Source organism: Erpetoichthys calabaricus, chromosome 9 (genome assembly GCF_900747795.2).
Source record: "Erpetoichthys calabaricus chromosome 9, fErpCal1.3, whole genome shotgun sequence".
Taxonomy (NCBI): Eukaryota; Metazoa; Chordata; class Cladistia; order Polypteriformes; family Polypteridae; genus Erpetoichthys; species Erpetoichthys calabaricus.
Window position 1 is genome coordinate 28,772,694 of NC_041402.2, and position 258,501 is coordinate 29,031,194.

Genomic DNA, 258,501 nt, shown 5'->3' on the forward strand with positions numbered 1-258,501 from the left:
CTCCAGCAGCAAAAAATATTAAATTAAAGAGTAATAAAAAATGCAGGTAAAAAACAGACAATAACTTGAATAATGTTCAAGGTTTACCCCCTCTGGTGGAATTGAAGAGTCGCATAGTTTGGGGGAGGAACGATCTTCTCAGTCTGTCAGTGGAGCAGGACAGTGACAGCAGTCTGTCGCTGAAACTGCTCCTCTGTCTGGAGATGACACTGTTTAATGGATGTAGTGGATTCTCCATAATTGATAGGAGCCTGCTGAGTGCCCGTTGCTCTGCTACGGATGTCAAACCGTCCAGCTCTATGCCAACAATAGAGCCTGCCTTCCTCACCAGCTTGTCCAGGCGTGAGGCATCCTTCTTCTTAATGCTGCCTCCCCAGCACACCACTGCGTAGAAGAGGGCACTCGCCACAACCATCTGATAGAACATCTGCAGCATCTTACTGCAGATGTTGAAGGACGCCAGTCTTCTAAGGAAGTACAGGCAGCTCTGTCCTTTCTTGCACAGAGAATCAGTACTGGCAGTCCAGTCCAATTTATTGTCCAGCTGCACTCCCAGGTATTTATAGGTCTGCACCCTCTGCACACAGTCACCTCTGATGATCACAGGGTCCATGAGGGGCCTGGGTCTCCTAAAATCCACCACCAGTTCCTTGGTTTTGCTGGTGTTCAGTTGTAGGTGGTTTAAGTCGCACCATTTAACAAAGTCTTTGATGAGGTTTCTATACTCCTCCTCCTGCCCACTCCTGATGCAGCCCACGATAGCAGTGTCGTCAGCAAACTTTTGCACGTGGCAGGACTCCGAGTTATATTGGAAGTCCGATGTATATAGGCTGAACAGGACCGGAGAAAGTACAGTCCCCTGCGGCGCTCCTGTGTTGCTGACCACAATGTCAGATCTGCAATCCCGAGACGCACATACTGAGGTCTGTTTGTAAGATAGTCCACGATCCATGCCACCAGGTATGAATCTACTCCCATCTCTGTCAGCTTGTCCCTAAGGAGCAGAGGTTGGATGGTGTTGAAGGCGCTAGAGAAGTCTAGAAACATAATTCTTACAGCGCCACTGCCTCTGTCCAAGTGGGAGATGGATCGATGTAGCATATAGATGATGGCATCTTCCGCTCCCACCTTCTCCTGGTATGCGAACTGCAGAGGGTCGAGGGCGTGTTGGACCTGTGGCCTCAGGTGGTGAAGCAGCAGCCGCTCCATGGTCTTCATCACATGTGATGTTAGAGCGACAGGCCGGAAGTCATTCAGCTCACCAGGATGTGATACCTTTGGGACTGGGGTGATGCAAGATGTTTTCCAAAGCCTCGGGACTTTCCCCTGTTCCAGGCTCAGGTTGAAGATGCGCTGTAGAGGACCCCCCAGCTCTGATGCACAGACCTTCAGCAGTCGTGGCGATACTCCATCTGGACCTGCTGCTTTGCTGGCACGAAGTTTCCTCAGCTCTCTGCTCACTTGCGTTGCTGTAATTGTGGGTGGGGATGTCTCTCCTATGTTGGTCTCAGCAGAAGGATGGAAGGATGTGTAGAGAGTGCAGTACTCCGAGGTGAGAATGGGTTAGGGTGGTCAAACCTGTTAAAGAAGATGTTCATTTGGTTTGCTCTCTTCACGTCTCTCTCGATGGTGGTACCCCCGCTTCGAGCTGCAGCCAGTGATGATCTTCATCCCATCCCACACTTCCTTCATGCTGTTGTTCTGCAACTTCTGCTCCAGCTTTCTCCTGTACTGATCCTTCGCCGCCCTGAGCTGGACTCGGAGTTCCTTCTGCACGCGCTTGAGCTCATGCTGATCACCGTCTTTAAAGGCGATCTCGTTCTGCTGGAAGTGGGAGTTGAAGCTATTTCTCACAGGGGACTCTGCCAGATGTTCCCAGCAGACCCTCATAACATGTTTGAGCCTACCAGGTCTTGACCGGCATCCTCCCCCACCATTGAAGCCAACTCACCACCAGGTGGTGATCAGTTGACAGCTCCGCCCCTCTCTTCACCCGAGTGTCCAAGACATGTGGCCGCAAGTCCGACAACACGACTACGAAGTCGATCATTGAACTGAGGCCTAGGGTGTCCTGGTGTCAAGTGCACATATGAACACCCCTATGCTTGAACATGGTGTTCGTTATGGACAATACGTTACGAACACAGAAGTCCAATAACAAAACACTGCTTGGGTTCAGATCGGGGGATCCATTTCTCCCAGTCACACACTTCCAGGTCTCACTGTCATTGCCCACGTGAGCATTGAAGTCTCCCAGCAGAACGAAGGAGTCCCCAGAAGGTACGCCCTCTCTAGCACCCCCTCCAGGGACTCCAAAAAGGGTGGGTACTCCAAACTGCTGTTCGGCGCATATGCACAAACAACAGTCAGGACCCGTCCCCTCACCCAAAGGCGGAGGGAAGCTACCCTCTCATCCACTGGGGTAAACCCCAATGAACAGGCTCCAAGTCGGGGGCAATAAGTATGCCCGCACCCGCTTGGTGCCTCTCACCGGGAGCAACTCCAGAGTGGTAGAGAGTCCAGCCCCTCTCAAGGAGATTGGTTCCAGAGTCCAAGCTGTGCGTCAAGGTGAGCCCGACTATATCTAGCCGGAAACCTCTCGACCTCGCGCACTAGCTCAGGCTCCTTCCCCTTCAGATAGGTGACATTCCACGTCCCAAGAGCCAGCTTCTGTAGCCAAAGATCGGACCACCAAGGTCCCCGCCTTCGGCCACCACCCAACTCACACTGCACCTGACCTCCTTGGCCCCTCCTACAGGTGGTGAGACCATGGGAAGGGGGGCCCACGTTGCCTCTTCGGGCTGTGCCTGGCCAAGCCCCATGGGTGCTGGCCCGGCCACCAGGCGCTCGCCATCGAGCCCCACCTCCAGGCTTGGCTCCAGCGGGGGGCCCCCGTGACCCGCGTCCAGGCGAGGGAAAACGCCATCCAAATTTTTTGTTCTTCATAGGAGGTTTATGAACAGTTATTTTCAGCAAAAGTGATGAAAGGTCTTGAAGTTGTGCCACATCAACTGACCCCAGCAGTTCAAGCCATAATGGAGTAAAAAGAGTTAAAGTTACTCCTTTTCACAAAACTTCAAAAAAATGGGAACTGATAATATAAGAATGTGCAGTGTTATTTTATTCAATTTTTGAAGTCACAAATATGACAATATTTTTTGATATCTGATTCTTTACTGGTGGTCCAAGCCCTCTAAAAGCCACTCTCAGAAGGTTAACAATGACAAACTTTAAACATTAGCATATATGCTATCATTTTAGACTATTTCAGGGTCAATGATGTTATTTCTAGCCCTCTATGGACCTCTATCAGAGGGTTTCAAATGACACTTTGGAGAATATTTAAACTTTAAACATTTAAATTGAAGTGCACATTTTAATATGTCAAATATCTCATACAACTATTTGTGTTTAATTATGTACTTCTACCACATCTTGACAACTCAGCCCTGAACTTCTCCACTCTAAGCTCATCCAGTTTTCTGTCCATGCCTTCACCTGTCAGTGGATTACAAAGTTCCTGACAAATAGGAAAGAGTGGGTGAAACTGGGGATCTCACCTCTAGCTCCTGTACAATCAACACTAGTGCCACCGAGAGATGTGCACTCTCCCAACTGCTCTTCTCCTTCTGTTCTAATGACTGAACCATTAGGGACCCCTCTGCCAAACTCCTCATAGATACAAATGACACAACCATAATTGGACTCATCACGAATGGTGACGAGTCTGCATATAAAAGTGAGGATGAGTAGCTGGCCCTTTGGTGTGGTCAGAACAATGTGGAGCTAAGCACACTCAAAACACAGTGGATAGACATCAGGAGGGACCCCCAATATTTACTCCCCTCCCAATTGTTAACAACAATGAGTCATTTGTGAAAATCTTTCTATTTCTGGGATCTATAATCACCCAAGACTTGACATGGAAGACTAACATAGATTCCATAATAAAAAGGGGCAGCCATGAATGTACTTCCTGCGACAGATGAGAGAGTTCAATCTACTACAGGAACTGCTGATTCAGTTCTACACAGCAATCACTGAGTCTAAGATCTTCCATTACAGAGTGGTTTGGATCAGCAAATAAACATGACAAGAACAGACTACAGTGAATAGTGAAAAAGATCACTGGCAACAAGACTACAGTGAATAGTGAAAAAGATCACTGGCAACAGTCTTCCCACCTTACAGGACCTGTACTATTCCAGAGTCATGAAAATGATCACCAACCATCACATCCAGTCAACAACCTCATTGAACTACTCCTATCTGCCAGGCGCTATAGATTAAGCTACGCCAAACAAGCACATAAAAGAACAGTTTACTTCCACAGACCATCAGGCTCATAAAGTGGTTAAGTCAGCCGTCTCTGCTCAGTGGGGGTAACATCCCCCAGTCTCTTGCAATATTCTTCCACATTGGTAATAATTAATTCAGTATTTCTTGCACCACCTTGCACTTTGTGTGTTACAGTCTGTGGCTTGTATTTATCTCAGGTGTGTACTGATCAATTGTGCGCATGTCTGTTGTGTAATTATGCTTGGGAAGTCATAAAAAAGGAAACAAATTCCCTGAATCCGATTATATTGGCCAATAAATGTGATTCTGATTAAGTAAATCAGTACATTTCTTATAAGCACCCCGAATTTGAATTGCTTATGCTAATTCGGATTTTTTTTAGGAATAATGAGGTTATTAAACCTATTGGCTTTGAAAACCAATCATTGTCATGCTACGTTGAAAAATCTTGCACTATAGTAGAGGTGACCGCCGATAATGGCACTTACGGAAAGTGCGCAGCCCCACTTTGCGAGTTCGTCCTTAATTGTCACTTTATCCACGCAACGCGACAACCCAAGGCGCGGACGCAACGGATACGAGCCAGTTCGATGACGGCACACGAACAGGTGCTTTCTGCAGATCTTCGAGCCGGGGCCCTCGGTTACCCGAGCGCTACTCCCGCCTGCCTCAGGTGCAGTGAGGCACTCTGGCCTGCCGCAGGTACGCCTCGGGGACGTCGGAAGAGAGAACGCCGCGCTCGCCTCGTCTGCAGGCTGGGCCAATGGCTGCGCAGCTCGGCGAGTCACGTGGTCCGCGCTCCGGTCTAACCAGTCGGAGGAAAGCGAGAGGCAGAGAAAAGGACCGAGCGGAGGTCGGAGCGGCGGGGCTACGGTAATTGAATAAAATGATTACTTTTAAGCGGAGTGCGGAAAGGGGGTGTGTCGCCGGTGAACGGCTTGGAGATGGCCGTATTTACGCTCGCCGTTTCTCAAGGGCAGTACGCGGCCGTTACGGAGCTCTCCCCATCCCTGCGCTCTTTTCATCCTTGCGTGCACGCTGACTGCCGCTGTGTGTTTTGTTTGGATTGGGACACTGGACGACACCGATGTGCCGTTTTTTTACGGCAAGTTTCCCACACACCGCGTTGAGGTCGGTGTGAATAATTGATAGGGGGGCCTAAATGCAATAACAACAATATATAACCAAAGCCAGTCAGAAATAACCAGTTTCAACAAAAAAGAGAAGGAGTCGGTGTTCCCAGGGAGTTGACATTGTTCCGACTATTGGAATAAATCCATCACTTAGGACACTGCTATGCGTCACCTTCTTTCACTTTTAAACTTTCTCGGTTTGATTATCTCTAGAACATAATAAGAAAAAAAAGAACCGCGGGCTTTAAACAAAGAAGCGACCTTCTGTTATGATAATGAGGAAGTAAGAACGAAAAGGCGAAGGTGTTGCCGAAAGCGCAGCTTTTGTTTCCTGCGGTGTTTGTCATTGATGCGGCGCACAGTCCGCATGCTTGCCGTGTTTGGACTTCAGCAGCCCCTGCTGCCAAATAGTGCTCCCCGCACCAAAGTGTGGCTCTGCGAGGAGCGCGCCTGCGCACTGCCATCCTCGGCAGGTTTCCTGCCAGATGGTGGCCGCGAAGGAGCCGCGGGTGGCTCGCGCTGAAACCGGGGGAGGCTCGCGGCGCAGAAGGGTTCGGCGTGAGCTAAGCTCTGCGGTCAACTTTTCATGTCGGGGGATAGGGACGCTGGAGGTTGAAGTAAGGTTTTTCTGCATTCGGTTTTATTTATTACTTATTATTTTATCATATGATGCACATTTCTATTGGCATGCCGCTGACCACTTTTTTGTTTGTTTTGGCATGTGTCCGCCAGCAACTTTTTTTACCGGTTGCTTTCACGAAATGGCATTTATGTATTTCATAAGTATAACCATTCTGCTGGTGCGTGTAGCTGCCCGCTTTTGATAAATCGGTGTATTCATGTTATTTTGGAAAATTTTAATAGGAGACGGGTAGGCATAATACAGCACTTTCGGGCAGATTTCAGCATTGGGAACGGATTTACCCTAATTAAATTCTACCCGGTCTGCGTCTTGATGTTGTGCGGTAGGATATACTGTACTGTATACTCGCACACGCAGGGATTCACTCGCAGTCCGCGCAAATCTTCTGTAATCACTTGCTTTTTAAAGCTCTTCTAAGAGCTGTTTTGAACACTTGCACGGCGAAGTACACGGTGGAAAGACGCAAATAATAACTTGAGAAGATTCCAGTGTAGGAATGGTCTTCATTATTGCGACTTTTCGATGCGTTTTTTGACCAGCTGTCAAGATGTAAATATTTATGTCTAAGTGGTATGTGTGTTTACTTCGCCAGTTTTGTTATTATGGTAGAATGACTGCATATTTGCTCATAGTGATTACACAAATGTCTGTATGGGTTTACTTGAAGCACCTGTTGTTTATTTCCTTCCCTTACTCCCTCACTCTTTGTAAGGTCCTTTCTGTATATTCCTGCAGTGGTGCGTGACAGGTGCTGGTCCACCCTGCTTCTATAAGATTGTGTGCACCTGCCGTCCTAAAAACATTCTACTGCTTAATGTAATCATTTTTATTTTTTTCACCGTGACATAACCTCCTCGTACTTGTACCAATTCAGGGTTAATGTAGCTTATCCTGGAAGCATTTTTGTTTTGGTTGGGGAGGCAAAAACCATTTCTAGACCGAGTGTATGTACTGTACATTGCTGGGCCTTCTCACACACTCCAATTAGACTCTCACAGGACCACTGCCTTCACTAAACGTTCATATTCACGTTTGGAAATAATTCAAGGCCGTAGCAGTTTTCTGATAGTACAATATAGCACTATAGTATTATTTGGATAATTTTATTTTCTTCTCTTACCAACTTTACTTTGTTGGCCTTTCCCACAACCCCATATTGATGCCTTCAAAGCATTCAGTATGTAACAGAATATAAAGCTTTTGATGTTTATGTGATCAGGGTGATGAGTTAATAGTTTATTTATTTGAAAATGAGTGTTTTAAGCTTAAGAGTTAATGAAAAGTTGCCTCTGTAAAAACAAAAATATATCTGTAGGATATTTCAGCATTGGAAAAATAAATAAATAAAACCAATCCATTATGTCTCTGACCTTCTTTTTATTTTTTCAGCATGGAAGTAATCTTAAAGGAATTCTCCACCCAAAAATGATGTATACATTTTTTATGTTTCTTACACCATATACTTTATAGGGGTGGTCGAAAAAAAAAAAAAAAAATTTCATGTAGAGTTCTGAGAAAAATTGTTTGACATAATAGAAGTTAGTAGTGACCAATGCTGTACAGTGGCAAACAATGTGAAAACATCCATGGAAAATGGAAAAAAAAAAATTGCTTTTCTCATTTCACATAATCCAGATGTCAGTTATCCAGTCTTATGATCAAAACTTGCAAAACACATGCTTTTTTTGACAAATAGTTATTATATAATTCTGGAATAATCCACGCCAATCATAAACACAAATCTAAAGGCTCTAGGGAGTATATTTTTGAATTTAAGACCCACCTCTTTCCCAAATTCGTCTGTCAAGTGTCCTATCTTCGGTTCAAAAAGTGACTCCCATTAGGTTTTAGTTTCATGTTTATGATTTAAGCAGGTTATTCTCAAAATAGCTAACAATATTTTAACTACAAAGCATGTGTTTTGCACATTTTAAGCATGCAGCTGTCTGACATATGGATAATGCAATATGAGTAATTTGAGTTTTTTTTTTCTTTTTTTCTCTGAATGTTATTTACATTGTTGGTTGTTGTACAGCATTGGTCACTATTGGCATCTATTATGTCATACATTTTTTTTAATAAATTCTGAATTGTAACATGAAATTAAACTTTTTTCGTTGGCCACCACTACAAAGTGCATAGGGTGAGTAATGTTTAAAAAAAAAAAAAAAAAATAAAGGAATTTTTGTGTGGAGTATTTCCTTTTTAGCCTTTGGTGCTATAGCATAAGTGTGCAAGCCTTTTATAGAGATACTACAATAAAGCTAAGAATACTTCAAAAATAGTGTTTTAATTACTTTTGCCTAATTAATAATCTGAAAGCAAATTAAAAGTGAATATTCATATTGATCATTTTAAATTGTGGCAACAGTACAGATGCATCTAAGTAATGGAAATTCAGCAAACACATTGGTGGGTATATATGCATTGTGACTCCATTAAAGAAATTGCCAAAAAATTGTATGTATTTAGTAATAATTTGTTGACAATGGTGGATAGTTTAGTAATGTGTTTTTTTTGAAAAAAGAAGAAAAATCAACAGCATTCATATTGTTTAATATGCAAAAGAATACAAACCATTCATATTGTATGCTATGATTTGTATAGCTGGCAGTGGAACTGTGTTAAATAGGGTTCATTGCGTAAGGTATGTAAGATTTTTGCTTTAAGCGATTAGCTTGCAAGATTGTAGATTCAGTAGAGAGACTATTTGCATGACCGCTGGGTTTCGGTCATAGTGGACATATCCATTCTAAAAATTAGTACACATCATAGTATTGTTCTCACAGATGACATTGATGCTTTCCACTCAGAAGGGCTTAAATCCGATGGTTAGGTAATGTTTGTGTTCAGTCTGCAGTGTTGCTGTATTTTATATTGGTTTTAGTGTAGGATAAGCTGTGACTGGCACAGAGGGCAATCTGTTTTTGTTTTGATGGTTTTAGAAGTTAGGACAAGACTAGTTTCCAGTAATTTAATTGAATTGTATACTGTGGTGTGTGGGAGGTCAGTTTGGATCACTTATACAATACATTTCAATTGAAGATTTTTGTTTTGTTCATTCTACACAATAATTAGAAATAAATTGTGCAATACGATATTTGAACACTGATACCACAATGAAAAAGTGTTCTTACACCTGTAAACATAACATATACCCGGCTCAGGTGCTGTTTTCTTTTGCATTAAAAGCAGTTTGTCTTGTTTTAGACTGGTACAAACCACATTTAGAATAAGTATTGTTTGAACTTGAAAAAGAACATTTAATTGTTGCTGTATTCTACAATATGTCATGTAAACACATTTATTCTGCTTAATATTACTGTAAGTAATGTACCGAAATAATATCATTGAACAAATACCTGCATAGAAAATAAATATGGGGGGCTTTAACAAAAAGTATCTTACAGCAGAAGAAGTCAAATTGTGCACTTTGGTACAGACAAAAAATTCTTAAACAATGTACTTGGTGTAACCTTGTGCTTGCGTTATCATGAAACTTTACACAGGCATATGAAACATGGTTCTTTTATATAACACTAATGCATAGTATCTATTGTGACAAAAATATTTTTTATCAGTATCAGTGCATTTTTGTACAGTTGCTCTGTTTTTGTCAATAATCATCATTTGTGTATATTAAGCCTTCCTTTTCAAGTCCAGAAGAATCCTAATTAAGTAGTTTAGCAGATCATCTGAATAATCCTTTTGGCAGATATGAAGCAGTGATTATATACATAAAATATAATGACTAAATTATATACTTGTGTGTGTGTGTATTTCATAAAATGTATTTTTTGGTCCAGATAGAGTAGTAATTATTATTTTTAGGCAGCATCTATCAGTTAGAATTGGGTCATATTTCAACAGGGATGTTTATATCTTTTAATTAGTTAACCAGCTGGACTGACATAAATGTAGATAATTGTATACAAGGTCTTTTGTGGTAAGTACATTCAAAGCTTTTAATAAAGCAGGCAGCATTTACACTTTATTTAAATGGGCATTCAAGAGCATATTACATTGCTTCAATATTTTCTATTTTATATAAATACTTTAAGCAACCTGAGTAAATGTGTAACATTTCAGTAAGACTTTGATCAGGTTCAATGATAAAAAATGTACTTTATTTCAGGTAGTACAGTGCTTTCTGTTCAGTAATTGGTCAATTTGATGCTGTAAATAATTGGTGTTATACAATAGTGTCGTTCATGTTTTGTATGATTATACCACTTTGTTAATGAAACTGTATTATAAGTAGTTTGAAATAATCTTTTGGAACGGGTAAATGTATGCTGTATGTAAAGCAAAGCAAAAAAAGGTCTTGTCATAACTATTATACTAGTTTTTGCTCTTATAAAAGGAAACTGAAATGCACATCAAGGTATTTTGAGTCCTGTGAGGTAGACCTTACATGCCAAAGCTGTTCTGTGGTGTTAAAAAAGAGCTTGTTGGCAAGGCATTTGCTGGCTTTTGTATATGCTTCTGGACTTTCAAGTTTCACCACTGATTTGTTGTGTGAGATTCAGAAAGTCACTTCACCCTCTAGTGCTTCTGTGGTAGGAATGTGGAAGTTATTTTACAATTCACTTGTGATTTTTAAGTCAATACAGCTAAAAGAATCTTGGAAAATTAATGGACTTTGTCAGGGACCAGAATTTTTTAAATGCAGCCTGTCTAGATCAGCAAAGAGGGAACAGGTATGATAATGCACCTACAATACAGTATGTACCAATATGTGTGGGATAACAGAACTCATGCAGCATGGGAACTTTGACAAAGAGTGGACTCTAAGTATTTGTGTGTGTGTGCAAGTTAGTGTGACTATGTCTGATTTGTCCTGGACAGTAGGACAGAGAGCCTCCTGTATATGTACTGCTTAAAATGTACAAGGAAAAAAAAATCACATTGACTGTCCAGTGTTGTATGAGCAGTTTTTTAGAAGATACTTTTTTTTAAATATACATCTGTGAAATGCTGTTCTTGTTTTGGCAGGAATAATCCAGTTTTCCCACTGTGTTTGGGTATAGCGTCTCTTGATATAAACAAGAGTGGAGTGCTTGTTTTTAGTTCATTATACTTGCTTTATGTCACAGGTATGTTATACTGCAGTAAAATAAAGTGTTATAATACCATACAAAATATTTACAGCCCGTACTCAGTACCAATACAGAGCACAAAGTTAACCTTATAGCCATGATCGGCTGCATGTAGCTGGACAGGAGGCATAGATTGGTACGTTTCTGAAATCAAATGCAAAATGTTTATTTTTTGCCCTACTTGAAGAAGATGGGGAGATACTTTTAGACTGTGAGAAAACAATCCAAGATACATTTAGAGTTTGCTCTGATTAATATCTGTTTAAAATTATTACATTGCAAGTGTGACTGTTGTACACAAAGTGTATTATGGTTTCCTGCCTATAAAAATGTATTAATTTTTTTGCATATGGGATGACATGACATGACATGAATATAAGAAACCAGCTTTGGTTACTAAGTTCTTTCATTCATTATATTTTTTGTTAATTTGTAAAGCATTGTGGTGCATAAATAGCTGTAAAAGAGCAGTGCTGTGTTTATTATGGTCACTGATTAAATAATGTTGAAATGAATTGATACTTCGAAATTCTTATTTGAATTTTCTTTTGTATTGCTTTTTATTATTCTTCACCCCAAACTAGCCATTCTGCAGTTTGTTTTCACTACCTGCCTTGGTCTATGCATGGTATAAATGCTTGTTTGTGGTGGTAGAAATAACCGTAGGTAGAAACTACTCCAGTCCTTGCCCAACTAAGCAATTAAAGCCAGTATAGCTTGATAGTGAGAAAGAGTTAATGGGTCATGACCAGCTTACTTTTTTTTTTTTTTTGAGTAAATGTCTTATGCAGGGTATATAATAGACATGACTTTGTAGGGGTCATTCTCCTAAAATCACAGTTATTCGCACCAGTTGTTTGCAAAATCTTGTTGCTTTTAGTGTTGGTCAATGAAATATTTTAGGTGGAAAAAACTATCAGTATTGTTTTGTGCAAGCTGTGGTTTGTTTCACATTTACTAATTTCTTTTAGAAAAAAAGTTGCAACTTTCATCAAAAGATGTATTTAATTGTGAGTTATGTTTTTTATTTTACATTTTTTTTTATTTAAAGGGTGTGCTTATTGGCATTTTGGTTTTAGATTCTCTAGGTAAATACATCTGTGCCTCTGACCTTAGTCGTTTAATGAGATTTATGTGTAGGTAGCTGCAGATGCTTCTGAGAGAGATTCTGTCTTTATAAACCTTGTTTGGTGCTCAAGGGAACTGCTATGCTTTTTTTTAATGTTTATATTTTTTTAATATAGCTTGCTGCCAAAAGAATTACTCCTTCTCCCAGCCCAGTGTTTGAGATGTGTTTCCAAAGTGGGAATCCTTTTTGACCTTCATATATGAAACTGCTATTGATTATTTTTATAGCAGATTTGACGCATTGTCCTTGAACTCTATGCCATCTCTGTACCAAGTGCATGGAAGCACATAATGAATAATCTCCACTCTATCGTGATGCTTGACGTGAAATGCAGAATGTCCTGCTAGCAGGCACTGATTTTCATGTTTTGCTCTGAACTTTTGGCACTTATTAAAACAAAAGGTAGTTTCATACTGAAATGTGAAATTATTTGTAAGAAAATGACATTTTTATTTTGTAATGCATTAGTTCACATTTTAAGCAGGCAAGTAATGTGTATTAAAGTCCTTTCTAAGATTTAATTTAAAGATTGCAGGAAAAGCTGGGTGCCAAAAATATAGTTTAGAATAGAACAGGCTATGATTATTATTTTGTTCCAGTCAGCATTTTAGAATAAATCTGTCTATGCTAGTGTCCAATATAGAGTCTAGTATCACAGCATCTTGGCACAAGAAGACAGTAGACCACCTGCTAAATTTTTTCCTTTTTTCTAAATGTGTTATTGGAATATAGCACTTCTTAGGAGAAAACTGTCACTGACAAAATTAATTACTGGACATTTTGTCTAAACTGTTATATTGTGCATATATTCAAAAAAACTGTTTTAAGTTGAAATAAACTAGGCTTTATGACGTTGATGTTATAATTAAGGTAATGTACTGTATTAGTGTGACAGTGTGGATTTTATGATGCTATGGCTTACTTTAAAACCAAAATAATATCCAATGTAAGAGTGAGTTTTAGAGTTGGTAGGGAGAGGAGAGATAATTGACGTCTTTGTTTCTGGCTATTAGTCTTATCAGCACATTTTTGACAACCTGACATTATTTTTTTATGACATCTTCTTAAATCATTTCATCCAAATTGCAAAAAATATCTTTCATTACATTTTCACCTCTTTGTCAATGGGTTTTCTGTCTAAATGTGTACTTTTGTTTAGTTTGTTTTTATGGGGCATACAAATAAGAGCAAGTCTTTCCAGGCTGGACATGCGTTTGTTTAATGTTGTCAGTTTAACATTTTTTTTTCTTTCTGTCTCCAATGGCATAATTGCATATGTGACAAAGCCTAAGTGCAGTATGAACTATCCTTCAAATCCCTAAATTTTTGTTTCCATAACCTGTGTACTTCCTGAAAAAAATCGGAGACACCTATTGACAAAAATAAACATTAAGAAAATAGTGGATTTTAAGTTACATCTTTTCTTTTTTTTTTATATGTACAGATCTATTATTATGATACTGTAGCTTGCAAAGTCCTGGAACATTTTTATGACAAAATAAAACATCTTTTGTGTTTGGATTGTTTACTGGGTTCTCCAGTTGCCAGTTCTTCAAATAAAAGTAGTAGTCAGCAGCTGGGATGTAGAGATATTGCTCATATTTTAGATATTCCTATAAGAATACTTTCACAGACTTTGTGCCATTTTCTGTTCAAATTTGAGAGCTGCTGTGATGGGAAATGAAAACAGTACTAGCAACAGAAGCAATTGTCCTCATTGAAATAGCTTAGTTTTTGTCTAATAACCTTGTTGATTTAAAAGTGCAATTGCACCCATTTTTTTTTATGATGTCTTAGGAATTTTTCTTCTCTAAGTGTATGGTGTCATTTTCAATTAGTTTAATTCCATTTTTTTCCTTTTGCGATTACTGTAAATTAGAGGTCACTTTAGCCTTCAAAGTGCTGCATTTTATTTGATTCCTTCTTGGACACAGCATCCTTATTTTAGTTGAATTAATTAGAGACAGTTATATATTGGGTCTGTCCAGAATCTGACACTTGGTTGATGATGTTTTTCTGTGGGGCAATATGGTTTTTCTTTTTTTGCCTTTTAGTTTTTCTGCTTTGCTGCTCTTACTTGTGGTTGCTTCAGGCACATTTTGTTTTTGTTGCTTTCCCCGTTTGGTTTGCTATGACAGTTAAAATTCTCTGGAGTATAGCTGTATTTGTGCTGCCCTTGAAGTGTCTGTAATATCTAGGGGGATTTATGTTGCAGTGTGAAATGAGACATTATTTTCTGTTTTTTGTGGTAATTTTCCACTTAATCATATAAACGGTAAATTAAGATAGGAATGTAAACTGAAATTAGCAGGGCTTACTCTGCACATTTCAAAATACTTTGAAAATACTGTTGTATATTTTGGGAAAAAATCATTCCAAAAATATTTTCTTTATACAGATGGCTTTGTTAGAGTCATGGAGTGGGAACGATTATCCCTATTTCTTCAATAGCAATGTTTCTTGTTTTTTTCATTACGTTTAATCAATGACTCCATCAAAATAAATATCATAGTGTGTAAAATGTAAAAGAAAGACATTCATTTAACTTTTTTTTTTTATATTTTTTCGTATATGACATTGTTTGCCTATATATATATATATATATATATATATATATATATATATATTAGTAATGCTGTACTTTCAAATCCCACTTCTCTCGAAAATATTACTGGAAAGCAGTATACACCTTTAGGATCTGCCACTCCCAATGTGAAAGAAGAAACTGAATATTTTTCAAAAGACATTATGTACCCTGTTCTGAACCTCCACTGAAGGTGAAGTTTAGCTTTCAACAAGTTGAGTAGTACAATTTTAGCCTCTTAACATTTGGGGCAATAAATCTGAAAAAAAAAATTATACCATTTATGTACACTCCTTGTCTGGTCATTGCTCACAATTTACTTTTTTTTCCTGTATGCTCTTTTCAGATTCAAAGCTAAGAATGAGTAAAACGTTGGGTGAAAGGATGGCACCTCATGTTGTTGGGTGGAGGGGGCATACATAAATCATATATGTTGGATTTTTTTCTTAAGAGTTTCATTTAAAAATCTTTTCCAAATTTATAATTTTTAGACAAATATTTCTATCTTTTTGTTTCATTTGTTTATATCCTTAAGTGCATTAGAAATATTTTTATTTTTGAAGAACAATTAAAAAAAGGCATATTATGCTTTACTGTAAATAGAAAAATTCACAGGTAGCTGGAAATAAAACATTGTCTTGTGCAGTACAGTAATCCCTTGCTATATCGCGCTTCGACTTTTGCGGCTTCACTCTATCGCGGATTTTATATGTAAGCATATTTAAATTATATATCGCAGATTTTTTGCTGGTTCGTGGATTTCTGCGGACAATGGGTCTTTTAATTTCTGGTACATGCTTCCTCAGTTGGTTTGCCCAGTTGATTTCATACAAGGGACGCTATTGGCAGATGGCTGAGAAGCTACCCAACCAGAGCGTGTATTCCGTATTAAATAAAACTCCTCAAATATATTGTGAGCACGGGGGCTCTTCGCACCCCTAGAGGATACGGCCGCTCCTCAAAGAACGCTGAAAGATTACCTTCACATTGCTCTCTTCTTTGCTGGGCTTACATATGGCTGCTTTATCAAGCGATATGCTTCCTGCACAGTGCTTCGCATACTTAAAAGATCAAACAGCACGTATTGATTTTTACTTTTCTCCCTCTCACTCTCTTGCTCTGACATTCTGTGCTCCTGACGGAGGGGATGTGAGCAGGGGGGCTGTTCGCACACCTAGACGATACGGACGCTTGTCTTAAAATGCTGAAAGATTACCTTCACGTTGCTCCCTTCTGTGCAGCTGCTTCGTGAAGCGACGTACTGCATGGTGCTTCGCATACTTAAAAGCTCGAAGGGCACGTATTGATTTTTGATTGTTTGTTTGTTTTTATCTGTCTCTCTCTCTCTCTCTCTCTCTCTCTCTGACATTCTCTGCTCCTGACGGAGGGGGTGTAAGTTGCTGCCTTCCTTGCAACTGCTTTGTGCGGCGGTGCTTCGCATACGTAAAAGCCAAACAGCCCTATTGATGTGTTTGCTTTTCTCTCTCTCTCTCTGACATTCTCTGCTCCTGATGCGCACTCCTTTGAAGAGGAAGATATGTTTGCATTCTTTTAATTGTGAGACGGAACTGTCATCTCTGTCTTGTCATGGAGCACAGTTTAAACTTTTGAAAAAGAGACAAATGTTTGTTTGCAGTGTTTGAATAACGTTCCTGTCTCTCTACAACCTCCTGTTTTTCTGTGCAAATCTTTGACCCAAGCATAACAATATAAAAATAACCATATAAACATATGGTTTCTACTTCGCGGACTTTCACCTTTCGCGGAGGGTTCTGGAACGCAACCCCCGCGATGGAGGAGGGATTACTGTATATTATTTATAGCAGGGGTGTCCACACTTTTTCGTCTTGCGAGCTACTTTTAAAATGACCAGGTTGAAATGATCTACATACATTAAAAATGCTATATATATATATATATATATATATATATATATATATATATATATATATTTTGAGTATACTTTATACATAAAATATATGTTGTCATACCTTGCATAACTGAATAACCCTTATGGCACAACAACAATTCAGTACATTTATGGTCACTAAAGTATTTGGATTTAATAATCTTCATCTGCTGGCTCAAGTAAAGCTGAGTCTTGAAACCGTCTGTCAAAGTCTGACTTTCAATCTGCTCTGTGTAGCGTATGCTGTCAAGTTGCGCACACGCCTTCCATTGCGTCTCCAGCTGTGATGCGAGGTTTTGGATGTTCCCCAAATCAAGGCCCTGCAGCTTTGAAGACAGATGTTGCATTTTTAGTTTGAAAGCATTAACTGAGCTAATCATATTGACCATGGTTTTGTATTTTCCTTGCAGCTATAAATTAAGCTCATTCAACATGTTGGTCAGATCGGAAAAAAAATGGCAAGTCTAGCAGCCATTGATTGTTATTAAGTTGCTTGTATTCTGAACGTTTAATGACAAGGAGAAACTTCTTTTTCTCCGGCCAGGGGTCTCGAAATCTCAGCAGGAATTTCTCCCTAGCCATCTGCCTCAGCGAAGGCCTCTTTTATCATCTCTCCATCTTGGAAGGACTTCTTATACTTAATGATCGAGTGACTCACCCAGAACGATGCTTTGGTGTGTCTGCCTTTGCATTTGAATTCAGCTGAGTGAAAAATTACGTTTGTCCGATTTAACTGCGATTTTAGTTCCCTCTCTCTTTCTCAGATCGCTTTTCGGAAAGGAAGTCAGTTTCGTAGTTTTTATGAACAGTTCGACAGTGCCTTTCCACATTTTCCTTCTTTGGAATAGCAATGATAGATTGACAGATCAGACAAACGCACTTCGATTGTGACATTGTGAGAAAAAAAAAAAAATCCTCTTCCAATTCCACTTCCAGCCCATAACCTCCCACGAACAATTTTTTTTTAAATCCCTTCTTTAGTCGATATAAATTGGAAGGCTAGCTAGATCACTTAGATAGCCAGAGTTTTGCAGTAGCTTGTGTGTTTGATCGTGCGTGCGGGGTGACCAGTGTGTTAGAAGAAAAGAGATCTCAGACTGGCCGCCCTGTATGTCAATCTAGTGGCAAATGCCGTAGGAAGGATATATTGTAGACTAACATTTAAAAAAAAATTTTTTTTTGAATGCAACGCGATGTACCTGCACTACCTTTCTGATCTACCGGTCGATCGAGATCGACCTATTGGGCACCCCTGATTTATAGTATAACACTATTTCAGATTGTGAAGTCACAGCAATGCAGGCACTAATACTTAAATTCCTTCCCAACAGCTGTGGTTATGACCCTTATGCTGTGTGTGAGGTAAATTCAAGTGAGGAAGAAGTTATCTTGTTATGAAACAAGTCTTTTATTTGCACACCCTTCTTTAACAAAAAATTTTTATGAATATATGGAATATTATTTGCATTTATTTTATTAACTTGTTTTCTTTAAAATGTTTTTCTTTTGTGTGTACAGTGAGGATATTGTAATACAGCTTCATTCTGACATGACTTTTAACAAATTTACATTTTTAGTATGAAGTAATGCTTTATGTAATTCCGCAGTCAAAATGGGTTACAAGTTTCTAATTTTTCTGTTAATATCCTTTGCATTCCCTTTTTACACTTGCTAATTTTCACAAATACTGTCACAAATGAACAGATTAACTTTTAGGTTTGTTTTGTGTTGTACTGTTCTGTGCTGCAGTCAGGTAAATGCTACCACTGCTTAACATACAGCTCAGAGAGACTGAGGAGAAGGAGGAGGAGGAGGAGGAGGAAAGTGTCTAGAACTACACCACGACCTGTTTGTAACTCTCATACATTAAGTGCCTTGAGTATGGGAAAGGTGCTATATAAATAAAATGTATTATTATTATTGTGTTCTTAGGGCCAGAATGGACCTTATTATACAGAATGCACTTTGTTTCTTTAGCAACAAAACTGCTTATAAAGGAATAGAAAATGTTTATCCATTTATCCATCCATCCATCCATCCATACTGGAAAAGCCTTTGAAGCACATCACACTGGCCCAATATCAAGTAAATCCATATTACAAATAAAAACAAAGAGCTGTAGCAATACTTGAATTTCTTTAATATATAGGTACAGTTTCTAGTTTCAATCAAGAAATTTATCCCTAGATGATATGAGGCAATGATGAGAAAGGGATCTTTCAATTAGAATTCCAGGTAAAGAATGAGTCTGTGCAAAGCATGTAATAATTCAGCTTAAACAAATTGCATCGCTCACATACATCTTGCATAATTCTGTTTAAAATATATGCAGAATAAGGCCAAAATTGTGAACAGCCACACTTGTAGGTCATTTGTTCTTGGAATGCTCCATAATACCATTTTGAATTAAAATATTTGCATATTTCTCAGGTAGCATTGGATTTAAAATCACTCGGGCACCTTCTACAATAATATTTGGAGTAACACAGGGTCGAATAATACTATGCAACAAAACACTTACTAGGATATCTTATACTACTGCATTACTTGGAGAGAGAATTGTTTTGCTTAACTGAAAGAATCCTGACCTATCTGCCATAACTCAGTAGGAAAGACTGGTCTTATACTGTGATAAAATGGAAAAAAATAAATTCTTTCTGTAAAAAAATTGTTACTTTTTTATTAACTTCTCAAGAATTAATTAATGCAAAAATAAGCATGTTGAATCTCTCTGCTCACCCTTTTCAGTTGTCTTATTTATTTATTTGAGAAATTGCATCAGCCTGTACCCTCGTGTAGCTCCCTGAATCATGCCGGGGAGAGGGACCAAGTGTTGAATTTGATGGAATATTCTGACAAAATGTCCCTAATTTTCAATGTCTGTTTAAGTAAATTGTTCTTGTTTTCTGTTTGTTCTCTTAAAATTAAAAGGAAAAATTAAAGCCCTATTAACATCAGGTAAAGCATTCAGTAATGGACTTAGTTTACACTTGCAGACATACTGTATATGTCAAGTTTATTGTCATGTATAAATAGTGTAGTGAAATTCATGCTTACATGTCTTCTAAACTTTTTTTTCAACATTCTGAGATCAGAGTTCAATGGGGTTTCTGTATTTGTGGGAAAAGAAGAATTAAACTCTTGCGTATGAATGCATAAAACTCTTAATTTTGCTTGGAGTGTATTGAAAAGTATGAGTAGACTTTAGAAATCAGTACACCAGCTTTGGTATCAGATTTGTTTTTCTGTAATTTCTATGAAAAAAAATTGTATTCAGTTAAATCTCCACAGTTGTACTTGAGTGCAGTTCAATGTTAAGTTCAAAAGTTGCATTTGAGAGCTAGTAGCTTAATAATGAAAAACAGCTAGAAGCTAATATCAAGGACCTTATTGAATGTGTTTGAGAGACACATTTGACTACATTTGCTGTCATGTCTATAATGTTTGTTTCTGACTTCACTTATTTTATTTATTTTATTTTTTGCTACTGGATTTACAGTAAGTAACTGGAAGAGGTTGGCAGCATCAACTCTAGACAAGCCAACAGTCCATCCTAATGGGCACTTACTCACACATGCACAGGCTACCTTATACTATGCCAGTTTAGAATTTCCTCTCAACCTAACCTGCATGCAGGGAAAAAATCATACATACATTAGAGAATAGTTTATGCAGTACCATCTACTTTGCAACATAGTTTGCCCCAGTAATTTGCTGTTGCTTTTTAAATGAAGGGGAATACCTCCTTTTTAAAACACAAGATTCCTCACAGTTGATATGTATCGTATGACTTTGTTTCTTGTACAGTTTTCTTTCCTGAGACAACAATCTAATTTTTAAATATTTGAATGTAGAAATGTTACAAATTACATTACTAATATTTTTATAAAAACAATTTCATGATAAGTTGTTAAACATAGTGACCATTAAGCTGTTACTAATATGCAGTAGTCTGCAAATATATCAATTATAAATCCTTAACTGAGACAGGCAAATATAAGACACTGACAAAAGAAATAAAGTAAGTCACTGTAGTGACAGTCAACATATAAAAAAAACTTTTAATCCCATTAAAACTAGAGTAGTACAGTTGATGTACAATAGCATCATAGGCAGGGTGATTTATAAAAATTGCACTGTCACAATATGTACTTAAATATTTGAAATTTGAATTTCTGTACAGTTGTGTACATATTGGAGTCCTAAACAGAACTGCTTGGCTGTGGAAAAGATGGCGGCTTTAAAGCAAGGCAGAGGAAGTGAAATCATTGGGCCCGTAACTGGTCTGCAGTGGAAAGAGAGAAAGGATTAGCACACTCCGCCACCCCCTGGGCTGGCGTGGAATTACTCTAATTTGAGACCTATACCTGCCTCCCATGTGTGGGACAAGTACCTCCCCACCTCAGCCCAGACCTATCAGGTCAGGAGTTCCTGACCTTTAGGTCGTCAGCTCGAGAAATGGCATCGGCGTTGGTGTGGTGGGATCCTCGTTGATGAACAAGCGAATACTTGTAATGCTGTAGGTCAAGAAACCACCTGGTGACCCGTGGATTTGACTTCTTTTGTAGGGCCATCCACTGTAAAGGGGCATGAACCTTAAGAAGGGTGAACTCATGGTCTAAGAAATAGTACCTCAGCTGTGTAATCGCCCATTTGATCGCCAAGGCCTCTTGCTCCACTGCTCATACCTGGTTTCCCATTCCAGCAGTTTCCGACTCAGGAACATAACGGGGTCCACCTGCTCACTCACATTACACCTGCTCACTCTCTCTCACTCCTGCGTCTCTTCTTCCTTTTCTTAACCTCCATGCTCTTCTCTTTTTCTTTCATTTTGTTTTGTCTCCTCCCCTTCCTGCACTCATGCTTCCCTTTTTAAAGCGGGGCAGTGGCACAGCTTTGGCAATAGACATCTCCCGGTGTCACTTAAGTGCAGGGCCGTCTCTGCTCCAGCATCGCGTACAGGAACTGTTCTCTCCCCGCTAGCATGCCTCCCCGCCCCCAAAGATGCAAGTGCAGCGATTATTTATTTAAAAGATGGCAATCAAATGCGGTCTTCACTTTACCATATCTTTACATCGACATCTGAAAACACTGAGAATTGTATTATATTATGGTCACTTGACCCTAGTGGTTCAGTCACCTCTATCTTCTCAATTCTATCCGTATATTATCCCTAGACAGGCTTCACCGCACGTTGGTACTTTAACATACTGTTTTAACTGAACGTCACTTATTACTTCTTAACACTCGTGATATTGAGCTCCACAATTTGCAAGGTTGTCCCAGTCAATATTCGGGTATTTAAAGTTACTCTTGACTATTATATCCCCCTGTAAGCTTGCCCATTTAATTTTACTAAAATAAGGCCTCTTTCCCTAATGCTTTCCAGACAAAGCCACGTGTTCTTACTAAGATGGGACTCATTGTCCAACTGAAAAGGACTTGCGTTTATATTCTGTTTGATATAAACAGCAACCCCACCTCCTTTTCTGTTCTTAGCCCTTCCTAAAAATGTGTATCTCTCTATGTTATGCTCATTCCCATTTTTGTTATTTAGCCAGGTTTCCTTTATTGCTATAATATCATAATTAATGCTCCTCTACATACATCTCCAACTCATTTGTTTTATTTTTACATTATCCCTAAAACATGCTCCAGGTTTATACATAACTTAACTAAAATAAAATAGGTCACATGTTAAAAAGAAAGCAGGAAGCATTCTAAAAATAACATTTTTATGTGATTCTGCTACTGATTGGTATGGGAGTTTTTTTTCCCTGTTCCATGTCATATCTAAGGCCATTATTTAACACGGGTATTCCCCAAGTGATACCAGATTTAGAAAGTAAAATATAAATTCTTGTACATGTCTGTCTTGAAAGAGGTTAAAGTGTTTGATTAATTGTGAAATGTAATGCACTATCATATGTTTTCAAGTACTTTTGTTATCAAGCTGGTAATAAATATGTGTTTATTAGATGTTGGTAGTATTATGGCAATGTGTTGACACTTTGACAAGCCACCCACAGTGACACATTTAAGAGAGCATTGCTAGTACTTTAATACAACAAAGTGGAATATGGGATATATAAACAAATATCTATTTGTGAGTGGAAATTCTTTGATTTAATGCCTTGGCTGTAGTCTGATCCAAAAAAAGATAGTGATTTTTGAAAGAGAGGCACAATTTTACACTTTCATTTTCTTTTAAATACAGGAACTGCCAAATGAAGATTAAGTTTAAAGAAAGGTCCAAAACTAACTGCTATCATGTGAAATTAAAACCTAAACTGCCGGACTTCTCCAAAAGCAAATATACTTGCCCGTATTGTAAGGGACCCTGCATTTATTTAGAACTACAGATCTTAACACTTTTCCCATTACGACCTTCCCCTAAATATTAATATTTTTTTTAGCTTAAAGCCGTAATGTCTTTGTTTTTGGTCCCTTAAAAGAGAGTGTATATCTCACTGTCTGTACATTTTTTGGGATGCTTTGTCACATACATTAATACTATATTTGGTATTAGAACCACTTGTTCATAGGTTTTACAGTAAGAATTATTATTTTTTTTTACTTTCTATACCAAACAACCACTTTAACACTATTGTTGGGATTATTTTATATCAAGTGTGAGTTACAGACTGAAAGATGAGTCTTTAAATAAAAATATTTTTGTAGTGTTTAGCAGATTGATGGTCTGTGGTTTGGATTGTAAGGATTTTAAACTGTATATGGAGAGATTCTAATATAGTCCTGTGGACAGCTCTTGGCAATGTATAAATCAGATTTCTAACAGCAGCATTAAACAGCCAATGGAATTCTTGTTTAATCTGTACTTGAGAAATTCACCAACAGTTGTAAATGTAAAGGGGGTTTGGGTTGAGTTTTAACATGCACCATGGCTATGTATACTTTGTTTATTTATGGTATTTTAAAATTAGCTGAGCCTCTGCAAACCTATGCATGTGTAAATTCACCTTGAGATGAATAATGATGTCTCTTCAACTTCATTGTTTAGTTTACATAAATACTCTCAAAGAAGTTCCACCAACTATCTGCTGATGACCTTTACTTCCATTAAGATAATAAGTAGATTTTAGTACACATGCAGAGGCTTGAAGTAGGGTATCAAGCAGTACTTTATCTGACCACCCAGTGTGCGTAGCCCACTTTATTCTTTAGCCTGAGAGCCACAGCCCTTATAGCCAATAGTTATCTTGAAGTTATTGATCTTTGCGGCTGACATCCTTTATTCCCTTTCCTAAATTATGTAAACCTACTAGAAGCTGTTAACTTTGCAGCTAATACAGATACATAGATTCCTGCATGCATAAGTCCATTTCTTGTTAGTAATGCCATTTGGTTGTGGGCTATCTTGTTGTGTTTCAATCATTTTGCATACTGATAGTTAAGGTTTTAGTGCCAGTTTGCTGTTTCAGTTCATTGTACCTGTTGGTCATGCTCAAGTAATGTGATGTAAATGACATAGAGTGAGTTTGGATCAAGTTTAACACTAGAATTCCTGAAGCCTACGAAAAAACTCGTAATCTCGGCCCACCTTAAATCCTTTTGCACCTCTACCATCAGCGTCTTTTGTTTTGTAAATGCGTCCATCAGTAAAAGCAGTCTGCTGTTCCATCCCCTGCCTTGACGGAGCTCAGCTTGCGGGCAAAAAGTTCTCCCAGCTCAAGCCAAGACACCTTATCTGTGTGTGTTGTGCCTGGAGTTGTAAAGGGTAAATAATACAGTGTATCGTTATTTGGAATACATGTATTTCATGTGTGTTCCGTGTCTGCAAAGATCTGGGTAAGTGTAGGATGAAAGGAAATGCAAGAAATGCTGAACACATACATAATGCAGAAATTTTTTCCATGTTATACTAATAATGAAGAAAAGTGTATAATGTGTGAAGACTTTAGTCCAAATATCAAATAAACATGTGCACTTTTATTCAAGAATATAACCAAAGAAAAAAAAGCATTTGATTTACATGTGGCTGTAAGTTAGTTAAAAACTCAAGCTCAAATGTCAGTCGACAGGGAATTTACACGTATTCTTGAATGGTGCAGAGGGAAGAACTGCTGCCTTATAACCCAAAGGTCCCGGGTTCGAGACCAGGCGCTCTGTGTTTTAAGTAGTAAGCTGCTATTATTATTACTATAATATAATAAAAAAATATGCATTTGATTTAAGTCTGTAACACCTGGTATAAATTTTGGCTACTTGTAAAAGTTAGCATTTGTTTTTTTATTATTCAGTTTGATTCTCTCTGTGATGTTCACGTGGTACAATGAACTTGCCTCTCCCTCTCTTAGTTGATGGCTTTTATCTGCATTCTTCGCTGTGGGTGATGCCTGCACAGAACAATTTGTTGTACTGGCAATCAAAGATATGATGTCCCGTGACTGCTATCAGACTAGACAAAGGTAGGACTGTAGCAACAAACAGCTTCTTCACAGCACTTTCGCCGGCTAATAGACTGCTGTAATGCAACACAACTCTGCTTGGCACCATAAGTAAAATGGGACTTCCACCTGCAGCTAAAGTCACTTCAGTACGCGAGCAATTCTCCATGTTAGTGTTTAGACCTGACAGCGCAATGCTGACGGTGTATGCGCCCAAACTTTATACCGGCTGTTACAGACTGAAATCAAAGGCTTCTTCTTTTTGGGCGTGTACACCGTACTGAAGTGGGGGAAAAAAGGGTTGTATTGATTAGTGGACACATTACTACTAAACAATGAATGTTTGAAATTAATGAGATTAGAGACTTTCATTATTAAGTATTCACTTAGCTCTTATTTTTAAAATTAAAGGCCTGAACAGCCAGTTGCAATTAGCTCTTTTAGGGCGGATGTCGACTTTTGTCGACAGGAGGGGTTGAGGGCGAATGTCGACAAAAGTCGACATCCAGGGATAGAGGGCGACAATCAGCTGTTAATGGCGACAAAACTCACTGTCACGTCGCAGGCATTCCCTCTGTGCTTGGAGGAATGCTAGACTTGTTGACTCAGCAACTAATCCTTGCGTGTGCATGAGTTGCGAAATGTAAACAATGGCAAGATGGCATTGACATGTCACAAGGGAGCGAAGCGAGTGCAGAAAAGAAAACACTCGGCAGACAATGTTTTGCGCATTATCGCTGAGTCGGACTCTGATTTTTCAGAATCGGATTTTATTGACAGTTATCAGGAGATTGAACAAGAGAGTGAGAAGCCGGCATCAGCTGATCGGACACCAGCCGATGCCGCGCCAGCTGATCCGCTGCCAGCTGAGCACATTCGCACAGCCGATGCATCTACGGCAAGGTTCGTGTGGGAGGAATACACAGACATTGATCCGTGGGAGACGAACCGGCTACCGGACTTCACAAGACGGCATGGCTTGCTGTTGGACATGACAGATCACCAGCTGTTGAACTACTTCAGGCTGCTCTCTCCTGATGCTGCTTTTCAGCTACTGTCAGACGAGACAAACAGGTAGGCAGAGAAATTTTTTGAATCGCGAGCTGCGCTTGCATCGCATTCTCGTTTTTCAAAGTGGAAACCCACAACAAAAGACGAGATGAAGCGTGCTGTGGCATTACAAATAGAGATGGGACAGAACTGGTGATATAACTTCAGAGAGCATTGGTCCAAACGTGCTTTGTCCCCTGGTGGCTTTGGACAGGTTATGCAGCGTGATGATAGGTACGTGATGCTGCAAAGTTTTATTTGCTTCTGTAATAAACAGAAGCAAATCCCATGGGGTGAGCCAGGCTATAACGCCATGCATAAAGTTCAGCCCCTGCTTGACATTGTGGAACCAACATAGAAACAGTTTTATCAGCCTGGCTGTGATTTGTCTGTGCATGAATCTGATAAAATAAAAGGGACACCTTTTTTCTGCAAATATATGCCAGACAAGCCCACAAAGTATGACATAAAGGATTTTGTACTGGCAGAAGCAAACACTGGTTTCTGCCTGAAAGTAATTACATATACAAGAAAGTATTTCTTTCAAAGAGAGAACTGTCCCTTGACAAGTCAGGTTGTGCTGGAGCTGCTTCAGGGCTATGAACATTTGGGTCATGTTGTGTACATTTGGACAATTTTTATACATGCCCAGAATTGTTCATGGAGCTACAGAGCAGAGGAATTGGAGCTTGTGGCACAGTGAGGGTGAACAGGATACACATGGCTTCACAGTTGAAGCCAGACAGGCTGAAGATGAAAAGAGGTGACAATACGGTTTTCATGCGGGCAGAAAACTTGGTGGCAGTGGCATGGCACGATGGAAAATGGGTGACTTGTCTCTTTACAGCACACACTAACAATATATGTGAGAAAGTGCAGCAACAGACAATTGAAAAGTAGGCACCAAAGCAACACATATTGTAAGCAGTGCAATGTGGCAATGGCTGAAATTGGCTGCTTTGAGCGAGATCAGACTTTGCAGGACCTTGCTGTGTACAATGTATGTGATATGTATGTGAAATCATAGAGTATGCAGGCTCATACAACATGCAAGACAGTAACATTTGTCAAAAGTAAATATTTTTTGTTGATTTCAATTGCTTTGTGTTCTTTTTTTTAAAAAAAGTTAGTTTTTGGAAAAATATTCAGCCCTGGGAGAAAAGAAACAAAAAAAATTAGCCCTAAAAGAGTTAAAAATAAAACTTTGTCATTTTGATCACTGGAGAACTGACCAGTATTTCTTATGTGCTGTCTCTCAGTAGGCAAATTAGTAATAAATACAAAAACCAATGAGTTTTCAGAACAGCTTAGAGTTAAAGAATTGAATGTCGGTCACAAATCAGGACAGAAAAATACAGGATTCAATACAATAATATGGTCCTTTATCTTAAATTTAGCAGGCAGTAATATTTCAAAATTTGTAACTTTTTGGATTCTGGAACTGTGTGTAAGCTTTGAACTGGTGAATTAATGGGTAAAAGGTATTCTGTGGGGCTCTCTTGGGTATAGGAATGGTAATGCCCCTGCCCTGTGCCCACAGAATGTAAATTGATGTCTTTGAATTTGGTACAGTAATAGAAAGTGTAAATATTAGTGATGTACAAAAAATTTAAATTAAATTAAATTCCATTGTCCTAATGTGGAAATTTATTCTAAGCAGGCCATACTTTTTACAGTTAGAAGGGGGCATGACTTCTGTTCACCCACTTAAAATTGCAGGAGCCTTTGATATGATACTCTTATTTTTTTTTTCTCCAAAGAAAGCATTTGATTATATATTTGAAATTTAGGTTTAATGTGTGTGTATGTACTGGTATATTAATATAAACCACAAGTAATGGCACAATGCACGATAATGTGAATACACTTGACTTGAGCATTTGTAGTTTTCATACTCTTTCTCTGTACATTTAGCATTTGTTGACTCAGAGGTTGATGCGCTTGCTGCTTCCTGAGTAGCTCTTCTTTTCTCCACCCTAGTACCCCACTTCTTTTCTTCTTTCGTTGGCATCTTTTCGCATTAAAAGTGATTAAGTCAGCGTTTGTGTTGCAATTACTTTAATTTTTCACTTAAGCTGGCACTTAAGTCTTCAATCTGCCTCAAGAATGATTTAAGATATGAAGAGGATAGGGGAATGATGGCGAAGGTGATAGGGATGAGAATGGCGCCCGTACGCATGTGCTACACTGCCTTCCTTCTGGCCACTTCCGAGAGTTGATTCTACAATAAAATAAGAATAAAAAGAGGAATATCCTTGGACCAAGATCAATCATCACGCCGAAAGCGGATAGTAGACCACGTAGTATATGTGTACCAGATTCCAGGTCAATAGGTCAAATGGTTTGCGAGCTACTGGTGATTTAAAATCCTGGACAGACAAATGAACAGCCATGGTAACGTATTATATAAGAAGATGATAGCAAAGATTTGAAAAATACAAAGCTGAGCTTTATTAAATGTTCAGTTAAATTAAGTGTAATTTTGATTAATTTTTCAGGACTTTAGAAAGATATTTGATTTATTTTCCATAACTAAAATGAGAATTTAAAAAAATGACAAATGCAGTGAGATTTTCAGTATCATTAATAACATAAATAATAACCTCATTTTAAAAATTCTATTATCGAACAAGCAATGACTTAAGATATAATCTCCCATTTCTGATGGCATTTAAAGTAGAGAGGATGTCTATGAAATATCTAGATTACGGTATATTTCAAAGTGATCAAAAGGAGATGTAATGTGTCCATTTTTTTTCAATCTTTGAACTACAATTCCCATAGTCTTCCTGAATATGATTACACAGTTCAAAATCTGTCCCTTTAGTAATTTCTGAGGTCTTGTGGCCATAGTTGCATGCAATCTCTTTATCTGCAAAACTAGTCTGTGTGCAGGAATACATTATGTCTAATGTCTTTACATGTACAGTGCATTATATTGGATAGTTTTTGTGTATATGTATGACAAATAATACTTGTGTCTATCCTTTCTGAATTAGAGCCATCTATAGATTGTCTATGGTAAGAGAATGCTGCAAGTTCTTTCCCATTACTTCATATCTCATACACTTCAGCAACAAACTGCCCCCTTGCCATTGCAAAAATAAAATCATAGTATTTAATACTGCAGACTCTGGAATATTATACTGTCAACTTGCATACAGTCATCTATTTGACCTGTTACTGATACTCCATTATGTGAATTTCTGCACTACCAATCATTTTGGGCTATCAGTTAAGTGTTACTGACAATTCTACAGTACAGTTATTATTAATTGACTGCGCTATAAAGGAGTGACACCCCATCCAGAGATGTTACCTGCCTTGAATTTAGGTCAGGGATGTGTTCCAGAAAGAGAGATTAGATAATCCTTGGTCTCAAAATGAATCCTGGTTTGCTTTAATGTGATTTTTGCACCAGCGGTTTAACCAGTGTCAGAACGTTGGATTTCAATTGATTTACGCAATTCCTTGTACATTGATCCGAAGTAATGCATGTTCACTGCATTATTTACAATCTGTTTTGAGTCGAGCACTGAACAGCGAATCAACCACAGTCCACAAGTCTAAGAAATGGGACAGCAACCTTCCTTCATGCTTATAGAGCATCAGCAGTTACCAAGGAAAGGGAGATGGAGTGGAAGAATATCACCGATAGAGTAAATGTGTAAAATCAGTGAAATACATATTAACTTAGTGTAATAAATTACTGCATTGTGCAAAATTTACCTCTGACAATATTGCCTTACTTGAAACATTAAATGCATTCAAGTAATCGTTATATTCAATTTTTGTACTATTAATGATATCCAAAAAGAGTGAGAAACATGGCGTTCATTTTCCAGCATATATTGAGTTGCTCTAGTCAGTGCTGTGAGAGATGTTAAACATTGTCCTACCTGTACTGAACCCTATAATTTCCTCTAATTACATACCAAAAGAAATCAAAGATTAATTACTTTTATGTACAAATCTGTAACCAAAGACTTGAAACAGCACACAATCTTTGAATGGTAACTTACCCTTTTCAAACTTGATAGCCTAGATATTTGGCTTCAAAATTGGTAATTATGTACGTGGCACATCAATGCGTTTATCCAAAGCAACTTGAGCTTGATGAAAACTAGTAGAGTAACTATCTGTCTGTCTTTGAGTTTGGACCAAGAAACTATCTTGATCTTCTTAACTCATGGGTGTATATCCAGAAAATTTAGTAGTTATTTGAATCATTCACTGGAGAGGCCATTTGTAAACACAGAGCTTCCACAGCTCAGGGATTGAATGTTTATGTCCACAGCATAGTTGAATTTTTTTTTTTTAATTAATATATATATTTTTTTGTAAAATAATGTAAGAATAAAAAACTAATTTTGAGGTTTACTGTTCTTACTAATTTGAAATGAAACTCAGAGTCTAGCATTTGTTACTCAGTAAAATTAGAAACTAGTTACTGTAAGTGTTGAATACTTTTCCAAAGCACTGTTTATATACTGCATCCAAATGATATAAGGTGATGATGTTATCAAGATGGAAAATAATGTGCATCTTTCTGTGTGTTTTTACTGAATTACACACAAATAGGTAGAAATGTCTTGGTGAAGTTGGAGTACATTTAAACAAAAAAGAGGATATAGACTATAAAATTTTTTGCCAACTGTTTAAAACTTAAATGGTAGCCACACAATTACATTTATGTGTAATACAAAGAGCAGAATGGTAACATTTTATAATTAGATCAGAATTTTTTATAATGAAAAGTGCATCTGTCATTTGCAAATGGCATTGTATATATTTATAATTAAACCATTTAGTGAAAGTGGAAAATAAGTAAAGGCTGTTGAGAGAGGAAGCTGGGCTTTAACCTGAAAATTGGAGACCTGATAATCCTATTATACAGTTTAAGTCTTTGAAAATGTTGTAATGGGATACATGTTTAGTCAAAATCCTCCACCAAAATTTGATTGAAGTGACAATTTAATACAAATGCGATTAAAGGGAATCGGTATTCATTCCCCAGATTCTCTTAATACCATCTGACTACCCTTTCCAGTTTCAGCATCATCAGTTCCCTGTCAGCATCTGCTTTTCCTGGACTATTAAGTAAGGCACACGGCCAAATTTTGAGAATAGCAGGCATTGAGATGCGCTTCAGCTGCTTCACCCCAGGTCTGGTATATGTGGCAAGTTCCAGCTTGAGAGTTGTATCAAGGAACTGTTAGTTTTGCCCTAACATACAATTTTGTAGTTAACCAAGAACTGCTGTGCTAAAATGCATTGTTTAATGCAGTGCTTAAATTATTTGACTGTTTTAGAAGCTTTGAATATTTAAATGATTTACAATATAAAGGCCTGAATGAGAAGGAAAGAAATTGCACACATCAGGCTTACAGTGCATCCGGAAAGTATTCACAGCGCATCACTTTTTCCACATTTTGTTATGTTACAGCCTTATTCCAGAATGGATTAAATTCATTTTTTTCCTCAGAATTCTACACACAACACCCCATAATGACAACATGAAAAAAGTTTACTTGAGATTTTTGCAAATTTATTAAAAATAAAAATACTGAGAAGCACATGTACATAAGTATTCACAGCCTTTGCCGTGAAGCTCGAAATTGAGCTCAGGTGCATCCTGTTTCCCCTGATCATCCTTGAGATGTTTCTGCAGTTAATTTGGGGTCCACCTGTGGTAAATTCAGTTGACTGGACATGATTTGGAAAGGCACACACCTGTCTATATAAGGTCCCACAGTTGACAGTTCATGTCAGAGCACAAACCAAGCATGAAGTCAAAGGAATTGTCTGTAGACCTCTGAGACAGGATTGTCTTGAGCCACATATTTGGGGAAGGTTACAGAAAAATTTCTGCTGCTTTGAAGGTCCCAGTGAGCACAGTGGCCTCCATCATCCGTAAGTGGAAGAAGTTCGAAACCACCAGGACTCTTCCTAGAGCTGGCCGGCCATCTAAACTGAGCGATCGGGGGAGAAGGGCTTTAGTCAAGGAGGTGACCAAGAACCCGATGGTCACTCTGTCAGAGCTCCAGAGGTCCTCTGTGGAGAGAGGAGAACCTTCCAGAAGGACAACCATCTCTGCAGCAATCCACCAATCAGGCCTGTATGGTAGAGTGGCCAGACGGAAGCCACTCCTTAGTAAAAGGCACATGGCAGCCCGCCTGGAGTTTGCCAAAAGGCACCTGAAGGACTCTCAGACCATGAGAAAGAAAATTCTCTGGTCTGATGAGACAAAGATTGAATTCTTTGGTGTGAATGCCAGGCGTCACGTTTGGAGGAAACCTGGCACCATCCCTACAGTGAAGCATGGTGGTGGCAGCATCATGCTGTGGGGATGTTTTTTCAGCGACAGGAACTGGGAGACTAGTCAGGATAAAGGGAAAGATGACTGCAGCAATGTACAGAGACATCCTGGATGAAAACCTGATCCAGGGCGCTCTTGACCTCGGACTGGGGCGACGGTTCATCTTTCAGCAGGACAACGACCCTAAGCACACGGCCAAGATATCAAAGGAGTGGCTTCAGGACAACTCTGTGAATGTCCTTGAGTGGCCCAGCCAGAGCCCAGACTTGAATCCGATTGAACATCTCTGGACAGATCTTAAAATGGCTGTGCACCGACACTTCCCATCCAACCTGATGGAGCTTGAGAGGTGCTGCAAAGAGGAATGGGCAAAACTGGCCAAGGATAGGTGTGCCAAGCTTGTGGCATCATATTCAACAAGACTTGAGGCTGTAATTGCTGCCAAAGGTGCATCGACAAAGTATTGAGCAAAGGCTGTGAATACTTATGTACAAGTGATTTCTCAGTTTTTTTATTTTTAACAAATTTGCAAAAACCTCAAGTAAACTTTTTTCACGTTGTCATTATGAGGTGTTGTGTGCAGAATTCTGAGGAAAAAAATGAATGTAATCCATTTTGCAATAAGGCTGTAACATAACAAAATATGGAAAAAGTGATGCGCTGTGAATACTTTCTGGATGCACTGTATATGAGCTTTGCATATATAATCAAATACTGCTTTTTCAAAGTAACTTGAGATTAAATAATTCTTTAAAAATTATTAAAAATATACCAAAGCATGTAACCTGTTCAAATAAAGTAAGGCTTGAATTTAAGTAAGTGATTGAAGAATGATTGCATTTTTTTTTCAACAATCATGCAAATTTTAACTGAATAGATTACACTTCACTAGCGATGGTATAATACCAGAATTCTTGTATGCAATACCAAAACCAATAAAATTTTATGATACTTGATATGTTTCAATACCATGGCAAACACAGAAATCCCATTTAATGGATTTTAATTTAAAAAAAAAACAAAAAAAAAAACCTGATTTAAATCAAATGTAAGGTTTATATTTGCATGATTAGCATGTTAAAATATTACTGAAGAGTAGACCTGGGTAAAAATATTGATTTTCTGATAAATTATTTTTTGTTTAACTTATTTGATATCGATTCTTAGTCTCAAGATCGATTTTGTGAATCTCTATCTGGCTCAGTTACTATATGTAGATTTTTATGCTTATCTTTGTTTTTGGCATCCGATCCAGTAGATGTCGCTATTGAGTCTGTTAAGGCATTCTACGGAAAAGCACTTTACTATCTTACATAAAATGGTGTGTCCTCTTTAACTGAAATCAGCGTCTTTGACTCCTTAAAACAGATGTGTGGATTTACTATGGATTCAAACAGTGCGTTGGTAAAAAAAACCAACTGGATAAAAGCAAATCCATATGTAATCTGTGCAACTCGGACATTAATTATTGTGGTAACACAACAAATTTGAGAAATCATTTATCCCAGCTTCACCCATAAATGTAATCTCAGCCGTCATCCAGATGAATAGAGCCGAAACAATCTACACTGGAGACAGCGGGTAGTTCCAAGCTTCCGTTTAATTTGCCTCATGCCCAGAAAATAACAGAATCAACAGAAGCTTTTATCTGTAAAGATAAGAGACCCTGTACCATTGTTGAAAATGAGGGCTTTCAACAAATGATAGTTTTTTGAACTGCAGTATGCTTTACCAACCAGAAAATAGTTGAGTGAAGTTACTGTACCGAAGTTATCCCCACATCTCTCAGGCCAGTGGAGAGAGTAGCCTTAATTTGCTACAGCTGAAAATCCAGGCAGCAGATTTCTGTGTGACAATCGTACATTAAAAACGACTGTGCACCTGTGGCGGATATGTTGCAGACAAGTGCAACTCATTTGCTGCCTATATACAGAGCTGCTGAGATGACTTGCTGTTGTTCCAAAAAACTTTCTAGAATTTTCAATGTGCTGTTCCATTGTGTGACCACATCAATCACAAATTTGTGTTTTGCCAAGTTAAATAAACATTGCTTCTGTTAAAACATGTGGCTATCTGTACTGCTACAGTGGCAAAAGTTTGCAGTGCACCTCACCCAGCAAAGCAAGCAGGCAATTGTTGGAATTTTCAGAGCAATCTGCAATACAAAAGTATGCATGTGCCCAAAGCAGTCAACTTGAATCAGCTTCATAATGGCTAACAGTTTAGTTGAAGGGCATCTACGTGAAGATTCATAACACAAATAGATTATTGAATAACATTTACTATTTAAGAAACATTATTTGTTTAATTTACAATATTATTATTCACAAGATGACATAGGTATTTTATAAAGTAGATGCTATTGCATTATAATAAAACAAGAAGCCCCCCCCCCCCCAAATATGTGTGGACTCTGGTGTGGCAATACATATGTTAGTTAAATTATGGTGAATTTTGGATGAGTGCATTGTTGTGAAAATTTTAATTTTTTTATTTATTTGAAAACAGCAATAATATTTTGTTCAACATCTTGTAAATGCTAATGTCAACTGTTTATTACTAATCAAGTATTTCTTCTTAAATGTCATTCCATGCTTATGCATATATTATGAAGTCACTATGTAGACACCCTTCAAATAAAGAATTCCCGAAATTTATCACATTAATACTCTGTCCTCAATGCTTAGTTAAGTAATCTCTTAAAAAGCCACTACTTCAAATATATCAGAGCATACTAGTTCAGTCAAGATAAAATAGATATTGATCGATTTTGGGCTTTGTGAATCAGAATCTAATCTGGACATCAGTGTTGATACCCCGCCCTACTGAAGAGTGCTATTTAACGGATGAGTCAAATTAATTGAAATTTCAAATGTCAGAAACTTATGGCGATTTAATTGTTCAGATCTTTCCCTTCTTTTAAAAAAAAAAAAAAATTAAATTTGTCCCAACTTTAAAGCTTCTGTTATAAAATCATTCTTGTCAGTTTTATATGAATCCTTTATTTCAGAACGCCCAAGGAAGATGCAAAGCTTGTTGGTTAACAAGTGCTGTTTATTTTACTGATGACTACCTCTCATCTTGGTTATCTGTTTCCACTCTGTCGAACTCTGCTCATAGTCGTTCTATTGAAAACCAAACACACGTCACACCTCTATTCTTCGATCGCAGTGCTGCATACTCCAAGGGAGAAATGTCAGTCTTAAATACATGTTAATACATCAGTGTAACACATAAAGTACTGGCACTTATGAATATCCACTGCAGACTTAAATGGGGGACTTCATACAATTGACGAAAAACATGAAAAGAAATACCAGTCAAAGTTGTGGGGCTAAAGGAGGATTTGAGATGGATGACTAGTGGTTATGATATATGCAAATATTGGCATCCAGAAACTTCTAAAGGTGGAAACCTCCAGGAAGACTGCACAAACATACTCCAAAAAGGGGTGAGCAGTGTGAAATGGACTGTCACTGGAAGGAAAGAAGCTGTAGAGAAAAGATTGTAAGAGGAGGATTGTTGTGCATCGAGATTCTCATGTGGAAATTTATCTGGGAAGTAGGCATGCTTGGAGGCTGGAACATCAGATTGGACTTGAGGGACTAATGTTACTGTACTCTGGTGTAGAAATCACAGAGCGGGGTGCAGAGACATTCATGGCAGGCTCCAGAGCCAGGACACATGAACAGGCTGTGGAGAAGCCTGTGGTGTGCTCTGGAACTAGAACAGCAGAGGAGAGTTCAGAGGCATTTAAAACATGCTCCAAGGCTAATAAATTTCCATTACTCCTATACAGTAATCCCTCGCTACTTCGCGGTTCACTTTTCGCGGATTCACGACTTCACGGATTTTATATGTAAGCATATCTAAATACATAACGCGGATTTTTCGCTGCTTCGCAGGTTTCTGCGGACAATGGGTCTTTTTACTTGCTTCCTCAGTTGGTTTGCCCAGTTGATTTCATACAAGAGATGCTATTGGCGGATGGCTGAGAAGCTACCCAATCAGAGCACGCAGTTAAGTTCCTGTGTGCTGCTGATTGGCTCAGCGACGGAGTGTTGCATTAACCAGGAAGTCTCATCTCACTCATTCATCATTAATGTGCTAATGCTTCAGGGGCCGTGTCCAAGCACCAACAGAAGATGCAAATGATTGCAGAAAAGGTAAAAGTTTTGGATATGTTGAAGGAAGGGAACAGCTACACCGCTGCAGGACACCGATTCTTTTTATTTAAAAAGGAGGAAAAGCATATAAGATCTACGGCCGCAGTGTCCTTTAACCAGGGTGCAAAACGAGTTGCAAGTGGACGTGATAAGGTAGTAGTCTGGATGGAATCTGCTTTAGGAATCTTTGCAACAAGGTCGACGACGTCATGACCGCCTACAAGCTGCTACGTGTACTTCGCTATACAGTAAGTGTAAACTTATCTACCGATTTCATATTGCTTAGCAGTTGTCCCTGTTATTAATAGAGTAAATGGTGGGTTGTAAACAATACAGGGAGGGTTTAAAAACGTCCAAATACACGTTAAATAATTAAATAAATATAGTGTCCCTACTTCGCGGAAATTCAGTTATCGCGGTCGGCCTTGGAACCTATCTCCCGCGATAAGTGAGGGATTACTGTACAATATATGCTCAAATTTCACATTATTCCTACTGATTACATGTTTTAAATTGTTTTGTATTGACCATTAACAAAAGCCACCTTACTAGGAAAAACAGAAAAAAGCTGGAATTGATCTTATGCAGGAATGTTTTCCTCATGTGCAGTTCTGTATAGAATGTTCTAGAGCAGCGGTTCTCAAGTTGGGGTCCGCAGTCCTCTAAGGCAGTGCTCCGCAACCGGTGTGCCACTGCACACTGGTGTGCCTTGAGCCGATACAGGTGTGCCGCGGTCAAATAAAAACAATTTTCTAACTAAATAATATTTCAACGGTCCTCCTTAGAAACACAATAACGAGAATACGTGCAATGAAATATTTGCGTACATAGCCTTTTAAAGGTTTCATAATTTTATGTGTCATTTCTCTGAAATAATAAATCCCATCGCCTGGTGCCTACGACGTACGCCCAACGTAGTCGCCAGACAACTGCGTAGTATGCTTTGATAGGCAGAGCGCTCCGTGCCCTCACCTAGATTCAATTCAAGCCGACGTATTAGTCGTGCTACGTCACATTCACTCGTCTTGCGACAGTAGTTATTATTCATTACTATTAGTTGTGTTGCTGAATTGTGTATGGTTAACGTTCTTCGTATGATTCATATTTAGTTTTATACCCCTTTAAATATGGATAAATTTTTACGTGGAAAAGATTCGTCTTGACGTACAGATGATGAAGAACCCAGCACAAGTGTTGCAAAAAAACAAAGAAGATTGTGAAAAGGAAGTACAACGAAGACTACATTCGATATGGATTCTTGTGGTGTGGTGACGAAACGGCTCCAAAGCCACAATGCATCATTTGCGGCGATCAGCTATCAAACGAGGCAATGGCACCCAGCAAACTAAATCGCCATCTAAATTCAAACCATCCCAGTTACGCCAAAAAAGACAAACAATATTTTCAGAGGCGCTTAGAACAAAATCAAAAATAGAAGCAATTTATGAAATCGGCCGTTAACGGTTTCTGAAAAGGCCTTAGAAGCTAGCTACCATGTTGCAAAATTAATTGCACGTCAGAAAAGACCACATACTATCGGCGAAACACTTATTAAACCAGCATGCATGGAAATTGTTCGACTTATGCTTGGGCCCAATGAAGTTAAGGAAGTGAATAAAGTTTCGTTGTCTGCCGATACTGTTAAAAGACGTATTCACGACATGTCAAGCGATATTTTAGGAACACTGATTAGAAAACTGATATTAGCTGAAAAAATTGTGCTTCAAATCGACGAATCAACCGATATTAAAAATAAAGCACAACTGATAGCTATTGTACGTTTTGTTAACGAGGACTTTATTAAAGAACATCATTTATTTTGTAAGGAGGTTCCAGAGCGAACTACCGGTGAAGAAATTTTCAGAGTAACCGATGATTTCTTCAAAATATTTAATACTAGCAAAATACCCGCACTTCGCACAGGAGAAGTAGTGTGTTAAAGAGGTTATGTAAACATATATATACATATACATATATACATATATATACATATCTACATATACACATATCTACATACATATACACATCCACATATATATACATATATATATATAATATATATACACATCAACATATATATACATATACACACATACATAAACACACACATATACATATATACATACATACATAGTGCGTTGTAACACGGGCTGTGATTGTTACATGGGAGGGAGACGACAAATCACAGCTTCCCGCTTTCTAATCGGGCCTGTGATTGGTGCTTTGACGGATGCCCAGATCCCACAGTATGTCCCCTTATGAGAGGCGTTAGGCAAGTGTAATTGATTAGCGGTGCTGCAAGTTTAGCTTTACACCTGTTTTTAAGGCTTATTGACTGAAAGGGGCTTTCATGAAAAAACTTAGGGCTTTGCTACAGGATACACCCTCCACAAGTTAAGGAAGTAAAAATAAAGGTATATATTTCTGTTTTATTTAAAGCTTTTAAGTTTGTATGCGGGCAGTGTGGTGGTGCAGTGAAAGGTGCCAGTTAGGAGACCCGGGTTCGCTTCCCTGCGTGGAGTTTGAATGTTCTCCCCGTGTCTGTCTGGGTTTCCTCCGGGTACTCCGGTTTCCTCCCACAGTCCAAAGACATGCAGGTTAGGTGCATTGGCGATTCTAAATTGTCCCTGGTGTGTGTGGGTGTGTGCGCCGTGGGATGGGCTGGCACCTTGCCCGGGGTTTGTTTCCTGCCTTTTGCCCTGTGTTGGCAGGGATTGGCTCATGTATTTAGGATATAGCGGGTTGGATAATGGATGGATGGACATTTGTATGCATAGCCCCATTTGCCCGTTTTCGTTTTTTTTCATTCTTCAGTAATATTTAAGCAAACCCGGAGCTTGTCAGTTCAAATCCTGGTACTGACACCACTGTGTGACCCTGAGGAAGTCACTTCACCTGCCTGTGCTACAAAAAACCAAAGTAATGTAACAAATTGTACCTTAGATGTTGCAAGTTGCTGGAATAAAGGCATAAGTCAAATAGATAAATATGTATTATACACATAGGAACTATTCATTTATTTTCAGTTAAGTCAGGGGTCTGCAACCTTCACTATCAAAAGAGCCATTTTGCCCCCTCTTCCTCCAAAGAAAAATAGTCTGGAGCCGCAAAACATAACACAGCTTATAAACTTTTAAAAGTTTTAATCTTTTTTTAGATTTTACATGTTACAACCACGGAATACAACAAACAGAAGTGCAGTGTGCATGTGTAGGCCTACTTTGAAATAAATTTAACTGAACTCTGCAGGCCTATTTGAGTCCTTCCTATACCTGTATAAAATTAAAATAAAAACTAGCCCACTTTAATATAAATAAAACATTTAGCTGTAGCTTAGCAGCTTTAAAAAAGTAAACATAAAATTCCATTTCAGTGTGCTCTCATCCTCTTCAGGTTTCCCTCTCAGCCAGCAATCAACTGAAGCACCTGAACATACAAAAAAACCTACATCAGCTCCGGGTCTGAAATAAATGTGTTTTTTTTTTTTTTTTTTTTAAATATTAGCCTATTAAATGCTATTGTTCTCACCTGTTTAATGTGACTTCTGTTTCTGAAGTTCGCTGCAGATCATCTCTAGCACTTTGAGCTACTTTTTGTATGAAAATGTGCTATATAAATAAATGTTGTTGTTGTTCTATGTCGGGGCTATACGATGTGACTTTGACCTTCACACAGGACTGCAGGCTCATGTGTGAGGTGGGAGAGATAGTTGGACTTTATGAAGTTCATGCTTGAGAAAACTTGCTCACATAAGTATGTTGAGCCAAAGATGGACAGGACTCCAAATGCATATTTTTTCATGTTCATATATGTTTCGGGAATGGCACTCCATGTATTGAAAACAAGTTTGTCGGGTTTGGGGAGGTTTTCAATATCAGTCCATTTGTGCTCTTTAGCGAGAGTAGCCTTCTGACGGGCGACTTCTTCAAGATCCGCTGTCAGGCATTTGAACTTGGACACCCATAAATCTTTATCCGCTATGCGGCCAGTTCAATTTCTAGATCGGGCTTACTTACTCCTGTGAATGCGGATGTGTTCAGCAGGGATGGGTCGATGTCCAGGGAAGGAGAGAGTGTTTTTTTTCTTTCTGAACTCACTGAATCTTTCTCTAAATGCAGCTTGCATTGCAATAATTGTACGGTGGAAATAATCACAATTTATGTGAATGTTCACTGCTTTGAACTCTCTCAGGGAGGGGAAGTGAGAGAGTGTACCTTTCTGTACATCTCTGGCAAACACTGTCATCATGCGCTCAAACACCAAAACATCCTACGCCAAAACATTTAAAGTCAGAGAATAGATGCTCTGATATTTTTATGAACGATTCTTTCATGTATTCTCCGTCTGTGAACGGCTTACCCCTCCTTACGATCTCTTGAGCTGCCACAAAACTAGCAGCTGTAGTTGATTGTGGAGAAGTGATCCACTTTTTGAAAGTATGTTTGCTCTGTTCAGCTTTCCGTTGCAGTTCCGAAATTGCTCTCTTTCGCTCATCTTCACTTGGGTATTTTTCAGTGAATGCTGAGTGCTTGTTTCGAAAATGTCTTTCAACGTTACATTTTTTGTTGTTCGATAATTTATCGCCACATATTAAGCACACCGGTAAGCCAGCGTCGTTGGCGGTGAAGGCAAATGCTTCTGTCCACGCAGAATTAAACTCTCTGTTCTCTTCTGGGATTTTTCATTTTTGGGATTTATTCATGGTTAGTGCAGGGGTCGCACACTCCAGAAGCCACCTGCAGGTAAAGGCGAGGGCTATAGACGTAGATGTGACGCATATTTTAGTTGACAAATTATAAATAAAAAATAAAAATAAAAATTAGATGTTAAAGTGTATAACAGTAGTAGTAGTAAATAAACATTATATGTATTACATATATTATATACAAATCAAATTAAGAAATTGCCGTTATTCATTTTCATGTTTTTTTTTTTTTTTGTCAAGGCCAAAAGGAGCCATTACAAGGAGGCTGAAGAGCCGCATGCGGCTCCAGAGCCGCGGGTTGCCGACCCCTGAGTTAAGTCATCTGCAGCAAACCTTTATAAATGAGGGTTTCTCCTTTTTAGATAGTGCAAACTGTTTCTTCTTCATTGAGGTTTTCTCTTGGAGAGCTTTTTTCATTTCATTGAAAATTAAAGCAGCAGCTGCCAAAATATGTAACTTTCTTATTAATTTTTCAACATTGTGTAAAATAACTATAAAGTAACATAAAAGGTTTAAATACTGGTTATCCTTTTACACTAAAATATTACTAAAGAGATACAAAAAAAGTAAAATGCATATGTTGTTTTTCTTTAAGGAGATTAAATATTACTGAAGAAAAAAAAAAACCTAAAACAGCCAAATGGGGCTATGCATACGAACTTAAAAGGTTTAAATAAAACAGAAATATATACCTTTTATTTTTACTTCCTTAACTTGTGGAGGGTGTATCTTGTAGCAAAGCCCTAAGTTTTTTCATGAAAGCCCGTTTCAGTCAATAAGTCTTAAAAAGAGGTGTAAAGGTATTGACAAAATAAGCTATGGAAACCCACCAAGACATGCAATCGTTTAAATGAAGGCGCGAGTCGAAAAACACTATCCGATACTATTAGTTAACGATTAACACATTTCTATATGTATTGTAAGCATACAATACAACTGATAATATGTTGCGCTTATTTATCTGGTGTACCGACATTTTTGTGCGTTTAACGGCTGAAATCTAATGTGGTTTGTGCCCTTCAGAATGAAAACAGTTAGCATTTAACTTTTTAATAAAAAGCGAGCTTTTAAGCCTGAGAAATCACTCCGTAAATGCACACGTTTAATTCTTTATCACTTCAAACAACTGAACTATCCAGAACATTTCAGGCATACATCCAGCATTCAAACGATGTATAAAAAGCACAACTGTTAAAGGAATTCAGCATTTCTTAATTGAAAATGTTCCTTTAATCCTCAACATGTCTTAATGAGTCGTTCTGGTGGTTTTACTTGACATTTTGATATTCTGGTTAATTATGTTTGCAGTTGAGATGTTCTTTCCTGATTTATACTTGTTTTCTCGTTAATATTTGTTTTGCTGGTGTTAGTGTTCTGATTAGAGATTATTGGTCCTTTGATGTCTTGACGGTTTCTTCTTAGAACAGCTCCTATTACGCAATTCCGTCACATACTGGTCTATTGTTTCTCCACTTTTCTGGAAACATGTAAAAAAACTTGTGCCGCTCAAACGTCACATTGCGCTTTGGGTTGCAATACGTTTCGAATTTTTCAACTATTTTGTTCAATTTCATATTGTCTCCATCTTCTTCAAACTGAAAATTGTTCTACACCTCTAGTGCCTTTTCGCCAATTACATGTAGAAGCATAGACGCTTTCATTTTTTCACTTTTCCTATCTGCTTCAATCGCAGCAAGACACAACTCGAATCTCTGTTTAAATCTTTTCCAATTTTCAGCTACATTTCCCTTTAACTGGAGATTTGGTGGGGGCTGTAATCCTAACATTTTTTTTTCTCTTTTGCTAGAACGTCTTAGCGCTTTCTGATCACGTTTTCGGGTTACTCACAGACACGCGACTCGTTCAAAAGCTGAACCTCTTCTTCAGATTCCTCTTCCAATTCGCCACTTCTGACACCATGTAGTGATCTTGTTAGGTTCGTAGTTTAATCAATACACAGGATTGAAAGATATAATTTTTTAATAGACAGACTTTAGAGACATTTACTGTACAAGTTACTAATCGTTCTTTAGTTCATGCCCATTCTCCTACTTGCATCGGCATTCACAGGCATTACTAATCATTCTGTAAGTATCCCTTAATAGACCTTACTAATCAACTATCATTACAAAATCCAACGTGGTTTGTGCCCTTCAGAATGAAAACAGTTAGCATTTACCTTTTTAATAAAAGGCGAGCTTTTAAGCCTGAGAAATCACCCCGTAAATGCTAACATTTAATTGCACATGTGTTAATATGTATGCGTACACGGTATTAAGACACTCAGAAATTAACGTCATTTACCTTTGTTCCCGCGTTTGAGAAAAGGCAAGCTTTTAAGCCTGAGAAATCACCCCGTAAATGCACACGTTTAATTGCACATGTGTTAATGTTAATATGTATGCTTACACAGTATTAAAAGACACTCAAAAATTAACGTCATTTACCTTCGTTTCCGCGTTTGACTCGTGCTGTAAATCTCTTCCTTGTTTTTAGTTCAAGTGATTACGTAGGAGGCGTGATGACGCGATACGTGACTCCGCCTCCTCCATTACAGTATATGGACAAAAAACAGGTTCCAGTTATGACCATTACACGTAGAAATGAAACCTGCCTAATTTTTGTAAGTAAGCTGTAAGGAATGAGCCTGCCAAATTTCAGCCTTCTACCTACATGGGAAGTTGGAGAATTAGTGATGAGTCAGTCAGTGAGGGCTTTGCCTTTTATTAGTATAGATTCAATGGAGCAATTGCATTGCTATTTGCACGGATGGTGCTGCGGCAATGACGGGTAGTAAAAAAGGTTTTGTCTCTTGTGTACAACAAAAAAAATCCGATAATACAAATTACACACTGCTGCATACATCGAGAAGCATTGATGGTCAAGAATTTGTGAAAGGAACTTTTGAACACGATGAATGAATGCATTAAAATCATACACATAATTAAATCGAGAGCCCTAAATTCGCGAATCTTTGGAATTCTCTGTGCAGAAATGGGAGCCGAATCCTTATTGTTTTATACTGAAGTTCGTTGGCTATCCCGAGGCAAAGTTTTGGCTAGATTGTTTGAGCTTCGCTACGAGGTGCGTGAGTTTCTTTTAGATCAAAATATGCCCGAACTATACCAGCGCCTCGATGATGATTACTGGATAGCCAAACTTGCATACATGGCTGATATATTCGAGCATCTGAATGAGCTTAATAAAAAAATGCAAGGACGGAATGAGAATATATTGACGTGCTCCGATTAAATTACAGGGGTTCAAAAAAAAACTCGAACTTTGGCAGGAAGAGTTGCAAAAAGGATGTTTAGAAATGTACCAAAGGACCAACCATAGTACGACTGAAAACAAGCAATTAATTGTGGATTTGGCCCAACAACATTTAAGTATGCTTTAGCAGAAATTTGATCACTATTTTTATTCTATTAATACGGAACAATACGATTGGATTCGAAATCCTTTTGCAACCAATGCAATAAATTCTACGGAAGCTCTGTCACTGCAAATTCGAGAGGAATTTATAGAATTAAGTAATGACAGGACGTTAAAACTTCATTTCACCGAAGTTCCATTAGATGTTTTCTGGATTTCCGTTAAGAAAGAATATCCTCGCATTTCCGACAAGGCCATCCTAACACTACTTCCATTTTCGACGACATATTCATGTGAGCAAAGTTTTTCAACTCTTGTGTTAATTAAAAATGATAAGCGGTCATGCTTAAAAGATCTTGACCAAGAATTTCGGGTTGCGCTGTCAAATATTGAGCCGAATATAAAACTTTTGTGTTCGTTGAAACAAGCGCAGGTATCACATTAATCAGTCATTATGTTATAATAATTATTAAGATTGCATAAAAGTAAATATAGTATAGTTTTTATGTATGTATACTTATAATAAATGTATACTTATAATAAAAAATGAAAATTTGTGTATTAAATTAATATCTATATATCAGTGGCGTAGCTGGAGATCATGTTGCCCAGAGCGGTGAAAAATTTGACGCCCTAAAGCTGAAAAATAAATTGGAGTTCATGTTGTTGCCCCTAAATAGCTGGCGCTCGGAGCGGACCGCATATTTTGGCTTTTGATGTGCCGCGGAATTCTAGGAAGAACTTTGGTGTGTCGTAGGTGAGAAAAGGTTGCGGAGCACTGCACTAAGGGACCGCGAAGCGGTTTCTTTGGGACCGTAAGAAATGATTGCATATTTATACTGTTTATATTTTTATAATTAGTAACCTTACTTCCGAGGGGAAGTAAGTGACTGAGCTCCGTCGTTACCCCCACCACCTAGACTTGACCACTAATCCGCTGTTCTGTTATTCTCTGCCACCGCATTGTTTTCCCACCGTTCTTGATCAGCACAAACCAGCCCTTATTATTTTTATCATAATCAAAAATTATCGATTCTTTCGTAGAATCAAAACACTCGCGAACAGTTTTCGTATATTTTTGAAGAAAATCAGAGCGCTAAAGGTGGATACAGATAATCAACAAACAACATATTTTACATTTTTTTTTGTTTTTAAGTGGTGCATCCATCCCATTAAAATTTTAACTTAAATTCAATAACTAAGATGTACGTAATGTTTTCTGAATAAATAATTTTGTCAAAAAATGTTTTATTCACAGCAGCCTGTACCTATGCAGTGCCGTGCAGTGGGTATGTGGCACGTATTTGGCACCCCCAATTTTCTTGAAATAGTATTGATTTTTTAATTTTTAATAAAAGTGTCCACGAGCCATCGGACAATTTTTAAAGGGACCGCCACGCAAGAAATTCTAAAGTTTGAGAACCGCTGTTCTAGAGTAAGCAGTTTCAGTGACCTAATATTATTATTTGACTGACACCTTTATCCAAGGTGACTTACAACATTTGAAATACAATTGGTTACATTCTTTTGGTTTTCCAAATGAAGCACAGGTAGGTGAAGTATCAGTAGCATGATTTGAAACCAGTCCTAGGTCCAGAGTCTTAACCACTACACCATACTGCCTGCCAATACTATTAGCTGTTGGTTAAAAAATAAGAAAAGTACTTTTTGATGTACCTGATTAACCAGCCCCAAAATATTCTTCACTACAGGCAGCTATATCACAAATTGAAGAGGCACACTTTTAGGGCTGCACATGACTTAAAAAGGGCAGTGGTTTTAAAAAGGTAAAAATACTCTTAAATTTCCCAAATATGCAAAAATGTATTTTAAAGTAGACTGTAAACCTCTGGCTTGAGATGACAAAGCCAAATGAAGTATCTTTATAAGTGAATAATATTTATAAGTGCCTTGAGCACTTTATAAATAAAATGTAGTATTATTATTATTATTCTTTTGGCTGCTCCCGTTAGGGGTTGCCACAGCGGATCATCCAAAATTGTTGTCTGCATATTTATTAGTTATTATTATTATTATTATCATTATTATAAAAACATCAAGAAACACAAAATATGAAAAGGAAAATTCTGAAGGGTAAGCCTATAAAAGACAACCGAGGCAAATAAGTCAAAACATTAACCTAGTTAAAAATAACCCCAAAACCAGAAGCATAAATATCCAGAGAACAAGACTGAATTTGCTGAGGGTGGTCTCTCCTCCTGGTGTTCCCCATGCAAAAAACAAGAAATGTAGCTGTGAGGTACAAAAATGCCACAAATAATAATGAAACAGTAGTTTACTTAAAACAATAGTAACCAAAAACCATAAAAACAATGCTTTAAAGTTACCGCAAACACCAATAAAAAAGTCAACATGGACAAGCCAGGGAACAAGCTGGCAGTCACAAGCCATCCTCACTCCTAAACAATCTTACACTGCCCTTATGAAACCTATAACTATGTTCAGATAGAGAAATACAGGTCAGATCCAGTTATAGCGAATACTGAAGTAACACAATTTTCAGAATAATGAATACTTCATACAAAATCATGTTTAACGAAATGTAAATTTTATTATAATGAACGTATTCTCAACCAAAAATGACCACCAAAGATACCGTGTCTACTCTTTTCGCAGAGTCTCGGGAACCCAGCAACAGGCTGTGTCTGTCTTGCTAAACCAAGGAAAAGTGACCATCTGTTGCAAAAGTTTTGGTCTCGGGTTGTCTTGGCGAGGCTCGGTGAGAGTGTAGGCACACCATCCTACTAACAGCTGAAATCTAAGTCAGTGGTCCACCGAGCGTTGCGTAGGTAGTTGTGTTGTGTGGAGATACTGTACTGTTCTGTATTAATACCTGTATTTCTATTAATAAAAGTTATATCTAACGTCTCATTTTCAAATTAGATAAAATACATGTACTTTATTACTTTATAGAGAAGGCAGGTTTGGCCTCAAGACTTCATTCAAAATAGGAGCTGTTACTTCAGCACTCAAGATAGGAGCTGCGACATGGGCAATCAACCTGCTTTAGTTCCCATCTTTAGATCGGAAAAACAACAGCAGCTCAGAATCACCACTGTTGCATACTAGGAGAGGGTGAGGAAGAGCAGGTCAAAGCCTGATGTTCTAAATATAGTGTGACACGCATGTTATGCGGTAAGCCTGATTGTGCAGAGGACAACCAATTGCTTTGCCCTTGGTTAACTATTTACCAGACACAGCAGAGCAGCAATAGAGCTGTCTTTGCACTGTTGCTGTTAGAGATGGCGAATTGCCAGTGACCACGGTCACAACAGCGGGATTCCACCTGTATACATTTCTAGAAAGAAGGCTTGTTTTTCTTACCTTCTAGAACATAACCATACATTGTCAGTAGTACATTTAAATGTTCAATTGTATACACTTTCCTGCATTTTTACAAGGTAACTTTGGTGTGCATGCTTCATATCTACCAGCTCTGACTATTGTTAATTAAATGTGCATTATTTGGCAAAATGTGACCTGCTAGCTCTGTCAAAAATACCAACAATGGCATTGCTGTCCACATAATCACTCTCCTCAAAAGTTAAAAACAGTCCTTAGAATGGATTACATAGGTAGTAATGAAGATATTTGTTATTTTGATTTATGTTCCTTTTTAAATTTGCATAGTGTATTCCTAAATGTTTATTAGTAAAGTTAAACTGCTTTCGCAAAATGCAGTGCATGTTTGCATCTGGCTGATTTTTATAAGGCAGTCATTTTTGAGATGAGTAGCTGAGGCCTGGTGCTTTCCTAGCTGAGTCTCTGTAGAAGGTAATTGGAATAGCTGAATTATTTCCGATATCTCATTGTATAGTTAGGATCATTTTGGACTTGCTTACAGAGGAGAGCATTTTTCTTTTGTTTTTTCTTTTGTGATCAGTACTGGATACTGAAATGTAACACCTCTTAGCACCTTGTGCAGGCATGGCTTGTTTGCCTTTTATGTTGTCTGAACTTCTTTTCAGCATCTCTCAAATTTCTCTTAGAGAACTGCCCTCTCTGTTGCACAGTAACTAGATCACTACTTAAGTCTGGAAAGCAATTACTCCATCTCTCTTCAAAACCACACCATCTGATACAAGCAGCCATGTTTTGTATTTATTTATGATGCCATTTTGAATGTTACAGGTTTCTGTTTATAACAATATATGGCTTTACTTCTAAATCTTCATACCTTCATCCAGCCCATATGATTCTTATTCCACAGTTAAATCCATTTCACAGGAAAGAATGAGTTAGTTGCATTGGCCAGTAAAAAAAAAATTAAAACATTTAAGTATACAAAACTATTTTTTCAAGAAAATGTAGCACATAAAGTGTACTTTTTAACCAGTGTTCCCCTTCCCCTAGCTTTTTTGTCTTGTGTTTATATGTATTTACATGTATGTATAATATATATGAATATATCTATTTGCAGGGAGTTGCTGCAAGTTCTGAAGTAATCAGATGCTTCAGAAAAGTAGCCAGCCAAGGGGTCAGAGTTTGAAGGAGTTTCAGCTCATTGCTTATCATAAGCACAACTTGAAATCCAAAGTGGATTTGGTGCATTTCTTGGAAATTTTTATTAACAGTTGACCTTCCTTTATTAACAGTTGTCCTGTTCATTTAAGCTTTATGGTAATTTAATTACAGTGCTCCCTTATGAACGGTATTACAGTAGTTGAGCTAGCGCATGCTTCTGTTTCAGCTGCAAACTTCCTGTAAAGCAGAGCAGCAAGGCAGACTTTACCAAAGAGAGAAGATTGAAATATTAGCCTTTACATTAAAGAAGGTGGAGCAGTAAACTGAGAAAAAGGAATTGAAGAAGTTGCTCTGCGCAATTAGAGAAATGCAAGAAAAGCTACCTTAAAGAATTTAGACCTTTTTTATTTTGTCCTTGAATTAAAACAAACACTGCTTGACTGAGTTTAGATGGTAAGCAAGCTTGTGTTAAGTACATCAGCTCACATTTTCATTTAGAAAAAAACATAAAATAATTTGAAACTGGACTTAGTACACAATAGGCTTGTTAGCTTAGCAGCAGAATTTGCCTATTTTTGCCTTGTATCTCCTTGATACACATCTTAGTGATTAATGTGCTTCTTTCTAAATGGTTTGTACTGTGTTTATTTGTTTGTGTGTCATACAGTATACATTTTAGTAATAAAAAAGTACTGTACTGCAAAATTAAAATGGTAATCCATATTTATAATTAATCCTCAAACATAGTAAACTGTTAAAAAAAAAACACCAGTATAAATATAGTAAAAGTATATAATTTAACAGGAATAAAAGCTGTAGTGTAATTTAATGATTAAAAATTGTTAAAATCTGTAATGCATGAATGTTTACATTTAGGCAGTGTTTAAATGCCAGTATCAATTAATTGAATCAGTGTGTGAGAATGTATACCTTTTTTGTGTTAGACAAATTGTGAAAACAAGTTTTTTGAATTAAGCTGTTTCAGATAAATACATTACAGAAGAAGTTAATATGTAATTATAAGAAGAATTTTATTTTATTTTATACCATATTTATTATGGATACATATTTTCTGTGTTTATTTTATCAGTCAGAAAACTATGTATTTTAACAGAATTTTATTAATTTTAGTATTTTATGGCCACTGAACAATAAAAAAATGAACAGGTAATACCTTGTGGTCTATAGTTTAATAACAAAAATACCAAAGTTAACAGTTTACTATAGAACATGAGGCTTCTAAACATCTGGCCATTCAGGAGCTTAGTGGAAAAATATTTTAAGGAATAAAGAAAAATTAGAATCTGTATTGGAATTGACCAATTCACTAATGTGAAATCAGTGAATGGTATCAGCCCAAGTAATACCTGATCAGAGTATTCCTAGTTTTAGTAAAGCAAAGTATATCTTTAATGTTAAGTGTATAAAATTAAAAATGTTCAGGCAGAACAACCTCTTCTAGAAATATCTGTAAAATCATTACTATAATATTGACCATGCACTGGCACTAATACCTTTTAACTTTTTTTGATTGGAAAATGCTCTCTTTGAACACATGCTGATCACCTTTATCTTTACATTAACAATAGACTAGTAGTTTACTTAAGTGTATAGCTACTTAGGCAGTATTGTTGATATGATAGCTTTTAGCTAGGATTTACGCTGGTTAGATTTCAACGTGCCTGAATTTAGTTTGTGGTGATTTGTGGTAAAAAACATTTTGGGGTATTTTACAACAGGGTTGGGTAGAGGTTATAGAAAATTATATGGTTATGAAATGTATGCTGATAATACTGTATATCTGGTATCTCAGAATCTTGTAACCAATATGGTCCTCTGGACTGAACATGAGAAAATGGCCCTATTTACAACTTTTTGTTGTCGTAAAGTATCTGGTTTAATAAAATATTTGGAGAGAAATGGAAGAAAAAGTAAAGGACTGTCAATCGCTAAACTGCCTTGTTTCACTTAGTAGAAATCTTATGGGTGTTTGACAACCACTGTTGCAATTGTACATATATTGTTTTATTTTCTTAAATCTTTGTAGCAGCGTCTTATGTTTTTTTTTCTCTCTCTTAGTACAAATACATTTCCCTCTGGGATGAAAGTCTACTTAACCTAACTTAACAAATCATTTGGATGACACGCCTGGAAAAAAATGTACAATGTAAGAATGATTTGATATGGTATAATGAAAGCATTAGTAAGACATAAATAAAATGACAATTCCATTATTAGCAAGGACAGGATTCTTATTAACTAATTGGGATGTAACTGCCAGCATTGAACTTGAGGTTGTTTGTATTACAGTAGCCAGGATAAGAATATTGCTTATCTATGTACACTGCTCAAAACATTAATGGAACACTTAATTATCATAGTCAAACACCAAGTCAGTTAAGCTTCAGGGACATCACTCTGTCCAGTTAGGAGGCATAAGCGATTGTGAATCAGCTTCATCTGGTTTGGTGTAAATGAAAGTGACAGTAGGTGCACTGGAAGGGCAACAGCAGGACACCCACCAAAAAGGGAGTAGTTTAGCAGGTGGTGGCCATAGACAGTTTTTGTCTCCTTATCCCTCCTGACTGATTCTTCTGTAGTTTTTTTGCTAGTGTCATTGTCACTACTGGTAGTATGAAGTTGTACCTGCCAATTCAGGTTGTACAGGTAGTCCAGCTCCTCCAGAATGGCACATCCATAAATGCCATCGCAAGAAGGTTTGCTGTGTCTCCAGGAGACAGGCCATTACATGAGGAAAGCTGGACACAGCCTAAGAAGGGCATCAACTCCAGCAGCAGGTCCAGTATTTGCTTCTTTGTGTGAGGAGGAAGAGGAGGAGCACTGTTACAGTCCTACAAAATGACCTCTAGCTGGCTACTGGTGTGCAAGTTTCTGACCATACTTTTAAAAACAGACTCCGTGAGGGTGGCATGAGGGCCCAACATCATCTATTAGGACCTGAGTTCATAGCCAGTAACCATGCATCTTGATTGGCATTTGCCAGAGAATATCACAATTGGCAGTTCCACCATTGGTGCCCTGTTATTTTCACAGATGAGAGCAGATTCACACTGAGCACATGTGACGGATGTGAATGTGTCTGGAGATGCCTTGGTGAATGTTATGCAGCCTGCAGCATCATCCAGCATGATTGGTTTGGCAGTGGGTCAGTGATGGTCTGGGGTGGCATAACTTGCAGGGTCCACATGCAAGCAACAGTATGCTGACTGCTGTTAGATACTGGGATGAAATCCTCAGAGCCATTGCTAGACCATACACTGGTGTAGTGGGCCCTGGGTTTTTCCTGGTGCAGGACAATGCCCAGCCTCATGTGGCCGGAGTGTATAGGCAGTTCCTAGATGACAAAGGCATAGATGCCATTGACTAGCCCACACGTTCCTCAGACCGGAATTCAATTAAGAACCTCTCGGATGTTATATGTTAGCGAATCCAATGTTGCCAAGGCTGACAGGAAAAGAATAGTGGTGACATGTGCTGAGGGTGAAGTGCTTTGCTCAGGCCAACCAGGCTCACGTCCACTGCAGGATACACAATGCAGGCATGACAGACACAGAACGCTGCCTGCATGTCTGTGAACTCTGTGATACTAATAAGGAAAAACAAGTGGATGAACCACTTTTCTTTGAGGATTGGAAGTCTGCATATTTCCTAGTTGCTTATATTTTGACAGTCCTCTTAATAATAATAATAATAATAATAAAAAAGAGATTGAATCTATGCATTGCTTAATTTGTATTGTTTTCTGCTATTGATGAAACTAAATAGTTGCTTTCACTATTCTGATGAGACAAAATGTATTTTTATAGTTGTTTATAAAATGCTCTGGTTTTCAGTTAATAAGAGCAAAAATTGACCCTTCAAAAAGCCATTTATGAAAAATAAGATAAATATAGAAGTACATGCAAAGCATAGGGGACTATATAGTGACATGTTTTTTTTTAACATTTTGTATTTTAGGCTTAGTTTTACACTAATAACTGTGTTTTCTCCAATATATAGTATTTGCATTAAACATTGTCTTCACAAAATAAAAAAAAAATCATATTTTATATTAATAAGCATAGTCCAGTTGTCATTGCAACATTTGTCTCTGTTACTTTATTTATAAGTAAAAACAAGGTTAGTTAATAAAATATGTATTTTAGGAAGTACTTTGCATTCAAAGTTTGTGAGTACACCATAACTAGCTTACGTGCCCTCGGTCAAAATGCCTCTTAGAATGATGTAGACTGATCTTAGCAATGAAAGGCAGCAGCATTTTGGAAGAATGCTTCAGCTTGTTCCCTGCTTTCTATACTCAGCCCACAAACAGCCAAGGGCTTTTATCCTTTAAACTTACCCATTTTATTGCAGACCTTGTTAAAATTGTTTTGTTGAAATTTTATAAATGCAGCCTGAAGTATGAAAATTTGTTTAAAGGGAAAAATGACAACAATTAGACTTTGTCACTTCTTTATATAAAAACTGAAAAGCTAGAAAGAATGTTTACAGTTGTATATTTGTAAAAAATTAAGTAGACTATTGAGAACTGATCTGAAAATCTGAATTGCAAATGTATAGATGGACATTATTTTACAATGATGCATTTTCTGTCCTCACAGACATCTGACCGTATCATTGTACTGATATTTAGAGACTTTGAATATATTATTATATACAAGGGCTCTACCTTTCTACTAAATATATATGTATGATTGTTTTGTAAGCTCATATTGATTTAGTTTTTATTACTGATTCATTATTATTCTTACCTAATTGTTTTTATTCTCTTATAATTATTTCTTTGACATCTTGTAAAACATTTTGAGCTAATATTCTGTTTACAAAAATCTGCTATAGAAATAAATATTGTTTAATAAAGTACAGATTAAATTGCCTTGTTTTGAGGTTATTTATTCTAGCAAACATTTAATGATCCAATATAATGCAATTTGCTTATTTTTGTGATACTTGTTACAGGTTTTTGACACATTTGTAGTGTTATAAATGAATGAGCTCTATTGTTAGAATGTCTAGGTTTCAATTAATGAAATCAAAAATGAATTTAAAATTAATTGAAGTGGTGTTTTCAAAATGATCTAGTGACTTAGTGGCTTTCAATAATCATAGACATTTCCACCATTCATATGTTTAGGCTAGATGTTAAAGGGGAAATGATACTGCTAGAATGAAAACTTTCAAAGTGCAAATATATTTGCCCTAAACATTAAATATATATTTAAATTTATCTTTCACTGCATGCAGAATAGTATTAGGAGTTTAATTTACTTCACTGCGGTCATTGATGAAACATAACTGTTTTTGTTTGAATTGCATATGTAAAGAAAGTAGAATTATTTCTCTAATGATATAGCACCATCGGGGAGGGGGGTGAGAGCCTATAACTTTTTTGAATGTCATGATTGGCTATACCAAGCACTCTTTAAACACATTGGAATGTATAAATTAGGTGCAATATCACATAACGTTGTCCATGTTGGTTTGGAATTAATGTTTTTTTTTTTTTTAAACAGGTAATTGTTATTTGAATACCTAAATGTGAGATTATCTTAAATGATTACACTCTAAAATGCTAGGATGAAAAGGGGGTTTTTAGGATTTCTTATGCCACTCAAAAAAAAAAGGGAGAGTTGTTAATGATTCCTGCAAATGAATTCCTGAATTCTTGCAGTCACTCTTGAGCTCATTTAACATTGTAGTTGCTGAATTACATTATGAATATGGTGTGGATCATGCAATATACCCTACAGGTATAACCATATAGTAAACCTAACAGTGCTCAATAATTAGGCAAAAGGTTTTGTTTGATTTAGTGGGGTATCAGCTGAGGACATAGCTAGAACAAATGGATAAGTTAGGTTCAAGAAAAAAAATCAGGTAAGATTTAATTTGCTTATATTTTTAAAGCAATTATTCCTCGAAGTCAGTAGATTTATGCAAGATGGGAACATTTTGGTGGCATATTGTTGGCTGGGGCTGTTGCATATCTTTAGGTACAAATCACAAGTCAGTGCAATGTCATAGTTTGCAGGTGATGTGTGAGCAAAGGTAAAATGTTTTGTATGCATAATACATACATACATACTAGCTGAGCTACCTTTCTAAGATAGGCTGAAATCAGAGCAATCAATGCAGACCTCCATGTTAACGATTGTAGTGCTCCATGCAATGCATGTATTTCTTGTTATATGCCATTTGGTATGGGATTTGTAGAAGCAGAGTTAATGTTTGTGATGTGATATCTTTTGGAATGATGAATGCAATGCATTTTGTTACTTAAAATGTTTGTGATAATGCCATCTGTTGGAGTGACAGAGACCTAGCAATTGGATAGTCACACTGACACTTATCCTATTATTAAGCTATATATAGACCATTAAAAGATTGAAGGAATACAGAATATCATAATATGCTTTTTCCCAATGGTTAATTAACACGTCTCTGTATTGAGCATGAACATGCTTGATGAATATGTCAAGGTTTAAAAAATGAAAAATAATGTTAATGGTATCCTTCCTAGTATAATATACATAGTAGAGGATGTACATGTTGTATCCACAGTTTTGAAAGTACACACAATTATTTTTGAAGGGAATATAAGTATTTTATATCAGAATTCAGTTCATATCTGAATTACTGGCTAATTTCAAAGCTATAGCATGCAACAGATAACTTCTGTGCTTAAATCCGAATCTTTTATCAGGCTATGTGTTATCTTCTTTGGGTCTATGACATGTAAGTTAAACATGTTAAAAACTCTTTCTGTCTTTGTATTCATTTGTTTTCCCTCTCCTTATTCATTTCTCTTTACCTAAAACTGAACTTTTCTTGTGCGCATTTTGCATCTCAGCAAATAAGTGTGAGTTGGTGTTCTTTAGAAGAATGGTTCTCAAGTTCAGTCCGGGGATCCCTCTGTGGCTGCTGGTTTTAATTCCAACCAGTTTCACAATCAGACAGTCATTTTTTCCCTTTAATTGATCTCATTGTTCAATTAGCTGTGCTTTTTATTTCTTCTCTTATTTTTATACTGAAAAGTGTGCTAGTGTTAGATTTATTAAACATTTTTGCTATATCTTTAGATGCTTAAATCAATTATTTTCTTAGTTGACTTTCTCTATAGAGTTTGCTGTCTTAATTAAATCTGAAAACTGACAATTAATGACAAACATAGTAGACACCAGAGTATATGACACCAACTGCAAACAAGCAGCTATTTCATCATAAATACCTTGTGTGCTTATTAGTAAACAATGACATAAATAACCAGAAAAATAAAAAGAAGAAAATACTAAAGAGCAAAAAAGAATTCTTATACATCTAAGTTCTGGCATCATTTAATAGAAATATACCATTATCAGTTTGAAATTTTTGGATTGATAAGAAACACAAACTAGGAAGTAACAACATGCTTAATTAATGTAGGAGTCCAACTGAAAGAACAGATTTGTTGTGATGAAAACCTGCAGCCACAGGGGACCTTCAGAAGTTAACTTGAGAACCACTGACCTAGAATTATGCTAGCACTCTCTTTAGCACTGGGTTATTGCCATGTTTCTGATGCTGCCAAATGAAGCTCAGCCAATGGGAGGAAAATAGGCATGTATTAAAAATTGGATCCATTTCACAGTACTTACTTTCAAATGAACTAATAAATATATACTATATATTTCTTAATGTTAACTATTGGGTAAATAAACTTGACAATACAACATAGCATTGGTGAGTTGTGAATGAAATAAGACCATGCAGCAGTGATTGCCAGGAATCCCAAAATGTAATATTATTCTAATAATTTGGTCATAATAATAGTATTTTGGCATTTTTCACGGTTGGGAATGTGTTACATTTTGTTATTGAATTTTGCGGTATATTGCAATTGATTCCCTTCATTATTTGTAAGAAATGTCAATCTGTTACCACCTAAAAGAGTCATCTGATTCTAATTACATGGTATTTATGTGTTGAGAGGCATAGGGAATAAAATAGGAATGTTGCCTCCAAATGTTATGCCTCCTAATCTTTAAAAATCCATTCCTATTTAATGTTATTGGATATTCTGATTTTTTTTCTTACATTTTTATATTTGCATATGCTGGTACATTTGAGTGTATCTGTTTTAGTCTTTAGCACTGTGTTTTGCTGATATATAAGCTGTCTGACCATTTTTTTATATAATGAACATTAAAATAGACTTTAACTGATTTCTAGTTATCAAGTTATGCTTTGCTCATGACATCTTCTTAAATGTTTTCCATATTGTCTGTGTTAATCCACATTCACAAAGTAACCAGCCAAGTTGAGATATGTCCCGTATTTACCTGCAGAACTAGGAATCCACATTACATGAAATAAGATCATTATGCCTTTGAAATGCAGTTCAACAGAGCGAAGAAAAAAATGTTATTTATTGACAAATTATATGAATTACATATATCGGGATATACAGACAAGCCATGTAATTACAAACTTTCCAATAACAAACTACATACAAGCGCCCATGGTGGATATTCCACTTTATAGTCAAATAATGTGTGACAATTTTTTTAAAAATAAAAACAGAAAGGAAATTGCATATGTACACTGTTCTCTTCTCTTCCTAGTAAGGGGTTTAAATAAGTCACTTTCATTATTCTAATAAGAAAAAATTTTATTTTGTATATAATGGTGAGTCTCTATTCCAGTGTATGTGTGCCCTGCACTGGACAAAGAATGTGAATAAGATTGTGTGTTGTACAAAGGTTCTGCACTAGTTTAAGCTTCTGGATCTTTTTGAATAGCTTAAAAAGTGCCCTGATATTGCAGTTGATTTTATATGCTAGCCTAAACAATGATTGAAATTTAGCTATTTATAAAAAGTACAGAGACGTGACAGTGTAAATGAGTTAGTGAGTGTGCAGAAAATGGCTAGTGCATTGAATGTAACTGAGTCTTGTAATACATTTTCAATAATGATGATTTTCTGTGTTAAAATAACCTTAGCTTTTATTGTGTCATGCTCTGGCAGCCGTTCTTGAATGCAATAAATAACCCAACAAGATAACATCAGATGGCCTTCGCACTATCATAAACTGTTATTCGAGATATTCTAATCTTTTGCCTGACTTGCATTGGAGGCCTGTCTTTTACTATAAATCTTCTGTTTAAAATAGATTGTCAGAAATCTTTGAATAGATTGCATATATTTCTTCATATTGTTTGAGAATCCAAGAATGTATATTATTAATGTATTTTAATAAAGATTATTATCTTGCAGCTCATTAAATGGCAAACCTTTTGTACATTTTTTTAACTCGCTTCCTGGCAAGTGTTAATTTTTAATTAGCAAGAACTACTATTTTTAGATATTTGCATCTGTGACCTGGAAGGTTGGGAGCTGTCTTAGAAATACATTGTTTCTAGCAAAAGAGCTAGGAAACTTAGAAGCTAATTTAGGGTGGCATTTTCATTGGAAAAAGACATGTTTTTTTTAACATTCTTACAGATAATGTTTGGTTTCTGAGAATGGGTATTTGAAGTGAGTACATATTTGAAATAATGTACAGTATTTCTGTTTTTCCCTCTTCAAAATTATTTTTAGTTGGTAGCATTGGTTGTTGAGCTTGGAGAAATTTGGGTTTCTTTTTGCATTTTTGAAATTGGTAAAGAAATAAACAAGTTTCAGTAAATTACTATTTTTTACCATAAGGAAGGAATAAATGTAAATTTGCAGTTGAATTGCAATAAAAGAATATTAACAGGAAAGGCATACATATCCCTTTTTAATCAAATCACACTTACAAAAGGGTAGTGCAGTGGTAGCGCTGCTGCCTCACAGTAAGGAGACCCGGGTTCACTTCCCGGGTCCTCCCTGCGTGGAGTTTGCATGTTCTCCCCATGTCTGCGTGGGATTCCTCTGGGTGCTCCGGTTTCCTCCCACAGTCCAAAGACATGCAGGTTATGTAGATTGGCAATTCTAAATTGGACCTAGTGTGTGCTTATTGTGTGTGTGTGTGTGTGTGTGTGTGTGTGTGTGTGTGTGTGTGTGCTGTGGTGGGTTGGCGCCCTGCCCGGGATTGGTTCCTGCCTTGCGCCCTGTGTAGGCTGGGATAGGCTCCAGCAGACCCCCGTGACCCTGTGTTCGGATTCAGCGGGTTTGAAAATGGATGGATGGATGGACACTTACAAAAAGGAATACAAATTTTTAATGGAATAATATTTCATAACTTCATATAATAAGTAGAGATCTGAACACTGTTGTTTGCTTTACAGTATCAATTATTAAGAGAGGCTGAGAATTGTGAGAGTGAATTTGTTTTTTGGGTAAGGAGGGATCATATTATTCCCTTAAGGCACTGTCAGATTTATATCTCAAAGAACTTGGAGCAAGTTTTATACAAAAGGAATGTGACATTTAAGGATGCAGTTGATAGGCTCTCATCACTTCACTAAGTGAATTGCAGTGCATGACTAAATACAAGATTGTTTCCAGGTTTTCACACTGATTCTGTATTACATATTGCACTGCACATTTACCAAAATAGAAGGGTGACTTTGGCAGCCAATTGATGTAAAGAATGCCCAGACAGGACCACTGTGCAGAAACAAACACTGTTGAATTTGATAATTTATAGTGATTCAAAAAATTAATTCAGTTAGCATCAAGATTGACTGTTCCAATGACTTTACAACAAACCAGGGACAACACAAAGAAAATTTGAAAAGGAAAGTTTTTTTCCCATTCCCTTTAAAGAGAAAGGGAAGCAAGTGTTTGTTGAGTTAGATGTCAAACAGTTTTTTTTATCATAAACAGCGTCAGGGTGCAAAACTGATTTTCATGCTGCTGGAGTGTTATTTAAAATCGGCTACTGCTATAGCTGTAGATCAAAAAGCACAGCAGTAAGAGTAGGAAAATCCTCTTCCAAAATACAATGTTTGTTTAAGAGGCAGAATGCTGCCCGTTTTAGAAATGACAATACAAGCTAACCATTTAGAAATGCAAATAGATTAACAATGAAACAGAAATTCTGCAGTATTGGATTGTGTACCTGGAGTGATATAATGTTAGTGCCCAGAGGAGGCTGGGTGGTCTTTGAAGAACCTGCAGTTTTAGTTTTTTTCCTTCAGCTTGTGTTGAGTTTTTTTATTTTTTCTGTCCTTCTGGCTGTCTGACCTTATCATTAGAAACATAGAATACAGTTTTAAACTATATAATGCAGTTCTACTAGTTATATATCTTTTTATCACTTGTTTATTATTCTTCAAAAATTTTAATCATTTTTTTTTTCTTGTTACTTCAATATATTGTAAAATCTGTGAATGAAAGTGTGCTATGGAAATAAATGTTGAAACCAAACAGTAGTTTGTTTACATTAGAATGTCAATTTTTGAACTCAAGTAATATTTTTTCATAATATTTTCAGATTGTATTTAAATATTGACATCTGATCTGGTAGCCGCTTTATGTGTTAGAATTCCTGACTTGTATATCATTCGGTAATTGTATTTACCATTAAACTGGCTTATTTGTGTTTCATTTATAGGCCAACTGCTCAGACATAGGTATATTTAAAGGTGTATTTCACTTGTGGTTTAAATGGACTTGTGCCAAGACTGAGCAGTATTTTATGCAATGAATCACACTCAAACCCCTCTAAGAGCCAGTTTATACTTCACGCTCAGAACATGTAGGCGCATGCATCATAGCTGCCACGCGTTCTCAGCATTCATTTGAAGCGTCTTCTGAGCAGGTCCTCAGTATTTAACGTGATGCGTACACAAGTTGCAGTACCAGCAAAAAATTCGGAGGTGCAATGTGTTCAAATTGGAACGTGAAGTCAGAATCTTTGCTTACTAGCAACATGTGGCAGCAAGCCGCTTTGCAGATCCTACAGGGTCAGTGTGCGTGCTTCGATGTTTGTTTGATGAATTGTAAGAAGAAAAATGCTGACATACATATGGACTTCTGGTGCTTTTATATTCAAGCATCGCATATTCCCCAACATAAAGACGCGCTACATTTTAAAGGTCTCACATACCATCTTCTGTGCCGTCTTTTTTTTTTCTTTTGCACCTTCACAACAGCATCAGATTGTATAGAAATGTATTTGAGAATCAGATTGAACAAAAATGTATTTGAGCCACAGAGAAAAAAAATAGGGTTACAGTGAAAAGGTCTATTTTGTGACTAAAATGGAAATTTCAGCTTTTAATCTTGAAATTTCCACATTAATCTTTTAGTTTATTTCATCATTAAAATAGACCATCGTAAACGTCATCTTAAAACTGATCCACTTGTTAATCGCTACGTGCTTCTGGGGCTTCCTCCTGTACTGACAGCAGCGGCAGGCAGCAATTGCCATATAGAACACATTAAATGTATGATATTCCAGCTCTCTGCACATTTAGAATCCTTAGATTTATACTTGATACCACTTTCATGATGAAATGCTTTAAAGTGTGTATGTTAAATTTTACACATAATTTGTTAACTTCCTTTAAATAATGTATACTGTTAAAAATTCCACTTGTGCGGGCGGCACAGTGGCAGCACGGTAGCGCTGCTGCCTCGCAGTAGGGAGTAAAGTCCCTTGTGTTCCCTGCCTGGTGTTTGCATGTTTTCCTGGTGGGTCTCCACATTGTGCTCTGGTTTCCTTCCAAAGGACATGCAGGTTTGGTAATGCTAAAATGATGCTAGTGTATGTGTGTGCTTGTATTCGCCCTGCAATAAGCTGATGTCTAGGGATTGTTTCTGCCTTGTGCCCTATGCTAGTTGGAATTAGTGCGTCCCTGGGTTGATGGATATAATCATTAAACATCCATCCTTTTCAGAGATATTGTGGCAAGGTTTCCTTGGAATTTAATGGATGTTTCTAGCCATTCACATCACAGCAAAGCCGAATGTTTTTTTTTTCTCACTGTGAAGACATCTCGCATTGCCACCTGGTGGAATCTTCCAGATTTATGTTAAGTACATGCACAAGTCTAAACAGTACACTGCTTGCGTAGCAGAAGCATCCACAGGAGCAAGCGTTGCGCTGTGTGAAGTATAAACCCAACCTAAAACTAACTAAAGGTGCTCTGAGTATGATTTGTTTGTGGTTTGTTTCAAGGACTGATTTATTTGCACATTGTACATTTTAAAGTCCACTTTGTTCTTTACAAAAAGGAACGAGATCATTTGCAGTTGCTGGGTTTTTCTTTCACTTGGAAAAGAAAAATTCAGTTGGTAAGACTAAGTAAGAGGAACACTAATTTTATGAGTCCTTCAGATGATAGAAGATACCTTTTAGAGTCACAAAGCTGAACTGTATCAACTGTTAACTTCTTATTGCTAAAATTATTTAACCTCTTTTGAGACTGTATTTTCTTACTTCGTTTGTGAAGACATACAACTAACATATCTGAAAATGTATTAATATTTCAAGCATGATAATTTTGAACTGTATGATTCCATACAAAGTAACTGATCATGTGGTGTAATCTTTCACTCACACTTTGAGATTCCTGTTGGATTATTTCCATGTTACTTTCCTCTGTTTTTTTCAGGGAGCTCAAAAATCCTAATAACATCATCATCAATATGCATTATCAATGTGCAAAACTGCTTTTGCAGAGTATTTGCTTTGATGATAGCTGCAGCAAGGATTTGAAGCCTACTACAAGGAATAAAGAGACTTAAAGTGCATGAGACTCAGTTAATATAGCAGTCTTTGCTACCATCTCATGGGAAAAATCAAGTGCTACACTCTATGCAGCCTCTGCCAACGTTTAACAGGGGTTTCAGCCTTCCTTCCCTTGATGTCAATTTTTGTTGACAGCAGCCTTGAAATTGTTTAAGCTAGGCCTTATAATAACAAGATTTGTTGGTATTCACTTTTTAGCAAAATGTAACTGTAGAGCATGCTTGTAATATTATTATGAAGGAGAACAATGTACAAGGAATGAAACGTTTTCATTTTAGAGTAAAATCCGTGTACATTGGCAAAAACCTTGCATTTTTAAAACCCCTGATTAATTGAAGTAGTAATTGATAAACTACTATATTTTTCCCAAAATAACCTGCACACAAGTGTAACCTGATACGTTTTCAATTAGCCAGGTAAAGCAATCACCTGTCCCCAAAATGAGACAAAATGTTTTCAAACTGCAGTAAGAACTTGCCTTTGTGTGCCGGAAAGGTTGATTTGCTAGCACTTCATTTATTTACTAAACCCTTCAGCTCCATTATATGGAATGTATGCAAGTGACTGATGAAAAAACTGGACTTAAAGGTTTAGAAGCTTGTGGGATGGCTGACAATGTCTGCTGATCACATGCCTGCTTTGTGCTAACCTAGCAAAAATGTTTTGATGGATTTTATTCAATAAATCGTGTAATATTCAATTAGTTTCAAGATTTAATAGAATTACCTTACTAAATTATAATGATTTTGATTGTAATTATATACTGTATTTAGATGTTACAAGCTAATCAACAAGTATTAGAACAGGGTACAGCCAGTTTATTCATTAGAAATATTTCCCAATTATCAAATGTGTAAGAAAATCCATCAATGTCAGATCTAGAAAACAAGAAAAAAAACCTTGGATTTGAAAAGGTTTTGTTATTCGGAATTGTGGGTTATCGATTATGGACCTATACTGCCTAAAATGGAGTCTTGTACAGTATATGTCATCATATGATGTGGGAAGTCTAGCTTTCAAGGGGTCCAATACTAGCCTCATGATGAGAGGCATGAGTGATATAGGGCACCAGTCACTGAGGCAAGAGACAGAGGACTTCTTCAGCATGGGTATGATGATGGCAGTTTTGAAGCACTTGGAAATAACTTGTAGATGACTTCTTGCCTCAGGGCAGTGTTGAAGATGTCTGTAAAGATATCTGTTGGCTGTTTTGCACATTCCCTGAGCAGTTTGGGTAGGTATGTTGTGTGGTCCAGCAACTTTGTGTGGGTTCACATTCAATAAAGTTGTTCTCATGTTCAGAGTGGAAAAGAACAATACCTGTTCTTCCTAAGGAGGAATGTTCTTTCTCCCAGATATGTCGTTCAGGGCATCAAACTGAGCATAGGCATTATTTAGAACATCTGGCAAAAGGAGGCTTCACTATCGAATACAGGTTTATAGTGTGTGATGTCTTAGATTCCCTGATGCATGTGTCGTGCATCTCTGGTGAATTTGGATATGGCTGAAAAAATAAACCAAAAAGGTAACTTCAGAATGCTGCATGACGGTGGTTTGTTTTCAGATCTGACTGTTTGGCTTTCAGGTTTGTCCGCTTGCCATGGTAGCCTCTACTTGCCAAATAATGTAAAAATATTGTCATTTATGACATTTCTCCCTTTTTGTGTGAAAAGCTCAATTAGCCACATCACCATAATCTCAGATGGTCTTTTCTCTGTGGTTAAGTGGGGTCTTACTCTACTGTATATAGATATTATTGTTTATCACATTTTTGCTATTTGCAACAGTAGCTAATGAAAATTTATTGCAAGACTTAATGTGGCTGCTTGAAATGTACTGAGTGAAAGATGATCGATATTTCATCTGAAATGTCTGTTCAACAGTGGTTTTGTTCAGAGCTGCCTTAAAGAACATTATTCAGTTCTATACAAAAGTGTGGCAAGTATCTAGTATACTATGATGTGTCATTTAGGAAAAAAAAATCATATGCTGTCAGGCATTGTGACTGTATGTGATCCAGGGCATGCACAGCCATTTTGACTGTTTGTGATTCAATTCAATGCAAACATCAGTATTGTGAGCCAGCATGTCAAAACACATGTACTCCTATCATGAGTTTTTTTTCTTAAACTTTCCTTTATTTACAGTCAAATTCCTTGTTGCATCGGTCCTTCGTGATTGAGTCATATTGGATGTGGTTTAACATCTTCATGTTGCACAAGCAAAAACAACCAAATTTTTATTCTCACATTTTCATACATTGTTTGGTCTCCCTTGTCAGTGAAAATATTGTGGGTGAGCTGCATTCTACCATTGTGCTCTATGCTTGTGACTTGCTCCATCTACTCTGTGCCATATTCTCTTTCCTCCACATGGAAACTGATGCTGGCTATGTACTTTTTATTCCAAGATGTGTGAAAAACAATGTGATGCCATTTTAGTTTTTCTAACTGAAATAACTAGTGCTAACAGTATTTCAGATTTGTCTGTGATCTTCATTATATGGGTGTCTTTTGTTAAAAAAAAATAAGAAAAATTATCAATCCCATATTCTGTATAGAACTTTTAGGGTTGCAACAGTGTGGGCATTTACAGTGTTATTTAGTCAAGGAGGCAAAGGAACATGACATGAACACTGATGAAATAGTTAAAAATTTAAAAGCACAATGTCTACTGGTGTGTAAAATTGTGCTTCTCATGTTGAATAGAATAGACTGCATGAAAGGATTTTCCTATTGGAACAATAGATTGAGTGACAAATTTTCTATAGGTTATGATTTTTAAACTGTCATTTTAATCACATAGAAGAGGATATCAGGGTAAGGGTAGTCATACTCATTTTTTTTAATTTAGTCAAACCTGCAAAGAATAAACACTTTAACAATAAGTTGAATGTATTTATTAGTGGGGCAATGTTAATAACAATGCTGATGATTTGGAAGTCAATTGGATGTTAACTGAGATTATACATATAGTTCAAACACAGAAATTGGGAATCACTGGAATTATATTTTGTTGAATTATATTGTAATTTCCAGGTAACACCATAGTCCTGACTTACTAGAAGTAAATATTTAAACTATAACATATAATATATAGAATAATATATAATATAATATAACTGATATATAACTCTAAATAAACTAGAAATGTACATTCATGTTTACTGTGCAGTAAAGGCTTTTTCGTAGTATAGGCAATTCATTTTTAAGCAACAGTGTATTCGATGGTAGAATGATTTCTTGGTAGAAACATAAAAATATGTTCATTTAGGATGCAAACATGTAAGATACAGAAATTTAAGCAAAAAAATGCTATCCCACCATCACACCAAGCTAGTTTATGAGTGAAAGCTCATACAAATGCAGATAGTGTATAATATACAAACTCTTCATGGGATTACCTTTGAGAATTAGGCTGGGGTCAAATTTCTTTGAACCAAAAAAAAAAAACAATCTACTTTACCACACCTCCGCTCCAAAAGGTCATTGTGGATGGTGTTTCGTTTTTTTTGCTACTGTAACTGAAGTTACAGGGTATTGTCAGTGACTCTTAACAGCTGACTGTTGCCCTGCTAATTATTCTCATTGATTGACATCTTACCTGGAGAAGGGTGCCTTTTAAGGGAGTGGACCAGGCTTCTTAAAGAAGGTCCTTTGTCAGCCTTCATCTGCTGAAATATTGTGACTTTCAAATGCTGAGTTTTCCCTGGTAACAGGATCTTTCTGGTAGAATAATAAACCATAGCCATAACCATCTAACTAAATTACACTATGATTAATGGTGGGTATTTGCATATTTATTCTTATAATTATTTGGTTATAGTAAATTTATAAGGATTGCAGTTGTGTGTGTTCATCCTCCTTTGGGCGTCTTGGAGTTAACCATATTTCATTTCAGTGATTCTTTTTTTAGGAACTGATAAGAGCATGTCCTACAAAAAATGCCTTACAATTTCTCACCTCTTCACAGATGCATGAAGACTGAAATTATGAGGTGTTGGAATAAGAACACCCACTTGCTCTGTATGCATCTTTGTGGATGGTGGGACCAGTATACTGATGTTTTGAAATATTAAATGCAACTAAAGAGTCCCGCTGAGGATATGTCTGCTTTGTTAAAGGAAAAAAAGATATCAGGACTACTGTTTAAAAATTAAAGATAATGAGGAATATATGAAATGGAAAGCAATGCACTTTTCAGCTATTAATGGCTCTTTGGAAGAACTAATGGCTATATCTAATATAGATATATCAATGAATGGAAGTAATATGTAATATATTTTCTTAACATTAGAGGACATCTTTGAATCTCCTGTGCATTTTATCTGATATGTTTGTGTAGGGTCTTCACTGTTCGGAAACTGCATGACTGAATTATGGACCTTTAAAATATGCATATGCCACCAGTTAGTATGAAATTGAGATAACCTTTCATTACATTTCATCTAGTATTTTGTGGTTGGTTTCATTTGGTTATGAGGAATGTACAATATAAGAGGATTAAGTTCAATTTTCAATGATGATGTTATTTTGTTATCTTTGTTTCTTCTTCTTAATATTTGTGTATTTTTGTATGCTTTTTACAGTTGACATTTTATCATTTAAAATTCAAATTCTCTTCGATTATCCTTAAAAAAAAAAAAAGTAATAGGAGCTTTTTGTTTATAATGCAGGCCATTTTGATCAATTGTAATACCTCGATTTGCTTGCCACTTATGCTACAATTAACATTTATTTATCCATTCATTTTTTTAAATGCTGTATTTTGGCATTGCCAATATTTTAGATTTGTGGTGCCACATGGCTTGCATATCCTTGCTTCTACAACATCCACTTCATAAATAATTTCCTCATTGTAATAATTTGTTATTTTAATGTCATCATTGCCTTCATTTTTGCTATGACATTTCCCTACCACTTGATACAATTTCTCTGCTAATAGGAATTCTTTCATAGTTTCAGTTATTGATGTCTTTATATAATTAACAAATTATTTTCTTTCTTTATTGTCTCCTGGGTATTTGTGACTTATTTTATTGCCACTATCATACTCCAAGGTACTTAATCAGGAAGTCCCAACAATTTACACGTAAATTGATAGTTTGATGTAATTTATGAACAAAGTCAATTGCCCCGAGAAACTCTACTCAGCAATTTAAGAGGTTTGAACCTAATCTAATTGACCTAATTTACTGAAGAAAATGTAAAATTTCTAAGTCAAACATGCATAACATCCTAATGGTCACATGTAAGAGATCTGAGAAATCATATAAAAACTCTTAGACTAGCTTGGTCATTTTAATGGATCCACATACAGTATTCCTCTATTTTGTAAGGTTTGAGGTTTGTATATGTTTAGAAATAGAGAAATAGCCTTTTCTTTAGAATGTATTCTAACAAAGAAAGATCAGGGAGAAATTATTGAATCTGGATACCACCGGATACAACCATGTGTCATTTACTCACACCTGGGGCCTCATGTATAACGCCGTGCGTAGAACTCACACTATAACATGGCGTAAGCACAAAAGCGGGAACGTGCGTACGCACAGAAAAATCCAGATGCAGGAATCTGTATCTACGCAAACTTTCACGTTCTTCCACTACATAAATCCCGATCAGTGTGAAAAGTAACGCACGTGCACGCGCCTTCTGTCCCGCTTCAACTCCTCCTAGAATTACGCCTCTTTGAATATGGAAATCAATATAAATAGCCTTCTGTGAAAAGACAATGGGAAAAGCACGGGGGGAAATATAAGAATTTCAGTGAATACCAAGTGGAGGCAAAGGAAAAAACGTACTATTTGTTGGTTTAAACAGTGGTATAATCAACAAAAGGAAGTTGATCGAGTGACAGAGTGCCGGAGAAACTCGAAGGCTCAAGTTCACAAAGTTGCACAGTGTCCGAAATAAAAAAGAAATCACATATCAAAGTCGCCGTGAAAAGGTGAGTCGTAGCCCACTGTCTGAGTGTCATATGAAAGCTTATTAGGGTACAGACAAAAAAAATAGGCACACAGTGGGGAAAAAAGCACGAAATGTCAACTTTAATCTCGAAATTTCCACTTTAATCACATAGTTTATTTTGCCATTAAAGTAGAACATCATAAACTTCATCTTAAAATCGTTTAATTTACTAGTTTCTCAAATCCCATTGTAACTAAAGTGGCACATTAAATGCTTTGTTCTGTATTTGATCTTCTATGTGCTCTACATGTGTGAATCAATACCTGCTTCTTAAACGGTCTTTCACTTTCTCCGACAGGACACATAATCCATTACATTCGTGATATTACAGCTCTCTGAATAATTAAAATACTGAGATGTATACGTGATATCTTTTTCATGATGATAGGAATGAAAGCATGTTATTAAACATTGGAACACGGTGGCGCAGTGCTTGTTCATGTCTCACGCAAGAGGCTTGCGGCGCCATGCGCGACCTTCGATTAAATAATTTATTACAGAAGTACTGTCTCTTTCAAACGTACTAACCTCCAATTCCTGTCCTTACTTTTCTTTCTCCAAAAACCCAATCACCACACAATCAGCTATATAGCTGTGAAGCCATCTGTAAGCTTAAAACGCCGATTCTTCAAAACTTTTAAGGAACATTGAAATATCTTCGTAGTACATGTTTAATTATTATATCTGTCTATCCTTCCAGTGTCATGTCAGCACGAGCAAGAATACAACGCAATGCAGGAACAATCCCTGAACTAGCTAGCGCTGCGGCACCGTGTCCTCACATGTTTAATTATTAACAATAAAGATTATTTAAATGAAGTTAAAGTTTTATCTGTATAATATAATCAACATATTTTGCTGCATTTCATCTTAAAAATGATATTATCATCATATGTAAATACGCGCTTCATAAAGTGGCGCAGGTTGTGCAATATTATAACTGTAGTGCAAGTTTACAGTGAGGTAATTGTACTTATAAGTACAAACAGTTCTACAAGGAGCACTTGATGGACTGATTGAGTGCGTTTATAGTTCTTGGGATGAAACTTTTTCTAAACTGCGAAGTCCGTACAGGGAAGTCTCTGAAGCGTTTTGCCTTAGCTCAGGCAGCGTCTGCTTCATGCTGTGTACTGATAATTCTCTTTCCGATTCAGCTGCTGCTGTGATTCCCCACTCAGATACAGTGATATAAATACTCTGAGTGGTGCAGTGAGAGTAATATGGCAAAAGATGATCTGCTGTGGCAACACCTAACGGGAGCAGCTGAAAGAAGAAGAAGATGCAGTGAGAGTTACAACGCTAAAGCAGTTATGGTATTTGGAATACTATGGCTATTTCCTGGACCATTATATTGCTGCAGGTTAATTACAATCAGATGCATTGCACTAATAAACAATATGCAGTTAGTTTCAGTGTATTTATAAAGCCGCGTCAGGAATGTGGAGCTAAGAAAGAAAGGGTGACCACACAGGAACAGTAGCACTGCTTTGACAGTGGGTGCCGCCAGTCTGCAAAACCGAGCGGAGAAATTGCATACGCCAAGGTATGAGTTACCGTGGAAATGTGCGTGGCTTTACGCCAAGTTTAGGTTTTATACATCGCGATTTGAGCGTGGAAACAGGAGTACGCAACATTTCTGTGCATACGCACCGTTTATACAGTACATGAGGCCCCTGGTGACATGCTGGTAATTAGAAGCATTTTCCATAAGCAATTCTACAGCTGGCCTGTCAAGCAGCCTTTCCATTTTTTAGCTGGTATATACAGTTTGAGGTATTTATTTTATATTCTAATACAGAAATGATGAATGAAGGTATTTGCCATTGAATTGGATTTCTAAATCAATTAGTATCGTAAAATTTAACTGGTATTGGTATTGAATATAAAAATTCTGGTATCATCAGATCTTTGTTTTCTGCGATAAAGGGGTGTTTGTGTTGTGGTGGCTGTATAGCTGTGGTGAAACAGAAGGTTAGCATCACTTGCCCATTTGAAACATAAACTTTTTTTTGGAATGGTAAAATTCTATGTTTTTGAATTCTCCATAGCATACTTTATGTCTTAAAATGCTTTTAGAGTATACTTTGTAAAAACTATTTAACTGAAAATGATAGTTTTAGACACAGCAGTTAACCATGGCTGTTTATTAGTGTATGTTCTTTTAGATATACCACTAACATCTTTCCATGCACATTTCAGAATCCTTTCCTACTTACTAGAAGTTCCCATGTTTTTGTGACTGATCCAGTCCCACTCAATTTATATAGTTGTTAAATTAAGAAATTTCATTGTTTGAAAGAGGCTGTCATGATACTAAGGTGGAAGTTCATTAGGATAATGTCATATTGCCACTGATGTGATCAACAGCTGTAACACCTTCCCACTTGCTGATCACAACGGAAAGTTTGAAAATATTACACTTTCAAGTTTTAAGCTTAATTGGTATCACTCACACTTTAATAATGTATACATAGCTTGTACTTTCCCTTCTCTTCCTGTATCTTTCATTCCTTTAGGATTTTAAAGTGTAATGTTTGAGTCAATAGCTGGTATTAAAAATCATATTTTCCTTTATATCATTATATTCTGCCTTACTTGACAGCACCACGTGCAGTTTTGCTTACAAAAGGTGCAAGACCCAACCTCCCCACTTCATAACAAAACTTTGTTCCTGGCCCTGGAAGCTAATTCAGCATACTCTTGTTAAATTTGTTTTAATTGTGTGTGAGTATGTTTGTTATACTTTATCAGCTACAGAAGGGATCTGTGTATTATGAAGATAGAACTAATGTTAACATTGCTTAGAAGATTGATAGGTGTTCATTTTTGTTCTCCAGTATCACCATACTGTTTTTGGTGAGTAGACATTTTACTCACTTTGCTTGGCATAATGTGATCCAGCAACATAATTAGAAAATCATTAATTTTGTGAGCCAAACTGCACTATCAACAAATTATTGGGCTGAAATGTGTTTGCTTAAAATAGCCAGTGCTTGAGTAAGACAGGACTTCCTGCTGCCTTAAAGCTGCATGCCTGGCTCGCATTGGCATCTTGTGAGAGTAATGTAATCTGCTGTAATGAGCTGAGCTGAAGACCTGATCCAATATTGAAGGCTTAGACTGAAAAAAGCTATATATTAAACAGAAACTGCAGGCAAGGGCTTTCAGTTTTATTCTACATTATCAGAAATACTACTACAACCATATTGGGCCTTCGATTTCTTAAACGTTGCTAAGTTCTGCAAATCTTTTTTCTGTTATGATAATTGTGTTATTATGATTTCCATAGTAGACAGTATAGAACTTTAAAGTACAAAATAACTTTAAAAATTAAAAGCAGTACTGTTTATTGTCAAAGAACATCCTTATGAATTTTTGTTATTAATATAGCAGGATTTTTTTTTTCATTTTTTATGTGATTTTTGCATATTTGTATTGGTGTGAATAAGGTAGTTTTTTTGAAGTGCCTAGGAATTGAACTACAAACAAATTGGCATATGCTCGATAAACTACTGTAATTGTTACTTGCAGCATCAATTCTTTTATTGTGTTATATTTGGTTTTTAACCTGCAGTGCTTTTCATCAATACACAAGAAATAAAAGTGTTTGAAAACATTATGTTAAAAGAAAAAAATGTTTGAGTGACTGTGCTGAATACTTATGAAATAGCATTTAATTTTGTATTTTTACATCTCTTTTTAAGAAGAATGGGATTTCATTAAAAAAAAATTTTTATACTTATTATGTAATGTTTGTAATGTTCTTTCTTCTGGACTATCTTTTGGTATCTGCCTATCACACTCAGTACATTCATGAAACAGTTTTTCATGCATTTTTAATAAAAGAGCAACATTTGTTTTTACAGGTTATGTTTTGTCTATTTTCACTCAGATGGGGTTCCCTCTTATTAACTGAGGATACATATTTACACAAGTTAGCCTACAAATATCTTTTTAATTTAATGCCAAATTTACCCCAATATCTAATTCCATAGAGATCAAAGTGGTAATGGCACCAAGTGAGAATCAGTGAACTCTTTGTCTGCAATCCTGTGAATCTATGGTTCATAACAGGTGGTATTCTCTGGTTCAAATGTGTCATGAAAACATTGGTTAAATACCACATGATTTGCACAGGAACAGTGCCTCTTACAAAAGCAAGATCAATGAACAGACATACAAAGTAGTGATTGGGAAAAAATATTCATCTTTATACAATGCAATACATATAACAGATTTATTCAGTTCTTGCATTGGATTTAAGCCAGTACCAGAAAGTAGAGTATAGAGTTAGGAAGGGAATGTAAATGTTAGTGTAATTGACACACAGTATTAGTTTTTGATGCAAATACAGCATTTATAATGTAAAAATTTGTTACATTTCTTGGTCTTCCAAGTAGCAATTATTTCATAAATTAGTTTCCACTTCTTTATGTTAGAAGTAATCTGTACAGCACTACTACATGCATAAACAATATTACAAACATTGACAAAACGGCCTATTTGTTAGGGCACATCTCTCCTTTCATTAGTTAATAGTGCAGTCATTAAAGCATAAAACCTGTTGATTTCTGTTTGTTCTTTCAGTATAAAGATTTCACTGCAAATTGAATCTATAATAAATGGATGGATACAAAAAACAAACAAAATTTGCTTCTGATGAATCCTCTTAAAAAAAAAAAAAAAAAAAAAAAAAAAAAAATCTCAATCTGAAATTTGTAGGACAGTGATAAGGACTTCCAGAAAAGAATTAACGACCAAAAAATTGACCAAAGATGCATTTCAGCAAGTTTGCTAAAAATGTTTTTTAAATCAATCAGTGAAGAAATTAATTAGCTGTTCAGTATACAACATGTCCAGTTATAGACAATTTACCTGTAGATGTTACTACACTTAAATTTTGTTATTCATAAAAAAAAATAAAAGAACCCAAGACGCAGGACTAGATAGCAATGCTGAGGCTAGTGTTTTTAAGTTCCAATTTTACTCAGCAAGGATGACTTAAAACATTCTAGTATTAAAATTTTAATGATGGTGTGAAACTCCTGATAGAAACTGAATCTCATACTTTGAAATAGCACAATACTGATGGATCGAGCTACAGAAATCATCTCAGTGACTTGTCAAATGTATTAGTCAAATATAAGCAGAGCTACAATTTGCATACATTGTTGCACAGGTGTGATTTAGTGTACAGAAATAGCCAAAGACTTAATAAAAGAGAGTAAAACTTTACAAATGAGTGGAGATCACACAGTCTGTTGAACCTATTTGGATGGCTAAAAGATAAGTTGTCTCAGTGTCTCATAAACACGTTTGCACAGGTTCTAGTGCTATTGCTTTAATTATATGATTTAGTAGTTTGTTGCAGAATCCTGTGGCTGTTTGTGTTGAAAAAATACTACTTTTGTCCATGTTTAATTTCCCCTACTTTCCTCAAGTGTGTTGTTCACCCACTGGAAGAATTCTGTTTGGTCAAAAGTGTAAATTCTTTTAAGACATTTGCAGACCTGAACTATCTAGGCATCCTATTTATCCCCCTCTGTTTATGACTGAAGTAGTTTAATTCTCTTAGTCTTTCAGTAGGCTATGTCATTTGCTCTAAGGCTGAGGATATACTTAACACTACGCAATGCATGATCTTGAGGATGCTGCTGCTATGCAAGCAGTATACTGTCTATACTTGTGCATGTACTTTAAATCTGGAGGGTACCACCAGGTGTCAGGGTGAGAAATCATCACGTGAAGAAAACAACACCTGGTTTCGCTATGTTGTGAGTTGAAGGAGTAAAGATGTTAAAAATAAAAATTATTTTCTTTCTGATGCTGCTGCGTAGGTGAAAAAAAAAAAAGACAAAAAGCAACACAAAATGTTTAATGCTTGTATTGCCTATGCGAGGAATGGATGAAGAAAAGCACCATGAAGACATTTGCATGTTAGCATTTAAGTTTGATGATTTGCTTCACTGCATTGAACCATTCATCAAACATCGGCGTATGCAGGATGCTCCTGTTGGAGCTTCAAGCCTGCCATCACATGTTGATACTAGACAACGATACTGACATCACATAGCAAAATCTGCACACACATGCCACCAATATTTTTGCTGGGATTGCAGCTTGTGCATATGTCGCATTTATTTCTGAGGATATGCTTGGAGGATACGTCAAAAGAACGCTGTGAACACATGGTAGCCATGATGTGTGCATGTGGACATTCTGAGCACGAAGTACAAAATTTCCCTAAGGGTGTACTTGAATGCTTTTTCCTTTCAGTGCCACTAAGTCTTTTTACTAGCATGCAGAATACAATGAACTGCATATATTAGTTTAAGAACTGCTGTGTCAAGGCGTAATGCCATCTTATTTATATTCAGCAGTTTTTATTATAATATTGTACTTGCCTTTTAAACTGTTTCTGTGCATTTTCTGTAATGTTGCTTCCTTTTAGTCTTTGTCAGCTATCTTTTCTTTATAAGTATTGATTATGTTACCTGTGTGTAATACTTTTCAGTTTTGTTTATTAAACTATATCATCCAAGTATCCCCTTAATGTTGAATCTTTCCACCTTCAGTATTTGAACAATATTTTTTTTGAGTATGAGGTGGTAGAAACTGTTTTTCCAGGATTTGAAGTGACTGAAAAAAATGGTTTAAATTTTAAAGCATTCTGCAAAGATAGTGGTCGTAATGATTGGAAGCTGACAAGGAATTATTCGAAAGCTCAAATGACAATTAAATTTCATAATTAATGAGAAAGCCCTGAACAGCTCAATGTTTTGCCCTTTATTGCCCTTTATTTTCATGAAGCGGATAGATCTATGGAACTGGATGGTGTTTCTTCTGCCATACTGCTGTAAGAATTCACAAACATCTATGAGATGCAAACATCTACTGGAAAAAATCAACACTTAAGTTGATATAGCTGTCAATTCCAAGTGCAATGTCTATTCTTTTTTTGGTTACTGGACACTTGTGGAGATGTACAAGAAAACATTGCTTCCACTTTTTTTTCAACATTTTTCTACGTTTTTCACAATTAGTCTTTCACATTCAGAAGAAAGTGCTTTTCCAATGTGTGGCACAGTTTCATTGTAGAGCCTGCATGCTCTCTGAGAGGAAATTAAAATGACAAACTTCAAACATGAACATGTGGGGTATTGTGTTACAATATTTCACAATAGATCAGTGATGATAAATTAATGTTATTTTTGAATTTTGATTCTTTACCAGGGATCTTGTCATCTGTGGACCTCTATTAGAGGGTGCAAAATGCTAAAATTAATTACAAATAAGAATATTTAGACTTTAAACATTTAAATTGTGTCACACATTTTAATATTTCAAATACATGATAGAGCTGTTCTTGTGTATTTTGTACTTCTACCTCATGAAGTAAATCATTACATTATGAACACCCCAGAGAGAGGCTTAAGCTAATTCAACCATTTTGGAACTAATAAAGATAGCTTTATATTCAAGCTCATAGCAAACAGACACAGTTTATTTAAACAGTTTTAAAAACAGAGACGTTGAATCAATTTATAAAGGACATTGCATTTCATTTTGTAATGATGGATCAAATTCTGCTGCATGCTGAACATGTTTCAGTGACATATGTGCCTAATATATTGATTGGACAGTACAGGTATTGTGTGGTTTGCATCAGATAACATCATTTTCAGTTTTTGTCATTAGAAAATACGGGGGAAATGTGAAGTATTAAAGGATGTTTTGAAATGGTTAGTTTACATGGAACTTTATTAGTACATATGTAAAACATTTCTGTTTAAACACCATATTAATAATTTATGGAACCATGTATTTGCACAAATCATACGTCTGACCATGAGATGTTTAAAACCTTATTCACATATATTGAAACAAATACATATTTATCATATGAATAATTCATATTTCAATTATTTGTCCAGAAAACAATTTGTGTTATCTTTTGTTAGATCTCTTTGTAAAAGCTATACTTATAAATAAAAATTTTAATTTGTATAGCTTTAATATATTTAATAACAGATTGCACTATATTGTTGTAGACAGCTTTGCTCAGCTTCAGAAATAATTGGTGGCAAAGGGTTCAAAATGCCCCCACATTAAATAATATCGTCCTTTTAAAATGCAAGGATGCAGGCAAAAAAAAAAATGGTCAAAAAGTTTGCATGATATTGTTGGGCTGAACATTAATGGTTGTCTGGTTGCCGGCAGTTAGCAACCAGTTCTTTGCTTTTGGTTGCCATCAGTACTCTCCACTTTAGGAATAAACTGGTGTTTGAGCAGTGGATCGGAACTGGCCCAATATGCATAATCAGAAGATTGACGTATAACTTGTCAATTGCTAGTTGGTTTTATTATTAAAGTAACATGTAAGCTGTGCAGTTGTGTAACAATCAGCCACAGTGCAGTGGTGTGCGAGCCAGTTGTTCACATAACACAAATGTTAGAAGTCTCCATTAGCTCTGCAGTAATGTCCCTGTCTTGTAAATGGTGTGACCTAATTATGAATGTAGCTGGTAGACAAACGCAAGATGCTGAAAAATCCCACAGAAATCACAGCCTCTACAGTATGTGAGCAGTGTGAAAGTTGGTTGGTTAAAGTGTATGAAGATGAGAGATACAGTTAGGTCCGTAAATATTTGGACAGAGACAACTTTTTTCTAATTTTGGTTCTGTACATTACCACAATGAATTTTAAATGAAACAACTCAGATGCAGTTGAAGTGCATACTTTCAGCTTTAATTCAGTGGGGTGAACAAAACGATTGCATAAAAATGTGAGGCAACTAAAGCATTTTTTTAACACAATCCCTTCATTTCAGGGGCTCAAAAGTAATTGGACAAATTAAATAACTGGAAATAAAATGTTCATTTCTAATACTTGGTTGAAAACCCTTTGCTGGCAATGACAGCCTGAAGTCTTGAACTCATGGACATCACCAGATGCTGGGTTTCCTCCTTTTTAATGCTCTGCCAGGCCTTTACTGCAGCGGCTTTCAGTTGCTGGCTGTTTGTGGGCCTTTCTGTCTGAAGTTTAGTCTTCAACAAGTGAAATGCATGCTCAATTGGGTTAAGATCAGGTGACTGACTTGGCCATTCAAGAATTTTCCACTTCTTTGCTTTAATAAACTCCTGGGTTGCTTTGGCTGTATGTTTTGGGTCATTGTCCATCTGTATCATGAAACGCCGCCCAATCAATTTGACTGCATTTAGCTGGATTTGAGCAGACAGTATGTCTCTGAACACCTCAGAATTCATTCGGCTGCTTCTGTCCTGTGTCACATCATCAATAAACACTAGTGTCCCAGTGCCACTGGCAGCCATGCACGCCCAAGCCATCACACTGCCTCCACTGTGTTTTACAGATGATGTGGTATGCTTTGGATAATGAGCTGTTCCACGCCTTCTCCATACTTTTTTCTTGCCATCATTCTGGTAGAGGTTGATCTTGGTTTCATCTGTCCAAACAATGTTTTTCCAGAACAGTGCTGGCTTTTTTAGATGTTCTTTAGCAAAGTCCAATCTAGCCTTTCTATTCTTGAGGCTTGTGAGTGGCTTGCACCTTGCAGTGCACCCTCTGTATTTACTTTCATGCAGTCTTCTCTTTATGGTAGACTTGGATATCAATACTCCTACCCCCTGGAGAGTGTTGTTCACTTGGTTGGCTGTTGTGAAGGGGTTTCTCTTCACCATGGAAATGATTCTGCGATCATCCACCACTGTTGTCTTCCATGGACGTCCAGGTCTTTTTGCGTTGCTGAGTTCACCAGTGCTTGCTTTCTTTCTCAGGATGTACCAAACTGTAGATTTTGCCACTCGTAATATTGTAGCAATTTCTTGGATGGGTTTTTTCTGTTTTCGAAGCTTAAGGATGGCTTCTTTCACCTGCATGGAGAGGTCCTTTGACCGCATGTTGTCTGTTCACAGCAAAATCTTCCACATACAAGCACCACACCTCAAATCAACTCCAGACCTTTTATCTGCTTAATTGATAATGACATAACGACGGACTTGCCCACACCTGCCCATGAAATAGCCTTTGAGTCAATTGTCCAATTACTTTTGAGCCCCTGAAATGAAGGGATTGTGTTAAAAAAATGCTTTAGTTGCCTCACATTTTTATGCAATCGTTTTGTTCACCCCACTGAATTAAAGCTGAAAGTCTGCACCGCACTTCAACTGCACCTGAGTTGTTTCATTTAAAATTCATTGTGGTAATGTACAGAACCAAAATTAGAAAAAAGTTGTCTCTGTCCAAATATTTATGGGCCTAACTGTACACTATCCACAACATGTGCTTGAAAAACGTCTGCTGTGACAGAACTAATGCAAAGATGTTTGCCATTACAAATTTGACAAGACATTTAAGATTACATCAAACAGCGGAATAAACTGATTTTAAACAACTTTTAGTTTGAGTAAAACCAGCATTCTTTTGACATTTTTTTTTTTTGATTCTTTATGATTATCTGTTGAAGTACTGCAATGTTAATAAAATTCATTAAATGCCAAAAAATACTTTACCAGTCATAATTTTCTTTCTTTTTACTTGAATAATATGTACAAGGTTGAATATTTTAGAAACCTAATAAAGGAACAAGTAACAGAAATATTTAAGAACAAAAAAGACTTAAAATAGAAGTTAACTGTACAGTGACAACAGTACATATTATATACTGTTATATGTTAATTACTGATAATTTGTCACAGATTGTAAGGAATCCCCACATTGTTGCTTATTCTGTGTGGTGAATCTGGGGTTTTGTGATTTTGAGACAGCAGAACATTGATAAAACATTCATGTTTTTGGTTCAGGAATGGCTTTCGGATGCCAACTCTGATTGTTTAGGCTTATTTAGGCTGTCTGTTTTCATTTCATTTTCGCGATGCACAGAATCACATGAGACAAGATTATAAAATGGATTGCAGGATGGAATCATATTCAGTACACTTTTAAGTAAATGAAGGATGTATTCTGTAGCAACCTGGTATAAGTCTTTTGAAAATAACAATCTTATACTTGGTCCAAGTCAAGTCAAGTTGGGGAGCATGCACTGGTACAGTGTGTTGCCGCACCCACTACACGACAAAATAACTCGGGATCCCGGTTTGCAACTCCCCAGGCAGACAGCGCGGTCCAGTCCCACCCTCCGGAAATGACCCTCTTTCTGCCGCAGCCAGGTGTTACGTCGGCGACCCCTTGGCCTGGTCCAGCAACTTGGGTCCCCATCAATGAGGATCTTCCTAACCGGATCACCCTCATGGAAACGCGCAACATCGCTGTAGTGCTGTAACTGGCGCTCTCTCACAATGCAGGTAATATGCCTTATTCGGGACTCCATGAGCAACCGCTCATTTGACACAAAGTCAAACCAACGATACCCAAGGATTTTTCAGAGAGACACAGTACCAAAGGAGTCCAGTCTTCGTCTCAGGTCACTGGATAGTGTCCATGTCTCGCAACCATATAGCAAGACAGGAAGCACCACGACTCTAAAGACTTGGACCTTCGTCCTTTTGCATAGATATCGGGAGTGTCACACACCCCTTTCCAGCGACCTCATGACCCTCCATGCTCTCCCAATCCGCCTACTGACTTCATAGTAAGAGTCACCAGAGACATGAATGTCACTGCCAAGGTAAGTAAACCTCTCGACAAGGTCGATGCTCTCTCCGCAGACAGACATACTGCTGGGTGGTTCACAGCTAATGGAGGATCAGCCTCAAGAACCGTGAACCCAGAGATATCCAATGTCCTAGCCGGAGGATCAGCTTTGAACAACTGCTCAAAGTAGCCAGCCCAGCGGATCACAACAGCAGTGTCATCCGTAAGGACTGTTGCATCAGCTGCCCTGACTGCAACTCTCCGAGGAACAGTTTCAGATGTGCATAATGCTTCAATTCCTCTGTAAGCAGGATGTGGGTCACTAGACCACAGATGGTGCGTCACTTGCTCACAGATTCCTCTAACAAACGCCTCTTTATCTGCCCTCGGAGCCCTCACAGCCGTCCCTCTCAGTTCCCGGTACAGACCAGAGTTGCCATTGAGCTGTGCGCTGCGACTCCTCTCGATGATATCCAGGGTGCCCGGCGAGATGAAACACCTCCTTCTGGGAACACCGGTAACACCAACACAACCCTCAGCAACCGTCAGGGTCTTGTCACGGAAGGTCTCCCACATTACATTAGGATTGGCATTCGTATTCAAATCTGCAAGTTCCTCACACAAACTGCGTGCAAACTCAATAGAAACAGCCTGGTCTTGGAGTCCAGGCTCATTTCCCTAGTAGGTGGTAACCTACTGGACCTAAGCTGGATCCTAACAAGTCTGTGGTCAGAATTCACAAATTGGGCACTTCTGTACACCCTGCTGCTTTGCAAGAGCCTCCAGCGTCTGCCCACGAGAATGTGATCGACCTCCTTCACCGCACCACCAGTATTGGAGTACCAAGTCCAAAGATGTGGTTCTGGGCGCTTGAACCAGGATCTAGCAATTTGCAGCCTCTGATCTTTTGCAAAGTCAAGGAACATGGAGCCACTTTCACCACGGTCACCAGACCCATGGGGACAGAGACCATCCTCATAGCCAGCCCTGTCAGTGCCAGTGGTTATTGAAGTCACCCATCAACCACCGAGCAGAGCTGCGAATTAAATGTCTCCCTTGCCGAGACATCACTCACTGCGGTTGGAGCATACACTGAGACAACAGTGTCAATCAATCATTACCCCAGTATCTAAGGTTTCTAGGCCAAGCTGTTTAAATGACTATAGACCAGTGGCACTTGCATCTATTCCAATGAAATGCTTTGAACACTTGGTGAAAATCATTTTAATGACAGAGACAAAGTCTTTTCAAGACAACAATCAATTTGCTTATTGTGCAAACAGAAGTGTGGAAGATGCTCTGCTTGTTATCTTACATCAAATCTATATCTTTCTTGATCAGCCTGGTTCATATGTCAGAGCAATATTTTTGGATTTTTCTTCAGCGTTCAATACTATACAGCCTCATATACTAATTGGGAAATTAAACAGTATGAATGTAAACCCATTTATCACACTATGGATTCAGAACTTTCTTTTAAATCGTTCACAGACAGTTAAAGTTCAGGACACTTTTTCAATAGCCATTCATTCAAACACAGGAAGTCCACAGGGGTGTGTCTTATCACCATTACTGTTTACTCTGTACACAAGTGACCTGAGACAGAACAATGACCACTGTTTCATTATTAAGTATGCGGATGACACCATGATCATAGGATGCATATCTGGGGCGGATGAAAGCCACTACAGTAATCCCTCGCTATATCGCGCTTCGCCTTTCGCAGCTTCACTCCATCGCGGATTTTATATGTAAGCATATTTAAATATATATTGCGGATTTTTCGCTGCTTCGCGGGTTTCTGCGGACAATGGGTCTTTTAATTTCTGGTACATACTTCCTCAGTTGGTTTGCCCAGTTGATTTCATACAAGGGACGCTATTGGCAGATGGCTGAGAAGCTACCCAACTTACTTTCTCTCTCTCTCTCTCTTGCGCTGACATAGGGGGGTGTGAGCAGGGGGGCTGTTCGCACACCTAGACGATAAGGACGCTCGTCTAAAAATGCTGAAAGATTATCTTCACGTTGCAATCTTTTGTGCAGCTGCTTCCTGAAACGACATGCTGCACAGTGCTTCGCATACTTAAAAGCTCGAAGGGCACGTATTGATTTTTGCTTGAAAAACAAACTCTGTCTCTCTCTCTCTTTGTCTGCTCCTGACGGAGGGGGTGTGAGCTGCCGCCTTCAACAGCTTTGTGCCGCGGTGCTTCGCATACTTAAAAGCCAAACAGACCTATTGATTTGGTTGCTAGAGATTGTTTTCTCTATCTATGTGACATTCTGTGCTCCTGACACGCACTCCTTTGAAAAGGAAGATATGTTCTTTTAATTGTGAGACGGAACTGTCATCTCTGTCTTGTCATGGAGCACAGTTTAAACTTTTGAAAAAGAGACAAATGTTTGTTTGCAGTGTTTGAATAACGTTCCTGTCTCTCTACAACCTCCTGTGTTTCTGCGCAAATCTGTGACCCAAGCATGACAATATAAAAATAACCATATAAACATATGGTTTCTACTTCGCGGATTTTCTTATTTCGCGGGTGGCTCTGGAACGCAACCCCCGCGATGGAGGAGGGATTACTGTATTTAAATCAAGTGGACTGTATGGTAAACTGGTGCAATAAAAACTTTCTCACTCTGAATGTAAAAAAGACCAAAGAAATGATATTTGATTTTAAGAGACAGAAATCTGTATGTTCACCTATTGTAGTTCTGGGAGAGGAGGTAGAAATAGTGAATGAATATAAATACTTAGGAACTTACCTAGATAACAATCTTAACTGGAATACAAATACAAAAAAATTATTTTCTAAATGCAACCAGCACTTATTTTTCCTCCATAAACTCAAACTATTTAAAGTAGACAAGGACCTCATGTTGTCCTTCTATCTCAGTATGATCCAGTCTGTGATCACTTTCAGTTTCATTGCCTGGTTTAATAGTCTGACAAACCAAAACTCAAAAAAGCTCCAGCAGATTACGAAGTATGCAGCTAAAGTTATTGGGGCTGATGTAGATGATTTGACTAGTGTGTGTCAGAGGGCAATGCTAAAGAAACTGGAAATCATCTCAACTGATGACAGACATCCATTACATGTAGAACTAAACTTCAGTAAATCAGGAAGAATAGTTGCTTTGAAAACCCACACAAATCGCTCCAGAAACTCCTTTCTTCCTAGTGCCATACGACTTTTCAATAAGAAGTATCGGAGATAATGTTTAAGGTTTTGATATATATCCTGTTACCTTTTTTTTTTGGTGTAAATATGTTTTATCTAACTGCCTTACCTTAACCTTTCTTATTTCTATTTGTCTGTTTTATTTCATTTTGTCTGTTACCTGTTATTAGATGCAACTGAGAAGGCAAATTTCATGTTTTCCTGTGTAAACATGACTAAATAAAGAAACCTAAACCTAACCTAAACAGACAAGGCACCCAGGGAGTGCCGTAATCTGAGTCTCATAATACACTCGTTGAAAGGAGTGACATCGGACACCATCGGAAGAAGCCAATCCGCTACAGCAACAGCTACTCCCCGAGTATGACAACCATCAGAGCGACCAGACCAATAAAAGGTGTATCCACCTACAGAGATCTGGCCAGTCCCTGGTCTGTGCACCTCAGAGAGTACCGCCACTGAAATGCGGAGTTTACGTAGCTCCTCCGACAGCAGAGGAAGATGATCATCTTTTCGGAGAGACGAGATGTTCCACGTGCCCACCCGTATGGGCCACCTGAAATTGGCACCCGAATGCTGTCGTGCAGCGGGTGACACCTTAGCACCACGCCAGTTCTGATCCCCAACAGACCTGACCCCATTGGCTCTTCAACGGTTTCGACTCTTCCGGGGATGGGGCTCCCAAGGGCTTTCCCCCATCCCCTTCATGATGCGAGCAGCCTTCCTATGGGTGCCTGCAGCAGAGCTACTCCCGTGGAGAGCAAAAAGGAGTCCTTCCTGTCATTTGGGAGCTTTGTGAAGTTTTTTTTTTTTTTTTTTTTTTTTTTTTTTACAGTGGCTGGAGTTCCAGTCCTGCTACCAACCCCCATGATTTCCCTGCAAGTTGGAGGACAGCTTGCAGGGCTGGGTGCAGTTTAGCGTCATACTTAAGAAGACCAAAATCTGAAAGAGATATAACAGATGAACAAGCAAGTAGCAGTTTGTTGGAACTGTGTTTGAAAGATTTTGTGACCAATATGAAAAGAACTACTGTACAGGTGGTGCTTTTGTATTCCAGTAATGGAGGCATGACATTTTGACTTCTTTGTACGATTAAGTCATAAAATTTCAAATTGAAATGCCATAAGGCAGGATAAAAAAACTGATTTAGTTGTTTGAGTGATAAATGTTTAAAATATTCTTTTATATTATAATTTAATTTTTTTAAGCTGATATATAATTACATTTATATTACTCCAAATGTAGGCTATTAAAATTGGCAACTGTATCTTCAGTTTTGGCAACCAAAAACAATTGCTTTTAAAAGTTATGTATGACCGTTGCTATTATACTAGAACTTTAATGCTCTAATTCCATATAATGGCATTCTGACTGTGTAAATAAATCTGTAAAATGAACTGCTTCGTTCTACTCTGAATCCTGCTGTAAAAAAAGAATACTGATACAACCATAATACATTAACCTATAACTATTAAACAGGTCAGTCTATCAACCATTAAAAATGGCTTAAAATAGAAATGTGTAGTGGTAATAAACACTGAATTTATTATAAGACTTCCTGAACGTTTCTTCATCGTGGCTCCATTGCTGCCAGTGTTTTTGTGAAGGGGAGTGAAAACATTAAATAAAAAAAAATAAAAAAATTTGACTTTTTGATGACAGTCACCCAACCATCACATGTTCACCTGTGGTGAGTGGTGGCAATGAATGGGTAAATTTAGGTTGACAACAGGCTGGCTAATGTTAACATAAACATTACGTTAAGAAACTCAAAGCGTGGTTCACTGACCACAAGTGGGACACAAGCATGTGTCAAGTGGATGGTAAGATGACTGTCACTGAATTGGAACAAAGTCATTTTTAAATAACCAAGATATATCATCAGTACAGTGTTTGTCCCATAACTGAGTCTAATTAGTTTGTTGATTTGTCGGGCGTCTTTTGAAGTGATGTTACCAGCCTAGCACACCACAGCGCAGAAAATCACTCTGGCCATCACAGAGTTGTAAAATGTGTGAAAGATGTCATTACTCACCTTAAAGAAACGCAGTCTCCTAAGAAAAAAGAGCCTGCTCTGCCCTTTCTTATATAGCTCCTCTTTGTTACGAGATCAGTCCAACCTGTCACAGGTGTTTTCTCACTGCTGGAACTTTGCTTTCAGGAATCCAATGAGCTCCTGTATTTTATAGACCCTGGACTACTTGTGGTCCTCAGCCTCTTTTGTGTGGTGTGTTTTTACTGCATAACAGGAGCTGTAACTTTTATCCAAAATATGTGATATGCAAAGTGTGGTGTGATTGGGAGTTGGTGGGGGATCACCCCCACCTTATTGCTTTGAACTAATCGTGACATCAGAGGAGAGATTATTTGTTTCAATGCAGTGCATAGCATTGTGCACCAGGGAGGCGGCTATAAAGAGAACAGTGGTGCAAAGTGCGGTGCTCCACAGTGAATCCAGGTGGTCTACAACAAGAGGACTCATATAGTCCAGGACCAGCATTTCAAAGTTCTTCATGATGTGGTACGTAAGTGCCACTGGTCTGTAATTGGTGAAGAGGCTGCTACCTTCTTTTGGAAAAGTAACAATGTAGGATGTTTTCCACAGCAGTGGAAGGGGGACCTTTGACACTGTCATGAGAACTGTCTGTGTTCCCCGGATTTTCCCAGGTTCCCACAGAGACCCTGCAGGTCTTCGAAGGATCTTGGGGAATCTTGAAACAGTAAAATAGTAAAACAGCATAGGAGTGATCATATATAGTGTACATAAGGAAAAGAGGTCATTCAGTGGTCAGAGGGTGCCTTGACGCAGACACTAGATCTGCATCTGCAAGCAGGAGCACCTGCAATGTAACAAAATAATCTAAAAATAAACAAATTAGAATCTATTTATTCTGAACTGAGATTAAAACAGAGATCAAAAGAGGAATTGGAGGTTCATAAGATTATAAAGGCACCTGAGCTGCCATTTCAGTGACTGAGGTTATGGCAGCAAGACTTACTCACATTAGGCACATTTGTTCCATACCTTGCCCAATCATGATTGCCCCCCTCCATACTCCCTCACTGGCCTGCACTTACACTGCGCGTAACATTCTGGGCCCAAGCACGCTTTTGTCATGACCATGTGACTTTGTGTAAAGCCAAAACAAGATCCAAACCTGGAGTGACAGCATGCATGTCAAAATAATTTTACTTATTTTCTGGTTTTTTTGGAGCCGTGTAGGGAAGGATAATGCTCTCCCCCTTACAGATTTATTAAGTGTGCAGAGCAGTGTTTTGCTGTTAATCGTGCTGCGCTTATGAGAAGATTTTTATGGTGACAAATGATGTTACGGTAGGAATTTGCAGCTTTTCTTGCCAACTACAATTCAAGTTCATGTGTAAGGTGAGAATATAAACCCATTTTTAACTCAAAAGATATTGAACAAAATGAGAATTGTACTATCTGAGTTGTCGCATCATTGATGTCATGTCTGTTTTACATGCTCGAGCATGTTTAGCGATCACACTGTTCCTGAATACTGTCAAACTGTGCTCAGGCCTACCTCTTCCAAGTGGGCCAGGGCACGGCACGGTTGGCCTGGTACGGAACAATCACATTAGTCAAACGAACTAGACTTTGTGGGGTTACATGAGGACAAATATGCTCAAGCACAGAACAAATTTCCAGTATGAGTACATCCTTACTGTAAAAGGGGCCCTTGATCTGATCTTTCAAGATCAGCAAATAGATGGTGATTTGGGAAAGGATGTTTCAGAGCAGGAAGACAATATGGAGGAAAATTCTGATGAAGATGACTCTGCATAGATGAGTCACACAAGAAGCCAACACAAAGGGATAGAAGAAAAGGAGGTACAACCTCTGCTCTGTAAAAAAGGACTGCAAAACAGGGACAGCCTGCAGTAAATGTGGGAACATGTGCAAGTACAACACATGCAAGGTTTCCTACCACTGATTTGCATGAACAGATTAATTTGCAATAACCACTCTTTATGTTTTGTGTTCTAAGTGTTAATTAATGTTGAATTAATATTGATAATTATAGATTGTAGTTATAAGGATTTGTTTATGATATAACTGTGAGGACAGTGTTTAATGGTTTTAATGGTTATACATGGTTATATAATAAATCCCAACAGTTCCAGAATGTTCTTGCCATTTTCACTTTCAATAAAATATAAAATATATTTAAATCATTATGGCTGTTATGTTTTCATGTTTTAGATAAAACAGGACTTAATATTGTGTAATAAGTATATGGTTTTTCTCCAAAAGTGAGGGTTGTAAACCTAAAAAACAAACTCTTCGTGCTCTCTGAAACATTAATTAAGGATTAATCATCCATTTATTAATGTCAGATAGGCTATTTATACATTCTAAGTAGATCTGTAGTTCAGAATTTGGTTTAGACACATATTATGAAGGAATTCATGGCCCTTTACGCCACTGAGCTTCCCATCTTAAAAATGGGATACCAGTAAGAGAAATGTTCTTGTAGCCAAATTCCTGTGAACACTGTGTTGTATTATTGCATCCCATGTTGAAGGACTTGAAACAGTGTTGGTTTGGTTTACATACATTAACTGTATGTCATTTTTTTTTCTGTGAAATTTTATCCATTTTAAAAATGGTATTGTAGCCTAATCTATGTAATGTACCCGACTTTGAGTTATTTGTTCAATTTTGAATTATTTTATTCAAAATCAAGAGTCTTGTATTAGATGATAACAGTGAAATAGAACAGTTGATGGACATAAACAATTACTATCATCCAGCCTCACTACAATGTTATGGTATCAGTGATTACTAAAAAAAACAAGTATCGGTAGACCTACTCCGCATGAAAAAATGGTATTGATACATCCTTAATAAGTACACTTTATTAATTAGTAGAAGAAAATGCATTTTTTAAAAAAATCCAGATTGAAACAGTGGAGTAGATACTGCTTTCCATATGTAGAAAACCATATTTTCTATAGTATTTCAACATTGTTATTAAACATTTAGTGTTAATATTTGCATTGACCATTATATACATTTTCCCTAGAACAGTTAATAATAATACATCAATGTACCTTGTTTCAAACACCAGAGATTTAAACAGAGTTCTCAAATACAATTAAACATCTAATTTTATCAGAATGCCTTCATTATACAGTAAACGGATGGTTTTACATCAGACTAGACGTTTAAACACTTGACATACTTTGTTGTAATTAGACTAAAAGGGAACTTTTTATATTTTCATCATAAATATACATTCTTTGTATGTCCAACATTTCAACACATTGTTGTGGTATAGGTCATCTCTAAATTTGAAATACAGTAAAATTGATTTTTTTGGAAATTAATTATGCATAGAGAAAATAGAGATAAGAATCAGTGCAGGAGTTGATGGTTGTCTTAATGTGTAAGATGAAAATGCAGTTAGAAGCTGTGTATATAGTGATCATAACAGTCAGATCTCACTGTAAAGATTAACATAATACACTTTTATAGCATTATAATACTTTATACACTTTGTTGCAGAATATCACTATGTATAGCAAAAGTTTTATGTAACAGCGTTGAAGAAGTATTTGTGCTTTGTTTACTGGTGTAATCTAAGATCATTTTATTGTAATTTACCATAGTAAACTAATTTTCAACGCTTATGTAGTACAGTAATCCCTCGCTATATCGCGCTTCGCCTTTCGCGGCTTCACTCCATCGCGGATTTTATATGTAAGCATATTTAAATATATATCGCGGATTTTTCGCTGCTTCGCGGGTTTCTGCGGACAATTGGTCTTTCAATTTCTGGTACATGCTTCCTCAGTTGGTTTGCCCAGTTGATTTCATACAAGGGACGCTATTGGCAGATGGCTGAGAAGCTACCCAGCATACTTTTCTCTTTCTCTTGCGCTGACTTTCTCTGATCCTGACGTAGGGGGATTGAGCAGGGGGGCTGTTCGCACACCTAGACGATACGGACGCTCGTCTAAAAATGCTGAAAGATTATCTTCACGTTGCTATCTTTTGTGCAGCTGCTTCCTGAAACGACATGCTGCACGGTGCTTCGCATACTTAAAAGCTCGAAGGGCACGTATTGATTTGTGCTTGAAAAACAAACTCTGTCTCTCTCTATCTCTCTCTCTCTCTCTCTCTCTCTCTTTGTCTGCTCCTGATGGAGGGGGTGTGAGCTGCCGCCTTCAACAGCTTTGTGCCGCGGTGCTTCGCATACTTAAGCCAAACAGCCCTATTGATTTGTTTGCTTTTCTCTCTATCTCTGTGACAGTCACTGCTCCTGACACGCACTCCTTTGAAGAGGAAGAAATGTTTGCATTCTTTTAATTGTGAGACGGAACTGTCATCTCTGTCTTGTCATGGAGCACAGTTTAAACTTTTGAAAAAGAGACAAATGTTTGTTTGCAGTGTTTGAATAACGTTCCTGTCTCTCTACAACCTCCTGTGTTTCTGCGCAAATCTGTGACCCAAGCATGACAATATAAAAATAACCATATAAACATATGGTTTCTACTTCGCGGATTTTCTTATTTCGCGGGTGGCTCTGGAACGCAACCCCCGCGATGGAGGAGGGATTACTGTAATACATATTTTTCTTTTTTTTCTATTTTGAGTTCTTTTAGACATATATCAAAGGATGAATATATATGTAATAATAATTGTTTGCTATGTATTGTAATAATATTTATCTTTTTTTCTTATTTGTAGAATAGACCATAGCTGAAGCTTTGCATCTGGGCTTCTATCATAATCTGAAATTGGTGTGCAGTCTTTGGGAGTTTTGTATGCTTTTGGAACAGGTAAACTACTTAAAGTACTAATAGACGTTTAATGTCCAAATTACATCATTTATGTCTTTGTGGATTGCCTCGTGGCCATTTAAGACAACCATAAATTTTTCTTGTGTTTCTTTAGTGATTTTTTGCATTTCTGTTGTTTAGGAGTACTTGAAAATATCAGGACTCATACATTTACTTTTTTATTTTCCATGGAGCTAATTAGGCACCCCTTTAATAGACACACACACACATTGCATATGTTTGTGTGTAAATGCAATGTTGACTGACTCACTCACTCACTCTTTAACAAAAACACTATTTTGCAATTAGCTAAAAAGCTGAAATTTGGCAGGAGGTTCATCTAGGTCAGTAGGTATATGCCAAGAAAGGACATTTTAAAATATCAATATTTAGGGGTGTTTTGTCTTGGTAGAGTAATATATTGCTCTACTTTCCCCTATTGTATTATTAATAAGTAGCCTTTGTCAGAATGCCTAATCTCACAGATTTACCACTGTTTATAAGGTATTATAGTATATAACTTATCCCCACCTTCCCTTCTATATCTATAGACAATTAGGTGTAGTAAAAAACAAGCAGGAGTTAAATCACACATAAAGTAATGTATTATTGATAATATTCATAAATAATAACAATATGCAAAGTACATTTGAATATTGGCAACCATACAACCTGATTAAATGGTGATGTGTAGTTTTAGGTGGCAAACAGACTTGTAGTTATTTAAAATGTCTCTAGTTAAGGCATCATTGGTGCTCAGCTTTCTTCAGAACAGGCCGCATGCCTGTTCAATATGGCTGCCGAGCTGTGCTCTTCATTTTGTTGTTCTTGTCAGTTCATGGTGTGAGATGCTTCTTCATCATATGTTAGTGAGAGAGATGCTTCTTCATCAACAGAGGTTAGTAAGAGAGAGAGAATGTGGTTGAGCAAGCAGATTTATAGATTCTCTGTCCAACCCCTAGAGCCAATGGGACATCATGGTACTTAAAGGCTTCTGATACAAGCCAATTCCAAACAGCCATACTTCAGACCAATGGGGGAATACAACATCTTAAAACCTGCCACCCCCCCCAAGACCATATGTTAGGCAGTCTGGCTTTCTTGCGGGGGTTGAAAGACTTTAGCAGAGAAATACTCGCCAAACTGGTGTGGAAGCACATCCTCCCCCAACTTTTTCGTAAAATTCAAAGAGACCCATTCCTGGTGGGGGTAAACATGAATGCTTCTTACTAATGTAACACTAAATTGCATTGCTTTGCCTAAATTACAAATAACGACATACAAAATATTTATCAAGTTATATGCAAAATCTTACATCACAATAAGGGGTAAAAGAAGGAAAATCTAAATACCCCAAAATCTCAAAAATACCTTGGCAGATTTTCATTGTCATTATATAAAAAAAGAAAATTAGCCAACACATGCTTCATTATTTGTCAAATAATATTTTATTTGCTGCCATTTATTAATATTATGTTAGCTTACATGTTCAGCACCATGCTGAGAGCATACTTTATGCAAGTGAAGGATGCCGCAGATGTGATTGATGGGCCGTGTATAAAGCACTAGTGACCATTGGGGCAGTGTCCTGGAAAGGAAAAAAGAGACATGATCACTTTGTAAAACATAAAGTGAAAATTTAGCGAAGCTGAAGGAATTATCTAATCTCCATGGTTAGAAAGCTCAGTGTTTTGCTGTTGACCACCAACATTCATATGTGTGTACCGGCTCTCATATTGGTTATCCGTTCTGCTCCTTTGACCCCCAGTTGTGACATCAACCCACTGAATTTTTAAAATTTTTCAACTAAACCAGTATTTAACAATTTTTAAAGTGGTTCCCTATACACTGATGCTTGTACTGCACAATGTGTAAAGAGAATACATGATATGCAGTTGGCAAGACAAGGGACATTTTTCAATGTACTACTAATTAAAATGAATAATTGCAAATATCAAAACAATATTGTCAATTATTAATTTTGTCATAATTGTGCACCTCTATTAAAACATTCAGTTCTTTGCATGAGCCAGGTAAATGTGCTGTCTGTAAATGTAAATGCTGTATGTAATAAGTTAAAGTAAATGACAATTCAGTTACATTTCTTTTGATCAAAACCCTTCAAAACTTTGTAACGGTACAAGATTAAAGATCGGAGAGTGACATTCAAATCTGACTGAAGCCACCATTTTTACAGGAACTGGTACAGGATGAAATTATACTTATACCCAAAATTCCCATTATTCCTACTAATTACCTGTTTGCATTTAAAAGAATGCAGTTTCCTGTAAAATTTGTTTTTTGAAGTGACCATCAATAAAAGCCAAGGTCATTCACTAGGAAATGTAGGAATTGGTCTGTGGCACAAATGTTTTATGACCAATTCTATCTAGCTTTTATGGACAAAATATGAACCACTGTACAAATCCATAATGAAGCAGCTAATCAGGAAAACATATCGTCAGACCAATAGCTAAAAATGAGTTATTGGTCTGATGTCAACTTGCATTTTAGAATTAATGGCATGAAAATGTTAATGAAGAAAATCTGCCTCTCATTCCTCAAAATCTATAAAAGGTACATATCTTTCAGTATTAAAATTATTCCAAGAACACAGTAAAAGCTTTCCATTATGTGTATGGAAACTTGTATTTTTCTCTTATTGAGTTTTTTAGAACCTTTAAGTTAAATCCATTTCAAATTGTGATAGTCTGCTGTCCAACAGTGCTTGCCAGGTGTGACCTTCACTGCATACTTGGCCTGGCCCATACAATCTTCACTCCTTTCATATGCAAGTCCCATGGAGTAGAAATGTTTTGTAAACATCAAGAACTCTGTGAAGCATGAATGAACAACTGCTCCTGCTGACATAAGTCAAAATTAAAAAAAATATATATATACAAAAAAAAAACAAAACTGGGGAAACAAGAACAGAGTCAAATGAACAAGAAATAACTGTAAATAGAACACAAATTAACAGATGAAGATATTGTGATAAACCAGATAAAAAGTTTGAAAGAAACAAGAACAGAGTCAAATGAACAAGAAATAACTGTAAATAGAACACAAATTAACAGATGAAGATATTGTGATAAACCAGATAAAAAGTTTGAAAGAAACAAGAACAGAGTCAAATGAACAAGAAATAACTGTAAATAGAACACAAATTAACAGATGAAGATATTGTGATAAACCAGATAAAAAGTTTGAAACATAGGAAAACACAAACCAACGTGCAAGGCTTTAAACTTAAATAGTGAAGTCTGAATTTGAGAAAATTAAATGAGTTTTTTTATAAAGAGGTAAATTTTACACAAATTAGCCTCAGGTGACTAGAAGGTATACTTACTATGACATAACCAGCAACAAAAAGCAATATCTATGGCGATGGGTGAACATGAAATATGACACTTTACTCAAGGTATAACTTAAAGGAACTGTTGTTTGAACAGGGGAGTACATGAAGTGTGAAATAAATTTTTGGTGTTAAGTTGTGACAGACTTATCCCTGCAGCCTTGTAGCCTCAATTTCTGGCAAAGATATTTTCACCAAATATAAGCTCTTCATTATATTTTTTGTCATTTTTTCCAACTGATGCTTTTCTTTCCAGGAAAAGTGCAAAGCCTGTTTTTTAGACAAGTGGAAAATAAATTTCATTTATATTTATAAAAAATGAGACACACAGCAAAATGTAAAATTAGTTTGAAAGAGGTAAATTATAGACATTGAAAGTATTTATTTTAACATACTATTTTAGTCAACTATTATAATATCTATGCATTAAATTGTGCTGTATAGTGTTTCTTTTAGGTATAATACTGCTTGCATTTGTTGGTCTGGTTCCATTGCATTAGAACTTAAATGTTCCTTGGCCAGAGTATTGAGGAAGGGAAGAAAAACAATTACATATCCAAAACATAAAAGAAAATCTTAAAAAAAAAAAAAAAAAAGCATTGCCCATTTGATTCTTGTGGTGTTTGTCAATTTTTATAGTGAATTCTTTAATTTAGGTCATATGTATATTTCAGAGTTTCAGCCTTGTGTGCACAGCAGTCTTTTTTTTTAAACAAGTCCATGGATTAAACTAATCTATATATATAATTCACTAAGCCGCCGAAGAGTAGCCACCCATGGAAAGCATGCAAGACAGCCACGCCCACCAACTCTAAGACCATTGGATACGATGACAACTCGCAGAGCCACGCCCACCAACTCGGACGCAGCAACTCACAACACCAGGCGTCATTCACGTTCGTCTCTGCTAGACTCCACATGCACCTCTGAGCCACGTTGACTTTTCATTAGTCAACCTCAGTGGAACCTCTGTTCACACAGGCAGCGCGAGAGAGAGCCGCGCACACACAGAGGCAGCGCCAGAGAGACAGAGGCACACACACAGGCAGCGCGAGAGAGAGAGCCACGCACACACACAGGCAGCGCCAGAGAGAGACAGAGGCACACAGGCAGCCTGAGAGAGAGAGCCGCGCACACACAGGCAGCGCCAGGGAGAGACAGAGACACACACACAGACAGCGCCAGAAAGAGAGCCGCGCACACACACAGGCAGCGCGAGAGAGAGAGCCACGCACACACACAGGCAGCGCCAGAGAGAGACAGAGGCACACAGGCAGCCCGAGAGAGAGAGCCACGCATACACACAGGCAGCGCCAGAGAGAGACACACAGGTAGCCCGAGAGAGAGAGCCGCGCACACACAGGCAGCGCCAGGGAGAGACAGAGACACACACACAGACAGCGCCAGAAAGAGAGCCGCGCACACACACAGGCAGCGCCAGAGAGAGACAGACGCACACACACAGGCAGCCGAGAGAGAGAGAGAGCTGCGCACACACACAGGCAGCGCCAGAGAGAGACAGAGGCACACACACAGCCAGCGCGAGAGAGAGAGCCGCGCACACACACAGGCAGTGCGAGAGAGAGACAGAGGCAAACACACAGGCAGCGCGAGAGAGAGACAGAGGCACACACACAGGCAGCGCGAGAGAGAGAGAGACAGAGGCGCACACACACAGGCAGCGCGAGAGAGAGAGCCGCGCACACACACAGGCAGCGCGAGAGAGAGAGCCGCGCACACACACAGGCAGCGCGAGAGAGAGAGCCGCGCACACACACAGGCAGCGCGAGAGAGAGAGCCGCGCACACACACAGGCAGTGCCAGAGAGAGAGCCGCACACACACAGGCAGCGCCAGAGAGAGACAGAGGCACACAGGCAGCCCGAGAGAGAGAGCCACGCATACACACAGGCAGCGCCAGAGAGAGACAGAGGCACACAGGTAGCCCGAGAGAGAGAGCCGCGCACACACAGGCAGCGCCAGGGAGAGACAGAGACACACACACAGACAGCGCCAGAAAGAGAGCCGCGCACACACACAGGCAGCGCCAGAGAGAGACAGACGCACACACACAGGCAGCCGAGAGAGAGAGAGCTGCGCACACACACAGGCAGCGCCAGAGAGAGACAGAGGCACACACACAGCCAGCGCGAGAGAGAGAGCCGCGCACACACACAGGCAGTGCGAGAGAGAGACAGAGGCAAACACATAGGCAGCGCGAGAGAGAGACAGAGGCACACACACAGGCAGTGCGAGAGAGACAGAGGCGCACACACACAGGCAGCGCGAGAGAGAGAGAGACAGAGGCGCACACACACAGGCAGCGTGAGAGAGAGAGCCGCGCACACACACAGGCATCGCCAGAGAGAGAGCCGCGCACACACACAGGCAGCGCCAGTGAGAGAGCCGCGCACACACACAGGCAGTGCCAGAGAGAGAGAGCCGCGCACACACACAGGCAGCGCCAGAGAGAGAGCTGCGCACACAGACAGACAGCGCCAGAGAGAGAGCCACGCACACACACAGGCAGCGCCAGAGAGAGAGCCACGCACACACAGGCAGCGCCAGAGAGAGAGCCGCGCACACACACAGGCAGCGCGAGAGAGAGACAGACGCACACACACAGGCAGCGCGAGAGAGAGGAGGCTGGACTCATAAGGTAGGAAGGCAGTTAAAGAATGCACTGGGCTTGATTTTGTTTTCACTTCTGTTTATAGCGATCAGTTCGTAGTGTGCATTGTTACTTTTCTTGGTGGTTTATTAAATTATGGATTTTTTCAAATGTTCATTTTTTTCCCTGTGCTTAAAACTCATTAAAAAAAAAGTGTTTTTAGCCAGCAGTTGGTAGCGCTATAGTGCAAACTATTGCAGTGTTAGTTTTCTCTGTTGTTCAAGGTTTTCTCAGTGTTATTCAATGTTTTTACATTTAGTTTACTATTACGCTGTGCATTCTATGGTTTAATTAACTATATTTGTGCTTAAAAACTTAAAATATATATTTACATACAGTTCGTACAGTCTGGAATTGATTAATTGTATTTACATACAATCCTATGGGAGAAATTGCTTCAGTTCACAACCAGATCGGTTTACGACCAGAGTTTTGGAACGAATTATGGTCGTGAACCAAGATTCCACCGTATTCTTTTCGGTTATGACACACGACTTCGTCCACTATCGCAAACTGTTTTACACGCTATGGTCTTAGAGTTGGTGGGCGGGTCTCCGTGAGTTTCCCTTGCAAGCGGGCACATGACCAGTGTGTATGCTTCGAGAACGAGGGTGGACGCAGCAGGACTATCTAAGAAGAGGCATGTTTGTCGCGGATGTGAATCGCTGTATGCAGCATGTAAAACAGTTTCCGAGGGGTATCCCATGGTCTTAGAGTTGGTGGGCAGGTCTCTGTCTGTTGCTCTTGCGAGCGGGCACATGACCAGGCAGTGTGTATGCTTCGAGTGCGAGGGTGGACGCGACAGGATCATCTAAGAAAAATCATGTCGCGGATGTGAATTGCTGTATGCAGCGTGTAAAACAGTTTGTTTGTCATAGGTGTGAATCGCTGTATGCGGCGTGTAGAACAGTTTGCGAGGGGTATCCCATGGTCTTACAGCTGGTGGGCGGATCTCTGTTAGTTGCTCTTGCGAGCGGGCACATGACCAGGCAGTGTGTATGCTTCGAGAGTGAGGGTGGACGCGCCAGCACCATCTAAGAAGAATTATATTTGTTGCGGATGTGAATCGCTGTATGCAGCGTGTAAAACAGTTTGCGAGGGGTATTCCATGGTCTTAGCACTGTCTATACTTCGATGTGAATCGCTGTATGCAGCATGTAAAACGCTGTATTGTATGTTGCCCTCTCCAGAGTTACATCTTTTCATTCACCTACAGTTGTATCCTCAAAACCAACTACATTTGGACAACTGTGTCTTTCAGGATGTGTTCACCCATCAATACATAATTATGTGGCGTATGCTACGCTGTGGGTTGGCTAGTTATTAAATAATTTTTTATGTTTAAATTATTTTATTAACTTATTTGGAAAAAATAAAGTAGACCGGCAATAAAAAAATACCTACCTCAAATGGATAAACATTGTTGTGCAGTAATAGGGAATCTAATTCCATACACATTCTTATTACTTTGAGTTAAGTACACCCCTCTTTCTAGAATGTCCTTTATTTTGTCAGTATAGTTCCTAGCAAAAAAGCCAAGGCATCATTCAGTTGATCTTGGGCAAGGTTATTAATAGGCACTATTCAGGAGAAATTTACATGGCATTGAAATACTGTATATCAAAATGTACTATGGTGAGCTACAAAGAAAAGGGAAAATGTGGTGAACGTTTATGAATCTGTAGATCATACAATATGTAGGAGAACATAATGTTGCATTGTTACTTTAAGGATCCAGAATCATTCCATTAGCATGTTCATTTCTTGAATGTGGGTTATCAGGAGGCATATCAAATACCAGGTATAATCATCTGTGGTAACTTTTGAATATTTTGGTGCATTAAGGGCAATTTCTTTCCTTTGTTTTGTTTTCTGAAAATTAAGTTTTGTTTCTTTTAAGTTATTTTCTGTTTCATTCACATATGTTTCTATGGATACTTTTCAGTTCTGGTGATATAGCTGCAAACAGACCATTTCTGAGGTGGTAGTCTCAATCATATTTTAGGGCAAGATGCTTATAATTTTTGAGTTTGCTAATTCCCAACTTTGAGTTTTGTGTGTTCTTTTCATGAAAGGTCACACGATCATTTGACATCTTCCAGTTTAACATTTTTTTTATCCCCAGCTTAAAGATTAACCCTGTGACAAATTACATGACTTTTCTAGCAATTTTCAGTTTTAGCCTTCTTTTACATAATCTTACCAAGACAGAGACAGTTGGCATTGTGCTTCTTTGAAGCCAATCAGATAATGTGAAATGCCTAGCAACTCACTCCAGCTAATCCACGACTCACTCCTATAAGAATGATGAGAAAACACAGGAAGAAGGCTTGGGGTATCTGAAGGTTTGCCCAGTATAATGAAGAGAAAACAATTGTGAAAGGCAGTATAAAAATACACAAGACCCTTAAGGTCAGTCTTGAGGAGCAACAGAGTCTCTTCTGGTGCATTGAGATGATACACCCGATAGTGTTCCAATAGTGAACACTGACTTCCAGTGCAATTATTTTTTAAATGTGGTCTTGGAAATTAGAGGCAGAACTTCCATTGAACCTCAGAGGAAGTGATGTCATTGTTCCAGGGTGGGTTCTGTTCTGGTTTCCAAAAAGTGGAAAGTGTTACCGTCAGTGTCCTTTTCTACTCTGTGATGGTATTGCTCATTCTGTATCCTGCTAGTTGTTTGTGCGTTTCTGACACTTTTTCTCTCTCTCTCCCTCTTATATATGGGACTGAAAGTCTGTGATATGGTTTGCATATTTGTAGCTAGACATATCCATTGAAAGAGGTAACAATGCCACCCTTATTACAGTTGTTTTCCATAAGGAATGTTATGCAGAGAAAATATTATACTCTGCTAGCAATCAAACCACATCACATAAATGGAGCTGCATTAAAACACTTTTCAAAAGAGTTCACACCCATTGTCAGGGGTGTGGAAATCAATTTTTTTTCTACTTGTCCATGGACAAGTAAACTTAGAAAATCCACTTGACGCTCCCTCACAATGCAGGTAATGTGCCTCATTCGGGACTCTTTGAGCAACCGCTCATTCGACACAAAGTCAAACCAACGGTACCCAAGGATTTTCCGGAGAGACACCATACCAAAGGAGTCCAGTCTTCGTCTCAGGTCACTGGATAGCGCCCATGTCTCGCAACCATATAGCCGCTGGACCCCACGACCTTTCCCAAAACCGAGTCCATTCAAGCATTGAAAAGAGTAGGAGCAAGAACACACCCCTGACAAACCCCAGAATCAACTGGGAAAAACACAGAGGTTCTGCCTCCACTCTGCACAGCACTCACAGTATCAGTGTACAGGCCGGCCATTATATCCAGCAACCTCGAGGGGATCCCGCAAACCTTTAGGATGTCCCACAGCGCAGCTCGATCAACTGAGTCGAACACTTTACGAAAATCGACAAAGGCTGCAAAGAAACTCTGCCGCTATTCGCGTTTGCGCTCCATGAGAACCCTCAGTGCTTGGATGCTGTCGATGGTAGACTTCTTAGGCGTAAAACTAGACTGTTCCGGTCGCTGGTAGGTGAGCAAGTGATCACAGATCCTATTGAGGACAACCCTAGCAAGGACCTTACCCGGCACAGAGAGCAGTGTTATCCCTCTGTAGTTGCTGCAATCCAGGCGATAACCCTTCCCTTTCCAGATAGGGACGGCAAGTCCCATTTTTTTAGTCATTTGGGATGATGCCAGTCTCCCAAATGGAAGCAAAGATTGCTTGCAATGCCAGGAGGATAGCCTTACCATCTGCTTGGAGAAGTTCACACCGGATACCACAGATCCCTGCAGCCTTTCCTCCCCTCAGCTGGTTCACCACCTGTGCAATCTCAGTGAGATTGGGTGGCTCACAGCTAATTGGAGGATCAGCCCCAAGGACCGTGGACCCAGAGATATCCAACGTCCTAGCTGGAGGATCAGCTTTGAACAACTGCTCAAAGTAGCCAGCCCAGCGGGTCACAACTGCAGTGTCATCCATAAGGACCGTTCCATCAGCCGCCTGACTGCGACTCTCTGAGGAACAGATTCAGATGTGCGTAATGCTTCGATTCCTCTGTAAGCAGGATGTGGGTCGCTAGACCACAGATGGTGTGTCACTTGCTCACAGATTCCTCTAACAAATGCCTCTTTATCTGCCCTCAGAGCCCTCGCAGCCATCCTTCTCAGTTCCCGATACAAACCAGAGTTGCCATTAAGCCGTGTGCTGCAACTCCTCTCTGTGATATCCAGGGTGCCCTGCGGAGTGAAACACCTCCTTCTGGGAACACCGGTAACGCCAACACAACTTTCATCAACCTTCAGGGTCTTGTCACGGAAGGTCTCCCACATCACATTAGGATCGGCAGTTGCACCCAAATCTGCAAGTTCCTTGCACAAACTGTGTGCAGACGCATTAGAAACAGCCTGGTCTTGGAGTCTGGCTAAGTCCAGGCTCATTTTCCTAGTAGGTGGTAACCTACTGGACCTAAGCTGGATCCTAAGAGTAGCAACAACAAGTCTGTGGTCAGAATTCACAAACTGGGTACTTCTGTAGACTCTGCGGTTTTGCAAGAGCCTCCAGCGTCTGCCCACAAGGATGTGATCGATCTCCTTCACCGCACCACCAGTATTGGAGTACCAAGTCCAACAATGCGGTTCTGGGTGCTGGAACCAGGATCCAGCTATTCGCAGCCCCTGACCTTTTGCAAAGTCAAGGAACATGGAGCCACTTTCACCACGGTCACCAGACCCATGGGGACAGAGACAATCCTCATAGCCAGCCCTGTCAGTGCCAGTGGTTATTGAAGTCACCCATCAACCACCGAGCAGAGCTGCGAATTAAATGTCTCCCTCGCCGAGACATCACTCACTGCGGTTGGAGCATACACTGAGACAACAGACAAGGCACCCAGGGAGTGCCGTAATGTGAGTCTCATAATACGCTCGTTGAAAGGAGTGACATCGGGCACCATCGAAAGAAGCCAATCCGCTACAGCAACAGCTACTCCCTGTGTATGACAGCCATCAGAGCGACCAGACCAATAAAAGGTGTATCCACCTACAGAGATCTGGCTTGTCCCCGGTCTGCGCACCTCAGAGAGTGTCGCCACTGAAATGTGGAGTTTACGCAGCTTCTCCGACAGCAGACGAAGATGATCATCTTGCCGGAGAGACAAGACGTTCCACGTGCCCACCCATATGGGCCGCCTCAAATTGGGACCCGGGATAGGGCTCCTGAGGGCTTTCCCCCATCCCCTTCATGATGCGAGCAGCCTTCCTATGGGCAGCTGCAGCAGAGCTACTCCCGCGGAGAGCAAAAAGTAGTCCTTTCTGTCGTCTCAGAGCTGTGTGTAGTTTTTTTTTTTTTTTTTTTTTTTTTACAGTGGCTGGAATGCCAATCCTGCCACCAACCCCCATGATTTCCCTGCAAGTTGGAGGACTGCTTGCAGGGCAGGATGCAGTTTAACGTCATACCCAGGATAACACAGCTATTATATATATTTGTGTGTGTATATATGTGTGTTTTTTTGTATATGTATAGAATGATGATGTATACACATGATGCTTGCAAGTCCAAAATCAAGCAAATGATATCTGAAAATAAGTTCATCATAGGTGACTATGCATCTGTTTCAAGGCAGACAAGTGCTACCATTGAAACTGAGAAGAAAAAAAAATGGAAACAACTTATTAATGGCAAAACAAAGAAATTAATGCAATTAATTGTAAAGCAATTAAACATAATAATAGGGAACAAATTAAGCAGTACCTCTTACAAGAGTAGGCATGAGTGAAGTTGGATGGGTTGTTCACTTACTTTCGTACAACCTATTTTAGCTTGTGCCAAAGTGCATGGTGAATGTGAATATGTGCTGCTGATTTAATAAAGTGTTGTAGGAGCAAGGGAAGATAAAGGGAATGGGTCAGTGCTGGTGAGAGAATTGGTTGATGTTTTGATTTGTTTGGAAAGCGATCACTAGTCAGAGAGGTGAAGGGAGAGAAGCAAAAGGGCAGCATTCTTCCGTGCTAATGAGTTTTTGGAGAGTAGGACCAACAACTGTGGTTTCTGTGTGTTGACTGCCTTTGTCCATTGAGCTGTGGAGCGTGCAGGAAGAGGAGAAGCCACCAGAGCAAGTTTGAGGATAGAGGCTTGAAAGCATTGGCATCCAGCAAAGCATCGTGGAAACTGTGTAGATCCAGGTCAGGATCAAATGTGTGGCTGGCAATGTCTAGGAAATGGTTACAAGACAGTTACTAGTTACAAGATGTTTTGCTTTGTTTGTTTTGTCTGTCATTTTGTGGTTTTGTCAATTTTCTTTGTATGTACTGGTCTCCTTACTGTCCTGTGTTTGCTTGCCCCATTCAGATGCTTTTGTCTTTTTCGGGTTCCTCTTTAAAAAAAAAAAAGTTATTAAAAAATAAAAGTAATATCCATTATCATAATTTCTCTACAGTAAATTTCTATATTGGGATTAGAGAAAGCTTTAATCCTCATAGGATTTGCACAGTGACCTCTTTTTCAAATAAAAAGAGGAATTCATTAAGTGTATTGCCTTTGTAAACCTGTGTTATTATTACCTATAAACTCCTATGGACATTTTTCTTAAAATCTCTTCTGATTATAAATGGAAATTTGGAAACATTTTAATGATTGTTGATGACATGATTTGTTTTATTCCATATAGCTGAGGTAGTGGACAGAAGTGAAGAGGTCATGGTATCTGCATGATTTCTGGAGTTTTTAATATTTATTTTTTCAGGGAACAGAATTGTCTTTATGTAGATCTGTAACATTTTTACCTTGAAACACGATTTGCATGACAGCCTGCCTTATCATACTGGCAAGCTAGCATGCATCCTCATACAGTGAAACCATTATTCCTTAACACACTGGTAAGGCTTTTTCTCTATGTATGAAATGAAATATGTATCTGCAGGATATGTTAACACCACAGCCTATAATTGTGATTTTAGTATTTGTTTTTACTATAATTATTATTTTTACCATCTTTTTCCTTATAAACCTATTGTGAAACATGCTTTAGTGTAATTAAGTCAGTCAGTCAGTCATTTTTTAACCCGCTATATCCTAACGCATGGTCACGGGGGTCTGCTGGAGCCAATCCCAGCCAGCACAGGGCGCAAGGCAGGAACAAACCCTGGGCAGGGCGCCAGCCCAACGCAGGGCACACCCACGCACCAAGCAAACACTAGGGACAATTTAGGATCGCTAATGCACCTAACCTGCATGTCTTTGGACTGTGGAAGGAAACCGGAGCACCCAGAGGAAACCCACGCAGACACGGGGAGAACATGCAAACTCCACACAGGGAGGACCCAGGAAGCGAACCCAGGTCACCTTACTGCAAGACAGCAGCGCTACCACTGCGCCACTGTGCCGCGTGTAATTAATATTTTTGGAAATCATTTTTATTAGATTAGATAAACTTTATTAATCTCATGGGGAAACTGAGCATCATAAAGCAGCTGAAATGTAAAAATCAAGGAAACAGACTGACAGGATAAATAATACAGTCAGTCAATCAATCAGTAATTAAATAAATAAGAATAAACTTAACAAATAGATCAGGTGGAAGCATTGACTTGCATGATAGCAGTTGGCAGAAAAGACCCCCAGAGAAGATATGACTTAAGATTAATAGTATACAAAGATTCAATTTACTTCAAATTATCTTACTAGAGACTCATCCATATCATGTAGCTTCTGGCTGTGTTTGATTAATACCTTAGTCGTGTCCAGAAGTTAACCTTTATCTTTGTTTGTTTTGGTATGTTTTGTGAATTGTGATTTTTGGGGCTGTAACTTTGTCATTTATTATTTATTCAGTTTATAGATATACTGTAGACATGTATAGTATTTAGGTAAGATTAAATCCTGTCAGTCCTCCCTGTGTGGAGTTTGCATGTTCTCCCCGTGTCTGCGTGGGTTTCCTCCGGGCGCTCCGGTTTCCTCCCACAGTCCAAAGACATGCAGGTTAGGTGGATTGGCGATTCTAAATTGGCCCTAGTGTGTGCTTGGTGTGTGGGTGTGTTTGTGTGTGTCCTGAGGTGGGTTGGCACCCTGCCCAGGATTGTTTCCTGCCTTGTGCCCTGTGTTGGCTGGGATTGGTTCCAGAAGACCCCCGTGACCCTGTGTTCGGATTCAGCGGGTTGGAAAATGGATGGATGGATGGATGGATAAATCCTGTCATTTAAAATTGAAAGTTTTTCTGAGGTCATCTTCAGATATTTCATTAGTGCCAGCATAATTGTAAAATAATGTTAAGTCACTGTGTCTAGTTAGACACAAGACCTACTGTCTGATTTACAAAATGTTAAAGTTCCAGTATAAAATCTTCATGATGTTTTTATACGTGGTGAAGTGTAAAATAAAAGTGATTGATTATTAAGGTGGGGCTTAAAATGCATTTGTTCCATTTTTAGCTCTCTGGGACAGTGACTTATATCCATTCACAAATTATGATGGTGAAGTTCTTCTTGTATGCTCAAGTACAAAGAACAAGACATGCCTAAAATCCTCAATTTACGTCAAATTAGATTAAACCTTTCTCAAAATGTGTGAAATCAGCAATGAGTATATTTAAGAACTTTTAAAATTGTGTCTACACTGTCTTACTGGCACTTTCAGATGTAACAATTTACCAAGTGTGTATTTTGTTGATGAAAAATCCACTGTCGTACTTTGTCTAGTTTGTATAATAATTTTTCTTTTACTTTCATTTTCTTTTGCTGAAATGCTTGTGCTGACAAGTTAACCTTTATCTTTGTATGGTTTGTTATATGTTGTGAATTGTGGTCAGAATTAATACCAGACTAATTTCAGAATTGTGAATTTCAGAATTAATGCCAGACTAATACATTGAAGTGTCTGAATTAACTGCTCTAAAATCACAAAGAAAATGATTGTGAAAGCATAGGAAATTATATCTTGTCTGCTGGTTCTTACACCTTGTCCTGCGAATTGTCATTTGGTGATCATTTTTTTCAAGCTTGTATCTCAGTATCTTCTGTTATCCGATTTTACCATGCATTTAAAAGGGTTATTTAAGCTCTGTGCTTACCTACTTAGAAATAAACGTATTTTACTTTCCAGTAAATATTTTTTTTGATTCATGTTAGTTCACTTGCTAGTCATGAGTGTGATGTCTTGCTTGTTAACTAACAGTGGTTTAAGAAAAGAAACAAAGTAACCAGCAGTGATGCATGTAACACGTCACCATTTTGAAATGTGTGTATTCATCTTAAAATAATATTACTGTTTTGAAATTGAACAGTAAGAGAAGAAATATACCTGGAAATAAAAACACTTGTTACATGTGCATAGACAACCTTCTGAGTAAGAAAGTAGGGCAAAAATAACCATAATAGAGTATCAGGGTTAAGAATCACTGAATTAGTCAGATGCTTGCGTAATACATGTAACAGTATGTGCTTTCTATTTTAAGAACACAGTATTATGATAGAGATAATTTAAAAAAATTAAATAAAAATGTTATTATTATTAGGTTGTTTTTTACTTAGTAGACTGCAGTAAAATATTGTTTGTTTTCCTGACAAATATTGTCTTTGATGGGTGGATAATTTTAAAGGTTATTTTATCTTTAGATCAAGGTTATTTTAGTTATATTTTAAAATTACTTACCAGATGCTCCAAGAAGGAAACGGTGCAGAGTTTGGCTTGATCGCGCAGCAGAGAGATGTGCGATTGTACTGCACACTAGTGAAACGGGAGTAATTTGGAGGATTTTGGAGTTACCTGTTGTTTGCTTCAAAACAGTTTTTGTACCAGTACTGAGGTTCAAAAGTTGGTATTGATACTGAAGTTGAAATTTTAGGACAGATGCAACACTAATGGGCACATAACGATTGAACTTGAACTGCAGGCATACCTATCTCAACCTAATATTTTGAGATCAGACAATGTTCATCACTTGTGGATAAACAGTTGAGTCTGATTCCCTTTCTTCACTACTTTATCAGAAATCTTCTGTCAGTACTATGTATCATTCTGGTCAGTTAAGGGTTTTTCAGTGCAGTTTTAAGAGTTGTGAATAAGAAGTGAAATGCATTGACACCCAAACCCCCATCCCCCCCCAAAAAACACCATTTGAAGGATTGGTCAAGCTAGATATTTGGTTCAGTTGTCAATGATTTGCAGTCAGGCTATAGGTTTTTAGTTGTTTTTTTGTTTTTTTTTGATGAAATTCACATTTGCTGTAAGGGTTTATCTATATGCTGGCTAAAAAATTAAATACATTTGCAATAATTAATATTAATTTTAAGAAATATTAAAATAATATGCTTTTTCTTTCTTAAACAAACACCTTAAAATTCATTCACTATGGCTTATTAAATAAAATCATGTTGTTTTCCTGTATTTGTTGTTCAAAATGCTGCATCATTTTTTTTTCTTATTCTGTAACATCCTACTGTTTTCATTATCCATCCATCCATCCATCCATTATCCAACCCGCTGAATCCGAACACAGGGTCACGGGGGTCTGCTGGAGTCAATCCCAGCCAACACAGGGCACAAGGCAGGAACCAATCCTGGGCAGGGTGCCAGCCCACCGCAGGACACACACAAACACACCCACACACCAAGCACACACTAGGGCCAATTTAGAATTGCCAATCCACCTAACCTGCATGTCTTTGGACTGTGGGAGGAAACCGGAGCGCCCGGAGGAAACCCACGCAGACACGGGGAGAACATGCAAACTCCACACAGGGAGGACCCGGGAAGTGAACCCAGGTCCCCAGGTCTCCCAACTGCGAGGCAGCTGCGCTACACACTGCGCCACCGTGCCGCCCTGTTTTCATTATGTACTTTGTAATGGTTCTCAAAACATTGTATCTGTGCATCTCTGTCTTTCATTGATACTTGTATAACAAGATGCCTTTCTTCTGGTTTCCCATATTCATGCACAAAATTTCAAGGAAAAAAGCTTGATATGCAATTTGCAGCTATTGCCAAGTAAAAATCAAGTAGTTTGACAGTACTTCAAACTACGACTGTCTCCTCCACCCAGCTGACAGGAATGCTTAAATACTGATTTATATTTAATACTTTAAAGCATCACAAGTCCCTTGACACACTTGAATGTTATGCCATATGTACTATATATTTTCTAACTTATGTCTATGATGATCTCTTTTATTTTCTTCCAGTGTATATTTAGAAAGTTATCAGAGCACCACTTATTAAAATGATACTTCTCATTTTTCAGATACTGTATTCCTAGGATCCACTAAAACATTTCATTAGTGCTTAGGTTTGTTTAGCTGGACACAGATGATTCATTGTCTTTGGTCTTTTCTTGGATAATGAGACAATCCCTGATCTTTTTCTAGGGTCAGAGACTATGCCACTATCTATTGACCACTGAGTTACCTTCTAAAAGGGTGAAGTAACAATTCAAGCATTCTTGTACTATGCTACAACTGATTCCAACAGGGCAATACGTATTGTCTGTTTAAGCATTTTGAAACTGTTTTCTAACAGCACCTAGACTTATTTCAAAGTCTGCAGGAGCTGGAATCTCTCCTGTTTTCTTAACAGCAAAGTTATTAACATCAAACCGGTAATACTAATTATTCACATAATTTGGCAAACGTGTTCCATTTGCAATAGTAAAACAATCCATATGGACTTATTTATAATTGTTGACAGTCCCTGAAAGTCTTTCTTTACATTCTTATTTTTTAAAAACATCTGGTTGTGTGAATATGTTACCTTGCATTTCTTAATTTTGTTTTTAATCTATAATTTTTTTCTAATTTCTGACTGCATTTTTTGTCTAATTTAAAAATGTTCTTAATTTTAAAATTGAATAGCTAGTAGTTGTTTACAGTCCCTGTCAGTCTTTCTTTGCATTTTTATTTAATAATTATAGTTTACTTTTATATATAACCTTGCATTAATTAATTTTGTGTTTAATGTTCCTCTGCATAATTGTGAATATGGTTTTTCCGAATCAAAATTTATTTCTACATTTTTTATTTTAAATATAGATGTTTTTGGAATTACTGCATTTTCCCAGAAATATGTGTCAGGAGGTATCTTAAATACTTACTGATAGTCTGATAGTTCTATCAGTGATTAAATTCTAGTCTAGTACATTGAAAACACTCCTGAAGTGTCTCAATCAATGAATTAAGAAAAGTTTCTATCTTCTACCCTTTTAGCTTCTGTTTGTCTCAGCTTTGGCTAATAAACTAAATCATATGGTACGTAGAAGTGTCCAGACTTGCTAATGTTCTTGAGAAATATGGCATCAAACTTGTTACCATAACATCTACTGAGACTGACTTAATTGTGGGTGTTACATTTGAATCATCTACTGTAATGTAATCGTCTAAGTGAGTAAATAACCACTATTTAAAATTTGCTACAGTGTATGTTGTTTTTCACTTGTGGTTAGATATATCTAAGCTTAATACTTAGTAAGGAGTAGGTGATTGTTAGTTACAGCCTAATATGTAACAGAACATAGGTGTGGTTACTATTTCACTTCATTGTCCTTAAGAACCCCATAATTTAAACCTTAAATTTTCTAATCCTCATTTTATATTGCATGCTGATACATCTTAACAGTGATATTGTCATTTGTTAAAACAAAAAACTGACAGCTGTGCATATTCCTGAAAAAAGATTAGGCAAAAATGTAATGAACATAATAATACATACTAATTGCTGTAAATTAACTTGACGGTTTTAAATGCCAAACCTGCCCCAAGTGTCCACATTCTCCCACAACATTTGTGTTCCATATGTGTTGATGGAATGTATGAGGTTGCAGAAAACTAAAACCCTGGCACTTGCTGACACTTGACCTTACGGGATGTTGCAGAATATATTGTTGATGAGACTGAAATATGAGATGCCTAGGAAGCTTCTCTGTTACAGGAGATGTTCCAGCCTGACAATTCTTCCTGCAAACACCTTTACTTTCCTTCAATAGGTTTTTTGCATTGCTGTATTTTTGCCTAAAATTTTTTTGCTAATTTAACTTATTAGAATTCTTAAAATTATTTTCAGTTACAGATATAAGAGGCATATCCTACCAATTTGTTTGTAAGTTCATTTTTAGCATGTTACTGTCAAGGTTAAATGCTTAAAGGTATTAGAGATTTATTTTAATGCCAGCATCATTTTCCTATTCCCATACACTCACACCATTTTGTTTTAAATTTAAATTAAATTTGATTACCTGCTTTATTCTCCATCTGAAGGGGCAGGAATGTATCCTGATTTTTTTTTACAAGCAATGCAGAAACCTGCCTTTGAATCTGTGCACACTAACACAGACACCCACATTCACTGATACTGGGCTAGTGTAGAGTTCAGTTAACTTTACCTCCATATTCTGTACATGGTATGAGAGTAAAAAAAACACCTCTCATAATATGGGAAAAAAAACATGAGCAAGGGCTCAAACTCAGTGTCATAGATCTCTGAGAAAACAACACTATGCACTGTACTTGTTCTAAATTTACTGTACAAATAAAATACCTCTTGTGTACTGAATACTGATTTTTATAACTTCTGTTCTATGGTGGTATTAGTTTATATCATTGTGATAATATGGTAAAATCAGGCCATTCCTTATATTGTTTTGTGAATGGAATAGAAAGATTTTTTAACATTAAAATAATACAGAGCCTTACAGTCTGTTTTGCTTATGTATAGCATAGAACAGGAAATAGACATATGGGTTCCCTTTTCCATCTTTTGGTTTCCATCTCCCTAAAAATATTAAGTATATCTAAGTGTTTACAGGTGTGTGTTTACAGTATATTAAATATTTTTACTGTAATCATTTGTGTTCTGATCTTAATTGGCTGTCATGCAAGTAGCTTATCGTATATATCTATTGTATATATGGTATTTAAGGATGTAATTTTTAAACAAAATAATTTATATAAGGAAACCTGGCTAAAGAGAAAATCAATGCTAGCTCCAGCTTTATGTTTCTGTTCTTTTGGTTGGATACAGTGTAATTTCAGTCTGATATCGCTGACTAGGTATCAAATTGCAATGAAATGATGCATTTTGTTTGTCTTTGACTACCTTTATGCAGTTTTGGCCATTTATCATTTTTTAGAATCATGTTTGATGTAATTCTTTCACATCAAGAATGCTGATCTGCATTTTATTTGTATATCTAATCCTAATGACTGTTTTAAAAAATGTATCCCATTCCAAAGATAATTGGGAGGCATTTGAAAGACACATGGAACTCTTTGAGTTTCATTGATTTTTGTTTTTAATGCTTCTGAGAAAGACTGTACATGAGGAAGGTTGCTGATGCTCCCTAAATTGAAGTAACAGTGCTGTCCCCAGAGGTGGGCCTTATTTGGTTTCATTCTACATTATCAACCTTTTTTTCTCTCCTCCTATCTTATGCATGTAAAATTGATACACCTCTGAAATATAATACAAAACAGTGAGGATCGATCTGTATGAACACATCAATGAGGCTGTAAAATGAAAATGAGTCTTTTAGTGGTAGTAAAGTAAGCACACTGGGGATAATGTTATCCTTCCAGAATGTAGGCATCTTTACAGTAAGAGTATACTCAAATGTGCTCCTTGAAGGTTTTTAAAAAATAAATAAAATGTAGTACATGTGTTATATCCTTTCATCTTCTTATACAGTATAATACGCTACCATGGCTGTCCGTTTGTCTGTCCAAGATTTTAAATCACCTGTAGCTCGCAAACTGTTTGAACTATTGACCTGAAATTTGGTACATATATACTATGTGACGTATACTATCCGCTTTCGGGATGATGATTGATCTCCGAGGTTATTCCTCTTTTTATTTTTATTTTATTTTATTGTAGAATCAACTCTCGGCTGCGGGCAGCAGGGTGGCTGTGCAGCGCATGCGTACGGGCACCATTCTCATCCCTACCACCTTCGCTGACACTTCCTCTACAGCTTCATATCTTAAATCATTCTTGAGGCAGATTGAAGACTCAAGTGCCAGCTTAAATGAAAAATTAAGGAAAACCTATTAGGTAGTTGCAACACAAACACTGACTTGATCAGTTTTAACGCGTAAAGATGCCGACAAAAGAAGAGAAGAAGTGGGTCACTAGGGTGGTGAAAAGAAGAGCTGCTCAGGAAGCAGCAAGCACATCAACCTCTGAGCAAACAAATGTTAAACATACAGAGAATGAGTATGAAAACTATGAATGCTCAAGTCAAGTGTATTCACTGCATGTTATCGTGCAGTGCGCCGTTCCTGTTTTTTTTTTTTTTTAGTAAACTGTGTTTGGTTTAAAAAATGTTACTCCTTTTCTTTTGTCACACTTTCATAAATTGTTACAGTAGTTACTTTATAATACATGGCTCCTCCATCCAAAGGAATATAATTTGTGTTTGTAAAAGCAAAATTTATTGCAGAAACCTCATTTATCATATTTATATTTAGACCTAGAATTATATTCAGGTGTGAAAAATAAATGGCTTTTTATGCTTTTTATTACTAAAATAATATTTATTCTTTTACAGCTAACTGTATATTATGAATATTTTTTAAATCTCGGTGGTACTCTCAAAAAGCAGTAATGTGTTTTTTCTGTTCTAATATCATTCCTCTCAAGATATTTGTATGTACAGTATGCTCTTTACACTGAGTAAGTGCATCATATAAAATATTTTGTGCTATTTAGAATTGCTCTGCTTTAAAATGATGCATAGATCCTTGTCTGCAATTTCAACCCATAATTTTGTTAATTTTATTTTATTGGACTACATTTATCATGTATGAAAATTCCAGTACACTGAGTACTAAAATCAGAAGTTGAAATCTCATGGGCCAGATTTTATTAAAATGATGCATAAATTGTGTACATGTTCATACCATCGAACTGTTGGCCGTAAGTTTGCGTCCCTATTACTTGCCCAGAGAGTTTGGACATGTAATTGTTGTTATTGTATACATCCCTCCTCGGGCGGATGTGGAGACAGCGAGTGACATCATCCATTCTGCTGTTGCTAAGTTACAAACGTAGCACCCTGAGGTGCCTGTGCTAATCGCTGGAGACTTTAACCATGTGACGCTGGACAAAACATTACCTGCCTTCTCCCAGTATGTGGACTGTAACACCCGGGGAAATAAGACTATTGATTTACTGTATGCAAACGTTAAAGACGCATACAGCGCCACCCCGCTGCCTACGCTTGGGAAAGCAGATCATAACCTGGTTCTGCTTCAGCCTCACTATAAACCAAAAGTGAGAGTCCTACCTACAACCACGCGCTCATTCAGGAAGTGGTCCCCGGAGGCAGGGAAGGCTCTGAGAGAATGCTTTGGAACTACAGACTGGGATATCCTGCAGGGATCACATAGTGAGAACATTGAGGAGGTTGTTGACTGCACTACTGACTACATCAACTTCTGTATGGACATTGTAGTTCCAGTAAGAACTGTACGCTGCTATGCTAACAACAAGCCATGGATTACAAGTGACATCAAGGGCCTTTTGAACCAGAAGAAAAGGGCTTTTAAAGGCAGTGATCAGCATGAGCTCAAGCACGTGCAGAAGGAACTCCGAGTCCAGCTCAGGGTGGCGAAGGAGCAGTACAGGAGAAAGCTGGAGCAGAAGTTGCAGAATAACAGCATAAAGGAAGTGTGGGATGGGATGAAGATCATCACTGGCTGCAGCTCGAAGCAGGGTGCCACCATCGAGAGAGACGTGAAGAGAGCAAACCAAATGAACAACTTCTTTAACAGGTTTGACCACACTAACCCACTCCCACTCTCACCTCGGAGTACTGCACCCTCCACACATCCTTCTGCTGATACCAGCATAGGAGAGACATCCTCACCCACAATTACAACGGCGCAGGTGAGAAGAGAGCTGAGGAGACTTCGTGCCAGCAAAGCAGCGGGTCCAGATGGAGTATCACCACGACTGCTGAAGGTCTGTGCATCAGAGCTGGGGGGTCCTCTACAGCGCATCTTCAACCTGAGCCTGGAACAGGGGAGAGTCCCGAGGCTTTTGAAAACATCTTGCATCACCCCAGTCCCAAAGGTATCACGTCCTAGTGAGCTGATTGACTTCCGGCCTGTTGCTCTGATATCACATGTGATGAAGACCATGGAGAGGCTGCTGCTTCACCACCTGAGGCCACAGGTTCAACACGCCCTCGACCCTCTGCAATTTGCATATCAGGAGAAGGTGGGAGCGGAGGATGCCATCATCTATATGCTACACCGATCCCTCTCTCATTTGGACAGAGGCAGTGGTGCTGTAAGAATTATGTTTCTAGACTTCTCTAGCGCCTTCAACACAATCCAACCTCTGCTCCTTAGGGACAAGCTGACAGAGATGGGAGTAGATTCATACCTGGTGGCATGGATCATGGACTATCTTAAAGACAGACCTCAGTATGTGCGTCTTGGGAACTGCACGTCTGACATTGTGGTCAGCGCCACAGGGGCCTGTACTTTCTCCGGTCCTGTTCAGCCTATATACATCGGACTTCCAATACAACTCGGAGTCCTGCCACGTGCAAAAGTTCGCTGACGACACTGCTATCGTGGGCTGCATCAGGAGTGGGCAGGAGGAGGAGTATAGGGACCTAATCAATGACTTTGTTAAATGGTGCGACTCAAACCACCTACACCTGAACACCAGCAAAACCAAGGAGCTGGTGGTGGATTTTAGGAGGCCCAGACCCCTCATGGACCCCCTGATCATCAGAGGTGATTGTGTGCAGATGGTGGAGACCTATAAATACCTGGGAGTGCAGCTGGATGATAAATTAGACTGGACTGCCAATACTGATGCTCTGTGTAAGAAAGGACAGAGCCGGTTATACTTCCTTAGAAGGCTGGCGTCCTTCAACATCTGCAATAAGATGCTGCAGATGTTCTATCAGATGGTTGTGGTGAGCGCCCTCTTCTACGCGGTGTTGTGCTGGGGAGGCAGCATTAAGAAGAAAGACGCCTCACGCCTGGACAAACTGGTGAGGAAGGCAGGCTCTATTGCTGGCATGGAGCTGGACAGTATGACATCTGTGGCAGAGCGACAGGCGCTAAGCAGGCTCCTATCAATTATGGAGAATCCACTGCATCCACTAAACAGTGTCATCTCCAGACAGAAGAGCAGCTTCAGTGACAGACTGCTGTCAATGTCCTGCTCCACTGACAGACTGAGGAGATCGTTCCTCCCCCAAACTATGCGACTCTTCAATTCCACCCGGGGGGTGGGGTAAATGTTAACATCATACAAAGTTATTGTCTGTTTTTACCAGCATTATTATCAATCTTTAATATTGTTTTTTGTATCAGTATGCTGCTGCTGGAGTATGTGAATTTCCCCTTGGGATTAATAAAGTATCTATCTATCTATCTATCTATCTATCTATCTATCTATCTATCTATCTATCTATCTATCTATCTAGCTATCTAGCTAGCTAGCTAGCTAGCTAGCATATAAAGTTACAAATTATAATGGTAAAGCATATTTGAATCGATTTTATTTCTATGATTTTCAGTAGGTGTTTGCTTTGGTTTATGTGTGTAATTATGTACATTAGAAATTTGTTTAATCTAAACCTTAAATCTTGCAATTATTTGAAGTATGTTCTTGTTTTTGTGTCATTTTTACATGTACCATACTTACATATTTATATTTTAAACACTTTAATATTCATTTTTCTGAAATAAGGTAAAGGTGCACATATATATAAGCTTTTTTGAAAAGTTGTATGGTTTGTTGGGAGTGAAACTTGTTCGATAGTAGGACGCATATCATGCCTGAGGATTATTATGAGCAAAGTGAACAGGTGATAATGTGGAGGCCAAAAGATATGGTCAAAATCAATGGCAACAAGTAGCAAACCAGGGAGAAAATCAGAACCAAGTGGGTAATGCCAAGGGACAAAACAAAGGTCAAAGCCATAAACAAGTTGTAACAAAAATACCAATTCAACCACTTGGGCTTACTTAACTAAGGAACTAATTACTGTACCAGCAAACACAAATTTAGTATCCACAAAGGTATACAGTGATGCACAATTGTCACCAATTTATAACATCATGTCTTGTGACGTCAGAAGTGTGATGAACATAATGAATCACATGACAAAAATTAGGTTTGTACTATATAAATAAAGTGCAGTGGTAATATAAAATAAACTTTAACTTATTGAACCAATCCTGAAACTGACTTTGAAAATGAAAAGTACATATATAAAAACCTCCAAACATGCAAATAAGCAAAAAACATAAATACAACAAAAGCTAATTATGACAATAGGGTTTTTCATTGGAACAAATATTGAAACTTAAATATCTCATACTAAAAATATGCATATTGTAAAATGGTTATAAATTCTGATGACTTTAGATACATATACTGTACATGTTGTACAAACTAAAGTTATTATCATTAATGAAAGCTAGAAACATATAATTATCCAATAATAACAACTATTGAATATTTCAAACCCTTCATTAACAATAATCATGCAGTCGGTTATATTTTTGTTAAACTTATTATTTTAGTTTAGAGGGCTACGTGTTACTGATTTTTAAAACGTGCTTTAACTTGTGTTGCAAATCTTTTATCTTTCCCAGTTAAACATTTAAGTCTCATCCAGAGCACCAAAATTTCATCTCACTCCATTGATGGGGTTTCAGCACAAGAATCTAAATGTCAATCATATGCATCATTAATTCAATAAAATGCTTTGTCACAAACAGATATTAAAGGGTGACATACAGTATCTTAACAAATAAAACATATACACATATTTTAATTATATGGTTAATTCACCTGTTATTTTAGTAGCATATTATTTTTTTCGTTTATCAACTGATTAGTGTGGTTAAAATTGTGATTTTGAGAGCCTATTCAATGTTTTGGACACTTTATGTAGCTTTTTTGTGGGGGGGGAGAACTCAAATTACAATAATTTAAAATTGTGTTCCTTAACCCCCTATTCCCGATGTCATAAAGAATTATAGTGCACATACAGGCAGAGCTGGCTGATGGAAATTCTAATTGAACACATAGCCAGACAGGTGACAGTCTAGCATGTCATACATGATCATACTGGCTAACTGGCTAGCAACAAAGGAAAAGTGAAGTTTAAGTGCTCTGCTGTACCAGGCAATTAACAGGCATGCTAATTCACTGGCATGATGAACCAGCTAGAAAATGAGAATGGCAAAAATGAAGTGCAACATTTAAATGCAGTATATAGCAGAGCTATTCATTATAAATTCAGTTGGACCAGATTTTCAAACTAAGAAATTTAGCAAGGCCAGACATTTTCAGCAGCCGGTAAGCAGCAGGTAGTGACAAATTTTAAATCAACACAAATGAATGTATTGGAAAACAAGTAATGTGTATTGATTATTCCCCTTTTAAATTTGGTCACATCTGACACATACACATCAAAAACTGCATAAAAAAAAACAATAAAAAAACTATAATGGAATAGTATCTGAGGTGGTAGCAATACTTTTTTCCACTTTTGAAATAAAAAAAGTAAACATTTTGGTCATATCTGACCTAGGCACATCTCAAAGTGCATAAAAAACAAAATATTACACAATATTAGCAATAACATTTGTTTCCCGTTTGAAATAAAATAAACACTTTGGTCATATATGATGGCAGCACATCAAAAAGCGCATTTAACAGAATCAAAAAGAACTAACAATGCTGTCAAACCTATCAGTGCACTAACCCGTAATAAGCGATAACAATAGCTAACACACATGAATACATCATCTGCTGCACAGTGAGGGAACATAGGTTCATTTTAAATCACCACATGTTTGAATAGGAGTGCCTTTTTTATAAACAAAAGGTGGCGGTACTCATATGTTGAGTTTGGATCAATATTGAGGTACTGTGAAGGTTTACAAAGGCTGAGAGTCCTTTTGTTTATTTGGTGAAAAAACATAATGCCTAAAATTTGACATTAACAAATTGTCAAGTATAATAATAACAAGAAGAAGAATAATTCTTTACATTTATATAGCTTTACTCACTACTTAAAGCTCTTTGCAAACTCCATGCCTGGAGGACCCAGGACACAAATTCATGATCTCCTTATTTCGAGGCAGCAGTTGTTACCATTATGATGCCTGCGTAGGTGTACTGCACTGCATAATATTATGCTTGATAGTTCAAAATTACAAACACAGAATTTCCAAAATCAAAGAATATTAACCACAGGTTAATAACGATAATTATCTTCTAATAATACAATATTAATATAAAGTGTATATATAAGCAATAATATTCTACAAAGATTTTTGTTATGTAGTCCCTCTATTTGATTGAATTTTAAAGAAAATTCCAAACTTTTTGCATGTTTTCATCAAATGTAGCCTTTCTAGTTTGCACGTTGCTTTGAGTGTCAATGGCTGATCATTGTCCTCGTAACAGGTATGAATCTGCAGGATTGAACCATGTGAGTTAGAGGGCCAACCAATCATATAAAGAGAAGTGCTCGGAGATAGTGCTTGCCAGTAACAAGGCTCTAATTGGAGTAAAAACTAGATTAATTTGCGAAAACCCACATTTGCACTCGCTTGATGAAACTGGAATACAACTAAGACTCCGCACATAATTGCTTATAGAATCATCTAATATGTAGTCGATGCCACAGCCAATAATAAATGATTGCAAAGTGAAGCACCACAATCTTCAGAAGTGTGGCATTTTTAATTAATCATGTCAGCTACTGAGGAATGGAATTTAAACCTTTTAAAAAGGACTGTTAGTCTTCTCCGGCACTGTTTCTGCCTTGCCTATCAGGTCTTCAGAGTCACCAGATGCTCCCAGATGCTTTATCCCTCAGAGTCCAAATCCAAGCAGCCCATTGGGCTGAGTGCTTGTGTGCTGGCGAGTCTTGGATTTGGACTCTGGGCTTGGGTCAGTTCACAGTTAGCCAGGGGAACAGTATGGCATGTGGGGGTTGCCTCTAACCATAGTAATGGAGGTGGAGCCAGGCAGCATGCATAAGGTCACAAAGGGATAAAGGATCTGGGAGCATTTGGTGACTCTGAAGCCTTGAGTGGCAAGGCAGGATCCGTGCTGGATAAGACTAACAGTCCTTTTTAAAAGGTTTAAATTCCATTCCTCCACCTCTCACAACCCCTGGGTTGTTAAAGTATTTTTGAACATCCTTCAAAGCAGTTTGGCTGCAGTGTGTGTGTGTGTGTGTGTGTGCGTGCGTGTGCGTGTGCGTGTGCGTGTGTGTGTGTGTGTGTGTGTGTGGGTGTATGTGTCTGTGTCTGTCTGTCTGTCTGTGTATGAGAGAGAGAGTAAATTTATAATTTAATTATAATTATATTTTCTTTTTGTACTTGCATTTTAAATATTCTGTGTTGTATTCTGTGTTTTTCTCTTTTCGGTCATTGTGAAAGCAATATGTAAATATTGTCAGAGAGAAAATGTTGCTGCTAACATGTACTATGTAGTTAGACATAACTGAACAAACTAAACAGGCTTTTTTCTTGTCATTATTCTGTAAAGAATGCAGTACTGTATAACAGCTATTTACATAGCATGTACATTGTGTTTGGTTTTATAAGTAATCTAGAGATTATTAGTGATTACTTATACTAGCCGTGCTCTGCAACTCCGCTCTTAGTGATAAAGGACAGTGAGGAGGGCCCTGCTAGGCTCCTCATTCCTGACATCACATTTCCCCCTCCCCTTGGCCCGTAGCCTCTGTCTCGGATTAGCACAAATATATCGCTCTTGAAAGCAAACTGTGATTCTTAGCATGATGAGAGAAGTTGCAAAATCAACCAGAATGTTCAAGCAAATTATAGAGAAAACCCCAATCTAAATCCATGAAGTAGTTCTTTCGTTCGATAGCTAAGTGGAGGTAAGGTACATGCCACAAGGCTGGAGTGTGAGTGAGGAGGGTCCCACCCCCCTTTTCTCAGCCTGCTGCGTGTCTCACAGATTTGCACAAATAAGTCTGTACCACAAGTGAACTATGATACATAGCGTGATGAGAGAAGTCGCAAAATCAACTGGAATGTTCAAGCATATTATACAAAAAACCCAATCTAAATCCGTAAAGTAGTCCACTTGTGAAAAGCGGACAGAAAGATGTTGGATTTTATATATATATATATATATATATATATATATATATATATATATATATATATATATATATAAAATAGAGAGAGAGAGAGAGACAAGGGCCTTGAGTGTCCGAGGATGGCATTTCCTGGAGCCAAACCCCCGTGGGTACAGAGGAGCTGTATTTTACTCATTAAACAAACTAGGGATTGTCATTTTGCAGTATAACCTGTTCTGATTACATATAATGAACACATATAGGCCAGTTCTAATCCACTGCCAGAAAACCACTGCACCCCTAAGGTAATGGCCAAGAATTGCTGGACACTACCAGTTGCCTCAACCTTGTTGGCAGTGGCAACCTGGTAACCGTTAATGCTGAACATTGTCAGACATTCACAAACTCAACAAGAACAAGCAACAAGTTTTTCCGGCCAAATTTTGTAGATGGCTAAGCATAATAAAGCCTTAATTTATTCAGAAGCATAAACAGAGTACTTTGAAGGTATTTTATTGGAGGTTGCTGGTGGTAAATTGATTTATGAGTTCATCCATCCATCCATCCATTATCCAACTTGCTATATCCCAACTACAGGGTCACAGGGGTCTACTGGAGCCAATCCCAGCCAACACAGGGCACAAGGCAGGAAAGAAACCCTGGGCAGGACGCCAGCCCACCGCAGTTTATGAGTTCATTTAGTTTGTGAAAGCGGTACCTTTGTAAGGTGCAACTGTTGCACATCGTGGGTATGTTTTAGCAGAGGATATCCAAAGTTGTGTAATAAATGGTGTTAATTAGGTTGATCCTAAATCCCTAACTACTGATGAATCTGATATTGTTGTGGAGCAGAACTCAGCGAGGAGCGGCCGTAACTTTTGCAATTAACACTAGAATCCCTGAAGCCTATGAAAAAAGTCGTAATCCCTGGCCACCTTAAATTCCTTCGCACCTCCTCATCAGCGTCTTTGTTTTGCAAATGTGTTGATCGGCACTGGCAGCAAGCAGCCTGCTATCCCATCCCCCACCAACGCAGCTGAAGTTCTCCCAGCTAAAGGCTCTTTATCCGAGTGTGAGGTGCCTGGAGTTGTATAGAGTAAATAATATATCGTTATTTGGAATACATGTATTTTGTGTATGTACTATGTCTGCAACGATCAGGGTATATGTTGGATGACAGGAAATGCGAGGCAAGAAATGCTGAACACAACTAACTAACACAGACATTTTTGCATGTTATAGTACTAATGACAAAATGTTGACATGAAGTGTATAATGTCCAAATATCAAATAAACATTTTCACAAAAGGTACAAGTATAACAAAACAAGTGCACTTTTATTCAAGATTATAACCGAAGAAAAAGAAATTGGGTTTGGGTACTGTGCTGACACGTCCGTTTGACTGGTGCAGCAGTAAGAACTGCTGTCTTATAATCAAGAGGTTGCGGGTTTGATTCCTGGTCCTAACTGCTTTTACTGTTTTGAGTAGTGAGCTGCTCTTATTGTTACTATTATAGAATAAAAACATACATTTGATTTGAGTCTGTAACAGCTGGTGTAAATTTATGGTACTTGTAAAGGATGTTTTTTTTTTTTTTTTTTAAATTCAGTTTTATTCTCTCAGTCAGGTTCACACTCCCCCCGATTTGACACTGTTAGTTTTCAAATAAAGACGTGGTTTAACAGAGGTGAACTCAGATGAGGATGAGGGTTCTATATTGAAGTAAGAGAACAGAAGCCCTCCCCGCAAGAAATGTCCAGTCACACATAAGAACAACACAGTTGCACCAGGCGTAAATGTGAAAGATGGCACCATTTGGATGCAGCAAGAGGTTGGGCGTCATCCTGCCAGTGACTCTGCCACACACACGTCCTTCAACGAAACAGCAGGGCTTATAGAGTTTGCCAAGGTATTGTGCAAAGTTCTGTTTGTGATTATGTTTTTGGTGGTCTTTATATGAAAAACATTTATATTTACTTGTATAAAAGCCACATCAAGTGTTGTTCACCTATATTTATTCACTTATCTTCCTCCATCGTAAGTCACAAGTAGACTGCAAAGCTTTTAATAAAGTGTTTAATCGACATAGGCATGCTGACAAAGTACAGTACATGTGCAATGCCACTCCTTATTTAGGAAAAGATCCCAGTCGTCCCACGGAAAAAAGACTTTCTGAGACTGTGGTCATAAAGCTTATGGAGCTGTTTCTGGACAATGGCAAAATTGCAACAACAGACAACTACTTCTACTTGGCACCATAAATAAACTGCGACGGTAGTTTCCACCTACAGCTATACAGTAGACACTTCAGAACGCGAGCATGGTACTGAGAATGCAGACAGACGTCTGTCTTTTTGGGCTCATACACCATCAGCATGGCACTGCCAGGTCAAAACACTAACATGGAGAACTGCTCGTGTACTGAAGTGACTTCAGTTGCAGGTCGAAGCTGCTGTTGCGCTTTAAGTAACTGAATGTATGTTTATATTGTAGTATATAAGAGTTCTGTGGGTCTCTAAGCAGCAACATTTACATTAATTTACAGTAAATATTATAGTAGTAGTGATTTGAAATTTTGGATTATGCTTCAAATATGTGGAGCTTGGAGCATCCCAAATGAATTCACAATGTTAACGGACTGTAATAAGCGTAGATGTATGAGTACTGCTGAAGTTACACAGCTCCGAGTATTTTATGTCCCTGATTTAATTCTTTGTTACCTAGCATTATTGCAACATATAAAAACAGATATTTCTTTTTTAATGTTCATTGCAAGGATTTAACATGCAGCCCCTGTTTGGAGCACATAGTAGCCCTCCACTTGTACAGAATGACTTGCACAGATGTTTCGCCCACAACTGATGTCCCCCTGTTTAGACTGTTAAATCGGATGTAGATTTTTGATGTTTTCCAGTTGTTGCCTATGTAAAAACAGTTTTCTATGTCTCTTTTTGGTACTTTATTCTGTGTTTGGTATGTGGCGTATTCACATGTCTTAACAACTAATGTCTGTCTTCATTAATAACAAATCTAAACCGAGAAGCAGGATGATCTAATCTGGAGCAAACACTGGTTTAAAATCTTGTTTAAAACTGGAATGTGCCATGAGAAAATGGGTTTTTCATTATTGTGAAAGTGGTGACGTGCTTTAGAGTCGGTCTGTAAATGAAGCAGCATTATCAGTAGCTCCTTTTCTGCGTGTCCCAAAAAAATGTTAAACACTAATTTCATTTTAGTACACACTGATTTCAGTTTTAAATATCACTCATAATAACAAAAGGTTATAAATATGGTATAACATTGTTTTATTATAACATATAATAGATTTGTTTGGTATGAAAGAGCTGAATAATCTGAGTAAATATGTACAGTGATCCCTCGCTATATCGCGCTTCGCCTTTCGCGGCTTCACTCCATCGCGGATTTTATATGTAAGCATATTTAAATATATATCGCGGATTTTTCGCTGCTTCGCGGGTTTCTGCGGACAATAGGTCTTTTAATTTCTGGTACATGCTTCCTCAGTTGGTTTGCCCAGTTGATTTCATACAAGGGACGCTATTGGCAGATGGCTGAGAAGCTATCCAGCTTACTTTCTCTTTCTCTCTCTCTCTCTCTCTCTCTCTCTTGCGCTGACGTAGGGGGGTGTGAGCAGGGGGGCTGTGTGCAGCTGCTTCCTGAAGGACAGGCTGCACGGAGCTTCGCATACTTAAAAGCTCAAAGGGCACGTATTGATTTTTTTTATCGGTCTCTCTCTATCTCTCTCTATCACTCTCTCTCTCTCTTCCTGATCCTGACAGAGGGGGTGTGAGCTGCCGCCTTCAACAGCTTTGTACCGGCGGTGCTTCGCATACTTAAAAGCCAAAAAGCCGTATTGATTTTTTTTTTGACTGCTTGCTTTGCACTCCTTTGAAAAGGAAGATATGTTTGCATTCTTTTAATTGTGAGACAGAACTGCCATCTCTGTCTTGTCATGGAGCACAGTTTAAACTTTTGAAAAAGAGACAAATGTTTGTTTGCAGTGTTTGAATAACGTTCCTGTCTCTCTACAACCTCCTGTGTTTCTGCGCAAATCTGTGACCCAAGCATGACATTCTAAAAATAACCATATAAACATATGGTTTCTACTTCGCGGATTTTCCTATTTCGCGGGTGGCTCTGGAACGCAACCCCCGCGATGGAGGAGGGATTACTGTATATGAAAACAGTTACATTAAGCTTCTAAAATAAAATAACATTCTTGTAATAACCAAATATCAGTAACCACTGAAGTTATAACTGAATAAAATTATAGTTATTAGTAAACCTAATGGTTACGGAAGGGCTGTGCAATCAGTTACTGTGAATACAGTATTCACTCATTGCAGAGAACATGACAAATGGTTATTCCTTTGGCTAAAATGGTAAATTTAGGTATGAATGAGAAACCGATGTAACGAATGAAATACACAGTAGCTTATTTGTTTGCTGCTTGCTTCTATTAATTATCAGATGATAGTCTTGTCCAGTTCAACTTTTAATAGTTCTATGGCAAAGAAACTGAGAAAAAGAAAAAAAAAGGGATTCAGTTTGACTACAGTATATCTGTGCAACATCTGTCACTGAGAGTACTGTTTACATTTTTTCTCTAACTCTTGGGTTTTTGTCTACTTTATTTACTTTTTTCATACTTTTTTGTGTCACTTTAGAGGGATGTCCCATTTTAAAGGATTAATCTCCCAATTTAGAAATGTTAACAAATCGATTTGTTTAGATTTGATTTGTACTTTGGTATATTAGGTTGTCTAAAAATGTTTGCATTATCTTCTCTCTAAACAGTTTACACAAAGCAGTGCAGTAAAGCATCTAACTGTTAGATGATTGGCTGTGGTCTTACAGTTTTCATTAAGCACTTTAGTTTTCTTTTTTAATGTTAATGTTTTCAGTTTTAGCCAAATTTAGTGTTTGGCTGGCCCTGTCTTTTTAGGCCAGTGGCACACTATGGGCAGCACTGTGGATAAATGTTTGTTCATATTTTTATTTATGATAATCATTGTTTCAATTAATAGGACTCAAATGAGGTGGTGAAGACAGTTGCTGACAAATGCCTTTTAATTGAGTCAATTATACCTGCTCTGTCTTTTTTATTTGTGACAAAATGTAATAGACAGTGCAACAATCATTAGGTTTCATGTTATACTTGCTTGTCATGTATTTGAATAATAACCATAGTTAATGGAGATAGGCATGTATAGTTCAGGCTTGAGTTGCTAAGAAGTCATTCTAATACACATCAACTGATAACAAGCAGTTATACTTCATACCTAGATACTTGTTGTTCCCCTCTTTTTCCTAGCTGTTTAGTGAACAAATGGTAATATTTAAGAAGAAAAAATCTGTTTTTTTCTTTTTCACTTTGGAAAAATTTAATTTTACTACAGCTGAATCAGTAACAGGTCAGGAAAGCAGTACATTTTCCCATTAGGGACTCCTATGATTTTGCTTTCATGCTAAATTTTAAATAAAAATGGTAATCTAAAAATGTAATGTTTTTGTTTGTATGAATGTTTTCCTTTGCTACTACTATGACTCCTACTATTTTTGCAGACAAATGTATTAATTCAAAACAAACCCGTACTGATAGGCAGGATTAATTGGTATAGCATGCTGCTTGGGATTATCGACACATTTACAAGACAGAAGCTGAATGGGAGAGGTGCGAGTGGATTTAAGGTGGGCCGGATTTATGAGTTTTTTCATAAACTTTGGTAATTCCAGTGTTAAAGACTCCTACACTACTTTTGTTTATCATTTGAATTTCAAACTGTATTGTATCTTGAGATCACATTGTATCCTGTGGAGTATATGCATAATAGGCCATAAAGGATTACAATACTCAATTCAAGAAGATTGGAAAAGTGTATTTTAGGAAGTACAGAAATATGATGACTGAAAGTTAACATTTGACATTGATACCACCTACATTTTGGATGGATTCAGCAGATTTAAATGTCGCCCCTTTTGAGTTATTATACTTGTATAATGGCAAGTAGCGCTGAGAAAAGAGAGATTTGGTCCCAGCATTGACACATGATGGGCACCATGTCTGCACATATCAAAATCAATTTGACAAATATGAAGTAAACTAGTTAGAACAGTACCAAATAGTCTAACAAAATTATTAAGCCTGTGTGGTAAAATGCTATGACTAAGCCTCACTTAGCACTAGAAAAACACTAATGGTTAATATATCCTACATTGAAGGAGATTAGATTATTGTTTACAGCAGAGGTTAAAGCTGCTTTTGTGTTATGGCTGAAGCAAAGAAAGACTGAATATTACTGTTGACGTTACTACTACAAGCTGTGCCCCACACCATTCTGTTTTTTTAAATTCTTCTACTATATCTGATTTTAAAGCCATATTCTCCAGTCTTGACATACAAGGCCAGTGTGATTGTATTGACGATTCTGTCTTAGCTTATAATTCAAAATATAAAATGATTTTAGACTCAGTTGTGCCTCTCAAGATACTGCATAAAGGGAAGACCAGCTCCTTGGCTTGATGACACTACACGGGAGCTGCGCCCTGCCTATAGAATTACTGAACGGTGTTGGAAGAAAAATAGGTTCACTGTATCTAGGCAGATTTTTAGGACTGCTCTGTTCAACTTCCAGGATGCAGTTAAGAAATCTTAATTAATGTGGCTATTTATCCTCATTCAGAGGCGGGATTATATAGTAATGTTCATTTACGTGAGAAGTTTCTTTCATTCTTTGTCAGCAAAATTGATACTATCCACTCTGGCATTGTTCTTACTTGTTATTTACTTCCTGTTGTTAATCATGGCATTGTCTGGAATCATTTGATGTTGTTTCACTTTCACGGCTAAAAAGTACTATTGACATACTTAAACTTACATTCAGTCCTCTTGATGTTATTCCATCACGCTTCTTAGTTGAAGCTTTTGATATTATGGGTCTAGCTATTATAAACGTTTCTATTAGTGAAGGGTTGTGTCTTCATTTTATAAACATGCAGTGATGTGACCTTGTCTTAAAAAAGGCAGATTTAGATCCCGGAGTGTTACCAAATTTTCGCCCGATTTCCCAATTGCTGTTTCTGGCTAAAATATTAGAAAGAATTAGTTATAATCAATTGGTTAATTGTCTTAATGCCAATAGTTTATTTGAGATCTCCCAGTTTGGCTCTTTAGTGTTTTCTTGGTGTTGAGACAGCCCTCCCTTAAAGTATTTAATGACATCTGTCTCATTACTGACTCGGGTGGGGCTGCAGTCCTTGCCCTCCTAGGCTTTTCTGCAGCTTTTGACACTATTGACTATGAGATATTGTTGTTATGGCTTTAACATCTGGTTGGGCTTAAAGGGCCTGCTCTTAACCGCTTCAGGTTGTATCTTACTGGTAGACTCTTTTTAGGGTTTTTCAATTCCTCTTTCTCATCTGCTGCTCCTGTTAAATGTGGTGTTCCTCAGGGATCCATTTTGAGTCCTATTTTATTTTCTATATTCGTTGATCCTATAGGACAGGGGTCCCCAACCCCCGGTCCGCGGCCCACTACCGGTCCGCAGCCGTCTGACAGCTGGGCCGCGAGAGACCTGCCAGCAACGGCAACTCACTCAGACTTTTCAGAACGCTTGGTGGGCGGGGCTTTGCAGCGGTGCAGAGAGAGGAGAGAGACCGAGGTGAGAGACTATTACAACAAAGTATTTTTATGGTCCCGACAGTTTCCCCATATGACATGAGTCTATAGAAATCACGTTACTACGAAGTACATTCAACAGATGCTTTCATTACAACAAAGTGACCTTGAAATGCTTGAACGAATCATCCACAGAGCAGTTAGATCTGTGGTCGCAGCTCAGTTGTGCACGTTTGCACAACGATCCCCAAACAGAAACATTGTAAAAAAAATCTCTTTCTTCGAACTTTCCTCGTACTGTTTTTTTTTTTTTTTTTCTGTTTTTGTTGTCTGTGGTTTTCATTGATTCCTTTTGCTTATTGCTTGTCAACATTTGAAAAACATCCATTGGAATTTAACTCATTGTCACCCTCCTATAGAAACGGCAGACATGAAAAAAAGATTGCAGTGTTAATGTTTGTGATGTGCAATCTGTTGGATTGGCAAATGTAAAGCATATGTCTTTGTTATATGCAAAAAAAGAAGAAAAATCTCAGATTGCAAACGTATGCGAACTGCTTAATAACTTTAATAAAAATAGAAATGTTATGTAAATTGTGTATAAAACTCTCTCTTTTGAGAAACTCTGTAGACAAGAGTTGCTTTTTCTAGCATAATCTTTTAGCTAAGGTCAAACCTTTTTTATCTCCTGGGGACCTATAACAAAGACATAGCAACCAGACAGGCACACAGATATGTAGACCCTACAATTCCAGACACCTCACTCCGAGATAAAGAGACTTCAGCACTGTGAATTTTGTGTCTGACTTGATTTCATCTGCTTCGAAAGGGGGATGGGATAGCAGGCTGCCTGCTGCCAGTGCTGATTGACACTTTTGCAAAACAAAGATGCTGATCAGGAGGTGCGAGGGAATTCAAGGTGGCCTGGCATTAGGAATATTTTCATAGGCTTCAGGAATATTACCCTTTAGTACAAAATCTTACAATAGCAAATCTTAATTGAGTAGTTGACCGACAAAGTATACTTTAAAAGCATGTTGTTACAAAAACAGTTTAAACAGTTTGTTTAAATGGAAGTATCTATAAACACTGTGGGGATTCCCATTACTGGCAAGTATTACATTAAAGATTTGCATTGTATTTTCTTATTTGTGTTCCTTAAAGCAGCAAGACATAAAGTGCGACAAGTGCCTAAAGATAAGACAGAACACTAAACAGGATGAGATGACACCACACCATAATTTAGTCATTAGGAAACTCAGTTCACGTGCTAAACAAAAATAAAGCTCAATATGAAAATAAAATATGGGGTAAATTTCATTACTGGCTAACAGATAAATGAACATTGGAAAAAGAAAAAGTGAAGAAAATAATATGAAGTCAGCTGTTTTTATTTTATTTTATTTTCTCCGTAGTGGAGAGTACATGAATTGAACAGATGACTTGCATCCCGTTGAGGATATTCTTATGTGATGTTAATGGAGTTATTTGATCACGGACAAAGTGTGAGTATTTTCTGGGCACTAGATAAGTAGGCAAAATTGTTTTTTGCAATGCGATAGTCACTGCACCTCTTTGAGTGCAGTTTTGTTGAAAAAAATCAAACCACCCAGTCTTTAGGCCTTTTCTTTAGATGTATTTGCATATAATGTGAATACCACACGCTGCATGTATTAATGTAGTCTACTGATTCATAGAATTACGATCTGTTATTGTTCTTTTTGAGTACGTTTCACTGTTACAAAAAATAAAAGTGTGATAAATGACTCTTTGATGAAAATAAGTTAAAGATGCTTTGACTTTTATATCAGTTAATCTAAAGCCTCTAAACACACCTGAATGTTATACGATACGTACGTTTTCTATCCTGTTTCCTAGTCATGACTCCTTGACACAGCTGGTGAAAGAAAGAGTTCAGTTTAGAAAAGAAACTTGTCCATGGCCCTTTTTTAAAAGACATTCTTAATTTGATTATATGAATTTGCTACCTTGACAGCTGTTTCAGTTACTTAAATTAGTATAGAAAGTCAAGCTAGATATAACGTTCACAGTATTTTGTCTTCCAACAGCTGTTTTCAGCTATGTGCAGTTCAAGTTCTTGGTCCAGAATTATGCCATAACATGAAATAATCAGTTTTTCAGGCTGTGTGCTTTCTTTGCAGAATACAATATTCTTTTAATTTTATGGGCAATTTATTAGATTTTGCACGCACCACCCTTCACTGTTGACACATTTTCCGAGTACTGTATATGTGTCACTGATAAATACTGCCTTCCTTCTTTTTGTGAGCAGCCAGATAGTTGTTTTAATTTTATGTTGTGTATGCCTGGTTGGTTTAAACTAATTTTTTAATACTAGGTTGCCATACCCAAGCTCAAAAAAGACTGTTACGCAGTCTTCATTAATCATGTTGATTACCATTGTGCATAATAAGTCAAGGACAAAAACTGGGGTAAAGGGTATTTTGTCATGAAGGTCCCCTTATGAAATACTATGAAAACAATATTATATTTTATTAAATCTGTGCTACCCCAGTACAGGGCTATTCTATATTTGATGTCTGAATATATATAGAGTGCATATATTAGGGCTGTTGAAGTTAATGTTAAAGCATTTGACTAATTTCCAAGACATAATGCATTATTTTTCCTTAATTACCTTTAGCACGTGCATTGTTCAACGTAAGGCAAACTAAGGGCCACAAAATCTTGGTATGGGGAGCTGCAGAAGTCCTGGTGAGGTTGATTTCTTAAAAGAAATAAATTCTTTAAAATGCGTAGTCCAGCTTCATAAAAGGACAAGTGTCTGTGTGTCTGTGTGCCTGTCTAGTTGCTGTGTTTTTGTTATATGCAGTTTGGTATGGGATTTGTATGAACAGTGCTAATGTTTGTAATGTGCCATCTGTCTGAATGACAAACACAATGCATTTTTACTACAAATGCTTGTGACAAGCCATCTGTTGAAACAACAAATACAATGCATTTCATTACTATATGCATTATAAAATACATTACAATAGATAGTGCACTGCAAATGTTAACGCTGAATACACAGAGTTCTGTGTTGATCACTTGGATTTCAATCTGTCTTGGATGGGTAGTACAGCTAGTTTTTAAAACATACACAGGTAACTGAAATGTTCTTAAATTGTTACATAAAAGTACCTATAATAATAATAATAATAATACATTACATTTTATTTATATAGCGCCTTTCCCATGCTCAAGGCACTTACAGAATATAATAAAGAACGGCAGCGTATACAGTATATAGCATTGTACAGATCAGATAAATAAATAAAGAAGATTAAGACAGTGAATTCTGAAAAAAAAGAAACAGACAACATAATTGATGGTCTAGCACACACACACAGGTTACATTAGCATCTTGACAGAGAAGTAAATTGAGAGAAGGGTAATAAAGTCAAGTAGAGCTAAAAGCCTTCCTGAACAGATGAGTTTTGAGTTGTTTTTTAAAAGAATTCATGGAGTCAGCTGACCTGATTAATTTGTAGCATGCATGAGAGCAGTGGTCCTGGACCTGTGTGGCACAGAAACAGTTCTCAGGTGTTGCATGACAGAACAAAAAATTGGTAGTAAAAAGTGAGAGTTGAAAAGACCATTGGTTTCTCAGCAGCTGAACCCAAGTCTCCTTCCTCAGCTGTGCTTCAACTCCACCACTCAGTTTCTTGATGCCCCAGCTGTAAGATAGCGCTCTTGTGTCTGCTACACCATTGTCCTATTCTGTGTCCACTGTCCATGGCAAATCCAAGTCTTCCAATGCTCACATTTGCCCAGAAGAAGCAGCTGCATCTCGCCCCATACCTTGCTTAGTCGATTTACGCAAGGGTGGGTGGAGGCTGTTTGGGAACAATGTGGCAAGACCAATGGATTTTTGTGAAAGAGAGTGTCTGAGGTAAGTGCTGTCTTTCTCGCCTCCTCCTGAACAGGCTACACAGTATGTGTATGTTTCTCTAGGTTCTGATCCACCAGTGTAAGAAGATTTTTAATTTTGATTAGCTTGTTTCGGGCACCATCATCTTTAGAGCATTATTAGAAATTGGCAGACTCAGACAGAAGAATATACAATGAACAACAAAGACGAAATTTTAACAATTCTAATAATAATAAAACACCGGTATCTGATATTTAATTTTAGCATTATTAATATTGATCATCAGTGGAAAGCAGTTTATTCAGACAGAGTTCCCTTTATTTTTCCTTTTATAAATAAATAGGCTGAAGTTGGAAGCAGAACTGTGCTGAAAGTTATCAAAACTGGAATCTGACATTGGCAATTATGACCCTGTAAAACAAAGACACTTAATCTTCACAAATGACTTTGAGTTATTTTCATCTTTTTTTTAATCTGAGGTTGTTTGTAACTTAAATGATTTTTCTACTTCTTTTAATCTGGATTCATACTGTATGTAACTGTATCAGCTGTGGAAATTAAAAATATGCTAATTTTAAGATTTATAATTTTATTTCTTATCAAATCATGCTAATGTTCTTACATTTAAAAAAATAATCAAAGAAACATTTGGTGTACATAAGAAAAACTAAAAGACATGCACAACCACACAAAAAGCTTTTTGTAAGACAGGAAGGCAAGTTCAGGTTTCCAAGGAAAATACATGTACTTTATTACTGTATAGATAAGGCAGGTAGACATACTGTAAGAGCTGTTACTTCAGCACTCAAGCACACAAGATAGGAGCCACAGTCCCGCTTTAGCTTCCATCTACAGATTAGAGGAACACCAGCGGCTCAGAATCACCACACTCGCAGACCAGGAGAGTGCAAGGAAGAGCAGGTCAAAGTCCAATGTTAAATGTTCTAAACATAGTGTGACACACGTTATGCGGTAAGCCTGATCGTACAGAGGAGAACCAATTACTTTGCCCTTGCTTTACTGTTTACCGGATGCAGCAGAGCAACTATGGAGCTTTCCTTGTGCTGCTGCCATTGGAGATATTTTTTAAAAAAAATAGAAAATAGAAGGTGCCGGGTGAAAACAGAATCGAGAAATAAAGTTCGGGTGAATTCTGCAGACATGGCACTTACTTTATTGCCTGTGTTCAGGCTGTAATGGTAAATCTGTTAAAGGACTCTGTGCCTTTGCTTGTTGGTTTCAAATAAACACCCTATTCCAGGAATTCCCTTCTTTATCTAGCATATGGAGCAAAAGAGGCAGGTTGTCTTGTTTTAGGCCAGAAATGATTTTGGGAGTTTTGTCCTCTGGGCAGTGGGCAAAAGAAGAGAAGTAGTTACCAGCCACGTTTCTCTAGTTGTTTGAGCCTTTGACCTTACAGTATGTTAATATCACCATGAGATATATACTGTGTGTGTGCGTGTGTATAATATATATAAAGAGCTGGGAAAAAAAATGAATAATCACATCATTGTATGCAATCAATTGTGATTAATCACGTGATGTTTAAAAATGTAATCGTAAAATAAGTACTTAAATCACGAAGTAAATACAAAATAATGTAGAATTAACACAAACACAAATGAATTTTAAAAAATTTAATGGCATAGCTTAAAGTTAAACAATGACCTTAAACCTGGTCTTTTAACAAAATACTCCTTAAGCAAGTACAACGTGAATTTGAAAGCCTTCCTAAAAGTTAAGTTGAAAAAAAGGCAATAAGAAAGCAAGGCCAATGTATTATAAGCACCTACAAAAATAAAAACAAAAAAATCTTTTGTTAATTCTCAAATTGGCATAATGTATAAAACACAGAGGTGTCAAAAGTAAAACTAAACGATCATAACAACTATAGATTTTAAGTGCACTGCTGAAGATTGATTTAATTGAAAGTACATTAAAATTGTGTTAAAACTGTGCAAATACCATTCTCAATTGTTCATCATCATCATTGACTTAATAATTATACTCTACACAAGTCTTTTTCAGCTGGTGCGCTGTGGAAATAATAATGTAGCACCCTTGGGTTCTGACCTGAGAGAAGCACACTCCTCATGTGGTCATAAAAGCAGCCTTGCGATCACTGTTTTTCAGACACCGCATTTAGAGTGCACTATAAATGCCAGGAGACATGTCGGGGGTCCAGCTGCCCTGGTGTGTGTTCACCATTGATTCTCGCAGAGCCAAGAGACAGTGGACGTACAAGTGCAGTACTGTGTCTTTGAGCGCCAATCTCCAAACTGATTTTTTTGATGACGTCTCTGGCAGTCAAGACGCTTTGGACAGTTTAGCAAGTGTATGACATTTAATGCTTTTCTAGTTGGTAGAATTGTGGTGTGCGTTGGGATTTTTTGGGTTACAAAAAGTGTGTCACCATAGAAAAATGGCTGGAAAACACTACCTGCACCATTGCTCCTGGCACGCTTAAAAAAAATCTTATTAATTGACACCGCACATTATTTTGGTGGTTACATTGCATTCTTTGAATAACCTAGCGAAGTAGCAGCAAACTGGAATAATGTGTAGGGATAATCATTACACTTCTGTTTCGTAGAACAGCACTGCAAGCTGCCCGATAGACTGGCAAATTAAATACACAGGTACTAGTTATTTTGGTTTTAGTGCCACTCAAAGATAATTTATTTTGCACTTAGATTTTATAACATCTTAAAGAAACATGAAAGGTCAAGAAAAAAAAGCACAATCTTTATTTTTGCAACTTTTCTCTAGCATTGCATGAAGACCGCCATAACCCCCCCCCCATCCCACTATGCCTTCCCCGAATCCTTCCACTCTTGTGCTTCTATGTTGGTATGTATGAATCAAGAAAATGAACACCAGTATGAGGCGATTGTCTCGTTGCCTGCCCTGGATGCGACATTATTTTTTTAACACGTTAAACTGGCTGCATTAATCACTAAAAATAACATTAACTTCTCCCAGCTATACACTTACGGTATATGGATAACACTTGTAAAATAAGCAAAATTGAATCTTAATATAAACTAACGGAAAAAATGGAAGGAGTAATCCATCAATTAGAACATTCATGGGAGGTGTCAAATGATGTTAGTGTCCTCTTGAGGCATTCTTTAAAGTATGGTGGAGTGTGTGGTGGTGCAGAAGCAAGGAGGACAACAGACCCCATCCGATGGCAAGAGTGTGCTAGGGCTGGTGGGAGAACACTGAGATATTTCAAAGGGATGCCAGAAGTTTTTTTGTCATTTTGGATAACATTTACATTGTCCAAGCAGATTAGTCTTTTTTCTTGGAAAACATCCTTTGTCTCATCGTGGGTTATGCTTAATGTCATAGCAGTTCACCAGGATTGGAGTTGGAAGCACACATCCAAAGGGACTTTGCTTACATGTCCAGAATGTTTGCCAGTTATATCACATGTCTTCAGATGGTTTTTCTAGGATCTGCAATCAGGAGTAGAAAAAATGCGCTAGAGACAATGTAACTCTCCTTTCCCTAAACTTTTCTGATCTTTTAAATGAGTTCCCATGAGATATTTACCAGACTATCATGTTTAGAACAGTATACAAATATGGTCTAAATCCCACAATTCCAGTGATAACCTCAATGTCTTACTTGTTCATGTTATTATATCACTTTCTGCCATTTTCGCTGTATCTCAACAGTATCCCTTCAGTGAAGTAGGGTTCTGTTAAATGACAAACCTCCTTTTAAAATGCAGAATGCCCTTTTGAATACCTGGCACATTCGTTTTTGTCAGTAGAAGAAGCTAGCTTGTATGGCAAGGCACCAGCTATTTTTCTAAGCATGGTATTAGTTAGAGCACCATGTTCATTCTTGCCACTACTCAACCTGAGACATGGGGTAGCCTACTATGGCAATTTCTATTTTGTTAAGGAATTGATTAGGAATGCAGATCATCACAGGATATATTTTTGGAATGATTAAATAATAGTGAATATATACTTTAGGTATTGAAAGTAAACTTTTTTGTACGTGTTTTATTTAAAATTTGAATCACTACCTCACAAACGTATGAAAGTTTTGACAAATACTTTATATTTTGTTTAATTCTTTATTATGTACTATAGCAACATTCAGTCAAGAATAATCCTGTGGAAATAAGTAGACATTTGATGACAGGGGCCAAAAGAGGCAGGTGTGATTTGTGCAGAGTACAGTAACTGGCTGAAGTAAGGGAGCTAAAAGCAATGGTTATACTAAGAGGCATACCACAATACAGATAGAGTGAAGAATACAGTAATTGAAGAAGATTCCGAAAATTATACATATTCTAGTGAATCTACAGTCAGTTTTTGCTGATTCAGGGTGATTGAGAAACAGGAAGGATAGTGAAAATACATGGAGTCCATGGACTCATCCTGCTGAGTGTCAGCAGTGCAGGCTGTTAGTGGTGATGTAATGGATGGATGTTGTTTTGATAAACATGCATCGGATCTCTTGATACAAGGAGAATAAAGAATGAATGCTAAAGTATATTGAAGCAGCTTTACTGATACAAGTGTGTTTCTTCGTAGCAGCAAGTCTGTCATTCTGCTCTGGGATTTTCAGCAGAATCATATTCCGTGCTTCAGTGCTTTCCAGGAACATTACAACTGAATTCAAATTAATGCAGAGGCATCCTAGGTTTCCAGTTCAAGGAACTTTGGCATATATGAGATGTGATTGAACAAGCAAAGCCAGATGAGTTAATTACTCATTGACATTACTGGGCTGAAACAAGCCAATTTTTTCTTCACCTTGTTGAGTTCATACCCCCTCGCATATGCAGTCTTTTCTATGAGGCAAATGGAAGACCAGCTCCCTACTAATGCAAACATATTAGATATACCTAATAAAGTGGTAGCTAAATATATATTGTGGCAGATTTGAGTTATCCTGTTGCTTAACAGACCTAAATCTGAACTTCTTTTTGAATGTTGTATTCTGTAACACAATAATTCTGTAAAACTCTTCTTCTTTCGGCTGCTCCCGTTAGGGGTTGCCACAGTGGATCATCTTCTTCCTTATTGTCCTGTCTTCTGCATCTTGCTCTGTTATAGCCACCACCTGCATGTCGTCTCTCACTACATCCTAGGGGAGGGCGGTATGACCAAAATTCTATGTCACGGTATTTTTCTAAATTATCCCGGTTTCACGGTATTCGACGGTATTTTTTTCCCCATGCATGAGTGGATGTTAACCACATTTTCCACTGCAATTACTGGCTAAGAATAACCTATTCCACTGTCCAAGAGTATTGTACATTGTACAAAAAAAACATTTAATGTGCACACAAGTATTAATACAGTTTTGCATTGCCCCATAAAGTGATAGTTTTCAAGGGGGTGGCACTAATGGAGAAGGTATCACATTGCATGACAGATGCAGTCAAAATATAGAACCTTTTTATTGAACAAATTTTGCAAAAACAAACTATAATTTTGACAACATATTTTCAACCATACAAAGAGGCATTTAGACTTAGTAAATATCCAGAAGTGCTTGTCAAAAATTGTATTGCACCGAATATGTCTTAGAAAAGGAATAAATAGTAAATATTTTTTGTAAACCAACTACACTTTCTGTTAATGTCAACAGTCTCTGTCCACTGACACGTTAAAGTGACTTTTTAAACAACTTTATCATCATTAAACTGCATAATATTTAAACTAATAAATAATAACAATAAAATAAATAATAGTATTATTACTGATAGTTGCACCTGGGCTTGAAGTCTTGAAGTAATAGTGCATTACACAGTATTCACCAAATTAAAATAAAATACAACAAATGCAACTTGTGATGACATCTTTACCAGCTGAACCATCATTTAGGCAAACTGCATTAATATGGACCTTGCTTCAAGCTAAGCTATACTGGGAAGAAAAAAACAAACTATATGTCGAGAACAAAGTCAACATTTCCACTTTATTCTCGCTGTTTATGTCGAGATTAAAGTCGACATTTCCACTTTATTCTTGCCGTTTATGTTGAGATTAAAGTCGACATTTCCACTTTATTCTCATAGTTTACTTCATAATTAAAGTAGAATGTCGTAAACTAAACTTCTTCCTAAAATCAATGTTTAATCAATTACTTAATTTACCCCGTCATAAATTAATGCAGCACATTAAATGCTTTGTGTTACGTTCCCCGACCCAGTGGTTAATCACTACGCTTCTTAAACTGACTTCCTCCGCACTAAGAGAAGACAACGATCACCATACAGAATCCATTCACTTCATGATATTCCTGCTTTCTGAAAATTTAGAATGCTAAGATAAATACTTGATATCATTTTCATGATGAAATGCATTAAAGCAGGTATTACACATGCACGGTAGTGAGGCGGTAGTGCTGCTCCCTCGCAGTAAGGGGTCCCCAGGTGTATGTTCAGTGTAGAGAACTTTATGGCAGGTGTGACGAGGCTCCAAAAAACTGGATGTATGAATAGCTATCGCACAGGTTTAACTTAAATATTGTGTAAATGTTGGGTTTGTGATCTGCTGGTCGGAGACACGAACACAGAATTCAATGCATGTTCTTCTGAGCGGGCTATCTTTATTGCATGCATGCTGTCTCTATCTGACGTAGGCTACCAAAACCCCAGTTCCTATCCTTCCTTTTTCTTTCACCACATAACCACATAACCAATCACCACACGATAAACATCTTTGTGAAATTAAAACTAGTTATAAACTTAGCCCACGGAGTGTTCAGAACATGTTTAATTATGCCATCCATTCAGAGTTGTGCCCATCTCTGAACGAATCACTTAACACAAAGCATTTAATGTGCTATATAACTTATGATGGGGTTTGAGAAAATCTAGTAAATTAAATATTCATTTTATGATGAAGTTTAGTTTACGATGTTCTACTTTAATGACAAATTACGAGGACAAAGTCAAAAGAATATATTCTCGTCATAAGTGTCAAGATTAAAGTGGAAATGTCGAGAATAAAGTCAAAATGTCGTCACACTATTACACAGTACCCAGGTACATTACACTGTATTGAAAACAAATAAAACAAGTACAACTTGGCTTGCTGTATTATCCAGTAGTATAGAAACAGTATTTACACATCTGACCTTTTAAAACTAAAGTATCTCCAGGCGACAGACGTGACTGCTTTTTTTCGGCTCTCTGTCCATTTTCACCGCGCGGCATACCTATGCTACCGCCCACTATTTGGTGGTGTAGCAGTGAAAAAGAGCCCTAGTGCAACAAATCTGTTTAGCGGTGTAGCAGTGAAAAAGGTCCCCACTTGAACAGTTTCCCGCTGCGCCACGTTCCGAACGTCGTTTAGGCAATTTAAACCGGTGTTGCGGTATAAGAAAAATCCATATCATAAAAAAAATAATAAACGGTTTTCGGTATGAACCGGTATACCGCCCAGCACTACTACATCCATAAAACTTCTCTTAGGCATTCCTTTTTTGCTGTTGCCTGGCAACTTTATCGTTAACATCCTTTTCCCAATATACCCAGCATGTCTCCTCTATACATGTCCAAACCAGCACAATCTCACTCAAAGCTGGCAATGTGCTGTAGAGTACTGCTACTTCTAGCAAGTAAAACATTTAATAGAATTCATTCTCTTCATTCTCAGATTCCTCTAGTTACTTACCTCTCCTAAGGATTTACTTGTCATTTAAGTTCTAAAAGTGAAAGTCTATAAATACAATTTTCTGGATCACAACAGAAAAGCAATTTATGGCCATGAGGGAAATGTTTTATTTCCTGAGTGAAGCTAGAGATTTAGCAGTGGTGTTTTCCAGTTATGTCTTATTTTCTCTAGCCATTTCTTTTGGTGGCTTCTGCCGTGCGTGGGAATAAGACCTGCGGGGCCTTATCTACTGCTCTCTTTAGTTGTGAAAAAAACTCAGCTTTGTAGAATTTCTTAGCAGAAATGAATGTCATTTCTGTTGATTAATATGTTCTGTTGTCTACATTTGGGTCTCCCAAGACAAAAATGTGAATTATGCAGTAGCATGAATTACTCATGTGACATTTTCTAACACCAGTTGTATTTTATGTGTTTTTTTATCATAAAGGTTTGATCAGTATATGATAATGCCAAATGAACTGTAAACTTTTCCTGAAAGATGGTTCCTCTTTTAAGTTTTAAAGAACACTCAATGTGCTTCTCTCCATCATGTGTGAATTCATATAGGACAAAACATCTTATATAATGTGGAAATAAATGATGCAGTATTAAATTTTCAGCTTTTATTAGTTGAATAATTGACATATTGCATGATCATTTTATTAACTCAGTAAGTGTATTAATGGATGTATACTGTATGTTGTTACTAGGACAGGTTACACCTACAGTACACGAGACGTAAATTAAGATTATAGGTGCTTATCAAAGTGCATGAATAAATAAATACATGTATACTGTATATTCCTACAATTCTGAGTTAACTTAATGTTTATAGATTTATATGGTCATTATTGTGACATGTACAACGTATAGTTATTAAAAAAAATCTTTCACTCTTCTCATTATATTTATGTATACTTTCAGATAAAATTAAAACTAAGCATCAGATGATGTTATAAATAAAGTAAAATGTCAAAACCTTGCTAAGGGGTCACTAGCAGCCCTGGCACTGTCTGTATAGATTTCTTTCATTCTTCCTATGTCTGCTTGTTTTTTTCTCTGGGTACCCCAGATTCTCCTCCACATCCTATAGAAATGCATTTTAGGTAAACTGGGTACTCTGTTACCTGGTTCTACTTGACGCTGCGTTAGATTTTACAGGTTCAGTAATAGGTGGAATTATTTTATGTTTGTGATATATGAGGTACTTTCATTACGCATACATGAAAAAATGTAATCTTTTTAGTGTCAGTTGCTGGGGCAATAAGGTTGCCTAAAAAATACAGCTGGCCTACACTATCCTTTTCATCCTGTTAAAAAAATTTCTTATGTAGACTCTCCACTAAATAATTTATATATTCTGAATTTAACTTTTGTTGAAGTAGGCATCTCTTATGTCTCTTTTTGTACATGGATTATGGCCTTTATATATATATATATATATATATATATATATATATATACATATACAGTGCATCCAGAAAGTATTCACAGCGCATCACTTTTTCCACATTTTGTTATGTTACAGCCTTATTCCAAAATGGATTAAATTCATTTTTTTCCTCAGAATTCTACACACAACACCCCATAATGACAACATGAAAAAAGTTTACTTGAGGTTTTTGCAAATTTATTAAAAATTAAAAAATTGAGAAAGCACATGTACATAAGTATTCACAGCCTTTGCCGTGAAGCTCGAAATTGAGCTCAGGTGCATCCTGTTTCCCCTGATCATCCTTGAGATGTTTCTGCAGCTTAATTGGAGTCCACTTGTGATAAATTCAGTTGACTGGACATGATTTGGAAAGGCACACACCTGTCTATATAAGGTCCCACAGTTGACAGTTCATGTCAGAGCACAAACCAAGCATGAAGGCAAAGGAATTGTCTGTAGACCTCCAAGACAGGATTGTCTCGAGGCACATATCTGGGGAAGGTTACAGAAAAATTTCTGCTGCTTTGAAGGTCCCAAAGAGCACAGTGGCCTCCATCATCCATAAGTGGAAGAAGTTCGAAACCACCAGGACTCTTCCAAGAGCTGGCCGGCCATCTAAACTGAGCGATCGGGGGAGAAGGGACTTAGTCAGGGAGGTGACCAAGAACCCGATGATCACTCTGTCAGAGCTCCAGAGGTCCTCTGTGGAGAGAGGAGAACCTTCCAGAAGGACAACCATCTCTGCAGCAATTCACCAATCATGGCAGCGTGGTAGAGTGGTAAGACGGAATGGTAAGACTCTGCGTATGGTAGAGTGGCCAGACGGAAGCCACTCCTTAGTAAAAGGCACATGGCAGCCCGCCTGGAGTTTGCCAAAAGGCACCTGAAGGACTCTCAGACCATGAGAAAGAAAATTCTCTGGTCTGATGAGACAAAGATTGAACTCTTTGGTGTGAATGCCAGGTGTCACGGTTGGAGGAAACCTGGCACCATCCCTACAGTGAAGCATGGTGGTGGCAGCATCATGCTGTGGGGATGTTTTTCAGCGGCAGGAACTGGGAGACTAGTCAGGATAAAGGGAAAGATGACTGCAGCAATGTACAGAGACATCCTGGATGAAAACCTGCTCCAGAGCGCTCTTGACTGGGGCGACGGTTCATCTTTCAGCAGGACAACGACCCTAAGCACACAGCCAAGATATCAAAGGAGTGGCTTCAGGACAACTCTGTGAATGTCCTTGAGTGGCCCAGCCAGAGCCCAGACTTGAATCTGATTGAACATCTCTGGAGAGATCTTAAAATGGCTGTGCACCGACGCTTCCCATCCAACCGGATGGAGCTTGAGAGGTGCTGCAAAGAGGAATGGGCGAAACTGGCCAAAGATGGGTGTGCCAAGCTTGTGGCATCATATTCAACAAGACTTGAGGCTGTAATTGCTGCCAAAGGTGCATCGACAAAGTATTGAGCAAAGGCTGTGAATATTTATGTACATGTGATTTCTCAGTTTTTTTTATTTTTAATAAATTTGCAAAAACCTCAAGGAAACTTTTTTCACATTGTCATTATGGGGTGTTGTGTGCAGAATTCTGAGGAAAAAAATTAATTTAATCCATTTTGGAATAAGCCTGCAACATAACAAAATGTGGAAAAAGTGATGCGCTGTGAATACTTTCTGGATGCACTGTATATGTATATATATATATATATATATATATATATATATATATATATATATATATATATATATACACACATTGCATTCGTAGTCTGAAGGAGGGCACCGTGGCAGATGTTAGCCGACTTGCTGACCAACCACAAGCTTTACCTGGTAGGTAACCACCCATATAATCAGATTGTGACACAGACTACGAATGCAATGAATGTAATTACCCCGATCTACATACTGTCAAATAAACGAACCACACGCCGTGGCGCAATGTTAGGGGCTTTGCCTCTAGCGCTGACGTCCGAGGTTCGATTCCCGTAAGGGAGTGCAATGAGTGTGTACGCCTGATGAGCCCAGAATTAGGGCGAAACACGTGTCGCGTACTCTTTGCATTATTTGACAGTAAACTATTTTAACCATATATATATAATATATAATATATAAATAAATAGTGATACTTAGCATTCATATGTGAAACTACTGTGTCAGTTTGCACCCCTATATTAATACCAACTATAAAAAACAGAATTACCTTGAAGCAATCTCTGTTGTTGCTTAAATCACATCTTTATATAGTATGCAGACCCAATATATGATTTATTTATAGCTTTAGCACTACTTACTATAGAGGATCAAATTAGCCAACACTGATGATTTTAATTCATTTCCACTACATTTGGCTGTCTGTTTTTATTACTGTGTCTTCAATGCTAAATACAAGCTTTAGTCTTTGTTGTTTTTCAGGTATTAACTTAATAGTGTTAAATAAGTCACTGTGCTGTATAATTAAACTGGCATCTCAAGCTTATTATGCACTAAAGTCAAAACATTTTTTTAATAAATAGTATTAAACAATTTGAAAGATTATATCTGTCGAACAAAAAAATTGTGTTATGTATCTATTATATTGCATTATTTTACACATGTATTGCATTATAATGTTTTGCAAGATTACTGTGTTCTTTTAGTGATTTCTTCATGTCACTAAAGAATTGTATGTCTTTTCAAAGGCTTGGAGAACATTTTAGAAAACAAAGCAAAGTGCACACATGGACATTTTTTTTTTGCTTGAGACAGGTTTAAAAAAATTCTGAATGGATGTAGGTTAGGTTGATTGTGTAAGTGTTTCGTCAATGTGTACTCAGGGATACACCTGACATCCCTTCCTAGTCAAGTTTTCCCTTTGCACTGAATAATGCTGGAGTAGGTTTCAGTCCCCAGGCAAGCAAAATTAGAAAAAGTTTGTTCTAAAAATAAATAAATAAATAAATTCAGCTATATGAAGTGGCCATACAGTATATAGTTTGTTTTTTTTTTTAAAACTGCTGCATCATTTCCTTTACACAAGCTACATTTTAGTTTTAATAATAGTATCAGATACTGCTCTGTGATTGGGTTGCTTGTAATGACTCATTGTTTTGAGTTTATGATGTGTGTCAGGCAAGTCCCTTTAAGACTATGTGGAGGAGCAAACATGAATGCCCCCTGGTGGTCTTGAAGAAATAATGCAGCGAAAATGGCTTGTAGTTGGGGCATAAAGAAGATCTGTCATTTTAAGAAAATACATTGAGAGCAAAAAGAATCTCTGCAGCCAGTTTTTGCCAAAGAGCAGCTGTCATGTAAATATAGAATGTGTATTTAATTTTTAAAGTTAACATGTTTAAATGGGTATTTATAAGAAAATAATCAGAATTATAATTATTAGAGCAACACACAATTTGTAGTATGGTGAATTTTAACCTTAAACATTGGCAATGTTGGAACAATCTTCAGTTAAACAGAATACATTTCCATAAAATGCACCAATCCTAATAAAAGTTTAAATGATATATTTGTTATATACTTGTTTTCATATTTCGTCAACTTTAAAAAGGTGTTATACAGTATGTCAGTTTACCCTCCTGCTTATGTTGCTCTTTTTAAAAAAGGAATTAGTTCACTCATTCATTTATTTTCCAGAACTGCTTTCTAGTAAAGGGGGCAAGGAGTGTGAAGCCTGTTTTGACAGGATGGCATGCAAAGCAGGGGCCAGCACATTCCAGTGAATACGTATACTGGGCCATTTTGGATTACCCAAACAACCCTTGAAGAAAAAAAAAAAAAACGTAGTAAGAACTCATTCAGGCTGGCGAATCAAACAAGCCCAAGAAGCTGTAAAATTTGCCTTGTTTCAAAACATGCATAGTAAATATTATAATTATTATGAAAATTTTTAATGTTGCTGAATCTGTTCTCCCTATTCCTTTGAAATAAAGCATTATGTTTATGAAATTGCAGAAGCATTTACTGTATGGAAAATAATTCAGTAGTTTTTCAGTATAATAGAATATGTTTACAGAGTATTGTGCTGCAGTTGAGGAAAACGGTATAATTCTTTTAATTCAGTTAAATTCGTCAAATATTAGAGGTGAAACATTCCCTTACAGTTAAATATTAGAGGTGAAACATTCCTTTATAGTTAACATCTTCAGGTTCAGAGTGAGATCCTAAGAACTGCTTCTTTTGTTTAAATAACATATACAGTTACATTTACAAAAGAGGGAAAATCTTTTTTGCTCTTTCAAGACAGAGGACACAAGCTCCAGAAATGGAAGGTTCTAATCAGTTAGCTGTTCCATTTGGTCTGTCAGTGTAGAATGAACAACTAATTTAACTAGAATTGATTAAAAAAATTGCAACAATAGCAGTCAAATAGCAACAAAAATGTGAAATTGGTGAAAGGAGTACATGACACATATTTAAATAGAATGAAGCCCTTATTTGTGAGTAGATTGATTAATGATGTAATTACTGAGGTACAGGTTCTGTTTTTAGGACTAAACAATGGGAATACAGTAATCCCTCTCTATATCGCGCTTCGACTTTCGTGGCTTCACTCTATCGCAGATTTTATATGTAAGCATATTTAAATATATATCGTGGATTTTTCGTTGGTTCGTGTGGTTTCAGTGGACAATGGGTCTTTTAATTTCTGGTACATGCTTCCTCAGTTGGTTTGCCCAGCTGATTTCATACAATGGACGCTATTAGCAGATGGCTGAGAAGCTACCCAATCAGAGCACGTATTACGTAATAAATAAAACTCCTCAAATATATTGTGAGCACGGGGGCTGTTCGCACCCCTAGAGGATACGGCTGCTCGTCTAAAAAATGCTGAAAGACTACCTTTACATTGCTCTTTTCCTTGCTGGGCTTACTTGTGGTTACTTTGTTGCGCGATATGCTTCCTGCATGGTGCTTCGCATACTTAAAAGCTCAAACAGCCCTATTGATTTTTGATTGTTTGCTTTTCTCTCTCTTGCTCTGACATTCTCTGCTCCTGGTGGAGGGGGTGTGAGCAGGGGGTCTGTTCGCACCCCTAGAGGATACGGACGCTCGTCTAAAAAATGCTGAAAGACTACCTTCACATTGCTCCCTTTCTTGCAGCTGCTTTGTCAAGCGACATGCTTCCCGCACGGTGCTTCACATACTTAAAAGCCTAAAAAGCACGTATTGATTTCTGATTGTTTGCTTTTCTCTCTCTCTGACATTCTCTGCTCCTGGCGGAAGAGGAAGATGTGTTTGCATTCTTTTAATTGTGAGACTGAACTGTCATCTCTGTCTGGTCATGGAGCACGTTTAAACTTTTGAAAAAGAAACAAATGTTTGTTTGCATTGTTTGAATAAAGTTCCTGTCTCTCTACAACCTCCTGTGTTTCTGTGCAAATCTGTGACCCAAGCATGACAATATAAAAATAACCATATAAACATATGGTTTCTACTTCGCAGATTTTCACCTTTCGCGGGGCGCCCTGGAACGCAACCCCCGCGATTGAGGAGGGATCACTGTATTTATGTCAAGTCTGTTTTACAAGTATTTTAAACTGACGGAAAGCCCAAAACTGACTCGTTTACTTATAGTATATGTTGTTAAAAAGGGTTTACCTTGTATTACCTAAAGGTGATACTGTATGTAAGTAAGTAAAAATGGTTGCATAGATTTTCATGTCACCATATTGGAAGAAAGACAAAGGTTGATAGAACAGTACTTTATAACAGATTGACCAGTTCTAATCTCGGTAACACACTAAATATAATTAACTTAATTTACCATATGCTTTTGTTTTTTCAAGTATATGATAAAAATGAATGTAATTAAGGTGTCAATTCAGTGTTCAAACATATTTTTTACAACTGCCCATCAACTTGCAAAACATCAAAATAAAAGAATGGTTCAAATTGTCAGATAGTGTTTTATTTGCAAGAACAAATAATTAGTAGTGGTCTGATAATAGCTGTAGCAGATGCATTGAATTTAAACTTGGTCAATACAAGCAGAAATCTTTGTGAAGAAGTTAACTGCTTTTGATATTGGATAATAAATATCAAGAAAAATTATTAATATTTACTGGTGACCTGTTTAGGTAATGCTGATGTAAATCTTTATGCAGTGTATTTTAAAATTGTAGCAAATGTGAAATTGCATCTAAAGGACACCAAATGTTTTACTTTATAATGAATTTGGCTATTTGTTTTTAACATGTGAGTAACTTAATCTGAGTAGCATATTTAGATAATACTGCTAAATAGAATAGAATTATGTTTTTTTTATCAAAAACTGCTTTTGCCTCAGTATAATAGTCTTAATGCTTTTTGTTGGGTTTTGCCTCTTGTAATGAGCTTTTTTTATTTTAAATTTTGTCTCCAATCTTTTATCATTATTAATTTCTTGAGAGGTCAAATATGACTATCTTCAAAGACACAGAGGATTGGGGACAACTGAGTTCTAAATACTTTTGGAAGCTGGCCATTAGTAAAGTCGTTAATCCTTCATTTTTAAGCTGCTCTTTCCTAATGGATGCAGCTGTATTATTCCAAGGCAAATTTACTGATTAAATGCATAATAGTATTTTGATTTCATTTCTTCAGATGAAGTTTTATGCTTTTCCTTATTGACACTGATCTTTATGTAACTCTATAATGTATGTATACAAATTAACAGGGCACTTTGTGAAAATTATAAATCTATATGTTGTTTAATATTAATTAATTAACACTACATCATTTAATTAACATTAATTTGGCTTTATTGATGAATGCTTTAAAGATGCAAGTTATTTGATTGCAGTTATTTGATACAGTTATTTGATTAACTATACAAAGCAATATTCACTAAAACACATTTTTGTTTGGATGTTCAATATGCACAACAATTTCCCAGGATAAATGAAGAATTCACTCTTTCTTGTAATATTATACCTTCCCCATACATTTTTGTTTCCTTTGATGTTACTGAAATTGAATAAATGTGTAATTCTTTAATGAACATTTTGGTTGTGTTGCAGTTATTAGTATGTAGATGAGAAAATCAGTGTTTCGTGTTTTGGGATGTTTGGTACCACTCTTCTGTGAAATGTACGTTGACATTCAGTGCCCCATCAACACAGATGCACCTTCCCACTTATTTCAGATTTATCACAAACAATATTGCTTTAAATACACATGCTGATACATGTTTGATCATTCGTAAATGATGTTGTTTTTTGTTTTGTTAGCAGTGAATGTGCATATTTTTCTGATTCTATAGCAGTATAAAGTAAATCCATTTTAACTGGTGATTCTGTTGTCATGTAAAGAACCCACTGGCTTCCTGGCAGTAAAGCTGAAATGCTCCTGTTTGTTTAAAAGGATCTTCTGCTAATGCTTTGGAATTTTGAGTACTTTAGTTCTTAATACTGAGTTCTAACTAATGTATTATTACTCTTTCATATTCATTAATATTTGTGGATTACTAACTTGTTAGGGTATTCATTGTTTAAAATTATGCAGTATTTTATATTCTGGTTTGTCTTTTTAAAGGCTGAAATCTTTGTTTTTATTACTATATTGGCCTTTTGTATCCTCCAAACTTGATGTCCATATGAGATTTCACAAGTTTACAGTCTCAGTGTACTTTCCTGGGGGTGTCTTCCTTGATAATCTCACTGAATATAGAGCATTCTCCACATTTTACTAGTCTTTGTCTTCAGCCTATTTACCATCGTAAAATCAAATTTCTTAAACTGCCTCTAATTCTGTTTGGCTTCTTCCATAATTCAGATGCATTTCTTACTACAAAGACATCTGTAGGACAATCATGATTTTAGCTGTGTAATCCATTATTTTATATTTTGATGGTCTTTTCTAAAGTAAAGAATATTATTTTAGAACATTTAACTTACATGGCTTATTAGAAAGTTTTAATTTGAAATTAAAATCTCTCATATATCTGATTGAATCACTGGTATTAAAACAGCTGATAATTATAAGCAAAAAATGCCATAAAACAACTTAAAATGCAGAAATATTTATCAGAGAGAAAGTGTTACATTTAAATTTGTGAAATATTTCTCAAGCTATCTATTAATATATTTTCAAATAAAGTTTTTTTTTTTCAAAGTGGTAACCTACCATAAGCCAAAATCTATCCAGAGAGCAGCCTTCCTTTAAATTTTGTGTGCTGATAACTCCGATTTCAGAAGCACTCTTTGAAACATTGTTATTTTGTATGTTTGTGAGGCTTCTTTAATCCAGCCTGATGCCTTTAACGTTGTGCTTCTTCTCTGGTTTGGGAATAAGCTCAGGGCAGTGCCTCTGCAGTGTCCTGGATCCTGGACACTCTAATTTAAAGGACACAGTGTGCAGAGATCCAGAAACTTGTGTTGGAAATTTTGGCACATTAGGGAGCCGTCTTGTGTCCTTTGTCCTTTACCCTCAACACTGTCAATTTTAATTGCAGGTCTGAATATATTCTGTGATGACCCCTTATAGATAGAGCAGGCTCTTCTGAATGTATAGACTTGGCTCTGTGTGTGCATTATGCTAAGATGTTCTTCCAGTCCATAGTGATATAAAACCGCATCAGTGTATGCCAAATGGTTAAATTAATTGCTCAGGATGGTCAACTGCATTTCAGGATTGACCTGGGATTCGCATTGTTAAATGATGGTAGCCTAGCATGTGTCTGATTTCTGAATAGTAGTAATATAGAAGGCACTGTGTCATGCTAGACAGATTTATAAGAACACACTTCTGAAATGGCAGAGTCAACCTTTAATTTTTTTCTTTGTTTTTTATTTCCTTCATTTCTGTTTTTCAAATAAAGAACATATTTTTGAATTTTTAACTTTCTAACCTGTATTGTATGTACTGTATTTGTTTTTATGTTTTCACTGTTATTGGGTGCAATTGAGAAGTCAAATTTCATGTTTCTTGTGTAAACATGACTAAAAAGTCTTGAACCTGATTTAAATGAGATTAAATTACATAAATATATAATTCATATGTACATGCATTGCTACAAGTAGTATTATAATACTTTGAAATCTCACACGTCCAATAATATATTTATTCATACATGCCTTAAAATTTGTTTCGAATTTTAAATATCAGTTATGTTTGATTTCAAATGGTGATTTTGTGTGTTTAAAAGGCTTATAATTAATTCATGTTGTCGTAGTGCCTCCTGTTTTATTGATTCTCTGCACAGTTGAATTTCTTGGATTATTTTGCAGTGTAGCAGCTAAAATAGCTTAGTTAAGACCCCTTTATCACATTATGCAAGTGTAATTGCTTTCTAGTTGTCACAATCTTATTTATGTCATTGTCGTCTTCTTCTTTCGGCTGCTCCTATTAGGGGTGGCCACAGTGGAATACCTCTTTCCATCTCCTCCTGTCCTCTGCATCTTGCTCCGTTACACCCACTACCTGCATGTCTTCTCTCCCCACCTTCTCTTAGGCCTTCCTCTTTTCCTCTTACCTGGCAGCTCTATCCTTAGCATCTTTCCCCAATATATCCAGCATCTCTCCTCTGCACATGTCCAAACCAACACAATCTTGCTTCTCTGACTTTTGCTCATTTTTAATCCTGTCCGTCCTCGTCACACCCAGTGCAAATCTTAACATTTTTAACTCTACCACTTCCAGCTCTGTCTTTGTTTTTTGGACAGTGCCACCATCTCCAACTCATATAACATAGTGGGTCTGACTAATGTCCTGTATATCTTCCCTTTCACACTTGCTGATACCCGTCTGTCAAAAATTACTCCCAACATTCTTCTCCACTCACTCCACCATGCCTGCACTCTCTTCTTCACCTTTCTTCCACACTCACTGTTACTCTGTACTGTTGATCCAAGATATTTAAACTCATCCACGTTTTCCAAACTCTTTCCCAGCCCAGTCCCTCTGTCTGGTCAATTGGTACAGGTCCTTTTCTCCTGCCTTAGTGTCCAACCTCTCATACAACTCATCATATGCCTTTTCTTTAGCTTTGCCACCTCTCTCTTTAACTTACGCCTTATCTCCTTGTACTCCTGTCTACGTTCTGCATCTCTCTGACTGTTCCACTTCTTCTTTGCCAACCTCTTCCTCTGTATATTCTCCTGTACTTCCCCATTCCAACACCAGGTTTCCTTTTCCTTCTTTCTCTGTTCAGATGTCATGCCAAGCACCCTTCTTGCTGTCACACTTACACTTCTGCTGTAGTTGCCCAGCTATCTGGTAACTCCTCACTGCCACCCAGTGCCTGTCTTACCTCCTCCTTGAACTCCACCTTACAGTTTTCCTTTTTTAACTTCCACAGTTTGATTCTTGGCTCTGCCCTCACTCTCATCCTCTTCTTGATCTCCAGCATCATCCTACTGACCACCATCCTTTACTGTCTAAGTATGCTTTCCCCTGCCACCACTTTGCAGTCTACAATCTCCTACATAGGTTATAATTCACCTGTGAGCATCTTCCTCCACTCTTGTATTTTACCCTTATGTTCCTTCCTCTTCTTAAAATACTTATTCACCACAGCCATGTCCATCCTTTTTGCAAAATCCACTACCATCTGACCTTCTACATGCCTCTCCTTGACACCATACCTACCTATCACCTCATCTTCTCTGTTCCCTTCACCAACATGTCCATTGAAATCTGCTCCAATCACCCCTCTCTCTCCCCTGGGTGCACTCTCCACCACTCACTCCAGATATCTTCTTTTTCATCTATCGCACGCCCAGCTTGGGGGGCATATACACTAACAACATTCATCATCACACCTTAAATTTTCAGCTTCATAATCATAACTCTGTTGGACACTTCTTTTCGCCTCCAAAACACTCTTGACATACTGTTCCTTCAGGATAACCCCCTACACCATTTCCACACCATGATAGAATAATTTGAATCCACCTCTTATCCACCTGGCCTTGCTTCTCTTCCATTCAATTTCTTACAATGACAATATATAAACCTTTCTTATGTCCATCATATCAGCTAACTCTCTCCCCTTACCAGTCATACTGCCACAATTCAAAGTTTGTACTTTCATTTCCACTCTCTTTACCTTTCTCCTATCCTTCTGCTTCTGGACATACCTTCCCTCTCTTCTTCTCCTTCTTCAGCCAACAGTAGCCCAATTTCTGCAAGCATCCTGTTGGCATATTGATCTGGCAAAATTTTACACTGGATGCCCTTCCTGATGTAACACTCCCCATTTTTCCGGTCTTGGGACCAGCATGAAGACACACACACTGGTTTGTGCATCCCCTGTGGCTGGGTTTACTGTCTAATGCTTTAAAATACAATTCGACTGCTCTGATTATTTTTTTAGCTTTATTTTAATTGTTAATTTTGCATTCAGGAAAATGATTGTGTTTACAAATAAATTCCTTATTACAAAGCTAGAGTTAAAATGATATTTTTTTATTACACATTCAAAGCTGGCACTGCTTTTAAATAGCTATTGTAACTGTATTACTCAAACAGGTTTGTAAATAGTGTTTTCTCCTAGGAACACACTTGTTCCTGTAATAATTTACTTTATGTTCTGACTGTGGATTGTAGACCAAAAAGTTACATTTTGCATAACTGGGTATGAGGCAGTTTTACAACTCCAGGCTGGATGTAACTGTTGTGTGGACTTAAAGCTGCTTAGAGCTAAATCTGAGGTTCATGATGAATTTTAAAATAGAATGAATCCATAAGCATCGGTTGCTGAGGCAGTGTTATTGGCAAAGATGTATTTATCATTATATATGGCAAACAAGTCATCCCAATGCACTTCTGCTTAGCTGGCAATAAACTTAAAATATTGCAATTCAGGATGATTTTCAATTTATGCTTTTTCATTTCTGGCTAAATATATAGTGCCGTAATTGTAATCTTAGTTTTTGTGCTTTTTTTTTTTTTTTTAGCTTCTTAATTATTTGTTAACACTGCATTGCACCACAGTAGGTTCAATTTCTTTTTAACACTAGAATTACCAGAGCCTACAAAAAAACTCGTAGATCCGTCCCACCTTAAATCGCTTCGCACTTCTCCGTCAGCGTCTTTTGTCCTATAAATATGTTAATAAGCAGCAAACAGCGTGCTATCACATCCCCCACCCCGCACAGTTTTCTCAGCTCAAGTCTGTTTACCAGTGTGTCAGTTGCTTAGAGTTGTATAGAGTGAGAAGTCAAGCAAAATGACACCTTTTATAAATACTATATCATTATTTGGAACACTTGCATTTCATGTGTGTTCCGTGTCTACAACGATCTATGTAAACCTAATATTCTTGAATAGAAGCGCACTTGTTCTGTTATATTTGTACCTTTTGTGAAAGTGTTTCTTTGATATTTGGAATTCAGGCTTCACACAATTTACACTTCATGTCTACATTTTGTCAATTATTACTAAAACATGAAAAACGTTTCTGTTTTAACGATGTGTTTACATTGTTGTAGACACGGAACACACATGAAATGCAAGTGTTCCAAATAACGATATAGTATTTATAAAAGGTGTCATTTTGCTTGACTTCTCACTCTATACAACTCTAAGCAACTGACACGCAGGTAAACAGACTTGAGTTGAGAAAACTGTGCGGTGTGGAGGGATGTGATAGCAGGCTGCTTGCTGTTTGCTGCTTATCCACACATTTACAGGACAAAAGACAGAGACGGAGAGGTGAGAAGCGATTTAAGGTGGGACGAATCTACGAGTTTTTTCGTAGGCTCTCGTAATTCTAGTGTTAACACACACTGTTTGCCACTAAATTAAAATAACCCAGGATCAGAATCACTTTATTGCTAGTATGCTACCAGAATTGACCATGGTTAGGTGCACAACATGGGATACAAGACATTACCAACTCAAGACAACACAATTTCAACTTACCATTAACCTGACACTGTAAAAACTACTCTACAAATAAAGCAATTTGTTGAACAAAAGAATTACAAACTTCAATAGTTAACTGAAACTAATAAAAAACTGCAAAATAATGTAGACATCAAATAGTACAAGTTGAGCAAGTATGAAGTATTTACGAATAGACAAACCACACAGTTACCATTATATGTTGCAAAACAGTTAAGAGTAACCCTGTGTAAGTTTATTTAGGATCTGAATAATTTGAAGAAAGAAGCTGCGGAGATGGTGTGCAGTTTGGGTTGCAGTAGACCTGTATCTCCTTTGTGATGGCAATTTAATGAGCAGATGGCTTTTGGAGTGGGTGGAATCAGCTACAATCTTTCCTGCTCTGGCGATGAACAGATCTTTTAATGTCGGTAGGCAACAGCCAATGATTTTCTAAACTGAACAAATCACCTGCTGCAACCACGTCTTAAAAAGTGAGGAAGCGGGAGGAAACTGAATAGTAATGGAGGATGTCACAATACTCTCAATGATGGTTGAGTAAAACTTTATATTCCATGTTTCTTAAGCTGGTGAAGGAAGAACCATCTTTGCTTGGCTTTCTTGATAATGGAGGTGATGTGTTTGTCCAATTTTATTATATTAGAGAAGGTAGTCCTAGGAATTTAAACAACTGAACCACAGACACAGTCAGGCCATTAATTTGCCAAGGTGGATAGTTAATGACTTGTCAACAGAAATCATCCCTCATTTCCACTGCCTTAATAAAACTGAGCAACAAGTTGTTACAAGAGTGACATTCTTCAAGACGGCCCACCTCTCTTTCATAGGAAGGCACATCATTATTGGAAAGGAGACCCACTACGGTTTTATCATCTTCAAACTTCAGGATTTTTACAGATTTGTCAATGGATCTACAGTCATTTGTATAAAGAGAAAACAGGAGGGGTGAAAGGACACAGCCTTGAGGAAGCCTATGCTAATTAACATTGGATCCAACATATAAGGGCCCAGTCTCACATACTGCATCCTACCTCTCAAGAAACTCATAATTCACTGGCAGACACCATAGGGTTCACCTAACTGGCCTATTTTACTCTGAAGCAACTCTGGAACAATGATATTGAAGGCTGAGCAGGAATCCACAAACAAGACTCTCATATACAGTAGGTGTTAGGCAAGTCCAGGTGCTAAATAATATAGTGGAGGCATAAATTAAATGCATCTTCCAATGAGAGATTTGCCCTATATGCAAACTGAAGTGTATCAAGGAGAGGGTCAGTGATGGTCTTTAGGTAGGAAAGCATAAGATGTTCGAATTAGGCCTGGAAAAGTTAACGTTCATTTTTGCAATTAATGTGGTCTGTTTAATGCATTAAAAAATATTGTCGGATCCCGGGCTGGTAATAAAGCAAACATCTCTGGCAGTGCTTTGTGCTGGGTGGCATTTTCTTTTTTTTTTTTAACATTATGAAACAATAATGCATAGAAGTTAAGTGTCTACCTAAAGAATTACATACACATTCAGTACCATATTTATACACTACCTTTAAAAATTTTATGAAATATAATTTTCATTTAAAGGTTTAACATTTTGCATTATGTGGTTCACAGCGATACAACATGTGAATGCATAGCACTGGTGTTCGGTTTCTTGATTTATACAAGTGCAGGCTAAAGTCAGGAAAGGAGATGGGTTTATAGTAGTCCTCATGCAATGCCAGAGAAAATTTGCGAAGGTAAAAATTATGCTCTTTTTTTTTTTTTTTGATTCCATGTTTCTGTAAAAACATCAAATCGATGTCCTATCACGTAAGTGCTAAATACATTATCTTTGAGTGGCGCTAAAACTAAAATAAGTCTCTAGTATCTAGCACCTCTGTATTTAACTCGCCAGTCTGCCAGCCAGCTTACAGTGTTGACTGCCCTAATATATGATAAAATTCTAAGAAATAGAAGTGTAATGATTATCTCTAATAATGATTTAAGTTTGCAGTATTTTTGCTAATTTATGCAAAGAATGCAACATAACCATCCGAGTAAAGCATGGTGTCAGTTTTTAAGCAAGATAAAAGCTACAGACATCTCTTTTTAGCATGTCAAGAGCAAAGGTGTAGGTAGAGCAACTGTTTTTTTGTGTTTGCACTCTTTTTGTAACCCAGAAAATCCCAAAGCACACCACAATTCTACCAACAAAAAAAGAATTAAATCTATACATGTGCTAAACTGTCTGAAGGGGAGGGACGGTTAAATTAGTCTTCAACAATGCACTCAAAGTCAACAGTCACTTCGATTGTTTAATTTTTACTTTGACACAAATGTGTCTCTTATGTTATGGCAATTTGATAATTAGTACATTGACCTTGCTTATTACCTTCTTTTCAACTTGCCTGTTAGGATGGTATTCAAAATCAGGTTGTATTTGCATAAGTAGTGTTTTGGTAAAAGTTCAAGGTCATTGCTAAATTTTAAATTTTGCCATTAATTTTTTTTAACTTCCTTTGTGCTCATTTTATGTTAAATTTATAATTCAGTGTGTATTTACATCATGATTTTTGTATTAATTTTATAATTACATTTTTAGTGTTAGATGCCATGAATCATGATTAATTTCATACATTTATGTGATTAATTAGGTGACTTTTTAATCAATTCCCAACTTTAGTTTGAATATTTTAATAACCACCAAGGTCAAAGTAACTGGCCTATAGTCATAAAGTTCAGGAATTTTTACCTTCCTGGGAACTGAAATGATAGTGGCTACCTTAAAGCAGTCCGGAACTTTGCCCAACTGCAGGGAGGTGTTGAATATGTCTTTGAAGACAGGTACTAACTGGTCTGCACCATGTCTAAGAGTACCAGGGGAGATTCCATCAGGGCCAGCTGCTTTCCTGATATTCTGTTTCCTGAAATGTTTTTGAACCTCTTCTTGCCTCAGAGAAAGTATCGAGTGGAGAGGAGGGGAATGACTAAGGGGAAGGAAAGTTGAAGATGTTGAATCAGACTTCAATGAAGGGGTGATGGTGACACTGAAATGGTTATGAGAGGGAGAGAGGAGGACTGTTGATATAGAAGGCAGAGTCCAAGCAGGGGCTCATGTTTTTATCAAACCATCAATAAAGCTCATTTAACTTATTAGCTAAAATGGGGGAGGATAATGCTTGGGAGCACCTCTGCCTGTAATTTGTAAGTTTCTTCAGTGAACTCTACACTACCTGGCTGTTACTGCTTTCTCCAGCTGATCTTTATAAGTGACTTTTGTAACCCTCATAGCTTTTTTAAAATGCCACCTTATAGATAGGTATTTATCCCTGTTCCCAGACCTTTATGCTTGGTCCTTAGCAGCTCTAAGAAACCTCAGCTCCTTGGTGAACCATGGTTTGTCATTATTGTATCTTGCAATCTCAGCATATTCATCTATGCTGCTACACCAGCTTTCCATGGCTTTCCAATCCGTGGAGCTTAAACAGTCTGTCAGCTTTCCGACAGCCTCTGGAGTCCATCTGCGGCTAGTAGTCCTGGTGGGCATTCACTGTTCCAGTTTCCGTTTATAGCTGGGAACAAGCATATTTATGGCATGGTGAGAGTTGCCAAGAGATGAACAGGAGAAATGGCAAAATGCCCCTTTAATGTTGGTATAAAAGTGATCCAGTGTTCTTTCTTCATGTGTGGACAGTTGATCAATTGGTGGTGTCTGGGCAGATAATTTTTCAGCTTACTGTGGTTAAAATTCCCCATAGTGAAAATGGCAGTACTGGCGAATTTGTTTTCCAAATGATGAATGTTATCAGCTAGCAACTGTTGTGCCAGTTGAGCATTCGCATCAGGAGGAATGTAAATACCAACCAGTATTAGAGAATGAAATTCCCTGAGTAGATAGAATGGCTTGCAGTGAATGACAAGAGACAAAAGAGAGAATTTCGGACACATCCATGTGCCATCTGTTGTTTATAAACATGTACACACTTGTACCTCATGATTTGCCACAAAGTTCACTATTAAGGTCTGCTTTGAAAGACTGATATCCTGCCATTTGAAGAATGTTGTTCGGTAGCTCCAAATTAAGCCATGTTTCAGTAAAACAGAAGACACAAGTACATGGAAAATCTTTTTTAGTTCTAATCAGTAAAGCCAACTCCTCCATTTTGCTGACAAGTGACCAAAAAATTTGAAAGGCAGATTGCCTGGAGTGAAGCACGAAAGCCTATGAGTCTCCAGCACACCATAGCACCAGCCCACTTACCTCTGTACCTCCTGGTGAAGTGTGGCATTCATGCAGTCATACAGGGAATACTTCTGCAGTAAATCACCCACACCACAAACAAACGTAGGATATAAATCCGATGGAACTAAGTCCCATATGTTCAAAAGCTCTTCAAGAGTAAAAGTAATTCTTGAACTTGACAAAAAACATATATTAATCACACCTGAAAACCATGGCATCCTGATCTGTGCCAGTAAAAACACAATCCATTCATACATACAAACTGATAAGATTGTCTGTTTATTCATTGGACAATGTGTAAATATCATTATTTATTATTGCCATATTTGTAAGGATTGTAACATTTTCTAAACAGTCATTTCTTCAAAAATCATGATAGTGGGAGAAACCTCTGTGACTGTCTGGTTTTACTACTTAAGCAGTTTAACTTGTCAACCTTCTTGGAATTTAAACCCATAAATATTACAGAAAAACTGACTGTCAGCATATTCTGCTACTGAAGGCCTTTGTGCTAATTTATTTTAAACTAATACATAAACATCAAATTAAAGTGTTCCATGAGGGTGGAGCATGACAGAAAATGGTCTTGCATATTAATTTTCAAACTACAGTATCTCCTTCTTTAATAAGTAATTTTTTTTTGTTCATGACGTGGCTATTTATATTTGATCATTTGTGATGTTTTAAAATTTTTGTTACATCAAGTTAAATCCAAGAACAATTCTATATTTGGCCATGTGAAGTTTTAATTGCTTACATGAAAAATTACAAAATAAATAAAACATCTGAGAAAGAAAGATAATTATATTAAAAACAAGTGTTTTGTTACATGTGTGATCATTTAAATAATTAAGCAATTAACAGAAACATGCTTAAGGTTATTTATGAAAATGTTAGGAACATGTAGTTATTATGTTAGCTAGCAAGGCACAAGTAAAATATATCAGTGAAACATTTAATTGTTCTGGCGCATTTGGTAGAAGGTTTAGTGACATAGCATACTTTTTGTTTCATGTGTAATCATAGCTAACATGATATTGGCAAAGAAGTCAGAGGGAAAAGTATAAACCGTATAGGTAACAGTGGATGAAAGTGAAAACACCTTAAGTAGTGATTCTGGAAACAGTACATGAAGAGACAGGCAAACAGCTTCTTATTATTTGACTGCAAATATCTACCTGAAGCTGAAGAAAGATGATACTGGAAAATGGACTATCTCAAAATGACATTTGAACCAGAAATTTCATATCAATTCAATCATAAAACTTAAAAATCAATTGAATGTTTGTTGAAAAAAATATTAACTGAGTCTAAACAAGAACATGAAGATAGAAAGGACAATGTGAAAATATTGGATAGTTGGAGAAGTAAGATTTAAACCTTTGAGTTGATTGAGTGTACAAATTTAACAATCAAAACCAATGTGTTAAATGTAATTAGAAAATTAGCCTACTACACTTTGATAGTTGATGAATCAACTGGTAACAGTTTCAAAAATGTTAATTTTATACCATACATTTAGGAATGAAAGTGAATCCGTTCATAAAACTGTTTTCGCTGGCATAAAAAAAAAAAAACTCTTTCTCTTCCGTTGTACTTTCATTCCCATTACTCTTTTACCCATGTATTTGTGCCCAGTCTCCCTTTATCACATGTCCATACCACTTCAACTTGCTTTCCTGTACTTTCTTAGATATCTCTTCTACTTTTGTTGTACCTCTTATTGTCTAATTTCTTACTTTTGTAACTCCATATATACATCTCAACATTCTCATTAATGCCACACCTAACTTCTCGTATGTGTACTTTACTGCCTGTGTCTCAGCTCCATACATCATTCCTGGCCTTACCGCTGTCCTAAAAACCATACCTTTAACCATAGTCTTAATTCTACAATCACACAATACTCCTCGTACCTTCTTTCAATTGTTCCATCAACACTTTATCTCTGCATCTAGCTTTCCATCTCTGGCTACCACTGATCCCAGATATTTAAATTTGTCAACTGTTTTCAATATCTTTTTCTGCAGGCTAATCTCTGATTCCTGATCATCATGAAACCTCACATATTCTGTCTTCTTCTTATTTATCTTCAACTCCCTATCTTCCAAAAACCATCTCCATTCTTCTAACCTCATCTCCAGTTACTCTGTTCTGTTTCAACACAATGTCAACAGCAAAAAGCATGCACCAGGGGGACTGGACTTTTATCCCACGAGTCAACACATCCATAAGAAATTAACAGCATGGACAGTTTATTTATTTATTCTTGGGTCTATTCAGCAGTTTTATGTAGAAAATAAATTAAATTTAAACCAGATAGTAATGTTTACCATGCAGGGCAAACAAAAAGGTGTAGCTCCTCTTTTGCACCAGTCCATTCCACATTTATCACTGAAACATTGTGTGGCACATCGTGAGGACCTGGGTATAGATGATACTTGGAAAGGCGTTCATCTGATGAGTGATACTGAGACTTTGCTAAGGACTATTTAAACAATTTTCTGCAGGTAATCTGTTAAGAAGGCAAAATATTAAGTACTTGTCAAAGCTACAGAGGCAGATGTGATTATGTTTAAATCAGTATAAATTAGATCAGGTGGCTATCTAGATGTAGTAAATGCTCTGATGTATTTGTGAAATACTGCCGAAAAATTGTTGAAGAAGACAATGATCTTATTCACAAATACTGCTTGGATAAATTACAAAATGCAGAACACCATATTAGTATCTCAGTTCTTGTTCTAGTTGAACTGGTAGACTTGTGCAAAATTCTGCAAAGAAGTGTACTTTTGACTGTTGTTGCTTTTCATTGTGCCAAAGAAAAAAGTCAAGAAATGTAGGTCATGGTAGCTTGGAGACAGGCTAAATTTCCAGGAAGAAACATATAAACTGCACTCTTCAGTTTCCAGTTGAAACAAAATCAATAATCATTTTTATCAGCAGACATGTGTCCATATGGACAATCTGTTTCCAGATGAAACTTCTAAACCTGCAAACTCTGGAAAATTCATTTCATTTTGATTTGAACATATGTCAGTTCACACTTAATTTCAACAGCATTTAGTGCTCCCTCATATATCTATAAGGAACTGAGATGTCACTATTAGCTTGCACACAATTACTTCTTTTATGAAGCTGCTTAGAGCAGCCTATGCATTAAAGAAGGTTAGTTTCTCCCAACAGGGTGACATCTTCCTCGCTTCCTGCCCATTGCCTCCAACCATCACTTTTGTATTTACTTTATTCTCCTTCAAGCATTTCACTTCCATACCATCATGTTTCCATTTCAGTATTCTCATCAATTGCGCTTTGCGTTTTACTTTCAGTATAGTTCTATCAAACGCAAATGTACATATGCTACCATTCATGCACTTCTCAGTATTTTACATTCTGCAAATTATATAGCAATTTTATAAAAAAAAAAACAAGTTATGCTAAATCTAAATGAAAGTGGGATTTTTTTTTCTTGAAAGATTTTTGAAAGATATGCTTTGATCTGGAAATGAATAATCTTGTTACATAAACAGAAAAATTGAAATTTCTGTGTTTGTTATACATGATATGTGGAAATAATTAGCAAAAGGCCCAAAAATGAGAGTAACAGGTGATCTGATTAATGTATTAGCACATTTGACATTTGTATTGACACACTGCCACTTACTACATTAAAAGCTTGTATAGTAATTCTGACCTTTGTGAATAAACTGCTTTACATATTTTAATTATTAAGCATAGTTGCCACCATAATGGAAAAAGAAGTCTGAACAACTTAATAATTAAGACAAATGGTTTTAGCTTCAGATTAGGCAATATCATAAACGAGTATGCGTTTAATAGAATGATAACTCATTTATTCATGTGGTCTGTGATTGTTTTATTTTTTATTTAAAGTTCTTTATTGGGCTTATCCTGGAGAGACAATATTGTCATTTTCTGACTCTACACATTTTACTTTACAATCCACAGTGGACTGCTTTTTATTGCATGTTTTGCGCTGACGAGCTATGTTGTACTGTAATTAAACTCTGAACTTTATTCCTCCCTGATATTCTGGAACTTCCCCTCACAGATGTTTTTTTTTTTTTTTTACAAAGCAACACTGTGGGAATCTATTTCATGCTTTAATTTGTAATCAAGTGTATTTTGTTTCAAGTCTGTAGGTATTTTCTTTTTATTTTATCTCCGGGTATAACTCACATTTAGACTTCAGTTAGAATGAGTACCCTGTCTGTAACTCAAATGTCTGTTGGGAGTATCTATTCCAAAGAGACTGGATACTGTTAAAATTAACACTCCAGACAAGATGAAGTGTTTTGTATGTATATATTTAAAAACAATGCTTTTGAGACAGGCTATCAATCATCAGAGTAGCTGGCCAGTTATCTGTGTGTAACATCATGAGGTCCAGAGCACCACATGAGATAGGTATAAAGGATGGACCACTTGCGAGTAAGAGTGCAAAACTCCATCCAGCTGGATGCGAGAGACACTATCCATACATCAGCTGGTAATGGAGTAACTCGCCATTAGTAAGTGGCTATATGTAAATGGTATCATTCTCAAGTGTATGAGACACTGCTCTGGTCTGCTCAAGTGTACTCTTGTAAGTTGCTATGTGGAGTACTGAAGAATGGTAGGGTATGCAGGCATCACTCCTGGTCAGTGCTCAAGTGGATTGAGTATGTATGTGTGTCCTTCTGAATGAGTGTGTTAAGATTAGGTTGTACAAGAATAGGCCAAGCCATAACAAATGTAGTGACCCCTGCTCACTTCTAATAATTGTCACATTTCATGGTTGACAGTAGCTCTTCATGGTTTTTTGATCCAGAAATACTTTTTGAAGACCACAATCCTGTACTTTAAGTGAAAGATGCACAACTGCAATGTGTCCCACTTTTTGAAATTAAGGAAAACATTCTGTGTTACATATGAGTGTTGTAATAAATGCATATTATTAACAAGTGTAATAGATGTGAATTTCATAATCTCCTTTGCTCTCTAGTCTTCCTGAGCCAATTTCATTATCTTCTGTTAGACATTAGAAAAGTAATTTAACATAGACATCTATCTTTTAATACTGTTTTATTTATTTCAAACAATATTTTTTATATACAGTAATCCCTCGCTATATCGCGCTTCGCCCTTCGCGGCTTCACTCCATCGCGGATTTTATATGTAAGCATATTTAAATATATATCGCGGATTTTTCGCTGCTTCGCGGGTTTTTGAGGACAATGGGTCTTTTAATTTCTGGTACATGCTTCCTCAGTTGGTTTGCCCAGTTGATTTCATACAAAGGACGCTATTGGCAGATGGCTGAGAAGCTACCCAGCTTACTTTTCTTTCTCTCTCTCTTGCGCTGACTATCTGTGATCCTGACGTAGGGGGTGTGAGCAGGGGGACTGTTCGCACACCTAGACGATACGGACGCTCGTCTAAAAATGCTGAAAGATTATCTTCACTTTGCTACCTTCTGTGTGCAGCTTTTAAGTATGCTGCACGGTGCTTCGCATACTTAAAAGCTCAAAGGGCACGTATTGATTTTTTTATCTGTCTCTCTCTGCTCCTGACGGAGGGGGTGTGAGCTGCCGCCTTCAACAGCTTTGTGCCGCGGTGCTTCGCATACTTAAAAGCAAACAGCCCTATTGATTTATTTGCTCCTTTGAAGAGGAAGATATGTTTGCATTCTTTTAATTGTGAGACTGAACTGTCATCTCTGTCTTGTCATGGAGCACAGTTTAAACTTTTGAAAAAGAGACAAATGTTTGTTTGCAGTGTTTGAATAACGTTCCTGTCTCTCTACAACCTCCTGTGTTTCTGCGCAAATCTGTGACCCAAGCATGACAATATAAAAATAACCATATAAACATATGGTTTCTACTTCGCGGATTTTCTTATTTCGCGGGTGGCTCTGGAACGCAACCCCCGCGATGGAGGAGGGATTACTGTATTCATCTCCTTGTTTTTAAATGTTTATGAAGTAAGTTACTAAAATATGATAGTAGGTCAGGGAAAATGTAACCTTCAAAAGTTAAGATTTCAGCACATAGCAATCTTAGACACATCATTTTACTTGCACTAGTTTCTTTACATTTGCAAAATAACTTGTAACCTGTCTTCATATTTTACTTTTGTTAAAGAATTTTTTGTTTGTTTCTTTCACATTCAGCACATCCTGGAGCCATTTTCACCAAAATCATACAGTTTTAGCGATTTTCACATCTTACTCAAATATATTATGCTGTTGTCTCTGAAGTTTGCTTGTGTTGTAAACAAAAAGACAAAAACGTTTATAATGGGTTTGAGTATCAACCAGGCAACACTGTTTATTAGCCAAAAAAGGATTTTGTTATAGAAAATGAGGTTTAGACAATTCTAGCAGTGTCTTCAAAGCTTTATGGTTAGCTAATGGTAATTCTTGATGTTTGTGCTGGAAGAAGAAGAAGAAGAGACAGAGCACATTCCCCAGAATGCCCATATGACCATTCCTTGAAAGAGACCCTTGTGACACACATCCGCGACAGACCTTGCAATAGCATTCTGTCATTCATCAAGGTGTTATTTAAGGGAACCATTGTAATTTAAACAGGCCTAATTGTAGATATATTTTAAAGTTTTCTGTGCTTTAATTGCTGCTTATATTTCTTGTTTTTTTTTTTGAATATGGATATATTTGTTATCCTTTACAAGACCTTTTGAACAACAATATTTATTTTGACTCCCATCTTTCCAGAGTATGTCCTAGCTTTTTGACAGCTGTATGTATAATATTACCAGAGCTATCTAAATTATCTTACATGGTAGGTAACACGCTCAACTGTAAACTGTATCACTTAATTTGTATAAGTGTCTGTGAGTCGGGCATTGTTGAATTTTAAAATCTACTCTATGAAACATGTCATGTTTGATCCAAATGAGACATAAACTATGTTCCCAAAAAGATTATCTTATATGTACTTTGCTGCATTTCAGTTTCTAGTGTAAAGTATTATCCAAAATGTGCATGGAATATCTTGTCCAAAGTAGTGCTAAACTCTCTGATATCATTAGTTGTGCATATTTTATTGACTCAAGTCCATTTGTGACGTAAATGCCCAATGCAGTGTGTTTTAATGTTGGAGTGTTAAAAACAATGCAGTCAGATATACTTCAGCCATAACTCACTATTTTAATGCTTTTTTTCTGATTGTATTAGTTGATTGATTGAATGTCACTTTTGTCTTAGGTACCTCCTCCTTCTGGGGAAGCTGGCAGTAGGTCTTTCATTTAGTTGGAAAACTACCATTCACCCATGTTAAAAGAGGCTTTTCTTTAGATTATCTTACAAACAGTGTTCATTTTCAAGTTTTGTAGTGTTTTCATAGTTATCTGTTTAGTACATCCAGTAGTTTGGGTATTTCCTGATGTATAAGATTTTGGATACTCATCTTTTGAGATATTTTATCAATCTATATTTTTTAAGATGCACCATTCAGTTTCCTATTTCAAATGTGCAGTAGTAAAGCCACACCCCCAACACAACAACTTCAGTTACAGATTTGGGATTTACTGGATGTATACTGTAAATTAAACTCCCAACATCCGATTGATGTAAATCAAGTGCATGACTTCACCTGTTTTGTCTAAATATCTGTTGCCCCTCATCCTTTGCGCAAATCCATTTTTTATCTTTTTTAAGGAAGCTTTCATTTAAAATTACAATCCCTGACAGGATAATTCCTTTTTTTGTGATTTTTTTTTTTTTATGCCCTTGTACTTGATTTATTAGTTATTGTTCTCCATTTCAGTAAAAAGTTTTTAAAAATTAGAATATTAAGGTAAACATTTATTTCTTCCTTTCTGTTTAGTTTGTTCCTTTTCCAGTTATAAATTTAGCATACTGAAAATTCTTTTCTGTGACACTGAACATTGATACAAGAGGTATTCATTTTTTCATTGGTTCTCATTTTCCCTTTTCCCTTTTTGGGTATTGTATATTCTCTTACTTTATTCGGTTTCCTTAAAAATAGATTTTATGGCCCTAAAAAGAGTGCACCCTCGAAACGCTTTGGCCCTGTTTTTTTTTCTTATGAACTGAAGTGTTGATCCCAGTTTAAAAAGACTTTAGCAGATTTTGCACAGATAGGGATTTGAAGCCTGGCATAAATAATCTGTTTTAATTTTTCCATCAAGAAACGTGTCATATTTGGAGAAGATTTCTCAATATGGACTTCCATTTGGTTCCAGACCTGTATTGTTATGCATTCATGTCAATATGTCAGTTATAGATAGATAGTTATGTATGATGTGTGTGTGTTTGTATTAATTAAATTAATTTATTTTTGTTCATTTTTGCATCATTCTAATACTATTTCACTGTTCAACTTATTTTTTGTTTTTTCATTTTTTATTTATTCTGTTTTTATTATTGCACTATTTTTATTTGCTTGATTAGTGTCACATTGTTTATTTGTTTTACATTCTCTTGAATTCAGCAGTTTTTCCTATTTTGGTGTTATGGTCTTTGAATATATATATACACACGTAGTTTATACATTATCAGGCATAGACTTGTCAATAGTAGTGATATTTTATCAATGACATAATTGATGTGTAGTGCATATAATGAGGTAACACAAAATTATTTTGGTTCGTATCAATACAAATGATTATTTTTTAAAGTAAACACTTTTTCTTAAAAGCACATCCCTATGAAAGTAGTCCCATTATGGAACACTACATGAGTTGATTTTGATTAATGTATAAGGTGATGTTTTCTGTCAGTATAGCACAACTCTTGAGGCAGAAGAAGGAAGGTAGCAATATAATACCATAGTACAATGTATGTTAAGCTAAAAAAACTGCATGTGTTTAACTGCTTCCCAGATAAGTCCTCTGGCTCTTTTTTCCTTCTTCATTGATCCATTATTTACATTTACATTTACATTTACGTCATTTAGCAGAGGCTCTTATCCAGAGCGACTTACAACAGTGCTTAGTAGTCTATTATATGGTAATCATTGTAACATGCTTGTAATAAAGTTAAAGGAAAAGGTGTTGAGTTCAGGTAAGGGAGAGTTCAAAGTATGAATTTGTGCTAATAATTTTTATCAGCCCTTTCAGATGCTTCTGAACTTCTCACTGTAATCAGTTTAATTATCTCTTTTGTCCAGAATGGATGCAGAATGAGAGAGAATCTAAAAATACTTCTTTTAGCTAGTTCTCAATTACTCTTAACTTGTTCACAAGATAGCAGTTAACCACATAGCCAAATGAAAGATGGTTTGTAGAGTGGCTGTCCCTCATAAGAATCTTTCATACTTCAGCACACATATGCCTTAATATGAAAAACTTAATGTGTTTTTTCCCCAGCGTCTTCAAATGGGATGGTGTGCTATAATTTGTATTTTTTTTTTTTATCATCACCTGTTAAGTAGACTAATTTTTTTCATTGTATCCTTTATTTTCTGTTTTTTTTTTTTCAGGGATTCAAAAAGAAGCCTTTCGCCACAACCTTTTACATATTACAAGGAAAATATTACATATTTTTCAAGGAATGTTTACTGGTTGCTGAAGCTTATGAAGGTGCTGAATCCTGAAATTAGTATTTTAAAAAGATACCTGTTCCTAGGCCCTTTGGCAAAATAGCAGCAGAGGAAGGAGGAGGAGGAGGTGGAGGAGGAGGAGGAGGAGAGCACCACTGGACTGACAGATAAGGAGGCACACAGCAATGGTAAGTCCTATACCCATTGTATTTCTGAATGACCTTGCTCAGCACACTATCTTAACAAATGAAAATGACGATAATAGCATTTTATGGATTGGGATAACAGTGCTAAATGTGAAATGAAAGGAATCATGACAAATTAAAAAGAATGAGAAACTGATAACTAATATTTTCTAATTAATCCAGCAGCAATGTTTGTGGACATAGGCACTACATCATATTAAGTAATATTTTTAGTTTTATAGTTTAACTAGCTATCCCCTGTGGCTTTGCCCTCGTAGTAGTGAAACAGGACAGTGAGGAGGCCCCCTCCCAGGTCTCTACTCCTGATGTCACTCTTCCCCCTCCCCTCGTCCTGTAGCCTCTGTCTCGGATTAGTGCGAATATATTGCTCCTGTAGGCGAACTAAAATTCTTAGCAATGAGAGACGTTGCAAAATCAAATAGAATATTCATGCAAATTATACAAAAAAAAAATCTAAATCTGTTAAGTAGTTCTCTTGTTAGCTAACTAAGTGGAATTAAGGTTACGCCCCGAGGCAGACACGTGATTGAGGAGGGCCCCTGCCCGCAGCCCGGTGAGTCTTTCTCGGATTCTCGCTAATAAATCGATACCACAAGTGAACTATGATACTTAATGCGATGAGAAACTCGCAAAATCAACGGAATGTTCAAAAAAATTATAGAAAACCTGATCTAAATCCGTTAAGTAGTTCTGTCGTGAAAAGTGGACAGACATATAAAAAACTATAACAAATTTCGTGCTTGGACCACGAAATTTTTTAAACCGTTTTCTTAGCGAGCACCTATGGGCTAAGGGTAACCTACATTCCAAATTTCAAGTCCCAAGTCCTCATGGTTCGGGAGATTTCATAATGAGTGAGTCAGTGGTATTTGGCTTTTATATATATATATATAGATTCCCCCTTTCATTTTCAGATCAGATTAATAAATTTAAAGTGGAATTCAGTTCTTCTGATGGTTTGTACTTAATTTTAGAGTCATTATTATTACATGTACAGGATATAGAGACATTTTTACTTGCCTATTCAAATACATTGTCCTGCTCACACATGTCACTAGTAGTGATATTTTAGCAATGCCAATTGATGTGTTGTACACATAATAAGGTAATACAAAATTATTTTTGTTCTTACCAGTACAAATTATCTCTTTTAAAACAAACAAGTTTTCTCAAAAACACATTCCAATAAAAGCAGTCCAGTTATGGAATACTACATGATTTTGATTAATGTAAAAGGTACAGCTTTGAGTCAGTGTAGCGCATTATGAAAGTAAATCCACTATTCCTGAGGCAAAAAAGGAAGGTAGCAATGTAATACCATATTATAAAGCATATTAAACTAAAAATAGCCACATGTGTCTAACTGCTCCCAGATACTGCTTATTATTATATAGCAGGTCTTTCTAAGTTTACAGGCTCGAAGCACACCAAAAAATTGATGAAATGTTGCTGTCTACACTTTTTATTTTATGAGTAATGTTGCACACAAACCTACAAACTGTTTGTCTCCATTATTACATAAACTGCTATAGGGGTATATAGAAGTCTAAGGAAATTTAGATTTGTTGATTGTGTGCTACTGTACTCTGATGACTGATTCAGTTTATGACTTTCTGAATACAGTCTGGTTCTATAACAGTTTTCTTAAAAGTGTTGTTTCTGTTCCAAACCATCTCTAATTTGAAATAATTTACAGCAGTAGTATATGTTTACTGTAATATTTAATATATATTTTAATTTATAAACCACGACATTTCATCATGATGATTAAATACTGTATTTCAATAAAGTATATTTTTATTTGTTATGCTTCATAATATAATGTGATATCCTTTAATCAATTTTTTCCACTTTTATAAAGTGGTGATATTAATAATGCATTTTCCATATACTGTATGCACTATTTTACTTGAACTCCTCACAACTTATTCTTGTCAGGTAAAATTTAATTATCCTTTCCCATGTTGTAAACATGTTAAACAGGTTTATTGAGTAAAGGCTAATTGCTCCTTCGGTATATCAGCTTTTGAACTTGGCACACAAAGAAAGGCATTAACAGAACTCTCAAGAGTATTTGCTTTTTAAAATGTCATGCGTGGATAGCTTGTCTTGTTTGCAAAGACTCTCATAGCTTAACAGCAGTTTAATTCTCTCACATATAAGTGAATCTCAGAGGGGCAGACACACAGCTTTTTTTGTCTGTTTTATCCTCTCAGAACTCTAACCTGAAGGCTTGTTTACTTTTATGTTAGAAATGCAGAGTTTTGCTTAAAATTAAACAAACACACTCATAAATAAAATCTGTGCAGATGCTTGGAATGGCAAATGTTTGCTATAGTCTGACTAAGACCACTATTAAAACCATCATAAGGCATTTTATCATTATATAATATTAGCCAACTTTCAGTCTTGTGTTTGTCTGTCTTGGTCTTCCTACCACATGGTCTTTGAATGAAGTTTTGAAGCAGACCACATGCCTCTCTCAGTATGGTTGCTGAGCAGGCGTTGTCTTCATTATGGAGAAATGGTAAGAGAGAGAGATGTTCTTCTCTTCTTGGCCATATGGTGAGAGGGAGAGTGAGAAAGCTGGGGAGATCATCTTACACTATTCCAATCACAAATCCTGAACCAATAGGTGCAGGCAACTCCTTTGGTTCATCCAATCCTGTTTTGTCATCACCGGACCAATGGGGTGTTGTGGAGTAGAACTGCCAATCGTAAACATCCAGATTTCAGTCCTCTAGACCCTGCTACATACCAGCCAGGTGTTGTATGGCCTTCCTGCAGAGAGTGGCTTATTGGCTCATGAAATGTCAACAGAGTCATCCTTACCAAACTGGTTCAATACATGCTCCCCACCCCCAATCATAATTTACACTCCCAAACCCAGTACTTAACCAAAAGTAATGGCTTTCCAAAAACTTTAAGAGGGGGGAATACAATGGCTTATTATAAGAAAGGCGTTTCTTTCTTTAACTATATGTACTATTAATTATTCAATGGTAATTTACAAATAATTATCAAAATATTAACTATTAACTATTAATCCCTATAAGAACATGATACACCAGGGTAATGGGTATATCACAAGTGGACCACCACCCAGCTAAAGGTTTTCTTTTGACTGTAAACAGATCTTTGGTATTCCCGGCAGACAGAGATGCAACTTTTATGGTGTAGCACGCACAAATATCTATCACCTATCAAGTAATTAAAAAGTATTTACAAAAGAGGTATATCGGGACATACTGTACAACTCATTGTACCTTGTCATTGATAGGATATGGAAACCCCTGTCTGGGTTTGAAAAAAAAAAAAAAGTAGAATGTGAGGTTGCAATGGATTGTGGGATACTTAACAATGGAGAACTAAAAACATGACCTTTGCCCATAATTATCAAACATCTCAGAGTACAGTGCGTACGGGCCCAGCTTGTCTGAAAATTTCAGAGTGATGCTAATTTGGACCTACTCTTAGGAGTAGAAGTAAAAAAAAAATTGTATCAATTTTGCTAATTTACCAAACTACTCCTAACTTGACCTAACTTTCAGAGCTGTCAGAAGATAGCATTCAGGCAGAGACTAGCATGCACTTTCCAGGATAGGTGGAATCTTTTAGAAACCCTGGACAAAAACAATGACTTTGTAAAAAGATATTGATTTGACAGAGATGGAAAAATATTTTTAAGAAATCTTGTATGTTACATGATCGATTGATCTACATGGAGAAGCCATGCACTGTCAGGTTAATTGAAAGTATTGGTAATGCTACTTTTTTGGCCAGAGGGAAAATGCAGCTCACAGTAGCAATAATGTGAGTATTTAACAGAGAACCATTCCTCGAATTTTGCATCAAACTTTGAATACCCTTGTGACTCATGAGGTTAATTGTAGATTTTAAATTTCCCATCACACCATGTAAGGTAATGTTAAAGGAAGCTGTGTTCATGTAAACAGGTACGCATATAAAGATCATCGCCCCAAGTGTGGATGAGCAAGCGATATCTCATTATCATGGTCATGAAAGCAAACCATACTGTGATGGTCACCATATTACCCTGAAGATAGGTGTGGCTAGATGGAGTGATTAACAGTAAAATGTCAAACAGGTGTGCTGAGTTCTACATTCCACAACACCAGGAACATTCGTGTTGCATTTTACCAGCCCAGGAAAGTTCAAGAAAGCAGGCATATATATCTGGGGTCCTCCCTGTGTGGAGAGCGCTTTGAGTAGTGAGAAAGCGGTATATAAATGTAAAGAATTATTATTATTATAAAAAATATTTGTGTTATATTCGTTAATGTTATTGATACAAAAGTCACAATATAATGTACAGTATAAATTTTAGTGGTATGATTGTGTTTATCAAAAGAAAATCGCAGTGACAAAATACAGTTAAATATGAGTCTTGACATTCAGTGGATTGTTGTATTTTATTTTCTTCTAAATACTTAAGTTAGAAAGACAGACTTCTGGATATTATGCAGTATACATTTTGAATGTATTTACAAAATTAGTGTTTTATAACAGCAGTTTGGCTTTGTATTATTTTTATTTTTTTTTTATAGTATGTGAAATTTAATTTATGTTCTGCTTGTATCTTATATAATTGAAGTGCATTGTAAGCCCAATGAATTTTAAAGGAGAGGACAAGTTGTCATTGAGTCAAGATTGATTGCATTTATGGTCTATGCATGGCGAAATACCCAGGAAAGAATCATCAGGGATTTTTTATGTAAAAAGTCATTTTTAACCTACTTAGTCAGAAAGCCGAATTAGGCCTTGACCAGGTACTATATGTAGTACTTATAAAGAATTTGTATGCTTTTGTAAGCATAACTTTTTTAAGCACCAAGAAAAAGCTGCTGCTTGATATCAACAGCTTTTTTTATTATGAGATGTCTTTTAAATTCTGTGGTTGTGGTTCTGGAACTATACTCGCCTTTGATGATGATATTAAATATTGCAATATTTTAAAATAGGATTATAGATTTTATCTGGTGTGGAAGGCAGTTCGGACACAGACAGGTAGACATGTTTAAAGCACCACCACACATTTATTGTACAACTGTTACAGTGATCCCTCGCTATATCGCGCTTCGCCTTTCGCGGCTTCACTCCATCGCGGATTTTATATGTAAGCATATTTAAATATATATCGCGGATTTTTCGCTGCTTCGCGGGTTTCTGCGGACAATAGGTCTTTTAATTTCTGGTACATGCTTCCTCAGTTGGTTTGCCCAGTTGATTTCATACAAGGGACGCTATTGGCAGATGGCTGAGAAGCTACCCAACTTACTTTCTCTCTCCCTCTCTCTCTCTCTCTCTCTCTCTTGCGCTGACGTAGGGGGGTGTGAGCAGGGGGGCTGTGTGCAGCTGCTTCCTGAAGGACATGCTGCACGGAGCTTCGCATACTTAAAAGCTCAAAGGGCACGTATTGATTTTTGACTTTATTTGTTTTTCTGTGGCTCTCTCTCTCTTCCTGCTCCTGATAGAGGGGGTGTGAGCTGCCGCCTTCAACAGCTTTGTACCGGCGGTGCTTCGCATACTTAAAAGCCAAAAAGCCCTATTGATTTTTTTTTTGACTGCTTGCTTTGCACTCCTTTGAAAAGGAAGATATGTTTGCATTCTTTTAATTGTGAGACAGAACTGTCATCTCTGTCTTGTCATGGACCACAGTTTAAACTTTTGAAAAAGAGACAAATGTTTGTTTGCAGTGTTTGAATAACGTTCCTGTCTCTCTACAACCTCCTGTGTTTCTGCGCAAATCTGTGACCCAAACATGACATTCTAAAAATAACCATATAAACATATGGTTTCTACTTCGCGGATTTTCCTATTTCGCGGGTGGCTCTGGAACGCAACCCCCGCGATGGAGGAGGGATTACTGTATTTACAAGTGAAACACACACAACCCCAAAACTTCCCCAAAAGTTCAGGCCTCACAATGCCAATGCCTTTGCCTCTTCAGGTCCGCCTCCACTCCTCTCCACCAAGACTTTGTCCTCTGCACTCCCGACTCTAGCCATTGAATGGAGGGAGGCGGCCCCTTTTATATACACCTGGATGTGCTCCAGGTGCCTCCCGATTAGCTGCGCACCCGGAAGCACTCTGGGTATTCCTGGTCTTCTTCCCCCCAGCATTTCTGGGTGTAGCGGAAGTGCTGAGGGCCAGAGCTCTTCAGGCATCCGGGCGCCCCCTGGCGGTGACCACGGGCCCCATATCATCCAGGGCGGCTGCCCTCTCATGGTCCGGAGGAGGTGTAGTCCCTCTTCTGGTCCTCCTGGGTGTCCCGGCTGGGTACCACCCCCAGCCACTCGCCACACTGGTCAATATTGTTGCATTGTACAGAGTGCAATGAAATTCATACTTGCGTGTGCTAATCAATATGCAACATTTTACCACATTCCCTGTGTTATGATGAGTAAGTATAAAGCTATTTTACCCTGAAACTTGGGCTGCATCGCAGTAAGGAGACCTGGGTTTGCACTCCTGCGTGGAGTTTGCATGTTCTCCCCATGTCTGTGTGGGTTTCCTCTGGGTGCTCCAGTTTCCTCCCACAGTCCAAAGACATGCAGGTTAGGTGGATTGGTGATCCTAAATTGTCCCTAGTGTGTGCTTGGTGTGTGTGTGTGTGTGTGTGTGTGTGTGTGTACCCTGCGGTGGGCTGGTGCCCTGCCCGGGGTTTGTTCCTGCCTTGCTCCCTATGTTGGCTGGGATTGGCTCCAGCAGACCCCGTGTCCCTGTGTTAGGATATATCGGGTCGGAGAATGACTGACTGACCTTGCAACTTCTGTCTTTCTTACTGGAAAATCTCAGATTACAGACAAGACTGCAATAATAAGAAAATAAGTGAACATGTCAACATTAGGAAGGCACAATTTGGTCTATTGGTACACAGGTATTTGAGCTTCTAATCATAAAATAAACAAATTCAGCTTCCTGTAAAATGTTTTTTTTTTTTTTTATCCTGGCATACAATAAGTAATCAAGACATCAGTGTTTACATTGAAATTATCATACAGGTTTTTGGAAAATAATTATGCTGTAAACGTGTGTTTACATTTGTGCCACAATTCTTATATTTTGCCTCTTTTTGTTCTTAAACTTCACAAATGTTTTGGGATATTTTGTAATCGGTTTCTAAAGCAACTATTCTTTTATTGGCAGCAGTTGCTTTTTGGCTTGAGTTAAAAAAAAAAGTGTAGCCGATTTGAGGGTTCAAACTGTTTAAGAAAATAAAAAAAACCCTCCTACCATTTTCCCCAAATCACAGTGTGCTTTATGAAGAAAACAAAATTTCAGCATGCCCTTTTTATGAAATTGCAGGCCAAGTCTAAATCAAATTTGCACAACAGAATCAAATTAAGTGTAACCACTAAGTGACCTCTGACAGACCCAAATATAACAGGTTCCTGAATTGCTGGCCTTCTCACTTTTACGTGCTCCAGCTTTACACATGATTTTGTTTATTTATTAATCTAGTTAGTGCTCCCTCACTGGCAGTTGCACCATTTATAACACAGGCAAGGAAGTAGCAGAGAGGTTATAATAGTCAAGTAGGGATAAAGCTTACGTATCTTAGTGAGACTGTAATATTAGCATGTGTAGTATGGTCATTCAGATTAAGAAAGTATTAAAACTTTCTCAGTTTTAGGGCACAGTATGGTGAGTAGAAAAAGCAATGTTTATCATCATTTATAACAGTTGTCAGTGTCATGGAGCACATGTTGCTTAACCTTTGCACTGATGGAGTTACTTGCAGCTGAGCTGCTTATTCTGCTTACAGGAACGTCAGTATGCTGGTTTTGCGCAGAGAGGTATATTGTTCAACATTTTAGTTTTTGTAAAAGAAAATTATGTGAGTTTTGTAAAACATGGTGTTTAAAATCAAAGGGCTTGTGCTCAAACAGTTTTTTTTTCTCTTAGCTCTTATGGGAGTGGCAACACAACTTTTGTTTTATTTCAGTAACTCCATTTCAGAGTATGTAGAATTCTTCAGCAAAGGAATGATCAATATTTGTAAGATGGTCATTTTCTTCTTGGCATTTGCTGTATGGGAGGTAAGCGCTGCGCATGTAGAACTGTCTTTTTCTGCATTGTGTAAATACAGTATGTCACATCTTTCTGAATAAAGTTTACCTCATTCACTGTTCTACTTTATTCAACTTTTTGCATGTTGCAATAAAAAGGCTTAAAGAAACAGAACCAGGCAGACTCAAGCTACTTTGTCAGCCACTTTGTGTCTGCTCTAGCACAGAGCAAGCAAGATGAAGATTGTGCGTAAATGGGTCTTATCTAGCTGAATAAACTTTACCCTGTCCAACTTTTAAATTCATAGGTGTTGAACTGAAAAGCTTAAAAACAAACAAAAGCAGTCTGATTCAAGCTACTTTATTCACCACTTTGTGCCTACCCAGAGAGAGAGAACATGCCCAGCAAATGGGCAAAACCAGAAAAAAGAGATTGAAATACCAAATAGGAGAACACAATCCTGCATGTCGTAAACCCCAGCTCCCAAAGTTTAAGCACCAAGCACCTAAATTAGCGTAAAACACAGAATAAATTGCGCAGACTTTGTGTTATGCAAGCAGGCATTCTAGAGGCATAGTGTGGTCCACGTTACCTTCCAGTTTTTAGGAGAATTTGTCAAAGTAACATGAACATTAAATCTGCCTGTTTTGAGTTTTTTTTTTTTACATGTTTTTGACTGTTTATATAAACATTTATACCAAATTCCTTGGATTTTAACATCCCCTAGTTGTCATTTGTTCAAGTTATTCCATGTGAGTTGTGCGAATATGTTTCACATCCATTGGTGAGCTCCAAACATTTACATTTTTTTCAGATTTGCTCATTTTATTATTTGTATTACATTGTATTTCCTTAAGTTTTCTTCCACATTTTCTTCCAGCTTTCTCAAAACTTCTCTTATTCAAATGAACACCTAAAGGCATGGCTATGCCTCCTGATCTTTCACCTCCTGCCTTGTATTACACAGCTTGATGTTAATTTCTTTTAATTTCCACCCTGAGCTCCTTTATCAAAAGATTCATTTCAGAAACATCCTACTTACTATCTTTCAAGGTCTGTTCTGATAGGGTTGTGTAGGTAGTTGATTTGGATTCTGGGGTGGCCAGCAGTGTTTGTTGACATTTCAGAAAGATTGATGAGGGATGCCCTGGTTTAGCTTTACAGCTTAAAATGTATGTAATGAACTCAAACTGTCAGGTTCATTTCCAGACTCAGGGAGGGTTGGGCTAGATGTGCTGCTTAATACTGACCATTTGATTTTGTGTGAAAATCCTCATAGAAAGAAACTTGGATTTAAAAAATCTTAAAATCAGTGTGAAAGTGTTCTTGTATATACTCGGAAACAGAAAAGGACAGTAGACTTACTCATGACAGTATGTGAGATATATACAGTAGAAGCAAAAACAAACATTAAAAAATCATTCATTAAGTGCAGCTGACATGAAGTTTGAAAAAATAAAAAATAGACTACCAGGGTGAAAATGACTATATTAACATATCGAAACAGTCCAGGGGAAGAGTAGTGTGATTAATAAATGTAAACAAAGTACAAATACTCTTACAACTTTTAATATGCAAGGATATTTTAGGATTAGAAAAAAAAAAGAAATGTAGTGAGAAGTCAAGCAAAACAACACCTTTTATTGGCTAACTAAATAGAATACAATATGCAAGCTTTCAAGGCAACTTAGGCCCCAGTCATGAAAAAAAAAACACAAACATACAATGACTGCTGATGTATGGTAATCAGCTGACTTTTCACAGTAAAAAAAAAAGAAAGAAAGGCTTTTATTATTAAAGAGGTCTGACCCCATTAGAAGCTGCTCCAAAAATGAACGGTGACTTCCAGGTGGCAGGTAGTCTGTATGTAAGTAGGACTTGATGAGTTGCAGTTGCAAGGAGGATGTATTTCACCAACAATGTGTTGCAAAGAGAGTCTGTTGATAGGGACTGGTTTACTTTTTCTTTCATTAATAAAGAGCCTTATGAGTTATTGTCAGCTATCAAGAGCCATTCTTAAGGACCTCTGTCAGCAGCTATTTCCCACCTGTGAGAGCTATATGGGCCATCATGTTATGCCTGTGGTTGTGCAAGTTTTTGAAGGAAACCACTTTTGAGGCAGAAATAGTCATAAAAAACAACTTTTAGTTTGCACATTCCTTGGTATTCCCAGCTGGTTCCATATGGCTTGGCTCATAAGAAAAGTCCTTAGTGTACTGTACATGTCTTTCAGATTACAGTGGCAGTAAAATGTTCAACCATAGTGATGGAACCGCTAGTAATGACCTTTTTTATTATTATTATTGAAAAATAAATACATACTATACATAAATAAATAGTTCTGTACCTGATATTCACCTTGTCTTTTGTCTTGCAAATGGCTGCATCAAAATATAATCAAGAAAATACAAAAGCATCTCTCTTTTGTTCATGTACATAAACACACAAACATACTCATTATGTACATTCTCTTTAAATTGAAAATAACATGTTCTTTTTGGATTTCCACCAGTACCCTTTTTCCTGCTATGTGAAAACCTGTCACTTGATCACAGTAGCACCAGATTATCTTAAAATCCTTCTGTTATCCACAACTGAGAAAGACTAATGAAAGAACAGTGTCCCACTAAATATTAAATATGGCCATTGCATAACAACTCTATGTACCTTTAGACCCAAGCATTTCTGCAGAAGGCTTCTATGAGAAGCATCTGCAAGGCATCTGTAAACTTCACCCTGAACTCCCACTTCTTTTAGTTTGGTGGCACAAATGCCTAGAGTTGCTTGGATCTGCCCGGTCACCCTTTTTATATAATAGGTTAATATTTGCTATTTTTTAGTCCTTCATAATCTCCCCAGTGTGCAGTGACTTTCCAAAAATATGTGTCAAGGGTTTATGTACTAGCTAGCCTCCTTAAGAACTTGAGGGTAAATATTATGTGGTCCTGGCAATTTGTTTGATTTCAGCCTATTTAATCTGAGCAGTGCTTCTCACTCTACAATTTCCAAATCTTTCAATACCTCCTTAGTAGTCCCATTTACCACTTGGAGGTTATCCACTTCCTCACTTGTGAAGACCTCAGAAAAATGCAAGTTTAGAGCGTCCACTATTTCACTGTCTGTATCTTTTAATTCCCTTTTACTATTCCTGATGCACTTCACCTCCTCCTTGACTGTTCTTTTACTACTAAAATACTGAAAGAATCACTTAGGGTCAACTTTCACCTTATCTGCTATATTCCTCTCCAAATGTGTTTTAGCCTCCCTAATATCCCTAGTAATGGTTGCCCTCATGTTCTCATATGCCTTACAATTCAATTTGGAGTTATTAGTCTTATATGCAATATACAGCTGTTTTTTTTTCCTTTGCAGCTTCTTTTTAAGTCTTTGTTAACCCACTGTGGAATTTTTTAAATTTCCTAGTAATTCCAAATTTAGGTATGTACCTGTCTTGCATTATATGTAAATTTTTAAACCTGTTCCATAGCTCCTTGACTGTCTCCACATTTAAAAGCTTATCCCAGTCTATCCTCCTTAGTCATTGCCACATCTGCTCAAAATTTGCCCTACCAAAGTTAAACTTAACAATTTTCGTCTTTGTATCCACACTCCTACAAAACACTGAGAGTTGTATTATATTATGGTCACTTGACCCTAGTGCTTAAATCACTTCTACACCCTCAATTCTGTCCTGATTATTACAAAATACTAAATCCAGACAGGCTTCACCCTGTGTTGGTGCTTTAATATACTGTGTTAAAAAACAGTCGCTGATTACTTCTAAATACTCCTGCTCTTGTGCTGTGTCCTTTGCAAGGTTATCCCAGTTAATATTCGAATAATTAAAGTCCCCCATGACTATACAGTAGTATCCCCCTGTAAACTTGCCTTTTTAATATTACTAAAAAGAGGTATGTTGTACTGTCTGCATTGGGTGGTCTATAACACACTCCTTAAATACAGTAAGGCCTCTTTTTCTAATGCTTTCTAGGCAAAGCCAGATGTCACCATTAAGATGGGGCTCATTGTCCAACTGAAAAGGACTTGCATTTAACTGTTTGACCTAAACAGCAACCCCACCTTCATTTCTGTTCTGTCTATCCTTTGTTATACTCATCCCTTCTTTAATATTTAGCCAGGTTTCATTTCTTGCTATCAAATAAAATTTCAACAAAAACTGTAAGTGAATTTCAGATAGGTGTAATAAAAATTTTTGTCTTTAAATGTATACCTCTATTATGTTCAGTAATACAGTTTTATCAATGAAGATTATAAGAAATCTGTATTTACAACTAATTTTTTTTTACTCCTAGAGGTCCATTCGATCCTTTGCTAATGATGACCGCCATGTTATGGCAAAACACTCTACAATCTACCCTTCATCAGAGGAACTGGAGGCTGTCCAGAACCTGGTCTCCACCGTTGAACGTGCCCTGAAGCATGTCTCAGACTGGTTAGATGAAGTCAACAAGATGGTGAAGCCAGACAAAGAAGACATTAAGACTGAGGACAGTTCTGACAGTAATGCAGTGTAAGCTGTCAATTGCATTTCTTTAAATATGAATTTTTTTCCCATTTTTTACTAAAAATCTAATAGCCGTGTACAAAAGAATGTTAATGAGCAAAATTATATCATGTTACTTGAAGAACATAAATACTGTCCACATAGAACATATTTCTAGTGAATTGTGTTTCTTTGTTAATATTTGCTTTATCTCAGGGATCAGAGATGTGGGACATTGTGTGGCGTAATGAGAATTGGGCTTGTGGCTAAGGGTTTACTGATAAAAGGCGACATGGACCTCGAGCTTGTTCTCATGTGCAAGGAGAAGCCTACAGAGGCCTTGTTATGTACAGTGTGCGACAACCTTCCTCCACAGATTCAGGTGAGTTAATTTTGGAAAACTTGCTGTCACAATGATTAATTTTCAAAGGATTTTTTCCTCGCCCAGAATGCAGCAAGATAGCCTTGGCATTAATCAACTGAAAACCATTGTAGTACATTTGTGGGAAAAGGGAACACACTTACAAGCAAGATTTTTAATGTTGCTGCAAAATCTGAAAAAAAGAGTTTTTATTAATAGCTGGTGCAAGATAATAAATCCAGAACATTACCTCCTGAGAATTGATAATTGGATGCTGCTTGCTGAAAAAATTGCATTTTACTTTTCATGGTCATTATGTTAAGTTTTTACTGTGGTAGTTTATAGAATATGCTTATTGATGCATGTAAGCTAAATACATGTAAAACAGCAAAGCGTACCTAGCATAATGTAATAAAGTGTTTGTAAGTGTAATGAAGATCTATAACATTGCATACTATTCTTAAGCCTGCTTTATTAATTTAAGGGTGGCTATGAGCACATAGGTACATTTTTTTTAGTAACTTTTTAATGACTGTATCAAATATTGCATTTTATAAAATTTGTTAAAGCGAAGAGCAGCTTCTGGGAAGTAATGATTTCCAAGTTCATATATGTGTTTAATAATCAATAAAGATACTAGCTCCAAGATAATTCTGAGACTTCTTTTATGATTGATCAGCTTAGTTTACTGTTTTAAAGATTTCATTATGATTCCTAGCAATAAGTTGCTCCTTAGGTCTGGGCTAAGGAATGATGGTGATTCTGCTTGTTTAATTAGATGTAATAAAAACTATTGCTGTTTATTGCTTGCCTCTGGGTATAAAAAAAAATGATGCAGATCGGGCTCTAGTTATGAATATCTATAAGAGCAGAAGTCGCTAGTAACCAAGTCCTGCTTTTATCTTTTTCAGAATGTATTTTTTAATGTAATTTGGAACTTGAACTCAAATATGTCAGTTAATTGGAAATCGGCAAACATTTGTAGTGCTTTATTACAGAAAAAAGGTTTAAAACTCACTAGAAGGACAGTGAAGCAATATTACTGTACTGTAAATCAAAAACTCAAATAACTTAAACTGACCCACACATTTGTACATCATCATGTAGTTTTTAAAACTGATTCAGTCTGTCTTACATTTAAGAATATGAAGCATTTTCAGCAAGAAGAATCTAAATATTGCAAATGATTATAACAATAATATTTTTATATTGAATCATTTTCGTCCCCTTAATGCTAGATTCTCTGTCTTTAATATTTATGTTCAAAAATGGGTTGTATTTTTTATGGTTTATTTTTTATCGTATATGCATTTCTATGTGGTGTTTTTAATAACAAAATGTAATTTAGGCATGTGAATTGGTGATTGAAAGCCTTAATGTACTTTCAGAAACTTACAGAGGACACCTATCAATTAAAGAAGTGTATAGATGAAGCAGCTATCTTGATCTGCAACACAAAACATCCAAATTTATGCCTGAAGGTGACCCTTACTTCTCCTCGTATGAGAGAAGACTTGGAGAAGACTGATGGAGGTATTATGTTGATTGTCTGTTGTGACCTAACATTTTTAACTTTCCTTAGTCTTTTTTAATGTATTTAATGTTACCTCTTTTTATTTTATTGCGTTGTTTTATACCATATTTAGAGCTCCTGATTAACTTACCAAAATGATTTACTTCTAAGAAATTTAAAAATACACAATTCACTTAAAAAATTCATCCAAAAGTTAACCTCACAGTAGCATTTAACAGTTTTATCTAAGTAAACATAAATGCATGATAAAATCTAAATTTTATGTTGCATGTATTTGCACAATGATTAAGTTTTATGTTTTAGTTTGCCAGCTGACTTGTATGTTTCCCCCTCATAAACAATTGTTTACTTTTTGAGAACTATACATTTTTATAGTAATAAATGTTTAAAATTACTTTGTGACTTTGGGGGAAAATGTTTGCTAATTAAATACATGCAAAGCAAATACACCACTAATTAAATAAAGTTAATCAGCCCTAAATATAAACCTGATTATTCTAACCTAGGAGAAAGAAAAACCATCCTCATTTAGATTTAAAATTGATTCCTATTTCAATGTTCTGTAAGTAAATCTGAACCATGGCAGGTTTGCAATGAATGTCAAGCCCCTTGAGGTGTTTCATTGTCTACAGCACCTCAGTTTCTTTATATTCAGTGTTAGGGGTGCATCATTTAAAGTAAAGTATCTGAAAATATTTGAAGTCTAAAGCCATGAAATACGTACATTTAAAATGCTGATTCTCAGTTGTATTTACTACTTACTAATCATTTTGTTGCTTCAGCTTTCAAAGCCTACCCCTGGTAGATTGCCAAGCATTACCGGACTATGTCAGACCTTTGACCAACTGGCCCCTGTCTGTCATGGAAAATGAGGCACTGGCCCAGCCTGGGCAAGACTGTTGCTGTTGTTCTTATCCCATTCTTAGAAGTGCTCTGAGTCGCTTGGCTATTTTGTTTTTCCTTTTAGTTACTGTACTCCGTGAAATTTATGTTATTTATATTTTTAAACTTCTGCACCTCTATATTTCAAGATATATAGGCTCAACTTATTTATAAATAGGTGTAGTGCATACCTTAACATTTTATAATAAAAATGTAAAATTTATCAGATATTATTTAATTTCATGGAGTATAGTTGTTCTTTTTTTGTTTTTAGTCACTAATCAAGTCGATAACTAATTAATAAAAATGATATCTTCAGTCTTTTTCATTATACATTCCACAGATATGAGTGGTGTCTGTCCCTTCATGCCCTGCTTTCAGAATTTCACTTGGTTTATAATTTCTAGAAAAGTCAGGTTTTTTTTCCACAGCTTTTAGTTTAAGAATCATTTTATCATCATTGTTATTGTACAAATAAAAGGTATACTTCGTAAATATTTAAATTCTATGTAAATGAATCATTGCAGTCATTAAGACTTTAAAATTGCACTCCCATAAAAATGAAAATATAAAAACACCTCTTTAATTAATTATGTTATTGTATGCAATTAACACATCTAGGTGTACCATAATGTCACTTACCTTGCTGCAAGGGCTTAAAATGCGATTTTTAATAACATTTAAATTATTTCAGTAGAGGTCATCAGTATCTACTGTATATGTTGTCAAGTATTGATATTTTAATACAGTTAACTTTTACATTTCATATTTTTTTAATTCATTTCTAAATGTTTTGTTTGAATGTACAGTATTTGAAAAAGATAGGAATAGTCTTTGAAGGTTGACTTTAGCCCCCACAGCAAACTAAAACCACCATGACCATACTATTGATAATACTGATTTTTCTTGAGACACTGTGAACTGCTCCTCTTTTCAAGTCAGTAGTTTCACTTCTGATTGGCAATGTAAGGCATTTGTGGTTGGTTGTCATCGATGATTGACATTAAATTAAATTTATGAATGTGATTTCATTTTCAGTTTTCATCAGTGTAGTGCAAAATAAAATACAGTAATCCCTCCTCCATCGCGGGGGTTGCGTTCCAGAACCCCCAGCAAAAGGTGAAAATCCGCGAAGTAGAAACCATATGTTTATATGGTTATTTTTATATTGTCATGCTTGGGTCACAGATTTGCACAGAAACACAGGAAGTTGTAGAGAGACAGGAACTTTATTCAAACACTGCAAACAAACATCCATCCATCCATTTTCCAACCCGCTGAATCCGAACACAGGGTCACGGGGGGTCTGCCGGAGCCAATCCCAGCCAACACAGGGCACAAGGCAGGGAACCAATCCCGGGCAGGGTGCCAACCCACCGCAGGACACACACAAACACAACCACACACCAAGCACACCCTAGGGCCAATTTAGAATCGCCAATCCACCTAACCTGCATATCTTTGGACTGTGGGAGGAAACCGGAGCACCCGGAGGAAACCCACGCAGACACGGGGAGAACATGCAAACTCCACGCAGGGAGGACCCGGGAATCGAACCCAGGTCCCCAGGTGTCCCAACTGCGAGGCAGCAGCGCTACCCACTGCGCCACCGTGCCGCCCTGCAAACAAACATTTGTCTCTTTTTCAAAAGTTTAAACTGTGCTCCATGACAAGACAGAGATGACAGTTCCGTCTCACAATTAAAAGAATGCAAACATATCTTCCTCTTCAAAGGAGTGCGCGTCAGGAGCAGATAAAGTCAGAGAGAGAGAGAAAAGCAAACAAATCAATAGGGCTGTTTGGCTTTTAAGTATGCGAAGCAGCTCACAACCCCTCCATCAGGAGCAGAGAAAGAGAGAGAGACAGAGATAAACAAACAATCAAAAATCAATACATGCCCTTCGTGCTTTTAAGTATGCAAAGCACCGTGCAGCATGTTGCTTCACGAAGCAGCTGCACAGAAGGGAGCAATGTGAAGATAATCTTTCAGCATTTTTAGACGAGCATCCGTATCGTCTAGGTGTGCGAACAGCCCCCCTGCTCAATCCCCCTACATCAGGATCAGAGAATGTCAGCGCGAGAGAGAGACAAAAGTAAGTTGGGTAGCTTCTCAGCCATCTGCCAGTGGCGTCCCTTGTATGAAATCAACTGGGCAAACCAACTGAGGAAGCATGTACCTGAAATTAAAAGACCCAGAAATCCGTGAACCAGCAAAAAATCCGCGATATATATTTAAATATGCTTACATATAAAATCCGCGATAGAGTGAAGCCGCGAAGCGCGATATAGCGAGGGATTACTGTATTCTTAACCATTCAGTAGATTAATAAACTACTGTATTTTGATTTTTTGAAGCATTTATATTTGAAGACTTAGCCTAATATAATTACTTTTTATAGTGGAATACCTCTTTGTTTTTCTCACTGTTATATTGATATTGCTTTACTTTATTATTGGACCCTAATAGTGGCTTTTTGGTGTTTGTAAATTGAAAACAATAGAAAAAATTAATAAATAAATGTTTTTTCATTAATATTGTGGGTTGACGAATTGAGTTAATTGTTAGCATCATTTTTTTTCATCTCAAAGTATGCTTGTTATCAGATTTTTTTTTCCTTTTCCATCTCAAACTATGATTAGCAAAATTCACCATAACGTTTTTCCACAGTGAATATACCGTTTTGCCAGTGCCTTGTTCACAGAATATTTTCCTGGAAATTTACCTGCGGGCGGTCAGATGAACATTTTTTCTGCCCTAGGATGCTTTGCAAGGCCAGAGTGACATAACAGAGCTGTAGCAGCTATGCACAGATCTTTCAAGCATGCGTACTGTGAGATTGTTGCAGAACTGCTTCAAGCATATGTGATGTCATCATGTAATCAGTACTCCAGATTTTCACTCTGCATGCATTAAAAATAAAAACCTTACAGTATTTTGAGCAGTACATTAGCTGTCCATAATGAGAATATTATGAGTACTGCCACTGGACATATAACTGTGTCTGCCTGGCTAATTTGCATGATTAAATAGCCATGTGCCCAGCTAGATCTTAAAACTTGCCTTAAAGAAACCCTCCCCAAGTAAGAAAACACATGCTAAACTGTGACATAATAATAACAAAAGATTTATTAATGTTTATAAGGTGTTTCTGTTTTCTTCATGGAAGAAAAAAGTACAAGGCATCTGCACAGATACCGAAAACAAAACAGACTAACCCTGTGTCACGACTTGCTGCTTCATGGCCCGGCTAAGGTGTGCCCCAAGATTGGAACTCTGTGACCGCAGTGATACACATTTTTTTTTTTTTTTACTTGCTGCTAGTTTGTGGCCATTTGCTGTAATTTGTTCGTGGTTGTCCCAATTGCGCCTTTGGTTTTTTTGAGACAAAATAGCCCAATGGGGTTATCACTGCTTCACAATTCAGATCACATTTCTGACCACAATAACCAGTCCAACAAACTTGGCAAATGCTTCCCTAGCCCTAATGGACACTTAACCTCCTTAGCGTTAGACCCTTGCGTCACTCGGGCTATAAAAACAGTGCTAAAAGCATTAGCCCTGAAGGTCACTTGGACAACAGTATAAATGTATCTCACGTAAGACCCGAGGGTTACTTAGGCCGTAAAAGTGCCAACAGCATTAGTGCTGAATATTACTTCGGCAACAGTATAGGCGTGTCTTGCATAAATCTAAGGCCCGAGCGTTACCTGGGCAATGGGGTAGATGTATCTTATCCTAGCCTCATAATGGTGTCTCGTAAGAAACGCATCCCATCAGGAGTGACGATTAGGTGAATCTGTCTTCAGGCAGTGAAATTGAAACAGTCAGTGAAACAGAAAGTGATTCTGGTGAATCCGAAAGTGACACTCACGTCACTCGCACATGTGCACTGTGCTGTTCATATTATTTTTATTATTCATTATTATTTGTATCATTATTATACTTTGTACCCTTCTGACTTTGTACTTTTAGTGTTTTACATGTTGTATAGTAGAAAGGTGAGATTTAATAAAAAATGTAGTTTTGGAAGCAAAAAAAAAAAAATGCAATGCTTTTTACATTTTTTTTTTTTTGGAAAAAAAAATGTAACACTAAGAAGGCTAAAACAACAAGTTGCACCATTATAAGCAACTCAAAACTAGTTCAGTTCTTTCTTCCCCACTGACTTCAATGTGTTTTGAGGAGTTGAGCAAACATTTACGTGATTTCGTCAAACTCATGACGAAGCAAACCCTGTGGGTCACTCATCACTAGTTAAACTAGAACTGAGTATATATTATTCATTTGTTTGATTTTCAAGGATTTAATTGCAGTGAATTAAGACATAAAGTAATACATCTTAATTCAGATCCAGTCAGACATTCCTTCCATGTTTAAGGAGGAAAAAAAAAAGGAATTTATATGAAGTAATCACTATCGCGGTGTTCTTGATTAGCCAAACATCTAAAAACCTTGGAACAGCTATGTTATTTGGTTAATGATCAGTAGTATATAAAAGTGATGCTTGGCCATGTACAGATTTATATAACCAACTATTGCATGGTTTTTCTGCTACAATGCATATGCATCCTTCATTTTGAAGGCACAATGTGCATTTTGTGTTGTTTTTATTATTTTTTAAGTTACAGAGCAGAAGAAACACCTAATATATTTTATAAGGCATGCAGGATCATGATGCCATTATAATTTAACATAATCTGAGGCAGTATTGTTTTGCATTTTGGTTTGTCTTTTGTTTGTTGGTGTTACATGCATCATGTGGAGTATTTTTTTCCATAGGCTGCAGTATATATTTAAAAAATATTTTAGGTGTAGACTGTTTCAGCTAAATACATTTTGTAAATGTTTATCAGTAGGTTGTGCCAGATAGCATTTGTCATAACTTTCTCAAATTCACAATTAAATTCAAGAATTGCCAGTTAATATAACCCGTATGTCTTTAGGGACATGGGAGGAAAACCTGTGATGCTAGATCCCTTTAGCAGTAGCGCTAATGTCCATGGCATTGATCTTAGTTTGTATAATGAATAAACAGTGGTTGAAACAGTTTCTGCCTTTCACTGCAATGGCTTATGTAAAGAACTGGAGGGAAAACGAAAGTCAGGAGTATAACAAAAGTTTGTTAAAATTAAGATACAGATTTTTTTTTTAGGTCTGGGGCAGAGCATGAAGGAATTCTGGTGTCTGACTCAGTCTTATGGAAGGCTGGTGCAAGTTCACTTGATTAACTGCTTTTTTTTATCTTCTGTCTTATTTTTGTATAACTTGCACACAGTGTGGACAGACTGCTAAACTAATAAACAAATCAATTCTGTCAAAAAAGTTCCAAATTTACTTAGTCTAGTGTACTTTCTAGTGTAAATTCTTAAACAAATAAAAATAATCATATTTAATTATGGCTGTGGAATTGTCGAATTTGGAACATTTTAATCATGTATTTTAGAATCTTTTGCATGCTCACATATTTCTAATTAAGCTATCTTGTGTTTTTTTTTTGTTTTGTGCTTGTTTGACACCTCTCCATTGTCTAACCCAGTTTATACACCTCTGACACTTATTCCCTGTAGCAGATATTTAATATGGTTTTGATATTATTTTATTTATTTATTTTTTTTTTTGCAGGTCAATTTATTTATCTGGTATTTCTTAGCATTTCCTGTTTAAATTTAGTGGACATGTTGAAGAACCATGTAAATATCTGCCACACAACTAGGCTTCCAAACAAGAGCATACCACTTTATAGATTTGACAGTTACTTTAAATGTAATCGGCACCTCTGTACTAATTATAGTTAACATCCATTTTGATGTGTACATCTATGACCGTTCAGTAAATTCAGATTCAATGACTATAGTGTCTGGACTAGAATTACTACTAATTATTGAAAGAATTAAGAAAGACCCTAGATGTGTGTGAAATTTGATGAAATTAAAATGTTTCTTGTGAAATATATGGCTAGTGACTTTGTATTTTTTACCTTGCTCATATATATTTTCATTCTTATGTATTACTGTAGATTTGTGTGGGGTACTTGTATATATTTAGGTGTTTCTAAGTAAAATAAATGTAGCTATCCTCAGATAAATAATCTTATTTTATACTTAGTATAGCAAAAGCAGTTGCAAAGTACTTGGCAATTACAGAGCTATAGTACACATATATACTTAAGTTAGACTACAAGCAGATTAAATGTCTTACAGTAAGATTGAAGTGCACTGCCCTTGTGATTCATAGAACCATGTCTTAACCATCAGCGTATTTTTCCTGCCACTTTGCCAATCTGTTAACAATGTACAGTAACCCTCTCAAGAAAGTTATTTAACATATATTTTTTTATTTTTGTTTTGAAGATTTTAAACAAATATTTTAGAAATAAAATATCAGAACTGAATACAATTATTACAATTAATGTGCCTCTACCATCCTAATTTTCACACAGTGTCTATGACTATTAGAAATTTAAAAGAATTAAAGATGCAAAAGTAGTCAACAACAGGTAAAACAGTTAATCATCTGCAGACATTTCATACTTTTAAGTCAGGCTATGAACTTAGGGCGGAGTGGTGGCTCTGAGGCTAAGGATCTGCGCTGGTATCCCGAAGATTGCCGGTTCGAATCCCCGTCACTACCAAAAGAGATCCTACTCTGCTGGGCCCTTGAGCAAGGCCCTTAACCTTCAATTGCTCCAGGGGTGCTGTACAATGGCTGACCCTGCGCTCTGACCCCATGGGGTATGCGAAAAATAACAAATTCCGAATACAAGAAATTGTATAAGGCGAAATAAAGAACCAAAAAAAAAAAAAACTTCAATGAAGAGGATTTGTGTAAACTAGTGGAACTCATTGCACTAGTTTATTAATTTTGTTATGTTAAAGTCTGAGGCTATGCATCAATTAAATAAACATCTGTTAACCTAAAAAGTGCTATGCTCCTGTTTTACATTCGATGACCTATAAGACCTTTCTGTATTTAACTATATTTGACAGTGTTGGGGTCATTGATATGCTATCGAACGTTTGTTGCTTCAGTTGCACATGTTCATATTACTTATTTAATGGCTGTTTAAAACAATAACCACTGTGCATATTAAAAAACATTGAAAATATCTGAAGTCTGAAATTTGCCCATTAAAGGCTGCTTTTGCCTTCTCACTGACAGAATTCCCTTGGTCAAATTGTATCTGTCTTTTTTCTGCTTTTCCCCATTTTTATCAATAGAAAATGTTGTGCTGAAAGATCCTCCAGACTTATTGGACAGGCAGAAATGCCTAAAGGCCTTGGCGTCTCTGCGACATGCCAAATGGTTTCAGGTTGGCTATTTGTTCTTACCTTGTTGTTATTGTAGCCCTATGGAGCTAGTAAGATGATTTATTATAGAATAGAGTTATTTTCTTATTGTTTATTTACTTAATTTTCACATGATAATTTAAGAAAAATGTGTAAATGGTCATAAGGCTACAAAAGCAATTACATTTTTTGTTTTTCTACTACTGTCTGTAAATAAATATCTTTATGTATATAATATATATGTATTTATGTATATGTTTATATAAGTATGTATATTATATACACATATAAATACAAAGTATTGCTTGTTTTTAATAATTTTTGCATGTTCTAATTTTACTATGAAAACTTTATTAATCACAGTATTTTTTTTTTAATTTTTAGTTTATTTCTCCATAACTGTGTACGCTTGCCATCATTTGTGTTCTTTCAGGCAAGAGTTAACGGATTAAAATCATGTGTAATTGTTCTCCGTATTCTCCGAGATTTATGCAACAGAGTACCCACATGGGAGCCTTTAAAAGGATGGGTAAGTATTGATATTTCACTCTTAAAAAATATGGCTTGTGTAATCCAGAAAACATACCGATGATTGTGAGTTGTCTTTCACAAATATAGTTTTATATTTCACAAATATAAAAATATTTTTTATTATTCTCTGTATCTTACTAAAAGTAAGTTTTACTTAAGCACACTCGTGTTTTTTGACCTTGTTTGGATATGTTTTGTCCACCATTTAAAAGGGAGAGTGCTGAAAAGAATCAGGTTGTTTTAACTTTTTTTTTTCTTTTTCATTTTTTTTCTTTCAAATTTTTTTTTTTAATTTTCAAATCCTTCAAATCCCTTAGATATGATCAGAACAATTTTTAAGCCCATGTCTATAATGTGTTCATGGTAAATTACACATTTGCTTTTATAGGCATCCTATCATGTACTAGCAGTCTGGTCACTGATTTGATAATGCTTCCTAGCCAAAGCATCTCAATAAACTATGCGTGGCTAAAAAATCATCAATTAGTAGCATGGAATACTGCTGTCTTTTAAAAACACTTATGACATTATGAAATGTACATTAACACCAAACAATCAAATTGACTACACTTTTAAGTAATGTCCTATATACTATATCCAGTGAGAATGCAGTACATAGTATATTATATGTTAATTTGACAAATCTTTATAATTTTGTGCAGCATATATATATTCATCTTGTAAAACACCATGTGATTTGTGTACAACGTTTTTACTGTTTTGCAGTAGAATGCAATGCCATGATCACAGTCGCATTGCAGTGAATAGCCTTTTTTTCCACAAAGAGAAGCTATCCACAGGAATTTAGCTATATTTTTTCCATTCACATATATGAGGTTTTCTATTAAGGTTGCAGTGGTTTCGGTTGTGGAAAGGAAATTATTTTGCTTTTTTTTTTTTCATAACATACCCAAATTAGAAAAGACACTTTTAAGACACTAGTAATATTATGGATAATTAAGTGAGAAGGAGCTGAACCAAATATATTCAGTAAGATTAATGCTACCACTGTTCTATTTACAGCCATTTAAGTTCACCTCTTCCTTTCTTTTTCTTCTTCTTTCGGCTGCTCCCGTTAGGGGTTGCCACAGCGAATCATCTACTTCCATATCTTTCTGTCATCTGCGTCCTGTTCTGTTACACCCATCACCTGCATGTCCTCTCTCACCACTTCCATAAACCTTCCCTTAGGCCTTCCTGTTTTCCTCTTCCCTGGAAGCTCAATCCTTAGCATCTTTCTCCCATTATACTCCGCATCTCTCCTCTGCACATGTCCAAACCAACGCAATCTCGCCTCTCTGACTTTGTCTTCCAACCATCCAGCTTGAGCTGACCCTCTAATGTCCTAATTTCTAATCCTGTCCATCCTCGTCATGCCCAATACAAATCTTAGCATCTTTAACTCTGCTACCTCCAGCTCTGTCTCCTGCTTTCTGGTCAGTGCCACCGTCTCCAACCCATAGAACATAGCTGGTCTCACTACCGTCCTGTAGACTTTCCCTTTCACTCTTGATAATATCCAAATATCACAAATCATTCCTGACACTCTTCTCCACCCATTCCACCTTGCCTGCACTCTCTTTTTCACCTCTCTTCCACAATCTCCATTACTCTGTACTATTGATCCCAAGTATTTAAACTCATCCACCTTCACCAACTCTACTCCTAGCATCCTCACCATTCCACTGATCTCCCTCTCATTTACACACATGTATTCTGTCTTGTTCCTACTGACCTTCATTCCTCTCCTCTCTAGAGCATATCTCCACCTCTCCAGGGTCTCCTCAACCCACTCCCTACTATCGCTACATATCACAGTGTCATCAGCAAACATCATAGTCCACGGGAACTCCTGTCTAAACTCGTCTGTCAACCTGTCCATCACCATTGCAAATAAGAAAGGGCTCAGAGCCGATCTCTGATGTAATCCCACCTCCACCTTGAATGCATCTGTCACTTCTACTGCAGACCTCACCACTGTCACACTTCCCAGAAAATACGTCTAGTTTACTTTCATGACTGTGAAATTTGCACTTTTGGTTGCAAATAAGGTTAAACGCTTTTTCTTAGTTTGGATGAAGACTGGCTCAATTATTTTAGATTTATTTCAATTTCCGAACAGTTTTCAAATATTAAACTTGTCAAGCTAGTCATAGACTGGTGTATATTCCATTGTCCAAGTTCCTTATGATTGGTTCCACTTTCATCATCATCATCATCAGCAGCAGCATGTCTTACGTTATTGTTATGTTTTGCTTGCTTGGCATGTTTGTTTTACAACTTTTTACCCGCCAGTGCTGTAACAGAAAAATGTATCTGTAAATCCCAGCAACAGTTTGCCTAGGATATAATTTTTCTTTTCTTTTTTTTTTAACAACAGTGCCCTTGGCAAAAAAAATTGCCAAATCTAAATCTAAAAAAGGAGCCGAATCCTTATTTTGAAAACCAAGTGTCCCACCTATATTTTTCCTTGCTTTCTGTTTGTAGACGCACAATAACAGAAAAACATCCTCCTCACCTATCATTTTTTCAAACTTCTGACTTTACTGTTTTATTTATTGCAGAAATTCAGTTATTAATGCAGCAGGTAGTGGTAGATTTGTCCAATACTAGACTATTGCAGACTTTAGATTTTCAAAATTCACCCTTGATAATTTTAAAATGTTTGTGTTATCAATCATTTAGATAGGCAGAAAACAATAGTTCATATGAAAACCCATGCACTATTACTGTGTGAATGTTGTAAATAATAACTTTATTTTGTTGATAGATGACGAAGAAAATGTATAACAATATCAAATCTCTGAAGACTCAATATTGGAAAAAAGTAATAAATGTGATACTTTATGTATCCAATTAGTTTTTTATTCCAAATACTACATCTTTTCAGCTGTATTTGGAAATAAAAAACATGCATATTAAATTTGACATAACATAATTGACATTCTCAAATGCAATTAACACAAGAATTACCAGAGCCTACGAAAAAACTCGTAGATCCGTCCCACATTAAATCGCTTCGCACCTCTCCATCAGCGTCTTTTGTCCTGTAAATGTGACAATAAGCAGCAAGCAACCTGCTATTACATCCCCCACTGCCGCATAGTTTTCTTAGCTCAAGTCTGTTTACCTGCGTGTCAGTTGCTTAGAGTTGTATAAAGTGAGAAGTCAAGCAAAATGACACCTTTTATAAATACTATATCGTTATTTGGAACACATGCATTTCATGTATGTTCCGTGTTTACAACAATCTGTGTACAGTAAACACATTGTTAAAACAGAAAAGTTTTTCATGTTTTAGTAATAATTGACAAAATGTAGACATGAAGTGATAATGTGTTAAGCCTGCATTCCAAATATCAAATAAACACTTTCACAAAAGGTACAAATATAACAGAACAAGTGCACTTCTATTCAAGAATATAACTGCAGAAAAAGAACCCGCGTTAGGGTGCGAAATTGACACGCATTTGCTACGACTGCTTCGGTGGCGCAACGGTATCAACTGTTGACTGGTAATCAAAACTTCACGGGTTTGACCCCGGATGAGTCCGTTTTGAGAAGTGAGCCACTCTTATTCTTACTATTTTAGAATAAAAACATACATTTGATTTCAGTCTGTAACAGCTGGTGTAAATGTATGATACTTGTAAAGGTTAACTTTGTTTTTTTTTTTGTTTTTTTTTAAATTGTTTTATTCTCTGTCGTGTTCACGATCCCACTCCCCCACCCTCCTGTTTGACACTGCTGTTTTCACATAAAGACGCGCTATAACAGAGGTGAACTCTGATGATGACGACGGTTCTACATCAGAGAAAGGATGCACGTCGCACTTTTGCCGTCACTATACTTTGTGTATGTACATGGGAAGCCCTGCAGTCTACTTGTGACTTTACGCTGTAGGAAGTAAGTAAATAAATAAAGGTAAATAAGTAAATATCATTAGATCTGGTTCTTATATACAAAGTACAGCGATGGCAGCTTCCACCTTCAGCTATAGACTCTCCGCTCTAGTGTTTAGATCTGAACGGTGCATGTGCCCAAAACATTAACATTTATATGTTACTTACATCTTGCCTGAAGAAGGGGCCTGAGTTGCCTCGAAAGCTTGCATATTGTATCTTTTTAGTTAGCCAATAAAAGGTGTCATTTTGCTTGACTTTTCACTATATTACTTACATAAAAGCCAGATCGAATGTTATTTACCTTAATTATTTACTTACTTCTTACAGTGTAAAGTCACAAGTAGACTGCAGAGCTTCCCGTGTACATATACAAAGTACAGCGATGGCAAAAGTGCAACATGCATTCTTTCTCTGATGTAGAACCGTCGTCATCATCTGAGTTCACTTCTGTTATAGCACGTCTTTATGTGAAAACAGCAGTGTTTGATCGATACGGGCATGCTCAAAAAATTTGTGTAATGCCACGAAAACTGCCTGCTGACACTTTAGTACCCAAGCAATGGTACGAGAATGCAGTTAAACTTTTTTTTGGGGCACATACACCTTCCAGATCTAAACACTAGCATGGAGAGTCGCTTGCGAGTCGCTTGCGTACTGAAGAGTCTATAGCTGCAGCTGGAAGCTGCCGTCGCTGTACTTTGTATATAAGAGCCAGATCGAATGTTATTTAGTTATTTACCTTTATTTATTTACTTACTTCCTACAGCGTAAAGTCACAAGTAGACTGTAGAGCTTCCCGGCAACACAGCATCACAGCAACACAATGTGAAAACAGCAGTTTTAGATGGGGGAAGGGAGTGGTGGGATCGTGAACGCGACAGAGAATAAAACTGAATTAAACAAAAAAAAAAAAAAACAAAGCTAACCTTTGCAAGTATCATACATTTACACCGGCTATTACAGACTGAAATCAAATGTATGTTTTTATTCTAAAATAGTAAGAATAAGAGCGGCTCACTTCTCAAAACGGACTCGTCCGGGGTCAAACCCGTGAAGTTTTGATTACAAAGTCAACAGTTGATACCGTTGCGCCACCGAAGGGGTCGTAGCAAATGCGTGTCAATGTTGCACCCTAACCGCGGGTTCTTTTTCTGCAGTTATATTCTTGAATAGAAGCGCACTTGTTCTGTTATATTTGTACCTTTTGTGAAACTGTTTATTTGATATTTAGAATTCAGGCTTAACACATTATACACTTCATGTCTACATTTTGTCAATTATTACTAAAACATGAAAAACGTTTCTGTTTTAACGATGTGTTTACTGTACATAGATTGTTGTAGACACAGAACACACATGAAATGAATGTGTTCCAAATAACGATATAGTATTTATAAAAGGTGTCATTTTGCTTGACTTCTCACTCTATACAACTCCAAGTAAATGACACGCAGGTAAACAGACTTGAGCTGAGAAAACTGTGTGGCGGTGGGGGATGTGATAGCAAGCTGCTTGCTGCTTATCGACACATTTACAGGACAAAAGACGCTGATGGAGAGGTGCGAAGCGATTTAAGATGGGACGGATCTACGAGTTTTTTCGTAGGCTCTGGTAATTCTAGTGTCAGTCCTGTTCTGGGTTTCAGTGTATGGGGGCTTATCTCAGACTGGAGGGTAGGAGACAACACTGGGCAGGGCACACACATGCAAACACCCCCACTAACTTACAGTGGGGCCAGTTGAGGGTCAATAATTAACCTAACATAAGCTGAATGCACGTGGAGATTTGGGAAGAAAGGCAGAGTAAGTTGAGAAGTCCCTTAACAAACATGAGGAGAATGTGCAGACTCCACAGTGATAAGTAGGTGTAGGATTTGAAACCTGGACACCAGAACCTTAAAGTAGCAGAGCTAACTATGCTGCTTTTAAAATCTAGCTTCTAAACAAATTCACCTTTGCAAATACAATAGAATTTAAAATGTTACAACTATACGAACTTGAAAATTCGTTTGGAGTAAGTTGTCTTGTTCAGTTAGGTCAACTGATTTTTAATAATTTAGCTTTCATAGGTATAGAAATATAATTTGTGTAAGCAATGGTAATTAATGAATCACATCACAATACTGACCTGTTTTATATTTAAGGTTTGCATTGTCAAAGCAGTTTTATCTTACAAACAGATTCATACTTTGGTCCAGTCTTGATTTGTTAGTACTTGATTCAAGGCAAAACCCAGTTTCTAGTATCCTTTAACTTAATGTTCCAATCTCTTTGGGGAAAAATGGCTGTAAGTGAATTGATAAATGATGAGCTTTTGTGGTACTGTTTTTTTTTTTGTCTTAATTGTGTCTCTCTTATTCCTAGCCACTTGAACTCATTTGTGAAAAGGCTATTGCCACTTGTAATAGACCCCTGGGGGCAGGAGAAGCTCTTCGTCGGGTAATGGAGTGCCTGGCTTCTGGAATTCTATTGCCAGGTAAGGATTCAGATGGCCTATCTGTATTGAAGTTAAATATATTGTAATAATTTAATAGGGCATTGTTAGAAAGAGAATGCATGAAAACTCATGCGGCAGATCTGGACTGGCAATGTTATTTAGAGTCAGATCAGGGGTGGGGACAAGGGAGGGCGTGAATATGACTGAGAAAATAAAACTGAAAAAAAAAAGCTTTTACAAATACCATAAATATACAGCTGATCTGATGCTGTTCGTTTTCAAATAATATTGCATTAGTGCGACAATGTTTTCTGATTGGTACTATTCAGGTCATAAAATGATTTCTTCAAAATGTCACATATATTTGTCTTTCTTTTTTGCCCGGTGCTGCGTTGACATCATGCACCAGAAGGTGTGAGCTTATTCAGTGCGAGCACATGGGTGTCTGGTTACTATAACACGTTTGACTTGACAGCAATCAACGCACATGTATTGTACAAGGCATGCACGGGGATCATTGAGAAAAGAAGAGCATTCTTGGTTCACCTTTCAGAGGAACTTCGTTGTCGCTTCTTACAAGAGAAGGCAATGGATAAAGCAAAAGAGGATGCAACATCGACAAGCTTCTGTTCCAAGACCGCCGCTTCCCCCAGGAAAGCAAACTCAGTCAGTCAGTATCAGGCACCCCTTCAATGTAATAGGAACCACAGCATAGAGAGCAGTTTGTGCATTGCAACAGGTACTAAGTTGGGCCGGATTTACGAGTTTTTTCGTAGGATCTGGTAATTCTAGTGTTAATGGATTTTTATTTAGATTTTAACCTCCACAATTCACTTGTTTTTATGGATTATTTATTTATTACAGATTGAGCACTGCACTTTGTTTTGAACACTGTTTTGCCTGTTTTAATAAAAGCAGTGATTCACTTTTGCACCTACCCCTTGCTATGTGTGTTGTGCCAGCGTTTGTATCATCTTTCGGGTACATTATCAGTGGTAGCGGGTTTAAGAGGCATTCTGGAAGCACCTGATAGAGTGGGGCCGACCTGCACCATCACACTCATCCATTTAGGTCAGGTACATTTTGTCATTACTACTGTATAACTGAACCATGCTCATCAGTTGTTACTCTGACGTAATGTTTGGTTGACAAAAGGTACAAGCAAAATCTTCCATGTATGAAAATTACTGACATAAAATTTTGAGTTCTCTTGAAATACCTAATGTTGTTCACATTATTCTGATGAGTATTTATATTTAGCTATCTTAATTTGTTTGGTTAATACAAAAATAGTTAAGGATTTTCCATTTTTATGGTCTGTAGAAAGAATTTTTTCTACCCTTCTCAAAGGATTACTGGGGAAAAATTAAGATGGGCAAGGTTTTTTTGTGAAAGTTTACTGTACCATCGAAATTTTCATACCATTCTTCTTTTGAGGTGGCTTCTCATAATGCTTAAGTGAACACTGTTAGTTTTGTAACATTACTTTATCTCTTCTATAAATTAATATAACTGTGCATCCATATAGGAGTCACTGTGACTGTGTTAACATTAGAGGGAGGTGCTGAGTCACAGCCTTAGATGTTAGGGCTTACACACTGCACCTTCTCCAAAGCAATATATAAACCTGCAAAGATAAATAAAGATTTCTTGGTAGACATTGTTGGTCTTTTATAAAGGAGATTACTCCACCCTCATTGGTGCCTTCTTCATGTCCAGTATAATAAACAGAGAAGCCCTGTTTAAAATCAGTACTCAAGCATGTTTCCTCAGTGCTTCATTTTAGTGTGAAAGCACCATGTCTTTTAATAAAACTGTGTAGCAAGTTAAAAGAAAAAAAAAAAAGTCTTTAGGGTCCAAGTGTTGAGAGAAATGCTAGTTACTGTTGCTATCATACTATTATAGTGTTTTTTTAGGATTTATTATTCAGGTATATTTAATTCAGATAATCTGTAAAAGTCTGGCAGAATTTTTAAATATGCCTTTTGCTATTCCTTTATGCTTTTCCTCTATTCTTATGCTTCTCTTATTCCCCTTTTATTATTAACATCTTTAAAATTTTTACACATTTATGGATGATAAACACCTGCCTTCTTGGTTTTACTTTCCTTACCACATAGCTCAACTCAGGTACTACACACACAGTGGCATTAGGGTCTTTTTAAGTGGATAGATATATCAGGGGCAAGTACAGCCAGCCCTGTCTCACAGATCTCATAATTCATGTTAACTTTACATATGTGTCTATTGAGTTCAAACTAAATCAAAGCTGTAACCTTTGGATAGTTGACATCATTCAGTTATTATCAGAGTATGGCCTAAGCCATTACTCCCGAAACACTCTAGGGCGGGTGTCTCCAACTTTTTTTCCCTCTGAGAGCTACTCATGTTTTCTAACATTTATTCTCATAGCTTATTTCAACCCAAACAAACTTGAATAAGCTTGTTTTGCCTGAACATTTACAAAATGTTGGTGTCCACAACTCACATTTTGCATTAAAACATCACAAAAAAATATTTAGTTCACCTGCAAATGCATTTTGTATGTCTGCGTGCGTTTTCTAGTGTATCTCACACTATTGGATTAAAACATGAATGCTGTCAAAACAAAACAATGCAATTACAAATACACAGATATTACTTATTCATTTGTCATTTTGTTACATGTCACTGTTTCACTTCACAAGACTATTCACATGTCCAGTTGCATGTGTGATGTGTTTTTTAGTTAGTCAGATGACTGGCACTGCATGGAGTCAACAAGAGAGGTGTATGGTGGGATGTAGCCACTTAGGTTCACTCTTATGGGGTCATTTAAATGTTCATCTGTCAGTCTTCTTCTGAACACCCAAACAAAGCACACATTTTCAGAGCTGCTTGGTGAAGATTCTTATGGTTATCTGGCTCTACTAAGCTCCAGAAATGCTGAGAATGCTGTTGAGACTTTAACTGCACATTTTTTTTGAAGGTTTACTAATATATATACTGTATAATACATAAAATCCAATGTCTGTCTGTATATCTGTCCGCTTTTCACAAGAGAACTACTTAACGGAATTAGATCAGGTTTTTTTCTATAATATGTTTGAACATTCTGGTTGATTTTGCGACTTCTCTCATTTCGCTATGTATCATAGTTCGTTTGCAGTATGATTTATTTGCGCAAATCCAAGAAACACGCAGAGGACTGAGGGAAGGGGCCTTCCTCACTCACTTGCCAGCTTCAGGCGTGTTCCTTAACACTGCTTACCTAGCGAAGGAGAGAACAATTGAATTCAACTTTGTTTGATATTTAAAATAAAGTGTTATTTAGGTCTTGATGAGTTTGAGTCCGGATATTCTCTTAAATGTATGCCACATTGAAAAGAGAGATTGCAATTCAGATTGTAGATTGTGATTTTGTGTTAAAAGGATCATGATATGATTTTTTGGAAAGATCGCCCACCCCTAATTTGACTAATCAAGTTTTCAAATTTATGTAGGATTCATTAACCCTTTGGTGAGCTACTTGGAAAGGGGTTGCGAGCGACGTGTTAGAGACCCTTGTTCGCTTTATGATCATCCATCGTTGCTTACTTTTGTCTTGACATAATAATGACCCCAAATATTTATCTTCTGATAAATCAAAATCACATGTACTGAAATTAATATACAGACTAGTCGATTTCAAAGTTGCAATTATACGTACAGTAGCTGCTAGATAGCATAGGTGTTCTTCCCAGATGCTGGAATTAATGATGATGTCATCTAAGTCATTAAAATTATAGACATTGTGAGGCTTTTGCAGTTTATTCATAACACATTTGAAAGTGGCCTGGGTCCTGTGTAGTACAAAATAAAGGGCACAAGGCTTCCAGTCTCCACTAGGTACATTAAACATGTTTTTTTCAATTGTGGCATCTGGCTAAGGTATTTTCCAAAAGCCCTTGGTCATGTGTTTAATAGTTTGAAAAAAAGGTATAAGCTAGGCTTCCAGTTGAGAGACTTGGTTGATTTTTTTGAGAGTATTGAGAATCACCAAGTTCAATCTGGTTTTGGAATATGAATGATTACCTGTGGCTAAGGGCTATAACTTTCTCCTATGACCCACCAATTCAGCCTTCTTCTCCTTGAGGATACAGTGTAGTCATTCTTGAACCAATAGCCTGGAGTTAGTGTGAATATCATACAACATTGTTAGACAATCCATGATCCAAGTTTCAAGAGTTTTACTCATCACACACACAGATATACAGGTACTTGATTAGGACTCAACTCAGATCCAAAATGTTGTAAATGTAGTTTGAGTTGTAAGGTTGTTTAAAATACAAAACAATATTTAAAAAAAGCAACAAAGACAAAGAAAGGTACAGAGTTGCTGCAACAGGTAGCCACCACATTCTATACCATATTTATACTTTATTAGGTCCTCCAAGATGGATGGTCACTCTAGTAATATTTAATTATCTATTCCTCCATCATTACTTTACCCTTTTTACCTTATGTGGTCTTAGGGAACTAGACATGCAGTTTATTGATATGATATGTAGAAGGTAGTATTTTATAAGTGCCTTGCATTGTTAAGGTTATTTTGCCCACACAAAAATCCATTATTGTATGCATTTGGAGAGTACAGTTTAACAGACAATTTGTAGTATTGCTTAGATGTGAGAAATGTTATTCTTCTGATAGTGAATTTGGTTTAAATTACATATTTTTCATTATCAAGGAAATTATAGCAGATTGAATTTCTTTATTGAGTATAAAGAACTAACATTCTGTTCATGTAGGGACTGTGTTAAAAGTTGTTATTCACAGTACATACCTATTTCATTTTCTTTCCTCCTAAAATAGGTGGTCCAGGGCTACATGATCCATGTGAAAAAGAACTAACGAACACACTTTGCAGTTTGACAGTCCAGCAAGCAGAGGATATTACATTCAGTGCACAGGTATGTTGAAGTAATCTGCAACAGATATGAAAAGAATGATTTGATATTGCGAGGCCAGGTGTTGCCGACAATACTTTAATTAAAAGCATACATTCAGTTCTGGAATGAGTTTGCCATGTTTTATTATACATCAGCAGAAGCAAAGATGTGTTTGTTGGAAGAAATTAAGTAGCATCTTACTTGTAATGGTTATTGAAGGAGCTTCATTACATGTTTACTCTCCACAGTTTAGTTTGTCTTCTGGGTCTGATGCATAGATGTATCCCCTTAGCATGCTGCTGCCGCCAACAGGCTTCACAGTGTTTGTGATACACTTACTGCTGCACATTTAAGACAGATATCTCGGTTTTATGTCATTAAACAAAACATTTCTTTTCATATGTCCTTTGTCAAACAGTAAATAAAATTTTGTAGTTTTTTCACAACATATCTATTGTTTTACTAGTCTCACTTGCATGACTAAGAAATTCAACAAACAAGGAGAGACCATTCAGTCCATCTAGCTCGCTTACTTAGCTAATAGCTAAGCTGTCCCAGTATCTCATACAGATAATTTTTAATGATTATCATGGTTTCTGCTTCAGAAACATGACTCTGTAGTTTGTTCCAGATTCCTACATCTCTTTGATTAAAGGAGTGCTTCCTGGCTTCAGTCTGGAATGCAAATCCCCTTAATCCAACTGGTGTCCTTTTCTATGTAATTCACTATTTAATAGTAAGAATTTGGCTGGATCAACTTTAGTAATGCCATTGAGAATTTTGCATTAGTTCCCAGTGCAGTTTCCTCTGTTTGAAAATAAATACAGTAGGTTTAATTCTCTACGTCCATCAAAGCTATGTTTGCACCCCCCTTCACAGCTTCAAGTGCTCCTATGTCTTTTTTGTAGCATGTTGACCAGAATAGTACTCCAGGTGCAGATTCACTAGTGCATAATATAGTATAATGTTAAGTTTTAAAGATATAACATTTAATTTGCCTTTTTAATTGGATCTATACATTTGCTTAGATGATAAGAACTTTCTGTCAGCACAAACCGCTAAATCCTTTTTCAGAGGTTGCTTCCTATAGAACAGTGTCTCACATCTTGTATTTATAATTTACAATTCTTTTGTTCACATGTAGCATTTTGCACTTTTCTACATTAAATTGCATTTTCCAAGTGTTTACCAAGTTCCTAATATTGTTCAAGTCTTTTTAATTTTTTTTGCTGCCTCTTCAGTATCTGCTGTCCCGTAAATTTTAGCATCATATGTGAATTTCTCATGTTTACGAACAACACTAGAATTTATCATCCATCCATCCATCCATTTTACAACCCGCTGAATCCGAACACAGGATCATGGGAGAATTTATCATTAATATAAATTATAAAAATCTCCAAGGACAGACCCCTGAGAGATTCCACTGATCCTCTAACTCCTTGTGGAGCATTCTATTCTTGACTGCACTCATATTGCTGGTTAACCAACCTGAGATCCAGATTTGTAGGTTATGTCTAATGCAAATAGTTTCTATTTTCCAAGTCAGTCTTCGGTGCGAGACTGTGTCAAAGACTTTTTGAATGTTCATGTAAATTACAGTAAGTCATATGCTTTGCTTTTGTCAACTGTCCCAGTAAGTTGCTAGTATAGTAAAAATCTATATTAGTTTGGCACAGGTCATCTTCATTACTGTGAAAGATGATCATTCTTTTTGAGTTACAATATGTGTTTTAATTTTTTCTTTTCTTGAGTTCTACTCATCCAAATCATCATTTTGAAGGATGACTGTTTTGCATAGATTCCTAATTTTACCATATTGTTCCATGTCCTTAAAGACGTTTAATGCAGTAGTTGAACTGAATGCTGCTAACTGCCAAATCTGCAATATTTTTACCTGTTGCATTCATTTATATACAGTATAAACATCAGTAATTACATGAACATCTGGATAACAGTTTTTCACAGAAAAGTATAAACAAAAATTTAACAAGCTTAGAAAATGATGTTTGTTAAACAAAATGAGTGTGAAAGATCAAGATAAATGGCAGTACTAGAGAGCTTAAAGTTGTTTATAAATGAGCACCAGTGAGGAGACTGGGTAATTGTTCCATCCATGCAACCACATATTTACTAGATCTCTTTAATGTATTTTGATTAACAAAACTTCTTTAAATTGTAAGATATCACTTCAAGCATAATTTCCTTTACAGTACTTGTAAACAGAAGATCTCAGTTTTCACAGTTAGCTGAACACTGTTCCAAATTTTTAAAGTGATATTCATTCATTTTGCATATTCATTTTTTTACTGAATATAGTGATACTCCATTCCATCTGCTGCTGATCTAAATCTTCCAATTTTCACTACAGCATACTTGATCAGTAATTGGTAAATTGGCCGATCACAAAAAAAATCTGACCCTGCTTTTCAAAATTTTATGGTAATTTAGTTGTAGTGCTCCTTTAAGGTCAGTATTATAGTAATTCAGGTAACACAGGTGTCTTTTTTCTTTTTCTTTTTTTTTGGCTCAAACTTCCTATAAATAGAGAGCAGCAAAGCAGACTTTACAGAGAGAGAGAGAGAAAATTAGAATGTTATTAGCCTTTATATCAAAGAAAGTGGAAAAATAAACTAAGAAAAAAGAAACTGGAAAATTTGCCTGTGCAATTAGACAAATGACAAGAAAAGCTACTTTAATGAATTCAGACCATTTTATTTTGTCCTTTAATTAAAACGGACACTGCTTGGCTGAGTTTGGATGGTGAGCAAGCATTGTTTTAAGTACATCAGCTCACATTTTCACTTAGAAAAAGAAAGCTAAAAAAGAATTTGAAATTGCTGCTTAGTAAACAATAGGATTATTAGCTTAACAGCAGAATTTGTGTACAAGGTCTGTTCTTAAAGCAACCGAACTTCTTAAATAGGGCTCCAATGAGCAAACATAGAAGACTTACGATGGTGTTGGATGTGTAGCAGTGACCTTGACTTTTATAATCCCTACTTGCTCGACCACACCACTTCTGTTAGTCAGCAACTACATGCTGTACAGTAAACATATCTACTGAATCTAGAATAACTTGATTGCCAAGCTAGACATTAAAGTAATTGATTTGCTATCACCATTCTCCAAACCTCAAGACTTGTACTCTTGTACTGAGTACCGAGTAGTGGAGTACTCCACCAACCTCATCAAAATCACACACAAGCAAAATTAACTCATCACTCATTAGTATGTCATCATTGAACAGTATGCTCAACATTTTTGTCCTCTTCCTCTAGGTAAAGAGAGAGCTCAACCCTTAGCAGGTTCAGTACTGATCATAGGTTTTGATTGGCAATTAGTGCATATCCAATGTGTGCTTGAAAGGCAAAATTGTATGCAAGTGTTATAGGTGGATATACAGTCCTCAAAGCCAGTCGGTCTCCTATCCATGGCAGCTGAAGAAATTGCCTACTTTAGTATTTTTAATTCCTAAATAAAAATAGTTAATTCTAAAAGCATGCAAATATAGAAAAGAACAGTAATCTTTAGCATAGCAAACATTTCTAATTTGTTAAATGGGCATGAAAGGGCTTAATCACATTTTCTTCAACTTCTAAATCTCTTGATAATTAACTGCAGTATATATTGTTTTGTAATGTGAAAAATAACTCTGTTCTTTGAAGAACTCATTAAAATTTTATCTGTCTCTTTTTAGCTGGCATCTGTTTCAGTATATTTAAAAATATTTGATCAAGTCTTTCAAACAGATAATGAATAAACTGCAAACTACAGTATAGGTTTTTAGAGCTTTGTGGGGAATCACAATCTATTTTATTTTCAGTAGATGTGAACAGTGCAATACTATTTGATTTGTTGCTACGCTGAATTTAATATTGGTAGCAAGTAAATTAAAAAAAAATTACCTTTAATGCATTTGTGTTATTTTTTTTTTAGCATGCATTAAGGCTCCTAGCATTTGGCCAAATTTATAAAGTTTTAGAAATGGACCCTCTGCCATCAAATAAGCCTACTCAGAAATTTACCTGGATAGACAAAGAAGGTATGTATATATTTATATCTTATTTCATTTTGAATTTGCTTCCCATCCCTTTACTGATGTAATTTTTCTATCTTGCTAAGAAATAACTTTAAACTGTTTTTAAACTGTTGAATGTGCAAGCCTGTTCTTTTATGAGTGGCTAGGAAAACACCATGTACTGACATTCACACTGTGCTGTGAACTTGGTTTATGCATTGGCAGTAAATGCACAATAGCGAATAGAAGAAACATTTTTATTATATGACCATTTTGTAGCAAAAGTAACTTAACAATTCAGCTTTTAATATTTAGTATAAAGCCAAAGTGTATCCCTCTTTTATTTGTATTACAGGTATATCACTTAAGAGACCATATGAAGATGGAACAGGGGATGACAAGGATCTGATTAAAAAAATGAAACGAAACTTAAGGAAAAGTAAGTTGGTCACTAGAAATAAATCCCAGCTCATATTCTTAATGACAGTTATCTGACATGCAAAGTTCTTCATACCATTGGGTCTTTTTTGTTAATCCAATGCTGCAAATTGATTTTAGTATTCTATTTCAATAGAAAAAGTTATTTTTTAATAAAAAAATATAACATTTAAATGGTTTTCATAATTATGATTCAAGGCTTATGAGTAGAATACAGAAGTGCTTCAAGTGGCAAAATATTATCCACAATATCAAAAATACATAATGTGAACACAAAATGTTGCAGACAAGTAGTAAAATATAGAAGTTTTGTGACATAAAGTTCTGTGGAAGAATCTTCAAATTACGTTGTATAAGGCAATGAATAGGAGTTAAATATTTGTACACAATTTATGTATGTAACCCTCTGTTCAGGTGCAAGAGCATTTTATGAATGAATTTATGTCCTTGAACTTGGATAGTTTTGTTAAGTTACTAAAAAAACAATTTATTATTTTGGTATCTGAGGTGTCTTGTTAAAGATAATACCATTTGTTAACACTTTGCCACTATCAGCTTAACAGTACAGTTGTATAAAACAGTACTAAATTATGTTCAATACATACACCCACTGATCTTTTATTTAAAAATGCTAGGACAGCTCCTTCAAATTTAAAGTATCTTAGGTTGTAATTCTCACTAGCAGTCTATACTAGTAACATACTGAAGTACCTTTCTTAACTAATCTGAAAACAGTTATATAAAGGCCTTGCTATGCATCACAACTGGGTTTCTAAATAATAGGTGATTGGTTGTTTCATAACAACTAGATTCTTCTTCCTAAATGTGAAATTTGTCTTTTTTTCATTCCTGTACACAACACATCTCTTTAGTCATTTCCATTGTAAACACAACACATTTTTTATCCTTTTCCTCTCATCTATTCTATTTGTGCTGTTACTGTTCTTCTTTTAGCCTGAAATTTGCCATTGGAGTTTTCCGTTAATAGTTAACAAGTATTTTTTTGTAAAAGTGTTCTGTATTTAAAGTGAGTGGTTATGTTGTATTAGTTATGTTTATGCTTCAGTGAAAAGTGAGTGCTGTTTTTAAAGCAAGATGTAAAATGAAGCACTTTTGTGAAATGCTGGCGATCGGGAATGGATGATTTTCGTTTGCAGCTCATTTATAACTAGCTACTTTTTTTGACAATTTTCTGTTAATCATGTGACCCTAGTGCACATGCATTACTGAAATGTTGCTTTCTCCTTAAGAGGAAAATAGCAGTTGTTCAGCATTAATGATGCAAAACTATCAGGAAATGGGTTTGCTCTCTCACCATTGGTACAACTCACTACACTTTGTATGTACAGCAAACTGAAAACTGCAAAACCATTACCACCATCTCAACCATCAATTTACCTAATGGTTTAAAGAAGTCTGAAGTATAACTGCCACTGTCAAAATTGTGTTGGAGAACCTTTAGCATTAAATACTCTGTTGCCATGGATACTAGCTTTTAACATTCAACATTCAGTTGCTTCGATTGTAAATGTTTTAAACATTTTCTTTTTACAATTAAATCCATTTTAATCAAAACTAGCCCTTGGCCTTCTAAAACAAAATATATTATTTAGAGCTAGTAATATAATACATTGTGATAAAGGATATTTCTTTTCAATCTGGCACAGAATCTTTCAAATTTTTGATCACAGCTTATTCCAATTAATGACTTCCCACTGAAATGCTTTAGATCAGAAGAACAACTCTTGTTTGTACCAGAAAATCAAGGATTGTCTTTGAGCAATATACCCAGTGCCAATAAATTATTTTTAGATATGGTGCTACATGAAATGTACAGCACAGTATCATCATGTTTTACTGTCGCAAACTGTGTTTTACTAATTTAAACCCTCAGTCTAATTTCTCAACAGGACTGATACAGATTTGTTCTTTGTATATCCTCAGCAGCATGCCTTACCCCCACTGTGTGGGTGACTGTTTATATTGTATTTGTAGTAATCCAAAGTTTTCTTTTTAAATTTGAAAGATGTTAACTATAAATAGAGCCGCTGCTCCTCCGCATCGAGAGGAGTCAGATGAGGTGGCTCGGGCATCTGATCAGGATGCCTCCTGGACGCCTCCCTGGTGAGGTGTTCCGGGCACGTCCAACCAGGAGGAGGCCCCGGGGAAGACCCAGGACATGCTGGAGGGGACTATGTCTCCCGGCTGGCCTGGGAACGCCTCGGGATTCTCCCGGAAGAGCTAGAAGAAGTGGCCGGGGAGAGGGAAGTCTGGGCATCTCTGCTCAAGCTGCTGCCCCCGCGACCCGACCTCGGATAAGCGGAAGAGGATGGATGGATGGATGGATTAACTATAAATATAATGTATTAAATGTTTCAAAATGATCAAATTATTTTTGTTACTACAGTTCTTGACAGCAAAACATTAGATGCCAACCAGCCAATGAATGCTTTGATGAGACTAAACCAAATTCGTCCTGGACTCCAGTACAAGTTGTTATCACAGTCTGGTCCTGTACATGCACCTGTCTTTACTATGTCTGTAGATGTAGAAGGAACAATCTACGAAGCCTCAGGACCATCGAAAAAAACGGCAAAGCTTCATGTAGCAGTGAAGGTAAAAATCATACTAACTGAAGCATAAAATAATTTCTGGGATACTGAGAGTCACAGTTGGTTTTTGTGCTGCTACCTCTTGGGTTCAAGTGGCTTTGGTTGAATCCCATCCCAGTGTCTTTTTGGAGCCTCCCGTGCTAAATTCACATCCCAAAGACATGTTAAGTTAATTGGTGACTGTAAATTGGCCTGGTGTAAGGGAATGTGGGTGTGTGCATGGGTGTGCTCCGTGATTGTCTTGCTCCTGATTCAGGGTTCATTCTTACCTTGCTCCAAAGCTGCTTTGTTAAACACTGGCTTTCCACTTCTCAGAACTGGATAATAATAATATATTTTATTTATATAGCAGCTATTATGCATAATTAAATCATAAGGTGTTTCACACATAATTCCATCTGAAGTTAACTTTTATATCTCTTGGATAGCCTTAAACTTAGAAATGACATCTAACGCCTTAACTTCAATAGTTAGAGTAATACAAGACATGTTCTATATTATGGCAAATTGGAACAATTCAGGTTCTGTTTGCAATGATCTGTTCAGTATTTTTCATAATTTAGTATGAACCCATTAATGTAATTCTAAAGTAAACATGCCCAGCATATGCTCAACATTTTCATTTTTACTTTGTTTTATCATATACACAAAACTGTTTTATACTATATATCATATACTATAAACTATTTTAGAATGGGATCTCTCTCTCTCTCTCTCTCTGTTAAAATGCTTTGTTTCCAAATTTAAAAAAAATTGCTAAAAAGAAGCTCAGCTAAAACAAAGTATCTTGGCTGATATATGGTTAGATAATCTCCAATAAATACTGTATAAACCATATAAACTAATAAATGAACCTTAAAATCAATTCTACAATTCAGAGAAAAACAAGCTAGTTGAGTAATAAACACTTGTACCATTTTTTCAGCATCTGTGAATGATAGTAAAGATCAGTATTACATTAATGAAAAAATGCAGTTTGAGTAACGTTTTTAAAAAAAACAAAAGTTCAATTCAGAGTCAACGCTTACATTTTTGACTTGCGAGGCTATCTGTGGGCCTAGTGAATCCAAGTTACTATTAATCTGATCTAATAAGCTGGTTAGAAAATGGATGGATGGATTTTTGCCAAACTCTTTCATTGATCAACTTTGCAGTCTTGTATTTTGATCATCCATCATTGTTAATTTTGTCAGCTTACTCATTTGTAACATAAGTTAATGTTTACCTGTGTAGGCACTTCAATTTTTTCTTGTATGTTTTGATATAATTAGTGGTTTCAGATATTATTTTCATATTTTGATTTAGTATTTTTGCATATATTTATTAAGTGTTATTTGAAGGGGTCTGTGGAAATAATTTATTGGCCAAATAAACCAGTAAGATTTTTAAAGTGCCCTCTGATTTCTAAATCTCACTATTATAAAAGGAAATCCTGGGACGAGACTTTCTCAGAGGTAATTTCAACTGCCCGCGAGAGATAATTTTGGGTCCCGTGAGACGAGACTTTTTGCCAAGAGATTTTGACAATGCCACCCATCATCTCAAACATTTACAACCATGCCCACGATTCAATCACTTCTCATTCATATGAATGTGATTGTCAGACAGAGTTCCTACGCTCTCCGGTCCAAGCTAGGTCGGAAATAAGAGACAAAGTAGAACGTCATAAAGAAATTCAAAAACGTTGGCTCGATACACATGCAGAGCAGGTTAGAAATTATGAAAGTACTAAAATTTGAAAGTCTCAAAAAACTGATAGTAAAGATTGCATTAGCGCTAACAAACGGAAATTATTACACGTTGAAATAACAGGACAGCAATCCAATACTGTATACCAATCCAGAAGCTTCAGTTTGTATTAACAACATTTGTTCAGACTACTTTAAGCTAGAACGTGGTACCAGACAAGGATGTCCCTTGTCACCACTGCTGTTTGCAATCGCTATTGATCCACTGGTGGTTCACTGTCGAAATTCCTATCAGATAAAGGGGATTGTCAGAGAAGGACTGGAACAGAAAATTTCTCTATATGCAGATGATATGGTTTTATATATATGTATCAGACCCAGAAAACACTGTGCCTGCAGTTTTAACAGCACTCACAGAATTTCAAAAGATATCTGGTCTTAGAATTAATCTGAATAAAAGTATACTCTTTCCAGTGAATTCACAAGCATATAATATCACATTGGACACCCTACCTTTTACCATAGCAGATCAGTTTAAATACCTAGGGGTAAATATCACAAGTAAACATAAAGCTCTTTATCAACAAAATGTTGCCGTCTGTATGGAAAAAATTAAGCAAGACTTGCATAGATGTTCAACCCTTCATCTCACTCTAGCCGGAAGAATTAACGTTGTTAAGATGAGTATCCTTCCTAAACTTCTTTTTTTATTTCAAAACATTCCAATATATATCAATAAATTGTTTTTTAAGCAATTAGATTCAACAATAACCTCATTCATTTGGAACTCAAAACACCCACGTATCCGAAGAGTGACCCTACAAAGACCTCAGGCAGAAGGTGGCATGGCTTTACCTAATTTTCAGTTTTATTACTGGGCAGCAAACATACAAGCCATAAAAACCTGGACACAAAAAAATGAACATACACAGGCTTGGTTCGCAATAGAAGTAAAATCCTGTAGTACTTCTTTATACTCCCTGCTCTGCGCTCCAATAAAAGCAAGTTATCGCAAATATACTAATAACCCAATAGTGCTTTACTCACTTAGAATATGAAACCAACTTAGAAAGCATTTTAAGATGGAAAATCTTTTATTCGTGGCACCTCTGCAAGAGAACCACCTCTTTCAACCCTCGCAAACATATCGTTTTTAATACCTGGATTAAAATGCTCAGAGATCTTTATATAGACAACATATATGCATCTTTTGAACAATTACGTTCCAAATTCAACCTCCCAGCTACACATTTCTTTCACTATCTTCAAATTAGAAATTTTGTTAAACAGAAACTGCCCAATTTTCCTCAACTTGTACCCTCCACCAGACCAAAAAAGACAATAAATACAACATTATACATGAATACAACAAATATACAAGAAGCCAATATGAATTTTTCAAAATTAGAAGCTTTTGCATAACCTTTATACAAGTAAGACATTTGTACTGTTGGCTATTTTGCACTTACTTGTATTAGTACTTGTAAATACATTACAATGCTGTATTTAATAATGCAGGTTTTCAGTTTCAATGACTCAAGCTTAGACGGTGTAAAATTGTCATGAGCTCAGCAATGATCCAAGACTTGCTGCATTATAGTTAAAAAAAAATGTGTGGTTTGTTTGAATGAATTCCAAGCCACAAATGTATACCAGATTTGAACTTTATTCTCTTACCAAAGCTATACATATTTATCATACCCATTATTCTCCTCTCCTTTAATTGTACTTTTTGCTTTATAGGTTTTACAGGCAATGGGTTACCCTACTGGTTTTGATACCGATATGGATTCAATGAGTGCAGATGAAAAATCAGATAGTGAGGGGAAAAATGAAACATTGTCTACAAATTTAAGCAATAATTCTGCCAGCTCTACCACAGACAGCTCTAACACACTGGAGGTACAGTACTCTCAAGTCATTTAAACAGAATCACAGCTTTCAAAATCTCATACTTGTTAACATGATGCAAATTATTAAATTAATATTGTTCTGAATTCTATATTGCCTTTAAGATATTTTAAGATATAACGTATATTTTATATCCCCATGTTTTTAAATTTTGAGGAGTTATGATGCTGAATTCCCTGAATGTCTTGCAGTAGCTTAAAATTAACTTAAAATTTATGGTAGATATTATCATTTAATATGTGCCATAATTTATTTTAATGTGTATTTACATAAGTAAGTAAACATTTTTTAAGAGTAGCAAATTACACATCTTGCCAAATAGGAATTCTGCTAGTTTACCTGAATCACTTGTCATTCTTATCCCAATTATGGACAGTTTCTCACCGTAATTGCATGAATGCTTATTTTATGCATCATTTCAAACACTTTCTGGTTATTTTAACTAGCAATTTGAAGTTGTTCTACATATGAGTGTGCCATGCAATATACTGGGACCCGATTTATTTTTGGTTTCTGTTTTGCTCTTAGTTTTCCTAGAGTATGCTGTCACTTCCTGCCACCCTAAATTGGAGCAGGCAAGTTCAGTCAGTGATGCAGTGCAGGGGTCCATTAAAAGGCTATCATGTTATAAATAAAAAATAAACATTTTGACACAACTAAGTGATAAAAAAACTGCACAATATGGATAAACATTAGGAAAAAAAATGTCTTAATATAGCCTTCCTTATACAAGTAATTTTGCAAGCGAACATTTTGATTCTTACTCTGATGAGGTGAAGTGCTGTTTTTTTTCTGCAGACACACAAAGATTATTTTAAAGGTGTAAATGACTTTGTTGGTGGAGAAAATATTCTTTTTTTATTTAAAAAAGAGAGAAAGTGAAAATCTATAGTTTACAACATTATAACAAGTCCGTAACCTTTGATTAGGTAGTTTTGATTGTGAAAGATGCTGTATAAAGTAAAGGTTAATCATGAGTGGATAAACAATTATTAGTAAGGGTTGGTCACAGTTTCAATCAAGGCATTTTATTTTATTTCATTTTTTAATCCCTACATTTTATTTCTTTATATCCAATAATTAACAGGTTCGAACTCAGGGTCCTATTCTAACTGCTAGTGGTAAGAACCCAGTTATGGAGTTGAATGAGAAAAGAAGAGGCCTAAAATATGAGCTTATATCAGAAACTGGTGGAAGTCATGATAAGCGCTTTGTAATGGAGGTATGCATTATTGTTACCAATTAAAATCTTTTGGAAATCTGTATTTTTATTGTTATAATCAGTAAACATGTCCACTGCTACTGCATGCAGTATTAGGAATATCCAGCTAAAACATATAATGGGATTGTTTGTTCCCTCAGTTTAATAGGCAATAAAACAAATAGTATCTCTTATCAATTTCTTTTATTTGGCAGTACTGATTTTCTCTAATTCATTTAGTTCATCTTCCTTTGTTTTGTTTAAATGTACAAACACTGTGATGTTAAAACTTAAAACGCTGCTTATATGTTAGAATCTGTTTTAAAATTGTATATTTTATATTAAAAAGTATGAAAGTCTTGATTTTTTAATATGGAATTGGCCTTTTATATTCTTGAAGCTGATGTCAAGTAATGTCTTGGTATTAAAGCAGTAGACAGCAGTGTGTTCAGATGTGTAAATGCTAGTAGATTTTACATGAGTATTTCATTAAAATTATTAAAAGGGGGATTGTCTTCCTAACACTTTTTAATTTTGAACATATTTTTGTATAGGGCAGATTTATGCTAGTACTGTTAGAGAACATGCCTTAAAAAATCTATAGATTTATAATTAATAAGAATAGACCTCAGCAAAATTAATGCATGCAACAGTTTTTAACTGTTGTTTAGTCCTGGTTGTTCTCCTATGTTGAATACGTCTGCTTTGTGTCATATTGTTAAAGTATTGCAGCTGTAGCAAGGGAGCTCTTGAGATCCTTGGGCTTGGTCCCGGGGTTCTTTTGAACATAATTGAGGAGTGTTGTTTTTTGTGTTGAATAATTTTGAAGAACATCCGTTTTCAGGTAAATTTGCAATGAGCTTTAAGGTCACGCTGCATATTGAACCCACTGATCAATGGTTGTTATGGTTTAACAGCCCCTTCCTAGATTTTTAGTATGATTTTCTGCTTTCCATTAAATGCATGGAGGAATACAATGCACACAATTTGCATAGCTGTGTTTAGCAGGTGACTGTCAGGATGTGTGTTTATTGTAAAGACAATCTAACAGAGTTGTCACCTTTTCTAAGGGATTATACTGCAACTATTAAGTATCTGTAACAAGTAGTAACACTGAATAGTTGTCTATGCTGCCTCTTTACAAGTATGTAATGGAAGGACTGGGCTAGTGTTATAAAACCTAGCACTCTTCCGTAGTAGCCATTTAATTAGCAAATAGGCCAGATTTAATAACTAACTATCCTGTTAGATAGAAGAAAAAAGATCAATGTGCGTTGTTCCTGCTGCACTAAATAAGCTCAACAACGCATGTTGATCTTTTTTCTTCTTTCAGTACATGTGCCTTCCCTGTTTATTTATATATCTCTGCCTGTCTGTCTCTCTATTACGCAGTGCTCTGACTGTCTGTGTGTTATGGATCTTAAAAATAACAGTTATAAGGACAGTTGTTCATGTTAATTGCAGTCTCAATTGTTAAAAAAATATTTTAAAAGGATCATCCCACATGAAAATATAACGATCTCATTAACTGACAGTGCATACCAATTTATAAATTTTATGTCCGTTTGAGGTTAAAAAGAAAAAAAAAAGCAACACTTCATCCCCAGCGGGGAATCGAACTCAGGTCTGTGAGGCGGCAAAGCTACTGTGCTCTAAGAGGCAAATCTTAGCACGCTACGCCACAGAAGCTGTTGTATCGTCCTTGAAGCTTTTGTGAAAGTGTTTATTTGATCTTTGGAACTCGGACTTTACAAATTCTATAGTTTATGCCTACTACATTTTGTAACATTTATTACTAAAATATGAAAAAGTTTCTGTTTTAACAATGTGTTTACACAGATTACTTTAGAAACGGAACACGCATGAAATGCGTGTGTTCCAAATAACGATCTATTATTTCCACTGTAAAACTCCACTTCACTCCCAGATAATCAACAAAGGCATGAGCTGGGAAAAGTTCGCTCACGTTCTAAGTCGGTGGGGGGATGGACTAGCCGGCTGCTGGCAGCTTGTCTTTTATCAGCATGTTTAGAGGACAAAGGATGCTGGCGGAGAGGTGTGAACGGATTTAAGAAGCGATTTAAGGTGGGCTGGATCTACGAGTTTTTTCGTAGGCTCTGCCAATTCTAGTGTTGTGTGCGAAGCACCACCGGACAAAGTAGCTGCGAGGAAGGGAGCAAGCATTTTTTAGAGGAGCGTCCGTATCCTCTAGGCCAGTATGCGAACAGCCCCTCTGCTCACACCCCCTCCGTCAAAGCGAGAGAGAGAGAGGAAAGCAAACAATCAAAAATCAATACGTGCTGTTTGATCTTTTAAGTATGCGAAGCACCATGCGGGAAGCATATCGCTTGCAAAGCAGCCACATGTAAGCCCAGCAAAGAAGGGAGCACTGTGAAGGTAATCTTTCAGCGTTTTTTGAGGAGCGGCCGTGTCCTCTAGGGGTGCAAACAGCCCCCGTGCTTACAATATATTTGAGGAGTTTTATTTAATACATAATACGCGCTGTGGTTGGGTAGCTTCTCAGCCATCTGCCAATAGAGTCCCTTGTATGAAATCAACCGAGCAAACCAACTGAGGAAGCATGTACCAGAAATTAAAGGACCCATTGTCCGCAGAAATCCGCGAACCAGCAAAAAATCTGTGATATATATTTAAATATGCTTACATATAAAATCTGCGATAGAGTGAAGCCGCGATAGTCAAAGCGCGATATAGCGAGGGATTACTGTATTTAACTGTGACTCCAATTCATTATGATACTTGACTCAGATGTAAGGTAATGACTAATTTAGGAAGTCAGCAGACTGCATAGTAGGACATAGAAAAGCTCCATAGTGAATGCAATGTGGATGTAATAAACAAGTCTGAAGACATCCCCCCCCCCCCCCCATTTCCTTGTTGGGACAGTGTGGGGCCATAGCAAAATACTGAGGGAAATCCTCAATTAATGGATTAAAGGCTAGGGCAGTATTCAAGGCAGTGATCAATCCCAGATTGACTGTTTTCACAGAAAGTGTACTAACCACACTATTTAGGCTGTGTTCTAAATTTAACTATAACTTACATGAAAAAAAATGCTATAATATACATAACATACAAGTGATGGCAATTCGTTTTTATTTATGTAGATTATAATTTTATTTGTATACTAAATTGTACTGTATATTTATATTTTAGAGCTCCCCTATAATATCTGTAGTGTCTGCCACACAACATTTATTTATATGGCACATTTTCATACAAATGATGTAGCTCAAAGTGCTTTACAAGAAAAAGAAAGAAAAGTTTATAAAAAAAAACAAATATAGAAATAAGATTAAGAAATACTAAGTAACAAAGAATAAAGTAAGGTCCAATGGCCAGGAGGACAGAAAAAACAAAAAACAAAAAAAAAAACGGGAGGGCTGGAGAAAAAAAAACAAAATCTGCAGGGGTTCCAAGGCCACAAGACCACCCAGCCCCTACTGGGTAATAATGGGTCAGCCCAGCCCTCAATGGTCATAATGAAAAAGGCTGCAAACACCAGCACTCTGTTATAAGTCAGGATCCTTCATTGGATGAGTTGTTAGTCTGGCGAAATAAGAAAGCGCTTGGCAATATTTTTTCATGAAAATAACATGAATAGCAATAGTTGTACTTTTTTTGGTTCCAGATTCCTTTCTGTAGAAATGCACACTAAATAAAGGTGCCTTGAATATTCCATCTTGGCACATCTTGCCTTTCCTTGGGCTCAGTGTTCTCTGTCTGTCTGTAATCTCTGTTTAAAAAAAAAAAAAAAAAAAAATAGGGCTTTCACGTGTAGTTATCTCTTGCGTCTTTTGCTTACTTTAGTTTTTCTATTAGGTCGGTAATGAAGAAGGAACTCGGAATGCGCTGTTTAAAAAGTAAACGAAAAACATTCCCAAGATCTAATCTCCACACACCCATGTAATCTGCTTTGTAAAGTTTGTACTTTTTTCTGTGGGGTCTCTTCAGTTTCCTCCTCAATTCCAAAGTAGTGTTGGCTAACCTGACTGGTGACTTTAAACTAACTCCTTGTGAGTATGTGATTGTATTGCTTCACCCTACACTGAAGTGGATTATGCAGGCAAATAAACACAGTACACTACAGGCTGTTTCACTGAAACAATGACGGACATGGTGACTTGCTTTAGAATTCACAAAGCCTCACTGTGTCACATGTTTTAGGCCTGCACCAAATTAACATCATTTTGGACCCACGGCTGCACGATAACAGAAAAAATGATTATCACGATTATTTTGCTCAACATTTTTATCACGATTAATAATGACGATTATTCCTTTCGTAAATGAAGTCTGTGACCAAAGCAGTGTAGCCTCGGCCAGTTATTCACAGATGCTGCCCTAATCATATTAGCTGCGTTGTCCGTTGTGATGCACACAAGTCTTTCTTCCACCAAGCCCCAAGCGGACATCGCTTCTTTGAGGCCCACTGCAATAAACTCCGCTGTATGGTCTTGTGGGAAAAACGAAGTTTGCAAAAGCTTGCTTTTCATCTCAAACTCGCTGTCAATAAAATGAACTGTCAAGCTCAAATACGGTTCCGCAGTTCTGCTTGACCATAAGTCGGTCTTGACAGCAAAATATTCAAGGCTGAGCCTGAGAATTTCTCTTTCTATTTCTTTTCGGCATTTCGCATACAGCGAGGGCAGCGCAACATTGGAAAAATGGTTGCGTGAGGGAATGCTATATCTTTTATCAAGTGTTGCGATCATTTTGTTAAATCCCTCACTGCTCACGGTGGTTCTTGGACACATATCCTTGGCTATATGGTACGTGATCGCCTCTGTTATTTCCCGGTGTCTTTGTGAGCTAGGCAGATATGGTATTGCGTTGAACAATGTCCCTGATATTGTTGTCTGTGTTGTGGATGGCTGGTAATTTTTTGTTGTTGCTGTTTGTGCCTTCAGTCGTTGAAATTCTTGATAGTGTACTTTGTGGTGGCTTTTAAGGTGGTTGATGAGGTTTGTTGTGTTACCTTGGGACGTTTGGACGGAACAGGAGCAAAGTTTGCATAAGACTCGTACCTGATCAACATCACATTCCTCGAAATAGTTCCAGACAACTGAGTATGACCCCTTTTTAGGAACTAACGATCGCACTTCTGCACCTTCCTCACGTTGCTCCGCCATCATATGTTTATTCTGACTGTTATTGCTGCTATTGACTTCTACTGCTTCAGAAAGCGCTTGCAATCTAGACGCAGTAACGTCATAGTGATGCAGTCCAATCCGTAAACTCAGCCCATAAAAAACAGTTTGGTCTTTATACTGTAAAATCGCGACGATATTTATTAACTGATCGTGGGTCATAAATATCGTTATCATGAGAAAAAAAAGATTAATCATGCAGCCCTATTTGGACCAAACTTTTTAAATGCCTTTCAGACAGCATTGATGTCACAATCCCTCCTAATCCACTAACAGCTGAGTTTGGTGTACTTCCAGATGGGCTTAAAGTGGAGAAGGACAAACAAACTGTAATTGCCTTTACTACACTATTGGTACATAGACTTATCTTGCTCAACTGGAAGAACTCTCCCTTTTTAAGACAGTGGGTAACTGATGTTATATATTATTTGAAATTGGAAAAAATAAAATTCTCACTTAGAGGATCTGTGCAGAATTTTTTTTAAAACCTGGCAGGATCTAATCAGTAACATTTTAGAATAAGCTTTTAAAGCACTGAGGAAGCAGATTCTCTCCCTATTCTCTTTTTTTTTCTTTTTCTTCTCCATTTATCTATATTCATTTATTAATGTATCTATTTACTTATTTTTACTAGGTTTAAGTTTTATTCTGCTTCCCATGCTCTCTTTCTCAGGGGTGGGGGTTGATTTGTTTTCAATTCTTTTCTTGTAAAATTAATCTATTTGTATGGAATGTTGTGAGATTTCAATAAAACCAATAAAAGTAAAAAAAAAAGTTCAGAAAGTGGGTGTATAATCTACTAAAGGCACTGACTTATCGTAAACATTGTGATGGAAAAAAACTTTAATCTACAACATAAATAATTATCCAGCAATATAAACAGCAGTAATAATAATGAAAGTACAGGCGGAATCCCATTATAACGAAACTTATGGGACCATAAAAATATTTCCGTTGTAACGAATATGGGGAAAATACCTATAGTATTGTGAGCTGGGCTGCCAGCAGTTCTCTATGTCTAACGGCAGCGGCACAGTGACAGCTCTGTAGCTGCTCTGCTGCATCTGGTAAACAGTAAACCATGGGCAAAGCAATTGGTTGATCTCTGCAGGATCAGGGTTACCACATACTTTGCTTGTTGCACGATGTTTAACATTTAACATCGGGCTTTGATCTGCTTTTCCTCACACTCTCCAAACTGTCTTCCCCAGACCGCGTCTGCCACCGTGGTGATTCGAAATTTTTGGTGTTATTCTAATATGAAGACGGGAGCCAAAACAGGACAATCGCCCATGCCGCCGCTCCTAACAGCTTATATTCTGAATAAAGTCTTAAAACTGTACCTGCCTTCTCTATACAGTAATAAAGTACCTGTATTTTTCTTGAAAACCTGGACTCATCTTCTTGTCTCTCTGCGTCCCAAGCTTGACAATACCTGTATGAAAAAACAGTGCTTCTTAAACTGCAGAAAATATTTTATTTGAAAATGAGATATTAGATGTAATTATTTTTTTTATAGAAATACAGGTATGAAAATACAGAATGAATATGAGTCATTAGATTAAGATGAAGGCACAATTCCAAAATGCTTTCGCCACGTCATTTTTCTTCACTCCGGAATCCCCTTTTTCCAGGATTGTTAATTTTTCTTTCAGAGTAAACTGACGCCGTTTCTCACTTTTTTGTTCATCTCAAAGAAAACATTGAGATGCACTATGAAACTCAAACAGTACCGTATCCGCACAAATGTCACGTCTATATGCTCGCCGAGCCTGCTCAACACCGGAAATTTCACAACAGACTGTTGCTCACTTTAAGACAACTGTGTTGCAGGGTTCCCGAGACTCTGAACGGAAAGTGTAGGAACAGCATTCAGTATTTTTTGCATTGCATTATTATCTTCACTGGCCACTTTTGGTCAAAAAAAGCTTGTTATACTGAGATTTACATTTCGTTTAAATGATATTCGTTTAACATAATGTTCTATGAACGTTAGTCCGGGCCCACAAAAAGTGTGTGTTTGTTCTGTAAATTTCATTGCTTCAGCATTCGTTATAACGGGATTCAACCTGTAATAACAAAAAATAGTAATAATAGTTGTCAACCTGTGGAGCATTGGAAACACAGATGCTGTAGAATAAAATAAAAAAATAAAAACTCCAGAATTTTATTGTATTGCTGAAGAATGATTTAGTTCAAAGTATAAGCATTTCTCAGAAGGGTGTATATTAAAACTTGCATGAAAACTCTACAAATATTATCCTTCATTTATTAGTAAGGACATAATAAGATAATAATTATACTTTGCTTTTACTGAATTTTCTGATTATATTAGGCTAATCAGTTTAGTCCATAGTTCTAAATATGATTTATATATTTATAATGTAATAAAATTATAATGTGCTGTCACCATCACCCTAACCTCCATCATCCTAATCTCCTAGTAGGCTGGAAATTTAAATATATAGCTGCCCTCAAAATTTTTGTTTATAATGCTATTCGATGATAGCTTTTTTCATGTAATTAACATGTATTCAGTCTTTTTAGAGAAATGTGAAATACAAAAAAAGCCTGCCAGTACAGGCTAATTTCTTTCTGTTTTCTGCAGCATCATGCCTAACATGCATATTTTTCCAAGAGAGTCTTGCAGACTCATCCCTAAGCAACTTTAAATAATTGCCATTGTAAGCTGAAGAATTTGAAGTCTATTAGGTCACATCAGTTTCATGAATTATTTCAAATTTATCAAATTCTGGTTTGAAAATTGATACACAATAATATTGGATTAGAAACACATGAAAAATTAATTTGAACAAACATAAACATCAGATATGAACCAAAAATCTGAACTGAGACCGTTTTAAGTGCAGCCTGAATATAGTCTTAGGAGCCTGTAGAAACATACAGAATCAACATCAGGCAGTATAGACTTATAAACTGATTTTTACCATTGTGACTTTTCTCTAGCATTGTTATAGGAGGAGACTGGGAGGATTAACTTTCCCCACCGCTCCCACCATACAGATGGCAACTATGCAATGTTCACTGCTACAGCTCTAAATACATCTCAAGTGTGCCAATTAGGATGGAAGTGATGACTAGGTGAAGCATCCTAATCCTTGCCAAGTCATATGTATGACATAATAAATGGTTTCAGTTCCTAAATGTTTAGATAAATTGCATCCTTTCATTTTTGTTATTTGCTCAGTATTTTATGTACTATAAGTGTGTGTTTACACTAAGAAAGCATGTTTATTGCTAGTGGGAAAGGTGCAGGTTTAAATTGTTCCCTTCAAAAATCAGTTTAACGTGTAAAATGTAATAAAGTGATCCCTCCTCGATCACGGGGGTTGCGTTCCAGAACCTCCCGCGAAAGGTGTAAATCCGCAAAGTAAAAACCATGTGTTTATATGGTTATTTTTATATATTTTAAGCCCTTATAAACTCTCCCACACTCTTATAAACATTTCCCGCACAGTTATACAGCATAAACTGCCTTATTACGTCCACTTACAACTTGTTTTGCGCCCTGATTAAAGGATACTGCGGCCGTAGACCTTATATTCTTTTCATCCTTCTTAATATAATGAACCATGGACTCACTGATGCCGTAATGGCGTCCTACAGCGGCATACCTGTTCCCTTCCTTCAACATATCCAAAACGTTTACCTTTTCGGTAATCGTTACCATCTTCCGTTGGCATTTGAGCACGGCCCCAGAAGCAGTAGCAGGAGCAGATCGTTTTGGAGACATAATGAAGGGCGTGACTACACACAAAGATCAACACAAAAGAGTACAAAAGTTAACTCTTTACACAGCGAAACACGTTGATGCTGAATGAGCGAGACGAGATGCTGGCTAATGCAAAGCGGAATTGAATGCTGCTCTCCGTCACTGAGCCAATCAGCACCCAGGAACTTAACTGCGTGCTCTGATTTTGTAGCTTCTCAGCCATCCGCCAATAATGTCACTTGTATGAAATCAACTGGGCAAACTGAGCAACTGAGGAAGCATGTACCAGAAATAAAAAGACCCATTGTCCGCAGAAATCTGTGAACCAACGAAAAATCAGCGATATATATTTAGATATGCTCACATATAAAATCTGCGATAGAGTGATGCCGTGAAAGTCGAAGCGCGATATAGCAAGGGATTACTGTATAGTGTAATCACTTCACAAGTCATGCAAAATATTACTGTGCAGCACACAAATTTTTCAATCAACAACCAGAAAGTAGATTTATGTAGTCAAAATATTCATTCCTCCTCAGTACTTTATTAATCTGCTGCCTTATTTTTTTTTTAACACCCTTTCATTATAGCCTTGCTTGCAAAGAAATTGATGAAGCAAACTACTTCCATATTAACAAAATAATCTTTATATTCATGGAAAGGTCTGATTTACACAATACACCATGTTGTCAGGGCCAGTTTCCTGCATGTGTTAAAGTGCTTAACTTCTCTCATAGCTCTCCACTTCATCTTGTGGATGGAAAAGAAATTGCAATGTAAGCTAAGAGAAGCAATACTTCTGTCACAGCTTGCTATTTGACTGAACCTCATACCACAAGCACTCATGTAACCAGCACTTCAAAAATATAAAATGCAGTTATCCAGAATTATGAAGAGAAGAAACATCTGGGTGCTCAGTATTTATTCTGAGAAGTTTTCTGTGATTTCTGTAGGTTTATCTGAAAACTTACAGTCTGTCTGATGATGCCATTTCTCATATCTATTGTGGAATGTAGCTCAGGTGTTTCACAGACGGACACTGGGAAATCAAAAAGGTTGTAGTAAATAGTAGTCTTGATTACAAAAACAATTACACACGCGCACACATACACACACATATGTATATATATTTGTGTGTGTGTGTATATATATATATATATATATATATATATATATATATATATATACACACACACACACATAAGCTGACATTTCTATAGTATTATATTTGACTTTTTTAACAACAAAATTATCTGTTAGAAGAATGGGTTTTCAGCTTTAATTTTAAATTATGATAAAGTAGGGGCCATCCTAATATTGCTAGATAGTTCATTATTAAAGACTGTACCGTCTACAGTGATTTTAGTTATTTTAGGAATTTTGAAAAGCCCTATGCCAAATAAGCAAATGGAAGTAATTAAGTCGCCATTTTCAGATTCACATAGTTCTCCTTTAAACTACACAGTCTTCTCATAACAATGCAGATTTGCAGGTTTGGTAAGGTAATAACAAGTGGAGGAATTTCTTAACTTTGTGTTTAGAAGGAGAAATTTGGAATAAAAGTTAATGTGTAAAATGTTAAATTGCATCCAGCCCTGCACGTTAGGTCCTCCAATTTGTGGAAAAAAATCAGGAGTTGATAGCAGGATTGGCACTCCGCACAGTGTTCCACTCCATTCGAACTAGTGTGGTGCTGAGGTGTCACCTGTTGCATGGCTGCGCTGGGGTCCTAATTTGGGATCCTGAGGTGGTATGTTGTATGGTGGGTGCAGCAACGCTTTATATCTGTGCATGCTTCCAACCACTCTGTCTCTCTCACTCTCTCTCTAAAATTAAGTTAAGTTATGTAAGTGTGGTTCTGACTTGTAAAACGTTGTATTTGTTTTGGTATTTTGATCTACTGGGATATTTTTTTGTGTCATTTTCAATTGAATACACAGTCATGTGAAAAGGTAAGTACACCCATTGGAAATTGCTGATTACCAGAGTTCACTTTTAGGGAAAGTTGAAAGCCTGCCTCTTTGACACTTTATATTTTATTCATAGTTATTTTAGTTTTTTTATTATGCTATAATGAAAATTGTGTACAGCACTCTAGACATGAAAATAAGAATGACTTGTTAGAATATATTGGATTTTAATTTGGAATACACTAATATATTAGAGCTGCAAAATTGGTTTCTTCTTACACAACAATATAAATGTTTAAGTTAGTACTTGTCTCTTTGTCAGAACTGACACATTATATAGCATCATTGTGTTTCATAATAATTATTTCTGCAAGGCAAGACGTTGTTGTTTCTAATATTTTTGTTTTAATTTTGATTAGGTGGAAGTAGATGGACAGAAGTTTAGAGGTGCTGGACCCAATAAAAAAGTTGCAAAAGCCAGTGCTGCGCTTGCTGCTCTTGAAAAACTTTTTTCAGGGCCCAATGCAATAGGCAATAAGAAAAAGAAGATTATATCTCAGGTATTGTTAAATGTTTGGTTATCCTTTGCTTTGGTATTATCTGTAATGCATAATACATTTCACTTCACACTATAATAAAATTTTTGCTTGCATGTCTTGTACAGGCTAGTGACAGTAGGATGATAATAAATAAATTAGGTCAAACCATAAATAAATACAGATTACCGATACAACACCAAACATTAAATATAACATCAGAATGTATAAATAAATACAGTGATACAATACCAGCTCTATTACAAAAAATGATGCATGAAAAAAAACACAGTTCAGTATCGTGCTGTTTTCCTCAATTTTGTATCTTTCTAGAATTGTTGGATTTAGAATTAAAGCAAAATAAGAATGCTGTGTTTAATTATATGCTCCCACTAACAGAGACAATTTTACTAACTAACTACTACTAAAATTGTATGACCTTTAGCAGAGATAGTGTCAGTTATTTTTCTGATTTATATTAAACAGAAAGTAGATGTTATGAAAACTTTTAACAGACACAATTCCAATAATGGAATCTTTTGTGTGACTATTAATTCCAGTATTTGCATACAACCTATATACAATGCATACAGTTCATTTACATGGCCAACACACTGAAATGACCATTATGTGCAAATGAATGATAGGTCAGACAGTGTTAACACCAGAATCATGACATAAAGAGCTACTGTACAAGAGGTTGTAAAATGAAATCAATAAAGTGTTCTTGCCATTTAGCCTATTTAAGTATTGGTCACCACAGCAAATGTGATTGGTCATTATCCTCCTCAACCATGTGGTTTAGTTGCTATAAAATCCATCTACCTTTGTCTGCACAGAGACATTCGTATCCCCAGAAAATTAAATGAAATATGCCACATGCTTGGACCTCAATAGCTTGTTTTATCAATTGTATTTCATTCTTTGTTCAGTTTAGACATAATGTTGATGACACTGGTCACTCAGACATTGATATCAAAAAATTATTTTCAAAAATCTGAAGTGAACTCAGTCAAAACAGGGCCCATTATTTTAATTGAAATTGCATTTGAAAACTAGATCTACAGTACATGCAAAATATGATTCAATTAAAAGATCAAATCTTTTTTAAAAGCAACAGAAAAATGTCAATCTGTGTCAAATATATGCAAAAATTGAACATAATTTTCATTAAAGTAAGTAATTTTAATTAACTTTGTTTGCTATTTCATCCATTTTCTTATCTCACATCTGAGTCATCTCATAATAGACTCTAGTTCTAACAACAGGATAAATATAGGAGAACTGCACTTAGCCAAGTGGTTTAGGTATTTGTAGGTTATATTCACTCCCTTTTATATAATTTAATTTATACACAGGCAGAGCTATAAACATGCTTTTAAAAAGGTGAAATCCAATGTAGTGCATATATTCATTATGTACTGTATAGTACAACGTTTTGGCGGACACATGATAGAAGAAGGTGATCAGTTAAAAATAAACGAAAAAATAAAATGAAATATAGGCTTGAGAATATAACTTACATAATTCAAAGTGAACATAACTTGAATAGTCAATTCTTGTTTTTTTTATTGCTTTTCATAAGTCAAAAGGGGTGGTAGCCGCAGCAGCATCTATTGCAGCCCAGGCCATGAGAGGCAGAGGAAGAGGGGCATTGGCAAGAGGAACCTTTCTCAGTGCCGCTACACCAGGATATTTGGCACCAGGTATTCTGCTTTGAATTTTGCACCGTTAATGTAAACATCCCTGACATATTTTTTTTTGTGTGTATAGCTCGTATACTTTATTGGTCTATAATTCTTAGTTAGATAAGGTAACACTTTATTAATCCCCAAAGGGAAATTTGGGTGTTCCAGCAGCTCACAGCAAAATTAAAACAAGTACATAAAGATTAAATAACTAACCACATAATAAATACATAAGATGAAACAGATGAGATAAATAAAAACTTTGCATACCAAAAATAGTCTCATATATTACAAATCATCAGTAATAAATAAAGTGCAGCATCACAGTAATATAATATGTGCAATACAAGGATAAAGTGTCTAGTGATGAATAAAGTACCTGTGATCACAGAGTCTGGCACTCCATACATACAATTCATGAAATGATCCATTAAATGATAACATGGATTAAAGCCCAGTGTTGTATAGTCTGATAGCAGCAGGAAGAAAGACCTGCGAAAACATTCCTTCCTGTAGCAGGGGTGGAGCAGTCTGCTGTTCATTGCACTCTTTTGGCCCTGCAACAATTTATGGAGTAGATGAGAGGGGGTCTTCATAATTAATTATACCTTTGCCAGCATCCTCCTCTGTGCTATCACCTCCACAGTGTCCAGTTTCAACCCAAGGACTGAAGTGGCCTTCCTGATTATCTTTTTTAGTCTGTTAGTATCCTTGGCTGTGATACTGCTTGCCCCAACACACCACAGCATAAAACATGGCACTCAATACTACAGACTCACAGAAAGTTCTCAGCAGCAGTCCTCTCACACCAAATGACCTCAACCTTCTTCATAAAATAGAGTTATCTCTGACCCTTCTTGTACAAAATGCCCACATTTTGCTCTTATCCCAGCTTATCGTTTAGGTTAACACCCAGGTGCTTGTTGGTTTTGACAATCTCGATTTCCTCCCCCGGATATGACTGGAGCCAGAGAAGACTTTTTCTTCCAAAAGTCCACCACAAGCTCCTTTGTTTTCTTGGGGTTTAGCTGAAAATGGTTGTGATGACACCACTCCACAAAGCTACTCACCAGGCCTCTGTATATTTCCTCCTTCCCTTCACTAATATATCCACCAATAGTGGTGTCATCCGAGAACCTTTGAAGGTTATGTGTCTTAGAATCAAACTTGAAATCTGAGGTGTGAAAAGGAATGGACCAAGGACAGCCCCCTGTGCAGCACCCGTGCTGCTAATTGCTCTCTCCGACTTACAGTTCCCTAATCTAACGTACTGTGGCCTCTTAGTCAGATAGTCTTAAAATCCAGAAAATCAGGGCAGTGTCAACCTGTGCTGCACACAACTTGTCCCTTGATAAGAGGGGCTGGATGGTATTAAATGTGTTAGAATGGTAAAAAAAAAAACATGACTCTCACCATATTCCCAACCTTGTCCATGTAAGAGTAGGCTCTGTGCAGCAGATAAGCTACAGCATCTTCCACCCCCACATGCTAACGATTTGCAAACTGTTAAGGGTTCAACCCTGCACCCACCTGTGTTTTAAAGTGACCAAGAACCAGCCTCTCCATTATTTTCATCAGGTGTGAAGTCAGTGCCACAGGTCTATAATCATTCAGTTCTTTGGGATTCTTGATCTTTGGCACTGGAACAATACATGAGGTCTTCCAAAGCACCAGAAACTTTTGAGATTGTATATGTGCTTTAAGATACCAAACAGCTCATCAGCACAGACCTTTAGTACTTTTGCACTGACTCCATCAGCGCCCACCACTTTACCTGCATGTAGTTGACCTAACTCAGTTCTCATTTCATCCTTTGTAATAGTAAACTCTGGATTTGGGGTGGGGATGTGAGACAATGGGAGTTGGTAGTTATCTGATATTTATGAAGAACACAGAGAAAGGGTATTTTGTGAAGGTTTCCTGGGAGATGTATTTACAAGTGTCCCACCATCAAACCTACAAATGTGTTCAGCTTATTCGCCCTCCTCCAAGTTAATTCATCTTGCTGACAGCAAAGCAGTTTATACCCGGTCACCATCCTCGTCCCATTCCATACCTCTTTAACCCTACCCTACTGAAAATTACTCTCCATCTTTCTTCTGTAGTGCTCTTCATCACCATGCTTAAAGGCTCTCTTCTTTTTGTTCAAAAGGTCCTTTAGGTCACCTGTGACCCAAGGTTGTTTGTTTACAAAACAACCACAGTTTTAGATGGCTCAATATTGTCTACATAAATTTAGTCTCATTTTTGCAGTCTTTTTCCGAAACATTCTTAATGGTCCAAAATAGATTCTGTTACCGCTTATATGTAGTAAAACTAAAGGCGACAGTAATAACTAAAAAGAATTCTTTGACTGTAGGCCCACATATTTATGCCTCCAGGTTGCTTCCAATGAATCTTATGTGTACAGTACATAGTGACAAAAGACGACTTGTATATATGACAGTTTCATTTTGGATGAACAAAGATGTAATTCAGTATAGAGAATTTTCTTCTAGTCTTTAAAGACAAGTAAGTATTAAGGCAAAAATAATAGAAAAATGCATGGCCTTATTCTATATCTTGTTGGGTCAGTACTGTAGTTAATATGATATACTGTAGGCTTTGCTCAGAAATAGTTTTTGCAGTTCTTTCCAAACATTTTCCATGGTTGATACCCCAGTGACTTTCAGAATTTTGCTTGACACCCCAAGATAACAGTATTTACTTACATAGGGAGATTTTAGAAAGGGAGTTAAAAAAAAGAGTCATATTTGCATTTACAAACAAATTTCTAATTGAAGTTTTTCTATATTTAGTGACTCACTTGTATGTGACAGGTGAATTCTGAACATGAGACAATTTAATTTAAATTTCTTTATCAAGTTTTTAAAACTTCCATGTTTTAAAACTTTTATGTTTGTTGCAAACTGAATGCAGAGGTGTGGGACTTTTCTATATTCTTTTTTAAGGTACTGTGCAAAAAGAGTCAACACTCTGTCTTACTGTCATCATCATTATTAAGACACGGTCTCTCCTGCTACTTAAGCACATCCTTTCATAGTACATTTTAGAACAGATTTTTTTGTAACACATTCTACTCATGTATCGATAGATAGATAAATAGATAGATAGATAGAATTCTTTATTGTCATTATGTATACACATAACGAAATTTTTTGTTGGTAGGACTCGGCTTCAAGGCAGAATACTTAAAATACACAATACACTATAAATAATAAAATAAACATAATACATATAAAAGACAGCAGCAATAAAACAAAGTCCAGACTTTTCCTGAGGTAGTACGCCTGCAGAGACCACTGGTCTGTGTGTGTGGGTCTGCAGGGGAGGAATACAAGTGTGTGTGTTTGATTACGAGGGAAAGTGCGTGTGCATGTCTACAGGGGGGAGGTTAGGGGTTGATGTACGTGTGTGTAGTTCTACTAAGAACAGATTTTTAAGTACTTCTCTGGCACAATAAAAACATCACTCATGTCCTGGTCCCATTCTGGTTCACTCTTAACACTAAAATCTATGATTTACTGCAGTTTTAAAGTAGAACCATCAAGGACCACAACAAGTAAAAGCTGAGCAGGGTTGCGTGGAATGCTGGAGTCTATCCCAGGTAGCATAAAGGTGCAAGGCAGGAACAAACCACGGACAGGGCACATATACATACACACTTATACACCAGCACACACTAGGGCCAATTTAATATTGCCAGTTCTCCCTAACATGCATGTCTTTGGATCATGGGAGGAAACCGGACCACCTGGTGGAAACCCACAGAAAGAAAATGCAAACTCCACACAGGGAGGACCCGGGACATGAACCCTGGTCTCCATACTGCAAGGCAGTAGTACTACCACTGCGCCACTGTAAAGCCCATACAGTAAAGTATTGCAATTAATTATGAAGATCCCATGTTAATGATTTGAGTGTACCCCATCACAACAGCTCATTATAGCATAAATCAACCTAGTATTTTCAGGCAATTGAACCATAATTATGGGCTACACTTGCATGACTGCCTATAATTAGACACAGATCTCCTAATCCTCTGCCCTCATCCACTTAATTAAAAAACAGTCAACTAAAAGAAAAAGAGAAACAAAAGGAAAAGACTTAAAGGGAAGGCCAGGATGAAAGCTGAAGTGTGCAATATTATATCTATTTTCTGAATTACCTAGTATTTCACTATTGTTTTAATACTCTTTTCAGAATTATTTTATTCTTACACCTGGTTACGCTGGAATTTTTATAATAATGAACCTTGTTCGTAGGTTATGGAGCACCTTATGGATACAGTGCTGCAGCTGCTGCCCCAGCTTATGGTATGTACTTTCCCTGGTTATTGATTATATAATCAATACTGCAGTGCATAGTTAGTTATCTTAAGCTTTGTTTAAGTACAGGGTATAAAGTCACAAGAGACAGTTGATAAATGGCAGTCCATGTAATTTGAAAGTGTTTGTTTTAAAAAGTCATAGCAAGAAAGGCTATAGTAAAGAAGCTAAATGAAATGAACCCAGTCATAACCTTTTGGTTCTTATTGTAGTTGGAGCAAGCCTTGCTAAGCTTTGCCTGACTGTTAAAGGACTGCTCGTCAAACTGCCTGTTTCCCTCCCATTACAATTCTGGACATTCTCTTAAATGTAGTCCTAGTGCTTACAGCCAATATGTGCTCCATTCAAAGCAAACCCACTTATCTGTGAAAAGACAATTCATGAATTAAATGCAACTATTGGGTTTACTCTTCTCTGTTACTAGAATTGTTTCAGGCTGTAGAATGCTTTGCAAATATCTCAAAATATATAAATATAATTGCAGCTCAGATCTGCTTTTTTAAAATTTACTTTAATCATTAATTTCCCAACACACAGCATGACAAGACATTATGATACAGTCTTGTGTCAGGTTCAGTGTTGTCAAGAAACATAGAATAGAGGGAACCCACATATTCGTACTGTCTGGTTGCTTTGAATGAGCCTTATGTGTAAATGGTGACAAAAGAGAACTGTTGTACATGTGACCGTTTAAATATTAGATGTATTTCAGTATGCAGAAATTAACGTTGGATTTTAGATATTTTTAATTGGGTTTAAATTGTAAAAAGTAGCAAAAAAGTTGCAAGTTCATACTTTTGCATCCTGCTGGGAGAAACATTTTACAGTCTTGTCACCATTCTCACATAAAGACTTTGTTCCTTTATGTCTTATTGTGATACAAAGCAATGAAGTAAGTCCAGTACTTGGCTGTAAGAAAATATGTCTTATTGCTTTTAAAAGCTGTTGCATGTTGGTAATTCCCACTACAGTCATCTAATGCTGTTAATTGACACCTACTGTTGCTGCTTTGTGATTTCTTAAAGTGATGTTAGTAACAAAATATACTAAAAGAATAGGTAGGGCTTAAACCAAACTTTAAGTTAATGAGGCCACAAGAACTTTCAATTAGAACTCTATCTCAACTCTATCTCAATAAAACTATTCAAAAGAAATCTCAGCGTTAACCTGTCCATTTCAAAGTCATACCTTTAGAGGTTTTTGTCTTTCCATAATGCTGAGCTGGCAACAGGAAAGCAGTACTTTCTGAGGCTTCAGAATTACCAGTAAAACAACCACTACAGAATTAGCAGATTTAAGTAGTCATTCCCTATGATAGTGCATTCATTGTATGACTTGAAGGAAACAACAACATAATTTTAGTCCATAGTTTACTTTTATAATTTTTTGCAACACTAAACTTATTTGGAGTCCTTTTTCATTTCTTTTTTCTGTAGGTTTACCCAAGAGAATGCTTCTGTTACCAGTCTTGAAATTCCCAACATATCCTCTTCCCCACTACTCATTTTTTTAAAACAATGTTTGAGTCACAAAAATTATGATTCAACATAATACTGTAAAAATATACATAGGAGGGAAAACTGACTTTTTGTTTGCTTGTTTGTTTGTTTTTCAACTAGAAATTTCCTTTGAATGCTGTACTGAAGCAACCCATTTGTAAAGTGCATCATTTTCGTATTAACTTGGATTTTAACAGTTTAAAAGTGCAGGTTACATATTTAAAACTTGAAGCATACATACTGTGAAATGTTACCTTATTCCGCAACAAAAACTTTTACAAAACTCTTTTTGTTGAAGTGAAGGAAAGAGTTATATACATTAGAAACACTTTAAATTATTCCTGTAAGGGTGAACAGAGTTAAATTTGTGAAGGATGTATAGAATATAAAACACTGATCACCAATAAAACTTTTTCTCAAAGAACTGGAGTATTGCCTGATTTATAATTTTAATAGGAACAAAATAATTATTTGGACATTTTGCTGTAATTTTAAGTGTCCATTTCCCTTTAGTGTGATTTTGTAGAGAAAATTTCTAATAGCAAAAGAGCTCAGTGTTTGAGATTTCCCTTTTTAATATTATATATTTGCTGACATAAAATCCAGTAGGCTAGTTACCTAAGCTTCTGCAAGTTTCCTGAACCTGAACTGCACATTTAACAATAAATAAAGAATGCTGTTACGGCCAATTTGTTTTTCTCATCTAAAATTATCTTCCTGTTTTCCATTAAACAAATGGAAAGATTTTGCAGAATCTTAGCAGTAAATATTACTATAGAACTTGAACCTATATTCATAGTAGTTATCAGTTTGCAGCCATTGTATTATGCAACATTTTGATTATGTGGCTGTTTTAATTCTAAAACAGAAGTCAGTTTAGTGACTTATTTCAACTTGTGCTAGTCTTCCTGACTTACATCATGGTGTGCTTCCTTTTCATGCAATGTTTGGTTCTTGTGGCCTTCTCTTACACTTCCCATGATGGGTATCTATGGCTATGTATGATGTAGAACTTTGAAGATTGAATGTAAATAACGTGACCTCTGAGGGTGAACAAAACATTTTGCAGAAGGACAAATCTAAAGGAGAATCTAAAGCAGCAACAAGGTCCCCATGGATACTTGCAACCTAATTGTCCCAAAGTTTTATTTTATTTATTTATTTTATTTGAGTGCTATTGTGAAATGTGATCTGTCTTCATCCATGGGCCAGCATGAGAGTCATACAGTATACACAAATAATTTTCCTTTCCAATTTTAACTGCTCAAGATCTGTTAAATATGACTGGAATGTTGGAGATGTTTAGGGGTTTTCTGTTGCATATTATCACTGATCTTTTTGGTGCAATAAAATTTATACTTTTTCTGTGTTAGAATTTAAACTCTTTCAGCAGATGCCACAGTAGATACATGTGCCACCTGCATACTTGAGTAAACAATGAGAGAGGTTTTTCAGAATATGATTGGGTGGTTGTCCTTTCAATCAAAGCACTGCTATTAATTTAGCAAGAAGATTATTATTTTATTTTGTTTTATTTTTTATTGTTTATTTATTTGTTTTTTGCTGGCCCATGGCTGAGGCTGAGCCATCAAGGATGTGAAAAAGCGCTGCTGATTTAGGTGTCTGCGTCTCTGTTTAATGTTAATTATGGTACTTGCTCTATGGTTCCTTAAAAGTTACTTTATTGATTTTACATGTACTGTTATTCTTCTCTCAGAGCCATATTAGGAAAAAGCTTTTTTTTTTTTATTTTTTTTATTTTTTTTTTTTTTTTATTATAAACAGCTATTTTGTATGAACTTTAACTGCAACAGAGAAACAAATTTAGGCTATCTCCTAATATGCTTCTTGTTGGAACCACAGCTACTGCCCAAGTAAATCAGCACGGTCTCGCCTTTTCACGGCCTGATGGTGCCCATTTTATACTACTATCTTTCCAAAGTCACTTTTAATTTTTGTCTGTTACAAGTTACTAACCACATTGTCTATAAACTCTTCCAAGTTGCTGCATATTTTTTACATTTCTCTGCTTTATTTGAAATGAATGAGCTACAAGTTTTGTTTTTTGTTTCTGTCAGAAGTGGTAACGTGCAACTTCAGTTTTTTGATGTCTATATTAACCAGAGATGCCCCTTTTGCAATGAAAATTCCACATACATCTGAAAGAGCAGAGAAATCTAAAAGGAGTATCAACTTGGACTAAGTCTGAAAATTAACATGCAGTTTCTACTTCTCTGCTCTTTTCTTCATGTAGGTGGTTTTTTCATTGACAATCCCTTTTACCAGCCTCGGACCATCGCACCTCTTATAATTCACTTGGGTCCTCAAGATTTCTTCTCCGACTTCTAGAACCATCAGGTTGTGTGGCTCAAATCCCCCTCTTTTCACGTGTTTCATAAGTCACAATTTAGAAATGCTTAAAAACACACAATTTGCCAAAATGGCATGGGGAAACATTTACTTCTAAGAATTTATCTTTTACAACAAAGATGAATCCCTTAAGATAAAAGCAATATTTATTTTACGATCAACTGAATGTTGACATTTCTGTTATATAGCAATACAGCTAATCTTTACATATCGCTTACTTGAAAATTTTGTGAATGTTTTAATTATGAAAGAACACTGCAATATTTTAAATTGATTGTATATTGATTAGCATGTAAATTCTTGTCAGTCTTAACCACTTCAGTGCTGCAAAATTAATGTATAATCTAAAAAGCTTTTTCCTGAATAAAAATATTCATTTATTGTATTCTAAATAACACATTAACCTTGCTACTTTGCTTTTGTACAGATTCCTCATTAAAGATTCTCATTTTTATTTTAGTTGTGCTAAATAACATTGCTAGACTTTGGTTTTCTGTGATCTTTTAATGGCCTGCTTTTTATCGTTTTACATTTAGAATTATATAAATATATAATTCTTAAGCACCATTTAAGAGATTTAATACCCTTAATCGATTTAGTTGCAATAACCCTTTTTTCCACCAGCTAGCTAACATTTTCAATTTTAAATGAGCTTTGTTTCCCTCTGGATTAAACCAAATACTCACAAAACAATTGTTCCCGAGAGCGCAGTAATAGATGCAAGAACATGGGGATAATTCAAACCCCATCAAACTGTAGTAAAAAAATCCTTTCTTTTAAATTTTTTTAATATTTTGATTGATCTTTTCCTTATTGTGTCACAACAGTGCTTGCTGTCACTAAAATGTGCCTAATTACATTATTTAATATTTTTATAAGAACACAAACCTACATACTGCTATCAGAGCTCTTAGTATCTTCTGAAAGTATTTTACCTGCTGTTAACCATGACCAGCAATATTTTCTATTACTGTTTCTTCTAAATTAATTCAAATTTGAAATCAATTAGATATACTTTTAATGTGAGTATGCAGTCAATTATTATTTTGAATAGAGGTTTTCTAAAGCACTCTTCCTCACTTAAAAATGTATTGAACCCTTTCTCATGCTGAGAAAATTACTGTTTTTCCCCATTTCAGTGAGTAATGTAAAATTCAGCTGAAATATCAGAGGGGTCTATTTCTATTGTAGCCAGAAGTAAATTTTTAATTTTAGTCAAAAGCTGCTAGGGAATGAAAATGCAGTGTAAACCTGATACTCCAGTCTATATTGAGCTGGACCTCATGCAGCGTGACTACTGTAATGCCATTATAAATAGGACGCACAAGGACCTGACAGACAGACAGTTAGTTGTCAGTGACAACTGAATACTTTCTTGCTGTTGATTATTTTAATGTTAAGAATTAAATGTTTTTTGCATAAGTGGGTGAATATCTCTTCCAAAAACTTGAACACCAGGGGCCTCATGTATAAACGGTGCGTACGCACAAAAATGTTGTGTAAGAACGTTTCCACGTTCAAATCGCAATGTATAAAACCTAAACTTGCCGTAAAGCCACGCACATTTCCACGGTAGCTCATACCCTGTCATACGCAAGTTCTCTGCTCGGTTTTGCAGACTGGCGGCACCCAGCGTCAAAGCAGTGGTACTGTTCCTGTGTAGTTATCCTTTCTTTTTTAGATCCACATCCCTGACGCGGCTTTATAAATATACTGAAATTAACCGCATATTGTTTATTAGTTTAATGCATCTGATTGTATTTAACCTGTAACAATATAATGGTCCACAGAATGGTCAAACTATTCTAAATACCATAACTGCTTTAGCGTTGTTACTCTCACTGCACCTTCTTCTTCTTCTTTCAGCTGCTCCCGTTAGGTGTTGCTACATCGGATCATCTTTTTCCATATTACTCTCACTGCACCACTCGGAGTATTTATATCACTGTATCTCAGTGTGAATCACAGCTGTACAGCAGCTGATCGGAAAGAGAATTATCGGTATACAGCATCAAGCACACACTGCCTCAGCCATGCTGTCTATTAAACTGCTCTCATATGGCAAATGCTTCAGAGCCTTTACTGTACTGACCTCGCAGTTCAGAAACAGTTTCATCCCAAGAACTCTAAACGCACTCAATCAGTGCATCAAGTGCTCCTTGTAGAACTGTTTGTACTTATAAGTACAATCACCTCACTGTAAACTTGTGATACAGTTATAGTATTGCACAACCTGAGCCACTTTATAAAGCGCGTATTTACATATGATGAGATATAATTTTTAAGATGAAATGCAGCAAAATATGTTCATTATATTATACAGATAAAACTAGAGGGTTGCTGGTGCTCCATTCACGGATTGTTCCTGACTTGCATTGTATTTTTGCTGGTGCTGACGCAACACTGGAAGGATAGATGGACAGAATAATTAAACATATACTACAAAGATATTTCGATGCTCCTTAAACGTTTTGAAGAATCATCATTCTAAGCTTACAGATGGCTTAACGTCTATAACAGAGCTGATTGTGTGGTGATTGGGTATTTGGAGAAAGAAAAGTAAGGACAGGAATTGGGGGTTAGTACGTTTGAAAGAGACAGTACTGCTACAATATTTTACAAGTATATTACAAGTATTTCATTGAAGGTCGCACATGGCAAAGCAAGCATCTTGCGTGAGACATGAACAGTCACTGCACCACCGTGTTCCCATGTTTAATAACATGCTTTAACTCCTATCATCATGAAAATGATATCACGTATACATCTCAGTATTTTAATTATTCAGAGAGCTGTAATATCACGAATGTAATGGATTCTGTGTCCTGTCGGGGGAAGAGAAATCCCGGAAGCATGTAGTGATTCACACACATAGAGCACATAGAAGATCAAATACAAAACAAAGCATTTAACGTGCTACTTTAGTTACGATGGGATTGAGAAACAAGTAAATTAAATGATTTAGGATGAAGTTTATGATGTTCTACTTTAATGACAAAATAAACTACGTGATTAAAGTTGACATTTCGAGCTTTTTTCCCCACTGTGTGCCTTTTTTTTTCTTTGTACCCTAATAAGCTTTCATATGACACTCAGATGATGGGCTACAACTCTCCTTTTCACAGTGACTTTGATATCTGACAACTTCTTTTTTATTTCGGGCACTGTGCGACTTTGTGAACTTGAGCTTTCGAGTTTCTCCGACACGCTATGTCACTCGATCAACTGCCTTTTGTTGTTTATACCACTGTTTAAACCAACAAATAGTATGTTTTTCCTTGCCCCCACTTGGTATTCGCTGAAATTCTTCTATTTTCCCTTTTGCTTTTCCCATTGTCTTTTCACAGAAGGCTGAGCTTAAGGGCTATTTATATTGATTTGCATATTCAAAGAGGCGTAATTCTGGGAGGAGTTGGGGCGGGACAGCAGGCGTGTACATGTGCGTTACTTTTCACGCTGACCGGGATTTATGGAGCGGAAGAATGTGGAAGTTGGCATTCTCACAGATTTATGCATCTGGATTTTTTTGTGCGTCAGCACATTTCCGCATTTGTGCTTGCGTCATCTTATAGTGTGAATTCTACGCACGGCGTTATGCATGAGGCCCCAGATCTTCAAGTACAATCCTGTATTTTGTATTTTTGTTGTCATAGCTTTATGGTTTTATTCATATAGTAAGTACATTGTTAGTGTCTTAAACAAGTCAGAAAAAAACATTGTATAGCATAGCATGACACTAAGGTTTCAGATTTATAAACACTACATGTACAATTTGTAAGACATCAAACGTGGGTTGTAGTAATTGGAGTTGTAATTACAATTTAGTTTTGATTTGGAGTAGAGTATAATCATGTTGAGGAAATGGACTTGCTTTTTACCAAACCTTACAGCAGCAGTTCATAATGTCCATGGTGACAGTGGTACATTGCGTACAACAATAGGTTGTTTGTCAACGCTACATTGGCCTACTATGAGTGTATCTGAGTTAGCCATTGCAGTAGATTGTCATCCTCTCCAGCTCTGACACTTGGTTTGTATCTGAAGCTGCAGTGTTAGGCTTCATGTGGCAGAGACCCTGATGTCGGATTGAGTGGCTCAAGTGAATGGATAGCACATATCAGATATAAAAAAATACAACCCATGAGGCTTCTGACATAAAAGAGGACAGTGTTTGAACAAGCCATCATAAATTAACCAGATGTTTTACATTGTGGTATGCTGAGTAATGTCATATGCTGTGCTTTGTTTAAAAGGTGATATTTAGAATTGCTGCTACCGATTGTAATCATCATGTGACAAAGTGTGCCTACAGAAAGCAGATCTTGAAATGTGCTGTGTGTTGGGCATCACGTACATTTTTCTTTATTATAGAAAATCCCAATAGGGCATTGTTAAACCTAAGCTTGGCTCTGTATGTATTTGTATATATTTTAGTTCATATTTAAAAGATTTACCTTTGATTTATATTCGTACTATCATATCTACTATACAGTATCTTTAATAACAGTGCAGTATATGCTATCCATTAAAAAACATTGTTTCAACTGAACTGTTATTTCATTCTTTAGGCATATTTCAGAAATTGTCTTTGAAATATGTAATCATTTACAGTTTAATTTAAGACATCCTGCTCATGCATTTTATTTGCAAAGCAGTAAACTGTTGATTCAGTTTCATAGCTTACATGTACACTTGCAGGAAGATGTCACTGAAGGCACTCATAGTGCTGGTGCGATGATGTGCCAGTAGAGCAAAGTGTAGGGCCGAATTCAGCTGAAATGCCATCTCTGTGAAGACATCTGTTCAGATGAACCAGAGTATGAATCACGGACATTGTTTATGGCGCCCCTTCAGTTTTACTGTAGCCAAAAGAGGCCTAACGATGTTGAGAATGGCTACAGTTATGAGTGGGAGAGAGGAGATCTCCCTTCAGTCTTCCATGAGTAAAAGAGATGGGGCACCTTTGCTTAAATTGCCATGCTGTGGTTTACGTGTAGAGTTACTCATCCTGAGCTAGGGACCTAAAAGCACAGGCTTCAAAAGCTGTAATAGCAATGTTAAAGCTCGTTTGTAGGAAAAGATGACGCCCAAAACAGGCAGCGGCATCCCTGGGTTTTGTGCACATACATTTTTGTTACTCTATTGTTTTATTTCAAAATTTCACCCTAGTCATCTTTGTAACAAATTGCTTTATGTATTTTGCAGAGCAAATACTGAAGTGATTGATTCTGACAATGTTAGTAAGTTTATTTTAAGAAGTCCTGTTTTATCTCACTGGAAGCCTATGAAAAAACTTGCACATAACTAAATTTTAATGGCCATTGAAAGTATGTACATTGGAAAGAAATTTCAAATAACCAAATATTTGTTAATTAATATGTTATGTTTAAGATGCTTAAATATTAAGCCAAGTTGGCAATATTTCATTAGTCTCTAATACCTCAGAAACTAGCGATTTCCCCAAAAGTTTGTACTTTCTTCCTAATCAAGAAGACCCAATGCGGGTCATAGCACTTTTTTTACAAATCATATTCTTTTAATATGAAAGATATTGGAAACATTTGAGCCATGTCTTCCATGTAAATTTAAAAAGAAAGAACAACTGCACTGCTTTGGCAAAGTCAGTCATGTGTCCACTGTAAACCAACACACTGTACACAAGGAGTGGCTGCTGGCTAAAATGGGGATTGGATTATTTATAAATAAATAAAATTAAAGTAAAACCGTACAATTTACAAGTGTACTTTTGATGATAAAGGAAAAAATCAGCTTTACCTGTTGACTCTGCTCTAGTCTGGAAACTGGAGATATTAAATATCACAGCAATACTTAGCTATTTTAAAGTGTATGAAGGATGCAAGCAACATGACTCCAGTCCTTAGACCCCTAGTTATGGCCTGGAGACAAGTTGACACACCGTTTTGCAAATGCTTCGCTTCTGACCTGTTCTGCCTGGCTGCGCCAGTTTCATTTGTGAAATGAGTGGTGTCGTTCGTCATTTCTTCTGATCACAGATGTGCTGAAATTTGCCTCAAAAGATCCGCTTTTACAGTTTAAATATTATCGCGTCAAAGCCCTACCTCATCTTGAGTGCATCACTATTGGCTGGCCATGCCAGTTTCCAGTACCAGTGGAAACCGTAACACAGTACCTGCTGTATCACATTGGACATGCAGAAATCTGGGACCAGATACCCACCTAATGATGGGTGCTCTGGGATTAAGTTTGGGAAATCAGCTGTACTGGCAGTTTTGGGGCTCAAAGCATAATCTGCTAAATCTGAATTGTCTCCAAAGAAGGACACGTCCTTTGTTGTTTAGCCAGCATTCACAGTTAAGGCAGATTCCTTTCCAGACATTTTGTTGCTTATTTCATTGTGTCTGAAGGAGTATCACACACTTTTAAGACTGAGCCATGCTCTAACATATGCCTAAAAGCACCTCATGTGCACCACTGCAGCCAAACTCAATGAAGGGCATGTACACTGGCTTCCTGAAAAGCACAAACATTCACTGCAGCACTTCCCGTTTTGGTTTGCTTGATTCACATACACAGTGAATAATAGGGCTAAACTACATATTAAAGAAACCAGGAGCCCCACTCGCAAATGCAGTATGGGGGTCATTTCCTGTGACAACAATCATGCGTTTGTACCATTTTGCCACATGCTGTAGTTGTCTTTTTACAAAACTTTCACATTGAGTTTTCAGAGGTTTACGTCAAAAGTGGAACCAGAGCTTCTGGGGCGGTTTGTGCTTGAAAACGAATGTGTGGTTCAGCACAGTGCCATTATGTTAACATTGTAGTGTCTGCGTTCCCACTGCAACATCAAGCACAATAATTTCTAGGTACAGGCAAACTGGAAATACTTTGTGCTTTTGACTAATTTTTCACATGTATTCAGAACACTTCCACCACTGAAGCACAAATGTACGTTAGCAATATATTACTCAGGGCATAAACTAAAAAATCTAATCAGTGAGATGAGCCACTCATCCCTGTTCTGACACTGACATGAGCAGCAGTTTGTTTAACACAGTATTTTCATGAACGTTTCAGAAGACAAATGTGAAACAAAAAAACAAAACAGCCACAATATTACCCTACTTTATGAGGACCCAACCTTGTCATTCAGTTTGAGTGTTAAAAAGGAAAAGGAACACCTCAAATGGTAGGCACCATTAAATAGCAGCCCTTTCATTTTAATTATGTAGAAGAAGAGATGAATTATTGAAGAGCACTAAAGCCATAAGACTGACAATATAGGAAGTGCTGCGTTTGGGTGCACAAAGAGAACTTACGACAGCGTGGTCGAGTGGTATTACTGTGTCCTTACTGTTAAACTTGTTCTCGTTGTTACTGCTTTCCTCATTGTGTATGTACTTTACCTGTGACATTTCCCAGATTACACAGTAATAATGCTGTAAACACTGGTAGGTACAACTCAATACTCCACCCTAAAAAGATATTTTTTTATGTTACTTACACCCTATAGCTTGTAGTGATGGCGGAGAAAAACTTTGAATCTCATGTTTGCATGCAGAATGGAGAAAAGAAAATATCTGATGAAATAAGCTACGATGACCAAGAGCAAACATTATGAAAAACGTCCATGAAAAAATCTCACGCTACTCATGCCATATGCTCCATGTGTGAAGTCTTCCAGTCATTTCTCACAACATCCCAAACACATGGATTTTTACTGAAATGTCGTAAAATCGACCACTTTCAGGAAACACTAAAAATTGAACACACTCAGACGCAGCTGAGCATTTGAACCAAATACCCGCTGCCCAGCCTCCTTCATTAGTCAGGAGTCATGCCTGGTAACAGCTACTCCATGGGATATGAACAAACTAAAGGCTAAAAGTGAAAGAAAAGAGAGTGACACCATTATGAGGAGTAGAATACCCTCACACATCTGAGATGGTTCAAGAAGCAAAAGACCAGTTCACCTTCTGTGTTTTCACTGACTGCTGCTAAGTAATCCCAAAGGTAATCCAATTGTGGATGTAGATACAAAGGTAACGACGGGAGGTGGCTTTACAATTCAGATGCTCCATTGTTGTTTACAAGACTGTTTTCCAGAAGGTGGTTATTTAATAATAATTTGTTAGAAAAAATCTGTGTGTTTGGGATGTTGTCATCATACAACTGGATGATTTGACATATGGATTATGTGATAAGAGTAACATGAGATTTCTTCAGGATGCTTTTGAAATTGTTTGCTATTGTCCAGCATTGGTCACCATACACGTCTGTTGTATCATGAACCTTCATGAAACCACAAGATACAAAATGTTTTCTCTGCCATCACTTCAAACTACTTGGAGTAAGTATCGTATTAAGGACATCTCTTTTTTGGGTGGACTGTTCCTTTAGTCTAAAGTCAGTCAGTCATTTTCCAACCCGCTATATCCTAACACAGGGTCACGGGGGTCTGCTGGAGCCAATCCCAGCCAACACAGGGCGCTGGGCAGGACACAAACACACACACACCAAGCGCACACTAGGGACAGTTTAGGATCGCCAATGCACTTGACCTGCATGTCTTTGGACTGTGGGAGGAAACCCACGCAGACACAGGGAGAGCATGCAGACTCCACGCAGGGAGGACCTGGAAAACAAGCTCAGGTCTCCTTACTGCGAGGCAGCAGCGCTACCACTGCGCCACCGTGCCGCCCTTAGTCTGAAGTGCTACCACATTTTCTTCCTAACCGTCTCATTTGTTCATGTGGACATTTTGGATGCTACATATTTGATGAATCATAAATTACGCCGAATGATCAACTGGTTCCCTTTTAGTTCCTGACTTGCGCCCAGAATCGCCTGGATAGGCCATGGCCCCTGCCTCCCAAAACTGGGTTAGGCAGGTAGGAGGATGTTATGTTATGTGTTCCGCCTCTTTCATGATGGAGTGTGCAAGTCCTGAACTCAGAGGGCACAAGGCCCAGCAGCCACATGATGAGTGTAGATACCAGGACGTCGTTTTATGTGTAGGGTTTGACCCCCCAGTGTTCCTTTTCACTTCTGAATCACTTCATTCAGTTTAACACATCCTAAAGGGCACATATAAAAAACTGAAATGACAAACTCCTGGCCAAGTTTAATCTTGGGCACAGAACCAGCTGCGTCCACTTATCACTGCTCACTCTGTCGACATGCCTCCTTCACAGCCTTGGTAGGAATAAAGGACAAGAAGCGAGACTTTTATGGTGCAGGCGCTGGAACGAGTGCACAAGGTGTACTGATGGTGGCTCATAAGTTGAATGTACAAGTTGCTGAGCCAACCATGTGTCTTTGTACTACTCTGGCACTCGTATGGACGTCTGACGGAGGCGCCTGCCACTACTGTGTATCTGACCAGCTGACACGCCGTAAGACTTCCATATCCACCGTCTTCACTGCTCTTGAATGTACTCTGGTCTGGTAGAATAGATGAATGTAGAAGCAAGCGCCCCACTCCTGGTCTTCTGTGATGCCCTCTGTGTACTGTTCAACTTTCATCAGGGTGCTTAAGCCCGGCCTTGTTTACATTTTATTTCATGCGCCAGTGGAATTTAATTTTGTGCTGTATAATTTTTGCTGTAAATATTTTTTTTTCTGTCACAGTTTTACAGATCAGTGTCTGCTAATCCACTAAGACAGATCTGGTTTACCTGTCTTGCTTGTTTATGATATGACGAGGAAGGCTTCCTCTTAAATTCTATTTGAAAAAAAAAAAAATTAGAAAATGGTTAATAAATTAATTATAATGTCAAATGGTGATTGTATGCAAGTTTTGTGACTGAAATGTGCTTTTAGTAAAAGCAGTTCTTAGCCATTAGACTCCTGTTTTTGCTAGTTCTGTGTAATGAAGCTCTTAAGAAAATCACAATGGCGATTTGCTATGTGTCACTGTATCTGCCATACAGTAATGCTTGAAAATGAAACAAAAGGCTGATATACTTCAGTGTCAACTTTTTTAAATAAAGTAAAAGCAGAATGTTAAATTATTTGCAAGTGTCCTCGTCTTTATGCTGTGTCTTGGGCATGACATTTTTTTCCCTTTCAGCATGGAAGTCTCGTCATCTCCTGTTATTTTTTTTTGGTTTATCAGCCCTGCTTTGGGACGCTTTAATGGGTCACTCAATCCGTGCATCTTTGAGAGTGGTGAGGAACTGCAAAGGACTGATGAAGCCATCAATCTGAACACAAGTGTCGTCACCAGGCTCGTTTAGTTCAATGGCTCCTACAGTCCATGATTCAGCATTCCTCCAAGTCGCAGACAAAGGTGACCCAAACCGTCACAGGCGTACAGAGATGTGCTTCAGGAGGTAAAACGAGCAGAGCTCAGCTTGGCAGCACTTGGTGTTAACGTTTGACGAGTGCAAGTGCCATCAGTGTAGAGGGAAACAAGGAGGACTTGCGGCTGTTTGGCGATGTTAGAGGAGTGAATTATTGTGAAGTTTATTGGCTTCATCCGTGAGGCTGAACACACACACACACACACACACACATAGAGATCCTAGCCAGACAAAGTCTCAAGTGGTGCCATGTGCCAGTCGTAGTGCTGGTGATGGTGAGTGAATCCCATACTAACAGACATGGGGTGCCCTCACAACTCTTGATTATATGCCTCTTACTTTAACTGCAGTTGTTCTAATTACAGTAATCCCTCACTTATCGCGGGAGATAGGTTCCAAGGCCGACCGCGATAACTGAATTTCCGCGAAGTAGGGACACCATATTTATTTAATTATTTAACGTGTATTTGGTCGTTTTTAAACCCTCCCTGTATTGTTTACAACCCACCCTTTACTCTATTAATAACAGGGACAACTGCTAAGCAATATGAAATCGGTAGATAAGTTTACACTTACTGTATAGCGAAGTACACGTAGCTATATATGACGTGATGATGGTGATGAATATGCTGCGCAGTAAAAATGATGACGATGAAGGTGATAATCCCCTGAATGCAGTAGCAAGAGCACGTTAATGCTGAATGAGTGAGATGAGACATCCTGGTTAATGCAGCACTCCGTCGCTGAGCCAATCAGCAGCACACAGGAACTTAACTGCGTGCTCTGATTGGGTAGCTTCTCAGCCATCCGCCAATAGCATCTCTTGTATGAAATCAACTGGGCAAACTAACTGAGGAAGCAAATACCAGAAGTAAAAAGACCCATTGTCCGCAGAAACCCGCGAAGCAGCGAAAAATCCGCGTTATATATTTAGATATGCTTACATATAAAATCCGCGAAGTCGTGAATCTGCGAAAAGTGAACCGCGAAGTAGCGAGGGATTACTGTACTGAGAAACAACCTCAACATCCTTGAAAAACCCTGTGGGAAAGAGAGCAGCAACCTTCCCCACACTTTTCTAGTTTCAATGACTATAAATAAAACACAAAGTATAGAAAATATAAAAGTAACATGGAATTTATTAAAGTATGACAATACCAAATAGAAGAAAAGATAATAGAAAATAAAATTTATAGCAAAGTCTGGATATAAAGAATCTTAGAAAAGCTAACTGAAATCGAGAAGTGTCCAGGCGTGCAGGTTGTCCAGGACAGCTTTTGTTTAGTGATTGGTGTTGTTTTCCAAGGTCCAGATCAGATGGTGTCAAGTCTCTTGATCTCTGACATCACTTCCTGTGTCGCCTTCTGTTGTTGTTGTTGTTGTTTCTTCTTTTTGGTCCATCCGATGAGCTCTATCTATGTTAAAATGCACTTGTGGAGTTCTGGGACTTGTGACGTTACACACATTTGACTGACTATCTTGCCCTGATGACGAGTGATTCTGCTTGATCTTGTAAATACCTCCACATTCCTTTGGTAATTCCTAGCCCCGTGGTGTCCGTTCCCAGGTTGTAAGTTAATTCAAACGGGTTCTGTGACATCTGTCCTTATTTCCCATTTCCTGGTCATAAACTAATTGGAAAAGTAACTGACTGAAACAAAGGCATACATTACTGGTACAGTACACAAGGATTCTTGCGATGTCTGTAATTAAAGTCCTGTAAATTCAGTTCATTCTGGTTTGTTTTGAGCAAAATAATTAAAATGAAATATTAGCAGTCTTGACTTCAAAAACTGAAGGTTTTCCACACCGGGACAAATAAGGAACTCCTGGTTTGGGTCCGTGGACTTTGATCTTTTGTTTTTTTTCAGGGCACCACTCTAAACCAGTTAAACCATCAGAGACAAGGGCCATCTTTTCCAGTCGGGTCAAGGCACCTTGAGGCATCCAGATATTCAGCATACGATTTATTGGGTCATCAGGAGTTTACAGCAACATTTACACCTGAGGAACACATCATCTCATGGCTTTACCGTCCACCTCCTAATCCTAATTTCAGATCCTTAAATCGCATTGATTCAGACATTTTAACTAAGAGCAAGAACACAACTTTGTTCATTTGCGTCCCAGAGAGCGGTCGGCGCGGTCATCTTAAACACAGCACTGGGATGTACAGACAGCTCGCAGTCACAGCAAACAGTGTAGAGAACTACAGGGATTGGAGGGAATGGCTGTCAATCAATTCTTAGAAAGCCAATCAGATTTATTTAGTAACTAAGTAAGGCTGAAAAAACAAACCACAGCCAGACACTTTACTGTAAATGATTACTTAACCATGAACTTGACAGGCTGCACTGTACAGAATATGACTGATACTACAGCGGAGCTCATCATTTCACGTCACGTCCATGTCATGTCCATGAAGTGGCTGAGGCCAGGCTCTCACTAACAGTCCAGCCTGATGTGTCAGATCATTCATTTAGTGGAAGGTGCTGGTAGGATATCTGATATGAAATCTCTCAAATGGCCGTGTCCTCCATCCATTGTTCAGACTGAATGTCCTCTACAGCTCGGTGTGTCTCTCCACCTTTTTGCTATGGAGCACTGAACAGCAGAGCCTTCTCGTGACGCTGCTGGCACGCCTTGTACCAGCGGTGCCATTAGAGCTCACTTGTATTCAAATGTTAATCTGAATCCCAGAATGTCAGACAGCCATCATCCTCTCTTTTTAGCCCACCTCATCCACTTCAGGACTGTGGAGACCTGGAATTGGGAAGCAACCCAGAATGGGATGCCAGTCCACCACAGGGCACACGCTTTCAGACACCCACACCTACATGGACCGTTTAGAGGGCCCCAGTGACCATGGATGGGACTCTGGAGCTACAAGCCCCAGCTAAAAACAATGAAACAAGTTCAGATCTTCATCTAGGCTCCTGCAGGATTTGTCATTCAGCCCCACCTGTAGGGGGGCTCACAGTTTTGTCGTTACAAAGCCCAGTCACCGATGTCCCACTTGATGCCTGTTTCTGAACCCCAAAATCAGCAAGAATGGGGGACAAATGTGAATGCTTAGATGGAAAAATGCAACCACAGAATCTGACAAAATTCAGTCAAGGAGACCGCAGCCAGGCCATGGACACTGAGACGTCACACATGCACCAGAAATCATGGACCAGTGCTGGCCTGACGGGGGGTGGGCTGTCAACACTGGGGGGCACTGGGCTCCTTTTTTCCTTTTAATTATTGTATTTGAAATTCTTTGGCATGTGAAGCTGGTTATGAATTTGAATGTGAAGTTGGGATGCTGGCCATCAAAGGCATGTGTCACACGTCCGAGACTTGGCACCATCCTAAAGTCCACAGCCGTGGGTCAGCAAGAAGGTAAGTGGGACATGGGGGAGACCAGAGGGTGGGCATCAGGGGAATACAGCAGAAAGGGGGGCTGCCAATGTCTGCCTCTCACAGAAGACGCAATGAAGAGCCTGAAGTTCCATGCCAGGACATTTCACTTTTCTATCTTCCCAGGAAAATGGATTTTTAGCAATAGGAGAAGGGGTCAGACGTGGGCTTCTGGAAATGGTAAAGGAACAGGGGGTGCACAGCATTCTGAGTGGCTGTGGAAGACGACAAGATGGCCACAGTTACAACTCCCAACTACCGGCCTGTTGTGAGAGTATCAGAGAAAACCCCTGGACAGGAAGAGTGTTGGGGTGACGCTTGATAAAGAAAGGCGCCACATAAAGGGACAGGCTTGGCTGCTGCTGTAGAATGAAATGATTATGCAGGTAGGAATTACCAAGGTAAGGCGCTATATAGAGACAGAGGGGCTTTCAGCCCGACCCGTGTACCTCAGAGTTTTGTGTTTACTATAGAAAGGCGCTATATAATGTAGAAGTCACTTGTGTGTCTCGACTGAACTTGATGTGTTTATGCATGGCTGGCGCTCCTGGCTCTCTCTGAGCGACTTTCTCCCTGTTGTAGCCATGTTCTCCTAACCTGCCCTCAACAATGGCAACGTGAAATGTGGCATTCGACATTGACAGACGGGCGCTTTACAAATGCAGGTGGGGGTCAGAAGGACAAAATGGCGACTTAGTCGAGGATGTCACGGAGGCACTCGCTGCCATGTCTGAAGCGCTGGCTTCACTGTTGAAGGAATGGGCGTCATCGTGGAGGGAAGAGCCAGCGTCTTCAAGGGGGACGACACGAGGGGCGCAGCAGGACGGCTCTACATGGGTGACAAGAGGCACGTACAGTCAGGTCCAGGAGAGTTTGGACAGTGAGGCCATTTTCATAATTTTGGCTCTGTGAGCCACCACAATGGATTTGAAATGAAGCCATCAAGATGTGATTGAAGTGTAGACTTTCAGCCTTAATTCAGTGGGTTTAACAAAAATATACGAGCCAGTTAGCAATGACAGCCATTTTTATACACGGTCCAACTTTTTCAGGGCCTCAAAAGTATTTGGGTGAACTAACATAATCATGAATATAATGATCATCTTCAATATTTGGTTGAAAATCCTTCACAGTCATGAGATCTGAACCCGTGGTCTTCTCCAAGTGCTGGGTTTCCATCCTACTGATGTTGCTTTACCAGGCCTTTACCGCTGCGGTCTTCAGGTGCTGCTTGTTCATTGGACCTTCTGCCTTCAGTTTGTCTTCAGCAAGTGAACTGCATGTCCAGTTGGGTTGAGGTCAGTTGATTTACTTGGCTATTGATGAACTTTCCACTTCTTTGCGTTGAAAAGCACTTGGTTTGCTGTCACAGTATATTTTGGCTCTTTGTCCATCTGTACTGTGAAATGTCCTGTCAGTTTTGCAGCATTTGTCTTAAACTGAGCAGACAGTACAGCCCTGAACACTTCAGAAACCATCCTGCTACTCCTGCCAGCAGTCACATCATCAATAAACACCAGTGACCCACGTCCATTGGCAGTCACACATGCCCATGCCATAACACGGCCTCCACCGGTTTCACAGATGATGTGGTAGGCTACAGATCATGAGCCAGTCCTTCTCTTCTCCACACATATTGATCTTAATTTCATTGGCCCAAAGAAAATTGTTCCAGACCTGGACTGGTTTTTTAAAATTAATTCTTGGCAAAGTCTAATCTGTCCTTCTTATGCTTGAGGACCACCAGTGGTTTGCATATTGTGGTAAACCCTCTGTGTTTGCTTTCTTTTCTTCTCTTTATTGTAGACTTAGGCAACGATAGGCTGACCTCCCAGAGCGTGTTCTCGGTTTGGCTAAATGTTGTGAATTGCCTTTTCTTCACCAAGGAAAAAATTCTAGCACAGTTGTCTTCCATGGTTGTCCAGGCCTTCTGGTGTTTCTGAGCTCACCAGTGTCTTCCTTCTCTTTAAGAATGTACCAAATGTTTGATTTGACCACTCCTGGTGTCTCTGTCGTCTCTTGGATGGGTTTGTTTTGTTTGGATTTCTCAGCCTAATGATGGCCTGTTTTTACTTGCATGGACAGCTCTTTAGATATCATATTGAGAGTTCACAGTGACAGCTTCCAAATGCAAATCCCACACTTGGAGTCAACTCCAGACCTTCTACCTGTTTAACAGTTAATGAAATGATGAGGGACCTGCTCCCATCTGGCTATGGAACAAGCTTGTCAGTCAATTGTCCAAATATTTTGAGCCCCTAGAAATGGGGGACTATGCAGAAAAATGGCTGTCTGTCCTTAACACCTCACACAGTATTTTTGTCAAACCCCTTGAATTAAAGCTGAAAGTCTACACTTCAGTCACATCTTGATGGCTTCATTTCATATGCAGTGTGGTGGCACACAGAACCAAAATTATGAAAATGGTGTCACTGTCCACATATACTTATGGACCTGACTGTACGTGGTGGACTTATGGGTGTAACTGGGCCAGACATATCAAGTGGTCCGCAGATGTAACAATTGTGTGCATCTGCTACGTCATCAGCTGCTCTGCCTCTGTCTATTTTTACCTGATGAAATGTCATTTTTGTCACCAGCTGCCATGTGATGGGGTGTCCTCCGCGCCACTTGGCTCAGTCCGTCCTCTAAACAGACGCTCTTACTTGACGTCACATTTTCCCTCCTCATCTTTACCGACTTCACCATCTTATTCTAATCCTGAACTTGCATCCCTTTCAGACCACTGAGCTGTCGCACCGTTGACGTCACGTCTGCATTCTGAGCTGCACCGGCCACCTCTACTAGACACACCAGTACGGATGGCCTGGCCTGGAGCGATCACACTAGTCCAACAAACTAAACTGTGGTGGGGGGTTACATGCGCACAAAGGGGCTTGGGCACCCTTAATGGAGATGACCAGCAGATGCGCGTATTTAAAAGATAAATAAACGTCGACCCCAAAAGTCGAACAAACTGGAAACGTAATAAAAATCTGTGGTCAGAAATGAGAGGAGGCGATCAAAAAACTTAGAGCGTAAGCACAATGACAAACGGCGCACAATCCACAGAATCGCAGGAGAATGACCTACCAAGAGGAACGTCAAAGCGATGCAGCAGTGCCATAGGAAACTGACATAACGGGGAAAAACCTTCTCAATTTACACCTAAAACAAAACCCAATAAGATAATCGTGAGTTCTGAACTCCGAGGCTTCATACAGTAAATCCATCCTGGAAATTCTACAAAATTCTGACAAAGGTGCAGAAGACAGCAGTTCTGTCTGTCAGATTAACTGCTGGGATAAGCGGCCTGTGCAGGGTGAGCAGGTTTGCAAGGTGGGTGGATGTTCAATGCCAGGCCAGCGTCTGTAAGCCACTAAGACCACCATAACACACACAACACATGAGAGTCAAGCCCGCCAATGGCTACGCTGAGACAACAGCAAATGCACCTCACAGTTCCCTGGCGTTGCACGCTATGCTTGCTGGGATAGACCCCAGCTGCCCTACAGCCCTGCAGGTTTAGAAAGTGGACAGATGGATGGGTGATCCACAGCAGTCCACTCACATAAATCTCCTTCCAGCCCTGAGGCCAATGGGGGATGCCTCATAAAGTAACATCTGACGTCATCTTTACTATTCCAGTGTCCCTCGCGCCTACCTGTGGGCCGTGCCCTGCTGTGCCCCTCTTGGTGAGCTCCTCTTCTGCAAGGCTCTGTGTATCAAATGCCTTGGGGGTCTCCTGCCTTCTTGAACCTTCCTGAGCCTGGAGATTGGAGGAATACAAAGCGCAGTGCAACTGTGTAATAAATGGCTGTCAATCACCCATCCAGCCCCGCCCACCTGCAGTTGAGTTTGTACCCATGAGCACTCTGGGGAATGATGACATTTATGGGTGCCGTTTTGCATGACTGCATCGCTGTTACAGAGCTGCACTGGACATGGAACAATACCAACACCTTCATCTTGGCTGACTGCACTTGGCGTAGATGGTGCGATCACAGCATGTCCAAGCCTTGCACAAATACTATCTCATCTGATATTTCACAAGCTCGTTGTTACCCAGCGTTTACATAACACTGCACCTTTGCCAGGATGTGCGAGCCGATCTCTTCTGGCAGCTCTTGCCGAGTTACGACAGCTCACCGGCTCTCCTAAATCCTGGTGAAGTTAGGAGTCTTTTCGTAAATTAGGACTCCTCATAAAATGCTATGACTTGTTCTCTTTAGAGCTGGACCAAATTTGTGTCACTCTTGAGGTTTTGGAGTTTTCAGTTGGGATTGTCTTCCTGCTCCGACACGCTTGATACACATGGGCTCTGGTCTCCTCCTTATGGCTGAGGTAGCACATCGCCAATGGCACAACTGTAGGTATCTGCCGAAACAGCAGTTAGAACGTCCATAACGCTAAGGTAACTGTGGTCTCCTTCAGGGGCTGGTGTGTCTCATGCTCACCTACGTCTTCATTGTTTCAACCTTTAAGAGGTCAATCGGGAAAACGTACGTTTCATTCGTTGTGGCTCTTAGGTGACGTCTTTGTCAGGACTTTTCTAATTCATTTCTCCAGATTAGTCGGAGTACGGCTGGCAGGCACATTTCCTTATTCAGCGTGGCTGGGCTCTGCCAAGGAGCTCCTCGTGTTTGCTTGCGTCTTCATCAGCGTTATGCTGAACTGTGTCTGGTGCACTTGGTATACCAAATGGGAGTTGATGATGTCACACACACCCCAGTCTGATGTCACCTTCTACATTACAGGGTGGCAGCAGCGACGGGTACAAACTGGGAGCCTCCGCTCAGTGGAATGGCAATCTGTCACCGTGCCCACTCGCCCGTACTCAGTGGTACTCAACCTAAAATTCACGTCTTTGGTGCGAGTGAGGAAACCGGCTGATCCAATCTGTTGCTTTCCTCCTTTATCTCAGCTCCATGACGCTCGCTGATTTTTCTCTTCATGGTGCACCAGGGCTTCCAGTTTTCCAACAGAAGTGGTCCTCGGCCTAACCGTCCCCAAGGAGCGGCTCAAACACGCAGACGGTGCCCTCTCACAGGCCGGCCAATGTTCCTGTGTAGTCTGTTGGATTGTGTCACCCAGGTCACCACTCTGTGACACGTCAAGGCAGCCAAGAAGGGAGAAGATAAAAAAATGTTCTTGTTTGGTCGATCTTTCAACAGAAACCAAGAAAAAAGCAAAAATGGAATCTGAATTTGTCAAACATACACGAAAAGACATAATTTGGGAAAATTCATCAAGTGTGAAAGAAGTGAAGAGGGGCTGCAGGTACACAATATGCCCAGTGCCCACCCACGGCCAGGCAATGTGCCTTTCATTGTAACGTCTGCATGACGGATGGTGAAGAAGACGGGCGTCCGTGACGCTGAGCCGACGACCCACACGAGCTGCTGGGCGATTCGAACTTGGCTGAGGTGGGCCTGTGTGCTCGCTGGCATATGGAAGGCACAGCCTGAGCCCCCTGCTCCTATGAGCGTTAGAAACAATAATGAGTGTCGGCCTCCTCTTTGAAGAGATGCAGAAGTATGTGAATATTATGTACAAACCAAATAATATTAAGAAGACAAAAACAAGAAAATAAAATTACAAACGACACAAATGTAAACGCCTTGCAGCTTCTCCCACTGTGTGTTATATAGCGCCTGTGCTCTACTGTGATGGCACTTCTGTTGTCCCCCCCTCTGACTGCGTATTTTATGCTCTTTGGTGGCTGCTGGATTCACTTGCATAGTGAACGACAAGTGTCGGCTCTTCTGTATTACCTACGTAATTGACAAAATGACTTCTAGTATGCAGACAGGGGGTCTCCTATATATTTACACCCTATGAACATCACCTATAAAAATAAAATGAACTGGGGGGTGGTCTTCCTCGGAAGTTTCATCCAGAAGGTACGAGTAAAGTGCACCGTGTGGAAGAGCACAGGGTACCACTGAAATAGAGAAATGCTGGTGCTACTGAGGCAGGACGAGACGTGTCACGACTGGAACAAAATGTCTAAGGCATAAGTGACAAGTCAGACGGTGACAAAAGAGGACATCTGAAGTGATTCTGGAGTGAGGAGGGCGATCGGGGGGATTGAGATCATTTTGCAAGGGGTGACACCAACATCCTCAAATTCTGTTGCAACTGCAATCAAATAACATCACCTAACGCTCAACACAGTAACACGCAAAGTAGAACTAAATGTGATGTTGTGGTCAGTCTCACATATGGCGGGGTGCACACCCGGGTCGCCCAGTGGTGATCATCATCCAGCCTTGATGATTTTACTTCACATGCAATCCTAACAACGTTTAGCTGTTGTGGCCGTTACTTTCCATGGATTTTGTGGCCTCGGCATGAATATCATTTACAATAATGACTGCGCCAATCGTTTTGATCTGCTGTAGCTTTAAGTATTACATTTATGTGATTTCTTCTTCTCTGCCTCTTTAAATCGAGAAGAACGAGCAGCTGCAGGTCATGAACTGAGAGGGAGCGAGACAGGAGGGTGCTCATGCAAACACGACGGGACGATTATTTGGGTCCAGTCTTTACAAAAAAACTCTGAAGATGGCCAGACATGTCATCAATTAGGGTTCATTCAAGATTAATTTGTGCTTTATCTTAATTCCACCACTGGCCTCATTTCCACAGCCTGCCATTAGGTGGTGCTGCAGAAAGCCCTACAAGCCTGGCTGAGCTGCTGGCAACTGGTGGAAGGCCATGTGATTACCACAAGTGAGCTAATGGCACATGAATGGCTCTGCTCACTTTGCCCCACCGCCCTTCTCGTGTGATGATAACCACAACGCAGATCCCCTTCACAGCGTGCACAGAGGTGGCACCGCCATCTTTATCACTCTATTTTACGTGTATTAGGAGGAGGAGCAAACCACTTACGACTGTCGAATGTGCTGCTGCAATCAAAGCGTATCCCGAACATGTCATCTGCCATCTTAAGTGACAGAATGTGCTGTTTGGTTTACAGACCCCAGTAAGAGGGGCTCTGGCACAGTAACTAGCCCAGGATTGGCAGCGTCCACTCGGCCTGTGTGTGTTCACCCTGTGATAGACTGGCACCCAGTCCAGGGGCCTCATGTGTAAACGGTGTGTATGCACAAATATGGTGTGCACGCCCGTTTCCACGCTCACTTCGAGATGTATAAAAGCTAATCATGGCATAAGCCACACACATTTTCACGGCAGCCTCACACCTTGCGTATGCACTTTTCTACTCAGTTTTGCAAACAGGCAGCACCCAGCATCAAATCAGCGCTGCTGTTTCTGTGTGGTGTCCTTTTCTTTTTCATATTTGCATCCAATGATGTAAGATTTATCAAATAACACCAAAATTAATTGCAAATTGTTTACAAATGTAATTCACTTGATTGTAATGTTTCTGCAACAATATAATTGTGCACAGAATGGCCAAACTATTCCAATTACCATAGCTGCTTCAGAGTTGTTAAAAGACATCACAAATAGAAAAATTAGAAGAGAGTGCATATTTATAGATGATGATGACTGGCTTCTAAGTCGATTTCGATTTCCAAGAGCTCTCCTCTTGGCGCTGGGTACTGAACCAGTGCCAGCTTTACAAAGGCAGACTTTGAGGAATTGCACTCAACCTGCTCCTTTGCAAGTTCTGCCCACTCCCTGGTTTTTAGACAGAGGAGCTTTTCGACGTGAAGTTGCTGACCTATGGGGTATTTCACAATCATCACTGAGACGCACCATGCTGCTGTATGGGATGGTATTATCCACTTGTCATCCAGATATATAAGATTTCCTTACACTGTGGTTGAACTGGCAAACATCAAAGAGCAAATTGCAGCAATGTCTGGTTTTCCAAATGTAATTGGAGCGGTTAGCTGCCTGCACATTGCTATTGCAACAGAGCTGGACAAGTTACATCAGCCAGGGATGAATCACCAAAAGAATGAGCCGACATTACATCATACATAGCAGGAGAGCATATGAAAACAGCAGCTTCACACAGCAGCAGGTGCTTTTTCCAACGAGTGCGGCAAAAGGCAAGCAGTCCCATTAAGGACAGCGAGTCACCTCAAAGAGCCATGTAAAGAGCAGAGAATCTATCCTTTGTGGCACTTGATGCTGTTTATGTAAATAGAAAGCATTTTCACTCCATTAATGTGCTGCTCGTGTGTTGTATTGTGCAAGCATGTAGTGTTCTGCATAATGTGGCACACAGTCGTAGCTTGCCCATACCTGAAGAGATACACCATGATGAACCTGACCCACCAAATGATGAGCCAAATCAGACAGCATTACACCATCGTTTGAATGAAATTAGCAGAATGTAAAAACAGGTAATCATGCGCAGCATTTATTTTTTAAGCGATTAATTTAATTTGTTGTCAATATCACATAGTGCAGCCCTTATATTTCTTAGTTCATTGCCACATCTCTTATAGCCTCCACTATTGTATTTTCTGACTCCAGAACAGCGTTCATCAGCACATAGCCAGATGGTCACCCAGCAGTTTCTGAGGCAGAGGTGCGTGCACAGCCAGCGCGCGGAGATATGCTGGGCACAGCAGTACCATCAACTCCAGGAGTGGCGTCCTTGGCATGGGGGTCAGTGTTTGTAATATTGTCTGCAACAGAATAAACAGACGGGGGGCTGCGACTCACTTTTTCACGTCAACTTTGATATCTGATCGCTTCTTTTTTTTATTTCGAGAACTGTGCAACTTTCTGAATTTGAACTTTTGAGTTTCTCCACCACTCACTGTCACTCAATTTCTTTTTGTTGCTTATACCACTGCTTAAGCCAACAAATAGTTGCCTCCACTTCACATTCGCTGAAATTCTTCTTTATTTCATGTCTTTTCCATTGTCCTTTAACAAAACACTGAGCAGAAGGTGATATTTATATTGATTTGCAAATTCAAATATGTAAAATTCTGGGAGGAGTTGGGGTGCCTTTCCCTTTCCTTGAGATTTATAATGGGGACGTGTGTGGAACTTGGCGTACGCACAGTTCTATGCATCTGGATCGTTTTGTCCGTACTCCATGTTTCAGCATGAATTCTACGCACAGCGTTATACATGAGGTCTCAGGTGTTGTTCTTGCCTTGTGCGCGATGCTTGACCCTGCTTGGGATATGACGAGGTGAGAGGGCTGAACGGCAGACAGGCTCGGCCCCCCATGACCTCTCTCTGCAGCTGGATACTTTTAGTTTGTTTGGTAAATGAGGGCACGGCGTGATGAGGTCCACATGTCATCCAGAGACCTGATAAAGACCAACAAAAATTTGTTATTTATTAATTTCATCATTGAAAGCACTGGGGAAAAAAAAAAAAAGGTAAAGGTCTTCAGTAAAGAAAAAAAACATAAAAAACGTCCCGCTTGATTGATGTTGGTGATGAGAGACGAAGAGGATCTTGCCTACCATGCTGCTTGTTTTTCGTTCGTATTTTAGTATTTTATAAATTAGCAGCATTTCTTTTCTGTCATCCTGACCAACGTGCAATGCTCAGAGCTGGGAGTCAACGAGATTATAAGAAGCTTCTGCACTTTTAGGTACTAACAAAAAAATATCCACGTAACTGGGCCCTTGAATAAAGCAGAACATCTGCACATCACTCGTATGGGGAATGAGTGAAGGGTTAAACATGGTGAATCTCCTTTACGGTCTCCTGGGATGACAATCAGTGATTGATGTTGTGAAGCTCCAATCGTCGGCTCCATTTTGTTCCCTTCTCTACTGGGCTCTGATTGGCTGCACCACAAAGCAGCACCATGGGATTGGCCTGTTACATGTTCCGAAGCCACACTCTGATTGGCTGTTTCATTTCCTGTGAGATTTTTATTCAGTTCTTCTGAGATCTGATTGGTGGCTTCCATGTTCTGAGAGTGCCACAGACCGAGCACCTTAAAGTCTCTTTATGGCAGACATAATCAGAAGACGACGAGGACGAGGAGCTCCAAAAGTGGTGCGATCCCGTACAACGACCAGGACAACCCTTCATTTTTTTTTTTACACATTTTGTTAAGTTGCACCCTGCTGCTAAAATCAATTAAATTCTTTTTTCCCATATTGGGGAATAACAAGGCAAAACAAGATTTTAGAAATTTTCGCATACTGATTATAAATAAAAAAACACAACTGTCATAAAAACAATTCAGTGTTATTTGTAGTTTACACAAACCATGTTGGTCGTTGTTATTAATAGTAAAGCAGTGTGAACTGCTCTGTCCTAAAGAAATTGATGCTAACAATGAAGATAAAAATACGTAATGTTAGCTTTATT

The 258,501-nt window shown here is 37.4% G+C and overlaps 1 protein-coding gene across 4 annotated transcripts; it reads left to right on the forward strand.

Annotated features, from left to right (window-relative positions):
- Nucleotides 1-5,061: 5,061 nt before the first annotated feature.
- On the forward strand, nt 5,062-236,826 carry strbp (spermatid perinuclear RNA binding protein). Of its 4 annotated transcripts, none has more exons than XM_051931765.1 (19): nt 5,062-5,172; nt 90,464-90,555; nt 166,783-167,030; nt 179,396-179,613; nt 179,803-179,968; nt 181,336-181,480; nt 189,582-189,673; nt 190,084-190,179; nt 196,450-196,561; nt 201,356-201,453; nt 205,372-205,477; nt 205,809-205,892; nt 208,299-208,507; nt 211,935-212,093; nt 213,190-213,324; nt 224,537-224,677; nt 226,239-226,359; nt 230,607-230,657; nt 234,423-236,826. In XM_051931765.1, the coding sequence occupies exons 3-19, from the start codon at nt 167,028-167,030 to the stop codon at nt 234,515-234,517; spliced, it is 2,031 nt and encodes a 676-aa protein (XP_051787725.1). In that variant the 5' UTR covers nt 5,062-5,172; nt 90,464-90,555; nt 166,783-167,027; the 3' UTR covers nt 234,518-236,826. The 4 variants fall into 4 exon arrangements, with proteins under 4 accessions (XP_051787725.1, XP_028665043.2, XP_051787726.1 ...); XM_028809210.2 differs by lacking the exon at nt 234,423-236,826 and adding an exon at nt 232,106-232,592 and having other exon boundaries at nt 5,064-5,172; XM_051931766.1 differs by having other exon boundaries at nt 5,124-5,172; nt 90,469-90,555.
- Nucleotides 236,827-258,501: the final 21,675 nt, after the last annotated feature.

Bases quoted from the DNA above. Each gene is read 5' to 3' on its own strand.
- strbp (XM_051931765.1), top strand. The intron at 179,969-181,335 runs GTGAGTTAATTT...ATGTACTTTCAG, and splicing joins ACCTTCCTCCACAGATTCAG to AAACTTACAGAGGACACCTA. The intron at 226,360-230,606 runs GTATTCTGCTTT...CCTTGTTCGTAG, and splicing joins ACCAGGATATTTGGCACCAG to GTTATGGAGCACCTTATGGA.